Source organism: Cynocephalus volans, chromosome 6, assembly GCF_027409185.1.
Source record: "Cynocephalus volans isolate mCynVol1 chromosome 6, mCynVol1.pri, whole genome shotgun sequence".
In the NCBI taxonomy this organism is placed as follows: domain Eukaryota; kingdom Metazoa; phylum Chordata; class Mammalia; order Dermoptera; family Cynocephalidae; genus Cynocephalus; species Cynocephalus volans.
This window is the reverse complement of record NC_084465.1, coordinates 7,115,838-7,355,379: the sequence shown is the minus strand read 5'-3', so window position 1 is coordinate 7,355,379 and position 239,542 is coordinate 7,115,838. Positions and strand designations below refer to the sequence as shown.

Here is a 239,542-nt window from a genome sequence, read left to right as displayed (position 1 = left end):
GACTGGGGCCAGACATCTGCACGAAGCCTTGCATGTGGCCGCCTGGCTTCCTCACACCATGGTGGCTGAGTTCCAAGGGTGAGTATCCCAACAGAAGACCAGGCAGCAGCTGCGTCACCTTTAATAACTTCACCTTGAAAGACACATGAAATAATTTCTGCCATCATCGTGGCCCATCAGATCCAGGAAGAAGGCACACAGATCCCACCTCTCAATGGAGGAGTGTCACTGTCACATTGGAAGAGAAGCATGTGCTATAGGACATATTGGCACTACCACCTTGGAAAAATATAATCTGCCACGTGAATCTATGTAGTGGTCCAGGGGAGAGATGTCAAAGACTTAAATCAGGTCAAAGGTGATAGGGGCCTTTCCTTCTGTAACTTTAGGAGTATTACTAAATCTCACTTTCCTTACCTGTAAAATGAGGAGACCAAACAAGCTGATCTCTGAGATCCCTTCCAGCTCTAACAGTGAGTGATTCCTTAATTCTATACAACCACACTCCTCACCCACCATGGTTCCTCCATTTCCCTCCAGTATCCATATCCACCTCCTCCCGCCTCTGCTCTCTCATGCTGGGTGCCCTTGGGGCCAATGTTTACTCCACAAATAGCATCGCAATCCATGCTACATATTTATTTCAGACTAAAAATAAGTGGAGTGGGAGACCTTTAAAGACAGGTGAGAAGACCCTGAGATCCCTCAGTCTCCCACTCCACCTGCTGGTGCCTGTCACTGTGGGAGCTACTGGCAACAAACCTATGATATGGCCTCCACCCCCACGGAGTTCATAATCTAACTGGGGAGAGGGAACAAATGGGCACGAAGTGTCGTAAAAATAATCTAGTGCTGCTGAAGATATGCAGAGGGAAGTTCAAAAGAGAGAAGCCTCTGGGTGGGCTGGGGCAGCCAGGAGGGCTTCCTGGTGGAGCTGGGCCCTCCTGGATGGCAAGAGTTTTCTCAAGCCCAGAAGAAGGGGGTGAACATTCTTGTAAAGCAAGATCCCAGCAATCCATACTTACCGCCAGTGAGAAAGAGAAGGGGCCAGTTTAAGATTCCTATGTCTGAGAACTTAACAGCCATCTGTCCCTTTGATTTAGGGACTGGGCTAATCAGATATGAGAACAGGCTTCAAGCGAGGCTGTAGACCTTAGTGAACAGTAGAAGCCTCAGAATTACTGTGTAGGAGGGGTTGATGGACGGGGAGAGAGTCTGATTGTAAGGGACCTAAGACACTTTACTGGAGGCTGAATCTGCATGTATTACTTTTAAAACGTATTTACTAAGCACCTAATATGTACCTAACACTGTTCTAGGAAATAGGTTGGTTATTGTTTTTTAAATAATACTCTGAGAGTTTTTAGAACCAGTGGACTGTTTTAACATAGACTGAGGATCTATTTGGGGGTGGCTTACAGGAACTGAAACATTCTAAGGAGCAAGCCATGCTTTGGGCCACCCTGCCAGGAAGGCTGGCCCAGGAGGAGATCCCAAGCTCTGATCTCAACGCCTCCAGCCAGGCTGAAGCTCTATCTCTGTCCAAGGTGCTGAAAGCCCTTCACTCCAGGCTCGGCAGGAAACCAAGCAGGGCAGCCCAGGTGACAAAGACTGGGGCCCTCTTCAGAACACAGTGAATGAGACAGCAATCCCAAACCATGAAAATCCTTCTGGAACTGGACAGTACCTCCAGGAGGCAGCATCTGGTGAAGCAAAAGCTCACTTTGCTGGTCAGTGCTGAGAAACCCAGGTCTCATATGTGTCCAGAATACACTTTCCTCCCTCCCCACCCCTCACTGCCATCAGAAAAAAGCATGGATATGCCCCTGGACTTTACACTTGCAACTCTTGGGATTTCCTTTGGAAGTTCCTGTTGCTTTATGAAATATTACAGCCAGAAGCGAACACTTTTATATTTTAGAGGATAAAACAGAGATTCAGAGTGGTGAGGATTCTTCCTCCAAGTTGTGCCACAAGTTAGGAATGGAGCTGGACAAGAAGCCAGGTATCCTGGTTCTTAGTCGAGTGATTTTCCCACCCCACCAGGCCAGGCTGGGAATTATATCCCACATATAAAAAAAGTGAAAAAAATAGGGAATTCAAGATACATGTGTGTGTGTGTGAGAGAGAGAGAGAGAGAGAGAGAGGGAGAGGGGGGGAGAGAGAGAGAGGGAGAGAGAGAGGGAGAGGGGGAGAGAGAGAGAGAGAGACACCCAGAAGTGTCCATATCAGCTCAGCTCTCAGAACTATGCCCTGTTCAACCTGCTAAAACCAGGCAGAATTCAGAGCCTACCCAGCTTGGGGGCAGGAGGGGAAGGCGGAGAGAGCAGGAATGCTAACCCAGCACTAGCTCCATCCCCTGAGGAGCGGCTATCCCACCCCATGGATCGTCAGTTTCTGAGCCAGCCAACACCAAGGACCAGAGAAGAGAACTCAGGGCCAACTAAGTCCCCCACTCTGTCATCTCCCCAATCTACTCACAACAAGTATTCATCACTATGTTCTCACACTGTGCAGGACTCCTAGGGAAATAGAAGGTGTACAATCCAGCCCCTGGCCTTACAAAGTTTGCAATTAGTTGGGAAGACAAGATGTTCATACATAAATAGACAATATTTCAGGAGACAAATACAGATAACGGCAGCTGACAAGAGAAATTACATAGCCCTAGATCCCAGGTCCAAGGATGGGTGCAGACCATGAATGCTTTTACTTCAGAGCAGGGAGAGATCATTTTAAGGCTGGAAGGGAAAGAGAAGGCCTTACAAGGGAGGAGGGTGTAGGGAGGATTCAGCTGAGCTGAGAACAGTGATCAGGGCCTCGCCTCTGTCCCTCTGTAGACCACAGTCCAGCACGGGACCTTCTCATGGGAAGATTGAGTTGGTGAGCGTGGGAATGTGGCAGTGCAGGGGCCCAGAATGTCCAGGAAGAGAGGGTTGGGTTTTTCTCCCTTGGAAAAGAAAGGGCCCAGAGAGCTCCCCCTTCTGGATCCACGAGGTAGAACACCTCTCACACGCAGCCTCCTCTAGGAACTGGGCTCAGCAGTTCCGAGAGCAGCCCAGGCTGGAGTTTAGGGAGCCAGACGACAGAATGCGGATCAGCAGCCTCAGATCTTCAGCAGCAGACAAGATATCAGGAACATCTTGTTCGCTGGTCTCTGGGTTGGCCACTGAGCATCAAGGGGCTTGTAATCTATCTGGAAGGACAGGAAAAAAGGCAAACCAGACAATGACTGAAGGTATATCAGGGTTTGGAGTCAGGATTTCTACGTCTTATAAATCAGTAGGGGGTCCAAAGCCTGCTCCTCCCACTCTGGTTTGGAGAAAGGACCTGACCCCTCCCTGGGGCACCTAAGAGGTGGGGGAAGAGGATTCCTCCCAGCCAATCCCCAGTGTTGGTTGCTATGGAATTTCTATGCTGGGCATACTTGATGCTCAAAGCCCTGGTTCCCAAGAGACCTAGCACCACAGCAACCATACCAGGAAACTGGGCCAGCCTGAAGGATTGAAGGAGACAAAGGGAGAAAGGAGGGGAAGAAGGGGGCAGGGCCTGCCAGACTGATCCCTGACAACTCTCTGCCTGCCTCAAGTCTGGGGTAATCTCACAGGCTTGCACCAGCAGATCACATGGCTTCCTGTGTAGGACCCCCACAGCCTGAGACCAGGGCCCCGATGGGCATCATTTAGGGGACCCCAGCCTGACCCTAAAAACTTCTCATCTTCACTCTGGATCCCAGGAATGAAGGGCAATTTCAAGTCCCCACGGATGTTGAAACGTCCATATCCCCACTGATGTTCTTGGCCAAAATTAGCCTTGAAGGGGCAGAGACCAAATGAGAAGGCAGGTCAGTGAGGGAGCCCCAGGACACACTGCCCATGGGCACATGCATACACGTGTTTACACACATGCACACATATACACACACTACTATATATATACTCACATACACACACACACGAGCATGCACACATGTATACACTGCTATTGACTGTAGGTTTGTGTCCCCCCCAAATTCATGACTGATATCCTAACCTCCAAGGTGATGGTATGAAGATGTGGGGCCTATGAGAGGTGATAAGGTCAGGAGGGCAGAGCCCTTGTGAATGGGATTAGCATCCTTATAAAAGAGAACCCAGAAAGCTCTTTTGTCCCTTCCACCATGTGCAACAAGAAGGTGCCATCTGTGAACTGGGAAGCAAGTCCTCAGCAGACCTCAAATCTGCCAGCCCCTTGATCTTGGACTTGCAGCCTCCAGAAATGTGAGAAATTCATTTCTGTAGTAATAGGCTACTCAGTCTATGGCATTTTGTTACAGCAGCCTGAACAGACTGAGACACAAACACACATACTTACACACACACCCCAGACACAGAATCCACTCAGGGCAGTGGTTTGGAAGGAACGGTCTAAACCTCAAGGCGCTTCAAGGCTGGAGACCCCTGAATTCCCCTCAGGACATTAATCCAAACTCCCGGGAGCCCCCAAGGGCTGACAGGCACCAGTCACAGCCAGGGTGAGGTCTTAGGGTTTCCAAAGGCCTCTGGGCCATGTGACTTTCCTATCGGTCTGAGGGGCAGGAAGAAGGCAGAAGAGCCTCCAGAAGAGGGTCAAACAGACGAGGCTGCTCACCAGGCTCTGCCCTAGGGCACCCCCTGCAGGATGGCGGAGGCATCTCCAGGCACTCTTCCCTGGCTCTCCCGCTGCGGCACCTGATGCCTACTCCCCCGTTGATACTGGACATGGTTCCCTGCACCTCAGTACACCACAGCCCGTGTGGTTTGTGCTGGAAGCAGGCAGAGGCAGGGGTTTGCCCCAAGGGAAAGCATCCCTGCTCCTCTGGAGGGAGGGGCGCTGGTCAGAGTCACCATCAGGAGTTTCAGGCTTATGAAAACGAGCTACTTCAGGGCTCCAGGGGGCTAGTGTGGACCCACTACCCAATCTGGGCTCAGAGGCATGGCCATTGACCCCTCTCTCATTCTCTGGGTCTCACCCGCTGTCATGGGATCTGAGCACAGGACTTGGAGCAAATCTCTCCTCTTTGGCTCTCTGCTGCCCCCATGTGGCTATCTTGAGAAGGGTCAGGCTGCTAGACAGCGCCCGGTGCCAGCACAGGCGCCCCCTTCCACTGCCTAGACCTCTGCTCTGAAGCCCTTCTCAAACATCCAGCAATCTGGAAGCTGAGCAACCCTCTCCTCTCCCGACACAAGCGTGAGTTACATCCTGAGGAGGAGGGAGGCCTCCCCGGCCAGCAGGGCTGCTCCCCGCCTCCCTTCCCTCCTTCCCCCTCTGCTCCGCACCCAGGCCTTGCCAGCAGGCAGGAAGGAAGCTGCTCATAGCAGGGCGGGTGGGACACTTCCAGCTCACACTGAACAACCCCGGGCTGGGCTATAAAGAGTCAGGGCCTTCCGCTCCCGTCACCCGCCACCTCCACAGCCCCCACGCCTCCTACGCACACACCCCATGCCCAAGGCCTTCCATTCCCAACACAGAGCCCCAAGGTCAGGGCCCCTCTCCCCACAGCCGTGCCCTGCACTTTGGTCTGAGGGAGAAGACAGGAGCAAGACACTGCCATCACCAGTGTTCAGGAGGGAGCAAGGGCACCAGGGGCGGCTGTCACCCTTCTGCTGACCAGGGCCAATGAGGGTTGGGGTCTGGGCTGTTTCCACCACTGTCAGGGACCAAGGGGTTGGGCTCCCAACCAGACTATCTCCAAAGCCCCATCCAGCTTGAGATCCCAGGATTTAAAATGTAAATGATTTCCTTTCTGTAGAGCTTCTGCCCTGAAACCTTGAAAATTTTGTTTTTTTCAGAAGTTACTCTTTAAAATGTAGTTGCTGGGCTGGCTGGTTAGCTCAGTTGGTTGGAGCATGGTGATATAACACCAAGGTCAAGGATATGGATCCCCATACCAGCCAGCCACCAAAAATAAAAATAAAATAAAATGCAGTCGCCGATATGAGCAGTGAGCCACCAAGACGCGTGAGCAGTATGTCTTAGCACCAGATATGCTGGCAAAGAGCGGGAAAGAAACAGTCAGAGCCCTGGGAAGGGAGAGGAGATGTCCCAGCCCAGGGGTGGAGGAGTCAACACCCATCAGGTCCACCAGCACTGGGATCAGAGTGCCCTGATGGAAGTTAGGACATGCGAGCAATGCTGGCCATGGCCCCAGGAAAGGGGAAGAAGGAAACTTCCCTGTTGGGAAAGCTCCCACCTCTGACTTTTTCTGTCTGCTTCACTGACTTTTTCTCCTCCTTTTCTTAAAACCCCTGCCATGGCCTCCTCTGCCACTCAATTCAGGCCTACCTTGGCCCACAGCCTTCAGTGCTGGCTGTACTGAACTGTGCCCCGTCCTCCCCTGTGGCAGAGAGTGTTCCCTCTTGACCCATGCCCTTCACCCAGACTGACCCCTCTTTCTGCTGACCCAGACCCTTCTAGCCTCGGCCAAATCCCTTTTCAGTGGCCCATCTCCATTGCCTCCAGAACACAGCCCTGAGTCTCTGGGTGGCTGCGCACATTTGCAGCTAAACAAGGCAATGTTTATAAAGCACCTACTTAGTGCAAGGTGCTCAGACCCAGCAGTGGTCCCCAATGAGCAGAACTGGCCTGTGTCTTCCAGAGTGCATGGCTTCTTCTGGGCAAAAACTCACACACACAGAGCAAGCTGCCCAAAAACCACCACCGGGAGGAACAAGAGGAAGAGATGTTCCCAGTGCCTGGGGGCAGGGTGACAAGGCTCCGCTCAGGGAGTATAGGGAAGGGGTGTTGAGGAAGGCCTCAGAGGAACCGTGCTGGGGCTGCGTGTTGGTGAGTCATCCAGGAAGCAGACCCCGAGGAGTTACAAACATAAGAGAATTATTAGGGGTAAAGCCTGAGAAAAATAATGGGGAGAGGGAGCAGGAGTGGTCAGGGGAAGGATCCAGAACTTGATGCAGGTGTGACACCTGTGGAAAGAGGGAATAAGAAAGCTCAGGTCAGAAGGGATTCAGACACACTGAGCTCTTAGTGCCTCGGCCAGCCCAGTGGGGGGCTCCTGCATAAAGATGCCCGCGGAGGGGTCCCACTTGGGCAGGAACGGTGAGCTCACGTGCCTCCCTGGGGCTCAGTGACTCTGAAGCACGTAGCCCTGTACTTAATGCCAGGCAGATCCCGCCGGCACCACAGCTGGAAGCTATCAGCCACCTGCATTTCCTGCGGCAGGTACCCGTTCTCCAAGGGGGAGAACTGGGCAGGACACCTCCAGAGCTGTCACATCTGGGCTGTGAAGAAGGGGAGAAAGATTTCTCTAGTCAGAGGGGAAAGGGAGAGGTGGAGGGGACAGCACCAGCAAAGGCCAGAGGTGGGAAAGCACAGGCCCAGCTGGGAACCCGTGAGAAAGCCCCTCTGTCTAGAACAGAGGGTGTGAGCAGCACACTGGGAAGATCAAGGGCAGGACCGTGTGTTGCAGTGGCTTTGGCCTTGGCTGAAGGTTTCGGGGAGAGCCAAAGCATGAGATAAGCCCTGCTTTTGAGAGGAATCTGGCCGTAGTGCAGAGCCCAGATGGGAGGGGAGACCCTGGGGTCAGGAGACCACAAGGCCAGGCTACAGCCGGTGGTGCAGGCAAGAAGTCACGTGGACTCCAGCAGCTGATGCTGGCCGCCACTGGGCCAGGCCCTGAGGAGGCCAGCCACAGCTCCATTGACTGGAACCTAGAGAACGGAGCCTTTCACAGTCATGCACATTTTAGGTGGCGGCTGAATGTGGAGCCAGACTTGGGGTCTGTCTGTCTCCACCAGCAAGTCTGAGACAGGAGAGGGGATCCTGCCCCACTGGGGAAGTGAGGCAGTGGGGGTGGAACTGGCCGTGGGCTCGGGGACCAGGGTCAGCACAGGCCTCCTGACTCCCTCCTCCCGAGAGAGGGGCAGTGAAGCATTCTGGTGTCCAGGAGCAGGCATCTCCGTGTTTATGAGGCCCCTTCACCCTCCACCCTCCAAAACTGGCCAACCTCACCTTCCTGGTGTGACCCCAGAGCTCTCAGCACAGCCCGTTCCTTCCAGCCAATCCGCCACCCACCCCCCACCCAGGCCCACCCCAATCTTATCCTCCACTGCTTTTCAAAGGAGTCCGGCCAACACAAATCCACATGTTTGTTTGTCTGCCTGTCTGCCTCTCCCAGTCTCTGCCTCTCCCAGTTTCACAGCTTCCGTTTCTTTCTTGCAGTTTCTCTTAGTCTCTGAGGTCTCAAACCCACAAGGTTTCCACCCCTGTGGACCCAGATGGCTGGCTCGTGGCCTTTCCCCAGCCCCCAGATGGCACCAAACTACAAACCCCAGCATGTACAACTACCCAAGGTGCCTGAAGAGTGCTGGTGCACCCCACCAGCATTCTGGGAATTGTAGTTCCTGGGCCCTGTGCTCTCACCAGGGCTCCAAGGTCTCCCCAGTGGGCCGTCCCTGCCCCAGCCCTGGTTGCCAGTCTCTCTGCTGACCTGCCACCCCAGGGAAGCATGCGTCACTGGATGACAGGGAGGGGGTGGAGGCCCTGGATGGCAGCTTCCTGCTCTTTTGTGTCCCCCACTTGAGTCACAGGAGGCGGGGGTGCCAGGAAATTGGGACTGGGAGGGGAAGGGATACCCTAATGCCAGACTCAAGGACAAAGGGTCACTGCATCCTTGCTGGGCCTGTATCCCCAAGAACCCAAAAGGACTCAAGATGGAGGTCCAGGAGCACTTAGATGTAGGAGGGTGGTGAAGGAGAGAGCCTGGGGTGACCCTGGAGGTCCTTGTGGTCACTAAGAGTGTGGGATACCATCAACCCGGCTACTGACCCAGTGCTCACCTTCCACCTAGCCCTCCAGGGAAAGGCTGGCAGGGGCAAAGCCAAAGGCCTCCCCTTCTGGTCTGACAGCCCAGAAGGGTCTTTCTGATCATCCGGTCACTCCACCCTGCCAGTCCCCCCACACCTCAGCTCCTCTGGACACCTGGGTTCCCACTTATCAGCCCTGGTCCTCATGGTGGAACCCAGGCGTCCGGCCTCCCACCCTCTGAGCCAGCGGGCGTGGAGCCGAGGCTTTAGAGCCTCCCAGCCGGCCTTGTTCCTGTCCCATTGTGTATGGGACAGGGGCGGAGCAAGGGCCAGCACCAGAGAGCCCCCCTCCCACTGCCCCTTCCCCTCAGCCTCCTCCCTGCTTCCTAAGGAAAAGGCCTGGGCTTGCTCCAGTGAGAGGCAGAGCTGACGCGTGGCGACATTGCAGTGACATGGGCAACTTGAAGAGCGTGGGCCAGGAGCCTGGGCCACCCTGCGGCCTGGGGCTGGGGTTGGGCCTTGGGCTGTGCGGCAAGCAGGGCCCGGCCTCCCCGGCACCAGAGCCCAGCTGGGCACCGGCATCCCCACCCCCACCAGCGCCAGACCACAGGTGAGGGCCACGCAGGTAGGAGCAGGTGGGCAGGAGAGGGTCGGGACCTGGAGCCTGGAGCCTGTGGCCCAGTCGGAAGAGCCATGTCACCAATGCAAAGAGGCTATCAGTGTGGACAGGACAGGACAGTCAGGGAGGCTCAGAAAAGAGAGCAGAATCAGAGACCGCGGGCCTGGCGGGTGGCAGGTGGAAGCGGGGGGTGAGGGTACCAGCTACAGAATCCGGCGCGGGCTTGAGTGCTGCTCTGCCGCTCAGTGTTGTTTGACTTTGAGCAAGTTCCTTAACCTCTCTGAGCCTCTGTTCATGTCAAATGGGGACATGTCTGTACTTACTCCATGGGGAAAACCTTCAAAGAGTAGTGATGATTATTTAAATAATCATCTGGAGAAGAGGGAGCTGGAAAGGAGTAGTTAGAGGAGAGCAAGAAAGTGGGGTCTCACGGAGGGGGGAGAGTTGGGGTGGTGGCTGAGAAGACAGAGCTGCTGGGCCCTTTTCCCCTGCTCCAGACCCTCCACTAGTGGCCATCAACCCCAAAGTAGACCCTGCAGCCCCAGGCCCCAGAAGAGTCCTGGGATGGGGACAGAAGTCCCTAGAGAAAGGAAAGACCAGAGGCCCGATGGGGTGCCAGGCCAGGTAGCATCCTGGGGCTGCAGGCAGCTCTGCAGGGAAGGGCTGAGGCCTGGGCCCTGCAGCTCAGGCGCACCCGTGGCCCAGTCCCTCCCTTCCTCCCCGCGGGGCTGGTGGCTCTGGGAGGAAGTGATAAGGCCTCTGAGGCTTCCCTTCACACGATGGGCTACTGTCAGGAGGGGCGAGTGTGCAGAGAGAAATCAGAGCCGAGGAGTCTGCTGGAGCTTCCCTCAGCTCAGCCACCCATAGGGGTCCTGGCAACTTTGGGGGATTGGACAGCCCATCTCCAGGAGAGGCAAGGTGGGCACTGTCCAGGAGACAAGGACCCAGCCTCGGGCCAGGGCTCAGGAGCTCAGCACTGGTGGTCCCGGTGGCCCAGGGCCTGAAAGAGCACCAGGAGGCCAGATGGACACAGGAGCCAGACCCATGCGCTCCACCTGTGGCCCCTCCGGCAGCAGCCCCAGGCCCCTCACCTGTGGATGCGGCGCAGGTACTGCTGCGCTCCTGCGGTGGCTGTGAGGGCTGCCAGAGAAAGCGATAAGTCAGTGGGATTATCAGCGCTGGAGGAAGGGCCTCTACGCTACATCTAGAGAGGCCCAAAGGAAACAAACTCCTCCCCCATAACCCCGTCCCTGGCTCCCAACAGCCCCCCGCTAACCCGGCCCCCAGACGGGCCCAGGTTCCCTCGAGTGAAGAACTGGGAGGTGGGGAGCATCGCCTATGACACGCTCAGTGCCCAAGCACAGCAGGTGAGGCCGGGCCACCCCATGTCTCCAGCGGGAGGGGGACAGGATTGCTGAGGCCTGGTCTCAGGTGGGGCTGCAGCAAGGAAGCTCCGCCCTGCTCTGAATTGGCCTCTCGTCTCCAGACGAAGTGAGGGTTGGGATGAACCAGAGGAGCTGAGGGACACGCAGGGGACTTTGGTGGCCCCCAGCCTCCAGCCTTTCCCCCAAGTCCTGGCTCAGGTTCTGCCCTAAGCCAGCCCAACCTCACCCCCACTTCTAGTCTCAGCCCTGGCCACGAGCCCACACCTCCCTGGGCCTCCCTCCCTCTGCCCCAAACTCCTGCCTCCAGTCGCCCACCACCTCCCCTGCACCCTGACCTTTGTGCTCCCTGCTTCCCCGACCCAGGATGGGCCCTGCACCCCAAGACACTGCCTGGGCTCCCTTGTATTTCCGAGGAAGCTGCAGAGCCGGCCCTGCCAGGACCCTCCACCCCCGGAGCAGCTGCTGAATCAGGCCAGGGACTTCATCAACCAGTACTACAGCTCCATCAAGAGGTGAGATCTGCCCTGACACCTGCAGCCCTCCCTTGTCCCACTGAGTCCTGGAGAACCCTTCCAGAGTCACCTTCCCTGTGACCCACGCCCTTCCCCCAATCCTGACACCACACAGGGCCCGAGCTTAGCACCCCACAAAGCCTGGGGGCCTTCCCTGCCCCACACAAGTTTCTTCTCCTGTTCCCTACCCAGGGGCGGTTCCCAGGCCCACGAGCAGCGGCTTCAGGAGGTGGAAGCCGAGGTGGCAGCCACAGGCACCTACCAGCTTCGGGAGAGTGAGCTGGTGTTCGGGGCCAAGCAGGCCTGGCGCAACGCTCCCCGCTGCGTGGGCCGGATCCAGTGGGGGAAGCTGCAGGTATGGCCAGCTAACTGCGAGTGCCCAGGACTGGGATGGGGGGACAACAGGGGAGGGGATAGGTGGGGGCAGCTCCTGAGACTTCCCTGGAGCGTCTGAGCAGCAGGGGAGATCCCCGCCTGTTCCCTTAGAGTCTGGAAAGGTAAGGGGACCAGCCCCACCTTCATTACCTCTGGGGAGCCCTCCGCCCAGTAGCTAACACCTGGTTATGAAGCCCTCCTGCAGTGCCCTGGTGGAGGAGGGGAAGAAAAATCTAGAGCCACTGAGTCGGTGAGGACAGCTGAGCAGAACTTCCCTGGTGGCACTGTCAGAGTGACAGGAGCAGCCTTCTGGAAAAGGCCCTGGCTGGCTGCTGCTTCTGAACGGGCCTCTCCTGCTCAGCCCAGCCCCTCAGCCCACACCACTGCTCCCACCCAGCCGCCCACCTGCTGCCCCAGCCCCACACCCTCCTGCACCCAGCACCCACAGACTCAGAGCTAGCCTGGGCCACGGGAACAGCCTTTGGCCACAGCACCAAGAGAAGCATGCTGACACACAGGGGAATTGGAACCATGACCTTAGCCTCCTTAGCTATAACTGCCACCAAAGAATTTGGAATAAAGCCACACGCTCAGTAAATCACAAAGGAGTCTCAAATTAAACAAGAACAATCCTGCCTGACATTTGCCTAACCCTTTGAGTAGTTCAAAGCTTTAGCCCAACTTTGAACACATCTGAGCTTCCAAAACGGACCCCCCTCACTGCTATGTCATTCCCTTGGCCCCAGGCCAGCCACTGCCACCCCTGCTCCATCACTAACCCAAGTTTCCTCCTCCCTCAGGCAGGAATGGGACCTCCCAGCCTCCTCTTGGGGCCTCCACTCAGCCAGTCAAGACAGCTCCTCCTAGCACTAGAATGTCAGGACTGGCAGGGTTCCTGGAGGCCACCTCGTGCAGCACCCCCCACCCCATCATCAGTGTGCTCAGGGGAAGGGGAATGACTGACTGGGTCACCCAGCTCTGCTTGAACACCGTGGGTAACAGGTGGCTCACCACCCACACTCCTCGGTGGCCTCCCGTCAGCTAGTGCCCTGCCCCAAGCATCAATCTGGCAGTAACTGGTCCCTGCTCTGTACCAGGCATCACATCAGCTTCTGTAGGGATGGGGACACACTTGTCCCAGGAAGGAGATGAGGAGCTGACCAGGCTATGCCAGGAGTGGGGGGTGCGGGGAAGGAAGGCCCCCCGATTTCCAATTGGATGCCAACAGTGGGAGGCACCCCCCGGAACAGAAAGACCAAGACTCACAGCCCCACCTGCTCACCAGTGGCCACACCCCGAGGCTCCTCCGGGACTGGTACTCAAGACCCCATCTCTCCTCTCCCTCCTCTCCCCTGCCTCAGGTGTTTGATGCCCGTGACTGCAGGTCTGCACAGGAAATGTTCACCTACATCTGCAGCCACATCAAGTATGCCACCAACCGGGGCAACCTGCGGTGAGTGCCCCCCACACACAATGCACCTGTCCCCAGCCCTCCCCCAGGCTGCAATAAAGGAGGGGCTCTGACCGGCTGTCCTCCCCACCCACGCCAGCTCGGCCATCACAGTGTTCCCGCAGCGCTGCCAGGGCCGCGGAGACTTCCGGATCTGGAACAGCCAGCTGGTGCGCTACGCGGGCTACAGGCAGCAGGACGGCTCCGTGCGGGGGGACCCAGCCAACGTGGAGATCACCGAGGTGGGCACCGAGGGCCAGCCAAAGAGGGGCCAGCGAAGCAGGAAGAGGGGATCTCCTGTTGAGACGAAGGATGGGAGATGTCAATGAAGGGGGTCCCAGGGTGGGCCATGGAGACCCAGCCAATGAGGGGTCCCTGAGGAGGGCTTGTGCCCCACTCCCCGCAGCTCTGCATCCAGCACGGCTGGACCCCAGGAAATGGCCGCTTCGACGTGCTGCCCCTGCTACTCCAGGCCCCAGATGAGCCCCCAGAACTCTTCATTCTACCCCCTGAGCTGGTCCTCGAGGTGCCCCTGGAGCACCCCACGTGAGCACAAGAGGGACCGGGTGGGGTGGAAGGGACCATCCCTGAGCCCCTGGAGGAGGGGCTGTCCAGGGTGAGGGGTGGCCTGCCAAACGCTCCCCAGGGGGCTGATCTGCTGCTGACACCCCCAGGCTGGAGTGGTTCGCAGCCCTGGGCCTGCGCTGGTATGCCCTCCCTGCAGTGTCAAACATGCTGCTGGAAATCGGGGGCCTGGAGTTCCCCGCAGCCCCTTTCAGTGGCTGGTACATGAGCACTGAGATCGGCACACGGAACCTGTGTGACCCACACCGCTACAACCTCCTGGAGGTGAGGAGTCTTGGTGGGGGCAGGACACGGAGCTGCAGGCCCCCTACTCGGCTCCCTCTAGATCCACAGAATGCCAACAACCAGGAACCTGAGCCGTGCCAGGTGCAGGGTTGCCTCCCAAACCAAACTGCGCACAAGGGCTCTGGAACCAGAGGATAGGGCAAAGGGGTGTGTGTGTGAGAGAGTGTGTGTGTGTGTGTGTGTCTGTATAAATATGTAGTTATTTTTCCGGGGATAGGATCTATAGCTTTCATCAGATTCTCAAAGGGGACCCTGTCTCAAGAAAGGTTAACACCCATCTTAGAGGGCCGGCCCGTGGCTCACTCAGGAGAGTGCGATGCTGATAACACCAAGGCCATGGGTTCGGATTCTATATAGGGATGGCCAGTTGGCTCACCGGTCATCTTTTTATTAAAAAAAAAAAAAAAAAAAAAAAAAAAAAGACCCATCTTAGAGATGAGAAATTAAAGCCCAGGGCTGAGAAGTGACTGGCCCCAGGTCCCTCTCTGCTCTCTGGTGCCTCTGCAGGAGAAAACCTGACCCAGCCCCACACTACGCAGGCAGGCCTCCTGAAGCCACCCACCTACCTCACTCCTTCCACCTACGAGCTTGAGATAGAGACAGACAGTCTCTGTCCGCTCCCTGTCACCCTGTCCCTACAATGCTATGCACACCCCTGTCCCAGGACGTGGCTGTCTGCATGGACCTGGACACCCGGACAACTTCGTCCCTGTGGAAGGACAAGGCAACAGTGGAAATTAACCTGGCCGTGCTGCACAGTTACCAGGTGCACAGGCCCACTGGCCAGGGGGGCAAGGGGTTTGGGGGTGGGGGTGGAAGAGAGGGAGGCAGGACTGGGTCAGGACTTGGGTGGGTGGAAGAAGTTCCACAGCCAAGCGCATGGGGTACAGACCTGTAGTTCTGGGACACAGCACACAGCATTCCAGGCGCTCGAACATGTGGGCCTATGTGTACCAGGAAACTTGCTGGTCAGCGCATGCTCAGTAATTGTTTCCCAGTGCATGTTGGGTAGTTTGTGGTAGTGTGTGGGACCCACTGGACTCTGCAAACTCTAATACCAGTGTCAAAGCAAGCTGGGGGTAGGCAATGTAATGCATGCTAGGAGCTGTAGTTTGAGGAAACTAGTACCTTCTGAGCACTTTTATGAGGTCTCGAGAGTTTAGAATGTTTTGGTTTGGGGTGCAAGGCATATAGACGGGAGATTAGAACTGCTATTGCATGTAGAATTTGGAGCATGACCGTGCAAGCTGCAGTTTAGGGTGACACTGTGGGTTGAGGAGATATGTTAGATTTGGGGTGACCCAGGGTGCAGTGCAGTTTGGGGTGACAGCACTGGTGGAGGTAAAATGTGTGGGGTCTGTAGGCTGCGTCTGAGCCCAACCTCTCTCTCTCCCTCCCCACCCCAGCTGGCCAAAGTGACCATTGTGGACCACCATGCCGCCACAGCCTCCTTCATGAAGCACCTGGAGAATGAGCAGAAGGCCAGGGGGGGCTGCCCTGCCGACTGGGCCTGGATCGTGCCCCCCATCTCAGGCAGCCTCACTCCTGTCTTCCATCAAGAGATGGTCAACTATTTCCTGTCCCCTGCCTTCCGCTACCAGGTACCCACCCCGACTGCCTCCTGCCACCTGAGCTCCAAGCTAAGCAGCCCAAGGAACCTCTAACCTTTTATTTTTTTTACTCTCCACCTCCACCCCCACCCCCACCCCATTGCTTCCCTGCAGCCAGACCCCTGGAAGGGGAGTGCAGCCAAGGGCACCGGCATCGCCAGGAAGAAGACCTTTAAGGAAGTGGCCAAGTGGGTAACCTAGAAGTGTCACTCTTCCCCACACACACCCTGGGGGGACCCAGCCCCAGCAGTGGTCTGGGCCCACCACTCAGTATCCCAAGACCTTGCTGGGTTGGGGTCTGTGTCGCCGCCTGGGCAGGCCCTGCCTCCGTGCCCCTGGGATGCCCTCACGCCATGCTCCCCACAGTGCGGTGAAGATCTCTGCCTCGCTCATGGGCACGGTGATGGCAAAGCGAGTGAAGGCAACCATCCTGTACGGCTCCGAGACCGGCCGGGCCCAGAGCTACGCGCTGCAGCTGGGAAGGCTCTTCCGGAAGGCTTTCGACCCCCGGGTAGGACTGAGCCCAGAGGGGCTGGGAGCTGGAAAGATGGGGCTCTGTCAGCATCTTCTGAGGTGCCCTGGAGGACAGGAGAAATGAGGGCCCACAAGGAACCCCGGAGTCCACAGGGATTCAGGGACCCAGTCGGGCCTGAGTCCTGCCTGCCAGGAAGGCCTAGGGAAAGGAGGACAGCAGAGAGGCTGAGAATCCCCAGGACATCTGTCTCCTCTTCACCCACAGGTCCTGTGCATGGATGAGTATGACGTGGTGTCCCTGGAGCATGAGACACTGGTGTTGGTGGTGACCAGCACATTTGGGAATGGGGATCCCCCAGAGAACGGAGAGGTGAGGCCTTTCAGGCATGGGGCCATTGGGAAGGAGGTGGCCGGGGAGGAAGCCACTCACATATGGACACGCACACGCACACGCACACACATGCACACACAGGCACACACATGCACACACACCAGGAGGGAAAGTGGAGATGCGGAGGGAGTCCCCAGAGTGGAGCATGGACAAGCCATTGGGACCTGCGAGCCTGCTCAAACCACACTCCACACACACACACACACACACACACACACACACACACACACACACATGCACACACACATGCACACACACCAGGAGGGAAAGTGGAAATGCGGAGGAAGTCCCCAGAGAGGAGCATGGACAAGCCATTGGGACCTGCGAGCCTGCTCAAACCACACTCCACACACACACACACACACACACACACACACACACACACACGTTTAACTGTGTCCCCAAGTCCTTTCCATTACCAATGCAAGTTTTTAATACAAGGAAGGCAGTTCCTGGCTGGCCACAGAAGTTAGACTGCACTGGGCATTGACAAATGAGAAAAACAGGATACTCCACTTAATACACTATTTCAGCCTTTTTTCCTTCTTTTCTTAACAAAAGAGCACTGTTTAGATGCCAACATAGATAACTTCAGTTTCTCAACAAATCTTAAAAGAAACAAAACACTAGAGTACCCCCATTAAATGCCTTCTCGTTAACATTTCTCTTCCTAGCTTGAGCATCTTGGGGCTGCCCCAAACTAGATTCATTTCTGCTCCTCTTATGTGTTCCAGCTTCTGAGTGTGAAATGCCTCATGAGCACTAAATGTCCCCTTGGTACCCTAAAGCAAGCTTGAATTCTGACATATGCCTTCTCCCGCTGCCTCACTGTCCATTGCAGCCCTCATTCTGATTTGCCTTTTAAAGAAAAACAGCAGAATTATTATTATTATTTTTTTTTTTTTTTAGCATAGAGGTAGTATATACACCCATGTAACCCATGGCAGGATGTAGAACATTACCATCACCCTAGAAAGTTCCCTCATAAATTCCTCGAAGTCAGCCCCTTCCCAGTCTGTCTTCCCACCAGAAGCGACTGCTCTTATGATTTCTGCCACTGTAGATAGTTTCACCTGCCCTAGAATGTCACAGGAAGGGAAGCATATGGCATCATGGCTTCTTTCACTCGGCCTGTTTTTGAGATTCATCCACGTTGTTGCATGACTCGGTATTTTGTTCCTTTCTACTGCTGAGTAGAGTTTATTATGTGAATATTCCCAGTCTGTTTATCCATCCTCCTGCTGATGGACACTGGGGCTGGGTCCAGTTTGGGGCTATTATGAACAAAGCTGCTGTGAACTTGCTTGTATCAGGCTTTTGTAGGCTCACGTTTTCACCCTTCTCGGGTAAATGCCTATGAGTAGAATTGCTGGGTCATAGGGTAGGTGTAGGTCTAACTTTTTGTTTGTTTTTAATAAAACTGCCAAGCAGCCAGACAGATTGAACCACACCGTTAGGATAGGTGCATTTAATGTATGTTGATTTTACCTCAAATTTTGTTAAATGGAGCAAATCTAGGACTATACACCACAGAAAATGGGGTATATTCACTAAAGAGATGAACAAGAATATTTATAGCAGCATTGTTCGTAATACTGCACACTGGACTGGGTAAATAAACCGTGGTATGTTCAAACATGATACAGCAATAAGTATGATCAAATTACCACCGCGCACCATGCAGATGAATCTCAAAACATCCAAAGAGTGAAGAAGCCAGACACAGAAAGATACATACTCCAAGATTCACTTTGTATAAAGTTCAAAGACAGACAAAACTAATCCATGATGTTAGGAATCAGAAGAGTAGTTCTCTGGGGTGGGGACAGTAGTGACAGGAAGGGGCATGAATGTGACTTTAGGATGCTCGTAATGTTTTTTGATGGGATACTGATAACACAGGTACATTCAGTTTCCGAAAATCCATACAGCTGTACATTTACGATAGGTGTGTTTTCTGTTTGTCTGCTACACTTCAACAAAACATTCAAAATATGAAATTCATTTTTTGAATTCATGCTAATTATGGTGAAGGTGAACCTACAAAACCACCACCCCAATATGTATATCTACAGTTAGTATTTAGATGTTACTTCCTTCTAGGTATTTTTTTTTTCTTTTTCTTTTTTTTGGTGGTCAGCGGGTGCAGGGATCCAAACCTTGACCTTGGTGTTACAAGGCTGCGCTCTGACTGAGCTAACCAGCCAGCCCTAGAGTTTTTTTCTGCGACGATTTGTTTCATGTACAGACGGCCCCCGACTTACAACAGTTTAACTTATGAAATTTTTACTTTATGATGGTGCAAAGACAACAGGCACAACCACCTACACAACCACTCTGTTTTTCACTTTCAGCACAGAATCAATAAATTACATGATATATTCAACACTTTATTATAAAATAGGCTTTGTGTTGGATGATTTTGCCCAAGTGTCAGCTGATGCAAGTGCCTGAGCACATTGAAGGGAGGCTAGGCTAAGCTGTGGTATTCAGTCGGTTAGGTGCATTAAATGCATTTCGACCTACGATATTTTCAACTTACAATGGGTTTGTTGGGAGAGAACCCCATCGTAAGTTGAAAAGCATCTGTAGTTCTAAGCCATTTTCATGGCAGCACAAGGATGTGGTGTAGCCTTCTGGGAGGGCCACCTAAACAGTGTCTATGATGACCAGAGCACTGCAAAGAGAACTGAGATCTATGCCCCCACCTATGAAATCAGCTAAAACATTAAGGACTGGTCATCTCCACTGCTGACAGGGTGTGAAGAAAGAGCCGCCCCCACCCTACTGCTGCCAGGACAATGTGACTCTCCCAGCCAGCTTTTAAATCCTTTGATAAGCAATACCACTTCTCAGGCTTTCCCAACTGAAACAGGAAGGAGAGGAAGCATGGTGCATGAATGAGAGTGTTTGGCTGAACACTGTTCCTAGACTGCCCGGGTGTCCTTCAGTCAGAGGAAGTCATGTGTCAGGGGACACACAAGTGATGGAATACAATGTAGCCATTAAAAAGGATGAGGTGAATACTCAGTCTTGATGTTCTGACCTGGAAGGATGTCCCTGATAGGTTACTGATAAAAAGCAGACAAGCATAGTATGGTCCTATCTTTACTGTTAAAAAAAAACTACAGATATGCACATGCTACAAAGGGCACGTGAAAAAGGGCTACAAAGTTAGCACCAGTCAACAGTACGTACGTATTAGAGGGTAAGACTGGAGGAGAAATAAGGATAGTCTTTCTCTTTCATTACTTCACACACTTCTTTTCAGGTAATTTTTCAAAAAGTCAATACCTCTTTTGAATTCTTTCAAGCAAATAAAAATTAAAAGTTACAAACTAATCATAATAGTAAGGGCCAGCCCAGTACAGTTTTAAGCTTCTGTGTGCAGTGGTTTGAAATAAAACAAAGCTAACCCTAGACAAACGCTTCCCTGGCCAGAGTTTTGCGGCGGCCCTGATGGAGATGTCTGGCCCCTACAACAACTCCCCTCGGCCCGAACAGCACAAGTGAGTGGGGGAAGCATCAGGGGAGATGGGGGCAGCGAGGCATTTAGAGACCCAGAAGGAAAGGGAGTCTGAAGAGCTCTCCTCTGTGCCTCAAGTCATTTTCCCAGCAAGCTGGAGGACAGGAGGAGGCCTGGGCCCTGTCACAGCCCCAGGATGCACCACCACCACCACCACCCCCACCCCCCACCAGGACCTGCCCACTCCCAGGTGCCAGGACTCTAAGAGGCAGGGACAGTCCTGAGGTCTCCTGCAGAGAGGGAGTGCAGGTGGAGCAGGGCCCCCTGGAATGCTGGCCCTCAGCCCCTCCCAAGGGCTGGGTCTTTCAAGCCCCAAGGCAGAGATCCTGAGCCCCCTGGCCTGGGCCCCCATCTCCAGTTCCCTGTGACACCCTTGTCTTTGTCCTCTCTTGCCAGGAGTTACAAAATCCGCTTCAACAGTATCTCCTGCTCAGACCAGTTGGTGTCCTCTTGGCGCCGGAAAAGGAAGGAGTCCAGCAACACAGACAGTGCAGGGGCCCTGGGCACCCTCAGGTCTGGGCACCTTCAGGTCGGGGGCCTCACAGACGGGAGCACACGGGGCAGGCTAGCTGCCTGGGCAGGAGCAGGCTGGGATGGGGGATCCAGTGATGGCTCCTGCACCCCAGGTTCTGTGTGTTCGGACTGGGCTCCCGGGCATACCCCCACTTCTGTGCCTTTGCTCGTGCGGTGGACACACGGCTGGAGGAGCTGGGTGGGGAGCGGCTGCTGCAGCTGGGCCAGGGCGATGAGCTGTGTGGCCAGGAGGAGGCCTTCCGCGGCTGGGCCCAGGCCGCCTTCCAGGTGAGTTGCCCCAGCCCAGCCCCCGGCCCCTGTTCTGGCTCAGTCCAGCCTGGGGCACCGCCTCCTGGGCCTTCACTTTCAAGGCCCAGTGTTGAGACTGGAGGCCTCATGGCTGCCCTGACTCTGCTTGGTTCTCTGGTCCCTTCCTGGTCCTTCCAAAATCCGCCCTCCCTTCGCCACTGCACAGCCAGCCCTTCTGGACTCAGTCCTGAGTAGTGGATGACATCGCCCTATTAACCACAGGAGGTGCCCAGCCCAGGCAGAAGTGCAGCTGAAAGAGAGCAGGCAGGGCCTGGCAAGAGGGAGCCTCGTCCAGTGCAGCGCACAAAGTGGGGGCTGCAGGATGGAGGGAGAGGGAAGGGCTGAGAGAGGTTCAGACAGACGTGGGGGCTGAAGCTGAGGCCAGCACATAAGCTGTAGAAGTCAGAGGCCCGTCTGGCTTGGGGCAGTGCCTGGACTGGAAAGGTGGTCCTGGGCCAGGGCAGCATAGGGAGAGGTGGGTCCCGGGGGCTGTGAATTTTTAAACCTGGGCTTCCTCAGCGGGGCAGTGCTGCCTGTCTGGGGATTACACCTGGAGCTGACAGGGGCTCAGGGGCTATTTGGGGCAGCACCGTCCCCCAGGGTCTGGGGCTTGAGCTCAGCAGGTGTGGATGGATGTACAGCAGTGCATCTAAGGGGGCTGGGGATATGGGGAGAGCTGCCTGGTGAAGGTGGAGGGTTTGCGGTGGAGAAGAAGGTCTAGCTGGGGAGACAGATATGCCGAGATTGGGAAGAAGGGAATGGAGAGGACAAAGAATTTAGACAAAAAGAGCCACTGAAAGTTTGGAGTGGGCCGAGACTACAGCATAAAGATTTGGGAATACTACTTTAGAGGCGCAGGATCAATTACAGCATCATCAAACGAGAAGCAAGAAGACTCTGAGCTAGCTAAGGGTGGCGGCAGTGGGGACAGGAAGGAAGGGAGGGGGCCAAGGAAGGAAGGAAGAGATAGAAGACTTCGCACACACCACAAAAGAGAGATTAACAGGACTCAGCAAAGTGGGGCTCGACCAATCCCAGATGAGCCCTGGATTTCAAGCCTGGGACTGGCCGAGCAGCTGCTGGACTTGTGCCTGACCTGACCAGAAACAGGATACACACCCTCCCCCGAGAGGCCCCTCTGCCACCTGAATCCTGGGTCGTTCTCCAGGAGTATTTACTATCTGCATGCACCATACTAAGGGCTTTACATAAAGTATTCCTTTTAGTCTTCACCAGAACCCAAGGAGATGTGACAGTGGGGAAACTGAGGTATGTAAAGCGTAAGCACAGGAGTCAGATGTGACTGCAGGTCTGAATGCAGCGAAGGTGTCTGTGCATTCGCTGGGTACTCCTGTGCCAAGCACTGTGCTCCCCAAGACACGGGATTAACATTCACCACACAAGAAACTACTGGTGTGACAAATCAAGGTGTGCAGAGTCTCCGGGCCCAGTGGCCAAACCATGAAATGGGCTGGAGAACAAGGGAACTTAGCCTCAGTTTCAGCCTCATCCCCCTCCAGCCACACGGGCTGCTGACCCTGCGGGAGCAAGACTCAGGCTGCCCAGCTCCTGCAGCCCCCAGGAAGGACGGTGGCAACTCAGGCTGCACCCCCACCCTGGGCTCCTCACTAGGGCAGCTCCCTGGTGAGGAGCCACCAGGCAGAAGGGCCTGAGTCCTTTCCATTTACCCCCCAGGCCTCCTGTGAGACTTTCTGTGTGGGAAACGATGCCGAGGCCGCCGCCCGGGACGTATTCAGCCCCAAGCGCAGCTGGAAGCGCCAGAGGTACCGGCTGACGGCCCAGGCCGGGGGCCTGCAGCTACTGCCAGGTGCAGCCATGACCTCACCCTGATCCTGCTGGCTCTCGGGGGCTCAGGGGCCCAGGACCAACTCCTTCAGGGGCCAGGCCCTGTTCCCTAGCTCAGGCTCAGTCTCATTTACGACACCCCACCCAGGTCTGATCCACGTGCACAGGCGGAAGATGTTCCAGGCCACAGTCCTCTCGGTGGAAAACCTGCAAAGCAGCAAATCCACGTGAGGAAGACCCCATGCTTCCCACCTGTCCCAGCCCCCCTGCCCCAGATGTGGCACCCTCCTCCTCCACATTCTCCTATCCCCTAACCCCTCCCTGAGCCCCTGTAACAGCCTCTCTCCCCACCCCCAGCCGGGCCACAATCCTGGTGCGCCTGGACACTGGAAGCCAGGAGGGGCTGCAGTACCAGCCAGGGGACCACATAGGCATCTGCCCACCCAACCGGCCAGGCCTTGTGGAGGCACTGCTGAGCCGCGTGGAGGACCCGCCGCCACCCACGGAGCCCGTAGCTGTGGAGCAGCTGGAGAAGGGCAGCCCTGGTGAGGGGTGCAGTCTGGAGCATGACATTGAGGGCCTGCTCCATTGCCCTGGCTCCGGGACCTCCTCCAGCTTAGGACCCAGTGGGGCTGCCATCTCCCTACCCAGCTCAGCACCGCAGGGCTCGGATCTGACCTTGCTGCTGGATGGTCCACAGAACATGGTTCCTTTCCCAGAAGCCACCCACACTCACCACCAAAAGGCTGTCCCTCCCCTTGTGCGACTCCCAAAGTCTTCCCCTGCCAGTCTAGCTTGCTGTGTTGCTGGCATTAGGTGTATCTTCTGCCACATCAGTGCTGGGGTTAAGTAAGTCAGGTGGGGTTGGGGTAGGGGAGTTCAGGCCAGCCCAGTTCAGCCAAGGGCCCCAAACAAACACAGAGGCCACCTCAACAGGCCCGCACCGCTGTTCAGGGGCAGGTTCTCTATTAAAACATCATGAGGTGGGATCAGTCCTCAAAGATCAAACAACCCAGACAATGCAGCTGTGGCTGGGCCCCTTCCTCAGAGCTCCCTGTGCACCACCCCCAGGTGGCCCTCCCCCTGGCTGGGTGCGGGACCCCCGGCTGCCCCCATGCACGCTGCACCAGGCTCTCACCTTCTTCCTGGACATCACCTCCCCGCCCAGCCCTCAACTCCTTCGACTGCTCAGCACCCTGGCTGAAGAGCCCAGTGAACAGCAGGAACTGGAGGCCCTCAGCCAGGTTGGGGGCCACCCCGGGAGGGGGCAGAGGCTGGAGAGGCAGAATGAGCTGGGGAGTGGGGTGGGCAGTGGCACGAAGCCCCCATGCAAGGTCCTCCCTGGACTTTCTTCTTCTGACCAAGCTGTACAGGTGCTTTACAACCCAGCTCCTGGGCCGGCCCGTGGCTCACTTGGGAGAGTGCGGTGCTGATAACACCAAGGCCTCGGGTTTGGATCCCATATAGGGATGGCCGGTTCGCTCACTGGGTGAGCGTGGTGCTGACAACACCAAGTCAAGGGTTAAGATCCCCTTACCGGACATCTTTAAAAATAAATAAATAAATAAAACCCAGCTCCAGAGTACCTGATTCATCTGTGGATTCTTGAGGTCTTAAAGAAACGTTTGTTGGCCCGAACTGAGGAGGAGAAACCCTAAGGAGGCCCTTCTGGGGAGGGGTCAAGAAGGGAGGTCACCAGGAAGGGCCAGGGGGTTCCCAGCCCACCGCATCCCACCCCTGCCAGGACCCCCGGCGCTATGAGGAGTGGAAGTGGTTCCGATGCCCCACACTGCTGGAGGTGCTGGAGCAGTTCCCATCGGTGGCACTGCCCGCCCCCCTGCTCCTCACCCAGCTGCCCCTGCTCCAGCCCCGGTACTACTCAGTCAGCTCGGCACCCAGCGCCTACCCAGGAGAGATCCACCTCACCGTGGCTGTGTTGGCATACAGGACCCAGGGTGAGGCTGGGAGCTGGGATGGACCTGGCCACAGCAAGACCAGACAGGCCCCTTACTAGCCTCTCTCCTCCCCACTCCCTAGATGGGCTGGGCCCCCTGCACTATGGAGTCTGCTCCATGTGGCTGAGCCAACTCAAGGCTGGAGACCCCGTGCCCTGCTTCATCAGGGGGTAAGTGAGCACTGGGGGGAGGGGGGCTTCAAGAAGAGAGTGTCTGCCCAAGCAGGGGCGGGGAAGGTGCACAATGGCGGGGACAGGTGGAGGAATCAGTGGAGGCTGCATGGGGTCAGGGTGGTAGCTTTGGTGAGGAGTGTTATTGGAAGCAAAGAGGGTCTAGGTAACATCAAGGATGAGGTATCTTTTATGTCCTTTCAGAACTTTAGTTAAGCTTTGGGCCTCTCACAAATTTGGACTCAGGTCCCTGCCCTAAAACTACAGCTCCCAGAGACAGAACTCATATTAGACCAGCCGGCCCTGTTCCTTCTTCAAAGTGCAGCTTCTGTGTCCCTCTCTGTGTCCTTGGGCTCAGGCTCATGTTGGGAGGCATGGTACCCGGGAATTGTGGTCCTCAAGTCCCCGTTAAATCCAGGGAGAACTAGTTAGGGTGAAGACCACTCTTGGCCACAGTGTCACTGAGGCCTCAAAGATGGTGAAGGATCTCAGGAGACCCTCCCTCGTGCTATGTCCAGAAGTCCTGCCCCTCCAGCAGCCAGGAGCCAAAAGTCTCAGTGGAACTGAGTTCCCAGGATGTATTCAGGTTACCCAAACCCACCCAGGAGGTTAAATTACAAATAAACTGCACCAATCTACTGAATACAAACCAAATATCAATATTAAGGCTATTATTTAAAGTAAACACACTCAATGAACCCATTATGAACTGAAAATCTGTCCTCCCTCTGCCCCATATTTTCTCAGTCCCCAAAACTGAGTCATCTAAGTATTCTTCAGTAGAAATTGAACTATATTTCCTTTGGCTCAATATCCAGAAACCATAGATCAGGGAGTTTCTGACCACGAGCAGTTATTTTAACACACACTTACTTCATGCTTACTATGAACCAGACACTGTTCTAAGGACCTGATAAGTATTATAAATGAGTTCATTTATCAGTGGGACCTGGGTTCTCCTCTCCACCTGCCCAAGGTTGGTAAGAATGGGGGAGCAGGGAGCCGAGGGAGGCTGACGGAGTGTCTCTCTGGCTAGGGCTCCCTCCTTCCGGCTGCCCCCTGATCCCAGCCTGCCCTGCATCCTGGTGGGCCCCGGCACTGGCATCGCCCCCTTCCGGGGCTTCTGGCAGGAGCGACTGCACGACATTGACAGCAAAGGTGAGGTTGGGGGCTAAGGGACTGCTGGAAGGCAGGAAGGAGTCACACAATCTAGGGACAAAGGGATGAGGCCAGAAGGCAGGAACCAGGTAGGAAAGAGAGGGCCAGAAAGTGGGGTCACAAATGGGAAAAGCAGCTCATTAGACCAAGGGGAGGGAGGGCCTAGAGGCGAGGGCCAGGCCTGTCTGTCCGGCCTCCTGGTGCCTGGCACACAGTAGGTGTTGAATTTGGTGAAGAACAGAGGAAAATGGAAGTTTGCAACGGATAGGGACTCAGAGGACAGAAGAAATGCCCCAGGTGGATTCTGGACTGTGCCAGAGGTCACTGAGGTGTGTCCAAGGACTAAGGAAGCTACAGGGCATTCAGATTGGGCATGGGGCGCCCAGGGTAGTTGGTCAGTCAAAAGAAAGGGGTGTGACTGAGAGGAAGGCTGAAAGTGCAGGAGCTCAAGGTGTGGGAGGACAGGGGGCTGGAGCAGGGAAGGGGACTGCAATGTTCCACAAGTCAAAGAGCATGGAATTCTGCGGGGAGGCCCCACATTCCAGAGCAGCTCTACCACTTCATGTGAGCTTCGGTTTCTGTCTCTGGAAATCAGGAGTATGGCAGGGTCTCTCAAAGCATCCTGCACTCTCCTAGAAGCCAAAGAGCCAAGATAGCGGTGCTTCAGCCCCAAAAGCTGGGCTGTCAGCCTGGGCGAGGGTGGCAGTGGGGAGGCGTCAGGAAGGCTTCGCTAAGGCTGCATCCCAGGGGAGGGAGCCCTCCCAAGACCCAGAGTCCCTTGCAGGGCTGCAGCCCGCCCCCATGACTTTGGTGTTCGGCTGCCGATGCTCTCAACTCGACCATCTCTACCGCGACGAGGTGCAGCACGCCCAGCAGCGCGGAGTGTTTGGCCGTGTCCTCACCGCCTTCTCCAGGGAACCGGACAGTCCCAAGGTGCGGGAACCTGAGGGCACGTAGGTCACCTTAAGATAGGGAAAGGGGGCCGAGCCCGTGGCGCACTTGGTAGGGTGCTGCGCTGGGAGCGCGGCGACACTCCCGCCGCGGGTTCGGATCCTATATAGGACTGACCGGTGCACTCACTGGCTGAGTGCCGGTCACGAAAAAACGACAAAAAAAAAAAAAAAAAAAAAAGATAGGGAAAGGGAAGGAGTTGTGTTCGCCAGCAGTGTGCAGCCCCCACTCTCCGCCCAGCCCCTCCACGGCCACTCACAGAGCGCTCAGCCACCCGCCCCCACTCGGCCCCACCCAAGCCCCGCCCTGCCGGCCCCCGGTCCCTCTAGTCCCTACCCCAGGGCACGTGGCCCCGGCAGTCCCCGGAGTTTTCACAACCAGGGCCCGCCCAGCGCCCCTAACCCACCTCCCCTCAGACCTACGTGCAGGACATCCTGAGGACTGAGCTGGCTGCTGAGGTGCACCGTGTGCTGTGCCTCGAGCGGGGCCACATGTTTGTCTGCGGTGATGTCACCATGGCAACCAGCGTCCTGCAGACGGTCCAGCGAATCCTGGCGACCGAGGGTGACATGGAGCTGGACGAGGCCGGCGACTTCATCGGCGTGCTGCGGGTGCGGAGGGGCGGGGCGGGGGGGGGGGCCGAGGGGGGGGGGGCCCCAGCCAGGGTCGTGCCGGGTTCCTGCTGGGATCTCTGACTCGGGCTCTGACCCGCTGAGCTCTTTCCGGCAGGATCAGCAACGCTACCACGAGGACATTTTCGGGCTCACGCTGCGCACCCAGGAGGTGACAAGCCGCATACGCACCCAGAGCTTTTCCCTGCAGGAGCGGCAGCTGCGGGGCGCAGTGCCCTGGGCGTTCGACCCCCCTGGCCCAGACCCCTCCAACCCCTGAGAGCTCTCTGGCTTATGCACTCCAGCCCCCGGAGACAGCTGGAGACAGCGGCTGCCACACTTCAGTCGGCCTGACCAGAACCAACAGCTCTCCCTTCCCTCTCAAGGTGCCTTCCAGTGTCTGTCCGGAGGCTGCAGAAATTCAGCCTTATTCCCCCAGGAATAAGCAAATATCTGTCTCTCCAGGACCGTTTCCACTAGCCTGGGTCTGCGTAAATCTGGAAGGCCTCTCCCAGCCGTGGTATTCCAGGGCTGACTGCTACCCACTTCATGGTCTTCATGAATTTTAGATTCCCCTCACCTCCCTCAGGAGTATCTTATCCTTAAGGCCCAATCTCTAAATCATTCAAATATTTATTATTGAAGATTTACCATAAGAGGCTGTGCCAGATGTTATGAGATACTGAGATGCCTAATCCAGCCTCTGTCGATTACAATTGTAAAATGACAAGTTTCCTCTTTTAATTTGTGTAGATGTTGGGGGGTGGGTAATTCTTTGACAGGGAGGCCTACACACTCCATCTAAGCCAGCACTCTGAAAGCATGGTGTCCAGCCAGTCGAGGCAGCTCTCCAGTGGTTCCCTTGCTCTTGATGGAGAAAGCAGGTGCAGCCCTCAGCTGCCAGGAGTGGAGATGCCAGAGACTATGTCACAAAGATGCACAACACAGCCATGAGCAATCTTTACAGCTTGTCTCATACAGGTTGAGGGGCACACCCACTTCCTCAGGCATCATGCTGGTGCTGAGGCACAAAACATCAGCCTCTCTAAAGTCTTTCCTCTCTCAAGTTCCACCCCCACCCTGCGAGTCCCATGGGAACCTGAAGGACAGGCCAGCCTGACCAACCCATTGCCTCTTTGTTTCCTTTACGTTTAGCTTGGCCTCCGCCTCGGCCCTTGCCCTCCACCTTGAGGATACTCAGGGACTTCTTCCCAGGCAACCGCTCCAAGATAGCTAGGTGAGGGGGGTGTCCCCTTATCCCCTCCGTGTGGGGACCATCTCTAGGCCTCGTTTCCAGAGGCCATCGGCATCTCCTCTCCTACCCTTTCTCTGTTCTCCAGGGCGAGTTCCTCATTGAGCCCCAGGTCCTGCCCAACTAAAGCATCCTTGGCCTGTTGTTTGTGGGGGCCTCTAAAGATGGCTCAGTGTCCTTCCACTCCACCCCATCCATCTCCTGTGGCTGGAAAAGCCAGGGAACCTGGGGAAGGAGAAGACTCTTTGCAAGCAGTCCAGGGGTCTAGGTTCTAGAGACTACCCCCATCACCCCAAATTGCCACCACTGTTCCCATCCCTCCATGTCTGGCTCCAAACCAATTTCCTACTCACTGGTGCCCCCCTCCCCCAAAGTAGGCAGTACTGACCCTGAAAAGTCCTCTCAGTCAGTGCTAAGGGCCTGGCCAGTATCCTTCTGAGTGTCTGTGGTGTCCTGAAACCCTCCAGGGAACAGATTCCGGGTCCTCTGGGTTCCCCACTGCTGTCTGGGGCTGGAGGCAGGACTGGAGCCTGATGACAAAAGCCATCAGCTGAGCAGAGCCATGATGCCCACAGCGCACCCAGGATCTGTCCTCTGTACGCCCCACCCTCCTCACCATCACTTGACCAGGATGGCTTCTCCTCATTAGGCGAGGGCGTCTGCGAGGGGCTGGACCAGGGCCTGGACAGGGAGGAAGCTGAAGCCTCCCCCCATGGTTCCTGCTGCTGCTGCTGGTGAAGCTACATGGGAGGGAAGAGGAATGAGGGGCTCCTTCCTGTCCCTGAGGACAAGGACAAGCCCCTGGGCCAGGAGCAGAGAGATTTTAAACCTCCTCTTGCAGCTCCTGTTAGGTACTACTTCAGACTCTAGCCCTCTCCTCGGTCTCCGTTTTGTTCACCTGCTTGCTCCCTACATTTCTCTGTCACCATGCCTCTACTCACCTGGTGCAGGTAGATGGCATGAAGACTCATCTCAGCAGAAGCAAGCTCTGGGAGCTGGGCCAGCTTCTGGCCCCCAGTGCATCCTGGGGACACACAGCTGGAATACAGGATGCAGCAGATCAAAAGGCATGCCCTAGTCCCTCCCCTGCCCCAGCACCCCTCAGGAGGGCAAGGCTGGATTTCCGCCCCCCAAATCCCCTTCAGTGCCCAGTTCCTTCCTCCTGGAAGATCAGCCCCTCCCACCACGCCCCTGTATCTCAGGCCTCCATGGCTCACCAGGGGTCCTGGGCAATGCGGGAAATGGAGGCAAGGAGGCTGGCTGTGGCAGCAGCTGGACAGGGGGCTGTGGGGCTCAGGTCCCTCGGTGGCAGGAGGGGATGCACCAAGAGGTTGGCCAAGAAGGTCTCCGGCTGGGAGTCAGAGAAGAGGGAAGCTGAAGAGGAGGTCATAGGGAGGACAGAAAGGGAGGGAGAAGGAAGGGGTGGTCTCAGGAAGGCAGGAGAGCAGGCAGGATGAGGGGCAGGTTAACAGGAAAGGTGAGGCTAGAGGGGAAGAGAGAGAGGAGGAGTCAAGGGTGGTGAGGGCAGAAGGGCAGGCCACGTCTAGGACTCACCAGAGGCGAGGTGGAGGTGCTGAGCACCCCTGGGGTCGGGGGGCTGCGAGCAGAGGTGGCGCCCCAGGCAGCTGCATCTTGTTGTACACGTCCACGAAGGTGCCCAAGGAACTTAGAGCTGTGCCCTGGGGGGCGCCATTGCGGATGTGCCAGGGAGAAGCGCATCAGAGAGAGCTCAGTCTTTCCATCCTCTGCACGCTGAGACAGTGAGGCCTCCGTCTGTCCCTCCGAGAGCCACTGCGAGCAACGACAGTCCTTCAGGTGCTGTGGACACTGGGCCTCATGGGGGTAGGCGGAACTGCCCCATTTTCCACGTTAAAGAAACAGAGGCAAGGACAGAGACTCATTCAAGATTACCCAAAAATACAGCAGCAAAGCAGCCCCTGGGTCTAGACCCAGCTCGGAGACAGGGACAGGCCTCAGTACTTTGCCCACCTGTGCAGACTGGGTCCCCACGGTGATCCCCTGCTGGCTTTGGTCAGGAGGCCAGTCCTAACTCAGCCCCACCCTCTGACCACCCCATTTCTTGGCCTCTCCAGTGTCTTTGATCCCATTTACTGACATTACTATGTGCTAGCAACTCCACTGAGAGCTCTACAGACATCACCTTATGTCATCCTCACAACAAGCCTGTGCGTTGGCTACCATCATTGTCCTCGTCCAATAGATGAGAACACTAGGACACAGGGAAGTGATGTGACTTGTTCAGGGTCACAGGTGGCAAGTGATGGAGCTGGGGGTGGAACCCAGACCTGCTTTGCGTGAAGCAAGCGAACTCCTACCCAGCACGACCCCGCACAGCCAGGGAAGGGGTCCAACCTGAGGATGGCCGTGGCGCTTCACATCCATAAGGGCAAAAGAACAGATGTCCCCAACCCCAGCCACATCCACAGTGAAGTGATGAAAAAAGTCAATAATCTCCAGGGCACGAGGGCGAAACCAGAAGATGAGAAACAGCGGGGTGAGGAGCGGGGACAGGAGCTCCTCCAGGAGGGAGACCTGTGGAAGCAGGGGTGAGGCTGAGCAAGGTTTGCAGGGGGGGCCCACACTAGTGATCAGGGCAAAGGAGCCTCCCAGGACACTCGCCAGGGCAGGAAGCCTCCACCCAACCCAGTTACTCCCTAAAGCTCCCGGGATAGCCAGCCCTACGCCCTCTCCCAGACAGACCACCCACCCCTCTGCACCGCTCCCTACCCCCACCCCCGGGGCCGCGACTCTCACCGCTCGGTACTGCAACAGCTGCGCCATCTGCCGGTAAGCGCTGGTCCTGCCGCCGGGGCCAGGCTCCTCCGGGAGGTAGTGCATGTGGGCCAGGGCCGCCTGCAGCAGGAGCTGCGGGGCACGACCCTGGCACTGCTCTTCGGGAATGAAAGACCTGGAGGGCAGGATCCCGGGTGGGAAAGGGTCCTGCGGTTAGGAGGTCGTGTGATGCAGGGCTGGGAGGCGCTGGCGGTGGGAGAGGTAAGAATTCGCAGGGCGGGAGGGGGGAGCTTCACTCAGCCCAGGTCAGAGAAACGGACACACCCTCCCACCCCACGTCCCCGGGCATATGCTGTCGCACCTGGCCACGGTGGCCGTGACCCCGAGCGCGGTCATGGCGGTGAGCACGTGCTCCACGGCGAGCACGTCCTCGTCGTAGACCGTGAGCACTAGCAGCGCGGCGAAGAGCGCGCCGGCGAAGAAGACGAGCTGGCGGGCCAGCAGCGCGCGCAGAGGCGCGGGGGGCGCGGCCGCGCGCAGGAAGGCGGCGGCGGGCCGGTAGGCGCGGGCCAGGCGCGCGCGCAGCTCATGCGGCAGCTCGTTGAAGTGGCGCAGCTGCAGGCGCGCCAGGCGGGACCAGCGGCGCGCCCCCAGCGCGCCCGGCTCGCGCCTCAGCAGCTCCACGTGGCTGTAGAAGGCGTGCAGCACCTGCCAGGCCAGCACCAGCGGGCTCAGCGCCAGGTTCACGGCGGCCAGCAGCAGCACCGTGCGCCCCCAGCGCGCGGCCAGGGCGCCCCGCTGGTCGCTGCGCTTGTAGGCGTCGGGTAGCTCCCAGCCCCCGCGGAAGAGTGAGAAGGGGCCGCGGAAGAGGAGCAGGTCGATGTTGAGCGCCAGGCCGCGGCTGAGGAAGGCCGCACCGCCTCCCCAGGGCAGCGGGCAGCGGGCCGGCAGCAGCCCCTTGTTGGCCAGCGCTACCTGGTAGTTGGTGTAGCGCAGGATGCGGTGGTGGACATCCAGCTCCGTCAGGGGCCGCGGCTGCACACACAGCCCCCCGCTCCTCTGCAGCGCCAGGAGGCGGGACTGCACCTCTGACCAGGGCACCGAGCTGAGCTCCTCCTAAAGGGAGGGGCACCGGTGAGCGCCAGTGACCCTGATTCCTCTCGCAGTGATGGCCAAGCTGCACACCCCCAAATGGGCTGCCTAAAAACTGCCACATACTCCACTGATGGAGTTTGAATGTGTTGTTTCCCCAAAACTCATTTGGAAATTTGATCTCCAATGTGGCAGTGTTGGAGACTGATTGAGTCATGGGGGCCGATCCCTCATGAATGGATTAATGCTCTCCCTGGGAGAGGGGGAGTAATGAGTGAGTTCTCGCTCTATTAGTTCCCGTGAGAGCTCGTTGTTTATAGCCTCTGGCACCTCCTCTCTCTCTCTTGCTTCCTCCCCCCTTGTGATCTGCTTGTGCCCATCGGCTGCCTGCCACTTTCCACCATGAATAGAAGCAGCTTGGGGCCCATGCCAGATGCAGCTGTCCCAGAATCGTAAGCCAAATAAACCTCTTTCCTTTATAAATTACCCAGTCTCAGGTATTTCTGTTATAGCAACACGAAACGGATTAATACACTCACCATGACCAAAGCTACGTGCCACTTTCTGTCCTCCCCTAATCCTGTCACTAACCCAGGCCCTTCCTACTTCTTTCCACTGTCTCCTGAATTGCTGTTCCTCATCATCCCTGCCAGTCATGTGGCCATTAGTCATGTTCTTCTTAGTGATGCCTCTTTAGTAAACTCTTTTTCAGGTGTAGGACCTGGCTTCTCAAGAGCAGGCTTTTCTGAAGCCCCCTCAGTTGCACACATAAAAGACAGAATGGAGGGCAGCTCATGAGGGAATCTCTCCTCCCTGTTTCCAGTATGCCCACCAGCTCTGGGTCAGAACCCTCATCTTCTGCCTGGGCATGCTTTGAGACCTCCAGCCCCACCCCTCTCCAAGCCACCTTGTGCTCTATCCCCAGATTAGCCTCCCCAGCTCCTGGCTGTGTCCATGTCTGGGGGTGAGGGTGCTGTCAGATCTCTTTTGGAGGGCTGCGAACCTCATTTTAGCCCAGTTTCACCCAGCTTCCCCAGTCCAGATTAGTCAAGTCCCTCCGGGCCAGCCTCTCCAGTTCATCCCAGAGTCTCCCCTTCCCCTGGAAGGAATGGGAGAGGAGGGGAAAGACGGGAGGTGGAGAGAGAAAGGGTCAGCAACCTCCTGGGGAGCACAGTCAGACTCCCGCTCTCCCGTCTCTGCGTGGCTGGCCCCCTGACTCCTCCCTGCTCTGTGCCCGGTGATCCCCTGCTCACGGGCCTTCTAGAACCTCTCCCCTGGCTGTGCAGGAGAACTGTGCAAAAGGCTCTGTACTTCTAAGGGGAGCAAGGGAAGCCTGAGAAGATACTTTTCATCCCAGCAAGATGAAAAACCAATGAACCCTGAAAATCCTTCTGTATGTACTTACCTAAAAATACTAGGGGAAGTACAACCAGTATTACTTTAACTGAATGGCTGAACTCAAAGGCTGCAGAAGGTAACCTCTGAGCTGTGCCTTAAAGAAAGAACTTAGGAACATAGCAGGAAGGAGCAGGAGCAGGATGGGGAGGAAAGAAAGGGCAGAGCGTGACCAGAGGACAGTGCTGAGGCCAGCGCAGTAGCTCCCTGCAATGGGGGGCTCGGTGTGAGGCCAGTAGGTCCATCTCCACACTGCATCCTACAGACGCTCATTGCTTCCCCCACCGTCCTCACCGGTGCTCAGGAGGCCCTCCCCACTTCTGTCCTGTCCTTCCAAGCCCAGCCCAAATTCCTTCTGCTCTGGAAAGCCAGATGACAGCCTTTCCTCTAAATACCCATTATTTTCATCACAATCAGATGACTATAAGTCATCCCATATGACCCATCTAAATAAACAAAGCTGCATTAGGGTAGGACCATGCTTTCTAGCAGTGGTGCCCCACTGCCATTCTTCCGGGCCAGGGGCAGGTGTCCATCAGGGCTCGCTCTTTCTGCACTCCTGCCATCTGTATAGCCCACTCCTCTCTGCTTGCCCTGTCATGACACCCCTCCCCACAGACACGCCTGCCCAGCTCACCGGGGGGATGTGCAGTGCGTCCCTGTAGAACACTTTGATGTCCCAGTAGCTGAAGAGGTTGCAGACGGAGCGAAGCAGCTGGAACAGCCAGAAACCTGCAGCCAGGACCAGGAGGAAGACCAGCAGGGGGCTGGAGCGAATCCTGTATGGGGTTGGAGAGGCAGTGGTGGAGAAAGGTGGGAGCCCAAGAGAGAGGGAGACCAGGCTTCAGAAGCAGTGGAAAACAGGGAGAGAGGGAAGCCAGCCAGAGCAGCAGTTCTCAAAGTGAGGTCCAGGGAAGGGGTCCCCGAAGAGGCCCTCACAAGTGTCAGCAAAGTCAAAACTTATTTCAAATAATACTAATGCTTTCTGCTGTTTTAATTCTCATGTTCTCATGAGTGTGCATTGAAGTTATCCAGAGGCCATAAGATTCATGAAGATGTCATATTGCACTGATAGCTGATGGAATGTGTGCTTGTGCATTCTTTGGTTTTAAAGTTGTTCTCGGCATTAATTTCTAACAAGATAAATATAGATATGACTTTCATAAACAAAAGCTCTTTGAAGTTCTCAGCTAATTTTAACTGTATTTTGGTCCTGAGACCAAAAGCCTTGAGAACCTCTGATGTAGACCAAGGGAGGAAGGAAGGGGGGGTCCTGTCTCCTCTCCCTGCATGTGTGCCTCACCCCCAGGGCCCCACCAGGCTGTCACTCACCTGTCGGCACACTGGGCCGAGGGTAGGACAGCATCCGACAAGGTCACTTTGCTGTGGAAGGGCCCAGGTCTTGTACGGTTATTTGGCTGGTTGGCGAAGAGAACGTTATAATCCACACATCGAAGGAGGAAGGTTGTGAAGGTGACGATGAAAATGAACTGTCTGGGGTTGGGGGGTGCAGGGATGCAGCAGTGATCAGCCCTGAGGTCCACACAGGCTCCTGCCCCAGCCCCAGACAAGCCCAGCTAGCCCTCCCACCCCTTCTGAGCCCTTCCCCGGGCTGCTGGGAAGGTTGCATGGACCAGAAGCAGCTAACGCTATTAAGGAAGCAGGAGAGGACAGGCCCACGGGTCCAGAGGACAGCGGTCCAGGTCTGGGATAAGCATCTCACCCCAGCTGGAAGACATCCTCCAGCAGGATACAGGCAAAGCCATTCCGCTGGTGGTAGCCATAGATGTGGCAGGTGTGTCAAGAAATAAGCCTGAGGCATGATGGGCCTTTCCTGAGGATGCCTCCCTCTCTCCTCCCAACAAGTCCCCCAACCCACGACACCCTTGCAGTCTCCCTGCCAATAACCGCGCCACCTCTGCTAGGCTGAGTACAAAGGATATCTTGGTGAAGAAGCTGTCCAGGTTCTGGATGTGATGCCAGGAGCCTGGGCACAGAAGGGAGAGTGTCGGAACTTGGCGCTCTCACTTGAGCCATCAGTTCTCCATGCCCTCGACCTGCTGCCAGAGGCCCAGCCTGGAGTAAGCCCTGGAACTCCTAGCCCCTGCCAACTGACTCCCAACACCACCCCCACACATATACACACTCACCCAGGAGCCCTTCAGGCACATGAAGCAGGGGTTGCTGCTCTTCCCCATGGAGGGGTGAGTCTTGGGACCCCTCAGGGTCACAGTCTTCCAGCCGCTCATAATCCTGCTCGGGGATCAGAGGGCCTATCCGCAGCCCAGGAGGGTCCTGGGGGCATCGGCGTGAGGGAGGGGGAGTCACCGAGGCCAGGGGTGGGGTGGAGTGGGATCCCCAGGAGGGGGAATCAGAGGTGGGTGTTGTTGTGGGCCGTGCCTGTGTTCGGAGGGTGGCTGGCGTGGGGAGGGCACTATGGCTAGACTGAGATGCTCCTGCCCCCTGCAGCACTGGGCAGGGGGGCCCCAGGGCAGAAGGGAAAGATAAGGAGGGGGAGCTTCTGGTGTGAGGAGCAGAGGACAGAGAGAAGATGGAGATCCTCCCGCCCCCAGGTCCCCGGCACGGAGGAGGAGGAAGAGGCGGCAGTGGCGTGGGGAGGAGGGGCACGGATCCTGGCCCCAGGTCTCCCCACCGCCCCAGCCGCCCCCTGCCTCCCCCCCAGCCCATTCGGCTCACCATTGGGCTGTGGCTTCTCCAGAAGGTTGGAAAGATGGGAGCTGTTGCTGTTTCCACAGAGGTCTGTGGAGCTGAGCTGGGACTTCAACAAGAACAATGACAATAACAACACTAGGTGACTCAGGCCAGGCAGGCCTTAGGCGTCCCAGCTCGGAGTCACCTGTCTGATCACTCACACCCCTGACAGGGCAACCTGGGGCCAAACCTCCCAGGGCCCGTGGGAGTGGCATCAGTTTAAGAGGGAGGGACACATTGAGACAAAAGGAGATACCTATTGTCTCCATCTTCGGAACTTGAGTGAATTAAAGATAAAGAGAAGAGATTGACAGGCAAATAAAAACAAAAAGCAAAACCCTATTAAAGGGTTGCAGAATATTGGGCCCAAGATGTTAAGTCTTTCATTTCTTAAAATCTTACCCCTATCCCTCCACACAAACACACAGCGATCAATAGAGAAATGCTTTAAGGCCAAAAAGGAAAGAAAAAGAAAAGGCTGCACGTTTCTTTCGTCTAAGGGTGCTGAGGAAGGGAAGAGGGGACAATGCCTGACTTTGGAGCCAGGTTGGGGTAAAGTGAGCAAAGGAGGGAAGTGAAGAAAGGAAAGGCAGCTATTTTGGATTTGAAACGTGGTTTGGGAGCTTAAACTAGAAAAGTCACGTTCCTTGACAGTTCCACCATGTTTATTTCCTTACCCTCTTGAACCCTGACACCCCCTCTCCTCCAGAGATTCTAGTTTCTGGGGCCTCCTGAGAACCATCAGGGCTGAACTGGCACAGGAGGGCAGCTGGGGGTTCAGGATTTGGAAGGATTATTTGGGTACCTGAGTTGAGTTCCTTGTTGTTGCTTCAACAAGGAGGAGGAGACCAGGGCAGCTGGTGTGGTGGCTTGCCCAACGCCATTCTTGAGGCCCTGAATCACCAGGTTTCCTACGGAAGCCCATTCCTGAGGTGCTGATTCAGCCACCAGGTGTCAGAACCTCCAGGGCTCAGGCCCAAGGGCTGATGTAGGGGCCAGTATCCATAAAATGGAGAGAGGAACACAGTGCTTCCAAATTGTTCATTGGAGGAATGTGAAAGCAATCATGGAATTACCCACAAGACTTGAGTCCAGATACGCCTGCTTTTCTCCTTCTGTGCCTCCTTTCTGGGAGGGGAATGGTCATAGTAGCTCAGGTCTTACATACCTTTATCCCTGAGCAGGACACAGAACTATGAAAACAAGACCCAGCCCTTCTATAGGTGGCAAAAAGGAGCCAGGAAATTCCCGTGATCTTTCTGAGACATTTGTCAAGATGGGTTATATGGGGTTTTGTCTAGTCTCTCCCACCTCACTCACCCAATATCACTCACTCCATGTCATGGCTATTCCACCAAACTCACATTAGGACCCTTCCCCATGCACCTGAGCTCCCCAGCCCAACCTCAGACTAATCCTGGCACATTTTCCTACCCAGTTCCACCCTAGATTCATCCACGAACAGCTTCTCTACCACCACCTCCGATTCAAGTCAATTTATTATAAAGGGCACTTTTCCCTGCCACGCATTTGGAGAGTAAGGGGAGAGATGAATAAAGCAGAAGCACTACTCAACGAGAAGTCACAGCCCAGGGAGGAAGACAGACATGCAAACAAATAATTACTGGGAAAAAAGAGGCGTCAAATAGAGGTGCCAGCGCTGTTCGCTGTTCGGTAGGAGCCTTGGGCATGTCCTCCTGACCAGGGTGAGGAAGGCAATCTATGAAGGAGACAGATCTGAGGTCGCGCCTTGAGAAGCTACAGGACCTCCATACCAGTAGTTCGCAATAGCTGAGGAGTGGGGCAAGAAAGTATTAGAATCACCAGGGGAGTTTTTCCGTAAATACACGTGCTGCCCAGGAGCTCTGACACGCCTGGGAAGGCGGGGCGGGTGGCCAGGTACGTGCGCGTGTTTTGATGAACTCCCAGTCGATTCCTGCTCACTTCTCTCCCAGAGCCAGCCGCTCTACGCTCCCTAGAGACCCCAGGACACCTAGAGACCGTCGGGAGTACCCCTAAGAAAATAACCCCGGGGTCAATGTTACTATGGATACCCCGGGGTGGGGGGGGCATGGACAACGCACACCCTCAAAACGTCACCCCGAATCGACTGCGGCACCAGCGGAAGGAAATGTCCCTTCCGGATTGGCCCCGCCCAGAGCTGGGGGCGGGCGGGTAGACTACTCTCCCCAATCACAACTTCGGAAGGAGGAGGACTGACAACACTTTCTCCAGTCACAGCTAGCAACGAGATTGATGGGCCTTTCCACCAATCACCGCCGAGGCGCGAAGGGGTTGTCGGGATGGGTGTCGGAGCCAATATGGAGCCCTCAGTGGGATGAGGGTGAAACTGCCGTTGCCGGCTGCTCCTGTTTTCCCGCCCCAGCATGTTGGTGCACTTATTTCGGGTCGGGATTCGGGGAGGCCCTGTCCCAGGCAGGCCGCTACTACCCCTCCGCTTCCAGACTTTCTCGGCCGTCAGGTAAACAGGGACAAACCTACTCGGAGTGCGGGCCATTGACCGGCCGGCAGGTCATTGCCGGGCCTGCCGGGAGATGGAGTCCCCAGGCTCACGCGGAGCCTGCTGGGAGTTGTAGGCCAGCCCGGCCCGAGGTGGAATGTCACCCCCCGGGGAACTGGCCTCAATTATTTATTGTGACGGTCCAGGTGCCAGCAGGAGGCTCAGCGCGTCTGTGTCCGTGTGTAGGCTGGACGATGGGGACACTCAGTGTCAGTGACCACGCCCAGGCCTCACTGCCCACCAGGGGGCGCCATTCCCGGCCTTCGTCTTCCCTCTTAGAATCGATCCGGAGATTTGGACAAAAATTATTAGTGTTGAGAGACATTTAGTATCTGTGGTGCTCCCAGGATTCAAAGTGAGCGGAACAAACATGGTTCCTGGAGCTGGAGACGTTCAGCACGGATAAAGAGTCAATCTAATAACTCGTGCATGTTTGTTCTTGGCAAAGCACTGCAAACCTTGGTCCAGAGAGACAGACAGGTGGAAAACAGACAAGGACCCTGAACCTACAACTCGAATGTAAATGCTGTATGAGAAGGGGCTTATTTTCTTCCAAGGCTAGAGCATATGACCTGAGGGCCAAACAGGCAAAAGATTCCCAAGGGCGGGTGGATGTGGAGACGTGTTGTTTGGAAAGCCCATCTGATTGATGGAGTGCAAGAGCTGGGGCCCGCTGGAGCTAGACTTACTGGTGCTGGCAAGGAATCCATTAGTTCTTGGCAATGACCATGCCATTCGTAGACTCTCAGATTGGAGAAGATGAGAAAAGCTGGAAAGTGGACATGGTAAATTATTAAAAGGTTTTGAAAACAGTCCTCAGGAAGAGTAAGGATGTTGATATTATTTAAACCAGAGAGAAACGAAGAGAAAGACATCAAATAATATTCGAGTATATGTGCTCTCATTAGTCAGTGTTTTTGAATAGATCATGAAATGAATTCAGTGGGTCAGGACCATGTAAAAGTGAATATAATTGAAAATATCAGAACATTTGTTAAAAATTGAGGGAAGTATTGTTTTGTGAAGTATTTCAAGTTGGTGTGGCATATATATGTTTGTTATACTGGGTTTCAGTGTAAAATGTATTTCTTGCTGCTGGCAAGAAGGTCTTACCATTTGCAAAACACTGCAGTAGTCAGGTCAGATTGTTCTGCCTCTCTAAGAAGGGCATGTGTGTGCTCAACAAACATAAACATTTGCTGAACATAATATTATGTAACAGAGCTCTGCTAAGTGCAGCAAACAAAAGATATAGCTTCCTGCCTTTCAGGAACACATATTCTAATGCGAAAATTGGACAATTACACCGGGCAGAAGGAGAGTGAGCATCTCTATCTAAGATTTAGAATAGACCTAAGCACACAGTGGAAAACAAGACATAAAAACCAAGTAGGGGGAAAGGGTTGGGGGGAGGCATCATACAGAGGTAGCAAGAAGCACAGGCTTCCCTAAAAGCAAGGGGAGGGTGGGATGCAGTCTGCAGTTGGAAGGGTCTGGGAACATGAAAGAACATGATGGTAAAGGGAAAAATTCACACTGTATGCTTTTTTTTTTTAAGCCCTTCCCATCACTAATCTCATTTGGGTCTTTGAGCATCCCACCATACCCTCTTAGCCAGATAACTTCTGCTTCTAATGGGCTTCCCTATGGCCAGTCCTGTCCCCCTACAGCCCATTCCCCTTTGCTGTGATCTTTAAAATGCAAATCTGATTATGTCATACCCCAGCCTCAAAACCACAAATGGTCCTGTTGCCCTCTCAAGTCCGGGTGCTTTACATGGACTGGAATGACTGCCCCCTCCCCACACCTCGGGTCTCCTCTCCCTTGTTCGCCAGGCTTCAGCCATACTATTCTTGAAACTTGTCTTCATCCCTTCTTACTGCAAACACTCAAGCATGCTTTCCCTCTGCCTAGAGCTCCCCCACCCCCACACCTGGCCGGCTCCTGTTCCCCCTCAGGCTTCATCTGGAAGGCCTTTGCTGACCCTCTGGAGGAGAGTAGCTCCTGCTCCGTGCTCTCAGTGTGCCTGCAATTCCCCGTTAACTAGTTGTCTTCCCTCGCTGGAGCGTGGCGACCGCGAGGGTAGTTTCTTTGGCTGTCTGGTTCACCTCAGTACGCCCTGCACCTCCGAGCACAGCACCTGCACACAGTAGCTTCCAAAATGTCTTGAACAGTTGAGTCTATGTTACCATTGTATAGATATGGCAACTGAGGGAAAATGAAGGTACTTAGCCTAAGACAAGTTATTTGAATTTTTTTTTTTTTTAAAAAGATGACCAGTAAGGGGATCTTAACCCTTGACTTGGTGTTGTCAGCACCACGCTCACCCAGTGAGCCAACCAGCCATCCCTATATGGGATCCGAACCCATGGCCTTGGTATTATCAGCACCACACTCTCCCGAGTGAGCCATGGGCCAGCCCAAGGTATTTGAATTTTTGTTTGTTTGTTTCTTCCTTCAGCCAGTGGCAAGGGAGCGTGTCGCCCTTTCCCCTTATGTGTTGTCACACAGGGCACCCCAGGCTAGGAGAGATGTAGGGTGATGGGGCATCTAAGTCAGAAGACTCAGGTCCAGTCCTGGCCCTGCCACACATAGTCTTGGGCTCGTCACAGAAGGCAGAGGAGAACAAGCTGGATTCTGGAATCAGACAGCAGAGTTCCCCTCTTGTCCCAGTTCTGCAGCTTGTGGACAGATTGTTTCAGCTCTCAGTTCTGTGTGATTTTGTTCATATGTCCCATGGGAATAGCTGTCACCTTGGTAAGGCTGGCTGCGTCTGCACCGTGAGCAGTCTCAGGGCACAGGCACTCGCCTCTCCCACCAGCTCTTGAGCCTCCTTTGCTGAAGACTCCTGCATCCCTGTCTGCCAAAGCTGTGCTGTGGACCAGCCATCCTCCAGCCCTGGCATGCTGGGATTATGCAAGTGTGAATTGGAGATCGTCTCTGACTTTGGGGTCAGCACCTCTGGAGGCCAAGAGGGCCTGGCTGGCTGGGTGCTGTCTGTGATAATGCTTAAAACCTCATTCTGTGCTCGGCTGTCTCATTCCTCAGTGACTTTGCATGTGTACATTTGTCTTAGACACTGAAGTTGCTTAAGAACAACCCTGAGCAAGGCAGGGTGGCGGGCCTGAAAGAAGAGGAGATGCTGAGCTGGCCCATGGCTCACTCGGGAGAGTGTGGGGCTGATAACACCAAGGCCATGGGTTTGGTTTTATATTTTTATAAAAAAAAAAAAAAAAAAGAGGAGATGCTGCTCTCCAGAAGCGCCATGGTTCATGGTTCACTCTCTCCCTGCAGGTACTCTGATGGCCGCCACAGCTCCTCCCTCCTCAAGGCCATGGCCCAGCTCCGCGCCTGCCTCCCTCGAGCTCCGCCAGCCCCCAGCCGGAGCCCCTCTGCCTGGTGCTGGGTTGGGGGAGCCCTGCTAGGCTCCATGGTTCTGAGCAAGCGTCCCCGCCTCTGCCTTGTGGCCCTGTGTGAGGCAGAAGAGGCCCTTCCTGCCTACGCCAGGCCCCATGTCGTGGACTCCTACTTTAACTGGGAGCTCTTCTGGCAGTTTCTGCGCCCCCACCTGCTGGTCCTGGGGGTAGCCATCGTGGTGAGGCTTTCCCTGCTCCTCCATACTGGGGACAGGGAAGGACCCAGGAAGGAATCTGCAGAATCCCTGAGCCAGAGCTGCACAGGAACAGCATTCCTGCCTCATTGTGTCTCAAAGGAGACCTTGTAGGAGTAGCAAGGGCTGTTCTGGGGACCTGGGGTCCAAGGGATACCAGGAGAATCTGCACAGGGCAGCTGGGTTTGCAGGGTGCGAGGGTACACAGGGACTGGAAGGCTAGGCTTTAACTCAGAGAGGCACTAGTGTGTCCACACGAGCAGCCACAGCATAGACAAGAACAAGGCTCCATAGTGGAAGAGGAAGGGCCAAGGTCAGGGCTGGGGATGAGAAGAGTGTGGCTCCCCCTCTCTGGACATCTGCCTCTCTGTCTACCCCCGATTCCAGCTGGCCTTGGGTGCCGCACTGGTGAATGTTCAGATCCCCCTACTCCTGGGCCAGCTGGTAGAGATCGTGGCCAAGTACACAAGGGACCATGTGGGGAGCTTCATGACAGAGTCCCGGAGTCTCGGCACCCACCTGCTTATCCTCTATGGCATCCAGGTACAGCAGGGTGGGAAGGCCTGTGGCATACAGAGGAGCCACCCTGGGCATCCCTGAGTGCACTGGCCTTTCTCACAGGGACTACTGACCTTCGGGTACCTGGTGTTGCTGTCCCATGTTGGTGAGCGCATGGCCATGGACATGCGGAGGGCCCTCTTCAGCTCCCTGCTCCGGTACTTCTCCTGCAGGGTGCACAGCAGGGCTGACTCATGGGCCCCAAAGGGTTTGGGTAAGGGTCTGGGGGTGGGGCCTCATCCTGAAGCCATGTCTCCCTTTTTCCCCTCACCTGCTGCGCCATGTCCCACCACCAGACAGGACATTGCTTTCTTTGATGCTAAAAGGACAGGGCAGCTGGTGAGCCGATTGACAACTGATGTGCAGGAGTTTAAATCATCCTTCAAGCTTGTCATCTCCCAGGTCAGTAGCCTCAGGGCCGCCCCCTGTACACACACACACACTCCCCAGTGCAGACTCCCCTAGGCCTGCCCTGCCCTGCCCCAGCCCTGCTGTTGGGCCCGGAGCCAAGGCCCATGCTGCCACCAGACGCCCACCATCTGCTGAGGGTGTGGGTGAGGGAACGCGGAAGTTCGTGGAAGGGAGGCACTGAGGTAGTGTCCAAGGTCAGGACAGGCTGCTGCTCGACTCTTCAGAAACCCTCCCTCCTCCAGAAAGCCTTTCCAAGGACTCAGACAAAAGCCCTTCCTGGCAAGAGCGAGATCACCTGGCCTGCTTTGTCCCCAGAGTGCCCTGATCGCTGACACATTGAGCACGCATGATGGCTCTTTGCTGTGTGCTAATGGCCTCCCCTTTCCACCCCCACCATCGCTGTGGCTGCTGGATCATGCCAGACTCTGGCCCAGAGCAGTCACTGGGCAGTACCCCCATGCCATCTTCTTTGTTCAGGTTCTAGAACAGAAGGAGAAGCAAACTGGGACTTGTGTAGACATTCTCACTTACCCCTTCATGTGTGCCAGTCGTGCCCTGGCTGGTCAAGAAAGGGTTACATTCTATGACCAGTGGACTGCCATTTGGTCTCCCAGGGCTCAGACCTGTGGCCTTGACCTTATGAGTGCAGAGCAGTAGCGAGCTGACCCTTGGCAAAGTCCCCTGGGTTGTGATGCTGATGACAAATAGCCTGCTGCCTTCCTTCCCAGGGCCTGCGAAGCTGCACCCAGGTGGCTGGCTGCCTGGTGTCTCTGTCCATGCTGTCCCCACGCCTCACGCTGCTGCTGATGGTGGCCACACCGGCTCTGATGGGAGTTGGCACCCTGATGGGCTCAGGTCTCCGAAAATTATCTCGCCAGTGTCAGGAACAGGTAGCAGCATTCTCAGGGTCCCTCCCACCACCTGCCACCGCTTCTCTCTGCCTGCTGCCCCATTATCAGTCCTCCCCATCTCCAACCTGGCCCCCATTTCCTGCACTCCCTGCAGATCGCCAGGGCAACGGGTGTAGCAGATGAGGCCCTGGGAAACGTGCGGACCGTGCGCGCCTTCGCCATGGAGCAGCGGGAAGAGGAGTGAGTCCTGGGAGCGGGGCACAAAGCAGGGCCATCTCCCCCACCCCACCTGCCCTGCCCAGCAGCCCAGCTGCACCCTGAGCACTGGACCCGGCCTCTCTCACCAGACGCTACGGAGCTGAGCTGGAGGCATGTTGCTGCAAGGCAGAGGAGTTGGGCAGGGGCATCGCTCTGTTCCAGGGGCTTTCCAACATCGCATTCAACTGTGAGTGAGCAAGTCCCCGCCCTGGGGGCTTGGGTCCATGGGCTGAGGAGGGGCTGGGAGGGGTGAGGGGCAGTCTCCCTCTGCTCGGTGCTCCTCAGATGCCTATCGAGTGCCTTCATGGCCCAGTGCTCCGCTGCCAACTTGTGCAGTTCACAGCGGGGCTGTGGGCCAATGTCCCAACTGAGCCACGTGTAGAGTACTGCAGGGCTGCCAAGGTAACTGAGGCTGAGACCTTTCAAGTGACTTGCCTAACTTTCCCTGTCAGCTGGCGGCAGAGCAGGATAGGACTTAGGACACGCTTGGGCCAGGGCTCATCCCTCCGCTCCAGCCACTTCCTCACTGCCTGTCCCCCTTCTGTGCAGGCATGGTCTTGGGCACCCTGTTTATTGGGGGCTCCCTCGTGGCTGGACAGCAGTTGACAGGGGGAGACCTCATGTCCTTCCTTGTGGCCTCCCAGACAGTGCAGAGGTAAGTGGGGGCCCATCCCTGAAGAGCCCCTTGCCACCCTCCAGAGCCCTGCTGGGTCAGGGACAGGGGTGCCAGGTTGTTTGGGGGCACTGCTGTGCAGTCCTAGGACTTCCCAGCCACCCCAGGGAAGCACAGTCCTGGAGAGGGACCCCCACACCTTCCTCAAGAGCCCCACAGGGTCCTCACAACCTCCAGGCCAGTTGATTGGACTTGCACTCAGGAATGCAGTGGTCATCTTCAGCCTTCCAAACAACTCAGAGGTTTCCTTAACAAGCTTTTTTTTTTTTTTTCAACTTTTCATTATGGTAATAAACACACAGCATAAAATTTACCATCTTAACCATTTTTAGGTGTACAGTTCAATAGTGTTAAGTACACTCATGATGTTGTGTGACCGTCACCACCGTCCATCTCCAGACCTCTTTATGTTGCAGAAGTGAAACTCTGTCCCCATTAAACACTCACCACCAACTCCCTACCCCAAGCCCCTGGCAACCACCATTCTACTTGCTGTTTCTAAGAATCTGACCATGCTTACATACCTCAGAGAAGTGGAATCAAGTAGTATTTGGTCTTTTGTGACTGGCTTATTTCACTGAGCATAGTGTCCTCAAGTTTCCTTCATGTTGTAGCATGTGTCAGAATTTTCTTCCTTTTTAAGGCTGAGTGATATTCCATGTATGGTTAGACCATCCTTGACAAGCCTTTTAACAGCTGGCCCCTCATCTCCTGCCTGACCATTTCCAGGGATGAGACCCCGACCCGTGCCCCTACGAGTCCCCCCTTATAGCTAGTTGCTTGTTGCTGAGCTGGAACTGCCTGCTCAGCTGGGCCCCACCTGCCCGTAGGGCAGCCCAGAGCCCTCAGCTGACGTGGCCACAACACAGTCCAAGGCAGGTCTCCCCTTCCCTTCTCTTTCCAAGCTCAGCACAGGCAGTTCCTGCTGCCATTTTTCACTTTGCTTCCCCCACACAGAGCAAGTATATAAAAATACATAAACATAACTGTACATTACGATAAGTAACTGAAGAGAGAATATCCTGTAATAAATAATTAAAGAGCAAAGACCTATGTTACCACCAACCACGTCAAGAAAGTAGAAAGTAAGGGCCGGCCCGCAGCTCACTTGGGAGAGCGTGGTGCTGACAACACCAAATCAAGGGTTAAAACCTCCTTACTGGTCATCTTTTTTTAAAAAAAAAAAAAGAAAGTAGAAAATGGTCCCAGTGCCTATGTGGCCTTCCCCCATTGTCCCCAGCTCTCCCTCCAGAGTGACCGCTCCTGGTCTTGATGGTTCTCGCATCCTTGCTCTGTGTATGTCACCTGATTGTTGTCCTGTGTAAAGTGAGGCCAGCCAAGAGACGGCAGGTAGGACAGAGTCCTGTTCCCACCCCAGACAGAGAAACCCCTTCCCTTGGCCCCAACCCCAGCATTCCACAAAGACCATGTCCCCCCATTTGTGCAGCTGCACCGACGCTATCCTCGGCCGCGTTTCTGCTCAATGCTCCCTAACCTGGGCACATTCAGACACTCTCTGGTCCTGGGCTCAAGTCTCATGGGCAGCTTCATCCCCCTTCCAACCCAGGAACTGTTCCTGGTGGCTTTGGGACGAAGGTGCTCTGGTCATGGTAGAGCTGGGGCTTGGGGTGAGTCCTCTGCTGTGCCCCCCACCACTCCTGCTGGCCCAGTTCCCTCCAATCCACCCCATCAAGCTCTGGCCTCTGAGCAGGACAATCATCTTAGTCCTGAGGACCCATAAGAAACCCACTGGCTCCCTTTGTGACATCCCCTCTCAGCCCTCCACGGTGGGCAGCAGCAGGATAGGCTCCTGCGGGGAGGGCCACTGCACTGCCCAGCCTGGCCCTCCCCCCTCGGGCCTCACTCCCCTCCATGGCCTGAGTACAGACTCCTTCCTTACCTGCCCTGCACTGCTAGCCCTTTAACAGAATTTTACTATAAGACGCAAGAACACCCAGGAGCTGGTCTGCACCATCTCCCTCACTGGCTACTCACAGGCCCTAGGTGCACCCTTTTGGGGGTCCCTCTTTCCCTGCCCACATGGAGACTCTGCCCCACCTACCTGCAGGAATTGGGTCTTACTGTATTCAAGCACTGGAGTGTTTGCTCCTGGGTCCTGCCAGTTAAGCCAAGGGTGCATGTGTCAATGCTGGGGTCCAGGCGGGGGTGTGCAGAGTCGGGTAGGACAGGACAGCCCTGCCTACGCCAGGCAGCCCCAGCCTTGGGAACCCATCTTAAGTGTTCTCGATGGGGATGGGGAGGTTCCCAGACAGACAACAGTCAGGGCCAGGCACCTCATCAGAGCCCAGGGCTGGGCCCCAGTGGGAATGGGCCTGATGCCTGCATCCTGCAGCATTTCTGAGAGCAGGTTATCACACATTAATGAGTCATGTGTGTTTTGGATTTCATTTGCTGCCCAGCCTCTTTGCCAGGCCCTAATGGCTTCCAGATCTCTCGTGGAGAATGTCCCCCTTCTCAGCAACCGATAGCTCACTGGGTTGGCTCTTCCTGTGCGCTGCCACCCTGTGGCCTTCGGCAAGTGCCGATTGCCCCAAGCCTGCCAGAATCGCTTCTGTGTGGTCTTTGGGGCTCCTCCCACCCCCCACCCCATGCTGGAGGACGTGAGTCCTGCAGCCCAAGGATTGCTGGAGAATCAGTCTTTCCTCTTTTTCAAGAGAGGACCCTTTACCCACAATGGCAGATACACATCCTGTCACGGGGTGGCCAGGCCGGTCATGGACCAGTGACTAAGGACCAGTTGACTCATCCTCTTCCCCAGCCTCCTGGGACCGACCCGCCCTCCCCCAGCCCTGCCATGACTGTCCACACATGTGCACCTGCAGGACAAGCCCACGATAAAAATCTTCTCGGGGTATTTGTTTTGGGGTCTCCCAAGAGTTCTCCCTTGTGGCCCAGTATCTTCTGTTTTCTTCTTTCTCTGAAATGATTTAACATCAGTTTTCCACCTTAATTTGAATGTAAGTCATTACTTCCCCAGGAGTCGGTAGCATTAGACCTGATCTCCCACGGTGGGCCACACAACCTTGACCTCTGTGTACATGGGGTCAGTTGATGTCATCCCTGCGTGCTGTGAGCTGGCTGCCCCTGCAGGCCACCCCACTGAGGCCCGTACCTTCAGTCTGCAGCCACTTCCACAGCCCCCTCCTCTCCAGATCCTGTGGTGGATTGATAAATAGCTATCGTCCTCATCTGGCCAAGGAGGGGCCCGAGGCTCAGCATTCTAGTGTGGCCAGATCCCAGGGCTCCTGCAGTCCCTATTTCAGGAGCGTTCTCTGTGGTTGGCTTCAGGCCACCTATTCCTGGCCTCATCTGCCATGTCTTCCTCCTTGCAGGTCCATGGCCAACCTCTCCATCCTGTTTGGTCAGGTGAGCAGCTGGGGTTGGGGGCCAAGCTGTGGACAGTCAGGTCTGGGCTGGAGTCCCGTCAGTTGCCAGCATCACCTGTGTGCTGCTGCGGGCTCTGCCTGATGACTGGTTGTTGTGGGGGGAAGCAGGAGCATTGAGCCCAGGACCACAGCCTGCCATGTGGAGCTCAGAAGGTGAGCCTCGCTGCCACCTCACTGCAGACTCTGAATGCCCTCCTGCAGGTGGTGCGGGGGCTCAGTGCAGGCACCCGTGTCTTTGAGTACATGGCCCAGAGCCCCTGTATCCCATTGTCTGGGGGCTGCTACATCCCCAGGGAGCACCTCCGTGGCTCCATCACATTCCAAGACGTCTGCTTCAGGTCAGTGTTGGTGGTCAGGCGCAGGACAGGCCTTTCTAGGCCGAGGACTGCAGGGGTAGTGGTGGGGAGGTCTAGCTTAGTGCCAGCCCCATCAAGGGCCATGGTGAGACTTCAGGAGAGAACAGGGCAGCAGGGGGCCTGGGGCCTGGTCTGACTGGGGCTCTCTTGGCTCCTCCCAGCTACCCCTGCCGCCCTGGCTTTGAAGTGCTCAAAGATTTCACTCTGACGCTGCCTCCTGGCAAGATCGTGGCTCTCGTGGGCCAGTCTGGGGGAGGTAAGGGGAGCCCACCACCCTCTCCCCACCCCCTGGCCCTCCCCTGGCAGCCGCTCAGAGCAGGTCTGCGAGCAGTGAGCCCTGCCCTTGGCAGCTGCCCCACCCCTCCCTGGGCTGGGGGTGGGGTTCTCTCTCCACTGCCACAAGGGTCCATCTTTCCTAGGACAGTCTCCAGAAACCCTCATCTCCCTCCCTCACACTTCTAACTCCCCAGGAAAGACCACTGTGGCTTCCCTGCTGGAGCGCTTCTACGACCCCACAGCAGGCGTGGTGATGCTGGACGGGCGGGACCTGCGCACCCTCGACCTCTCGTGGCTCCGGGGCCAGGTTGTCGGCTTCATCAGCCAGGTGTGGGCAGAGGCCCACGTGGCCGGGGGTCCTCACCTCAGCCGCTCTCCTTCCTCCTTGGCCCTGCTCTCCTCCTCTAGGCCTTTTCTTTCCTTCCCAGCTCCGCATCCCACTGCTCTCAGGAGGCCTCTGGCCTGTTTCACATGCTCCCTATTCAGAGCAGTCTAAGCAAGTAGGGGTGGTAGGGCCCCTGGGATTTTCTGCGAAGCCTGTAGCGTCCAGGAGGTTTAGAGAGCCCACAGCACTATTGCTGGAACTGCTGGCAGCCACCACTAAGCGAGGACCCGTGGCCCAACCCAGGAAGGGCCCACTCTTCCCTCTGAAGCCAAAGAATAAAGAGGGCATGCCACCATCCCACGAGGGATAGCCACACAAGAGCTGGAGGCCAAAACGCAAAGCCCTTCACCCTCCCATTCACTCCGCTGGGCCAGCTGGCCTTGCTCCCCAGCCTCCTTCCCCTCCCACCTCCAGCAAAAGTTCTGCACCCTGGTGGAGATCAGCCTCTCTTTCCCTTTGATGCGCCACTCTGTGTCCTCGCTTGGCCTCTGACTTTGAACTTCTGACTTTAAACATCTCCCTGGGACCCCACCAAGGGATCCAAGTCTGGTCCAGCCAAAATAGACTACCTTGACGCACACAGTGGTCCCTTGGGGCTCTGGGGCAAAGACAGAATGTTTCCTGTGGTCTCCACCTCCGTGTCCCTCCACCCCCAGGAGCCAGTCCTATTTGGAACAACCATCATGGAGAACATCCGTTTTGGAAAGCTGGAAGCTTCTGATGAGGAGGTGTACGCAGCTGCACGGGAAGCCAATGCCCACGAGTTCATCACCAGCTTCCCCGAGGGCTACAACACCGTTGTCGGTAGGTTCCAGCAATGGGGTCCTGCTCTGGTCTGCAGGGCCCATGATAGTGAGGCATGGGGGACAGGATGCCACATGGATGGTTTGGTGGGACTGAGGGGAGCAGGGATAGCTGGGGAGGAAGACAGCCATCGTGGCAGGGAAGACCAGAACCGTGGCCAAGGGGGACAGGTAAGTCCAGGCCCATGCGGTTCAGGCACAGCAGGCCAGGCCAGCTGCAGAGACAGGAAGGCTCCGGAGGAGTTAGAGAATATGACAGGGAGCATAGTGACAGGACAGAAGTGATTCGTGGCATTTGGAATCTCTTCAGAGCCTACCAGGGCCCGCCATGTCCCAAGACCAAAAAGAAGTGGGAGATTATCTCCTGTAACTGCTGTCTCTCTCCTGCGCCTGTTTCATTCCTGTTCTTCTGTTCTTTAAAGGCGTCTCCACACTCATCACAGGGGTTGGTTTGGTTGAGCAGGTCTCTCTTCTGACTTCCCAGGAGAGGACTCTGGTGATTCTGGAACACTGGAGTGTGCAGCATCACTCTGTAGAATGTTCATGTGGCCGCTTGCAGCTTTACGTGTTTATCTCAGAGGTCTTTTTTTGACCTTTAGGGCCGTGTTTATCATCCAGTGTCTCACCTCTGTTGCAGAACATCACAGCCTTCTTAGGATGCAGGACTATCTGGGGTTCTCAACTCTTTTCAGTCTAACTGAGCTCCTGAGTCGTGCCCGCTGGCTCTGGCTTGTCCCTCCTATCCCACATTGCCAATGCAGCTGCACTACACACTGTTCACATTGCACACTGTCGTGACTGGGGCTCTCCCACACCTCTCCTGGGTGGCTCTTTCCTTGTACTTCAGATCCTAGCACACTCCCTGCTCATCTGGGGCTTCTCAGGGTTGCTACCCCTGCTGATCCGTGACCCTGCTGTGGCCTTGAGGACCTTTCTGGCTCCCAGACTGCCACTTCTGCTGTCCTCGCTGGGCTTTGAATCCCACTTTGCCTGGAGTCCTCACACTCTGGGAGCCCACGTTTGGGTGCTGGATGCTCTCCATAGCTGCAGAAACCTGAAGGCCAGGAAGGGAGCTGGACTTGCAGGCACAGGGCACAGAAGGGGCTGTCCTGGCTCTGAGGCCCTGCCATGGCAGGGAAGGGGTAACTCCTCCAGTGTGCGATGAGCCCTGCTTCCTGCATGACTTCTGTTACTTTGTGTGAGTGCATGCACTCATTTGCCGAGGGATGTGAGACTGGGGAGCTGACAGGCGTCACCCCACCCTCAGAAGGACAGGGTGAGCATGTAGTGACGGGTCAGTGGGGTATGTGGAGGGACCAGATGGGAGTTCAGGAAGGACCTGAAAGAGGGGGTGGCCCCTTTGCAGGCCACCCCAAGTGCAGAGCTGAGGATCGCTTCAGGTCCCTGCCCTGTCCACTCCCTCCCCAGGTGAGCGGGGCACAACCCTGTCTGGTGGCCAGAAGCAGCGCCTGGCCATCGCCCGGGCCCTCATCAAGCAGCCCACAGTGCTGATCCTGGATGAGGCCACCAGCGCACTGGATGCAGAGTCTGAGCGGATTGTGCAGGAGGCCCTGGACCGGGCCAGCGCTGGCCGCACCGTGCTAGTCATTGCCCACCGGCTCAGCACTGTCCGTGGGGCCGACCACATCGTTGTCATGGCCAATGGTCGTGTCTGGGAGGTTAGTCTGGGCCTGCAGGGGCAGGGGAGTCCATGGGTTAGGGATGGTTTCAGCCATGGCCAGTGCAACTGGTGTTCAGCTGAGCTGTGTATGGATCTGGCTTGGGGACATATTCTGGAAGCAGCATCCCACATAGATTCGGGAGCTGCTTCCTTTAGATGAGCTCTGGCCTCTCAGGGCCTCATTTCTTCCTCTGTCCCCAGGGACACTATAGCTATACCATTGGCTCCCAGGAGCAAAGGGAAAAGTACTGGGGAAAGGGTGATTGCTGGGGTGAGGCGCCCAGGGCAGGGCTGTGGTGCAGAAGAGGCAGAGCCAGAGACCTGATCGGGCACCAGTCAGGAGCAAACCTCAGAGGCTGTGGGGGTTGGCTTCAGCCACTCATTCAAGCAAAGATTGTGTGCCAGTTCCTTTCAGGTTGGGCTGTGGCTTCAGAATGTCCTCAGATGGGACAGTGGCTGAAGTGACATGAGCCCAGTGGCTGATAAAGCAGCTCAGCCTCTTGGTGCTCCGAATCCTGTGCCAGGTGGGAGTGACCACTTGCCCTCCTTCCCATGTCAGGCCGGGACCCACGAAGAGCTCCTGCGGAAAGGCGGGCTCTATGCGGAGCTCATCCGGAGGCAGGCCCTGGACGCACCGCTGATGTCGGCTGCAGCTCCGGAGAAGCCGAAAGGCCCCAGGAACCGCCAACACAAGCCCTGAGAGTGGGTCATTGCCATACATCAGTGTCAGAGCCAGGACTCAGCAGTGGGGGGAGCTCAACAGAGACTGAGCCCCAGGGCCAGCGTGCTGGGGCTTCAGATGCTGGGGCTGCTCCCCCGCCCCTGCTCACAGTGACACAGTAAAGCCTAGGCCGTGGGGCCGGGCTGGTGGGAGGTTGGGATCACTCCTCTCTCCTACACCCTAATGCTATCCAGGCCCCCAGCTCCAGGGAGTTTTTTAAAAATCGGGGTCTAGAAGTGGGCCTGGAAATCCAGACCAATGCTCTTCCCCACCCTTGCTAGGACCTCACTTCCCTAGGCGGGGCCTGACTCGTACACTCCTGCGTCTCCCTGCCTCTCTGAACCCTGTGAGAAGGAGCCCAACCCTCGGCCCACCCTCAAGCCCACAGTCCCATCTTCTAAACAACCTTCCTCCGTTCTCCCTACCCCATTAACAGTCCTGATCCCTAGATTTCACCTCCTCACTTCTTCCAAGGGGCCAGATGCCTAACAGGGCCCAGGTGTAGAGTCCGGGTAGGGGGGCTGGGTGCACAGTGGCCCATTCCCTCAAGAAGCACCTAGCCTGCCTGGCTGCCTGCCACTCGCCCTGCCTTGTGCTCCCAAGCTTTCACCCAGGGAGAGTGTGGGCCAACCTCCCCACCACACTGAGAGCACCCAGATATGAAGGACACAGAGGAGGGACCCAGAACTCTTGCTGCAGGACTATAGTGCTAACAAAAAAACAACAGGGAGCAGTTAATGCGAAATCAATCGAGGAGCAGTGCTGTCAGACCAGCCTCCCTAGAGTGGTCCAAGATGCATGTGGAGAAGGTGGGACTGGAGCCTACCTTGAAACGGGCTGAGGAGACAGCCCGAGTAGCATGAGCCTGTGGTCCCAAAGCTGTGAAGGAGGCAGAGCTGGGCTCTAGGTGGCTTCTGAGGGGCCTGGAAAGGCACATGAGAAAGGCCCTTGGACTAAACACTCATCAGGACCTCATGTGTCTGTGTGGCTGCAGATGCACCAGCCCTCCTCACCTACTCCTAGGGCCAGTGGCCTCTAGCCTTGGGGATGTCCATGCCACTTCCCACTGTGCACCTTCCCCCATCCAGTCATGTCCAGGCTGTGGGACTCCACGGAGCCCTGCTCTCCAGGCAGGGGAAGAGGGGGTGCCCATGCTGCACCTTCACAGCCAGCCCAGCATTTTGGATTCATTCTGTGACAAAGAAAGGCAGTGCCATCTTTCTGGGGGTGGTGGCAGCAGTGTGCAGATGGAGTGGACACGGCTGCTGGGAGGCCAGCCTGGAAGAGGCAGCAGCGGCTCAGGTTGAGTGCAGGAGCCAGGTGGGATTCACAGCCTCTTGAGAGGATGGGTGAGGACCAGATGTACTTTGGGGACAAACCACCCAAAAATTCCAGGGCCACAGCACCCTTGTTTGATATCCTGCTTACTGGCTGATCAGAGGCTGCATCTCAGGGCAGCAGGAGCAGAGCCTGGGCTGGCTCCCAGGGACTTCCCGCTAACCCCCCCCACCCCACCCCAGTGCAGCCCAGAGCAGGGCCTCCGCCTTCTGTGGGGCCAGAGGCCCTGCTTGTCTGCCTGACCCGTCCCTCATGGGGCAGCCAGCCAAGGCAGCTCCTGCTTCACCCGCCCAGCTACCAGGCTCCCTAGATGCCTACTGACACCAGATTCTAGGTCTCCTTACATCTCCAGGGTGGCTTCTCCGAATTCAGCCTCTTCCACCCCTCCCAGCCAGGAGGGAAGTAGTAGAACCCACCGCCAATACAGCTCAAGGAGCCACGCCGCCTGCATCTCCCTGAGCAACGTTCCTCAGCCTGGGCTCCGCCAGCTACTCAGCAGAGACAGAAGCGTGGCTGTGCTTGCTCTTGAAAGTCTGTTTTAATGGGATAGGGCTGGCCCGTGGCTCACTTGGGAGAGTGGGGTGCTGACAACACCAAGTCAAGGGTTAAGATCCCCTTACCGGTCATCTTTAAAGAAAAAAAAAAGTTTAGACGGGATAATCTATGGTCAAGTACTTAAAAATCATAATGCCGTAGCCTTGGAAAGTTGTCACATCTGTGACATGTCATACCATGTTATTCACTCAATCCTTCCAAAGTATATATTTATTAAGCACCTATCATAGGTCACTGAGACTACACTGGGGAGTGAGGATGGCCCCTGTCCCCACAAAGCTTGTGGCCTTGTCAGGAAGACGGGCAGGTGGACAGGCAGGTGCAGCACAGTGTGATTGTGTTTGGTTGGTGGAACTGTTTATACCACCAATGGCCAAAAGCCACCAAAATGAGCCTGGCAGCCTCAAATGCTTTTTGGATAGAGATGGAATAGAAATAAACTTAAGTAAATAAATTAATGGAGATAAGCCTGCTTTTTCTCAGACTTGCAGGGAAGAGGGGAGTGTCACCCAGTTCCGAGATATACAGGGGCACATGAGCATTTAGCCACACACACAGCTTGACACTGATGAGGACCAGGCCCCAGCTGTCCTCCAAGCAGGTGTTCTGGGCTGTCCCCTGCAGCCCTGAGCTGGGCGGCAGCCCTTCAGTTCTGCTGGCCCCTTGTCCCCAGTGCTGTGGGCTAGCAAGATGCCCTACTCCCATTTCAGTCCACCTGGCACTGACCTTTAGACAGCAACTCTGCTTTCTGGAGGTCTATTTTCCTGCTGGTGGGAGTCCTCCCCTCTGCCCCCACCCATCATCTCTGGGTCATCAAAAGCGTCTTCGGTCAAATAATGTGCTGGCTCTGCCCATTTGAGGCCAGCTTTCTCACATGGCAGTAGCATGGTGGCCCAGGGCTGGTTCAAGGGCAGTGTCACTTCCTTTAGAAAGCTCCCGTGCAAAAGAGACCCACTACCACATTATTGGTGGGAGTGCAAAATGGCAGAACTCTTATGGGGGAGTTTTGTGTCTCCTGTCAAATTACCAACAGAGGGGCCTCTTGACCCAGCAATCCTATTTCTAGGTGCTAACGTCTGTGTAATGGTTTCCAATAGCAATGTTGTAATAGACTGGAAACCCCCAACGTTCACCAATAGGAGTGATTAAATATAGTAAATCCACATAATGGAATGGTATGCAACCATAGAAAACACCGAGGAAGTTGTCCAGGTACTGGATAATCATCTCCAGAATGTGTTCAGTGAAAAGAGTAAGATGTAAAATCTTAAGATACCCATGTCGTACCCAGGAGGGGTGGGCATGTGGGACTCCTGTGTGGGCAGGTGGGGCACCTGATACCTGGGAGGTGGCAGGTGGGCCCACAGTCACTGTGGTAGAGGCCAGCCTCCCCAACAGGAAGCCTGAGTGTGGGAGATGGAATCTGGCTCCTTAGGGAGAGAAGGACACTCAAGACGGCCCCGGACATGGGAACTGAAGAGGCCCCAGGCCATCCAGTGTAGGCCGGGACACTGAGGGCAGAGAAAGAAGAGATCTGCTGATGCCAAGCTTCCCACTACTCTCCAGCCTGGTCAAGAGCCAACTCCACTCTTTGTGAAAGATCCAATTATCCTGGGTGAGGTTAGTGGGGAGGCAGGAGAGGCGAAAGGAGAGAGGCGCTAGGCCAAGGGGCAGTGACTGTCCCTCACACCCCACACACAGGGGCTGCAACTGGGAACCTTGGGGGCCAAAGACGCCCCCAGCCCCAACTTATCTCTAGGCTGCCCTCAATCCCTACCCAGGATCACTGCGGTTTCTTGCTGGCGCCTCTGGTCTCTGACAGCCACGGCCCCCCCATGCTGCACTAATGGCTCAGCCTGGGGCCCCAGGGACCTCCCCCGCCCCCCAGACTGCTCTGCCGGCCCCCTTGCCCCCCTCACTGCTGAAACCCAATCCTCTGCGGCAGCTCCAGCTCAGCACTGCCTCGGCACTGCTCCGCAGCCCCTGCCTGCCACCATTAGCTGTACCCTACCTGGTCTCTGCCGTGGAGCCCCCAGCCCAGTGCCGAGCCCAGCAGAGCCACCGCCTGTTCCTGGGAAGGCCAAGCTGGACCAGCCCTGTCACCTCATCCAATCCTGCCAGGCCAGTGCCCTCCTAACCACCTCTTGGAACTGGCTCCTCTCCCACCCTCTCCTCCCCTGTCCTCCCCTGCGGTGGCCCCTGCTGGCCCACCCTCTCTCAAGCCCTCCCAGCCCTCCCACCCTCCCTCTCTCCCGCCAAGCCCCTGGAGCTGGTCACCAGCCCCTGGCCCCTGACTCCAGCCATGAAGCCCTCCTCAGGGCCGGAGGAGGCCCGGCAGCCAACCTCAGACATCCGCGTGTTTGCCAGCAACTGTACGCTGCACGGGCTGGGCCACGTCTTCGGCCCAGGTGGCCTGACCCTGCGCCGGGTTCTGTGGGCCACAGCTGTGCTCCTGTCACTGGCCACCTTCCTCTACCAGGTGGTTGAGAGGGTGCACTACTACAGGGAGTTCCACCACCAGACAGCCCTGGATGAGCGCGAGAGCCACCGGCTCACCTTCCCGGCCGTCACCCTGTGTAACATCAACCCGCTGCGGCGCTCACGCCTCACGCCCAACGACCTGCACTGGGCTGGGCCCGCGCTGCTGGGCCTCGACCCCACCGAGCACGCCGCCTTCCTGCATGCCCTGGGCCAGCCGCCCGCGCCGCCCGGCTTCATGCCCAGTGCCACCTTCGACATGGCGCAACTCTATGCCCGTGCCGGGCACTCCCTGGATGGCATGCTGCTAGACTGCCGCTACCGCGGCCAGCCGTGTGGGCCTGAGAACTTCACTGAGGTGAGCTGGCCGCCCTACTAGCCCAGGGACCCACAATCCTGGCCTTGTCAGCCCAGGCTCCCCCAAAGTCAGGGCACCTAACACTGCCTGCCCGGGCTCCCCACCCTGCAGTGCCCTTCTGTTCAGCCCAGGAAGTGGTCCTCCCGGGCCCTTCCCTGTCTCCCAGCTGAACGCAGTGTGCAAGGCTGTGCCTCCCAGCATGGGCACCAACCCAGGCTGGCTCTGGGCCTAAGGTCTGGCCTGTGGAGACTCTGTTCCTGGAGGGAAGGGAAGGAGACTCTCCAGGTGGACTGTTCTGGGGCAATAGACCCCTCTCTCCACCCTTCTGCCTCCTCAGTGTTCTGCCAGCCCCAGAGGAGGGCAACTGTGCGGCCCACTTCCTTTTACCCAGTCCCCAAAGAAACACTTGTCCTGTGGGCTGTGCCCCAGGCTTTGGGGTGTGTGTGCGGCAGGGGGGCGAGGGGATAGAGGAGTTGGAGTAATGGGCGCCAAAGAGGGTCCCACCACATGTGCCCACATGGAGGATGGGGCTGAGGGGCATTGAGATGTGGGCTTCAGGGTTCAAAGAGGAGACCACGCAGAGCAAGGAGGAGAGGTCCTGTGGGCCGCGTGCTTGCCTAGGGGAGAGGGCTGCCATCCTGTCTGCCCACCCAGGTCTTCACCCGGATGGGGCGGTGCTACACATTTAACTCCGGCGCTGGCGGGGCCGAGCTGCTCACCACCACCAAGGGCGGTGCTGGCAATGGGCTGGAGATCATGTTGGACGTGCAGCAGGAGGAGTATCTGCCCGTGTGGAGGGACGTGGGTAAGAGGCACCCCTGGGAAGCTGGGGGCATGGTGGGATGCAAAAGCCTAGGGAAAAGGCTAGGGGAAGGGTGGGGAAGGGCCAGGAGGGGTCCCCAAAGCATGCCCTTTCCTGTGAGAAGGGGCAGGGTTGGCTCATCCAAGTCTCAGGGAGAGGGGACTGCAGCAGGTCTGACCTGGTTGGGGCAGGAGACCTGATGGTGGGGTCTCAGGCCTCAAGGGCCCCTCCCCACAGAGGAGACTCCGTTTGAGGTGGGGATCCGTGTGCAGATCCACAGCCAGGAGGAGCCGCCCCTCATCGACCAGCTGGGCTTGGGGGCGGCCCCCGGCTACCAGACTTTTGTGTCCTGCCAGCAGCAGCAAGTATCCTCTGCCATGCCCCCAAGCCCTCCCCACAAGGCTCCCAACCCCTCTTTCAGCATCCCCCCCACCTCAGACCCTACCCTCAACTCCTCAGACCTGTCCCAGGGTCCCCACTCCAGTCATCTCCCACATTCTTCAGAGCCTCCTTAACCCTGCACAGCTGAGCTTCCTGCCACCGCCCTGGGGCGACTGCAGTTCAGTATCTCTGGACCCTGACTTTGAGCTGGAGCCTTCTGATCCCCTGGGTGCACCCGGCCCCAGCCCCACCCCCAGCTCTCCCTATAGCCTAGTGGGGTGTCGTCTGGTTTGCGAAACCCGCTACGTGGCTCGGAAGTGCGGCTGTCGAATGATACACATGCCTGGTAAGGGGCTGGCGGGGAGGCGTCCGAATCCCTCGGGGGGCGCCCGGGGAGCGCCCGCCGCTCCTGAGGCCGTCTCCTCCCCGCACCCCCCCAGGCAGCGCGCCAGTGTGCAGTCCCCAGCAGTACAAGGACTGTGCCCACCCAGCCCTGGGTAAGGGCCGAGCCTCCCCCGCCTCCCCGCCTCCCCGCCGGGCGGCCGGGCGTGGCCCTGACCGGCCCCTGTGCCCGCAGACGCGATGCTGCGGAGGGACGCGTGCTCCTGCCCCAGGCCCTGCGCCGTCACGCGCTACGCCAAGGAGCTCTCCATGGTCCGGATCCCCAGCCGCGCCGCCGCCCGCTACCTGGCCCGGAAATTCAACCGCAGCGAGGCCGAGATCGCGTGAGCCGCAGGGGGGTTCCTGGCGGGCCCGGGGCCGAGCCTGGGTGGGACACCAGCGTCCACGTCACAGGCTCTGGGACTCTGGGCAAGATGCTTCACTCGTGTGTCCCCAGGATGGTGACGCCCCCTCCCAGGGTTCTGGAAAGTCATCTGAGAACACAGACCTGTTTCTTGCCAGCAGCTGGCACCAGGGGTGTCCAGCGAACATTCGAGGCCTTTGTTTTTCTCCAGGGAGAACGTGCTGGTCCTGGATATCTTCTTTGAGGCCCTCAACTACGAGACAGTGGAGCAGAAGAAGGCCTATGAAGTGTCGGAGCTGCTGGGTGTGTGCACAGCACCCTGGCGTCGGGGGACGTGTAAGCAGGGCAGGTGGCTTTGAGCTCAAGGGTGACCCTGTCTCCACAGGTGACATTGGGGGCCAGATGGGCTTGTTCATCGGGGCCAGCCTGCTGACCATCCTGGAGATCCTAGACTACCTCTGTGAGGTGGGCCAGGGCACCCGCTGGGGGAAGGGAAGGGGGACCGGTCACTTGGATCAGGTGAAAGGTGTGCACTGGCCACCTCCCCTACTGCTTGCCCCCAGGTATTCCGAGACAGGGTCCTGGGGTATTTCTGGAACCGAAGGCGCTCCCAAAGGCATTCCAGCACCAATCTGGTAACAGCCCCCTCTTCCTCCCCGTCCCTTCCACTGGGTGCTAGGTCCGTCCCCTGAAGCCTAGAACATCATCCCCACTCACCTGAGAAGAAACAGAGTGGCGGATAGCTGGTCCCTGGGAGGGAGGACCCCTCCCACCTCTCACCCTCTCCCTCCTCCCACAGCTTCAGGAAGGGCTGGGCAGCCATCGAACCCAAGTTCCCCACTTCAGCCTGGGCCCCAGGTAACATAAAATGGCCCCCAGAGGGTGCAGTTCAGGTCCAGGAGGGCAGGGGCAGGGCAGCGACTAGGGAGGCCTCCTGCCCCAGCCCTGGGCTCTGTCCCCAGGCCTCCCACCCCTCCCTGTGCCGTCACCAAGACTCTCTCTGCCTCCCACCACACCTGCTACCTGGTCACGCGGCTCTAGACCTGCTGTCTGTGACCTCGGGGCCGCACCTTGACTTCCTGGACATGCCCAACCTGCACGTGCCTTGCCATCTTCAACCCAAATAAAGTTCTAATGGATCAGCCTTGGGTGTTCCTCTTGCAAGGCAGAGACTAGCCAGGCCAAGGGCAGCCTTCCTCAGGCACAGGAAGTCCCCTGGCAGCCATCATCAGCTGGATATGGCCTTTGAAATGTGGAGCTTGGGGCCAGCCCATGGCTCACTTGGGAGAGTGTGGTGCTGGTAACAGCAAGGCCACAGGTTCAGATCCCATATAGGGATGGCCGGTTAGCACACTTGCGAGAGCGTGGTGCTGACAACACCAAGTCAAGGGTTAAGATCCCCTTACCGGTCGTCTTAAAAAAAAAAAAAGAAAGAAATGTGGAGCTGGGCCCCAGTTAACTCACATAAAGCTCTGGCAGAGAATGGTAGTAAGAGGACATCAGTCATTTGCATCCAGTGTGAGAAGTTTATCAGGCTGACATCTCAAAGAGCAGGGAGGACAGGGATCCCCCAAGCCCATGGCTCGGGTGTGATGCACAGAGGTAGTCACAGTCAGTGGGGACCGACTGTGCTGTCAGGTATAGCTGGAAGAAGGCTCTGACCCAGAACCCAGCAAACCGTGAGCAGGAGGCAGGGAGGGGACAGAGGGGCTGTTCCACTTCCAGGAACACAAGCTGTTGTGCTGCCTTCGAAGATCGTGACTCCTTTTCTCACGTTTGTGTGACACATGACCCATCTCCACGGGAACAGTTCTTGCTTCCCCAACCTCCCCACAAGAGCCAAAGGCCCCAGCTTGAGGCAGTGCAGGTGGGGGAGCCCTCTCTCCCCCCCAGTTCCCTTTCGCACCCCAAACATTGGAACACTGACAATAAGGGAGTGGGGGAGGGGCGTTCCTGAAGGAACCACATCTTTGGGTCTCTCCTGTCCCAGTCTGCACGCCTGGAGATGGGGGGATAAAGAAGGAAGGGACAGGAGTTGCACATGGGGTGTGAAGAACCACGAGGGCCTAGCCCTCCTGTCCCCATGCCGGTGGAAGCCCATCCTTGCTCTCACACCTGGCCACCCGCCCCCTCGCACTGTGTCAGGCCTGCCTGGGCAGGGGGAGGAAGGGTGTGCACGAATGTGTAAGCACCGTGTGTGGGGACAGCGCCACCCTGACCCCAGCCATCAGGTGCAGGGGGAGGGTCCCGGCTGCATTGTTTAGCTGGAGGAAGGGGTGCAGAGGGTGACAAAGGGGAGCAGAGGCCTCTGCCCCCTCCAGAGCCATTCTACCACATCAGCCGGACTGTGGGAAAGGAGCCAATTTATGAAATTAAATAAAGTTCATGGAGGGAGTGAACAGCACGGTTCAGCACCTCCACCCCGGCCAGCCCAGCACAGCCGGGGCGCGGCACTCCATGCACCCCAACTGCCTCCCCTCCTGGGAGGGGGCTTAAACAGGCCAGGCCCCAGCCTGGCAGCCAGGGGTCCTGCAGCCTAGGGGGGACAGAAGTCGGAGAAGTAGGGGTGCTGCAGGGCCTCTTCTGCTGAGATGCGCTGGACAGGGTTACACTTCAGAAGGTTCTGGAGACAGAAGGAAAGCCGGTGGCAGGTTCAGGCCAGCTCAGCTGCCCAGAGCCCCACACTCCACTAGTGCCTCTGGACAAGTGTTTGGACGCCTCCCTCTACCCCAGGTCACCTACCTGCAGCAGGTCCCTCCCTGTGGCATTGAGCTTGGGCACGACATTCACCAGGGATGTTGTGGCCGGGTACATTGGGTAGGGCTGTGGAGGGGCATGGAGAGTCATTCTGGTGGCATGGTGGTGTAGAGACTGCTAGAGCCATGAAATAAAAGGGACCACTGACCAGCAATGACCACTGAGCCGCCGCTGGCAGTGGCCCAGGCCCTCCCAAGCTGGGGAGGTGGGGGGCTGAGGGCCTCAGCCACACCCCCACACCCGCAGCCAGCCCAGTGATGACCACTGAGCCCCACTGAGCCGCAGCAAGAAGAGTTCCAGGTTCCCAAGTTGGGGAGGCAGGAGGTGAGGACTTTTGCCACACACCCCCTGACATCTGCACCCAGCCTGGCAACGACCAAGCCACCGCTGGAAGCCCCCAGTCTTCCCTGTGGGAATGAGGGGGGTGCCACAGGCCTCAATCCCACCCCCTCCTTCCTCCTCCTTCCATCCCATTTTCTTCCCCTTTCCCTCTCCCCCTCCCTCCCAACTGCTCTGCAACATCACAGAATGTAAAAAAAATTTAAAAAATAAAATAAAAAAATATATATATAAATAAGGGACCGCTGATGAACCATGGCTTCCCATTCCCTGTCATACCTTATAGTCTGGCAGTTTGGTCATGGCAGGCCACTGCTCCTCAGTCGGGGTCCCCAGCAGCGTGTCCACAGGGTCAAGGATCACTCATGGAAAGGGCTCTTCCCCTTCTGGGGTGGGATTGCTCACGCCCACTCGGCCTCCTCTCACCCCGTCCTCACCTCCTGCCAGAAGCAGGCCCTAGAGCTTGGCTGGCACGTTCATTCCCACCTGCATGCACAGCATTCGCCGTGTGCCAGGCTCCTTCCAAACACTAACATCAGCCCCAGTCCTCATGTCTGCAGTCCCAAGGAGCAGTCAGCCTTCCCCTGCTCCTACAAACCCCCCGGCTCCTTTGGCTCCTTCATCCTAAGGATTCATCTCTCACCTTGGGAAGCGTCCTTGTGGCCTCCCCCAGTGGGCCCTCCTTGTCTACAAGCCACACCTTCTGCACAGGTGCATCTGCACTGTGACAAGCAGGGTTGTCCCCACCCTCTGCCCTCCATGTCTTCCCCTGCAGAGGAAGGCCTGCAGACCCCAGCATCCCAGGCCATCGCCACCCTCTCGCCTGCGCTCTAAGCTCCACGGGCTCGCTCCCTGCCACAGGCGAAGGCAAAGGGAAAAGGAAGGGTATCGGAAGATCCTCTTCAACTGGTCGTCTACATCGTTGCCAGGGAAAAGAGGCCGCCCAGCATTGGCCAGCTCTGGGAGAAAGAGGGGGGGGCTGTGACATGACACATGAAGGACCCCTCACTCTGAGGGACCCCTGGCGCCTTCCATCCCCAGCCCCAAGGTCTCCACTCCCTTCCCCCAGAGGGGACCCTCCAGACCCTATTTGTCAACCCAAATAGGAAAGTGCCTCTGCAGAGCCCCAGTGTGTCACCTGCAAAGATGCAGCCAGCTGACCACATGTCGATGGACGTGGAGTACAGCTTGGCCCCAAAGAGGACATCCGGTGGCCGATACCACAGCGTGACCACCTGGAGAAGACCCACCCACAGGGACCCTCCGTTCAGAGGGCTCAGGAGGAGGTTGGAGGAGGAGGATCAGAGAGGAGAGCACAATCATGTTTGGAGTCCTGGAGTGGGAGCTGAGAGATGCCCACAGGGGACTCCCTCCCTCAACCCCCTGTGCCACCCCCCAGCTCACCTCAGCTGAGTAACAGCGAACGGGGATCCCAAAGGCTCGAGCCAAGCCGAAATCAGCCAATTTCAGCTCCCCGTTCTGAGGAGGGGACATGGAGAAGGGCCTTTAGACGCTCCAGACAGGCTCCAGGCTCCCTTCTCCCAGTCCTGCTTCCCTCAGCGCCCCCACCCCCACTCCTGCTTGCCCAGTCTCCCCTGGGAAGTACCCTGTTTATTAGCAGGTTCTGGGGCTTCAGGTCCCTGTGCAGCACGTTGCGGCTGTGACAGAATCCCAGGCCTTTTAGCAGCTGAAAGAGGAATGACTGTGGGAGGGGCAGGGAGGAGGACGTCAGACACTCTAGACATGAGCTGTGCCCAGCAGTGGTCATACCCTTTACACACCCTCTGCTTTGCTCCCCTCCCCTCCCTTCCGCACCAAGATCAGCACGACACAATTCATTCACTTTGTATGGCGCTGGGTATCAGATGTACACAGTGAACAAGGTGGCCCTGGTCCCCACCTTTCTGGACCTTACAGTCTAGTGGGCCTTGCCGCCTCCCCAGGCCATGCTGATCTCCTCTACCATGCATGTGACTACACGCACCATCACCATCAACAGATACTGTGTGACAGTATTATTTAGGACCAGGTGCCCTTGGTCTTGGGCCTAGAACAGTGCCTGGCACACAGCGAAGCTTTCAATAAGTTTTTGTTGGAAGAAAGAACATATCTCTTTGAGCTTCATTTTCTCATCTCTCAAGTGTAAATAACATCATTGACATCAAAGTGTTACTTTACAGGTCAAAGGAGACCATGTGAAAATGCTTGCTAAGACTGGAGGCCCCTGAGGGGACAGAAACAGGGTTTTCTCATTTCTCTGACACCCTAGAGTGTCCCTGTTCAGGGCTGAAACTTGGTGTTCAAGAAGTGCTTACACTGAATGGAGACCCCAACCCCAGCCTGGATGGGTCCCCAGGACGCCACTCCCTCACCTTCACAATCTCGGGATCAAGGTCACCATTGCAGCTGTCAAAATACTTCTTCAGGTCCTAAAGGGGGGGGGGGGCAGTGTAAGAAGAGGACAGAGTTTAACTTCCATCTGGGTCCCTATACCCTCCCAAGGCTACTACCCCGCCATCCCCCCCTCACCTGGTCACAAAATTCAAAAACCAAAGTCAGCTTCTTGTCACTATGCAAGACGTCATGAAGCCTAGGGAGAAGGACGGGCTCAGCCAGGAAGGTCCGCAAGTTTGCACCTAACATCCCGCTGTCAGCCCAGCCCCACGTGGAGGGCCCTGCCCGTGCCTCACCTGACAATGTTCTTGTGCTTCAGCTCCTTGAGTAGGCAGATCTCCCGGAGGGCCGAGCTCGGCACACCCTGCACATGTGAGGGAGCCCAGCCCAGCGGGCAACAGTCAGCTCCCTCCCAGACCAGGCCCAAGCCCCTCCCGGGCTCTGGTGCCCCACTCCTACCTCATCATCGTCATCCAGCCTCACCCGTTTCAGAGCCACGATCTCATGAGTCTCCCGGTTTTTGGCCTTGAACACTGTTCCATAGGTGCCTAGGGGAAGGAGGTCAGGGGTGAGGGAGAGGATGAGGCATCCTTCCCCACCCCAGGAAATCCCCCCGAGAGTGGGGGCAGCATCTGCGTGTGCAAGGGAAGGATTCAGGATGAAGGCCGGGTGTAGAAGAGCTTTGTGAGTAAGAATGTGGTGGGCGGGGAGGGGCGAAAAGGTGCATGCAGAGGATCAAGGGTCCCGGCAGGAGAGAGTCTGTAGCTGCAGGGTAAGGATGTCCCTAATAAACGGTGCTCTGGCAGGGCCTGGACATAGTGGGAAGGGGTCTGGGAGAGGAATCAAGGCCTGCAGAAATGTTGAGGTGGGAGGTCTGTGCATGGAAAACAGGCTGGGAGTCGGGCTGAGGTTGTGCAAGTGATGCTGAGGCTAGGGGTGGGGAATGCAGGAAGTGCAGCGATTGAGAGGTCGGGTCTCCAGGGAGAGCAAAGGTTGGGAGTGGGCGTCTGTGGGAAATGCTAACAGCGGGAGTGTTGAGGTCTGCACGGAGTGTTGAGGTCGGGGGCCAGAGATGCAGCCAGTGCTGAGGTCAAAGCCTGTAGATATTGCTGACGGTAGGGGAGCCAGGGCTGCAGAAGAAGATCTTGTAGGGACATCTCGTGGTTCCATTACCTTCCCCAATCTTCTCCAGTTTCTCGTATTTCTGCATCGCGGCGGCCGCGGGGACCCCTGCGGGCGGTGGGTTCTAAGATTCCGGCCCGGCGTTGCAGAGGAGGCGGCACCCCAGCCTCCAGCCCCGCCCCGCCCTCCTGCCTGCGCATGGGCTTCTGGGACTTGTAGTCCTAGGAAGGCCGGGTCCCCCCAGTAATGCCTGGGGCTATGGACAAGAAGACTACAAGCCCCAGCAAGCTGCGCTCAGGCTCTCTGCAGCCCTCGATTCCCGGGACTCGACCGCGGAGGCAAACCCTAGACTTCAATTCCCAGGAAGCATCGCGTGTCCGCTTTCCCGGCGCCCCGCTGCGAAGCCGCAGTTCCCAGTGTGCCCCGCTCTTGTTATTCCTTTTCTGGGCTCACAGACATTTGAACAAGGCCGCTCGGGGACTACACGTTCCAGAATGCAGAGGGGGCGGGGGGGGGGGTGCCTCCTTGTTTGGGGTTTGGGTTTGACGGCCTAGATCCCGGGCCCTGGTGGCCCGGCTCTGCCCCGGTTGGTGGTATTGAGTTCCCAAAGACCTCCTGACGACCTCAGCATGGGTTTCCACCCCCGTCCCCCCGCCATGCCACCCAGAGACCCCACGGTTGATTTTGGAATGGCTCTGAGCGAGGTCCTGCTGCCGATGACCTCACAGGGAACAGCCGGACACGGCTGAGGGGCAGGGGTGCCCCACGTGAAGCTGGATTTGAGCGAAGGGACGCACGCCAGAGACCCCCTCTATGCTGGGCCCCGTTTCTCGTCTCAGAGCCCCCCGACTCCAGCCGCTCCACGCTGACATGCCGAGGCAAGCTGGCGGGGCTCCCCAGGTACCCTTTTCCAGGGCAGGGCCCACTGGAGCCGGCCAGGGCGTGGCCAGCGAGGGCTGGCAGGTCGGTTAAGCCCTCGGCAGGCCACAGACAGACGCCGCACTCCGGAGCCCTTACCTCACCCTTACAGGGCTGATTATAGATGTTCCAGGCTGCCCTCTCATTGTCTCATGATTGCATTCTTGAGGGCCGTGAACCGGGCGAAAACGGCCCCAAACCAGAGATGGTGCGAAGCACTCAAACACTTGGTCATTAACCCGTTTATACCCGGATGCTTTTGCATACACGATGCTAGGCTTCGCCCACGTGGCAGGCTACAGCACAGAGACAAGTGCATCCCTTACCTGCAAGAACCCACCATTTAGTTGGAAAACGAGAACCACAGTTTTACGTGATAGGTGATGGCTATGAATAGGCCTCGATTGGGTGGGGAGGTGGCAGAGACGGTGGGGGGCACCGCAGGGAACCTCTGTCCCTCTCGGAAAGTGGGGAGTCCCCAACAGGTTGCCTGCCGCTAGGTCAGCTCAGAGGAAAGGGCAGCCACCCTGCAGCCGCTGTCACCCTCTCACCGCCCGCCGTCCCGACTCCCAGGCAAAGACAGGCGCTTTCTCGGAGGCACCGGGGTTTACTGGGAGGGGAGGGGGAGCAGGAGAATCTTCACCCCGATGCATGTATATTTCAGCTTCCTTCGCCCCGAATTCCCGGGCCATCCTTGCGCCGGTTTCCCAGCCCGGGATCCCCAGCGTGAGGCGGGCTCTGTTCCGCCCAGAGGTGCCGTCATGGAACCAAGAGACGGCGTCCCCGGGGCCCCGTGCGGGGAAGCCCAGGGCGGCGGCCTCGCGGGGCCGGGCCGAGGGACAGTGGGGTGTCCTCCGGACTCCGGGCCGGGGTGCCGGGCTGTGCCTGGAAGCGCGCCCCCGCCCTGCTCTGGGCCCCCGCCCCCACCGGCGCTGCGGCGGGGCCGCGCACGGTGCGCCGGGGGGCGCGCACGCAGGGGGCTGGGCTGCCCGCGGCGCGGGGGAAAGTTGAGTTGGGAGAAGTTGGGAGCGGCGGGGACGCGCCCCGGGGTGGGCACAGGGGAGTCGTCGGGAGCGCACGAGGGCGCCGGAGGGCCGGGAGAGACCCCGAGACCCCCGGGGCACCAAGTCCAGAGCAAGCGGGTAAGCGGAGAGCTGGCGGCGGGGGAGGCCCGGGGCGGCCGAGGGAGGAAGGGAGGGCGAAGGAGCGGGCGGGACTCTGTGGAAGGGGAGGAAAGGGCGGGGACTGGGGCGCGGGGAGTCGAGGTCTCGGGGACAAGGATGCGGGGGCAGACTGAGTGCCGGTCGGAAGCGGGGACTCCGGGGTCCGCTCGTTAGAGTTCCCTAAAGTGGGGGCCGCGCCCCTGCCACTCTCGGGGAGGCGCCGCCGGCCGGCCCAGTCCTGGGCAGACTCCAGACGGCCCCCCTCCCCTGCGACCCCCCCGACACTGTCCCTCGGTCCCTTCCAGCCTGGGGGCTGCATGGGGCCCCCGCCCCCATCTCCGGCTTGGGAGGCGGAGCCGAGAAAGGGGGTGTCGGGTCAGGTCGGGACAGGGGGTCAGGCAGAAGAGGGGGCCGCTGGGTGGGGATGGGAAAGACGAGCCCGGAGAGCTGGACCTGCCTCCCGGGGGCCCGTGTTTCTGGCTGGGGAGCTCCGTGCTGAGTGTGGGGGGCGGCGCTGCCTGAAATGCGAGGTCCGCTTTATTCTTCGTCCTCGCCCCTCCAGCCCCACGTCGAAGCGCTGTGGAATGTAGGAATTCACTTGGGGAGTGGTTAATGCTCAAGTGGGGGTCTGGGGTGCTAATCCCTTGGGGAGGGGGAGAGATGCTAATCCTCCGGGCCGGTCGGGGCTGGTCTCCGGAATGTGCCCCCACCCGGATTATCGGCACCGATGCTTTGGACAGAGGCTGCTTTGTGTTCTGGGACGGCGGGGGAGGGGTGGGGGTGGGTAAAGGGAGGAGGGGAGGGCGGAGGAGCGCACAGAGGGCACAGCCTGGAGGTGGGAGTGCTTAGGACAGGTGCTTAGGACAGACTCTCCCCACACCCCTCCCACACCATGCTCCCCCTCCAAGCGCCCTGGCTGGTGGCCTGCTGAGGACAGCACCAGCTGAATTGGAGAGCTTGCTAGGAATGTGTCGGCCAGGCTCCCCACCCTAGGCTGACCCCCAACCTATGTTGTTGGACCCCACGCTGACCTGTCTTACCCCCAAGTTAGCCCAAAGTTGGGCAACCCTGACTCTCCAACAGCACACTGGGGAGCTTCGGTGTTGTTACCTTCGGAGAGCCTTGGGTGCGCCCGGTGCTCTCCCCATGAGGAATGGATACCCCAGTTTGCAGTGATCAGATTCCCTCCCTGCAGCTCCTCTTCTGCTCCCCCCTTCCCCCCACAATACATGGTGCCCTCCTCAGACTTCCTACAGTCACAGTCAGGAGGGAGGCAGCCCTGCCATTCAGATTTTCCTGGCCCCAGGCTAGGGAAGGGAGGGATCCGGACTGCCCTCAGGGGCAGAACCTCAGGGTTTCTGTGCCCACCCCTTCCCAGCCATCACGTGCCCCTCCCCCATTATAAAGCTCTGCCCAGCCTGTGCCCACCGACTGTCCCTTCCTCCCTCCCACTGAGTGGAGTCGGGCTCCTGCCCGTCACCCAGGGAGACCCAGGCAGGGGGTGCCCGCTCCCTGGGGACAGCCCCCTTGCTTGCGCTTTGGGCTCTCCAGAGTTCTTTCTCTCCCTCTTCCTGCCTGCGCTCCAGCTCCACGGGCTTCTCCTCTCTCCACCACACCCCTCTCTGGTCTGGACCCACCTCCGCTGCCTCCAGCTCGGTTCCTGTTTCTGTCTGGGCCTTCACTCCCCTCCTTTGCCTGCTCTTTGTCGCTCCCTCCCTGTCCCTGTGGCTGCACTCAGGACTAGGCCTTGACTCCTTCCTCCCCCACCTCCTGCTCCTCCTCAGTCTGCGCGGTTTCTTGGTTGGCTCTTTTGCCTCCCTCCACTGGATCCTCTCCTCTGTCTCTCTTTGTTCTTCTCTTTTCTAACTATAAATATCTGTCCTCTTTGCTCTTGCTGCCTCTAAGGGCCACTCTAGGTCCTTCGTAGTTGAGGAGGATCCTAAGTAGTGACGAGCCCGGAGTGGCAGGCGGCCGGGCCCCTTCCCTTCCAGGGCTGGGTGCCTGCTCACCTGGCTGGCTCTCAGATGGCAATTGGTCCTCTTGCCCACCCAGGTTATGCCTCCGCCTTGTTGCCCTGAAAGCCGCAGTGACAGCGAAAAGGGCTAAGATTTGGCCATGAGCGGCGCCCCCGGGTGCCCCGCCTCGGGCGCAGACTCTTTCCGCACGGTGAGTGTTGCCCACTGGGTCCCCCTGCCGTCCCCTAGCCACCCGTGCTCTGGCCATGCCAGCCACCAGGGGGGTGTGCATGTAGGTGTGTATAGAAGGCCGGGAGAAGAGCCTTTGATGCCATCTGAACCCTGACTTTGCTTGATGGCTGGGATGGTTAGTGGGGGTGTCAGGTGGTTTCCAGCCCTGGGAGGGAGTCGCTGTTTCCTGAAGTAGTTTAGTCTTAGCAGGAGAGGATCTTTGGGGACCCTGAGTTTCTAACCCAACAACCCCCTCTGACCTGGCCCTAGAGGTGGAGGTCTGCGGCTGCTGCAGCTGCACACAGAGGTTCTGGGCAGCACTTGCTAGCCCCAGGAGGCCCCGCCCCAGTCCCCACGTGCCACCAAGGCCCAGCCCTCCCGGCCCACACGTGGCCACCAGCCCACATGGCCCCCTCCAGATTTTCCTGAGGAGTCTAATGATTAACCCCTGGCGCCACAGTCAGTCCTGTTATTGGTCACTTTGGCCCAGCAGGGCACGTGACTAGGAATGGGCGCGGGCCAGTCCCCTCCCCCTCCTTCCTGGTTTCACCTCTTCCGCCATGGACTTCTTCTTGTGGCCTCAGGTGCGAGGGGTCTGTGACCCACACCCCCTCCCCGGCTAGCTCCCTGTGCTCACTGCCCGCCTCCTTCCTCCCAGGGCTGCTGTTGGTAGGAGTGGGGCTGAGCGCTTGGAGGGTCCAAGCACCTGAGGGAGCTGGTTTAAGCTGCAGAGATGGGCTGGGCAAGAATCGACCTCACTGAGGGGAGAAGGCAGCCCCTTGACCTTCGCATCTTCTTGTAGCCAGCTGGCCAGAGCCCACTGCTCCCGTCCCGCTCGGTGTCTCCTCAAGGCCCGCCCTTCGTCCCGGCCCTCCTCCTCTTGCTCTTCCTTTCTCTAGCTGCTGGCACCGCCTTGGAGGGGGCTGCATAGCCCGTCCTTGGAGGTCCCGATGCCCTTCAGGTCCAGAAGCTCTTGAGCAAATATTTGGCGGTGCCTGGAACTGACACCAGCAGGGGGTGGGTGGGGGGCTGGACCAAGGCTGCCCTGCGAGGCAGCAGAAGCAGCAGCTGTTTAGCTAGGCTGAGCTCTCGCAAGCACCGCAGTTTCTGCCCCGCGCTGGCCGCTGCTCCACTCCCGCAGGATGACTCAGGTTGGGGAGTGGGGTGGGGTGAGGGGCAGGGCTTGGGAGCCTGGAGTCAGGCTGGGCTCGGCGGGGGTGCTGCTGTGGTGAGTGAGGCTCCGTGGTGGGTGAGGCTCCCCAGTGAGGTGCAGCGCATGCATTCCGTGCGTACATTCCAGGTCTGGTGGGCTGGGTTTGCTTAACTCAGACATGCTCCCAGGTCAGTTAGCATGGGCACCTCCAGAAATTACTTTTTGGGCTCAGCAGTTGTCCTCCAGCCAAAAGGAGTTTCTTCACTGTCTGCCATGTGAACTGCCCAGTTCACACATCCTCCCTCTGTGCTGCAGACAGGCTGGACATACAGGATTTCTGCTGAGACTTCCAGGGTTGACCCTTCTATCTACCCTAGAACTGACCAGAACTGACTGCACAGCCAGGGTTCAGACAGCTCGGAACCCAGGGGATAGGCTGTGGGGCAAGGGGGGTTATCGAGTCTCTGGCATTAAAGGGGACAGGTTGCTGGGGGGGTACTGGGTCCCTGGCATTAGAGGGCACACTACAGAGGGCAGATACTGGGTCCCTGGCATTAGAGGGGACAGCCAAGCCAGCATGGAGTACTAGGTCTCCTGCACTGGGGGGAGTGGGGCTTTGGGGTGCAATTCTCAGTGAATGCTTGTGGGTTCTCTCTACCCCTTTTCCCTCACAGCCAGAACCAGAGAGCTTGGGTCCTGGGACACCAGGGTTCCCTGAGCAGGAGGAAGATGAGCTTCACCGTACCCTGGGCGTCGAGCGGTTTGAGGAGATCCTGCAGGAGGCTGGGTCTCGCGGAGGGGAGGAGCCAGGCCGCAGCTATGGGGAGGAAGACTTTGAATGTAAGGGGGCAGGCAGGGGAAGGGGGAGGCAGGGGCTCAGGCGTGACGGTCCAGCAAAGTGAGGGCTAGGGTCCTAGTGGGAGGGGCCAGGGTTGTGGACCACAATGGCAGGGGAGGGACACTGTGCCTGTCGCCACCAAGCCCCCTCCTCCCTGCAGACCACCGCCAGTCCTCCCACCACATCCATCATCCACTGTCCACTCACCTGCCTCCGGATGCCCGCCGCCGCAAGGCACCTCAGGGCCCCGGACGGAAGCCCCGAAAGCGCCCTGGAGCCTCCCCTACAGGAGAAACCCCCACCATTGAAGAGGGGGAGGAAGACGAGGATGAGACCAGCGAGGCAGAGGGGGCCCGGGCCCTCACACAGCCGTCCCCTGCCACCACACCCTCTTCGGTGCAGGTGAGCGGGGCACGGGCTCCTGGGGGTTGTCCTCAGGGCCTGGCCTGGCCTCCCCTGCCCACTTGGTTCCCTGTTGCAGTTCTTTCTCCAGGAGGATGAAGGCACTGACCGGAAGGCAGAGAGGACCAGCCCTTCTCCGCCTGCACTGCTGTCCCACCAGGAAGCGGCTCCCCGGGCCACCAAAGGGTAAGTGCATCCCAGTCAACAAGTGCCCCCAAACAGACACCAGCCTTGCCAGGGCATAGAGGTGATACGGGAGGAAAGCATGAACCTCGCCGTCACCCACTGGGTTCAAGTCCCAGTCCTGCCCTGGCCTAGCCGTTTGGGCAAGTAACTTAAGCTCCTTGAGCCCCAGGTGCCTTGTCTGCAAACCAAGCATAACAGAACCTTTTTCCCTGGGTGGTGTCAGGGATTAAAGCGTGACGTGAATGAAGGTTCTAAGTGTGGTTTAGCCTGGCATGAGACAGATGTGCAGTCTGAGCTGACCCCTGCCCATGGTGTCAGGGGGAGCAGGGTTAAGCACTGTCTCAGGGACTGGAGTGGTGACCTCCTAGCACCCACTGGGAACCCCAAGGTTTGGGAGGCATAGGAGACCCCTCTCATTCTTGGGGAGCTGCCAGTCCACCCTGGTTGGATTCCAAATGTTGGCACATGAAATGGCAGGAACATTGTCGCTACATCTGGTGGCCAGGTTTGGGCAGAGTGGCAGTACCAGCAGGCGATTGGAGTTTGGGGGCACTAGTCAGACAAGGCTTCCTGGAGGAAATGACTTTGAGCTAGGTCTCAAGGTCACTACTATCACAGACCTGTTGCTTTCTGGGTGCCATGCAGCATGAAGGGCCGCAGGAAGTGAAGGGCACGCTGTCCCCTCTGGGTCATGCAAGGCTCACTGGGGCACAGGCTGTGTAGAGGGTGCTGGGCCCAGTGACAGGGAGCCCACGGGCTGCCAGGTGGCTGGGAGGAGGCAGGGGCTTCCGAGAAAGGCTGGCATTAATGGGAAAGGGTGCCAGCAGAGCGAGGCTCTGAAGGTGGGTGGAGGCCGGGAAAGCCTGGTGGTGGACGGCTCTGGTCTTGGGAGGGGATGTGGGCTTGGAGCTGTGGAGGCTGGCGAGGTCAGGAGATGGTCAGGACAGATGGCAGGGGCCAGAAGGCACTGGCATTGGCAAAGAAAGAGTGGGCAGAGGAGCAGAAGGTGGAGTCTGTTAAGCATGAGGCCTTCATGCCCTCTTCACGAGCACAGCACAGGGAAGTTTGTAGTTTCAAAGCCCCACTTGGTTAGAAACGTGGGGCCCTGGGAACCTCTTGTGTCCTGTGGTTAGGGGTGTGCCTGGGAGGGGCAGAGGGCACGGGATTGAATGCTAACTAACGTGAAGGAACGTTCATGAGCTCCCATTATGAGCCAGGCCCTGCTCTGGTACTTTTGCAGAATTCCACCTCTCTGGGCACCACAGGAGGCTGGCTTCAGCCCCATTCTGCTGAGGAGTTTATGCTCAGAGGGGCCTTGGGATGACCGTTTGGGGCTGCACAGCCAGGAAAGGGGAGAGCTAGGATTTCAGGGCTGGCAGTCTGCTTCCAGAATCCTCCTCCTTCCGACATTCGCACTTCCCAAGAGTGGGAGTAGGGGGGTGTGGGCTCCTATGGGTCCCCTTCCCAGGTTCCCCCTGCACAGGTGCTGGTTGTGGGGAAGGAGGCCGTCTTTCTCAGGCTCACAGCTGCTCTCTCTGTCCAGAGCCCTAGTGGAAGAAGTGGTGGCCGTGGCCAGCGGCACAGCAGGGGGGGATGACGGGGGTGCTTCAGGACGCCCCCTGACCAAAACCCAGCCTGGACATCGCAGCTACAACCTTCAGGAGAGGAGGCGCATCGGGAGCATGACGGGGGCTGAGCAAGCACTGCTGCCCCGTGTCCCAACGGACGAGAGCGAGGCTCAGACACTGGCCACAGCCGACCTGGACCTCATGAAGAGTGAGTGCTGGGGCCTGGGCCAAGCCCACTGCTGTGGGAGGAGTAAGAGAAAAAGAGAGCCTGACCCTGGCCCTCTACCCCTCCACAGGTCACCGGTTTGAGGACGTTCCTGGGGTCCGGCGGCACTTGGTGCGGAAGAATGCCAAAGGGTCTGTGCAGAGCAGCCGGGAAGGGCGGGAGCCTGGCCCCACGCCTCGGGCCCGACCCCGGGCTCCCCACAAGCCCCACGAGGTACCGTGCTCTGATGCATGCTCTTCCATCATCTCCCCATCCTTCTTCTCCCCTGCGCCTTCCCCTACCTCTCAGACATCAGTCATCTCAAGCACCAGGGTTGCCACCTATGGTCGTGAAGGTTACACACTGCACAAGAGTGTGACGTACACAACTCAGAGCTTGTGGATTTGGGCATTGCGATTAAGATTGACATCTTAGACATTGTTGATTTGAGTATTGTAATTACAATTCACATCTGAGACATGATTTGAATATCATGACCATTTTCTGAAGGATGGCAGTGAGGTGTTTGAGGAAGAGATGCCTTTTCTGGCTTGAACTAAGGGGCCCTCTGGGCTAGAGGTGGCCGCGTGTCGCACCGCACTTCATCTTTCACAGCCCAGTCACCTCTGTACTCATCTGATCCTCCCAGCAACCTGTGAAGATGACCACAGGCTTCAGCCATAAATCAGGTGCTGCGACTTGGCCAAGGTCACTTAGTTACTTGGTGGCTCTGCCCACCTTAGGTTCCAGGGCTCTGGTCCTCAACTCTGACTCAAGGTATTTTTTTAAACCTTTTTATTGAGGTATAATAGACACAGAGTAAATTGTGCTTTTGTTAAGTACCCAGGTTAATGACTTGTTGCACCTGCAACGCCCAAGTGGATAACCACTGCCTACGTAGAGCCCATTTCCCCCACCCAGAAAGTTCCTTCATGTCCCGCCCAGTCAGTGTCCTTCAGAAGTGACCACTCCTCTGTCACTTGCAATCCACTTTGCCAGTTCTTGAATGTATACAAACAGAACCGTACAAAATCCCATTGTTTTCTTGTGTGTATAGTGATGTCTATCCAGCACTGATTACTGACAACGAGTCATATCGCCTGCTAAGCTGGCCAGTATGGGGATCTGAACCCTTGACCTTGGCGTTATCAGCACGGCGCTCTCTCAAGTGAGCTAACTGCCAGCCCAGAGCATTTTCTATGCTTTTTTTTTTTGTTTTAAATCCTCACAACAGCCCTTGGAGGTGGGCATTATTATTTAGTTTTTTTTTGGTGGCTGGCAGATACGGGGATACAAACCTGTGACCTTGGTGTTGTAAGACTACTCTCTAAACAATCAAATTAACCTGCCAGCCCAAGGTGGGCATTATTACTCCTATTTCACAGAGAAGAAAATCTGAGTCTTGGGTGGGTTAGTCACTCATCCGAGTTCCCACCTGGGCTGTGAGACCTTCAAGCCTGTGCGCTGCCCACTGTGCTGTCCAGGGCCACTTGCTCCCTCCCAACGCCACTTACCCCTGAGACCCACCCAGGATCGCCTCTGGCTCTGTATCACAGTGTCTTCTCATCTTGCCCCAAGGTGTTCGTGGAGCTGAATGAGTTGCTGCTGGACAAAAACCAAGAGCCTCAGTGGCGGGAGACAGCCCGCTGGATCAAATTTGAGGAGGATGTGGAGGAGGAGACGGAGCGCTGGGGGAAGCCTCACGTGGCCTCCCTCTCCTTCCGCAGTCTCCTGGAGCTGCGCCGGACCCTGGCCCATGGTAACCTGAGCTGCCCGGACCCCCGCCCAGGGAACTCCCGGCTCCTAGGCCCGTTTTCTGAGGACCCCCTGGCCAAATATCCCCACGTTTATCTTGAGTCACGCAGCGTGTGATACCACCTCGTCTCCCTAGTGTCACGCAGACTGCCATTCCTTGGACTCTTGTTGGGTGACTGCCGGGCAGGATTGACACTGCTGTCTCGTATCTGGTATTTTCAGCAAGCAGCTTCTCTAGGTGGTATTTTCAGCTAAATGAAGCTAAATTGTTTTTAGACCATGTTGATGGAAAGCTTTCTGAAATTGCTGGCATTAGAGATTCTGGGACGTATGATCTGATGTGTAGGGCTATGTAGATTTCACTGAATGGCCACAGGACTGTCCAGCCCCGTGTCTGGTGTTTCTGCTGTTTGCTTGTTTCCTCCTTCCCGCTGGGTAATCATTCTCACTTGTTGTTAGAAAGCCTGTTTCTAGGCAGCTAAGGACTGAGACGCCTGTTAGAATCGCTTGCAAACTAAGAGTAAGTAGGCCATGAGTGAGGCTTGGGCACTTCGGGTAAAGTGCCAAAGTGCGAGAGTTTTCTCCCCAGGCTTTGTACTGTCTGTGATGGCTGCTGGGGGGCCTTTGGTTCTGTTATCCTTCAGTTTTTTGTTCCTGAAAGTTGACCATGCCAGATAAATGACCTGGTGACTTTAGAAGGGACTTTCATTTCTATGTGAAATGGTGGAGAGAGGTCTAGAAGCACCCAGCAAGTAGCCATTGGCGTGCGCAAGTGAAGAGGAAGTGAGAAGCCTGGGGTGGAGGGGCGTCTTCGAATGGCTCGAGGGTCGCCACATGGACAAGGCCACAGACCAGCTGTGTCACATTCTAGAGGGTAGAAGTAGGACCCTAGAGTGAACATCAGAGGGAGATAGCACTTGACTCACTGAGAGGAAGAATTTTCTAGGAGCAAAGAGAAAGTGGGTGGTCTGGAGCATCCCAGAGGAGGCTGGCTGCTCCCTGAAGGGGCGTCTGGCAGGATTTGGCCTGGATGGCCTCTCTGGTAACTGAGGTTTGATGGTCTCTGGTGAGACTGACTTACAACATTCCTGGGGGATGTGGGGTAGGGAGAAATAGGTCAGAGAGGCGATGTGTCCTAGGCTTCAGCAGCAGACCTGAGACCTGATCTGTAGGCCAATGCTCCGTCCCCTGGACCACACCCTGGCTGCCCTCATCTGTCCCCAGCTCTCCCTCCCATTCCACCCCCACCATTGTTTCTCGGCCTGGGGATGAGGAATCCTCACACTGTCTTTATTCCAGGGGCTGTGCTCTTGGACCTGGACCAGCAGACCCTGCCTGGGGTGGCCCACCAGGTGGTGGAGCAGATGGTCATCTCTGACCAGATCAAGGCTGAGGACAGAGCCAACGTGCTGCGGGCTCTGCTGCTGAAACACAGGTGAGGCCCTGCAGGAGGAGGGGGATCACGCTTCATCCTGCCCACCTGTTCTGGGCCGTCACCGACCCTCCCTAACTTCACTGCCCTCTGCCCTCCAGCCACCCAAGTGATGAGAAGGACTTCTCCTTCCCGCGCAACATCTCTGCCGGCTCCCTGGGCTCCCTACTGGGGCATCACCACAGCCAGGGGGCCGAGAGTGACCCCCATGTCACCGAGCCTCTCATTGGAGGTGTTCCTGAGACCCGACTGGAAGTGGAGCGAGAGGTGAGGGGAGAATGGGCCCTGCCTGGGGCTGGCTGCAGGGCTGGGAGCAAGGCCCGTGTGAGCATGCAACGGGAGGCGCCTGGCTGAGCTGACCTCCGTTCTCCTGTGACCCCCAGCGTGAGCTGTCACCTCCAGCCCCGTCGGCTGGCATCACTCGCTCCAAGTCCAAGCACGAGCTGAAGCTGTTGGAGAAGATCCCTGAGAACGCTGAGGCTACAGTGGTCCTTGTGGGTATGTGGGGCAAGTCTTAGAGGCAGGCGGTCTCAGCAGTGGGGCCTTAGGGCAGGGCCACATGGAGTCTCCCAGGCCCTGCCTCAGTGCTGCCCCCCGGGCTGGGGGCTGGAAGGTGGTCCTGCCACCCTGCTCTTGCGCACATGGCCTTATGCCCCTAGGCTGCATGGAGTTCCTCTCCCGCCCCACCATGGCCTTCGTGCGGCTGCGGGAGGCCGTGGAGCTGGACGCAGTGCTGGAGGTGCCTGTGCCTGTGCGCTTCCTCTTCCTGCTGCTGGGCCCGAGTAGCGCCAACATGGACTACCATGAGATCGGCCGCTCCATCTCTACCCTCATGTCTGACAAGGTCAGTTCCCCTCCTCATCTGGGCCCTGTTCTCCAGAGCCCACCCTGGGCCACCCTCGGCCCCACACAAATCCCCCTGACCGCCAGTGTTGCCCAGCCCCAGCTGCATGACCTCGGCCCTTCTTGTGCCCTCCCCAATCCTCGTACTGCTTTGGCAGCAATTCCACGAGGCAGCGTACCTGGCAGACGAGCGGGATGACCTGCTGACCGCCATCAATGCCTTCCTGGACTGCAGCGTGGTGCTGCCGCCCTCAGAAGTGCAGGGCGAGGAGCTGCTGCGTTCCGTCGCCCACTTCCAGCGCCAGATGCTCAAGAAGCGGGAGGAGCAAGGCCGGCTGTTGCCCACAGGGGCTGGGCTGGAGCCCAAGTCTGCCCAGGATAAGGGTACGGGCCAGTGCAGACGCAGGGCCAGGATGGGGCTGCCTGGAGGAGGAGGGTGGGCAGGCCTGGGGGCACCCTGACGGAGGCCTGGGTTGCAGCGCTCCTGCAGATGGTAGAGGTGGCAGGTGCAGCTGAAGACGATCCCCTTCGGCGGACGGGCAGGCCCTTCGGGGGACTGATCCGTGACGTGCGGCGCCGCTATCCCCACTACCTGAGTGACTTCCGTGATGCACTCGATCCCCAGTGCCTGGCTGCTGTTATCTTCATCTACTTCGCCGCCCTGTCTCCTGCCATTACCTTCGGGGGGCTACTGGGTAAGGAAAGGCGTCAGGTGGGGGCTGGAGGCTGCACAGGGCCTTGGCCACCAGCTCCTGAGCTGCTTCCTGCGCCCCCAGGAGAGAAGACGCAGGACCTGATAGGGGTATCAGAGCTGATCATGTCCACGGCGCTCCAGGGCGTGGTCTTCTGCCTGCTGGGTGCTCAGCCGCTGCTGGTGATTGGCTTCTCAGGGCCCCTGCTGGTCTTCGAGGAGGCCTTCTTCTCGGTGAGGGCTCTTCTTGCCCAGCTACAGCTGCCCCTCCTCTTCCCTAGACACCTCCCCGAGTCACCCCAAGAGGGCTGGACCTGACTGCCCCTGCCCCACCCCCCAGTTCTGCAGCAGCAACCACCTGGAGTACCTGGTGGGCCGTGTGTGGATCGGCTTCTGGCTGGTGTTCCTGGCCCTGCTCATGGTGGCCCTGGAGGGGAGCTTCCTGGTCCGCTTTGTCTCCCGCTTCACCCAGGAGATCTTTGCCTTCCTCATCTCGCTCATCTTCATCTACGAGACCTTCTACAAACTGATTAAGGTGATTCCTGCTGAGAGCTGGGCGGGAGGGAGCCGGCAAGTCCTGTCCTGTGTCTTGGTTCTTTGTGGATTTGAGGCCAGGCTGGTCTGGAGTGTCCCCTGGGCTTGCTGTCCACGGAGTCTCCAGAGCTGGGGCTTATCCTTTCTCTTGCCCCTGCCCCAGCCTCCCTATCACCAACATACTCACCAGAGCTTCTGATCAATCTTTCACAAACTCACATATCCTTAATTACAAAGATAGCACATGCTTTTGCCAAGATGTCAAACAATCCAGGAGTGTAGAAAGGGAAAGTCTCCAGAGTTGACACACACAGACAGGGTCTGGGCATCAGACACGTGTGGGAAAGGCACGAGACCGACCACCCCCCAGTCCTCTGTGCTCATGTCCTCTTCCTTCAGACCTCTGGAGCCTCCCCAGGCCTGGCTGGTGCCACACTCCCCGGCCTTCCAGACTAAACCAGCTGCTCGGCCCTCTCTCAGTCCTATGCATGTCCCTGTGCCCACCACTGGTTCTCTGGGCTGTTCTCTTTTTTTTTTTGGCAGCTGGCCAGTATGAGGATTGAACCCTGGACCTTACTGTTACTGACACCCTACTCTAACCAGCTGAGCTAACCGGCCAGCCTGGGCCTTTCTTGTAATCCAAGGAGACAGGCTCCTTGAAGGCAGGCCCGCCCCTCCCCCACAGCACACAGCTGAGCCCCAGGAATCATCTCTTGGGTACAGCTGACAGGGTCCTTTGTGGCCCTCCTCTCCCCAGATCTTCCAGGAGCACCCTCTCCATGGCTGTTCGGTCTCCAATAGCTCCGAGGCAGATGGGGGTGAGAACGTGACATGGGATAGGGCAGGAGCCACCCTGGGGCCAGGCAACAGTAGCGTGGCCAGGCAGTCTGGGCAGGGCAGGCCCCGGGGCCAGCCCAACACGGCCCTGCTGTCGCTGGTGCTCATGGCCGGCACCTTCTTCATCGCCTTCTTCCTGCGCAAATTCAAGAACAGCCGGTTCTTCCCTGGCCGGGTACGTGGACCTTAAGGTTGGCGGCGGGGGAAGGGTGGGCAGGGGTGACTAGGAAGTAAGGGGGTACGGGGGGCAGAGGCCTCTGAGCGTGTTGCTTACCCTCTCAGATCCGGCGGGTGATCGGGGACTTTGGGGTGCCCATTGCCATCCTCATCATGGTGCTTGTGGATTACAGTATCGAGGACACCTACACCCAGGTGAGATGCTGCCCACGCAGCAGTGGGGGGCGGCCGGGAGTTTGTCTGCAGCCCCCACCCAAGCCTGCCCTCCATGTTGACCAGCTGCCCCCACACCGCCTCTGCCCTGCAGAAGCTGAGCGTGCCCAGTGGGTTCTCAGTGACAGCCCCAGAGAAGCGGGGCTGGGTCATCAACCCGCTGGGGGAGAAGAGCCCCTTCCCTGTGTGGATGATGGTGGCCAGCCTGCTGCCCGCCATCCTGGTCTTCATCCTCATCTTTATGGAGACGCAGATCACCACGTGAGTGCTCCCAGCTGAGGGCCAGAGCAGGCCAGGCGGGTGCGCAGCTTGGGAAGCACAGCTGCGGTGGGTGAGTGAGCTCAGGGACCTCGTGGACCCCGAATGTCAGGCTGGCTGCTGGAGTTTATTTTGCAGGCAGCAGAAGGTCCCACTGACGATGCTGGGACGGACAGGCTGGCCTGGCAGTGCTTGCTGGGAGCTGTCCCAGAGGGTAAGGGCTGAGGGCGCAGGTTCAGCTCCAGGATGGAATCCTAGGCCTGGCAGAATGGATGGGGACCACCAGGTTCTAAAAGCAAGAGGAGGGAATGGCTGGGGCGTTCTGCTGAGCGGTGCCTCCTGGGCCCCCGCCAGCGCCTCCCCCTGCTCTCAGGCTGATCATCTCCAAGAAGGAGCGTATGCTGCAGAAGGGCTCTGGCTTCCACCTGGACCTACTGCTCATTGTGGCCATGGGTGGCATCTGTGCCCTCTTTGGCCTGCCCTGGTTGGCTGCTGCCACCGTCCGCTCCGTCACTCACGCCAACGCGCTGACAGTCATGAGCAAAGCTGTGGCGCCTGGGGACAAGCCCAAGATTCAGGAGGTCAAGGAGCAGCGGGTGACGGGGCTGCTGGTGGCTCTGCTAGTGGGTATGCTGCCTCTCGCCCCCACTCTTCCCAGCAAGGACCCCGGGCCCAGGCAGCCCTGGGCCGACTGTTTCTCCTTTCTCCCCCAGGCCTCTCCATCGTTATCGGGGATCTGCTCCGGCAGATCCCCCTGGCCGTGCTCTTTGGAATTTTCCTGTACATGGGAGTTACCTCCCTTAACGGGATCCAGTTCTATGAGCGGCTGCACCTGCTGCTCATGCCACCCAAACACCACCCAGACGTCACCTATGTCAAGAAGGTGAGCCCCGCTTGGAAGGGGCCCGTCCTCTGCCCATCCTGGTCCACGTGGGTCACCCTCCAACTCCCCTCCCATCTACCCACTTTGGCCAGCCCTCTTTACTGTCTCTCTGTACAGACCAACCAGGCTCTGTATAACAGAGGAGGGGGATGAGGGTCCTCACACCCTGTGGACATGGCAGGCTGGGGTGCAAGCCTGGGCTCACCGGGTCTCCGCCCACCCCAGGTTCGGACCCTCCGGATGCATCTGTTCACGGCCCTGCAGCTGCTCTGCCTGGCCCTGCTGTGGGCCGTCATGTCCACAGCCGCCTCCCTGGCCTTCCCCTTCATCCTCATCCTCACGGTGCCGCTCCGCATGGTGGTGCTCACCCGCATCTTCACCGAGCGAGAGATGAAATGCGTAAGGACTCCCCCCGCCCCAGCCCCCCGGCCCCTCCCCGCGGTGCTGCTGGAGCCCACCCTGCCCGCCCACCCTCCCTCCCACAGCTGGACGCTAACGAGGCCGAGCCGGTGTTTGACGAGCGGGAGGGCGTGGACGAGTACAATGAGATGCCCATGCCGGTGTAGCCTGGTGTAGCCGCCGCCTGCCGGGACAGCCGAGGGCCGATGGACAGAGGGAACAGGGCTTGGTGGGATGGGGCTCCCCTACCCCCGCCCTCTCCGTCCTTGTTTTTTATTTAAGTGAATAATTTAAAGTCCCCCCTCCCCCCCACGCAGTAAAATGCTTCGGCCCCACCTATCTCCGGCCTTTTGTCTCTGTATGGGGGGCATGGATGGAAAGAAATGGGGATCCCAGCCCCGCACCCTGTCGCAGAAATGAGACTTGCCATGGGGAAGGAAAAGGACTTTAATGAAAAGCCAAAACATAGGGAGCCAAAGTGCAAATTGTCCGCCCCCCACAGGGGGGCCGTGGACCCTCACCCCCCTTCAGGCCCCCAGCGGAGACCCAAGGCCTGGAGCTTCTGCCTCAGGTAGCTCTTGAGCTGGGGCAGGCCTCTCTGGGACTCCAGTTCCTCAAAGGGCAGCTGCAGGGAGAGGGCAGCGGGTTAGCTGCGGGCCGGGAGTGAGGACAGACGTGCGGGTGGGGCGGGGCGGCTCTCACCGGCAGGAGCTGGTAGCCCATCAGGCCCAGGTGCCGCTCCCTCAGGGCCCGGGAGCCCAGCAGCACCCTGCCGTCACGGCAGAAATGCCAGCGCTCACGCAGCATCAGCACCACTCTGGAGAGGGAGCAGGTGTGGCTCAGGATGCTGGGCCAAAGTGGCCGAGGCGTCCCCACCCTGCTTCCCTTACCTTTGGGCAGGGTCGCGGGTAGTGGGGTTAGAGGCAGCCTGGCCCTGCGGGCAGGACCTTGGTGGGTATGGTAGGAAGGGGTCCTGGGTCCTCACGGGAAGCACAGCACCAGAGCTGCTGACACATAGCAGGAAGTCTGGAGAGGAGAGAAAGGGCCGGTGGCCTTAGCTGAGGCTGGCCTGGGGCCTGCCGCCCACCCGGAGCTCACCTGTGCAGTAGCCTGGAGGCACAGTCAGGTCTTGGCGGTATTTCTCCTCCCCGAGCAGCTGGCGCAGCCCCTCGGCTACTATGTCCTTGTGACTGAGGGGAAAGACACAGATGGTGGGAAGGCTCTGGAGTCTCATCCTAGTCTGCCTGGGTCTAGCACCACCCTGGGCAAACTGCTTTGCTGCCTCAGGGCCCGCTTTTTGACTGCTAAGAGTGCATCAGTTTGGACAGTCACAGTCCTTCCAGCTTTTCTACTCTGTTTCTCCTGGGCTGGTCCCCTCCCTTGCCCCAAGCGGCCCCATCCACCTGTACTTGCAGCGGGCACGGTCGGTGATGAGTGGCTGGGGGAAGATGGGAACTTGCTGCCTTCGGGGAAGGCGAGGACCCCGATATCCTGGGAGCTCCAGCTCCACGGCCGTATCGAGCAGGGAGAGGTAGCGACGCACAATCAGAGAATGAGGGGTGCCTGTGGGGAGGCAGGGACTGGGGCACACCAGGCTGCAGACCCTACCCTGCTCTCCCCTGCCCTCTGACCCTTGGGGCCCCCAGCCAGCCATCCTGTCTGCGTACCACTGATGTGGTTGATGAAACCAGGGGAAAAGACAAAGTGCAGGGCTCTTAAGGGCAGGCACCGCAGCTGGCACAGTGACATCAAGATGTTGACTGTGGCCAGGGGTGCCACCCCTGCTTCCCGAGCCAAGATCCTCTCAAGGCAGGGCATAAACTGCTGTTCCAGAGGCAGGTAGTTTAGCCGCCCAAAGGGCAGGACCAACTTCTGTACCACCTGCGGAGGAAGAGCAGTTCATTACCAGGCACGAAATAGGTCTCCAGTATCCACTATAGTTTGAACCTTAGGGGAGTGTTGCCTTCAAAGGCAGAACACTCCCTGTACCCCCAACCTACACTCCACAAGTTCAACAGCATAAGCAGTGTCTTGAGCCACACGTGACTAATCACTGAACAAGCAGAGGGGACATCACTGTGGGATCTGGCCCTGAAGACCTTGAGGAGTGGAATCAGTGAAGCTAGGGCAGTGCTAAGAGTGCTTTGAAAAACTGCTGAGCTCCAGGCACACACGCTGGTCATGGGAGCGGGGCAAGCCACGGAGAGGGCGCCAGCGAGCCCTCTGCTCTGCAACGCAGCAGGCGTGTGTGCTGCAGGAGGAAGAGGCCAGTCAGGCTGGCCCAGGCTGGGCCTGCAAAGGTCGCCGAGGATGACTCACAGAGGAGTGTGGGAGGGTGGGAGGTGAGCCCACCTTGCTGTTGAGCTGTGCTTCCTGGGCCACCAGGAAGTGGGCAATGGCTTCTAGAAGCTGGGGCTCTCGCAACCGGTGCCGGGCCAGGTGCTGGGCCAGGAGCACCATCACGTGGGGTGTCAGTTCCTCTGGCCTTGCCTCTGTGAAGAACAGCCTATCACACTGGACCATCAGGCCAGACAGGCCTCCAGTTGGCTAGATGTCACCTAGCCCAGACAACTTGTCTCCTTCTCCTCAGCCCGACCCCCTCCCTTTGGCTTTAACTCCCTCCAGCACCTGCCAGGCTGCTGATCAGATGCTGCCGTGGATACCGCAGGAAACGGGGACAGCTCAGAGCAGCTTCCAACCTTTGCCCACCACGGAGGACAGGCTGCAGAGGGGGAGGTGGCTTCGGAGGGAGGCGGAACCTTCGCTCCTGCTCCAGGGCACACACCAGGGGCCCATCTGATGGAAAGCCTGAGTGGGAGAGGGTCAAAGGCAGTCCTGGTAACAGAGCTGGGCTGCTCTGTTCTACTCACGGGGTTAGTTGTGAATTCCCCACCTTTTCTCCTCTCTATTTCCTGAGCAGGAAGGTGTGCTAGTTTAAGTGGAAACACTAGAGAAATGCAAACTATCATGTGAACGTGAGGTATCAGAATGGTCTGCGGGGAAAGCCTTACGCAAAGATGACAAATAGGCTCTCATCTCGTGCAATTGTGACCAACTGTAGTGGATTCCTAGGGCACTACATGAGAAGGAATCCCTGGGGTGGCACCTTAGCGAGGCTGGAGCAAATGCTGTCTGACTCGTGATGTCTGCTGTAGATATTAGAGGGGAGCAGCAGCGAGCATGCCTGTCTGTGCCATGCCTGGACAAAAGCCTGAGACGTTGAGTCTCTGTCCGTGATCTTGGGTCCTCCACCACTCCCTTTCTCTATTCTTCCATTAACACCCACCCCCAGACGCCCTCCTCAAGCCCCTCCTCACCAAGTAAGACTGCAAGGTGCAGACACACATGGATGGTGTGAATGTCAAAGGAGGGACAGTTTCGGATGATGAGCTGACTCAAGTCCTGTAGTGTGGCCTGCTCCACAGGAGGGGGCCGCGGCCAAGACCCCAAGAGCTGGCCCAGACGACGAAGCGCCACAGGGTAATGGTGGGCGCGCACCTTGGTAGGGTTCTGGCCCAGCCAGCGCAGCAGCTCCCCAGGGCTCCTCGCCTGTTCCAGAAGCCGCTGCAGTCCTTGCACAGGGCTTGCTTGGGGGCCTCCTCCAAGAGGCCGGTTCCCCCACTTGCTGGGCCCCAAACAGCAGGGCTGTACTGGCGGGATCAGCAGCAGGCCAGACAGCCGGGCAGGGGAGGCATGGGCAGAGAGCAGGATTCGAAGCATGGAGTTGGGTGATGGAGACCCTGAGGGGCGGCCCAGAAAAGGAGGTGAGGTTTTCTCCAAAGGGGACAAAGACCTGTCATCTACTCCTTCCCTCACTCCCCATCCCGAAGGGTCTGTCTGAGGTCAGAGCAACCCAGACCTACGAGTTCACCCTTTGTGACTGCTCTGGTCTGCTTCCCCACCCGCCCTTCTGGCTCCTTGCACTCCTTTGAAACTGCAATCACAATCCTAAAGTGTGCTCAGCGCAGCGCTGTTTACAAAGCAATTCTACACGCATTAGCTCCCCTGATGCTCTTTACACGCTCGTAAGGAGTAGGCAGGGCTGTCATTACCTCATTTCACAGGTGGAGAAACCAAGGCCCAGAACGGCGACAGGTTTAAGTTAAGCCCGAGGTCATTACCAGGTTAGTGGTCGCGCCCAGCCTGGAGCCCAGGGGGCCCCAGCGATGCGCCCTCCCGACCACTTCCCGCTCCCGCAGGAGGCGGCGGCGGCGGCACGGACGGTGGAACGCGGGCTCCGCGGCCAGGCGCTGCTGGGTTCCATGCCGGGCGCTCCCACTTACCAACTGCGTGACCTTGGACAAGTGGCTTCGCCTCTGTGCCTAAGTCTGTCTCCTCACCCGCGAAATGAGAATGCAGCGCCCACCTCGCAGGGCGCGTGGGGCCCGTGAGCGCCGCTTTGCAGTGGCGAGGAGTCGACCGTGCGGGGAGGCCCGCACACCCCCCTGCCCGGGGACGCCAGGAGACCATGGCCACAGCCGCTACCCAGACCAACTCCCGCCGCCCACCCAGGCCCGCCTCGCGCCGCAGGCGCCGCCCCTACATGACTCCCCAGGCCCCGCGCAGATCGCTCCTTCGGTCGGTCTCGGGGCCCGGGAGCCGGGCTCCCCCAGAGGCCTCCTCATCGGCAGGCCAGCAAGTCCTCCATCTTCCCGACAGCCCCCGGATCGCCGCCCGTACGTCAACCCCGGCGCAGAGACGGGCCAGCGGAGACGTGGCTCCCGGCAGGCGCTGCGAGCCAGGGCGCCGGGAGCCCCGCCCCCAGTTTCCGGGAAGTGAGCGCGCGGCCCCGGGGGCGGGCCCAGGCCGAGGGGGGCGGGGCCCCAGAGTCCGCCGCCGAAGTAGAGGCGGGACAGAGGGGAAAAGGAAGCCAGCTGCAGGCCTGGGCAGGTGGCACGTCGGGAGCGCCCGTTCCGTGCCCTTCGCTTCTTTTTCTCCCAGTGGGCAAGGGCTCCCCGTCCCCTGGCCCCACACACTCAGACGCACACCAAAAGTGAAAACTTCACAGTTACTTTAATCTGCACACGTTCCAGAGAACTCCTCTGTCCTTCCCAGCTCCCCTTCGGTGGCCTCCCACAGTCCCTGAGTCCCCAAAGCAGCCCAAGGAGCTGTTAGGAACTAGAGGTGGCAGGATTCTCAGGCAGAACACTAAGACGGACCCAGGGGGGTGGCCTGGCTCTGCCCAGGGCCAAGGCAGCGACAGCAGGTTCCTGACCCCGAGGAGCTGACTGTCAGTGGTGGCTGAGGGCCAGCAGCCCCAGGAGGTGGCCTGGAGCCATGGAGGTCACAGGGAGGGGCCTCCGCCAGCCCTCGGAGTCCTCTGCGGCGCAGAGCCGGGCTCCAGGGTAGCGGGAAGAGGCAGGCTGGAGAGGCGGGCCCGGGCAGACAGCAGCTCCCACCGCGTCGTGGCGAGCAAGGTCCAGAGGGGCTAACAACACTGCCAAGAGCCCGTGGAGGCACTACGGGCGGTACATGGCAAAGGCCAGGAGACTGAGGAGCAGGGTGAAGCCGGCCAGGCCCAGAGTGGCGGTCAGGGGGAAGAAGGGCCGGTACTGGATCTGGCAGTACCAGAGCAGTAGCAGCATCAAGAGCAGCAGGGGCAACAGCAGGCTGCCTATTTCCAGCCCGGAGGGGCCTGGCTCTGACCCCGGGGGGCAGGGGGCATGTGGGGGACCCGCCCTCGTGGACACGTGGCAGTGGAGAACGCAGTGGGGAGGGAGGTGAAGGCTGCCCAGCGTCTGGGTGTCGTCTCCTAGCAGCTGCCCTTGGTAGATGAGTCGCACCTGCTGTTCCCGGCCGGGAAACTGGGTCCTGAGGAGAGAGGGACCTGGGTAAGAGAGCAGGCCTCAGGCAATTCTAGTCCCTTGCCCAGAGCGACATCCACACCCCTCACCCCTGCCTTCCACACACCACCCAGGCTGTGGCCTCTGGGGAACAGTCTGCTATAGGAAAACAAGTACAGTGTGCCATGCGGGCTGCTCAACTCCCTAAACGTAAAATGAGTGGGACTGTCAGGTATCTCTTGTGCCCCTTCAGTGATTGCTCCCACCCCACTCTTCAGCGTTTCGTTTCTGCCCTCTTCCCTGCTTACCTTTTCAAGGAGCCAATGGTGTCGTGGGGCCAGGCTCTGGCCACCTGCTCTGAATCGTTGAGGAATTTCAGCCGTAGCACTAGGGGCTCCTGTGGGGAGTCCGGGGGTGGCGGCGTTGCTGTGACCCCTGTGCCAGGCTCCGGCTGTGCAGCTTGACCTCTGTATCTCAGGCTCGGGGTCTCGGCCCCTGGGGCCTCCCCTCTGATGCTGTCGGTGGCTGCCATGGCTTCGTTGGGCTGTGTTGGTGCTGGGGTCCCTGACGGCTGGGGCAGTGGGTCGGCGCCCTCAGCAGTGTGTGTTGAGACCCAGGCGAGGGCCAGCACCAGAAGGCAGGCAAGCACCGAGAAAAGGACGGTCACCTCATCACCCACCCCTTCAATCAGGGCCATGGCACCTGCCTTGCCCACCGTGCTACCGAGCTGGAGAAGCACAAAGAACCCGTGAGGCATTGGCTCTTTGGCCAGGAGCCCTGGGCACTTCAGCAGACTACTGACCCCACCCCAGCTCTCCCACAGTCCTAACTCCTCTGTCCCCTTACCCACCCCAGAGAACACACAGGTCTGACTCCCAGTCGCCCCAAGCTTGCCTTCTTGTGCCCCTTCCCATCACCAAACCCCAAGTCCTAACTTTCCGTAACCTGAATTCTGGGTCTTTAACTAGCTCCCCAATTCACCAAAACCTATGTACAAATCAGAGCCTTGACCTTCTAAGCAACCCCTCTCCTAAACAACCCCCACCAGACTTCACCCCGAAGCTTAGCTATTCCTCTGTGCACTTCACCCCAAAGTTTATGTACTCCTTCACCTACTTCACCCCAAAGCTCACCCACTCCTTCGTCGTTAAAGTTTCTCAAGGTGGGGGAAAGGTCCTCTGTCGCCCCCTCCCCCGTTACCATTTGCCCAAACCCCACTGGCAGGGGACCGCTTCCCAAAGCTTCCTCCACCCCAAACGTCAAACTCCGCCCTCGGGCGATCCTAAGCCTCCGAGCGTTGCCACCCACCCATCTGGGCGCCTCCCGGTCCCCGCCAACCCCAGCCCGCGGCGGCCGGACCCCTCCCCACCCCCACTCCTCCATCACGTCTCCCGGCTCCCCGCCCCCTGGAGCCGCGGGAGGGCAAGGGCGATCCCGGGGCTGGGCGAGAGGGGCCGGCCGGGGTCCGGGGCGGCGGGGTGGGCGCGGCCACGGCGAGGGGACTCACCGCCGGGCTCCGCCAGCTCCATCGCGGCCCCTCGGGCACTTCCGGGAGGGAGGCGCCGAGGTCGCAGACACCTGAAGCTCCCCCCCTTCCCCGCCTGCCCCGCCTGCCCCGCCGCCCGGGGCACTGTGGGACTTGTAGTCCGGCGTCGCGCAGTCCCCACTCTCCGCCCTGCGGACCCACGTGCGGGGGGCGCGGGCCGCCGTTCCCAGCCAGGCAGGTCGCCAAGGGGTCGGCGGGGGGAGGCTTGGGGGTTGTGCCAGCCCCCAGAGATTTGGGCGGCAGCGGGATCCGCCCCCTCCCCTGCCAGCAGCCAGGGCATCTGTCACTCCAGACACCAACGTCAGCTGGAGCACGTCAGAGCGCCCGTGTTCGTGATGCAGTGATGAAGGCTGTGGGAGCTCGGTGGCTCCTACCCTGGCCAACCCGTATGTCAGAGCAAACGCCAGAAAGCAACTTGGACCCCTAGATTGACTCATGAGCCCAGAGCTCAGTACCTATGGGCTGCCACACCAAGCTGGATAAGGATACCGGACCCCAGGGCTGCCCCTTTCCCTGGTCCCCTCCTCCACTTTGCCCCTGCAGGACTGTGAAAGAAGCATGGACTTTGGAACTGGGCGCAAATCCTGATCCTTTATCCTGTGCTTCTCAGCCATATGACCTTGGGTGGGTTATTGAATCTCTTTGAACATAAGTTTCTTTGTTCCTAAAACGTCCCTCATAAGTCAATTGTAAGGAAGAAATTAGATGCTTTATTAAATGTGAAATCTACGTAAGATATGTGTCACACAGCAGATGCTTGCTTACCTAGGATCAGTACACTCCTTCCACCCAAACCTGGGCTCAGTGATGGGTCCTCAGAGTGTTGCTGTGTAAGGGATGTTGGCTCCCAGCTTGACCTGGGCCCGGTAATCTCTGTGGATTTTCACTCCTTCCTCTGGGCTTCTGTAGCCACAGAGATCTCACATCCTGGATTTTACAGGCCATTCTTAATTAAAAATAATCTACCCTATGAGTCTTCCCAAAGCTCATGCCTACTACTTGTGGGAGCAAGTACTCTGAATGTTGCCTTGGGAAGGTCAATTTAGATTTATTACATACAGTATTAACTTATCTCTAGTTCCTTCCCTCCCATTTATTCATTTATTGCACAAACATTTATTAAATATATACTATATGCCAGGCACTGTGTAAGATGCTTGGAATACAATGGTGAATCAGGCTCTCTCTCTCTGCCCTCATGTGGTTCATATGCTGACAGAGGAGACAGAGATGTAGACAGACCATCAGTGTGCTGGTTACTGGGGTAACATATCTGAGGTGTTTCTTATCCTCAGCATCTCTCTTGAGAGGTATACCTGGTACAGCTTCTTGCTGTCAAGTCCAAAAGGGATGTTAGATGTTGCTTCTAGAACTGCAGAACACGAGAGCTAGGTTTTTTGTCCAATTGCTATATTTTGCAGATGAAGCCCAGAGAGGGTATAAGACATCCTTAAAGTCATACAGGCAGGTGGAAACCCACATCCCTCAGGAAGCTGGGAGGTCCCAAGTGTTGCTTTGCTTGAACCTGATTCTCTGAAAGGTGCAAGAAACATCCAGGAATGGTGAATGGGTTGGTACCGGGGCAGAGTTGTGTGGGTAGGTGAGTGGTGGGTGACCTCATGCTGAGAAAAGGTCCAGCTTGGCCTGGGGAGTGGCAGTGTGTGTAAAAAGGATGACATACATCAACTGTCTCAGGGAATGTCCAGGTGTGGCAGAGACTCTCCTCCATCCCTGGCAGATTTATTAGCTGGAGCCACTGTCCTGCACATGTCACCTCTTGTGGGTTTTAGAAAATGTGCGTGTTGGGGGTGGGGTAGCAGAACTGCGCACAGCTTTGGTAATGGGAATGCAGAGGAACTGAGACACTGAAGGGAGCTCGCCAGCCCCAGGAGTGGAAGGACAGGACGGACAAGGGGGTGAGGACAAGAAAAATTAAGAGTCACGTGGGCTCTGGTGAGTCTCTCGAATGGGGTGGGTGGGGGAAGAAAGCATAATATTTTATTCGTCCCACTTTTCTTCTTCTTTTCTTTTTTTAAGATGACCGGTAAGGGGATCTCAACCCTTGGCTTGGTGTTGTCTGCACCACGCTCTCCCAACCGAGCTAACCGGCCATCCCTATATAGGATCCGAACCCGTGGCCTTAGTGTTATCGGCACCGCACTCTCCTAAGTGAGCTAACCGGCCATCACTATATAGGATCCGAACCCATGGCCTTGGTGTTGTCAGCACCGTACTCTCCCAAGTGAGCTAACCGGCCATCCCTATATAGGATCCGAACCTGTGGCCTTGGTGTTATCAGCACCGCACTCTCCCGAGTGAGCCACGGGCCGGCCCTATATAGGATCTGAACCCGTGGCCTTGGCGTTGTCAGCACCGCACTCTCCCAAGTGAGCCACTGGCCGGCCCTCCTCCCATTTTTCTTCTATGTACCAATGGTGTTGGACGCATTCACCTAATTCTTCCCAGTCCAGCAGCGGGGCTCTTTTATTACGAGAGGCCTGTCCCAAGAAGATAAGAGTAGGGTCATTGTTGTTTAGTGTCATTTCCAGGGGCCCGCAGATGAAGCTCTTGGGGAGAACAGGAGATAGCAGCCGGGAACCCATCCCAGCCTCTGAGCTGCAGCAGGCAGTGGAAAGCCCAGGCAGAAAGCCAGGGAGAGAACCCCGGCAGCGGGGTGGCCTCTAGGGATGACCTCGGGGCCTGGGGACAAGGGAGCCTGTGCCGCAATGAAGGCAGGACGCGGGGCGCAGCTAGGCCTGGCCGGGCTCCTCGGCCAATCAGCCGCGTTCGGCAGCACCGTCAGGCGCAGGGTACTGTTCGGGCATTGCCCAGAGATCCGACGCCAGTGTGGGGAGGAGAAAGCGACAGCCGGGCCCGGAGGAGGCCCTCGGGGCGGTGGGGGGCGGGGGCGAGGAGGCGGAAGGGCCGAGGCGGGTGGGAGGGGCCCGGCGCGGGGCAGGGGCGGGGGCCGGCGGCTGGGGGCGGAGGCTGCAGAGCCTGCGGGCGGGCGGGCGGGGGCGGCGGGCAGGGGGGCCGTGGCTGCGTGTGCCGGAGCCGGCGGGGGCGGCGGTGCGTGCGCATGACGCGGGGGGAGGGCCCGGGCCGCGCGCTCCCGGTCCCGTTGTTGTTGCCGCTGGAAGCTGCTGCGAGGCGGCGGGATCGCGGCGCCGGGAAGCGCCCGGCAGCGGCGGCCACAGCGTGCGCGGCGGCGCCTCCCGGCCTCGGCCCCCGGCCCCATGCACTAGCCCCGCGCCGCCGGCTCGGTAGTCCCGGCCCCGCCAGCCTCGCGCGTCAGCCCGTGGCCGCCGCCGCCGCCGCCGCGCCGCGCCGGGTCCCGGGCGGGCCGGTCTCGGGCCCCGCGGCTCCGGAGCCATGAACTTCCAGGCGGGCGGGGGGCAGAGCCCGCAGCAGCAGCAGAGCCTGGCGGCTCCGGGGGGCGGCGGCGGCGGCGCGGGGGGCGGCGGGCAGTTCGGCGGCGCGGGGCCCGGGGCCGGGGGCGGCGGCGGCCCCTCGCAGCAGCTGGCCGGCGGGCCTCCGCAGCAGTTCGCGCTCTCCAACTCGGCGGCCATCCGGGCCGAGATCCAGCGCTTCGAGTCCGTGCACCCCAACATCTACGCCATCTACGACCTGATCGAGCGCGTCGAGGATTTGGCGCTGCAGAACCAGATCCGGGAGCACGTCATCTCCATCGAGGGTGAGCGGAGCCGGGGGCTGCGGGAGTCGGGCCGCTCCACGGGCCCGGCCCGGCCACGCGCTCCCCGTCAGGGGTCCTCACGTACCCGGGGTCCGGGCCACGCGGTTTGCTGATCAGCGCTGCAGAGCCGGCGTCCGGGCTTCGCCATAGCTCGTTCGGGGACACTTTGGGGTTGGGGGCCAGTCCCGCGCCCGGGGACACGTTTTCTGCTGTTGGTGCTCCAGGGCGTGCGGGTGGTGTCGCTCGGGGGGCCGGTGCGCTCAGAGCCGCAGAGGTTCCGGGGCGCCGGTGCCGGACCTGGGAAAGCATGGTCAGGGAGGGTGGGCGCGGCGCAGGGCCTCGGCGGGCCGGGAGGTGGGGCCGGGCGGGGAGGCTTCTCAGGCGCTGCCCGGGCCCTGCCCCGCAGTGGGGCGGGAGATCCGAGCCTCCCGTTAGAGCATGGCAGCCTTCCCGGGCCCAGAGCGCGCGGGCCCCGGATGGTGGCGCTCGCCGCAGGGCCTTGCCCCGACTCATCCCCACGCCACCGCGGCCGGACGGGCGTGGGCTCGGTCTGGCGCGGGGCTGGGGCGCCGCGACCGCGTGGGAGGCTGCGCCTTCGCCGGGCACCCGCGGCTGCTTGCTCCGGAGGCAGAGGCGGGGTGGCCGGGCGCAGACTGACCTCCAGGGACGCTGCACCCGGCGTCGGGACCGCAACTACCGGGCCATTGCGCTGCCCAGCGCTCCTTTCTTTGGGCTCTTGGGCCCTGGACTTGCGCTGCTGAAGGGCACAGGATGCCCCTATGCTGCTGGCAGGTGCCCCACGACCCTCGCTGTAGTGGGGACCAGCCGCACTCGCAGGCACCCCAGTGGCACAGTGACTTTCGAGCGCGCACGGGCAGATGGGCCTTGCCCTAGGCCGTCTGCGTTCTCCTCTGGTTCCGTTCGAAGGAGGATGCCCACCAGCAGGTGGTGGGTGCAGCCTTAGTGGAAATGCAGGGAGGGCCAAGGCCGTTGCCCATGACCTGGAGTTGTGGGCAGGGGCCTCTCCATCACGTGGGCCTTACAGTTAGGGCTCCACTCCTAACTTCATCTCCTTACGTGAGGCGCTGGGGGGCTCCTGCATCCAGACACCCCCTTCTGCTTTCAGAGTTTCCCTACCTGGGGAAGGACTACTGGTTCTTGGGAGTGGAGGACCCCATGTGGAGCTGGGGTCCTGCCCTTCTGTCGTGACATTCCAGCCTGACTTTCTAATATCCTTTCCCAGCCCCGCTCTCATCTTTTCCTTCTCAAGGCTGAGTTCATTGTGAACTAATTAGGTGACAGAAAAAACTCATTAACATGGATCTGAGTAAATGGCCTGAATCACTGCTGTGGCTGGGGACTGGGAGATGGCATTTGTGTGAGCCCAGGGCCCCAAAGAGAGGAGGTGACCAATTTTTTCCTCCTAGATCTGAAGGGGGTAGGGTGGGAACAGACATTGTTCCCAGCAGATTCCCTGTCCCTTGGAGGAAGTAAGAGAAGTGCCTGATCGACTCCAAGGTTACTGCCCCCCACCCCTTTTGGAGGGTGAAGAGACTTTGTGGGACAGCTGCGGGAGGTGACAGAAGCAGCATCTGCTGCAGCCCTGCCCAGGGCAGGGAGAGGCAGGGATCAGCCGGGCTCTCCATGTAGCTCCAGTTTCCTTAGCAGTGACCCCCTGCCCCCAGCTCAGGAGGCATCTGGTTGGGCATCTCCTGTGATGTGAAGGCCACGACTCCTGGGATGCACTCGGGTTTTCCACCTCTGTCTTAAATTCAGCATGACAGGCAGAATTTCCCTGCCTAGAGCTCTCCCCGCCACCAACTTCCCCATTGTGGTTTGGAAATACCCCACTATTCCATCTGCTTAGCCTGGAAGCTCGGTGTCACCGTCACAAAATCCTGGGCAACCGCTGTCTCACTGTCACCAGACCAACCCAGCTGTTCCTCACACATCCGCTCTCAGCTCTGCCGTTCCCTCTCCCCATCCCTGCTGCCCTGCTGTCTCGGCGGGGGGACCCCCAGCTCTTTGCTCGTTCTCCCCTTTTACCTGGTTTCTCTCCTGGAACCCACCTTGGATACCCACCTCACCCCAGCTTGCTTTACCACTTCTGTTGCTGCAGCTTGTCTGCCATAGGCAGACTTCAAAAAAAAAAAAAAAAAAAAAAAGCAAATCCTGTATCCTTCCTGCGATAGAAGCTCTCTCCATCTGCCAAACCATATTGCCTCTGTCCTGTGAAGCAGCGTCCCCACCTTCTTGCTCAGAGGAGGAGAGAGGCTCAGATTCTCCGGGGCGTTTCCTGTGCTCACTCTGAGCCTGGCCTGAGTCCCCCTGGCAGGGCCGAGTGGCCCCAGCTGTTACGTAAACACATACTACGTCGCAGGGAGGCTGGTCCCGTGTTTCCTAGGGGCTAAGCCCCTCAGTAGAAAGGGACGCCGTTTTCAGGGTGTAAGACAAAGGCTCCTCTCACTCTGGTGAGTACTTTGGCGAGGGGCTTGTTTGTCCCAGCTCCGAAGGTGACTTGGGCAGTGCAGTCAGCCTCCATTTGGCACTGAGTAGGCACAGTGGGTACCTGGCCTCCTGGCTACTCTCTGCTTCTCGCAATCACCACTGACTCTGTGTCCAGGGCAGGAAGAAGCAGGGGACATTTGGCTTTCCTGTGTTTCAGGACAGGATTTGGGAGGGGGCAGACCACTTTGACAAGTTCCTTTCCCACCAAAGGCCGAGGAAAGAGCAAACCTGTCCATCACTCAGTCCTAGGGAACGAATGCATGGGACGGCGGCTACAAGGCTCACTATGTGTGAACCTCTGAGGCACCCTCATCTCCCTGGTGGGGACGCTGGGGCTCAGAAACGCAGGGGTCTGAGCTGACACAGCCAGGCAGGGTGCTGGGCCTCAAGCAGGAGGGCGGCTCCTGGCTCGGCACTCACTTAACCTCAGAAGCTCCCCTGACTTGCTTGGGTCATCTGGCTGTGTCCTAGCAAGAGGGATGCAGGGGGACCAGGGCCTCCGTCCACATGGGGGACACGAGGTGGGGAACACGCACGCTGGGCCAAGCAAGCCAGGAGCCTGGAGAAGCAGCCTAGGAGTCAGGCAGGTGGCCTGGCAGGGCCTGCTGGTCCCTGAGTAGGAGGGCTGCTCCCGGGGGGCAGAGTGAGGACAGGGGTGGCCTGCAGCCCCAGCTTGGCTTCCGGTGAGAGCTCCGGGCCTGGAAGTGGACTGTGACTGCGTGTGCGTGCCATCTGGCCACTATTGTGTGTGCAGGAACCCGGGCTTTGTCAGCTGGATGGCTTGTTCACGTTTCCCCTTTGTTTTCCCTACGGTTTTTTTGAAAAACAGTGAAGTTCCTTTGAGTGTTCTCGCCAGCCGGCCTGGCTGGGTTGCTCTCGCCCTCATCCCTTCAGTTCACAGTTTGCCTGCCTGCCCTGGGCCTGGGGCTTGCTAACATCCTGAGGGACTAAGGTAGAGAGATACGAGGGTTTTCCTGTTTGGTTGAGTCTAGGTGGGACAGAGAAGGGGCACAGGAGCTGTGGGGCTGTGGGCCGGGCATGCTGGCGGGAGCTCAGAGGTCGCCGGGAGCGGGGCCCAGCCTCAGCAGCCTGCTCTCTTCCTTGCAGGGTTTAGAGTTTGTCCCGTTTCCTGTTTGTCCTGTGATTTGATCCTGGCGACTGCCCTGCAGTGGGGAAAGGAGAGGAATAACAGTGTTCCTTTTAGAGACGGGGAAGCTCTTTCCTGAGCTAATTGGTTCTGTTCCTGGGTGGTCGTTCCCCAGCCTGGCCTAACACTCACCTGTGGGATGGGCACTGTGGAGGCTCCCTCCAAGGACTCTGATTCAGAGGTCTGGGATGTGGGACCAGGGTCTGCCTTTGTGACTCTCCCGGGCCATTCTGGCCATTAGCCGGTTTAGGGAAGGAGTTCCTGGTGGGGGGAGAGGTTGTTTATCTAAGACTTCGCACATGAGGGTTCTAGGTCTTCTGAAAAAGAGGATATCTGTGTGGGTTCTGGTAGCCAGGGAAAGCTGCATTTGTTCCAGATACATTTATTTAGCTCCTACTGTGTGGCCCAGTTGCATCTAGCACAGTAGAAAGCAGGAGATCAGAGGGGAGGAGGGGAGAGAAGGGTCCAGAAGGTCTTGGCCGGGCACGTGTGGGAAGGGTGGCTCAGCCTGTAGCGGGTGCCAGAGGAGCACCGGGAGTGGTAGGAACAAAGTCCAGATTTTCAGAAACCAGGACAAAGGTTAGAGATTCAGGAAGACTCCTCTGGACCGCTTTGCTCAGAGTCAGAGATGGGGATGGGGAGACTGTCCCAGCCTGGTTGCTGCGTGACCTCAGGTTCAGCGAGTTGGGAGACCTCTACTCCATTCCATTCACGGTCCCTGAGCTTGGTTCTTGGCTGCCCGTGATGCCCCACAAATGTCCTTGCCCTGGGTACCACCTGGCTACCTTCCTGTATCAGTTATTTCTTTCATCAGTTGTGTGCCAGGCATGGGGGCCCTCTCCGTGCAGAGGGAACAGGATTACGAAGGCAGTGGGGCCCAGAAGCATATGGTGGTATTCAGGGAATGGCAAGTGGGTCTCCATGGCTGGGGCACTGAGTGTGTAGGTGACAGGCGGACAAGGTGGGCAGGACCCTGGGGAAGAAATTTTTAATGCTTTCTCCTATATTGATTTATTTCCACATCCCCATGTTCCAAGAAACCCTGTGAGATGGTGCTTCCTCCTGCGGGAGCTGTGGTGTCCTGCGAGGGCTGAAGCGTTGAAAGCCCACTCTGGCCACGCAGCGTCCCCGCTGCCGTCCTGCACTGGGAGCCCTCTCTCCTCTGTCAGCACCTCTGTGGCTCAGGGAGGAGGGAGGAGGTGCCCTTGTTGGACAGCAGGCACAGCCTAGGAGCTGAGGCTGGGGGACAGACACCTGCCTGAGAACTCCTGGGTTCCCATGCAGCGCTGCCCGAACGTCGGCCCGTGCTGTCACCCTCTTTTTAAGGTGCAGGCAACTTACGGGTACTTAAACCAGATTGTTTTCCTCCTTGGCCCCTTCCAGGCCAAGCGGTGAGGGGCAGCTAATTTTGGAGCACAGAGTGGAGTCCCTGGGCTGAGGTGAGAAGTGGAGGTGACCCGGCTGCCTGCTTTGAGGATGTGAGTTGGGCAGGCACACTGTCCCACCAGTTCACGTTCTTCCACCTGCCAGGCTGCCTGCTGCAGGCTGGAATAAGGCCTTTGCCACACTTTGCATCCACCATTTATTTTCCTTGAAGAGGCTCTTTTTTAGGTTTGTAGGTATCATCTCCATTTTGCAAATGAGCTAGCCTAGAACTTAGGTTAACTAACTTCCCTGACCACCCGTGAGTGGCAGGCCCACAGATTTTACCTGGTTTACTAGCTCCAGGCCTGGTGGTGTTCCCTTGCCCATGTGGACTAAGTAAGTTTTGGTGGGTGGAGCTGGACACCCAGTGAGCCCTTGTAAGTTGTTTCTAAGGGAAGATTTTTTCGAGGATTGAAGTGACCTCAAGTTTAACTCTTGGAAACTTTCAGAATATAATTTAAGGGTGAATTGGGACTTTTCTTCCCTGCTGTAATTTTCTTTTGGGAGTCTTGAATCCCCAGCTGAATGGTGGCTCTCTGAGGCATCTCTCCCTTCCGTGAGTAGCATGGATGTGGCATATGGTAGCCTGCTCAAGAAACACCAAAATATATATATATATATTTTGGGCAGCTGGCTGGCACGGGGACCTGAACCTGTGACCTTGAGGTTATAAGGCTGTGCTCTAACCAACTGAGCTAACTGACCAGCCCCTAAAAAATAACATTTTAAAGATTTCATTAAATATATGTTTAAGTGTTGCAAGTACCTCTTGTTGTAACCAACTGAAAAATTTGTAGGAGATAGAAGAAACACGCTGTCCCCTGCCCTCTCTTCCTGGAGCACGTGCTTTTGCAGTCTGCCATGCATCCTCTAGTCTCTTTCCTGTCAGCTACTCTCTGAGTGATTTGATATCACTGGTGTTCAACAGCAAAGGTGGGATTTTTGTGGAAAATGCTCCACTGGGAGAAGGGAGCCAGATGTGCATAGGTTCACAGAAAGAGGCTTTTGCGTTCATTTGCCTATTTGGCAGCTCCCTGGGCTGGGTGTCTAGATACCTGGGTTCTCGTCCCTGCTGTGCCACCAACTGGCTGTAAGAACTCGGGCAAGTCACCCCACTGCCCTGGGTCCATCTTCCTAGAGCCACATTCTGGTGTGTCTGTGACCCTTGGCCATGTGCCCTGCCTGCTGGCTAAGGGGCTGAGCTGGAGTCCCCAAGCTCCGTTCTAAGCCTGCCTTTCATGCAGCGCTTGCGATGTGCTGCCTTGGAACCCTCCAGGAGCGATGATAGGAAGAGATCCTGTGAGCAGAGGGGAGGGTTTCTGTGCCTCAGTTTCCTCACCTGAGATGGAATGGCCGTAACAAATCCAGTGTCATGATTTCTCAGTGCCAAGGATTAACAAGATCACCTGTGTAATGTGCTCAGAACAGTGCCTGGCACATTGTAAACACATATTAAATATTAGTCATTTTTCCAGAAGGCTGCAGAGTATCCTTTGTCAGGGTATACTGTTTATTGTATACCTCCTCGAACTATTGTCTGATTCCTTCCTTTGGACAAATTCCCAGAAGAAATGGCAAGACTGCAGGGTGTGCACGTGTTTAGGACTTCTGCTGCACGCTGCCCTCTGGAAAGGCCATTCTGATTTCCAGGGGTGGAGACAGCCGGTTCCCTGACCCCCTTGGCCACCTGATAGGTAAGGGAAAAAAAGATTAAATGGCTTTCATTGTTTTATTTTGTGTTACTTTGATTACTAGAGTATTTATTTAGCTATTTAGTTATTTGATTTACTTTGATTACTAGTGAGAGTCAACATGAAAACAATAATTTTTGGTCATTTGCCTTTTGTTTAATTCTCTCCGCGTCCTTTATTCATTTTCCTCTTGGGTTGCTGCTTTTTTTATTGAGCTTTAGACCACCCTCGTGTCTGTGGACGCAGACCTTTCTCAAGCATACGTTTCTCTGTTTGCTGAAGTCAGGCACTGTTTTGGTCCCTCGGTCAAGGCTCTGGCCTCACTGCGCCTGGAGCTGAGCTGGCCACCAAGGAGAATGAGGCCGGCTGTCCCCGACTCCGTGCCACACGGTCCCCGAGGGATGTGCCATTGGTGTTTCTGTGCCTGTTTACATTGCGTGTTTTTCTTTCTTTTCTGTCAGCATCGCTCCTTGCCGCCGTCGGTGTGCCCGCCTACAGCCGTTTCTCTTTTGCCTATTAACTGATGTTTTGATGCTTTACAAACCCAAAACCCAGGCTCGTAGAGTGGGATTAAAGCCCAGTCACAGGGGGGTGGAGGAGGCCTGAGAGATGCAGACCCGCTCAGGGCTTCCTGCTCTGCTCCTACTGGGAGCCCCTGCCCCCTCCTCTGCCTGGGCTTCTCCAGGGACAGGTGGCTGTCACTTCTCTGCGTGGAAGACTTTTTTGTTAAAGAGACCTTAAATGAAGGCCCTGGAGCCTTAGTTGGGGAAGAGTTGTGAAGATTTGGAGGCTTTCCGTCACTCCAAAGCTCCCGATGCTTGGTTCTTGCTTTAGATTGTCCTAGACTGTTCTACATGGGGTGATGTGACAGGATGAAGCTTGGGCTTTATTCTTCCTCTCTCAGAGCCTGCACCAGGATGGGGGTTAAGAACCCAGGCTGCCTGGATTTGAATCCCAGGCCTATCACTAAGAGCTGCATGACCTTGGGTGATCCTTAACCTCTCTGAGTCTTGGCTTCTTCGTTGGTAAAACAAGGATGGTCAGCACCTGTTTCACAGTGTAGGCGTGAGAATCAGATAAGCAAATACACGGGAAGCTTTCAGGGCAGCCCCAGCCCTTAGAAGTGCTCACCTGTGCAGCTGTCGTTTCATTCCTCATCAGCAGGTTCTCATAGCAGCTTTCACAGGGTCGTGGCAAGGGGAGGACTAGGTGAGGTCACGTGTGCGAGTGTGCCTGGCATGGTGCTGTGGCACCTGAACCCGAGCGTGAGAACCTGGGTGGCACAGTGTGGGGTTCATTGAGATAGCCTGGCCAGGCCCAGGTCAGTGTTTTGTCTGAGGTTCCAGCCGACGGGTGCTGGGGGCCACGGTTGTCCCCAGGGGTCTGCACATTCACACGGACACCGAGTGTTGTCTTTGTTTTCTTGTTTTGCCCGTGGATAAAAATTTTTTCTCTAATTCACCACTTTCCAATGAGCTGAGTTATGTGTGTAAATTTAAATGTTCAAGAAGCAATATTGAAAAAGTAAAAGTGAAATCAAGTTTAATAATGTCTTTTATTTAACCCAGCATATCCAAATATTCTCATTTCAACATGTAATCTACCTAAGAAATTATTAGTGAGATTTTTTACCTTCTTTTTTCCTCGCTTTCTTCAGACCCTGCTCTGTGCTCACACATCCAGCGCCTCTGCACTGGAACTGGCCACATGTCCAGGGCTCGGTAGCCACATGAGGCCTTTGGCTATGGTATTGGAAGAGCAGCTCTATTTTATAGCTTATAAGATCTCCAAAGAATACCTGTTGGTTGTAAAACTGAACACAGAAATGTATCCTTTTGGATTGACCTTTTCAAAGGATTGTATTTAAAATTTTAGAATAATATGCCTTTCATGTAAGTACTCCCATTTTCATTCAGTCTTTCAGCAAATGTTTGTTGATGATTGATAGCAAACAAATCCATTTAAAAGCGTTCCTGGATTCACAGTTTTTTGTCCCTATGTATTTTCCTAAAATCAGCAAGTACAACTACTCTTGCGTGGGGTTGGTCACAAAATTTGTTAATGTTAAGCAATCCTCATGTTCCCAGTTTGGGAATCATGATTTATATAGTTCTGCCCAGGGAGGGACTGTGGAGAGGGAGCCCGGGCCCCACTCCTGCCAGGATGCGAAGCGTGAAGTTTCTGGGGGGCTGGGTTGTGGGCCTCTCTGGGCAGCATCTTGGTTACCTCTTGGCGGCTTCCCTGGGAATGGGTTGGTCAAGGGCCTGGGTATGCAAACGTCACAATATTCCTCTCCCCCAATCCTGGCGTTTTAGACAGGGGCTGTTTATGCAAGCTTTTCCTGTGTTTTGTCCTTAATTTATGCTAAGCAGTATATGTAATAGAAAGTTTGTAAACATATACATATTCTTGGAAAACACATGGCACTGGAGAAAGCCCATCTAGCCCACTGGGCCTGGTTCGGATGCTTGGACAACCAAGGAGCCTCCCTGCTCCTGTGCTGGGTCAGGGTAGCTGGCTGTCGCCTGAGTGCCTGTGGCCCAGCCAGGAGAGGCCTGGCAGGTCCCTCCCAGGCCAGATGGGGCTGGGGCAGTTAGGCAGGCATTTGAGGGAAGGGCTCGAGGCCCCAGAGCAGGGTCCTGTGCAGTGCTGTCTCCTCATGGGCCCTGGGGGAGAAACCATGTATGGTTGACCAGATGGTCTCCTTGGAAGGTGGGTGTACCTTCTGATTGACACCTTCTCCCCAGGCAGAGATGTAGGGGACAGGTCCCAGGTGGGGGTGTGGGGCAGCAGAGGTGAGTTCTGAACCTGGGGGCAGCCATGCCACAAGCCCTCCCTTCCCAGGTGCTCCCAGAACTTAATCCATGGTATAACTTGTTTCTGCCACAAGCAGGGGTTCTGGTGACAGCCAGCCAGGCAGTGTGCTGAGAGTGGGTTGGGCAAATGTGCTGTGCCGTGTGGTCTCTTTTACTCTGGGCAGGACACAGGGCCAAGTAATGGTGAGCTGGCACCAGAGAAAAATCATGCTTTCCAAGAAGTGAAGAATTTTGTCTCAATAGAAGACCAGTGCGCGTGCTGAGGGCAGCAGCAGGTTTCTGCACAGTGGCCGGTGTGCGGGGACGTCCGGGTGGCACTGTGCTGAGCCTGCTGCCTTGACAGGCACTGTCAGACACCGTGTTACTGGAGCAATGATTTCATTATGCAAGTTGCGGGCGTAGTGTTTTTCAGCTACTCAAATGTGCCGCCCCGCACTCCAGCACTTTGTGTTTGTGCTGCAAGTGTCACAAGATTGACAGCTCTTGCTGTGGGTGACGGGGGCATTGCAGGGCTCTGAGCTGGGGTTGGCAGGACCAGATCTGCTGTTGCAGAGGAATGGTAATAAAAGAGTGACTTTTTCTCAGTGCTCGTGATGTGTCAGGCACTGTCCTGTGTGCTTACCTGTAGTGCTTGTATTTGCGGAGTTTTTGAAATATCCCTACAGGGTAAGTGCCATCCACCCCATTATGCAGATGAGGAAACTGAAGCACAGAGATGTAAAGGAATTTGCCTCAGGCTGTTCGCTCGGCTTGGCAGAGACAGGCCCTGGACCACGAAGTCTATTTTTTTTATTTTCTTTTTTCTTTTGTCAGCTGGCCAGTATGGGGATCCAAACCCTTAACCTTGGTGTTAACAGCACCGTGCTCTAACCAAGGGAGCTAACTGGGAAGTCTGGCTTCAGAGACTGCTGTTAGCGTTATATGCTGCTATGCCATGAAAAAAAGATAAAATTTAAAAATAGAGGAGAAAGAAATAGATTAGAAGAGTATTATCTAATCTTCAGATGAGGCAGCCTCTAAAAGCCAGACAGGAAACCCAGAATTTATAGAGGAAGAGACTGACAGATTTTTTTCCTCGTAGCTTTTTATTTTGAAAAATGACAATATTGAAAGATTTGATCATTATGAACATTTTACCCCGTTCTCTCTCTCTCTCCCATAATTTTTTTCTCAGCAGTTGTAGACATGGTAATACTTCTCCCCTAAGCTCTTCAGCAGGCATTTCCTAAGAATAGACACATTGTTCTGCATAACCATGATGGTAGTATATAGTGTGATCTCTCTCTCTCTCTCTCTTTTTTTTTTTTTTTTGGCAGCTGGCCAGTACCGGGACCCAAACCCTTGACCTTGGAGTTGCAAGGCTGTGCTCTAACCACCATGCTGACCGGCCAGCCCCTGATGATGGTAGCATAATAAGACTAAGAATATTAACAAGAATTCTCTAATATCATTTAATAGCTGATCCATAATCAAATTTCCCCAATTATCCAAAAATGTCTTGGATAGCCCTTTTTGTTATTCCAAATCAGGATGGAAACAGGAAGCAACATGATGCTTCATCGCAGAGTTCCCCCCCCCCACCCATAGAGTTTTTGAGGAGTCCAGACCAGTTTTCTTCCTTTTTCTTTTTTTGGCAGCTGGCCGGTACGGGCATCAAACCCCTGACCTTGGTGTTATCAGCACCACGCTGTAACCAAGTGAGTAACTGGCCACCTCCAGACCAGTTATCTTGTAGAAGGTCCGGGTCCTGGATTTGGGTGATGGCTGCCACTTGGTGTTAGCTAACTAACTTGTTACTGCATCCCACGTGTTGCCTCTGAACTGAAATGTGGTCTAGAAGCTTGGTAGGAATACCTCCTATTGCATATGTGTCCCCCTGCTATCAGTGACAGTAGGGTCTCCCCATCGGGAAAGTCCATTTTCTCCCCCTGTAGTCAGTAAGTAGTGTGTGGTGGGGATACTTCCACACCAAGGAAGTAAAGTGCCCCCACAACCTTCCACCCGCTGGTTTCAGGAGTATCGTTGCCTGAGTCTGTTCTACTGGGTATCCAAAGGTGGCCGCCTAATCCTGATGTGCCTGCTGCAAGTATTTTCTGATGTTTTTCTAGCAAGAACAGCTTCTTCCACCCTACCTTTTTTTTTAGTATCATTCTTCTCTCACAGATTTGTTGTTGTTGTTCAAATGTTATAATCAATGACAAAATCAACAGATTTAATTACATGTCTGTATCATGGAGTAGGGGAATTTGCTTACAGTGTACACATGCCAGATAAACAGTGGAGATGCCCATTATACAAAGAGCTCCTACAAAATTGTTAAGAAAAAGACTGTAAAAACCCAAGAGGAAAATGGACAAAGAATAGGAGGAAGGGGCTGGCCGGGTGGCTCAGTTGGTTAGAGCGTGCTGTTATAATACCAAGGCCAAGGGTTCGGATCCCCGTACTGGCCAGCTACCAAAACACACAATAGGAGGAGGCAAGTGTCAGAGAAGAGAAAACGTACATTGTCGATGAACAGAGGAGGTGCAACGTCACTGGTAACCTGGGAAGTGCAAATCAAAAGAGCCATCCATGTGCTATGCCCCCTGTCCAAATAGCAGAAAGGGAACCGATGGCTTCTGCTGCTGGTGGCATTGGGAGAGTGAACTGCTGCCACCTACTTGGAAAAGTATTCAGGCATTATCCATTCACATGAAATATTCACATGCCTTTGAACCCAACTGTCCTACTTTTGGGAATGTCCCTGATGGAAAGAAAACACATAGGTACACGGGTATTGATGACAGCCTTGCTTATAGTGGTTAAATGAGAAGGAAGCAACCTGAATGCCCCTGGGCGGGGGAGTGGTTGAGTAATTGCTGGGACATTCATACTATGGAATATTACGAAGCTAACAAATGGGAGCGGCTCAAACCGTGCCCGCTGTCCTGGGAAGGGCTGTGAGCGCGCTCAGCGAGCAGGTGGCCCTGGCGCCCAGGCCGGGGCACTGTGGGAACCACTGGTGGCAGCGTCCTGCTGAGGTGTGAGCGGGAGGCAGGAGGAAGGGGGACACTCATTCAGGAAGTCTCTGCGTCAGGAGACGAGAGGGGCGTGGGGCGTGCAGCCAAGGGGGCGGTTTTCTGAGCGTGTGTGAATGTGTTCTCCTATCCTAAAATAAAACCTAAAACATACGGGCAAAGGGCGCGTTTCTTAGCAGTCCCAGCGCACTGGCTTCTTCTGCACCCCGGGTCCGAATCGGAAGACTCTTCTCCGTCCTGCCAAGGTAGAATAGTCTTCGGGGATTTTTGCTTCTTTTGACAAAAATAATATACCCTCTATATGTATTTCAGAAAATAGAGTGAAATATGCATATCGTAGGAAAGTATTAAGAAGCAGAAAAAAAATCACTAATAATCCTGACCAGAGGCAGTCAGGCCTCTGTCACCAGTTGGTCACCATTTTGATGTGTTCCTTTTTTTCCCCTGCATTTTTTACATGGGTTCATGTATCTTGCTTTTTTTTTAAAAAAAAAAACAAATTAAGTGTTACCACCCATGCTAGGTATAAAAGTCTTTGCAAACATTATTTTAAATGGTTGCATAATATTCCACCATGTGGAGATATTGTAGTTGACTTCCTCATTTCCATGTTGCGGGACATTGCGGGTTGCCCCTTGTCTCTGCAGGAGCACCTGTGGCAGGAGTGTCAGGGGCAGCGGGCTCAGTTCTTTGTCCCCATCATGTGCGCAGATGAGTCACTGCGTAGAAAGATGAAACCAGCGACGGCCCCAGAACAGGGATCAGCGGACCCTGTATGGCAGCCTCACTAAAGTAAAAGAAAACTTTTATGGCTTTGCTAGGTGAGAGAGAGAATTTCATTTTTGTCTTAATTTGTCTGTCTTGGAATACCAGATGAGGGTGAGTGGTTTTGTACCGGCCATTTGAACTTTCTTTACTCAATGAGAGATTTTGAGTTTCTGAAGCAATATCTATGAGCTTTTTATCTATTAATATTAACCCATTGACATAGTCACATTTTTTTTCAGGTTATTGATTTCCCTTTAATTGTATTTCCCTTAGGGTTTTTACAGTTTTTTATCATCCAGGATTTTTTTGTTTTGTGCACTTGAATCTACAGATCTTTTCTGTCCTGGCCTGTACACTGGTGAGCCTTGCTGAGCGTTCCTTCAGGCTCTCCCTTCCCACAGCCCAGCACCCCTCTGCTTTGTCCTGGCTCTGCTCTGAGCTGTGGCAAGTGGGCTCCGTCTGGCTTCTGCAAGCCCAGCATGTGCCTGGCTCAACGTGGTTAGGGGCAGGGGGCTGGCCAGTGAGACCCGAGGCTTCGGGAAGAGGTGGGTGTGAGTGAGCAGGGTCTCCGAGTTGGTGCCCAGCGCAGCACAGGTGAAGGTGAGAAGGCAGGTGCGGGGAGGAAAGGGCGAGGAGACTGGGCTGGTTGGAGTTGCAGGGGGTGGACAGGCATTTGTAGACACTGTCTCCCTGTCTGATGCTGTCAGCCATTGCATGCCTGGTGTGGCCCCAAGACTGGCTGCACAGAGGTGCTGCTGGACAGACTAGGGGCCTGGACCTCCTTGCTGTCCAGGGAGGGTCCCGCCAGGAACCTCCTGGTTGTCTCTGACTTTGTGGCTTTGACCTTAGAGTGTAAGCTCTCAGAGGATGGTGGCTCTGCAGATGGCTTCTGATCCTGCAGCAGAGGGCCCTGTGGCTCAGGGAGGGGAGGCCCTGACCAGCCACTGAGTCCGGACGGACTCCAGAGCTCCTCATCTTGGCTGGGAGCCTCTCCCATGATGTCAGGGAGCTCTTCTGGGCTCCACAGCTGCCACCTGGGTTAACCGGCACTGTTTCTCGGTGCTCGTGTGGCCCTTGGGACCAGACCTGAGGGCTGATGGGCTGGCCAGGGCGGCAAGTTATCAGACTGAAGACAGATGAGATTGGGGTTAAGATAAAAGTCTGAAACCCAACTGCTAACTGTGGCTAGGGGCTGCTTCCACTTCTGGACTGCTCCGGGATGTGGGAAATAGGGTATGGCTGGGGACACAGTGGGCGTTTGACCGGGAGATTGTGCAGTTGAGCTGGCTGAACCTCATAGCGTTTGGGGGTGTCCCTGTGCTCCCAGAGTGCTTGGCTGGTTGTCCTGACCTGTGGCAAGCTGGCAGTCAGGCTGGGCATTTGGGCTGGTCAGTGTCTGGCACCCACTGTCAGGGTGGGGGCAGAGGCTGGCCAGCGTGGGGCCCTGCAGGGCCTGGAGGGCTAGTATGCGCCTGCCTGTCTGGTAGAAGGAACCCACCGGGGAGGGGATCTTGTAATGGGGAACTCATTCATCAGACATTCCCGGGTGCCTGAAAGGGCAGTGGAAGTGAGGTGGACACAGTGCCTGTGCTCAGGAGGCTTGTGGCTCCTAGGGAACCTTCAGTTCGGGAGGGCAGTCTGGACCCCTCGTGCCCCTCTGCCCTGGTGCGGGCTGTCTGGCCTCTTGTGGCTCTGTCCACATGGCACGCACGCTTGCCTGCCAGGGCATCATTCCAGGTTAGTGTTGGGGCTACCACAGTGCTTTTCCCTTGGATATTCCACATGTCCAAGGGGAGCTCTGGAAGCCTGAGTCAGTTCATACCTTCCAGAGGTCCAGGGCTCGGTGAACAGGAGTTGAGGGGGGCAGGAGTGTTTTGGAAGGTCAGCGAGGAAAAACCTCAGGGAGGGGTCTTTTTGGAAGGAGTCCTGCTAGGAAGGCCAAGGCTGGGCCGTCCCGATGTGGGTACCAAGAGGTAGGGGAGGTCGGCAAGGGCTGCCTGAGAGGTGAACTCTGACTGCAGAGGTTTGGGCTCTGGTTGGTCCCGTGGCAGCAGGCATCTCGCCAGGCCAGGGAAGCAGCGTCCAGGACTGGGGAGGCCTGAGGCCTGGGTTCATTCACCTACTAGCTGGTGACCTTAGGCAGGTTACTTGGCTTCTATACCTCTGATTCCTCCTCTGTAAAGTGGGAAGATGAACAGTGCCTTTCATGGAGGGTTACCGTGAGGGTTAGATGGGTTAGTGAGTGTAAAGTGCTCAGAGTGGGGTCCCCCATGTTCAGTAACTTGCTGCTGTTGTCAAGTGGCCAGCAGTGTCCCATGGCTGCTGTCTCATGTGTCCAGGGCACCCCAGGTGGCTCAGCAGTCCCCAGGGGTCACCAGCTGGAGGCTGCCCTGTATGCCTTCCTGAGGGGCCTGGGAGCCCTGGCCCTGGGTGAGGTGAGGGCAGATTAAACATGAGCTTGTAGAGCGGAGACAAGATGAGCTGTGGGCATTGAGAGGAGGAGGCCGGGTGGTCTAGGGGACCCTGGGGGCTTCATGGTGGCGGCAGCCATGAGCTGGCTGACACCTGCTGCGGAGCTGACCAGTGGACAGAGGCGGCCCCAGATAGGGGAAGGCCTGCTGTTGTGAGATCTGTCATGGGAATTCAGGCACTTCTAAGCCTTTGTCTTCATTTTTTAACAGTGTACACCGCTACCCAGAGCGCCCGTGCCCCTCACGCCCCCGAGACCGCACGTGTGCACGGCTGTACGGGCGCTCTCCATAGCTCGTTCCCGCAGCTGCTCCATGTTGGTCCTACGAAATGAGGTTTTTTTCCCCCCTTAATAAAGATACCTTACTTCTATAAAAAATACGGTGAAAGCAAATGGAAGTGCTGGTACTGCTGGAAAGGAGTGAAAATCTCAAACATTAAATGCATTTTAGGAACTCAGGCTGGAAGACGCAGATTTTGTACTCATGGGACTTAAGCTGGACCATGCAGTCAGTTTTGAAGGGAGAAGACATTTAAAAACGTGAAATACAGGAAACGGGTCCACACTGTGACCAGAAGTCACGGTGTGGTGAGGGGGTGTGAGCTCCACATTTTGAGTGCAGAAGTCCCTGTAACGTGGGGGGTGCAGCCTCCTGTCCCCACATCCTGGGCTGGGAGGATTAGCGCAGTGCTGGCCCATGGCAGGGTGTTCGCTTTCCCCTCAGGCAGCAGCTGCTGACAGCATTTGGACTTGTCACCCTCACCCTCAGCGTCCTGATGATGTCCCTCAGGCTAAGCCAGGCCCAGGGCAGCTGCTGTTGCCGGCACTCCCAGGGTCAGAATGTGGGCAGGTGGGACAAGGTCCGGAGGCTGGGCGGGGACATACCAAGGGACTGAATCTTTGAGGGGAGGGCCGTGTCCTGTCCTCCATCGTGCCCAGCATAGTTTGTAGACAAAAAGCAAAATAAACTACTATCAAGTAGCTGGTTTGGTGCTAAAAGGCCATTTGGACTGGGATGACTCTGTCCCCCACGAGGGTGGTCTTGGTTCCCCCAGGTGCTGTGCCCTAGGCCTGTGGCTTTCTGTGCCTGCCCCCCTCGGCCCCATGGCCCCCTGAGCTCCCTCAGATTTTCTGTTGGGAGGAGGAGAACAAAGCCACCAGCAGCTTTCAGACACTGAGCTCGGGAGATGGGCCAGAATCCCTGGATCTTCTGAGCAGCCCTCGGAGGATCCCAGGGATGCGGTGGTTTCTGTGCCAGCCTGCCCCCTCAAGGCAGGGCGGGCGGGCACTTCCGGCAGCTCGCACTGGCTCCACTTAGCAAGCACTCAGAAAATAGAGTTGAATGGAGACTGGGAGGCCTGAGCCCTGGCCTACGGATCCAGAGTCCCACACCTTGTCCAGGCTCTGCCGCCAATGGGCTGTGCAGCCTCAGGCAAGTCACTTCCCTCTCTGGGCATCAGTCCCCTTATCTCTAAAGTGAGAAGAAAGAACCGGAGCATGAGTTCCAAACCTGGAATCCATGGTGGGGCTGAAGGAGGTTAGATACCTCCTAAAAACATCTGTGTGTTCATCCAGATGTGCATTGTTTTCTCTGTGGAATCCATAGCTTTTGTAGTTTCCTAAAGCTGTGATAACAAAGTACCATAGACTGGGTGGCTTAAACAGTAGCAATTTATCCTCACAGTTCTGGAGGCCAGGAGTCTGAGAGCGAGGTGTGAGCAGGGCCACGCTCGCTCCTGAGGGCGCTGGTCCAGGCCTTTCCTTGGCTTGTAGATGCCGTCTTCTCCATGACAGACTGTCTTTGTACCCAAATTTTCCATTTTTATAAGGACACCAGTCACACTGTCAGGGAACTTATCCTAATTACATCTGCAGCGACCCTATTTCCAAAGAAAGTCACCTTCTGAAGTGCTGGGAGTTAGGACTTGGGGACCTCCAGGGTGCACACCAGCTCTGAGGTCTCTTAAAGAAGAGCTAGAGGGACCAGCCCAGTCACCATCAGGTCCAGCTGATGTGGAGGCACCAAGGCCATGCTCTGGCAGCATCCATCTGGGTTTCTGACATGAAGAAAGCCTGCACCGGTCATGTCGCTCCTGGGTCTGATATGGTTCTCTCTTGCCCAGGAGTGACAGCTCCTTTTACTGATCACCTGCTGCATGCCAGGCACTCTCTACATCCCATCACTGGTCTGCACAGCGACTTACTCTGGGAAGGAGGGATTATCCCGAGTTTACAGACTAAAACCTGAGACGCAGCGAGGTTAAGGCGACTGTGGGCAGTCACATGGCTAACAGGCCAGAGGCTGAACGTGAGCCCAGCTGTCTCCACTGCAGTGCGGGTGTCGCCAGTGCACTGCCATGCTTCTCAACCCAGAGTCTGTGTAGATTATTCTGCCTGTGACAATCTCCTCAACAGACCGTCCCAGCCAGAGACCTTCTCTTTTAAGCCCACATGCCTCCCCACAGGGAGAACAGAAGCGCAGGTGCTCAGCTCATGCTCAGCCAAGACCTTCCCTCCCTCCTGGAGAGCGGCCAGCAGTTCAGCTGGGGGAGCAGTAAGCACATAAGAACATCCGCGGATGCGAGTGCGCCATGTCGACAGAGGTCACAGATGCACAGACTCCTGAGGAAGGGACGTTTCTGCTGAGCGCTGGATGACCTTGAGGACAAGCAGGGGTGGGGCCTTGGGTGGGGGACAGGCAGGGCCCGTTGGAGGCTGCGTGGCCGGCTGGAGGTAGGTCACAGGAGAGTTACAATGAGCTCGAACGGTCAAGAGCACACGAGCACTGGGAAAGGAGTGGCTCCAGCATCACTCCACACCAAGTGGAAAGCCACTCAGGGCTTTGCTGGGGAGTGATGAGCCATGGTTTTAAAAGGTCACACCTCCTGTTGTAAAGAAAATAGGTTGGCAGCAGTGCTGGCGGTGCTGGCGGGTGGAGCAGAGAGACCATTAGGCCCCTGGAGGAGTAGCCGAGGCAGGGAATTGCCCTCGTGTTGGTGGGATGTGGACAGGTTGAGCCATGGTTAGGAGCGAGAGCCAACAGGACCGGGCCCCCGCAATGGACTGGGGAGTGGTGAGAAAGGGATGGAGGGGGCCCTGCCAGGTGTTTGGCCTGAGCACCCCATGCCATTGACACGGGGTGAGGCGGGGTGGAGTTGGCATCTAGAGGTTAACTGTTGCTGCCGCAGCAGCTGCCAGTGTCTCTGTGGACAGAGCTGAAGCTTGTGAGGAGGACTGTGTCCTGCAGGCTGCCCAAAGATTCTTCCACCTCTTCTTGGATTCCCTCCTCCCCGACCCGGAGACCTATAGAAAGAGAATCGAGCTTGCTAGAGCCCAGCCAGCTCTCGGGTAGCTTGTGTGCCTCTCACTGCCTCCTGACTCAGGGACCATGGCCAGCCCAAGTGGCCACCAAGGGACGCTGCACTGCCTGAGTCCCTGCCAGCCCTCTCCCACACAGCTGGTGCCCTGGGCCTCAGGAAGATGCTCTGCTGCCACCTTGTGGGCAAGAAGAGCCCAACTGGTGTTGGAGGGCCAGTGCGGCTCTGGGACTGCACCAGGCAGCTGGAAGAAGCCAGAAAAAGCCTTTTCCTGTGGAGCCAGCCACAAGCTTTGGCTTGTGGTGAAAGAAGAGAGCTAGTCTCTCCTCCTTGCTGAAAAAGACATCCACCAGTCCCTGTGTGTTGTGTGGGCTGCAGCTGGGCTCAGCCCAGTACTTATCAATGGATCAACCAGCAAACATTTGGGTGGAGACTAGGTCCAAGGTCCTTTGGAATTCCTGGGGCACAGCTGCCCTTTCCCTGGTCCTCAGGACCAGCTTTCTCTTTCTGGGCAGAGTTTCACACGTCACACCTGCCCGGTGGTTTTTCTTTTTCCTTGAAACGTCCCCTGCAGCCCCCATACAAGTCTGTGCACACACAGGCAGGGTTTCTGAGGCCCAGCTGGCTTAGGTGGCCAGTTTGGCCTAGCCAGCTGGTGGGCACATCTGGTGCCAGCTTTCTCCTGACTTCCAGACGCTCAGAGCAGAAGGGCTGTCTGGTGCCACTTCCATACTCTCTGCCTCCAGGGAAGAGCAAGTTATTCTGACCCAGCGTACATGCTGCAGGCATATGTGAGAGGGTTCATCTCAATCCCCCAGAAACTTCCATGGACCTTCTTAGCCTGGTGCTTCAGTCTGGTGCTTGTGATGGCCGTAAGAAACAGAGAACTGACATGAGGGTTGTTTTATGGAATTTCTAGTTTATGGAATCCCAGCCTGGAGTTTTTTAGGGCTGTCCTAATTTCCTTCGGGCCCAGCAGGTAATAGCTATGTTGAGTAGAGCTGTGTTTGCCACCTGTCTTTGGAGCAGAATCTTGTCAGACAGAAGACAGAGACCTCACCCCTGACCGGGGATGATCCAATGAGAAAAAGAGGTGTGTGCCTGCGGCTCTTCTCCTCCTGGGGTCTTCGACTGGCCTCATGTCCTGAGATGTTCATGTGGGAGCAGGTGTCCTTCCCTGTATAGTTTCTCCAGTCAGGAAGCATTTCTGGGAAAAGGGGACAGGAAGGAGGCAGCCAGGTGAGGAAGAGGACGCTGTCCCAGGATTGGGAAATGACCCAGGTTGAGCTTTCTGCCTGGACTGATTCTGTAGGTGCAGTGGAGTCCGGGGGCCAGTGTGTCCTCTGAGAACGTAGGATGTTTGTTCTGGGGTGGGCTCTGCTGCCTGCCTTCCCTGAGACCCCAGTGAGCGCCTGTAGCTGGGGGTTTCCCCTTCTGTCCTGCCCTCCTGTTCTCCCACTGAGAGAGCCAGCTGGGATCTAAAGCAGCTCATCCCCCAACTGGGCACCTTGTCCCCTAACCTCCCCGCCTCCCCCCAGACCAGCTCCCACAGTTGCTGTCCTGCACCTGCACTTTCATTGGCTTGGGGGAGGGCTTGTGAGTGGGCAGCCTTATTCTTTTGAGAAAGGGTAATTCCCTGCGTGGGTGTGTGAGAGAGAGGTCAGAAAGATACATAGGGAGACAGGGAAGTCCAGGCAGAAAGGCAGTTTCCTTTTGATCTCTCGCTCGCTAGTAAGGCTGGCAGGCTCTCACTTGGAAATGAGTCAGGATTCCTGGGCTGTGTTCTTGTCTCCATGCCTGCCTGAGGGTCCTGGGAAAGGCTCTACTGCTGAACATCTATTGTGGGGGGAATATGTGTCCTGGACAGGAAGAAGCCTTGTTCACCACTGTTATTAACTAGTCCCACGAAAATACAAAATCACCCTCAGGGCCTTGCCAGGCCCTGGAGATCCAGCCCAGGACTTGGGATTTTCCAGCTCTCCTTTCTGTGGGGAGCACCTAGGATGGAGAGGCCCTGCCTGCTTTAGGCATTCCCCCAACCCCAGCCCCCTCAGGAATGTGCCACTTTTATCTCCTCCTTCACTCTGGCCAGGACCATGGAATTCTAAAGCTGAAAGGGGCATTGGGAGTTGGGTTAGACTGGGGGTGGAGGAAACCTGGGGGTATTATCTCTTTAAAGGAAATGCAAGCCCCTCATCCCTTGCCATTACCTAAACTGGTTTCTCCTGATCTGCTGGTGGTACTGAAGCAGCTCTGATGATTTCTTACTCTGTGGATTATGGTAAACTGGCTCATCCCCAGGGCCTGGGAGAGGGCTGAGGACTGACATTCGCAATGCCGTGTACTCACAGCATGGACACTCCCTGTCCCCATTCTGGGCTGAGCCCTGGATTTACTGAGTGGCTGGTGCAGCCCACACTCCTGAAACTGAAAGGGCATCAGAGCTTGGAGAAGAGTGTTTGCATTTACTTGGTCCCTCATCTGGATAGGAGGTGACACCCAGCGAGCAGCAAGGGAACCAGAGTTCAGGGCCTCAGAAGTGAGTCACTCTCCAGAACTGTGGTCCAGGCCCAGAGGTTTTTTGATTTTTCTGCTGCCCTTAGTCAGGACACTTAGTTCAGACAGGTATCTTCTGGATTTTATAATCTTCAAAGAAAAAGCCTCGATCGTCAACAGAAGGCACCCAGCAGCTCTTAGCCCCAGAATGTGTGAGCTGAAAACTGAGATACTGTCACCTCGTTCGGGCTCCCCATTTTGCAGATGAGAAAGGCACAGAGATGGCCTAAGACTTGCGTCCCAGGTTCCTAATTTAGGCTTTTAATAATGCTTGCCCTCGTGGTGTTGGCGATTCTGGTTGTTCTTCCTTTGGAGAAAGAGAAATTGGCCCACCTTCTCCCAGACGGGGCCCGGTGTGTGGTGTACAGAGGACTGTTATTTATTTGGCCTGCGCTTAATGACAGCTCCTCACCTACCTGCCCAATCCGAGGAGGAGCCCTGGGCTGGAATTTCCTGTTTCTTGAGGGTTCCTGGGGGCAGCCCCAGCAGGTCGGCTCCCCTGTGCCGCCGTTCCCGGGTGTTCCAGGCCAGACTTGCCGCCTCTCTCTCCTGGCGGGGCTGGCTCCCGGCCTCTCCAGGTCTGGGCTTGCCGGCTGCGAGGTGGAGGAGTTGAGGGACTCGGTCGGCCGATACCAGGTGCCCAGAGGCCGGAGGTCCGTGCGCCCCGGCCGCGGCCCCGGCCCGGGCCCAGCCCCGCGCCCCTCGCCATGGGCCTGGCCCTCGCCCGCGGGCCCTAAGCATGGAGCCGGGCTGGCCGCCGGGGGACGGCTGCAGCGGGGAGCGGCCCGCCGCCTGCCGCCGCGCCCTCAGCGTCTGCGACTCGCTGGACCTGCACGGCGACCCGGCCGGCCGCGCCACCGCCGCCCTGCAGGCCGCCCTGTGCGCCGCGCGCGAGCAGCCGGCGCGGCCGCGGAGCGTGTGTTCGGGCGGCCCAGGGCCGCCGCCCGTCGGCGCCCGCAGCCTGCTGCTCGGCCTCCTGCGCCCGCGCCTCGGCCGCCGGGGCCCCGCGCCCTCCTCCGAGGGGCCCGGCTCGCCAGCGCCCAGCCCCGCGCCCAGCCCCGCGCCGGCCCGGCGCAGTCGCGCCCGAGGGCAGCCGACGCCGCGGCCGCGGCCCACCAGCATGACGTTCCTGGAGCTGAACCGCCTGGAGCTGGCGGCGGCCGAGGCGCCGGGCGCGGGCGCGGGGCTGGGCCGCGCGGGCAGCGCGGGCTTCCTGCGCGGCGCGTCGCTGTGGAGCAGCCAGCGCTGGCAGGTGTTCCGCGGCGGCGGCGGCGGGCGCGGCGCCGAGGGCTCCCGGCGCGGTCTGTCCGCGCTCAGGAAGAGCTTCAGCTTCCGCCTGCGCCGCGGCCAGGAGATCCGGCGCGCCGAGTCCGGGCTGCTGGCCCGGCCGCCCCGCGCGCGCACCCGCAGCGACGGCGACGCCAGCTCGCTGGGCGCCTTCCCCAGCCGCCGCGACCTGCTGGGCGCCGAGGCCCCGCGCGCCGCGCCCGAGCCCGGCCGCCCCCGCGCCGCCGCCAGCCTCTGGAGGCTGCTCACCAGCCGCTTCCGCCGGAGGGAGCCTGCGCCCGCCGAGCCCGCCGCCCCGCTGTGGAGCCGCCGGGCGGCCGCCGAGCCCGGGCTCCTGGGCGCGCCGAGCGGTAAGGGGAGGCGCAGCGTGCCGCCTGGGTGGCCTCTGGTCGGGCTCTAGCAGAAACCCGAGAGCTGTGTGAGAAGCCGTCGGGACCCTACCAGGGAGAGGCCGCTGTGCCTGCGGGCCGGGGGGGACACTGGCTGGGGCTGGCTGGGGCCGACCCACGTGCCATGAGCGCCCAGCCAGTGCTGGGGCTTGTCGGCAGTGTCCAGAGGAGGAGGCAGTGGCAGAAGAGGGTTCCAGGCCGGTGCAGGCGATAGCACTGCCCAGAGCCTCCTAGAATAGGAGCCCAGGAAGGGCCCGGGTTCGAATCGGGTCCTCCTCCTATCGGCAGATGCAGCTTTGCCGTCCAGGAAGGAAGGAGACTTACCGGAGTCAGCTGGTTCTAGGCTGGACTAGACGGTTTCCCAGCTCCCAGGCGGGGCCGAGCTCTCAGCTCTAGCTGCCCCTGCAGATGAGTTAGGGACACTGCTTGTGGACCTGGTCGTGATAACCACGCTTTGAAACAACCTGGAGACAGTGTCTCTGGGAGCCGAGGAGGGGAGGCAAGCGCTGCCCTGCCAGAGAGGCTGGCCCGAGGGTATACGTGGAAACCTGGAGGAAAAACTAGATGGGGGCTGGGGTCGGAGGGCTCTGGGGAGCTGAGGCGTCCCTTTCCTGGGACACTGCCTGAGTCAGGCGTAGCTGCCAGCGATGCTGAGCGTGGACTGAAGCGAGCGAGCAGGAGGCGGGTCTCTGGGAGGAAAAGGGGAGGAGCTTGGGGTTGCAGGAGACAGCTCCGCAGGGGACCTCCCCTCACTGAACAGGGCCAGGTGAGGCTCCTCCCCCTTCACCCTGGCTCAGGAATGTGGTGGGTGGCCCCACCCTGCCAGGGGTGAGCTGTTCCTACTCGCAGGAGGCTGGCCCTGCTCCCCTCAGGGGCCAAGCCCATTTTGAGTCTGGTCTGAGACCGGCTGGAGTGGCCTCGAACCTGGGCCTGGTGTCTGGGCCCCAGGTGCACTAGGCCGGGTGTGGCTCAAGGTGGAGACTGACTGACCTCCTGGAGCAGTAAAAGGAGGAGGGACACAGGTCGAAGGCCAGGGGTGTTGAGCCCACAGGCCTCAGAGTCCTATCCTGAAGACTGTCCTCACTCTGTTCTGCTGCGAAAGAAACTTCCCGCTGCTCCCTAGGGATCTAAGGCTGAGTGAGGTTCGGGGTCCCATCGGGGATGGTGCCGTCCTCTGTCCTAGGCAGGGGCATCATAGGTGACACTAGCAGGGTGGTAAGGACAGGTATGTGTGCCACTGTGACCCTCACGGGGTGGCTCTGTCTTCCACAGACTCATTTGTGAACAGCCAGGAGTGGACCCTGAGCCGCTCCGTGCCGGAGCTTAAAGTGGTGAGTGAGGCCCGCGGGAGGCCCCAGTGGCTGGACTGGGTGGGCAAGGTTTGGAGTCATGGTCTGGGCGCTGCTTCCCCAGCTTCCGTTCCCATGGCCTATGCTGCTTCTGGTCGTCTTCCCCTACCTGCCTGAGTTTTCTCTTTCCTGTCCCTTCAGCCTTGGCCTTTCTCCTTCCTGACACCTTTTCCTTTCCTGCCCAGTCTCCTTTGTGTCCTCTGACAGCCGCTCTTGCCCCTCCTGTCCCACAGGGCATAGTGGGGAACTTGTCTAGTGGGAAGTCGGCCCTGGTGCACCGCTATCTGACAGGGACCTATGTCCAGGAGGAGTCCCCTGAAGGTGAGCGTCGCAGGCCCAGCCTGGGCTCCGAGGCCGGCCACTCTGCCCCGCCCTCCCCACGGTGTCTTGGTGACAGAGTCCAGTCCCTTCTCCTTCCCAGTCCCCTCATCTCCTCCGTTGGAAGCTGTAGGTGTCTTCTCTGCTCGGCCCCCCCGGGGTCTTTCTCTACGTTCTGGCCCTGACCACGCGCTCTGTCCTAGGGGGGCGGTTTAAGAAGGAGATTGTGGTGGACGGCCAGAGTTACCTGCTACTGATCCGAGATGAAGGAGGCCCCCCCGAGCTCCAGGTGATGCTCCTGCCCTGGGCTGGGCCCACCCCTGTGGCCTGGCACCCCTTTCTCCAGCTTGCCAGTCAGGACTGGGTCACGTTTGCATGTCTGGGGAGAGGGTCTACCTGGCTCTGCCCGCCCCTGCAGGAGTTTGCCAGGGCCCAGGTGAGGGTGCTAATTCTGCTTGGTCTCGCCTAGTTCGCTGCCTGGGTGGATGCAGTGGTGTTTGTGTTCAGCCTGGAGGATGAAATCAGCTTCCAGACAGTGTACAACTACTTCCTGCGGCTCTGCAGCTTCCGCAATGCCAGCGAGGTGCCCATGGTGCTGGTGGGCACGCAGGGTGAGGCAGGCTCGCAGGAGCTGGCAGGGGCATGGGTGGGCAGGTGTGAGAATGCCCCTGAGCCCCCGCTCCCTGCCCAGAGCTGACCGGACCCTCAGCCCTCCTGAGCTGCCCGTAACTGAGGGCCTCGTCCTTGCTCTTTCCCAGGTGAATCCTATAACCCGTGTGACTGTCGTGTCCACAGGTTTTGAGATGAGTAAGCAGAGACTCAGAGATTAAGTGGTGGCTGGTTTCCACTCAGTGAGGTGGTGGCAGGGTTGAAATGAGGCCCAGACACCTGTATTCTTGGTGCTCTGGGTGTTGCCCGTGCCTGGCCCTTTGCCCTCTCCCTGCACTGCCCAGCTTCCCCGCAAGCTGAGCGAATCCTGCCCTCCCACCTCCAACAGATGCCATCAGTGCCGCCAATCCCCGGGTCATCGACGACAGCAGGGCCCGCAAGCTCTCCACAGACCTGAAGCGCTGCACCTACTATGAGACGTGCGCCACCTATGGGCTCAACGTGGAGCGCGTCTTCCAGGACGGTAACTTGGGTACCGGGTGGGAGTCACTTGTGGGCCCCCAGAGCAGGGGTAGGAGAGCTCCCTGGCCAACAGGGCCATGGGTTTTGTGGGGGTGCTGAGCTGGGCTTTTCCCCTCTCCTCAGCGGGTATAATTGACTCTGCTGTCCTCTGCAGTGGCCCAGAAGGTAGTGGCCTTGCGGAAGAAGCAGCAACTGGCCATCGGGCCCTGCAAGTCCCTGCCCAACTCGCCCAGCCACTCAGCAGTGTCCGCCTCCTCCATCCCGGCCGTGCACATCAACCAGGTGCGGCCAGCCTATCGCCACCCACCTCACCACTCCTGTGTGTCTCTGTGTGTCCTCGTCACACCTGCCCCGCCTCCCTCTGGCCTCCCAGCCTTGCACGTGGTTCAGAGACATTGGCTTGAATTCTGTTCAGCCGGCACCGTCAGCCTTGCCTCATCTGTGCCTGTGGTGACTGCCCGCCCCTGCTATGGTCTCCACCCCCTGCTCCCATTGGTCTCACCCCGCAACCACTTTAGCTAAGACAGCACCAACATTTGCTCTCGTCGTTTTTTGTTGTTATTTTTTGGTGCTGGCCAGCGTGGGGATCCAAATCCTTGACCTTGGCGTTATAACACTGCGCTCTAACCAGCTGAGCTAACCGGCCAGCCCCTCGCATTAGCACTGTTAGACTTGTCTCATAAACTACTGCCCGTAAGAACCGTATTGCCAGGCACAGAGAGGAGAGAAAGTTCTCTTGGGCCTGCTCAGCACTGGCCCTTGGCAAGACTGGGAGTGGAGACGATAGCCTGGTGCTCACTGAGCACTGGGGGCTGCCCTCAACCCTCTGGAGTGTTCGTGTTGCAAGGGCAGTGCTTGCCCCAAGGGCTGAATGGCTCTTGGAGCCATGTGGGGTGTTGGGGCCTGGGAGGGCTAGGTGTTCAGAGCCAAGTCCTGTGAGCACTTCTCCAGTGATACCCCTGGATACCTGTGCACACCTGGGCCTATTGCCGGCTTAGTTTTTGGCCCTTGGCCCACGGATGCTCACTTGGTTCCCAAGCTGTACCCACCACTCCACTGCCCTCTGCTGGAATCCCCGGGCCATCCAGGTGGGCTCGAGGGAGCCATCAGGCCAACAGCTTCTGCGCTTTCCTTCTGCCAGGGGCCACTGTCTCTCCAAGGCTTGCCCTGGCCACAGCCAGCTTTCCCATCATGGCCTGGTTGCTTCTCAGAGACCCCTCCCTGTAGAGCTTGTGAGAAGCCAGCAGGGATTCCCTGTCAGTGCCCCACATGGGAATGAGGAAGAGGAACAATAGGTTTTTCGTCACCATCTGAGGGCTCGGGGCTCGTGCAGCCCAGCTCTGCAGTGGGCCCCATCCCAAGCTGTGGGCTGCTGGGGGGTGGTGGTTGGTGCACTGGATGCCTTTTGAACAGGTTAGGGCCCAAGGGGCAACCAGTCAGGCCATATGCTCTAGCGAGGGCAGCTAGGGAAGCAGGCTGCCTGGTTTTCTGTGTGTGACCCCGAGTCCTGGAGGAGGCCCTGCATGCACCTGTTGTCTCCATCCTGTGATCTTTTGTCTTGTCCTCCTTTCTCTGTTCCGTATCAGCAGCTTACTCTGACTGGCATTCTTAGCTCTGTTCTGTTCTCTGCCTGTCTTTGAGTCCCTTCCCATGCCACACACATGCTAGAAGCAAACCTCAGCCTCCCCCAGCACCCTGAGCCCACAGCCCATGGCCCCCTCCTCCCGGTCTCCTACACCCTTTACATGCACTGCTGGCTTTGAAGGGTTCATCCAGGGCATCCCGCTACCTTGATCCAGACCACTTGTGAGCTAGGACTTCACAGTTTGTTCACTGTCAGCCTTTGTCACTGGTTTCAGCCTGCGAGCCTGAACCTCTGCTTTCGCTCCCTGGGCTCCCAGGACAAAGGCTTGATGCCCTAGTGGGGCAGCCCGGGTGCAGTGACAACTGGATCCTGCTGGCCTCCAGGCCTTGCTAACTTTTCCCCCAATACTGCATTTGGGAGCTCCCTCTGCTGCCCTGGGAGCCCCAGGCCAGGTCCCTTTTACTGCAGGGAGTCCTGACACTGCCAGGTGTCCGCCCCCACTGCCCATCCCTGAGCTGCCCTCAGCAGCCCTCTCTGTCCTTAGGCCACGAATGGCGGCAGCAGCGCCTTCAGCGACTACTCGTCCTCAGTCCCCTCCACCCCCAGCATCAGCCAGCGGGAACTGCGCATCGAGACCATCGCTGCCTCCTCCACCCCCACACCCATCCGCAAGCAGTCCAAGCGGCGCTCCAACATCTTCACGGTACGTGACCTGCCCGCCTCCCCCTGCCCAGCTGCCGCACTGAGCGGGCAGGGCCAGCGCCGAGCTCGGGCAGCCCCAAGTCAGGAAGATGCCACCTGCAGCCTCTCTCTCTCACACAGAGACACACATGGCTGCTAGAGCTCCTTACTGGTCTCCCCAGGACCTTCCAGACTGTTCCTCTGAGCCCTCAAGGGGCTTCCCATCGCTGCCCTCCCTGTGTCCCCTACAGACCCTCCCCTCAGCCTCCCTCTCTCCTAGGCCCCCTAGGGTTTCCTTGTCAGCTTGAAGGGATCTCGGGACTCGTCTGGCCTAACTCCCGTGACCCCCTTTGATTCAACAGCTAATGAACCGGAGGCCGGAAGGCTGTTTGCCCAAGGCGACACAGAGGGTTAGCTGGCCGAGCTAGAGTCAGAGCCCAGGCCTCCCAGTCCGCCTTCTGGCTCTTTTTCCGTTACCCCACTGCCGAGGGGACAATCATGCTTCCCACCCACCGCTGTGATTGGTTTAACAAAGGCTTAGCCATCTTTTCCTGGGCTCCACCACGCTGCCTCGTTCCTCCCTCTCAGGTTTGTCCTGTCTCTCCCCATAAAGCCCCACACCCCCTGGGGCCTGGTGTGCCTGCCCTGCGGGGCAGCCCCTCAGTGCCTAGGCCCCCGGCCTGCCGACTCTCCACTCCCATCTCTGACACACGGGCCCACCCCACACTCTGGCCCTCCAGCCGGGCTTTGGCTGGACTCTTCCAGGAGTTGGGCCAGACAGAGGTGGGTGAGCACCCGTGTGGACTGTCACGAGAGCACTGTCCCTCCGCGTCACTCTCACTCCATGCGCCTCTTTCTGAGAGCCAGGGCTTGGTGCCAGCCTGGGCCTGAGTCCAGCCAGCCAGGCCAGACTTTCAGGACCTGCCCAGATAGAGCAGCGCTCCCAAGCCTCACTCATTCACTTGCCTGTGCCCTGCCTGGCTGCCTGCCCTGGCCATCCGCGCCCTTCCCTTCGGCCACCCCTCATCCCCCTGCGCTGATGACCCTCTGTGCTGACAGCTCTGCTGCGCACCACCCTTTCCCGCCCTGGCCCCGCCGAGACTTGCGGCTGCTTGTGTCTCTTCACACCCACGGAGATGCACAGAGCCTTGGTGGCTGCCTGCTTGTGCCCACACCTGTTGCTGCCGCCAGTACTGCAGGGCCCCGGGTGCCTGTGGTCATGGTGGCCACTCGTCGCCCTGCCCCCTGACATCGTGCCTCAGTCATCCGCTGCCTCACTTCCATTCTTAACCTCCCCTCCTGCCCCTGCTGGCTGGTTCTGTGACAGCCCCAGGGCATCCCATCTTCCTCTGTCCCCCTACCCGTTCCGCCTGCCTTTGCCAGCCCATGGCCTCCTTGCCTTGGCGCCTGTGTGCTCCTGCCACCCTGTGCCCTCTGCTGCCTGCCTCAACTGTGCTGTCCTCCCTGCCATCCCTGCTGCTGCGAGCTCCTGGCACGGCCTTCCCTCTGGGCCCTTCCATCCTCTCCATCGTCAGTCACAGTGGTGACTTTATTTTCCCTTTCCATTGTTTCCATGGTGACCTCACTTGCACCAGTGTCCCTGAGGCGGCCTTGAGACATGTCTGTCTCTGTAGGTGTATCTTGGGACCTCCCCCTCTCATCATCACTGTTGGGGCCACCCCTCTTCTCCCTCATCATCCTCACCAGCCAAGTCACACCTGCTCGAGGGTGAGCCCCTCGTGTCCTGCCTGCTCTGTGGCTGGTGGCCCCCTCCCCTGCTGGACATGGTTGTGACATCCCCAGTCTTCTCCCATGACTTCATGTACTCATTTTGTTGCCACTCTTGCCCCCATCCTATTCGGGGGGAGGGGAGGTGCCCCTCTGGGCTCCCAGGGGTCCTCTGGTGGTTGGGGGCCTCTTAGTTCACCAACCTGGCTGGGGTGGGCTGCACCCCACTCCCCCCAGCCGGCTCTTCTGTCTGGGGACCTGGTGGCAGCGGTTCCATCACCTTCCTCCTCCCTGGGCTAAAGGGGCAGAGGGCTGTGGTGGTCCGGGCTGTGGAGCCCAGGAGGGGCCCAGGGGACAGGTGCTGACTGTGGAGCTGCCGGGCGGCGATTCCTCTCCGGCGGCTCTTTGCCCAGTTCTTCCTGCTCCCTCTGGCTGTGCTTTCTCCCACGCTGCAGTTGCAGTCCTTTGTCCCCTCCCTGTGCCCTTGGCTCCTGGCAGCCTGGGAGAACAGGAGGGATGGGGTCCGGGCTGCCAGTGGCAAACCTTCCCTGCTGAGATGGACTGCTCAGCCCGCGTCTGCCCAGCAGGTGCAGCCGCCGCCGCCGCCGCCACTGCCGCCTCCTCCCTCCTCCCTCCTCCTCCTCCCCCCTCCTGCTCCTCCTCTTCATCCCGCTGCCGCCTCTCCCCAGGCGCCTGGGTCTCTGCCCTCACCAGTGCTGACCGATGTGTGCGGGGCTTGAGTATAACTTGCCAAAATCTTTATTCTTTCGATATTTGCAGATATGTGCCACTGTTTCCAACTTTTCATCAACAAAAAGGCCTTTCCAACTCCTTCCAAATTAGAAGACCAGGTGGTGACACACAGCACCTCTGGACATTCCCCTGTGCGGGGCCGGAGGCGGGCCGGGCCCTGGGACTGCTCTCAGATGAGAAGCGGCCGCCGAGCTCCCCGCTCCAGAGACCCACGGGAACCTTTGTCACTAACCCCACCCCCAGGGAAGGCTAGGAGCTCTGGAGCCCGCGCTGAGGGCTGCCGGGGGACCAGGCCCGGCTGGACGCTGCGCCAGGCTCGCTGCATGGAGAAGAAGGGAGCTCAGCCCCACACCGGCGCCGGCAGTGCGACAAGGCCCAGAGGGCGGGGGAGTCCAAGCCTGCTGGCCCAGCTGCTCCTGGGGGGCGCTTTCCTGCCCCTCCCCTCCTCTGCTCCTTCCTGCATGGACTTCTGCCGTTCCTGCTCCTGCTCCGGACGCCGCCGCCGCCACCACCGCGCTTGCCTTGCCCCTTCTTTTTGGCCTCCCCTATTTCCTAGGATCCACATTCGGGCGGACTCTGGCCCAGGAGCTTGGCAGGGCGCAGGGCCTCTTCTGGCCTCTCTCCTCTCTCTCTCCATCCACTGTGTCCCTTGGGCCACACCGACATGCTCGGTGCCACGTGCCATGTGGTGTCTGTGCCGCAGACGGGCCGCCTGCCCGCTCACTTCTGGACTTTGCTGTCCCTGGTTGTTGTGCCCTGTGCTCCTGGCCAGTCCTCAGCCCCACCGTCCACCTCTCCTCGACCCCTTCCTCTTACGCCCCAGCCCCTGGGCTGCGTGCTCCTCGTGCCCGCGCCCTCGGTATTCGTGTCTTTGCTCTTTTGTAAGGGGCGGGCCCAGCTCAGTGACCTGTGCTGCTCTGTATGGTGCCGTGTGTAAGAATAAACCCGTTGGAATACTCATGGTCTCAGTTCCTTAGTTCCTTCCCGGCCCGCCGCCTCGGCCTGACCCACTGCTAGGGCTACCCAGGAGGAGGGAGGCAGGAGGGAGGGCTGGGAACTCCAGGTGGGCACTTCTCCCCAGCGGACCCAGGGCCTCTTTAACACGCCTCTTCTTCTCTCTTCCAGTCTCGAAAGGGTGCTGACCTGGACCGGGAGAAGAAGGCTGCTGAGTGCAAGGTGGACAGTATCGGGAGTGGCCGGGCCATCCCCATTAAGCAGGTCAGCACTTTCCTTCCCTTGTGGTCCGAGGGCAGCTGTAATGAGCCTCAGGAGGTGGTAAAGCATGGTTTTTCTTGGGGCTTCTGTGATGAGGAAGGTGGTGTTAGAGGCGACCTTAACGAGACACAGGTAGGAAGCCTGAGGCCCAGGCCCCCTTCCCTGGGTGGTCTCTTTCTGGGCACACAGCTCTGCCTTTTCTGGGCACACACTGCTCTCCCTTTTGCCACCAGAGGGCAGCAGAGAGCTACTCGCTGTCCTCCGTGGGTCGCTCTCTCAGACCTGCTGGTTCTGGAGTTCAGTCTGGAGAGGGTTGAGTCTGGGCTCTGTGGCCTAAGGCAGAGAATTTGCAAAAGAGTAACCTCAGGAGTATGTGTTGAAGGGGATACCGAGAGCTAATCCTACCTCAGGTTTATTGGCATAGTTTTTTTGATAGGAACCTCTGTTCGTTTTTAAAGAAAAGCTTAGCTGAGATGCCGCCTCCTAATCTCTCCTCCTGCTCCTATCTGAGTCACTACCTGGGAATGTTGGGCCACCTGAAGCCTGGGTTCTCCCAGGCATCTTGTTGTGGGTCCCTGTGCTGGAAAAGACATTGAATAATGGAGAGTGTCTCTGCTCAGAGATGTTGCTGTGTTGGGTAGGAGCCCCAGAGCTGCTGGTGGTGAATGGGGGTAGAATGGGAAGGTGTCTCTATGGAGCCTGGGCAAGGGCCTGAGGGGCTAAGGTGCCCATGAGGACTAGGGGGCAGTAGCTTGGTTGTTACTCTGTTGTACCCTTTGTGATATTGGCTTGGCATGGATTTTCTTGGGATCTGGTGTTTGGAGAGGTTGCGTTGCCAGGCTTTGACCACAGAAGAGACTGGTGTGGCCAGAGCACCAGAGGTTGGCTTGGCCAGGGCCTGTGGTCAGGTTTGGCCCTCTTGGGCTGGGGCTTTTGGGGCCTGAGAGCAGTGTGATCTCTTGAGGGGAGAGGGCCAGTCAGTGTGACTAGGAGTCATGTGGTAAGGTTGGACGTGTCTGACCCACAATGAAGGTCCATTCACAGTGAAGAGTCCCAGGAACTATGTTGGCCCCAGAGGGCAGGGGGAGCCACTGGATGATCTGGGCCCTGCCTTTTCTACTTTATCTCTCCCTTGAAATATCCATTGTGTTTATGTCTGGCAGGGACATTCCAGTTGGGGCAGCCTACTACGAGGTCACCTGAAAAGGCTGAAGGCACAGAGTGGCTGCAGCCAGAGTCCTTTCCCCGCCCTCCCCATCCCTGTGTGTGCATGCGCAGAAGCGTGCATGTGTGTATCTGTGTGCAGAATCAGTCTCCACACAAACCTGTTGATGGTTTGATCTCATTTCGCTGGGTACCTGTTTTGTGGGGGCCTCTTGCCAGGTGATGCTTCTGTGCTTTGGGCATAGGATCGTCAGCTTCCTGCTTGGGGGTGGGGAGATGTAAGGGAGGGAGTGTGCCTTCTCAGTGGATGTGTACACACACCTACACGCATTCAATAAGTAAATGAGAACACTTTCCTACGGACCCCACACACTCCCCTTCCTGTCTGAGCGTTGTTGTAGCTGGGGGCAGACTGACTTGTTCTCTGAATCCCCCACACGGGTGGAAAAGGGAGATGTGGGGTGGGGTTGGAAGCCCTGTGAACCTGCACCTGGGGTTGTGGTCCAGCCTGGGAGTTACCTAGGTCATTGTGTGTTACAGTCTCAGGGACTCTCAGTAGGAAGATCCCGTACCTGCAGTCAGCCCTGAGTGGTGCTGCTGAGAGGCCTGTGCTCCTGATGCAGCCACAGGACTGCAGCACAACCTTTGAGGTGTGCCCGCTCCTTCCCATTGCATGGTGACCATGCCGACAGGGGTGGAGACCTGTCCCGATCACCTCTTCTCCCAGCCCAGTAGCCACTCCTGGGCTTCCCGGCTCTGGGACCTCCCTGCTGCTTGCTGGTCCGACCTGCCAGGTCTGCGGCCCCTCCCCTTTCCGCCCTCCTGTCCCTTCTCCCCCATTCCTGTTCCTTCCCCTCCCCCCAGCTCCTGCTGGGAGTGGAGATTGCATTTCAGTTGCCATTTGCATTCCCAATCAATCCGGACTCCGCAATTAAGTCGGCTGGCGGAGCTGGGAGGGAGGCGGCAGCGGGAACGGTCCTCTGGGGGCTGTCGCCTCCGCACCGCTCCCATTCCGCCCCAGATTGCTTCCTGCTCCGCCGTGCGCAGCCGGCCGGCCAGGGAGGGGAGCAGGAAGCCCTGTAGCTCCTCTCCCTCTCGGAACATGAGATGGGCGAGGAGTGGGGGAGAGGTGCAGGGTAGGTGCCTCTCTTTGCTGGCCCTGCTTTCTGTTTCCTGGTGACTGCTGTGCGGGTGGCTGGGGCTGGGCAGGTGAGAGGTGGGCTGGAGAGGGAAGTGGGTGGCAGGTTGAGTCCCCACCAGCGCTGGCTTCTCCCCGCCAAGCCGGAGCGCCCCGCCCACACCCTCCATCTAAGGAGCTCATTACCACCAGTCCCGGGCTCATCTGCTTCCTCATGAAGAGGGGTCCCTGGTGAAGGAAGAGAGTCCTGACTTGTGATCCCATTCTCAGGGAGGAGGGAGGCCTGGAAGTGTCTGAGTGGGAAAGGTGGCTGAGACCCTAAGGCCGCGCTCCCTGTCTGTCAGAGGAAGTGGTGGCCAGAGAAGCACAGGATTTGTTCAATGCTATGGGGCTGGCTGGTGGCAGAATGGGGAGCAGATCCCCGTGTCCTGCCTTGATAGACCCGTGAGGAAAGGGCCCCAACAGTGAGCATGATGAGGGACATGGAGGGAGGGCTGGGTTCCGGTGGGTGTGGACTCTCCTATCTAAGGCTCAGGGGAGGAAAGTGCCCCGAGTTGGGGAGAGGAGTCATGACATAAGGAGCACAAGGTCCCTGGCGGGATCTCTGCCCAGGATGCTCACTCTAGGCTCCTCCTGTGCCTTCTGCTCGCACGTGGTCACTCTTTTTTTGCCTGCGTTCCTGAGGTGGAGTTGGGGATGATTCCCTGGGGGTGTCTCCAGAGCCTGATGGCCTGCGGTTTTCAAGGGGCACATGTCCTTTGCTGGGGGGTCAGGGGAGAGGGAGCTGTGGTACCGTTTGCTGCACTCAGCCGCACCTTGTCCCTGGCCGCTGACAGGGATGCCACACCCAGAGGCAGGTCACCAAGGCTTCACACGACTCTGCAGTCTCTTTCACAGACCACCGACCAGGGCTTTTTGCCTTTTGGAATGTCCCAGCCCTCCCTGTTGTCTAGTGAAGGTCCCATTAACGCTGCTTGTCTTCAGAAGCCTCTCCTGAGGAAAGGGGCTCCCACACTGATGGGGGACCAGGTAGCAGGATGTATCCTCAGACGGTCATGTACTGCAACTCTCATCCTGCATCCCACACGTCCCGCAATGACACCTGTCTGTTGGGGGTGGCCACAGAAGCAGGAGGACGAATGAGGGCAGGAGGGGTGGCAAGGCTGTGGGCTGTCTGTTGACAGGTGGAAGCCTGAAGTGAACGCTGCTCAGCTGCTGGAATGGAGTGCCCCTTCCCACTTCCACCTCACCCCACGGGGAGGGAGAGACCAGGCAGCAGATCCTATCCAGTCCAAGCCCTCTGGCAGGAAGAACTCAGAGGAGCAGTGCAGTTGAATCTGGTGTTTATCCCCCAGCCTTGGGCCTCAGGACCATAAACTGAAGACAGAGGGACTGCCCGTTTTTTCACACCTGAATCTTAAACCCTATTTTCTTGGCTCTCTTGGGGCAGGGCCCTCCATTCCTAAAGAAGCCATTCCGGGCTTCTCTGTCTGGGCTCTGCCTCCTCTAAGTGTGGGCAGAGCTCATCCTTTTTAACACCATTGGGGTGGATCCTCTTTCCCACTTAGCACCCAGTTTGTGGATCCAACTGTGTTCCTCTCCCTGCTGTGGGATTTTTGTCTAGAAATCTCCAGGGAGCACTGCCTCTTCTCAACCCTCCTGAGTTTCGGGGTTTTGGAGGGTGGGGGTCCACAGGTGGTGATGCTGGTCCTGGGATGGGATCTCCCATCTGGCATCCACCCATGGTGCTGCTGGTTCCCTTCCTGACCCCCACCCCCACCACCAGCCATTCTTTTGTGCTGTTTGTTTTGAGGGAGAGAGCAGAGCAGGGTCAGGGCATCTTTCAGGAATTATCATTAGAGCAGCAGGTTTCTCCCAGGAACGAAGTGAAGGCTAGGGTAGGCTTTGTCTCATTTCATCTTCTGAGTGGGGTCCATGTCCTGACTTCATTATCTGCCAGCCACACAGTCTTGGGGGACTTTTCCCCAATTTTTCCAACAGACATTTATTGAGTGCTATGGCCCAGGCATTGTCCCAGGTGTTGAGACTTTTATCAGTGAATAAAACAAAAAATCCTTGCTGTCATGGAGCTTCTGTTTGTCTTTATACCCATCTAACCTCCACATTTAAAGCATCTTACTGGCTTACTCAGGGAGTTTGGTTGCTGGGATGGAAGGCTGGGTCTTCCTGCTGCCTAGCTTGGGAGGTCTGGGGCATTCTTGGGACAGTTAGGGAGTTTTTCTGCCTTGTTCTAGAGCTACTACGGGTGGCAAAAAGGCCAGGGCCCTACTGAAATCTCTGCTGTTGTTTCACCCCGTCCCTCGGAGCCACATGGGTAGGAGCAGGGTCTGAATCCCTGACTGTCTCCTATTGTTGAGGTGGCTCCACACCCTGGGGAAAGAAGACACCCACCCCCAGAACAGCAGTGCAGGCTGCTTACTGGGATGGTCAGGAAGAGCCGGGTTCTGTGGAAGGATTTGTCTTACTGGTTCTCCCTAATTCAGCCTTAGGTCCTTAAAGGCCTCTGCCTAGACAAAGCGGCTCAGGAGCAAAGGGATAGAGGAGAGTATTACCTAATGACACTGTGACCTTTTTGTTCTCTGTGATGTGTGGGGCTGGCTCCTGGTCTCTGATCGGACCTCTGTTCTCAGGGTATCCTGCTGAAGCGGAGCGGCAAGTCCCTGAACAAAGAATGGAAGAAGAAGTATGTGACGCTCTGTGACAACGGGCTGCTCACCTATCACCCCAGCCTGCACGTGAGTCCCCAGGAGGCGCTCGGTCCCGGGGGTGCGGGGGGACAGGGATAGAGGGAGACTCACAGAATGGGGGTGGGGGCCGGGCTCCAGGATTGAAGGGAAGCAGACCTTAGTGATTCCAAATGGATCTTCCCTTGAGAAGGAGCCTCACTTTGGAGGCGTGGGAAGTGCACAAGACCCAGGCCTGGCCAAGCACTTACACAAAGCCCTGAGTGTAGCTGAGCCCTGTGAGGGAAGCTCACCACCAGAGACAGTCACCCCGGCTGATGCTAGACTGGCCTCTCCCTTGCCCTCTGGGCAGCCAGGCTGTACAGCCCCTATCACAGTTGTTTAAAGAGCTGGATGCAGTGCACTTACACGGAATTTTTAAAGTCAGGGTGCCAGTGTTGCCAGAGAGTTGTCTTTGGTTGGGCCATCAGTGGGAGAGCCCCAGGCCTCAGGGCCTGGGATGGTAGAAGATGAGATGGCGGTTATGCAGGGCCGTTGACAATGGCCTGGGGCCTTGGACAGAACCTCCTGGGAGGAGAATGGGAGTGGCATTGTTTGCGGGAAGAAGGGTCTGGAGGGTGCATGGCCTATGCCCCAGTTGGGGTGCTGCCGTGACTGTAGAGTGGCCCCTATGGCAGCTCCCCCCATCCTTCCTTCCTCCCTCTCCCCTCACTGCGTGGCTCCAGCACACAGCTGTCACCAGAATCCATCTCTGTCACCACCCCACTGTGGGGCTAATGAGTTCTCCTGTGAAGCCCCTCAAGCACAGCACGTGGGCCGGCCCCACCCCCCGGCCCAGAAGCCCTGGGCCTGCCTCAGAGGGTCTCTGCTTTGCCTTTGAATCTGCACAAGATGTCAGGGAGGCCCGACCTGAGAGGTGCTGGGCTCCACATTTCCAGCCATAATCGGGTCCTGAGGGCATTGCCCAGACAGCCCTGTGGAGGAAGCATGCAGAAGAGGCCTGGCATGGGAAGAGCCAGCCTTGGGGGTCTTTCTCCATTCAGGCCAAACCCCAGCCTGGTCGTCCTGGGTTTTCTCCTTATCAGATTACTTAGCTCAGGGGACAATGTCAGTTAGAGGTTATTTCCTTCTAACTCCACAGGATAGGACCAGGTGCCAGGACACCAGGTAGCAGCTGTACCTGGGAGATTGGAGAAGGGATGCCAGCCATTTAGTACAACAGGCTCCTCAACTCCCTCCTCGCCCCAACCCCACCCTCCTCTTCACCCTATAGACCTTGCCCTGGCACCTAGTCCTTATGCGGGACAAGGCTTTGTTACTGTGCCACAGAGCCCCTAAGGGAGGGGCCAGAGGAGCAGCACCAGGAAAATGAAGTATTTCCCAGTTAAAAGGGTCCAAGAGGGGTCATGCCCACTCACAGACAGGAAGTCCCAGATAGTAGTGCAGATGCCAAGAGGCTGGCACATCCTGCCTCCCAGCCAGCCATACTGCACCCCACTGGACACGGGGCAGGCATGCACATGCTGTCTGCTTGTGGCCATCTTGACTGGGGAGCCTGGGAACTCACTTACTGGACAACCCCAGTTTCCCTCCATGTAGGGGTGGCCTGCCCCTTCTCTCCCGTCCCTTCTGGTCCCTTCTCATTTGTAAGACCCTAGCTTGGTGTGTGGTCTATGCTTTCTGCTTGCCCCAATGCCCCCAGATAGTGAAGGAAGCCCAGGGGCAAAGAGGATGGCAGAGGGGGTCTGGGGACATGGAGGAAAGAGTTGATGTTGGGTGGGGCTGGGTTTTGGTTTCTGTATAGGAAAGAAAGGGAAAGCTTTGAGGGAGTGCTGTTTTCACACACAAGCTGGAGAGCAGAGGCTCTGTGGGTTTGGTGGCTTGTCAAAGTTACCTAGCCAGTGGCTGAGCTGAGATGGGGATCCATGACTTTGACTCTCAGCATTACCTGGATTTTTCTGCACTTGTCAAGAGCACCTGCCTTTGGGGCTGGCTGAGAAACTTGCATCAGGGTTGGGAGTCGGAGTCCCCCTGGGAGTCCCCACGGGCATCGCACGGGGTTGTGCTGTGTGTAGCCGGATGTGCTTCAGGGGCCTGTGACAGGATCTAGGTGCCAGGGGCTTCCAGACCTGTCCTTGCGTCCTGCGAGGTGAGTTCTAAGAGGCGGGCAGTTCGACTGGCCTGGCACCCCAGGTCCCAGCCCCACCAGGCCCCATTTGCTGTCCTGGCCACAGGAAGTCGTGAAGAGGGTGAGAGCACGGGCCCCCAGTCTGTTGGTAACTGCCTTCACTGGCCGCCCACAGGCTCCGAGGTCAAACGCGTGTCCCTCCCCCACACCGGATACCAGGAGGAAGTGGCAGGCGCGGATGGCACTATCCCTGCCCTGTAGATGCTTCCTTCTCATCAGGAGGACAGGTTCCCACGGAAACCGCAGCACAGTGGAAACAGAGAAGCCGTGCTTCCAGGGTGACACTCAGTTCTCGGGAGCACTTTGCGTTCTCGCGAGCACTTCGCTTCATCCTGCTCTCCTCATGCTGCCTTTGTTCCTCTGCGTGGCTGCTGTTGCCTTTCCTCCTCCATTGCCCCTTGGCCACCTTCTTCCAACCTGGGCACGCTCTTTAGGTGCCAGCAGTGACCAGGCAGCCTCCTTACTTGTGAGCAGCCAGCTTCCTTCTGTGGCTCTCAGATGCTAAATCCTGTCACAGTGTGGAGAGGAAAGACCTCCAGTGACTCCAGAGGCTCAGACAGAACTCTGGGCCCATTCTGGCTCTCCCTCAGGGATAAGTCTTGCCTCAGACCCGAGGGCAACAGTGCTGGTGACTGGCCTATTGACAGAGGCCAGGCGGGCTGTGCGGGCACAAGTTGGTGGGCAGGCCTTGAGCTTTGTGCCCAACTCTGGCCCGGCCCTGGAGAGCCTGCCACAGCCTCCCCCATTTTGCAGCCAGCGGAGCCATTCACACAATCACCTTCTGTTAATTCTATCTGCAACATCAATTAAATTGTTTGTAGAAACTAATTGAATGTGGCTTAATCACACATCTTAATAGCTTTCCACGCTCTGAACTCGTTGTTAATTCCAGTAATAAAACGAGATGAGAACGCTGGCTGGGTAATTAGCGAGGAGGCTGGGGAAGAAATTGCTGTTTGATGGTGGGTAATAAAGGCAGCCGTGGTGACCGCTCTCCTGAGCAGCCGCTGCCACCACCACCACCACACTCCCCGTTCTGCTGACGGAGGGAAACGCTGTTGCTCTGCCCCTGAGGTTCCTGTCCCTGCTGTTACTCCTCTCCGCTTCTCGCCACACTCTCCTCCAGGCCCAGGCCCAGGCCCAGGCCCCACCTCTCAGCTCTGGGCCCCGGAGCTGGCCTAGCACAAGGGTATGGAGTTGAGAACTGTGGGTGTGGCCTGCCTGGGCACACAGAGCATCTGTCTGATGCAGTCAGACATGCTGAATTGGGAAGTCCCTTCCCCTTAAGCCAGTTTCAGCTCCTTGGCCCTGAGGGAATCCCTCTGTCCAGTTCTTGTTCTTGGCATAGGGTCAGCTTCTCCTGCCACGTCCCAGCCTGGGTATCCCAGGGCTGTAGTGGGGCCAGAAAACTGTTGCAGCTGCTGTGACCTCCTTGTGAACTAGAGCAGCCCAAGCCCCTCCCTCAGGAGAAGGACTGCAGCTGTGCCTTTGGCCCAACCAGCTGTTGACAATTGTCTGGAGCCACTGAACCAAGATGTGATTGTGTATAGGGGCCAAGGATGGGAACAAGCAGGGACTGGGGATGAGTATGTGCAGGTACCAGGGACGGGAACCTGCAGAAGCTGAGGCTGTGGGATGGAGGTGGGAAGAGGGGTGAAACAGTGAAGTCACATACTGGACAGTGGGCTGAAAGCAAAACCCGAGGGCCAGTGGTGACTGGCAGAGTGGTGCTCAGTTTGCTGGAGAAGGATTGGATAGAGGTGCACTGGGAGGGCGGGAAAGGGGTGCCTGGGTTCGTTTCCTTCCCAGCCACCTTGGTGAGGCCCAGAGCTGGGGAGAGAGCCCTGTCAGTGCTCAGCAGAGTGGGCTGAGAGGTTGTCCCGCCTTGGGCGGGAGACTGCTCTGGTTAATTTCTCAGTTTTGTCGTTCTGCAGTTCTGAGATAGTGAGCAAAACCTCAGAGCACATGTGCCTGAGGCCAGGCACCTGGCACCGTCCCTCACAGAGGAGTAGGGGTGGCAGGAGGGCACAGACGCAGCCCAAGGCTGCAGGAGCAGCAGTGGCAGAGGGCGGGGGCTCCTCCTTGAACACACCTTCCAGAAGCAGCTCCTTTCCTCTGGTAGGTTAGGCCCTGGTCATAGCTGCCTTGAGAATGAAGCTTGGCCAGACATGGAGCTGTGGGCAACATCCAGCCCAGCCACAGAAGTGCAGGTGGCAGGTGTTTAGGGAGCTCTATCTCCTTCTTTCTAACTGGTAACTCTTGGTGACCTGGGGCCAGGTGACTCATCTACTCGATGTCCTTGTTGTTATTCCCAGGCTGAAGGGCAGCCCTTAAGCCCCCAAGAGATCTGCTGCCCTGCTACTGCTTCCTAAGAGGCAGAACTCCCATCTGCTCTTTTAAGCAGAGGACATTATCCCTTTTCCCTGAAGCTAAAAGGGTGAGAATTAGAGAAATGGGTGAAAAGCAGTCTGCTGCCTGGAGTGGGTCAGAGTGAGAGGTCTGGGCATCACAGGACAGGAAAACCATGTCAGAGACGGCTTCTCTTATGGAAGCTCTTTGGATGCCAAACACCCCAGATATGCTCATGAAGGGGAAACGAGGAGCTGATTTTATGTCTAATCAATGTAATTCAGTCAAAAGTTAAGTCAGCAACATTGCCCAGATTCTTCTCTCAGGAAGGTGTGTAGACCCATGGGATGAAGTTTTTGCCATGCTATTGAGGATGCGAGCTAGGGATGACCAAGGAGTGTGACGAGGACATGGAAACAGGAGTCAACAGTCTGGAATGAAGACTAGAAGCAGTAGGGAGAGCTGTGGCTGCAGGCCAGGCACCAGCTTGAAGACAGGAAGCTGCAGGGACAGAGGGCTCTGCAGGCCCCATCCACCCTGCCACTCGACCATGGTGCTTCTAGGCCAAAGTCTAAATGGAGGGCAGGGAGAGTCCAAGTACAAAGTGGCTCCCACTCTCCAAGGCCCTCCAGGATGCTGACTCTAAGGGAGGGTGAGTTCCTAGGCCTAGGACAGGCTTGAGAAGCCCACATATGGAATATGACCTTGAGGATAGGAAAAACCTGGGCTTGAATCTGGCTCTACTACCCTCTCATTGTGTGAGCTAGGGCAAATTAACCTTCCTAATCCTGTTTTTTCAACTACAAAATAGGTATAGGCTAGTTGGTTAGCTCAGCTGGTTAGAGCATGGTGCTAATACACCAAGGGCTGGGGTTTGATCCCTGTACCAGACAGCCATACACACAGAGAAAAGATTGCCAGAATAGGTATGGTAATGCCTCCCTGAGGCTGTTGTGAATAAAATATATTTGTGTATAAAATATCCTGCTCTAGAGCAGTAAATACCTGGCACACAGGTGGGCAAATGAGATGATGATGACGATGACTACTGATAATCTGTGGTATCTGTAAAACCATGGGCCTGTTGCTGTATTCCTAAGTCCAGCAAAAAGAATCAAAGGCTTCCCTTCAAACTGTTCAACAAATATTTTTTAGCAGGTGCTGTTTTAAGGATTGGGCACTATTCTAGTCTTTAAAAGGTACTTAATGCCCAAGTGGGGGTGGAATCTTCTGAAATAGGCTGAAGTCTGGTGACCAGCCTCCTAGCCCAGCCATGCCTATCCTAGAGTTCCTCTCCTCAGCCATATGGGCTCCTTTGCGTTGCCTCTTAAGCCATATTCCCTAAGGGGCCCCAGGCCACAGCCCTGGCTCCTGATCCGTAGGACCCTGACCTTGCCTGCCTTCCTCCCCACTGGCTGACCCCTGAAGAGCCACCTTGGCCACCATGGAGAGCCAGGTGTCATCTAGACTTGGAGACATTCTGTGGGCTTCAGAGTCCTGCTTCTAAAATTTGAGTTTTCTCTCTCCTCCCCTTACCCCAGGTAGCAAAGCAGGGAGAGACCTAGGAGTTGAGAGGGTTAATGTCAGAGATAATGGGCTGCCGAAGAGTGACCTGTCCTCATGAATCTTCGTCTGTCTCATCCACATGGCTTTTAGGATTACATGCAGAACATCCACGGCAAGGAGATTGACCTGTTGCGGACCACGGTGAAAGTGCCAGGGAAGCGCCTCCCCAGAGCCACACCTGCCACAGCCCCGGGCACCAGCCCCCGTGCCAACGGGCTGGCGGTGGAGCGGAGTAACACCCAGATGGGTGGGGGCACAGGTGAGGTGGCTGCTGAGGTGGGGGCATGTGGAGAGCACTGGAAGCGTGCAGAGTGGCTGCAGCAGGGCTTGGGAAGGCAGGCATGCTGGTCTCCAAATATGCTTGCTAGCCAGTGTCATACTTCAGTTATCATCTCAGCCAAAATGCAGTCCTGGTGGAGCTAGATGAGGTAGCAGCCAATGTCTAGAACAGCAGTTGATTTGGGTATCAGATTGGGCCAGCTAGCCTCATGTCTGGTACCAGTGGTCTTAGGGCCAATCTCTCTGAGTCTGGAGCCAAGACAGGTTGATGGGTGGGGGCAGGGCCTCTGGATGCACAGCCAGCATCTCAGTCAAGCTTGCCATGTGGGACAGGGAGGGTGGCAGGAGGGACAGAGTTGCCTGGGGCCAACCAGGCAAACATCCTCAGGTCTGCAGTGAGAGGTGGGGTCTCTGCTCAAAGAAGATCGAATTTAGAGAGGCATGGGAGGGCAGGATGTGCTGCCATCTGTCCAGTTGTCCAGAATGAAGAGTTAGGGACTGAGAGACTGCGATTGCAATAGGGCAGCCTGTCATAGGTCATGTTCTTACCTTTTCATGTGATAGTGTGGGCTCAGGTGAGAGGCACTGTGTCCCCACATACTCCCTTCCTATACCTGGCTCATTGCTCCTCCCACGGACTTCTCCTGCTCCTAGACCCCGCTCTTCCTACGGCTGTTCATCTCACACTCAATTCCCTCACTCCTAGATCTACCTGGGCTCCTACACCCTTCCTCCCAAGACTTCAGTATCCTTGATATTGGCCAAGACCAATGGATATTGTTTTCCTTGGGCCCAGAAAAAGCTGCTCCAGACACTGCCCTGCCCTGTGTCCCTGTGGCCTGCCCTTAGGAGTCAGCTCCTGGCAGTATAGGGTTCTAGCTGGGGTGTACTACCTTCCTCAGAGGGCATGTGGGGGTGTCTCTGCTTGTCATAATGACAGGAGGGTGCTACAGAGACTTAGTGGACAGGGGGCTGGGGATACTAAGTCCCCTGGAATGGATGGGACAGACCCCAAACAATAAAGAAGTGCCCCACTCAAAATGCTGACGGGACTCACACTGAGAAAGTCTGGTTAGGGGAGAGTAAATGAGATGAGAGCCTCCAAGTGTGGCCCTTGTTTGAGGTGAGGCACCTTGTAGATATTTGGCTCCCTCTTATGTGGCCACCACTGACCGGACTGGTGGTGCCAGGGGAGGACCTGACATTGCTGATGGAGATGTGCCAGGTGCAATGGATGTCTCTACACCATGCCCCAGGTCCACAGCAGCTGTGTGAAATCAGGGTATTGTCCCCATTTTAATGAGGAAACAAAGGCTGAGAGAGCTAAAGAACTTGTCTATAAAATCCCACAAGAAGTGGAGAGTGCTAGGGTTTGAACATAAGTGTGGCTGGTTTGAAAAGCCATTTTCTTTCCTCTATGCTACCTTGAGCTCAGAAAGAAGCCCTTGACAGGTGCAGAGGGAGAGCTCTAGTGGATGGAGAGAAGGAAGGAAACTAAGGAGGAAAAAGCCCGTCAACCACCCATCACGGTCGTGTGCCAGAGCCTGCTGCAGGGGTGCGCTGGGGCAGTGGGGGGAAGGAGGGGTGGCAGCTCGAATGGCAAAAATAGGAGGTCACATGCGGTCCTCAGTGCTCTGCCCAGACAGTAGGTCAGAACTGCTGGGAGCCCTCTGGCATGACTACCAGGATCTCCCAAAGCTGCATGCAGAAAGCCAGAGAGCCCCATCTGGTCAGCTTTCTTATAGCCTATCAAAGAAGACCAAGTTCAAGTTTATGGAAGTGGGGAGCCTCTCCTTGAAGGCAGGTGGCAAAAGTAAAGCTGGGCTATTTCCCCAGAGGGAAACTAGAGGGAGAGAAACAAGAAAACACTGTTCTGTCCCATTCCTAGGGCTGGATATCCTTCACCTGGGGAGCCAAAATGGTATGGAGGAGGGAGCTGCCACAGACTGGCTCCCATGATTACAGCACCTACACACAGGAGCACACAGCCAGCCGGCGCTTACCCAAGCCAGCGTCCCGCAGCCGCACGCTGACACCGACCCTCATGCACACTCACACATGTCTCTCGCTCACCGGGCGATGTTAACATCTCATTATCTTTGTTACTGTAATTACATTATCCGCTGCTTTATGCAGAATTATCCTCCGAGGACTAATTGATGGCTCCATGTTTAATTCATTAATCATTAGCATCAAATTCGACAATTACAGTGCACACTGATTGTGGGATTGCAGGCGTAATGAGGGGAGAATTAACAAAGAAAAGGAAAGCACTTTCCCTCCCTCAGGGTTTTGGGTTGGGGGGCTTGGGGAGGAAGTTGAGCCTGTGATGTCTTTGGATGGGGCTAGGGATGAGGGGAGAATACGATTTGGAACCTGGGAGGGAATGAAAGCAGGAGGGGGTGAGGAGAAGCAAAGTGTCTGAGAAATTAGGGACTGAGTGTGTCCCCCAGAAGGTTTCCTGAGGGACAGGAGAAAGGCTCAGTTAGGAGGGATCTGTTAGAACAGAGTAGGGGAGCTGGGTGGGATTCTGAAGAGGTGGCCTCAACACGTTACATTAGGGGACTGGAAACTGCGTAGACTGGCCTACAGTCTCGGTGCCACGTGTATATTACTAAGCACTTAGTATGTGCCTAGTCCTGTTTTGAGTGTTACAACAAATATAAGAAACATAAAACGTGTCCTCTGCCTTTAAGCATCATACTGTCCCCAGAGCACTTGGTATGTGTGGCCTGTTCCTTTACCTTGTAGCTGCTTCAGCTCGTGCTTGCTGCCTGTGGGCTTCCAGAAACTCAGCTCCTGTGCTGGCAGGGCTGGTATGAGACCTCGAGTTTGCCATTTCCCTGGTATGGCCTTGGCTTGCTTTCTCCAGCTTTGGCCAGCTCCTGGCCCCTTCTCTGCTTTCCTACTGTCAACACCTGGCTAGCTCTTCAGCTTAAAGTTTTGAACTCAGGTTTGGCCAGCTTGCCCTTAGATCTCACATGACCATTTCCTTCTGGTCTCAGTCACCACCTTCAGTCTTAGGAGGGATAAAGAAGGGGAGGGAAGCTTACGTTCTCCCAGCTCAGGCCCTTTAGCTGTTAAAGGCCTCTGAGGCCTATGGCTGTTCCCAAGATCTCTCTGGAAGGGACCTGCAGCCTGGAGAGTGAGGCCAGGAGAACTGAGGGTGCTCTGTCCTCCTCCCTCCACTGCGGCCATGCGTGCCCCAGCCCTGGCGCTCCTGGAGCCTTTGGATCCCCTTGGCTCTCCCATTCTTCCCTGATGGGAAACGAAAGATTAATTTTCTCCAGCCCAACAGGATAATTACTAATACTAATTAGACATAATTACTTGAATTTGATACACTTATTTCTAGTCAGAATGGCAGCAAAGCTGAGGCAAAGCAAATGGCATATCTGGACTAGAATGTAGGGTGCAGGGGTCTGAGGCAGGAGGGACAGGGAGCTGGGCATAATGGCCAAGCAGCACTGCAGCAGTGGGTGTAAGCACCACACCCAGCTCTCTCCACAAACCAGGAGCTCTCTGACAGAGACCTCTTCCAGTTTTCAGATCACAGTGAGGGGACAGAGAAGAGAGTGTGAAGGTCAGGGGATGGGCTGCTTCCTAAGGCATGGAGGGCCCATATGAGGACTCTGGTGCTCCAATGACCCTGGCCCGCCACCTGGTAAACCCAAGCTCCTCTCATTTTTAGTCAGTATCCTGCTGGAATTTCTCAAGCTCTGCCCCATAGCCCTATTTTCAGGACAGTATCTCTGTGCACCCCTCCCCCGGCCTCCCCTCCCAGTCTGACCCTTCCCCCCCAGGTGCCCCCCACTCGGCCAGCAGCACATCCCTGCACTCTGAGCAGCGCCCCCTCAGCAGCTCCGCCTGGGCTGGCCCACGCCCCGAGGGGCTGCACCAGCGCTCCTGCTCCGTTTCCAGCGCAGACCAGTGGAGTGAGGCCGCTGCCCTGCCCCCAGGCACACAGCACCCTGGTGAGTGGTGGCTCTGCTGCTTCCCACCCTCTTCTTGGACCCCATTAAGCCACAGAAAGGAGGGGGTCTGTGCAGCATTCTCAGCCTGGGAGGCTGCGATGGGATGGTGCCCAGGCCAAGGGGCGGGGCCCAGCTGAGCCCTCCAGCACTTGTCACAGACACCAGGCTGGAGGGCTGGGTACCAATGTCCTCTTAGAAATGGAGTAAGGGCTCTGTCCCTTCTCCAGCCACCATGTGTGTGACTTCCTGCCATTTACCCTCTTCACTTTCCCCAGACCCGCCCCTGCCACCGGCTGGCGCTAGAGTCCCGCCCTCTGCAACACCTCCTCCCGCCCGTCCCCAGGCGGCACTGGTGGCGGCTCCTGCATCCCCATCAGCCCCCCCGCACAGTCAGCTCATCAGCCTCTCCACAGGGGGACAGGGAAGTGGCTGAGTAGGGAAGTCGGAGGCTGAGGGCTGTAAGCTGTGTGAGAAGGCAGCAACTTGCCCACTGCCTTTGAGAAGGAGGGGGTCCCGGTGGAGTTGTCCTGAGAGGTTGTTTTCCCACCTGTGCTGCTTCCCTCGGATAGGCTGAGGCCCAGTCCTGTCCTAGGTGTGTGGGTAACTCCACCTCCTCTCTCTTATCCGCCTCCTCTACTTCCTTCCCTCGGTTCTTTATCGATTTCCCCCTTGGTTTCCCTGTTGTCTGGCTGTCTGTCTGTCTATCTCTCTCTTTCTCTCTCATTTGCTTTCTTCATTCAACCCTACTCTCACCCAAATCCTAACCTTTTGGCCACAGACCCTGTCGGCAGTTCTGAAGGCTAAAAAGGAATGGGGACAGCTCTCCTATCCTGTCTACATCCCCTTGTTGCAAGTGAAGGTATAAAGACAGGGAGGAGACAGGGTGTCCCACTGCCCCCCCCCCCCCCAAGCCAGTAAGCCAGGAAGTGGGCGGTGGCAGCCAGAGCAAGCCTGCCCTCCAGCCGTTACTCCAGCTGAGGCACATTTGCTGTTCTCTCTGATTTGCCTCCAAAGACCCTCTGAGACCCCCCCTCTCCTGGGAGCACTAAGGCCTAGACCCAAGCTGTGCATGCCATACCGAGTGAGGAACTGGGCGATTATAGCACAGGGTGTCTCTGCCCCATCTCCTGATGCAAGTGCAAGCCCAGGGGGAAGTGAGTAGGAGGTCACCAGCCCAGGGCTTGTGCTGGCCTTGCTGAGGCCTATCTGTTGAGTCTGGAAGGAGGAAGACAGGGAGGGAGGGAGCATGTCTGCCTCTAATGAAGTTTGACATTTAGTGGTGAGCGCCGGGCGGGGTGTGGGAGACGGAGCTTGATTAGCGCGCTCTAATTGACAGTAATTAGGCAGCTCCCTGATTGTTTCTAATTCTGCTATTAATTGTGAGGAGCGGGGAGTGTGATTGAGGATAAATTTGGTGCTGAGCTGCTGGGGCTTCAGCTCCCTGTGAGTTCCCTGGGCCGCCTTCCACCCCTCCAGGCTGCAGAAGCGGTTTCCTCCCTTTGCCTTTCTCCTGCTCTGCCTGAGTTTCCTACTCTCTCTCTCCACATTCTCCTCCTTCAAGGCTGGTGAGCTTTGGGACTGGGAAGCCTGGGCAGACCCTTGGCCTGGAGAGATGGTGTAGGTCTGGCTCCCCTGGGTGTGGCCCAGCTACTGTTGGCAGGACTGGTCTTTTCCTCCCTGTGCCCTGCACCGCCCCCTCCTCTGCCTCCCCTGTTCCCACACTTCTCCAACTCTCCCTCCCCCAGCCAGTGGCCCAGCTGAGGTGCTCAGTTCCAGCCCCAAGCTGGAGCCTCCCCCATCTCCCCACTCCAACCGGAAGAAGCACCGGCGGAAAAAGAGCACCGGGACCCCCCGACCAGATGTCCCCAGCAGTGCTGCTGAAGGTTAGGGGGACCTAGGGGGAAACCGGGCACAGGAGGTGGGCAATGGGACTTGGCGACAGCACCTTAAAAGTAACACCCTTTTTTTCCGTATTAATGGATTAAGCCCTGTCTAGTAACAATTTCTAATAAAAGTAGTTCCACAACTTCTTTTGGTAATTTAAGACTCAGTATCTTAGAAGAGTTCTTTTTTCTATTAACTGAAATCCTTTCTGTTGAAATGTGAGCTTACTTCTTTTATTCTTAAAGAAGATAAAAGCAGGCTACTACTGCAGTAGCTCTTCCAAAACTTGTGAGGAGGACCTATGTTTTCTGTGACTCTTGTATCATCCATTGAATTTAATGAGTGCTGGGTACATAATAGGTGCTTAATACATGTGTACAGTTTGGCTGAGTCTCTCCTTAGTCTTCCTTAGACTGTGGAATTCCAGGTCCTTTAAAGTTCTTCCATAGGACCTTTCTCCTCATCTTTTATTATTTATGGTGCTGCTTCTCTGATTTTCCCCAAAGTATCTTCAAAACCTCCCTCCTCTCAGTGATTGGAGTCTCTTTGCTGCTAAATAAATTTAACTTCTATAGACTCATAATTTCTCATTTCTGCTCTAATTGTCAGGGTTAGGGGTGTGGGGCAGGTGGGGTGGAGATCTCCTTTTCCAGCCTGCCTGTGACACAGTGATGCTTAGTGTTCATGGCACAGGGTACCCCTGTGGTTCAGGGAATTGAGGCCCACAAATGATCAAGGAGTTTGCGTAGTCCACAGGCTGGGGCTGAAAGCAAGGTGAGTCACAGTGGTGGTGCCTGGGGTACACATAACTTTTAGTTATGTGGGAAGGCAGCTCTGTTAAGGGTTCCCGAGAGCAGGAGTCCAGCAGAGGAGGACTTCCAGAGGATGTTGGTGGCAGAGAGGTGAGAGGCTGCCAGGGGAAGAGATGCACTGAGGGTTTACAAGCAGAAAGGGCTCAGCAGAACATGTGGCTGGCTCTGGGGCCTCCCCACAGGGACCTATGCTGTCTTTCTAGCCTCCATGATGCAGTCACACTGATTGTTAGGAATTGCTCACCCATAAGGCAGTGACCATTGGAATGAGATTCATGTGGCTGTCTTCTGAAGGCCTGGGGGTGCAAAGCTTGGAAGAACTTCACCACACTGCTTGGGGTCATAGTCCAGCCCTCAGTGCTTGTCATTACAGATGTCCTCAGGTCCCTATTTGCTCAGACTCCAGTGCCTGGATAAAACCTCTCCTCTCCCCATCCACTTGCCCTTCCTGCCTGTCTGTGCCAGGGTAGTGGGGGAGGGGCCTAGCTCCCAGGAGTCCCATGCTGACGCCGTCAGGAATATTGGGTTTAATGAGCTGCAAAATGAGGCGGCTGCAGCTGACATGTACGGATGGTGCCCACAACCGCCTACCTCCACCCTCTCCCAGGATTTGCCTCCTAGCACCCCGTCTCATCCTTCTCCAGACACTCAGCTCTTCTTCTCCAGGAAGTACCCCTTTCTGGTTTCCAGACCATTCCTGGCAGTTCCAGGGATGCCAAGACTTTTTATCCCCAATCTTTTTTCACCAGGCTCCACAGGTGGTTAGGAATGGAGGTTTGAGAGCTGACATTAGTCTTGCAAGTTTACTCTGCTTTCTCCCTTGCAAATTGTCTTGGAGAGTGTGGCCCTGGAGGCCAGGTAGGAAGACTGGGGCGGGGAGACAATGAATGCCAGTGAGGGTAGTGAGTGGAGTCATGGTGATGGTGTGTCCCTGGGAGTGTGTGTCATGAGGAGCCCTGATGGTATAAATGTCCCCCCCACCACAGAGGCAGAAGAGTCATTCGAGTTTGTGGTGGTGTCCCTTACCGGGCAGACATGGCACTTTGAAGCCTCAACAGCAGAGGAGCGGGAGCTGTGGGTACAGAGCGTGCAGGCCCAGATCCTCGCCAGCCTGCAGGGCTGCCGCAGCGCCAAGGACAAGGTTGGCATGGAGTGGCTGGGCCCACATGTAGCATCTGGCTGGGGTGGGACTGAAAGAGGCCTTGTGACTGACCAGCCACTCCTTGTCTCTCCCACCACGTGACAGACTCGACTGGGGAATCAGAATGCAGCTCTGGCTGTGCAGGCTGTCCGCACCGTTCGTGGCAACAGCTTCTGTATCGACTGTGATGCACCCAGTGAGTGGTGGGACTGGGGTCTGGGATGGGTGTAGGAAAGCTTTGTGAGCATCAAGAGGTGGGGAAGAGGGCAGGAAGGAGGACTTTCCTAGTTGCCCCACTCTGGTAGCCTGCCTGCTGCATCATTTTTCCTCTTCTCACCTAGGTCCAGACTGGGCCAGCCTAAACCTGGGTGCCCTGATGTGCATCGAGTGCTCAGGGATCCACCGACATTTGGGGGCTCACCTGTCCCGGGTTCGCTCCCTTGACCTCGATGACTGGCCACCTGAGCTGCTGGCTGTCATGACTGCGATGGGCAATGCCCTTGCTAACAGTGTCTGGGAGGGGGCCCTGGATGGCTATGCAAAGCCAGGGCCTGAAGCCTGCAGGTGAGTGGATGGGGACCTGAAGTTGGCCAAGAAGGGAGGGGATATCCGGGGCTCCCAGTATGGGGAAGATTGGGGATGGTGCCGAGTGCCTGACAGTGTTAGAAGGGTTAAAACTAGCCGTTGCTCTGCTTGGCTGTTGGCCCCTTGAGGGTGCCCCTCCTCCTCCAGTGCCTGTCACTCAGGCGCCTTACAACAATGGGCTCTTTCTGAGCCGTTATCAGCAGGTCAGGGGGCCAGCAGGCGGCGCATGCGCAGGGCCCCTATCGCTGTGTGGTGCAGAGCCCCCTAGCCTGAGCTCTGAGATGGGGAAAATGGGTGGTAGATAGGGTAGTGCATGGCCCCCCAGCGCAGGCCCCCACCTGCTTTGTTCCAGTGCTGCCAATTGGAGAAAGTTCAGACGGCCAGATAAGCTGCCACACAGGCCTGCCTGAAATCTTCCTGCCCTCTCAGCCCCCACATCCCTGCTGCCCCCAAGGGGCCTCTCTTCAGTGTCCCTTCCCTTCAGCTCCCTCTCCCTTTAGGTTGCCCCCAGCCCCTCTGTGTGCCCTGGACTTTCTTAGGCTTCTCTGTTCTGTCTGCCCCGTCTCACTATTTCTTCCTTATCTCCCCTCTGGGTGCCTGTTTCCTTTCCTGACCACCTCCCTGGCCCCACCCATTGGCTCCATGTCCTTCCTGGGCTCATGCCTTGATGGACCTATTTGCAGAGAGGAGAAGGAGCGCTGGATACAGGCCAAGTATGAGCAGAAGCTCTTCCTGGCCCCACTGCCAAGCTCGGACGTGCCGCTGGGGCAGCAGCTGCTCCGGGCTGTGGTGGAGGATGACCTGCGGTTGCTGGTGATGCTTCTGGCACATGGGTCAAAGGAGGAGGTGAATGAGACCTATGGGGACGGGGATGGGCGGACAGCTCTGCATCTCTCCAGTGCCATGGCCAATGTCGTCTTCACACAGCTGCTCATCTGGGTGAGTCTGGGGCACCTCTGACCCATCTTGACCCCACCCTTTTTACCCTAGCCCTTTGAAAGCTACCTTTTCTTTTTCTCCCTCAGACCTGATTTATTTCCTCCCATGTCAAGCCGTCTGTGAAAATGTGCTTTCTCCTGCAGTATGGGGTGGACGTGAGGAGCCGGGATGCCCGGGGCCTGACCCCTCTGGCCTATGCTCGCCGGGCTGGCAGCCAGGAGTGTGCAGACATCTTGATCCAGCATGGCTGCCCTGGGGAGGGCTGTGGCTTGGCACCTACCACTAACAGAGAGCCTGCCAATGGCACCAACCCCTCTGCTGATCTGCATCGCAGTCCTAGCCTCCTATAAGGCCCAGGAAGAGGGAAGAGGGACCAGAAGGACTCCAGACCTGGGGGCCTTTCTCTCCATAGGTGCTGGGGGAAATGGACACAGAGATGGAGAATCGGTGACATGCAGAGAGGAAGAAGAGGAAATTAGGAATGAGAGTCCAAAGGATCTGAGGAGAGGTTTGGGATCTGAGCTGCAGCAGAGAGAGGGAGTGAGGTATTTAGCCCTCTGCCCTAAGGTGCCATTGAAAAGGGATAGGACCCTTTGGAGGTGCCTGTGAGGAGAGGGGAGCAGGACCTCTCCCTCCTCAACATCTCTCCTCCTAGTGTTAGCCCCCTGCAAGCCTTCATTATAAAATAGAGAAGGACAGGGCACAGATTGGGGGTGCTGGATCAAAGGGACAAGGGGGTGATCTGTGAGTCCCATGTAAAATTTGTACATTGGAATATTTATGTTTGTGTACATATTTGGTGTGTGTGTATGATGAGCCAATAAATCAGACTATGTGTGTGGCCTTGTTTTCCCCTTTTATATCTCTGCCCTTCCAAGAATGCCCCTCATCTCCACTCTTTTGTCCTTTAGATTTTCTTTCTTCTCAGTTAGCCTGGGTCCCAGGTGGTTTTTCCTCAATCTCCTTCTTGGGTTGATTTCTTTTAGCCTTCCCTTGGCAGGGGTGTAGTTGCATTTATAAGCAGCACAGCACAGTGAACCCTGACGAGAGGAGACAGAACTCTTTGTTTCCTACTGGGTGCTGCCTTCTCCACCTCACTCCCCCACCTTCTCAAAGTTTTTCTAGCTAGTCTTCCTGTTGTTGTCAGTATTCTGTCTAGTAACCTCATACCACACCCTGTACTGACCAAAGTGCACCTGAAGAGAGGGCATAAGCATTGCCCCTCTTCCTAGGAGTCTGGGAACTAGCCCACACAGCCAGATATACAGGGAGATGCTTGAGTTGACACACAGGAGAACTTTGAGGATGCCACGGGATATGCTGCTAGACAGTCATTAGGCAGCACTTCTCTCTGGACAGAGCATTACAATGCAGATGGACTCATGCCTAGGCTTTGCTTGTGAAGAATGCGGAGGAGGTAGGTCATAGGTCACTGACAGCAGAACAACCACCTGAAGTCCCACCAATATCTTGCCAAGCCAAGCCCCCACTTTTCCTTTGGACTGTATCCCTTAGTTATTCTAGAAAGAAGACCTGGGGGTGTTCCCCTTCTGTATTGGTTCCTGAAGGTTGAGAACTCAGTCAGTCAGGGTCCTTGCTCTCTGAGGAGCCTGTTGCTTCCCCATTACTGGAACCACTTTGCTGGCAGCCGTTGTTTTCTAAAACACATCGAGTACGTGTTGGGTGTGGTGGGCTGGTGCTGTGTGCACGGGTACCTGCCTACGTGGAGGTAAATAACCAAGTAACACTATTCAGAGAAGAAACTGGATTTTATTTGTCTTGGTCCACAGCCCCTTTTGTAAGGCTGATAAGAGCCTTACATGTAGATAAGGGCAGAATAGGGACAGGGCCATGGATATGTGTAGGACTGTGTTCTTGGGCTCAGAAAACACTAGCAATAATCACCTCCAGATTTCCTAAGGGAAAAAGGCTGATTGGGCTGGCTGAACGTTGCTTGGTACAGTTTAGGAAGCTTCACAGATAACACCAGAAAATAGGAGATCAGGGTCTTGGTTCCAGCTGGTTCTCCTCAGCTTTTCTGCCCAGGTGCTCACTCGCCCTCTACTACAGGGGACATGGAGCCACAAAGTTTCTCTTGCAGCCCTGCTGAAATGACAACAGCTCCTGTGATCTTCAACCTCTGCCTGGCTTATTTCCTAAAAAGAATCTAACCCCATAGTTTCCCTGTGTATGCTGAATCTAAGGTATCAGAAAGACTCGGCTTGATCTATCTAGACCAGTCTGAGAACAGGGCTGGCCTGAACTACATATTTACCCTAATTCTCAAGCCCTGCTGAAATTTAGCCAAAGAATAGAGAAGACCTGCCCTGCATCTGTTTGTCCTAGCTGGAGAACCGTGACACTGTTGTTAATGACCAGTCACCATTCCAGGTTGCTTTGTTTGGTTGCCAAAACCAGGTGGGAGAAATGAAATGCCAGGTCACGTTGTAAGAGGTGTTCAACAAATGTTTGGGTGGATAAGATGTTGACTAGTTTACCATTCCAGGAATCAGGAATAACCATAAATTTGCCCTCTTAGGAAAGTGAGGATGCTGGCTAGGTATATGACTAAGCTGTACTTCCCTGACCTCAGCACCTTAATTTCCTGAGTTTTCTTGCCTCATTCATAGCCTGCCTGTTTTTCTTTTTGATGGCTCTGTTCTCTACTATAACCCCTCACCCATATCAATACAGGTCACATTTCTTCCCAAGAAGCCCAGTTACCATGATACCAACTTCAACAGGTTTCTGTAATCCCCTTTACCCGATGTCTATGCAGATGTATTTTAGAACCCTCCTCCCTATATGTATTTTGTCCACTAATGCTGTTCCTTAATTTGCTCATGGAATTCCAATCCCAAAATCTCTATCTCCAGTCTCTGTAACCTCCCCACAGTACACACCCTTGAAGAACCATCACAGATTCATTCCTGTGCCATCCACTTTGCAGTGGCCCCCTCAACCAATCTCATTCTGCGGCAAGAGGTTGTGGTATCCCAAGCTTCAAAAACAGTACAATGGGAAGGAGAGACCACAATTAATGCCATAAGAGCAGAAAACTGGAAACGGGTCTTTTCCCCCAGACCCTTGCATCTGGAGTATCAAGAAGTGGCAGAAATGGACTAAGCTACTGGGTCCTCTGAATAGAAAATTTATTAATGAACTCACAGGTGATGTAAGTGAGCTCTACCTAGTTAGATGGCCTGGACATACCCCAGCTAAACTAGAGTCAAGTACTTTATTTCCCTTCACAATACAAAAGGGAATGAATTTCTACCCTGAAGTCTACCAACTCTTCCAAAGAAGAGAAAGCAGAAATGAAGACTTTTGCCTGTTTAATGGGCAGAGGGAGCAGAAGTGGCATGTTAGGAGCATGAGGCATACAGGCAGGAGCAGTGGGCAGTACCAAGTGGAAATGCACAGGAGTGGAGGTAGTTTACATGGGGGGAGAAGGGATTGCTGAAGAATTCCTACTGAGGCTAGTGACTTCCATTTCATTTCTTTGCATGTCCGTGTACTAGAGAGGCAAGATGGTCCCACCCCAGAGCAGTAGGATGGAACAAACTGTGGCTGAAGATTGAGGAAACAGAACTTTCCCAATCCCTCTCAGGGGTGCAGACAGAGACAGATAGCTCCATATATACAAACTTTACACAAAATAAATAAGGAGCTGTGACCTACTTGGCTGGGTATCACCCTGGATTCCTCCACACTCATCAAGCTGTTTCAGGGGATTAGCCACAGAACCGTTCAGGCCCAAGGCATTATGTATCCCCATCCCCTCCCCAGGAGTCCGCTTCAGTCCCAACAGCTCCTCAGCAATTAGAACCCAAGCCCCTTTAACCCTGAAGCCCCTAGTCCTGAAGGTTTCTGGAATAAGCTCAGGGCCAAGTGCCTACATCTCAAGTTTGGGAGGGGGGTCTGGGGGGCACACCTAGGGCTAAGTTAACTGGTAGCTGAGCCCCTCTCCCAGAGCAGAATCACAGATGTAGCCCCTCTGGTCTACAGAACCCTAAGCCGGTCTCAGAGCAGACTCAGGTACAGACCCTTTGCCTTCCTACGTCCTTGGGAGCCCACTCAGGGCCGGGCTCCCTGCTCCATTTGCTGGTGCTGGCTCCGCACAGCAAACCTGTTGACATGCACAGGGATGGGCACAACAATCTTGGGGTTTCTTACAGGCTCCCCAGAACGGCTGCTCACATTGCCAGCTTTGATGCGCTTCCACTTGGCCCGTCGATTCTGAAACCAGATCTTGACCTGCACCTCACTGAGCTTGAGGGCGTGGGCGATCTGGGAACGCTCTGTCAAGCTCAGGTATTTCTTGCAATGAAACTCCTTCTCCAATTCCAAAAGCTGCTCACTGGTAAATGCTGTGCGGCGCCTTCGGCTTTTCCCCCCAGGAGCTGTGACCCCTGTTGCCACTGGTGCCCCCTCCTCAGCTCCAGTCCCCAGGCTTCCCTTTAGCTTCGGTTTAGGTCCCAGAAGAGCCCCCGATCCCCCTGTAGAACTGTCCAGGAAACCGTCGTCCTCGCTGTCACCGCCCGAGCCCTCTTCCTCCTGTTCGCTGCCTGCTGGGTCTCCTGATGGTGCCTCCAGCTTCTCCTCATCTGAGCTGTACACCTTCCCCTCTGCTGTGGGGAGTGAAAAACCAATGGATGGGGAGGGAGAAGGCAAGGAAAAGATAGTTTGAAGGAGGCACATGGAACCATGGCCAGGAATGGTGGGGGAGTGGGGATGCAACAGGAAGAGATAGAGACATGGAAAGGATGAGATGGGGAGGGAGAGGAGACAGAAGGATGGTATAACCAGGGTGGTGTATGGGGAAGAGGTTTAGGGAAAACAAAGAAATGGGAAGAAAGGTATTAACCAGCACAGATTTTACTACGGAAATGTGGGAGAGGCAATAACTGTATGGACAATGACCCCTCAACTTTCCCACCACCCCATATATTCTCCCTACCCACCACCTCCCCAGCTTTCTCCAAACCCAGAGACCAAGGGCCCAGCATTTCACTTGCACACCATCCTCCAAACCCTGACCTTGCAGCTTCGGGTCCCAGATGAAGTGGTGTGGGACCTGGCTTAGGATCATTCCAAAGCTACTGTGTGGAGGAGTGGAGCACTGTAGGAGAACTGACTTTTACAAGAAAGAGAGGGGAGGGGAGATCAGGGCTGTCCGCCTTTGTTAGTCTTCTGGGCCAGAATCCTCGTCTGGCTCAGTGGGCAAGAGCTATCTCGTAACCTTTATTCTGTTTTCTCTTTCTTTCCCTCTTCACTAGATCTAGAGTCATAGAATCTCATTTCCAGATGGAACCTTCAGTGTCATCTGATCCACTCCCACCCCCACCCCAAATCTGGGTCTAAGAAATGTTATCAAAGGACCTGGGAGTCAGAGGTTTCCTCACCAGCCTCCTTCCCAACTCTCCTTAACCAGACCACCCAGCCCAGAGTTGGGGCTCCCAGCTACATGGCACCTTGTTTGCAGCCAGATTTTTCCCGCAGTTACTTAACCCCCTTAATCCCCTTTCAATCCTTATCCTTACTTTTAAAGTGACATCATCTCTTTCCCATCTTCCCTTTTTCCTGGCCAAGGTTACCTGAGCAGCACAGTTGCTGTCTGCTCAAGTTCAGAATCCTGAGGACCCTAAACTTGATGTCAGCTGGGAGGACTGGAGGGAATATGGGAGAAGGAGGAGGAAGAACTGGAAGTGCAACAAAGGAAAATAAAAAGAAGGAATGGTGAAAAAGAAGTTTTGACTCAGTAGATTATAGATCATTTTAATCCACACATAATTCTAAAATTTAATTCAACCATTGGTTTTAATCTTCTTATCCACTGATGTTTTTGCCAGAACTGCAAATAAAGGCCGGCCCGTGGCTCACTCAGTAGAGTGCGGTGCTGATAGCACCAAGGCCACGGGTTCGGATCCTATATAGGGATGGCCGGTTTGCTCACTGGCTGAGCGTGGTGCTGACAACACCAAGCCAAGGGTTGAGATCCCCTTACCGGTCATCTTTTTAAAAAAAAAAAAAAAAAAAAAAACTGCAAATAATGTATTACAAATGTTTCCAGTGTTTGAGTTTTAAAAACTCCCTTGTTTTCTGCCCAAAGGACCAAAAAGCAGTGAAACAACAAAAAGTCAAAAAGACAACCAACCAATAGGAAAGCGAACAAGAGAAAATGGACAATCTGTAAACTGAGTAGTCAGCTCCTTCCCAAGAGAGGCAGGGAGGACTTTGTAAATATCCATGGGAGTGTACCTATCTGTGTCTACCATATATCGCTTGTACACTCATAAACACGCTTGGAGGTTGAGCATACAACTCAAAGTAAAAATAAATTCAGGGTACGGTGAAATGGTTTATAAGAGAAAGAGGGTATGTGTGTACATGGATAGAACACCTCCCAGCAATCAGAGCTTCCTGACTGTCTTCTCCCCAACACCTCCCCCTCTGCCTGTGCACCAGCAAGAACTTCTCTACAGCCTCCAGGACAAGCCCAGCAACTTTTAACCCCCTTCCTTGTTCCCAGAGTCTCCCCTTTTCCCCTCACTGGTGCAGTCTATACCTGCTCCTTTTCCTCAAGAGCCACCGTGACATTTTCCTTAGTGGCCAGAATTCTCAGCCCCTGTCCACAGCCCTAGTCTTCCCATGTTACTCCTATGCATTGCTTTTCACCAGCAAATGGTATTTGTTCTCTCTTTAGCAGCTTGCCCAAGCTTCACTGGCACCGAGCATCACATGCTGTCTACAGAAGTATACTGTCTGTAGATAATGTGCTCCTCCTAATACCCACCTCTCAGCATCCCATGCTTTCTCCTTATCTCATCCCTAGCCAAATCCATTTTGTTTTCTGCAAGAGTCACATCCTTGATTTCCTCCTTTGTTTAATTCATAATAAAAATAATTAATATTTTCCCACTTCCACAGAACTCAAACTTAACATGTCCCAAACCAAACTCCCAATCTTCCCCCCAAACCAGCTCTTTACCATCTTTACTCACGTCCTCCCCATCTCAGTTAATGGTAACTCCATCCTCCCTGTGTTCAAACCAAACTGACTCCATCCTGCACTCCTTTCTGTCACAACCCATGTTCACTCCACCTGCAAATCCTCTTAGTGACGCTGCCTTTAAAATACACCTAGAGCCTGACCCCTTCTTGCCACCTCCTCTGCTTCCAATTAGTCCAAGTCACCATCATCTCTGACCTCTGACTGACATCTTCTCCTGACCAGTTTCCTGGCTTCTACCCTTACCATACACTCCCCTCCCTACATTGTTCTTCCCTCTCTTTGGAATCTCACCTAGATCTTTGCATTGGCTCATTCCCTACCTCCTTCAGGTCTTTTCTTTATCAATAAGACCTTTTCTGTTCATACTTTTAAAATTAAACTCCCAATACTCCCTGTCTCCCTTCTCTGATCTATTTGTTGCTACAGTACACGCCACAAACTTTATTCATTTATTTTATTGGTATCTCTTCCTACCAGAATATAAGCTTCATGAAGGCAGGGATTTTCAATATTTTTTATTCACTGCTGTATCTTCAGCATCTTGAAAATTACCTGCACTTAGGCGCTTAATAAATACATGTTGACTAAATAAAAGAAAGTACTTCCAAGATCTCATGTGTGTGCTCTCTCTCCCTCTCCCCCTTTCTCTTTCCATCTCTGTTCCTTCCTTTCCCAAGCCTCTCCTAAAATATTCCCCACGACTCTGCCCCATCCCAGCTCCGGTGCCTGTAGGACATCCTCCCCATGAATATTATCCTACCCCACTTTTCAGTGTGCCCTCAGATCTCAAATTAGCTAGGGAGGAACCTATATACAGTGGAACTCCATAGGATCTTAGAAATCTGTAGGATGCTAAAATAAATGAAGGACAATCTCAATACCATTACTAAATCTTCTAACTTTAATTTTTTAAAACATAATTTGTAGTAAGAATAACAGAAAGAATAAAAAAAGCTTGTAAAAACTCAGCCTAATATTATAATATTTTAAACAGTGCCAAAAAGGCAGATACTGGATTTCAAGATTTGAAGGATGAAATCAATTAGTAGAGCTCCAACCACCCAGGGGGTGTCCAATAAATCTAAGTTGATGATGATTGAGAGGAGGCACCCAGGTTCCTTGATCTGGCAGGGCCCTCCTGAGATCATATCATCCATCCCTCTGTCTTCAGACAGATCCATAAAATCAAGCCCACATGAGCAGGCCACCCTCAGTTTTGCTTTTAAAGCAATACAAGGAGCATAGGTTCACAACCTCTCTTGGTTACTTGATCCTGGTGGGATGCTGAGCAGCAGGGGCAAGAGGTTCTCTCTGAGCTTTTATAATCATGACATTGAGGACTCTGATGAGCAACTCTTGGGACAACATGGGAGTGGGGCAACAGAAGAAAGCAACTGAGAAGGGAAAGTACACCACAAGCCTTAGAGGAGAGTGTGAGGGACAATGAGCGAGACCAACAGGGAGTGGGAGAGAGAAGGAAAGGCCAAAACAGGCAGAAAGAGGACTAGGTCAAGAGAGAAGTGGGAGAGAGAAGTGGCAGAATAATTAAATGATGAGTGAGAGAATATGAAAGAGGTGAAAAGTTTAAAGAAGGGAAAGAGAAAATGGAGGGTTGGGAATTGGGGGAAAGAAAGCAAAAGGCACTTTTTAAAAAACACCCCTACCTTTTCCCCCACAATATTGATGCATTTGGAGCAAAGCAAAGCATTTTGGCCCTGCCATTTGCTTTCTTTCTGTGCTCCAAGAACAGAAAGAGCACTTTAGAATGCAACAGCCAAAGTGACAGAGACATAGGCAGAGGAACTGCATGAGCAAAACAGTGGTGTGAGCCTTTACAGTGCAATCCCAAAACAGCTCACTATTTTCTCATGAATTGCTAAAAGATAAATATAAACTGTTTTCTTTTATCTGATTTATAATGAATTAATACAATTACAAAATAAAACAAAAATTACACATAAAAATTTGTTATTGACTAAAAAGCAAATATTTTTGATAAAATTTCTACTTGCAAAATTTGATTTAGAATAATTGGACTTGGTAGATATAATGTCTATTAAAGTAAATTTCCAATTGCAGATGTTATAATTGGTTGACATGAATTAAAAAATTTGATCAACACAATAAGACGTCATTGAAAATTTTACATGGAAAATAATGATTCTAATGAGAATACTTTCAGCAAATGAAAAATTTTAAATTACAAACAGTTTGTGCTACGTAGATGGGCCAACAGACAGAAAGGTATTATCCTTTGTGTATGAGAATGATATTACTGGTAATAAGTAGAATGTATTGAGTTTCTAGCTTGTTCCCTATGGGCAAGTCGAGAGTCTCTGAAAAAAGTTTGGTCTCTGGCCATGGTGAATGATTGTGGGACAGACTGGTTTTAGGAAACATGCAGAGTTCATATGAATTCTCCTGGTGGATGCTATCATTCTAAGAATCAGAAATTACAAGACTTGAACCATGATTACTCTTAGAGTTTATGCCAGGGGCACAAATCCCACTCCAGAGAGTAGCACTCAGGCTCGAGGGATGCACTTGCATGGGGCCTTCCTTCCAAGAGGAAGGGAAACCACTCCAGAGACTGAGAAGCTCCATATCAGTAATAAGTCAGGTCAGACTGGGAAAGAAACCAAGGGCCAAAGAATACATGGTAGGTATTCTCCAGTAGAAAGAATACATAGCACCAGACTTGCACGATCTAGAGGTGGAGTCCTGCAGCTAGAGTCACCAAGGGTGATGGAAAGCCACTGAGGGAGTGGAGGATCACTTTAGACTCCCAGCTCCAGGAACTCACCTAGAGCATGTGTTGTCTCTCATTCATCCAGTTACTAAAGCTCCTGCTCTGTTATAGTTTATAGAAAATCAGGTGTCTTTGTTATTCACAGAAGAGAAGTCCCTCAGTTCTGACTTCTCTGCGCTCTACTTCAAAAAGTTTCCCCCAACTATTAACGCTTCCTCCAACTATTCTCAGCAAAGGTTCTCTCCTGCCCTGCCCATTTCAGGACAATGAATCTCCTCCTGATCCTCCCAGGTTCCTGAATACAGTACCAATTTGGGTGGGGTAAAAAGGTGGGAGGAATCAGGTCATCTTCAAAACAAAGATATACTCATATTTGCCATCCACTGCCATTTCTAAATCTTTATTTCATCATCATGCCCAGTACAGAATTATTTCTCTGTTCTTTTCGGAGACAGTACTTTCTCCTATCATTTATAACAACCAGCTCACTTTCAGTTTGTTTTTCACTCATCCCACTAATTTCATGCTTCCATTATGCCACTATTCCTTCCTGTAATTTTAGGTGCATTAAGGAACATTCGTGTTCACTTTTTCTCTCTCTCTCCTCTTCCCGTGACTTGTCAGCTTTCTTCACTCCAAATCAACATGAAAATTTTCTCTGCATTACTGCCAACCAGAGTCCCTCCCAGCTTCATGATAAGTTCAGGGCAATTCTTGCTCAGAGTTCCTTTCATGGCATACTAACACTGCCATTGCCAAGAGCAGCCTTGTATGATCTTTAACTTTTCAAAAAATTTTTCACATTTATTATCTTATCTTCAAGCAACTCACTGAGGTAGACCATATCCATTATTAGCACAGTTAGTAACCTTATTTTCAGGTCAAAACAACAACAACAACAACGAAGTTCCAGAAAATTTAAATGATTTTTCTCAAGTCACACAGCTAGGGACAGAGCACTATGTCTAGAATCTTGGACTCCTAAATCTTCAGTTAATGCTCTTTCCATCCTTTCCAGTAAAATACCTTCTCTTCCACTTTCACTTGAAGTAAAAGCCCTCTCCCCAGATGCCTCATTAGAAAAACAACCTTCTTATCAAATCCAAGTTTAGACATCATCCCTTTCACTTATCACTACAGAGCTCTAGCCTAATCATTAAGATCTTCCCTTAACATTCTCAAAGAAGATTCTTAAAATTGCCACAGGGGGGGCCGGCCCTGTGGCTCACTCAGGAGAGTGTGGCGCTGGTGGCGCCGAGGCCACGGGTTCGGATCCTATGTAGGGATGGCCAGCACGCTCACTGGCTGAGTATGGTGCAGACCACACCGTGCCGAGGGTAGCAATCCCCTTACAGGTCAAAAAAAAAAAAAAAAAAAATTGCCACAGGGGAGGTCTCACTCACCAAACTTCACGTGTCCTTTAACAGGTTATTTCTCCCACTGTTCTCAAGCCAAAATTACCACCAGATCTTTCTCCCACTTTTTCTGTCCTTATTGGTTTGTATGATGTAATCTTACAAGTCAGTGTTCCTTTTATTTAAAATTGTATTTTCTAGCTTTAAAAATGATATTGCTAAACTATGGAAACAGTTTTGTATTAATACCAATTTTCTCTAGCTTCTAGTTTATAATATTCTCCCTCATCCCTCAGTGGAGCTCTTTCTTGTATAGGAATCAAAAGCAAAGATACAGTCTCACTGAGGGACAGAAATTTTTCTACTATCTTCATCTCTGTCTGCCTTCCTCATTCCAGAACTCTGTTCAGCGCTTCACTCCCAGGATGTCTTCTGTCATTCCTCAGACTACTTAGCTAGCCAGTACGGAAACTAAGTATTTCCTTTCAGCATTCCTCTCTAATACTGAAAGAGAGCTGAAGGTCCACTCTTTTCTTTCTTCCTGGTTAAGGCACACATCTGTTTGGGGTTGTTTTTGTCTGCCTAGTATCCCCTCTCCCTTTTCTTCAGTAACAAAACCTTCTTCCTTTAGGGCACCGCTTCTCCCTTACTACCCCGTACCTGGTGGGAGTGTCAATCACATTTCTTTACCTGCCTGACTAGGGTAGGCATGTGACCCAAATCTGACCAATTGCAAATGCTATCTCCCTGGGGACATAACTCAAGCTAGTTAGTCAGTCATCCTAGGATTTTATATATACTAGAATCCACTGGGGTTGTCCTAAGCTGGGATGATAAAAATTTAGAGCTGAATAGGCTTGTGCCCTCCTCTACCTCTCACTGAATAAAGGAAGCTGTTGTAAGGAAAGCATGAAGTGAGGACAGAGAGAGGAGCCAGGTTCACAGTGAGAAAGAAAGAACTGTCAATACTGTTTGCAATTCTAGATCCACTCAGGTACTTCACAGTTACATGAATCAATAAATCCCCATTTTAGCTTAAATTAGAGTTGAGCTACTGTCACTAGCAATTCAAAGAGTTCTGACTAAGTACAATACTGTAACTAGAAGTGACAATAATCACATGACTCCAGGGAAAGCAAATCTCTACACCTCATTTCCACAACCCTCCCATCCAAAATAATTTTTCTATAGTACATGAAATTATTCATAATAACACCACTTAACATCCCACCAATTTGAAATTCATTTGGACTTCTAAAAATCTACTTAATCCACCTGAGTGTAAATTAGTATAATCCAATAGCTTTGCTCCTAACGTCAGTTTGAGATCAGACATATGAGGGAATAGAAATTTTGATGAAGAAAAAGGAGAGTTTTTTTTTTTTAAATGGAGAAAATGGGAGAACAGGCGCCAGTGGGGCACAGAAGAGGGGCTTTGAACAGCCTTGAGGCCTACAGAGGACACCAAAAGTTGAGGCAGGAAACTGAAAGGAAGGAGAAGGAGCCAAAACCAAATTTGAAACCTACCCCTATTAGATTCAGTACAATGTTCTTTCCTGGAAGTCCCTGTATAAACAGTTCTCAGAATACAGTGCTATCTCTATCATCACTCCCAGAAAAATTTGTCCTTATCAGTACAGATAGTGTCACCTATCCTAGACCATTCCTAGTAAAGAGATCTTTCCCGACTTTTAATTCCCAGGATAGCTCCCCACCTATTTCCAGTGCAAAGACAATAATTATACTTTCTTGAGCACCTATTGTTCTCAGGATGCTGTACAAATTTCTTCTCAATTAATCCTTAACTCAGTGAGGTAGTTTTGCCCTTATTTTACTGGTGAGGAAACAGACTGCAGAAATGAGCACTTCAGTGTAGAGATCACAGAGAAAGAGCAGCATCAAGACTTAAATCCGTCTTCACTGATCAAACCCCAGGCTTATTCCTCTGTGCTACACAATATCTCTTTGTCAACGTTTAATGTAAAAAGAGACTGAATTCTAATGTCACTTTATCATAAATATTATACCAAGTGGAGAATAATGCAGAAGGCCAAACTGATCCCACAACACAACTTCTCTTTTTCTCACTGCTTCCTTCCTTACCAGGTAAAGTCAGTCACAACTGATCCCCAATCTTTTTGGCCTAGACAGATCTACTCCAGCTTTGTCAAATGTTTCTCTCTGTCATTTAATATGACAGCTGTACACCACAATAGCTCAGGGACCACCTCCCCAATGCCATATGAAAAAGCCTTTTCCACCCTAAAGACCTGCCCTGATTTCACCTCAAGATATACATGTTCCAGCCTTGCCTCCTCCTCTATGACCACAAATCAGCATTGGGAAGTACAGACTTTCCCCCAGGCCCTTTGCTCAGAATCCTTTTTTTTTTAAAAGAAACAATTCATTAATAAAGGTACCCTTATAGATAAAAACAGAATTGTAGAGATGAAAATGACCTTAAAGATCACCTAAGTCAAACTTCTAATTTTACTGATGAGGAAGCTAAGACAGAGAGGTATGATTTGACTAAGATCACTCAGTTACATACTTGTGGTATCTATGCATAATTTACAGAAGAGTTATCATCCATTCCAGCACAAAGCGCTTCTTACCTTCACTCTCAGGATAACTACATCTCCCTCCTTCCTTTTAGACACCTCTGCATCACTTCTCTTCCCATTGCTCCCAAAACAGAGTTCCATCTTCTTCATTACTTCTATTACAATACCATCTTCTTCATAATACAGTCAAGAAATCTGTCTCCCATTACCCACAGTTCAGAAGTGTTTTCCTGTTTCTACCAGTCCCCACTTTTCACATAGAGCTTTTTGCTCATAACCCTAGACACCGTGACTTCCTGTCATCTCACTGCTTCTAATACAGATGTTTCTTTTCATCACGTGAGGATCATTCGTTTTCCCTCCATGATGGCTTGTGAAGACACTGTTTAATAACCATTTGTGGCACAGTGCTGTTTCTTTCTACTACACCTTAATTCAACCTGTGTAGGTCACTCTTCTATCACATCCCTTCGTCCTTTCACCCAATTAGTCCTAGCACATCAATATTTCTTCCACATGACTCTATGCTGATAACCTTCTCCCAGCGCAATCATATTTCAATTAAAAAAACTCCAGGCTCTTCTCTACCACTCCTAATCTGGGCCTCTTTTGTGGTTGTGGGCACTACCTGCATAGAGAGCTCTGTCCTTTCCATTGGTTTAGATACAGGGTTTCTTCTTTCCTACCCCAGCATGGGGCATTTCCCATTCCCTCTAGATAAGAGTTCTCTCCTCTCACCAAACACCTTCTCATCATTCCCGTTTCAGCCACTCTCTTTTTGTGTATCTACTCTATTACTTCTCTCCTTTCTACTTCCTAATTCCAAATCAGTTTCACTGAAAAGATCCTTCTTTCCCCATTACTTCCAAGGCAGAATTGTTGCCTATTGCTTCTTCTTGTAACATTCTCTCAATGCAAAACACTTTGCTCATAATATTATGTTCCTCCTTCTTTCCAATTAAAATATTTCCCCACAGTTTTTCTAGTTATTGCCTCTCTCCCATTATTCCAAGTATAAACTATTCATACCTATCACTCTGGGTATAAGAATTCTCCTCCTGATCATCTATAATATATGAGGGTACTTCAAAAAATTCAAGGAAAGATTCATATTATCTATTCCATTTTTCCACAAACTTTTTCAAGTACCCTTGTATATCTCCATACTTACATGCACCACTGCAGAGACCCCTTCTCTCTACTACCTCCCAAGTGTTAACTTCACTATATAGCACATGGCATCTCAGCATTTGTTCCAATCCTCCCAATACCATTTCTCTTTTGTCACTTCTCAGATTTATCTCTTAATCAGAGGTTCTTCACACTTTTTGTGCCATGAACTTCTTTGTCAGTCTTTTAAAGTCTATGAACCCTTTTTCAGACTATGCTTTTAAGTGTATAATATAAAATACATAAAATTACATTTGAAGCCAATTATATTAAAATCCAGTTATTAAATATTTAAAACTGAATTTGTGACATAATCATATGTTTATTAATTCATTAAACAAGATCGCTCCAAAGACTGTAAATTTATATGGAAAATATCTGTGATTTCTATCAGTGAGAAAAACCTCATATACTGCTGAAACTACTATGATTTTTGGCCTACATTCTTAATTAAAGAAAGTACCAAATTTTAGTTAGAAGTTAGTAAAATTAAATATATAATTTTTCTCCCACTCATAGTTAACAGAGCCCTGACACGAGACCTGTGGAGACCAGGTTAAAAATACTTCTTTAAACATTGAGACCCATGGAATTGAAAGAAACATTAAAAATCATATGACCCAAAACTTTTGGTCCAGATGAGGAAACTGAAGCCTAGAGAAGTTACGTGACTCCGAATCTCCCACAGTGTCTTGAAAAACTAAGCCTACAACAGACACACAATAAATGTTCCCTTATTTGAACTAAGTGACTTGCCAAAGTTACACAGCTAATGAGTGACAAAGTTGAGACTTGAACCTATGTGTCACAACTCCTAAATAAATGTTCCTTTGGTCACATCAAGTTAATGCAATATTTGCCTTGCCTTTTTATAAATGTCAATGGAGCAATCTCTCTCACTGCATGCTCTTCTTCAAAAGTTCTAGGAAAACATACTCTGGGACTCCATCACTTCCAAAAAAATCTCTCTCTTGCTCCTTTGATTCATGTCACATTATCATTTCCTGTTTTACCCTCATAAGTAAATATCAGTCTTGATAGTCATAATGGGTATCTATTCAGAAATTAATTAATGGTCATCTAAAATGTTCCCTAGCTGCAATCAGGAGCTTAGGTACAGCAATCAGCACTTGAATATCATGCTCCTAGGAAGTTTCCCTGGTCTCCTTGCATGATTTCCATTATTAGTGCCAATCTCTATTCAGAAATCAGCACATCTTTTTCTGTTTAGTTTTCTTAAATAATGTCCACTACACTGACATCACTCAGGTTTGTCCCATCATATTATCTTACTTTCTATATCACCCCCAACTACAAATGTTTTCTTTTTCCTCACCATGTGCATACTGGCATTATCTCTCATGTCAATCTCTCACTATTTTTATCATCCATCTAACAATGATATGTGGAGTATCTACCATTCCTCACTTCCTAAGCTTTTGCATTCAGGCAATCCAAACGTTTTTTCTGTGAATGAATCATTGCTCTAGACAATAAAGTTTTCCTCTACATTTCTACAAATGGACAGCTCTTTTCATCATTCCCCCAGCACACAGTATCCTCTTCACCGTCATCTCTGTGATGCAAATCTGCACCACATCTTGCACACAAGTTAGCTTCAATTACTCTCAGCCAAATCTCCCATGCACCTTCATACAGGCTAGATCATCTCTGCCCATCCCACCCGAGACAGAATTCTGTTCTTTCCTGTCATTTAGAGCTTACTACTCTCTTCTCTCCATATTCCTAATAACAGAAGACTCACTATCCACCCCAAATCAAAGCTCCTTTTCCCCATCACTTTCACATGACACTGTTCTTACAACTCTCCATATCTATTATGTTGAATATGGTCACCACTAGCCACATAAGCTTATTGACCACCTGGAGCATGGCTTTGCCAAATAGAGATGTGCTAGAAGTATAAAATATGAGGGTACTTCAAGAAGTTTTTGGAAAAATTGAATTAGAAGGTAATACAAATCCTTCCACAAACTTTTTGAAGACTCCTCATACACACTGGATTTTGAAGGCTTAATATGAAAAGAGGATATAAAATATCTCATTAAATAAACAAAAAGAAGGGCCGCCCATGGCTCACTTGGTAGAGTGCGGTGCTGATAACACCAAGGCCACGGGTTCGGATCCTATATAGGGATGGCCGGTTTGCTCACTGGTTGAGCGTGGTGCTGACAACACCAAATCAAGGATTGAGATCCCCTTACCGGTCATCTTTTAAATAAATAAATAAATAAATAAATAAACAAAAAGAAAAAAATGTGTATATTGGCTGGCCAGTTAGCTCACTTTGGTTAGAGTGTGGTGCTGATAACACCAAGGTCAAGGGTTCGGAACCTCATACCAGCCAGCCACCCAAAAAAAAAAAAAAAGGTTTATATTAATATTAAAATGATAATATTTTAGAAATATTGGGTTAAATAAAAATGTATTCTTAAAGTAAATTTTACCTATTTCTTTATACCTTTTTAATGTGGCTAATAAAACTTTTTACTTATATGGCTTGCATTATATTTCTACCAGCCAGCACTACTTTGGGCTCTTCTGTTGATTTGTACTTTAATTTTAATCTTCTCTACTAGTTTAAAATTCTCTCCTCTTTAACATTCCTACTAACAGACCATCCTCAATTAGCCCCACTGCTCCCCACACTCCAAAGCTAGAATTCTTTTCAATCTACGATTCACAATACCTTTCTACCTCATTATTTCTGCACACAGCATTTTTTATTTTTTGTCTGCTAATACAGCTTCTCTCCCTGCAATCATATCATAACAAAGTTCTGATTTTTTCTTCATCAATTCTAGTAGAGGGTGGTATCTGTCTTAACTCTCAGCAAAAATTTTTTTAAGGGCCGGTCAGTGGCTCACTTGGGAGAGCATGATGCTGACAACACCAAGTCAAGGGTTAAGATCCCCTTACCAGTCATCTTTTTAAAAATAAATAAATAAATAATAAAAAATAAATTTTAAAGTCTTTATAATTCCCAGTGAAAAGAATTTCACTCATCATTCTCCGAATTTGTCTATCTTCACTATAATTTTATTTAAAGGGGCTAGTAATAGTGAAACACTAAACAAATGTAAATTAGTAATAATTTCAGACCAATGTCACCCATTCACACTAAGAAAGCAATTTCTCCTCTGTCATTTTAAAGACTGAATTCTCTTTTGGGGGGTGAAGAGGAGCTGGCCGGTAAGGGGATCCAAACCCATGACCTTGGTGTTATAAGGCTGTGCTCTAACCAACTGAGCTAACTGGCCAGCCCAAAGATTGCATTCTTTGTCCAAACTTTTCTAATGTTGAGATTTCAATCCCATTGTTCACAGCAGAGAAACTCTCTTATTTTACTCCAAATACTCGAATACAATTCCCAAAGTGGAGTATCTGTTTTTTAATCATTTTCAGCATGGGCCATGTGTCATTACTTCCCAAATTGATTTATGTCTAACATTTCTGGAACTGCATTTTCTTTTCTCAATGATTTCAGGAAAACCTCAAGACTGGGAAGGTGGGTATAAATGGCTTGGCGAGGAAGAGCTGGGAGAATTTGCACTGAGAGTGATGAAAAACACCCATCACAAATAAGAGCTCCCACTCATTATCTTCTTTGAATATTTCTGCTGAAGTCTCTCCTTACTCTGCCCTAGCCACCCTGCTATAAACCTTTTATGTGTATCTGTTCCCAATGTGAATTACCTTCCTTCCAGCACTTTCTCAAAATTCTTCCTCTGTAAGGTCTCCTCCCATCATTCTTAGCAAAGAAATTCCTTGCCTTTACTGCAAGAACAACACAAGTCTCTTTTTTTGCTTCCAATATTTTCCTCAGATGATGATCTTTCCTTCATCGTTCCACATAAATTTGTTTCCCATCACTCCCAGTATTGAAAAACCTTTAAAAGGAAATTACTCCTGGTGCTGAAACTTTTCCCTTTTCCCCTAGTATTTTTATTTAGCTCCCTCCCAATCCTCTCATGAAAGAACTCTTACACACACACACACACACACACGCACACACACACACACTTCTAGTCCACTACTTCTGATCGCTTTTCATTTAGTGCAGTCCAGAAGCTCCTCTTCCAATGGACAGCCCTCTCTTCATATTCTCTTTGGAATATGAAGCTCATTCCTTGGTCCTTTCCCCTATTTTTCTCTCCTCAATATTTCTCATGGGTTCTTTTCCTCTGCTTAGTCCTCTCTCTCAATGTCTGGCTTTGCAGACAATATTCTGTCTGCTTCAGAAAAGAGCCCCCTTATACATATGGGTCAAAATAACATATGGGTCAAAAGAACTGAGGAGATCTGAAGGAATAGAACAAGTTGTTCTCCCATGGTTTGGGCATATTCCCCCCTCAGTTCCCCTCCACTGAGGGGTCTCCCTCCACCTTCTCTCCCTAGCTCATCTCTTTCCCAGGTATGTTTGGTTCCACCCCCAGATCCTATTGCCTCCAAAGCTATCTCTTTGATGGCCTGCCTTGTTCTCTTTTCTGCCTTAGGAGCATCCTATTCCAAAAATCCTACTAATCCTTTCTTCTTAAGACCATCCTGCTGGCTACTATGCCTCCCCCCACTCCCTGCCATGGGCCCTTTTATCTTGCGGACATTTCCTTTCACCTTCCAGTAGTTGCTCTATCTTCCTTATGCTCCTACTTAAGAAATAGTGCTCTGATTTCAGTCACCGGATTCTCCTGGCCTACCCAGGTACAAAAAAAGAAAATAGCTGAATCCACAAAGGCAAAATGCCCAGGGCTAAAGAGAAAAGGAAGAGGAAGACAGGCCCTATGGCAGCTCTTGGGGTCCAATAGACCTTGTTTCCAATAGAAACTCTTGTTTCCAAAAGAGTTAGCCCCCAGGCCTACTGGGGTCATTTCCACCTGCTAAGCTGGATGCAATGAACGGTTGACCAGATGGGGAATCATCCTGATGTTAAAGAAGTTTAAGCTTCAGAGTCCCCACACTTGCGTGTGGCCCCTATTTTCTTAAATAGGGCCCACCAAATTGTGTAAGATTTGGATCTCAGAACACCTGGATCAGCCTGAATGGGAGAAAGCTTATTGGCTTCTAGAGGTTAAGGACCAGTGGGAGAACAGAAGGGCTCTCAGTGAATTGATTCTAAACAGGGTTCAGTAGAATACACCCTGCCCCAATGGAGAGGGCACCCTCCCATGGAGGATCCAGGGCTCTTGAATTCTCTCTCAGCTAAATCTTAGCTGGATTCTCCACTCTGGGTCTTTGGGGCACACCCAACTCAGCCCAGCCTTTAGCCTCTCCCTTGGTCTCCCAGTCAGTCCTGGTTCACAGGTGCTAGACCCCTGCTAGCTAATGTTCTCCCTACTCAGTTCTTCAAGGCTTAGCTCTAAATCTGGCAATTTAGAAGTGATTTTATTACATAGGAGAAGCCACAGTCACCGCTTTAAGACCCTCCCTTTGCCCCTGTATCCACAGAGCCCATCCCTGCCCTCTGAGCATTTGGGTCAATACAGTCTTCTCCTCAGAAGCCAGAACTTGCCTTTCCTTACTAAACTAACAGCTGCCCAACACACCCTTATCCTGGGATCTTGCTGGTGACCCCAGGAATCCCACCCTTGCAGCTTCTCTACTCCTGGCAGAAGAGAAAAATGAAGGAATTCTGAAAAGGAGACGGGGCATGGCTTGAGGACTAGGATACTGGGAGGAAAGGCACTGATTTGTTAGGGAGTACTGATAAATCTTTCGTGAGGCTTCTGGAGCTCTGGCGAAGCTGTGTTTGGGACTGATTTGGAGTCAGAACCCGCGCGTGATCTGGGGGTCTAGGACTCCAGGGCTCCAGGCAGGTGCCGAGATTCCCAGCAGGTTCCTGTCTGGGATTTCCAGGGGAACTGGCCTCCCGCCCGGCGCCCTGATCAGCCTCAGCACTTACCGGGCAGACTTGGGAAAGTCTCTGAGAAGTGTGGAGGCGGGGGCGGTGGGGGCTCTGCCACTTTCTCCCGGGCCGGCAGCAGCTCCTCGGCTTCCAACCCGCCCTCCGGGCGTCGGCTGCCCTGCTCGGGGTTGTTTCGGGCGGCAGTGGCGGCGGCGGCGGCGGCAGCGGTGGCGAGCTCCGAGGGCCCGTAGAAGGCGTCAGGCGGCTCCGCGAAGCTGGGCAGCGCGGTGGTCAGAGCCACCATCGAGGGCACGGCTTGGCCCAGACCCGTGCAGAAGGTGTTGGTAAGGCGTCCAGCAAAGGAGGCTAGCGGGGCGAGGGGCGGGAGGCCGGCTGGCAGCGGCGCGGGGGCCAGCGCCTGCGGCAGCACGAGCGGCCGATAGGGCATGAACATAGGGTAGCCAGTGTAGAGCAAGTGGCCGGAGCGCGGCGGCGGCGGCCCGATCAGGGAGTCGATGGAGAAGGCAGTGCCCGGGCCCCCGCCGCTGCCCCCGGGGGCGCCGCCGCCACCGGCTCTTTGCATCGTGCCCGGAGCTGTGGCTGCCCCGGGGCGCTCCCCTCCGGGCGCCGCCGGGCGCCCCACGGCTCGGGCGCCCCACGCGGACACGCAGGGCTCGCTCCCTGGCTCCCGGGCCGAGGTGGCGGCGGGGCGCGGGCTCGGCGCAGTGTGGCTCCGGTGCCGCGCTCCCTCTCTCTCATAAGGAGGGAGGGGGCGGGCGAGCGGGCGGGCTGGGGGTGTCGCCCTCCGGACTCATCCATCTTCCTCAAATTACGCTTCACTTCCTCCCTCCGCCCGCCGCTGCCGCGCCCGGCTCCCGCTCCCTCTGCAGAGCCCGTTCCCAGCGGCCCGGCTGGCCAGCCCAGGACCCCTGCCCACCCCTCGCGGCCCAACCAACTATTATTAATGGAGATTGATGAGGCCGGACACGCCGCTTTGTGAAAGTTTGCTGCCTACGAGAAGGCGGTGGCGGCAGCTGCTTGGCCGGTCCCCTTCCCTCCACTTCCCTCTTCCCAGCCCGCCCAGACTCAGCCCACCGGGCCCGGGCTCGACCCGGCTCGGAGAGCGAGCAGGAGGCGGCATGGACGGGGCGCGGAGCGGCCGGCGAGGAGGGCGCCCCGGGAGGGGCGGGCGCAGAGCCCGACTACAGCGCCCCTCAACTCCAGCCCCGGGCCGCCACCCTCCATCGGACCCGAGGCTGTCCCCCGGCGTGTCTCCCCCTCCCCGGCCCCTGGAGCGGACGACGTGACTGCCCCCAGAGCAAGCTCCGGCGCGGCGGGCGGACAGCACCTCTGCCGCCCCCTCCGGCGGTAGATCGGGCCGAGGGCGGAGAGGCGGGGACGGCAGGGGGCGCACTCCGCCCGCGCGGGCCGGCGGCTTAGGGCCATTCCTAGGGGGCCCTTTTCCGCCTCCGTCCTGTCTTCCCCACCCCATTGGCATTCTCTCCGCTGGTCTCTATTCTGCTGGCATTGGCTTTTTGCCTTCTTCCTCATTCCCCCCTCCATCGTCAACGTCCTTTTGTCCCTTATTCTCGCCTCTGTAATTTCCTCCCGTGCCCACGCTATGCCCAGTGCTTTTCTGGCCCTCTCACCTTTCCCCCTCCATCCTTCTCACATCCTTTACGTTATTTTCCTTCCTCCCACTCTTCTTCCCTTTTCCGCCCGCGTTTCTATTCCTATGCCCCTCTATTTGATTAGCTCTTTCCCATCTCTCACTCCCTATCCCAGTCCGTCTTACCCCATTTTTTCTCATCTCTCCTCTTTATTTGTATTTCGTCTGTCTATCTCTGTCTCCCTCCCTCGCTCTCTCTATTCCTCTCTTCTGCTATTAATTTCCCTGATTGGCTCCCTGGCTCCAGCGCCGCTGATGAGCCCTATTCATTCCCCGGCCTGACACTCTCGACCTGCCCTGGCTGATTGCTGGGGGCTGGCCCCAGGAGCGCTGATGAGCCCCAAGGGTCAGCAGCGCTAATTATCCGCTAATTACGGATGACTCTGCTCACCTCCCCCATTCTCAGCCACGGAAATGTTGGCGCCTTTTACTGTCCCCTTCCTTCTGATTCCCAGCAGTAAAGTTGTCAACCTAGAAGCAAAAGTCACAGACACTTCAACCTGATAGGCTCCTCAGGCCAGTGGGCAAGAAAGAGACTTCAGACAGGCAAGTCAACAGAGGCGTGACCCAAGCTTCAGGACACAGAGCAAGCCTGGCCAGCTAAAGTGAGTGTCATTTGGTCACTAGAAAACTTTTATTCAGATGGAGCCAAGGAGAGCCAAGCTAGTTAAAATTAATAATAGCAAAGCCAGGGAGGTTAGGAAGATGAAGTCTAGGTAGGGGAAGTGAATTAGCTCAGTTGAGGAGGAAAACCTATATCAGAATCCCAAGGTTCCTGTGACAAGACAGAACAGGGCAGGAGGGACCTCTGGATCTCAGTGACATTTGTTCCAATTAAGAGTGTTGTGTTGGACTAGTGAGCACTGCTAATATCAGGCTAACATATTTAAAATCAGCACCCTGAAAGACATTGTAACCAGGGTGGGACTGAGGAAAAAGGCAGGACTCAAGAAGTGAGCTTTCCTTGGTTATGCCCTGATTGACAATTCATCAGTAAAGGAAAACAGAGAAAAGTGTCATTTCCATGCCGTCTTGATCTACCTTAGGCTCTACATTAAACACAGTGAAACTTCTAAGAGATGAGTCTGGTGGGAAGATGTCACCATGGAGGAAGAAGAGTGGACTTAGCTTAGATTTGGAAACCCCAACTCACTACTAAAGTACTAGGATATATCCTTGTCTAAAGACATTCTTCAAAACAACACTTTGTTAAATTACCCAAGTGCTACTTCCATATAGAAGATCAGAGTTCAAAATGTATTGTATTTCAAAAGCAAGAGGTCAAGTACATGGTTTGAGTGTTTTACAGTGTTGGATACATAACAGAGGTTTATTGGCTTGATAAATTATTGAGGTATCTTTGGGCTACAGTAAGTGAAATTAAAGCTGTATGAGCAGTTACAGCGCCAATCAAATAAGACATGAAGGAGGTCATTTTTAAAAGTAATTTCAGGGCCAGCCCATGGCTCACTCAGGAAACCGTGGTGCTGATAACACCAAGGCCACAGGTTCGGACCCTATATGGGGATGGCCGGTTAGCTCACCGGGTGAGCATGGTGCTGACAACACCAAGTCAAGGGTTAAGATCCCCTTACCGGTCATCTTTTTAAAAAAATAATAATAAAAGTAATTTCATTCATTTTTTGCATAGGTAACAAAATCACATAGTATAAAATTCCAAAATCTCAAAAGGATATATATTCAAACGTCTCCCTCCCACCAGTCCCCCCAATAAAAGGCCACTTTAATATGCCTGTCACTCTCTGTTGGGACAGAATGAATCAGGCATTGTCCAGAACTCAAGGTTAAAGACCCTCTGATTTTGAAGATATATGTCACCCTGCTCAAGTCAAGGGATTATTGCTCAGAACTACATGCAGTAAAGTGGATTTTCTACTCAAGCTGGCACAGAGAATACAGGCTTAAAGCTTGGTGCCAACAGATCCCAGTGGGCCACCAGCTCTGAGCTGAGACAAGTGAGACCTCAGATACTTTGTATGACCTGGTGTGGTTCATGTTAGATGCTGTACTTCATAACCCATTATATCTTCAGTCTGTTCCCTTGACATGCTGGGATCATAACGTATGACTTCTGTGTAGTACTTGACATTCAATAACATTCACATACACAGTGGCAACTGCTGGAGCCCATTTCCTTTCCCCACCCTTTCATGGAGTGTGGAACTGAGGCCACGTGATCAATGGGAAAAAAAGTATTGACTGGAGTAAAAGGACTTGGAGTCACATTCCTGTTCCAACCCCTTACTGGGCTATGTGAATTTGGCCCCTCTTGGACTTAACATCTCCAACAGTGAGAGAGGGTGATTAATATCTATTCTGCCTAGTCAAAAAGCCATTGCAAGAATCAAGTGAAAATAAGGAAACACCTTCCAAAACGAGTTTTTCCTGCACTAAATCGCCAAAGAGTAGAGTGACCAAGAATGGAAGTAACTCATCTTCTCCCATATCAGCAGCAGTACAAAAACTGCTTCTGAATCTCTCATCAGTTCCAAGGACAGACGCTGTCGCTATCAGATCTGAACAGAGCTGGCTCCTTTCCTTACCAGCAGAAAACTGTGGTTGTCCTACTGAATCCCTGAACAGGCGCATTAGGGGCAAGTACTTCGTCTCATTGTCTAAAATGGAATAATCAAAGTGCTGATTTAAGTGTCCAAATACCCACTCTCACTACTCCGCACGTTTGGGAAGTGCTCCTACAGAGGAATTTTATTTTTAATCTACTCTCTCCGCTTGTGCCTATATCGGACCTCATCATCTGACCTCTCCTTCACGTACTGGCAACCAGCATCTAGGATACTAAGAAAGAAGTATTGGAAAGTCAAAGCCAACTGATCTGCCCGCGGATACCTTCTGGTGGCAGCATCGCGCAACTGCAGTCACCGCGAGGGAGGTACGGAGAACTGCAGCGCCCCCTGGCGTCAGTTCAGGAAACGCGCCGAGGGCAAAGGACCAGGACTAGGCGAGCGATCCAAGGGCAAGCGCGCTAGGCGCTTCCGCACACTTAGTTGTGAGTGCACTGGTTGGGCGGGGAGATGGTGCATGAATGTCTTAAAGTCTAGTACGCATGTGTGTAGGTTTACCTATGTTTGTTTTGCCCGGGGACTTGAACCCTGTGTATCTGCTGTGTTAAATTCGTGCCGTATGTGTGATCCCGCCCGTTCATACGCGGGTAAGTTGGCGGTAGGGAGGTCCGCGTCTCCAGTGCAGGGCGGAGTCCTCACGGAGGCGTGAAATTGGTTTGGAGCAAACACATTACAGAAAGCAATTACCGGGGAGAGGTTCTGGGCCCGCGGGACCAACAGCCAGGGGGCTGGGGAAGAAGCTCCCCAGCTTGCAAGTGTCTGTGTGTGTAAGGCCAGAAAGAACCTTCCTAACATTGCCCCTCTAGGCACAGCCCCCTTATATTGACCACTCCACTCCGCCTTTCCTTCCTTCCCCCCTCCTTAAAGAGGCATCCCACGATCCAACACTCTCCAGATATGGTCAGAAATTCCCCTCCCCGCTTCTTATCACTTCAAGGTAGGCACCCCCATTCTGTGAAGTCTTCCCAGATCCCTACTCCTACTCCTCACCTTCCTCCTCCTGCCCCCAGCTCCTTGCTCCCATATTTAGTTTGCATCCTTTTCATTGCTCCTTGTATTCTAACTAGTTGTTCACACGCTTGCTTCTCAGACTAGATTAAAAATTCACTGAGGGCAGGAGCACGTCTCATTCAAAGGCGTATATCTAGTACCTGAAACCTGGGGCTCAGAAAGCACAAAATGAAAAAAAGTGGATGGGATTAAATAGAATTTCCATCAAAATTCATAAACAGGAAAAGGAAAAGCCTGAGGAAAATCACCCCCTTGAAAGTCAGAATTCTCTTAGAACAGAGCTTTAAACATCTTTCACATGTCAGTTATCCCACATTTATATGCCCGCACCTGCCCTCGTCCCTGAACTCGATTCATAGATCGAAATGACCTTTGAACACAGCCTCCTTGAGTTGGCTAATAGGCAGCTCCAATGTAATGTATCCGTCATAGCCCCTTTGATCCCTGCTCCTTTCTTATCTTCCCCACCCTAATAACTAGCATCGCCATCCATCCAGTTGTTCAAGCCGAAAATCGACGTCATCCTGGATGACGATGGATTCCTTCAGCCCCCACCCCGCTCCACTCCATCAGCAAGCCCCATCGGTTCTTCAGATCTCTCTTCAGATTCCAAGTTTCGCCCACGGTGACCCCACCTCTCGCCTGGACGACAGCAGTGCCCCCCAGCCGGTCTCTCTGATTCGCGGTGGCCCCTCCCCCACCCACTCGGCAGCCAGAGTGATCTTCTAAAACCTGCATCCCTTCACGTCGCCCTCCTGCTCTTGCCCACTCTGCTCACACGGCTGGTTCCTCCTTGTCCTTTAGGTCTCAGGTTAGATGTCACCTCCTTAAAGTGTAGGTTTCCCCCCGCCCACCCTAAAATAGCTCCCGGCCTCTCTGTCGCTCACCTCTTTGCGTTTCTGTCCCCAGCGCCTTTCAGCACCGGACGCTTGCTCAGGATTGCTCAGTGCCACCCCCTTCCCGAAGCAAACTCCAGGGGGGACTGGAGGGAAAGCCCTGTCGCCCGTGCCCGCGCGGCCTCCCACACAGCAGGCGCTCGAGCAGCCGTCGCACGAGCGAGTGAGTCCGAGAACGTTCTCCCGGGACCCCGCCTTGACCCGGGCCACGACGGGGTCTCCCAGCGAGCGGACCTCAGGCGACGAGTTCCGCCCCACGCGCCTCGGGAACACGACTCCCCGTCCCCCGACCTCCACCTTTGCGAGGTGAGGCCTGTGGGGTCAGGGCCAGCCAGCAGCTTCTACGGCTCAGGGCCCCGACCACCTGCGGACCCCCGCGCCAGTCCGGCGGCCGCCCTCCCCGCTTCCCAGAGCCGCGCCTCCGCACCTGAAGCCCAGACAGGTCAGCCCGAGGTCCGTGAGGTCAGGGCGGGAATCCCGACCCGCTCACCTCCGCTCCGCTTCTCCTCAAGTGCCTTCTCGACGCCCTCCCGGGCTTCGCGCTCGGGTCCTCGCGGCCTCCCGCCTCGCGCCCTCCGGGCCCCGCCCCCAGCCGCCTCGGCGGTTGGCGGGAAAGTCGCGAGCTCCGGCGCGTGCGCACTCGGGAGCCCTGTGCAACCTGTCTAGCGACCCTTGACGTCACGGATCTCAGTGCACTTGATTGGCTGCTTTGTGCCTCCCCCGAAAATTTCACCTTCCTGCTGTGGTTGGTTGCAGACCAGCTCCTGGGTGCTGGGGCCTCTGGCAAGTTCTTAAAATCCTGGTACTGCAATGACCCTCAGGGAGTCTCCTTCTCTCTCGTTTTACAGATGCGGAAACTTGAGCCCGGGAAAGGGAGGAGACTTAGGTTCTGCAAGTTAATGGCTAGCGCTCGGTCATGTAACTCTCAGCTCAGCGCTCTTCCCGCCACAAAGCTAACCTTAAGGAAGGAACAGGTAAAAAGAGACAGGAACCAGGTGTGCATCCGTGCTCCCTGACCTACAGTGGCAAGATCTCACCTGGTGGCCATTCTGCCATTTCAGGGGGCCGGAGGGGCAGGTCAGCCTGGGATCCCTCAACGGCTGATGGATGCCAAAGAAAGAGGGTGACGCAGCTGGCACTATGGGGCAGACATGGGGGACCCCTGTAAGTCTGTCCATCCTGGCTGCCTTGCAAGGGAGCCAGCTCAGAGAAAGGCTTGTTGGGAGACAGCACCAAGCAGAGGCCTGGAGATTTTTAATGCACATACTTGGTTTGCACATCATGCAAATTTGGGCCTCAGGAGAGCCCCAGGAGAAGTATGTCACTTGCCATGAGTGCTAGGTCTCTCTTCATCAGACATCACCTGGCTGCCATGGTCTATCTGTCTCTCTCAGGTGGGAATCGCAGCATCCACATCTGCCTGCAGAGAGGGACCTCCTGCTTCTCCTGGAGAGAAGCGCCCCCTACAGGCTGGGGCATCTACTTTCAGGCTCTCTCAAAAGGCAGTGGACATCTGGAAGGAGAGGTTTGGATTCAGAGTCGTCCAGAGGTCCCCGGGGTGGCCCAGTTCTGGCTAGGGCCCTCCCCTGCACTCAAACAGCTGTGACTGTCCACAGAACCCAGGGCTTACTTAGTAGAGCACGTCCTCAAAATCTAGCTGCAGGTAGCGGAGCAGGCGGGGCGGCAGGGGAAGGCGGGGCAGGGCATGAGGCAGGCAGCCCTCCAGGTGGGAGCGGAGTGCACAGCGGCTCAGATGCTGCAGTGATCTGGGCTGCCTCACCAAGGCGAAGAGGGAGGAATAGAAACGCTGGTGCTCCTGGGGGCAGAATGAGGGGCTCAGTGAGGGACAGCCTGGGACAAGTGGCACACGCTCCTCCTTACAAAGGCAGGCTAGTGACAGGTGGGGTGTCTACTGGGACCTCTTGGAAGCGGTGAATATTATGGGTGTTCACTCCGTGAATTCTCTTCTTCTGGGACATAAGCAAGTACCTGGGTAATTTCTGTGGGGGACTGAAGGGGCTGCCCTTTAGGGGGTGGGAGTCTCTTGGGGCCAGGCTGAGTGACTGATTCTGTGTTCAGGATCCTGGGATCTGACCTGCAGGGTTTCAGGAGGCACCAGGCCCATGGCCTCCTCGGGAAGCTGCATGACACTGTAGGTGTTCATCAGGACCTCAATCGTTCGTGGGGATGTGCACCAGCGCTCCAGCACCTGGAGGAGGCAGAAGCCACAGCCTCTGTAAGATCTGGAAATAGCCAAGTGCCATCTCCCAGGCAGCATTCCTACATATAACCCACACATGCCCCAAACACACACAACTGCATATAACAGGGGATTTAATGATACCTTATGTTGGCAGGATGCCTAACAACATACCAAGTGCTTTCTCATACATGGTTTAACTTTGGAACAAGACTAGCTAACAAATATTGAGCACTAACTATAGGTTAGGCCCTGTCCAAAAGTTTTATATTAACTCTGCTTCTCACACTAAACCTAAGAAGAAGGCACACTGTTATATCTCTGTTTTACAGACAAGGAAACTGGGCCCAGAGAGATTAAGCGGTTTGCAAGGGTCAGGCAGGCAGTGTGCCTGGCTCCAGAGCCTGCACTCAGAGTCTCTGCTGACCTCAAGGGCTGTTGGCAGGGCTGAGGGAGCCCTGTAGCAGGGAGCACACCTTAGAACAGTGGCTGAATGTGCTCAGGGCTGTGCTTGCTCCTGCTCTTCCCCAGTATGCTCCCACAGCTTCTTATCTCTGTTAGGGAGAGGCCTTATCATATGCAAGGAAGTTGGGGTTTGAAAAATTCCAGTGAGCTGCCTATTGTCACACAAATAAGCCAGACCTTGGATCCAGGTTTCCTGAGTACCCAGTACAACATGGTGGCTCTTAGGGAACCAGCTTGGGCTGGCATTTCATCACAGATGGGCACAGAGGCCTCCTTGCAAGGGAGACAGGAACCCCAGCCAAGGCTGGAGGGGCTGCAGGTCATGGGAAAGGGACAAATGGAGTACTTTGCTCTCCTGGCTCCCTTGGTCCTTGAGACAGGCTGAGGGGCAGAGCAGGGTGGGGAGGAGGGGCAGCAGCAGGGTCCCAGGAAATCTGTTTGCTGCGTAGCATCCTCCTCCTGCCCCCGCCCACAGGGAAATCATTAGCTGTCAGAGCTGCCGTCAGATTACAGGGAATTGCTCCTCTCCTAATTATCTGGTGTTAATAGGAGATTAATTAGTGTTAATTGTTGATTTTCTTGTATTTTCCCAAAGGGGAGACCAATCTGCCGAACTCTCGGGCTGTTTAATTATTTGGTCTTGCTTAGGAATCCAGACAGATGCTTCTAGGTTTGTGAGCAAAGGGGAGAGGCAGGGACAGCAGGGGTGGGCCCAAGACAGTGCGGAGCTGGGCGGGACAATCCCCTAAGTGGGGCTAGAGGGGACCTGCCTACAGCCCCCTGCTCTCTTAGATGTTTCAGTCCTGACTAATCTCCTTCAAGAATGGGTGTCCCCAATCCAGGTCCAGTGACCTCCATGCCATTATATGGTCCCCTCCAGATACAACACAGCAAGGGGCAAGGCTCCCTGTCACGGCATCAGCAGTACAGGTCTTCAAGTTGAACCCACTTAGGGGAAATTAATGAAAAGTAAGACATAAATTGAAATTGACAGTGAAAGGCATTTCACAGGCACCAGGACAGTGGCTGCTGGTTTGGGGGATGTGAGTCCTGTTAAGCTCTCAGAAAATGGGACCACATCCATTAGCAGATGTTCAGGAAGCCTTGAGCCTCATGGAACAGGCTGGGGCTTTGCCCTGGGGGAGCCTCTCCCATAGCCAGGGCGTCTCTCGCTCAGCTGATCCCACTGCTAGTCGGAGCTTCCTAAATATTATTTTCATCAGCTCATTGCCTTGATGAAGACCCTTAAACAACTCCCTACACCCACATCACTCCTGACTCCTTCTTCTGTCTTTTTGGATCCTTTACAATCTGGTCCCACTGCCCTCAGTCCACCTTCATCACACACACATGCACACACACACACACAGTATATACACTCACATATGCGCACAAACACACCCACGCACACCATCACATATACACGTGTACACATGCCCATATATGCATACATATGCATGCATACATACACTTCCTGCTGGTCTGTGTCCTCACCTTTACCCCTATTTGGGCTTTTCTTACTTACTGAGTGCAAGATAGACAGAAGGAACTAATTCTTTGGGCCCAAGTGTTCTGGGCCTCATTCCAAAGCAAGCCGAAGCACAGGTCTAGGTGTCCCTTTCCCCTCACCATCACGGCCCTCTCATTGCCGTCAGCCCTCGTACCTTGGGGAGGGCCCCTGGCCAGATGCGGACAGCACCATGGTTGAGCAGAGCCCGCACCACGTGCTCAGGGCTCTGGGCCAGGGCCGCAGGTGGGCCCTGCAGAGCACAGTGCAGGGCCGTGTGTCCCCCATAGTCCATGGCATTGGTACTGACACCGCAGGACAGGAGCAGCTCCACAACAGCCGCATGGCCACGGCGACAGGCCAGGTGCAGGGGCCGCCGCTTGTCCTGGTCAGCAGCATCAGCATCTGCTCCAGCTGAGAGCAGCAAGTGGCACAGCTGGAAGCAGCGGGTGGTGATAGCCTCGGCATCAGCGGGGGACTGGCAGCTGGTGTCACAGGCAGCCAGCAGGGGGGTCCGGCCTTCAGCATCACGGGCATCAGGACATGCCCCCCGTCTTAGAAGCAGGTCCGCCAGCTCCACATGGCCAAGTCGGGCAGCCACATGCAAAGGAGTCTCCTCTTCCTCCTCCGACCGACCATCCACTCTTGCCCCAAACCTCAGGAGCAGCTCTGCACACCTAGTAAGGGTGAGACAGTGGTGGGGAGGAAAACGAGCACAGACCCCGGCGTTCCTGCCAGTCCAAGCAAAACAAACATGGCAGGAGCCTTGGGTGGCTTCTGGTTCTGTCCACCCCTCACCTTCCGTCCTGCCTGTGCCTGGTCATTCCAGAAACATTCTGCAGGATCAACAGTGTCCTCTTTTAAAGTCCAAATACTTTCTGCAGGAATAGTCCACTAAATCCTCAATGGGAATAAAAGTCATGAGCAGTTACCACACAGTTAGAACAGGTGCCCTGCTAAGGGCTTTACACGTATTAACTAATTTAATCCTCACAACATTCCCCATGGTCAGTCTTCTTATAACTCTCACATCACAGATGATGAGATCAAGGCTCTCAGGGTTTACCACAGCTAGTTAGGAGGAGCTGGCATTCGGGTCCAGGGGCAGGAGGGCAGTTTGGGGCATGGGGCGCAAATGGAAACAGAGGCAGTGGAACAAAGAATAGCAAAACCCAAATTGGCCAACCAGATGTGCTCCAAGATGGCCCTCATGGAAGATCTTATTGGTCTATAGGAATCACAGGGAGTCACAGCCACATGTGCACCAAAATTCGAGGCTACAGGAACTCGTGTGTGGAATGGTGATAATTAATAATGCCCTACAAAGTCATTGTGAACAGCATATGAGATAATTCCTGAAGAGCTGTTATCAAAAGAGCTCAGAATGGCAGCATCCTGTGGGGAGAGTGGATGGTAGAGCTGATGATGAATTATGGGGGCTCATTATGTTATCCTGCCTTTCTATATGCTTGAATTTCTCCATTGTATTTTTAAAAATACATTTGTTTACTCAAGAAAGGAAAGAGTGATCCTCATCGGGTGTGATCTCAGGAAGGCCAGGCTGGAACATGGCCAGAACTAAAAATGTGGGATTCTGCAGAACTGCACTGTCCATTAGAGTAGCCACTAGCCACATGTGGCTATTGAGCACTTACAACAGGGCTAGTCCTGGGATGTGCTATAAGTGGTAAATACACACTCATTTTGAAGACTTAGTACAAAAAAAAAAAAGAATGTAAAATAAATATCTCATTAATGTTTATATTGATTATATGTTGAAATAACACCTTAGATATATTGTATTAAATAAAATATATTAAAATTATATATTATTAATTATATATTATTATAAATGATATATTATTAATTTCACCTGTTTCGTAAATATTTGTACACCCATATTCATAGCAGCATTATTCACAACAGCCAAAATGTGGAAGCAACCCAGGTGTCTCTCAACAGATGAATGGAAAAACAGAACGTGGTAACTACATCCTATGGAATATTATTCAGCCTTAAAAAGGAAGGAAATTCTGACACGTGCTACAATTTGGATGAACCCTGAGGAGACTGTGCTAAGTGAAAGAAGCCAGACACAAAAGGACTAATGCTGTATGATTCCACTTGATATGAGCAACCTAGAGTAGTCAAACTCATAGAGACAGAAAGTAGAATGGTGGTTGCTGGGGCTGGGGGGAAAGAGAAGGGGGAATAATTGTTTAATGGAGTTTCAGTTTTGCAATGTGAAGAGTCCCAGAGACAGATGGTGGTGTGGTTCACAACAATGTGAATGTACTTAATGCCACTGAACTGCACACTTAAAAATGGTTTAAATGGTAAATTTGGTTACATATATTTTACCACAATTTTAAAAATTGATTTTACTTGTTTCTTTTTCATTTTTTGATAAGGCTAATAGAAAATTTTAAATTGCATATGTAGCCCACATCAGATTTGTGTTGGACCAGGCTGATACAGAACACATCTTCAACCATAATATGATTAAGTTCATGGAATCCTCTGGAGGCTGACAAGTTTAAGAAGAGGGAGAGGATCCACAAAAGGGGAGTTCAGGTATCAATAATTTGGCACCTTTCAAGGGCAAGATGCGAAATCTAGCAGGTGTGCAGTTGGTAGAGAGATCTCCGTTGTATGTAGAGTTCATAGATTTGCCAAGGGAGCCTTTGCTTGGATTCCACATTCACCAAAATATTGTAAGTGGGGACTCATCCTCCTGGTTTCCTTATACATAGGTTGTAATTATTTAGATCACTGCAAAGAAATATTCCCTACAGTATATAATGCATAGACACATTTGGGTGTATCCATCAGTTTCTTGTTTGTTTGATTAATGACAGCCCCCTGAGCCCATTTATTTGAAGGTGCCCTGTCAAAATGGAAATGCCAGATCTGCCAAGTTGAGAACCAGACCCTGCCCACAGGGACCACAGCAAACCCTAACTGGGGCCACTGTCCTCTCCAGCCTGTCTTCATCCCTGGACAGTAAGCTCCCTGAGGGCAGGACCATGGCTTAGTTGCTGTTGTACTTAGCACAGTGCCTGGAACATAGGATAAGCTCAGAAAATATTAAAACATCACAGCAACACCACCTTCCCATAATAGATCCAGACATGTCCCCAGTGCAGGCCATGCAGCTGATCTCTGCCACAGCCCTCTTCTACCCCTGGGGAACCAGAAAACTATCCCAGGTTCAGGACACTGCAAAGTTGATGGGGCCAATGGGTGGATGGCTTGGGGAATGATTGCATCCTAACCTGCGCCCCAAGCCCAGGCTCCTCTACCCCAGCCCACTGAGCCCACCGGCCCCTCACATGCTCCCCATCCTCCCTGTGAAGGTCTCTCTGCCTCCCCTGAGAGTGGAACCAGGGTTGAGGTGAGGGGTCACTCACTCGAGGGTGCCAGCCCCCCGGCAGAGATGCAAGGGGCGCTTCCCATCCTGGTCAGGGATGTTGGGGTCAGCCCCTGCCACCAGCAGCACGTGGGCACAGGCAGCATGGCCCACAGCACAGGCCTCATGCAGGGCAGTGCGGCCCCCAGGGGCGCTATCCGGCCTTGCCCGCCGTCTCAGCAGCAGCTGCAGAACTTCTGTGTGGCCACGGCTGGCCGCCACATGCAGTGGGGTGGTCAGCTCCTCCTCATACGTCAGAGACCAGAGTCCTAGGGAGAGAGGGACATGGACCTCAGATCCCGAGGGCAGGGAGAGAGCTGCCCACCAATGGGGTGAGGTGGGCAGAGGTGGGAAGAGGGAGCCCAGAGCTCATCTGCAGCCTCCCCTCTCTCCCACTCAGACCCCCCAGAGCCCTGGCCCATACTCAGAGCGCGGATGTTGAAGCGGAAATCTCTCCATCGCTCTGGGTCGCTGGTATCAAAGACGGAATCAGCAGCCAGGCCGGCACTGGAATCCGCGAGGATGCGGGAGACAGAGCCCACGTCCCCTGCCAGCACTGCCTGCCAGAAGGCGAGGGCAGGCCCAGAGGCCGTGCGGGTGACGATGGGTCTCGGGCCAGACTCAGGGTGCTCCTCAGACCCTCCACTGGGCTTCTCCACCAGCCTGGCACAGAGGGTGTGTCTGTCACCGGGGGGCTCTCCCTGCCCCCCACACTCTTCTGGGGACCAGCTCATGATCATGTGGGATGGGGGAGGAGGGTAGGGAGGTGGAAAGGTAGAGGCCAGAGCAGAGAGAGGGAGAGGAGGGAGACACAGACAGATGGAGGCAGAGGGTCCCTGTGTCCTGAGCCCTGAGCCTGACCTGGCCACGCGGCTCAGCAGGAGCTATTCTGGGCTCCGCATGACTTCACTCCTGGGCCAAGGTTTAGGCTGTTGGGCAAGCTTGGGGTGAGGGAAAAACATCCAGGGGCTCTTTTCCTCAAGCCTTCGGGACCTCTGTGCCTGAGGCGCTCAGCCCAGCCCGCCTTGTTCTCAGGCCTCCCCCCCCCCCAGCTGTCCCTCACCCCTCTGGTGGCTGATCCAGCGAGGCTCAGCGGCCCGGCTCTCCAGCAGCAGGTCAGCTGTGCTGTGAGGAGGGAACAGCTCCTGCAACCTCGCCAGGTCTCCCGTGTAGAGGGCATTCTGCAGGGCCATGTCACGGCACAGTAGTGGTGATGGCTGAGGGGCCCCCGAGGCTGGGCCAGACTGGGGCCCCCTGGCCCCACAGGCAGGGGCCAAGGGGAGGAACCCCAGATGGTGCCCATAGTGGGTAAGAGAGTTCCTTCCCCTAGGCATGGCTTGTTTCTGGGAGAGAGAGCCAAAGCAGCAGGACTCAGGACAATGCCGCTGGTGGCACATGGCCCAAGCCGGGTGGGGCCAGTGTGGGAGGAGCAGAGAGCACAAACTGGGTGAGCCATAAATAGCCCCAACTGTCCTCCCTGTAAGCACCTGGGACGATACCCTCAGGCTGGGAGGGGGAGTTAGGGAGGAGCAGGAGAACAGTGAGGTTAAGACCTCCGACCCTTGTATTCACCCCCAAAGTTCTATGGCATCCAGGGTTGAAAGGAGCCATCCAGATCGTTCAGTCCAATCCGCCCAGCCTATCATCTCACAGATAAAGGAAAACAGAGTTCAGAGAAGAGAAGAGATTTGCCAAGGTCACACAGATGACTTGTTGCAGAGCCGGGACTGGAACCCCAAATCTCAACCTATTTCTCGTCTATCACTTGCTTCACCAAATGGGCTTCCAGTTGCCTGAGCTCTGATCCCAGAGCGAGGGCCTGTGGCAGCTGAATAATGTTTCCTGCCCTTCCAAATGTCGTCCATCAGCCCTGCACCTTCCCACTCCCAAACCTAAAGACCCAAAGGGTCTATAGTAGTGACAAACAGCAAGAGACCACCCCAGATGTGAAGCACCCCCTCTGGAAGAAGGGGGTTCTCCAGAAGAAAGATTTCTCCGCCCAGGGAATCAGGGCTCAGCCTACAGGCAGCAACAGAAATTCCCAGTGCACATCCCAGGTTAAGACCACCCCCCATGCCCATCCTAGATGAAGACCCCTCACACCCATGCTAGGTGCCAACACCCCCACACCCATGCTAGGTGCCAACACCCCCCATGCCCATCCTAGGTACAGACACCCTCATGCCCATCCTAGATGCTGACACCCCCATCTCCCTAGACTTCCCAGATGGCGTCTCTACCCTGCCATGGTTAGACTGGATGTCAGCTGGACAGTGAGAAAGAGATGCGTCTGCCTGTTCAGGCACATTAGCATAATAAAAGTGCTTTCATTTGGTGGGATAGAAAGGAAAAAAAAGGAAAAGGCAAATGTAAAGCCAAGCCCCTGGGCTCACCTCTGGCCCGCTTCTGCCTACCGGCAGCTCTGGGGTTGCTCCGGCCCCAGTGGTCTTGCCTCGTCTCACTCACACTGGCACATTTTTTTTTTTTTTTTACTTTTTAAATCAATTCATCTTTTAAAAGTTTAATTTTCTTTGGTTGACAAATAATGATTGTATACATTTATGGGTACAATGTAATGTTTCGATATATGTATACCTTACAGAACGATCAAATCAGGGTAATCAGCACATCTATCACCTCAAATATTTATCATTTCTTTGTGGTAAGAACAATTAAAATCCTCCCTTTTAGCTATTTTGAAATCTACATTATTATGAATTATAGTCACCCTACTGTGCACTAGGACACCAAAACCAATTCCTCCTAAATGTAACTTAGTACCTGTTGACCAGCATCTCTGCTTTCTTCATCCACTCTCCCACCCCCAACCACCCCAGCCTTGGATAACCACTGTTCCACTCTACTTCTAGAAATTTGACTTTCTTAAATTCCACACACAAGTGAGCTCATAAGGTATTTGCCTCTCTGTGCCTGGCATATGTTGCTTAACATAACGCCCTCTAGGTTCATCCATGCTGCCACAAATGATAGAATTTCCTGTTTTTTTTAAGGCTGAATAGTATTCCATTGTGTATATATACCACACTTTAAAAATCCATGCATCCATTAATGGAAACACTTAGGTTGTTTCCATATCTTGGGTATTGTAACACTGCAACAAACATGGCAGTGCAGACATCTATTTGGCATACTGATTTCAATTCCTTTGGGTATATATCTAGCAGTGGGATTGCTGAATCATAAGGTAATTCTTTTTTTTTTTTTTTTTAAAGATGACCGGTAAGGGGATCTCAACCCTTGGCTTGGTGTTGTCAACACTACGCTCAGCTAGTGAGCCAACCAGCCATCCCTATATAGGATCCGAACCCGTGGCCTTGGTGTTATCAGCACCGCACTCTCCCGAGTGAGCCACGGGCCGGCCCTCATAAGGTAATTCTATTTTCAGTTTTTTAAGGAATCTCCATACTGTTTTCCAAAACGGCTGTACTAATTCAGGATACCACCAACAGCATATTAGGGTTTCCTTTTCTCCACATCCTCTCTGACATTTATCTTCCATCTTTCTGAAAACAGCTAATTTATCAGGTGAGAGGTGATATTTCATTGTGGTTTTGATTTGCATTTCTCTGATGATTAGAGAGAGATGCTGAGTGTTGAGCATTGTTTCATGTATCTGTGGGCCATTTGTATTTATTCTTTTGAGAAATGTCTATTCAAGTTCTTTGCCCATTTTTTTAACAGGGGCATTTGTTTTCTTGTTATTGAGTATTTTGAGTTCTTTGTATATTTTGGATATTAGCCCCTTATCTGATGTATGATTTGCAAATATTTTCTCCAAATCCACAGGCTGTCTCTTCACTCTACTAATTGTTTCCTTTGCTGTGCAGAAGCTTTTTAGTTTGATGTAATTCCATTTGTCTATTTTTGCTTTTGTTGCCTGTACTTTTGGGGTCATATCTGAGAAATCTCTGCCCAAACCGTTGTCATGGAGCTTTCCCCCTGTGTTTTTTTCTAGTAGTTCTACAGTTTCTGGTGTCTCACTGGCTCTTGCTGCCTGTGGACACCCATTGAACCTTTATTCACATACTCTGTGTATTGCCCCTGGGTCTGCCTCTTCTGAGAGAACTTTGGAGCTTCCCAGCCCTCAGTGGTAGGGTTGGCCCTGCTCCCCGAGTTCCTGAACCCTGCCCACCCCTGAGCTCTTCTCTCCCCAGCAAGGGGGAACCCACAGATGGACTCCCTCCCTAGGGGCAGGAGGCTGTGGCCCATTGAGCCCCCAGGGATAGGCCATGGGTCAGAGGATGGACTGCAGAGCTGGGGCAGGCCTGGTGGCAGGGGAAGGAGTCTTTGGAGGAAAGAGGTGAAGACAACTCAGACAAGGTGCTGGGTCTGCCAACAGCCCTTGTCATGGCCACAAAGCCCCTCCATTTCCCTGCACCCTTGCTGAGCCCTCTCTACTCACCCCACCCCAAGCACTCTCACCTCCTTGACTTCCCAGGCACTTGCTAGAATAATTGAACCCTAGAGTAGAGGGGGACCTTAGAGATCGACTGGTCCAATCTCTCCTCACTTTATAAGGAAGGAAATTGAGGCCCAGAGACAGGAGAGGACTATCTAGATCACACCGGAAGTTTGTGCCAAGCAGGGTTAGAACCAGGGACAGCTCACCTCCAGACTCTTGCTTTTTCCTTTTTCTGTACTTACTGCGGACCTTCCTTCTCCCCTCTCTCCTCCTCTTCCTATTTTTTCTCCCTTAAATACCTTGAGGAGGAAGAGAGTTGGGGGACCAGGCCAAGACAAGGAGAGGGAGATGAAGATATGGGGGTGGGGTGAGGACAGTGATGTGGGAGCCAGAGCCGAGAGGGCAGAGGGAGGTGCGGTGGAAGACCAAGGCCAGGCACAGGCGGGGCCCAGAGGGCGGGGCAGGAAGACTTGGACGTGGATGGACAAGAGAGCTCGTCCCTGAGCCATCTGGGTGTTTATGCCTTGGGGCACTGCCCAGTCCCACCCCCTCATGTCGGGCACCCTCCGCCATCACTTCTTTCTCTTCTCCTTGGCCAGCTGGGCCTCCCTGGCCTCCAACTGGTCCTTGCTAAGTTTCAGACTCTTCTTGCCCAGTGGAGTCTTGAAGTACCAGTCCTGGGGTGGCAGGGGAGTGGGAGGGGCAGGTCCCTCGGATCCCACCCTCAGTCTGCCTCCTGACCTCACCCATCCCGTTTCCTCAGCAGCCTATTCTTCTCTCCTCCTGGGGTGCAGGGGTCCTGTTGGAGCTGGGGCTTCCCTTGCTCCCCACCAAATACTCCAGGCCATAGTATCAGCCTTCTCAGGGGCAAGCCCTCCTCCCTTCACCCCTGCAGTCCTCTCTCCTGGGGTCCCAGGGCCATCCTACCCCCGGGGGTGGACACTGACTCAGAGGTGGAGAAGTGGGTGGTAGCTGGTGCCGAAACCAACCCAGGGCTCCTAACATATAGGTGGCCCCTTCGGTCTCCTACCCTCAAGGAAACCAGGTGAGATGGTCCTGCACACAGACCCCTAGCCCTTGGCCTTTCCTGGTGATTACTTTTTCCCTTTTCAGCTGGACTCTGTGATCCTCTTAACCCAACTGTCTTCTGGTAGTTTGGGGGAGCAGAGATAGGGGTCCAAGGTGTGTTTGGGCTAACCCCGCTGCTGGCACTGCTCGCCAAGATCCCCCAGCCCCCAGCAGCCTCACCTTCAGGGACTCCTCCTCCTCCTTGTACACTGGATCTAGCTTCGCCAGATGTCCCAGGAACTCTGAGGCCACCAGGGGCCGCTGGGACAATTGCAGGAGCCGCCACTCATTCAACACCGATTGGATGGCTTGGAGAATGTGACCGGGCGTGTAGCCATCGGACACCTTGGCCAGGGCACTGATGTCCAGGCCCTGGGTCACCTGGACTCCCTGGGCCTCAATCATATGCTTCCAGAGCACTGCAGGCATGGGGAGGACATGGGGCACAGAGGGGCAGTGGGCACCAGGGCGGGCAGCAAGGCCTAACAAGCCCCTGTTGGGTGTGTGGAACGAGCTCCGTGCTTGTGGAGAGTCAGCTCCTCTCCCTGGGGAAGGTACAGGAGTAGGAGTGGCAAGGATCATCCTCTCAACTTAATATGAGGAAGTGGAGACTGCAAGGGCATCCATGACCTGCCTGTGTCCACAGAGCCGAGGCCGGGACCCAGACCACCGGGCTGCTTGTCCAACAGCCCTTCCAGGACACCTGGCCATGCAGGTGAGGACTCGTAGCAGCAGTGGGTAAGTGGGAAGAGGGGTGGGGAGGCTTTGGCAGGGGTGGCAGTCCCTGGACCCTTCTCTGGTCTGGGCCTCACCATAGCGAGAAGCATAATCGGGCCGGGGCATGAAGAGGATCCGCTCGTAGACCTTGCACAGCCCCTTCATCTCAGCCAGCTGCGGCCGGGCGGTCGTCCCTATCAGCATCACGCGGTCTCCAGGGTTCAGCAGCCGAAGGGCCTTGGTGAGGTCCTTCTTTATTCGCTTTGGGTCCATCTGCTCCAGGTGGGGAGGAGAAATGGGTTGAGACCCAGCGACATACCCCATGCTCAGCCCCACATCAACCCTGAGAGGGGACTGGGGAGAGGCTGTAGGTCCTGCTCTGAGCATAAGGTGGAAGCCCAAAGAGAAGGGGGACTTGTCCAAGGTGGCAGGGGTGCGGTCTGGAGTGGCGTGAGCAAGTCCCAGCTTCTGGCCTTGACCAGGATGCCCTCACAGCCCACCATGCCCGCAGCCCTTACCTCCCTCTCTTCTTTTGGGACCTTCTTATAGAAATTCTTCTCTGCATTTCCAATCCAGATCACGGAGGGCTGTAGCAGCCGGGCCACCTGGACAGGTCAGAGTAGACATCCCTGGGCAAGGGTGACATCCTCACCTGGCTGGAACCCAGGATTGGGGCTCGCCTTGGGCAGTGACTTACCTCAGAGCCCCCGGCCTCCACTTCCACATCATGCCACCCCCAAGCCCGCTTTTTGCCCGTACGTCACACCTCAGTGGGAACCAGAGTCACTGCCCTCCTTGAGGGGGCTGATATGAAGCTGCATCTTACCATGAAAAGACACTGCTCTGGCTCCCCACTTCCTGCCACCTCCCCCCACACAGGGGCTTCAGGGGGAACCCAAGCTCCTAGCAGGGGCTGATAGGGAGACCTCATCAGTTCAGTCCCTGCAGTCCCACCCGATAGGCAGATGGTTGGCCTCCTAAACATAAACCCATCCTGCTGTGTTGTCACAAGTCTGAGAACCAGAAACACCGAAAGTCAGGCACTCCAGACCTTAAAGACCATGTGCACCACCATCTGCGCCCCGGCCTTCCCGGGGTATTTGCCCTTCAGGTTGTCAGGTGACAGGTCAAACAGGTTGGCTCCAGTTTCTGTGCACACAGCTTTGACCAGCATCTTCTTCCCCATGCCGGGGGGGCCCACCAGGAGGATGGAGCGGATGAGGGGGGCCATGGCATGTATATCTGGGGAGCCTGAGAGGAAGGAAATGGGGACCAGAGGTAGGCAATGGGCCAGCATCAGGGGACAGGGTTAGAGAAGACCCTGTGTGAGGTCCAGGGCTGGGGAGAATGAGGTTCGGGTCATGGTGTACCACCTGCCCCCAGCACCTGAGCAGCTCCCCCAGGCCTGCAAGCTGAGGGTGGCAACCTGGAGGATTTTGAATGACTTGGCAACCTCAGTTATGAAGACCTGTATGTGGGGACAGGAAGGAGCCCACTGTCCCCTTCAATGCCCTTTCTGTTTTCAGTGCCACCTCCTTCCACTCCTGGATTATGACAGGGTGGAATTAAGAGGCATATCTTCGGTATTTAACAGGGGATGCAGGGCTGGTCTTCTGGCAGTGGCACAGATGACAAGATGTCACTTGGGATTGAATAGGGGCCAGCAGTATGGGCTCCTCAGCAGGTCAAGGGCCCACATGATTTCTGGGGTGGCCCAATCTAGATGTGAGCTCCAGCAGGGTCTGGGGAAGGCAGGAGGAGTCTGACATGGATCTGTGGTGCCCGGGGACTGGAGGTCCAGCCTGGATGTGCCCACCTTGACCACCCTACCCTGAACCCCAGGCCCCCACCCCAAGAGCCACCTGCCCAGCGCTGGCTCTTCACTCTTCCCGGGTCCTCTCACCGAGCCGCAGGACCCCGTACAAGGCCATGTTCTGTCGGATGTCAAACAGGGATGGCATAGGCAGCTTGTTTGCCAGACTCAGAGTGGACCCAAGGTAAAGGCAGTCACCTGAGAAGTCAGGTGGCCACATGGTGAGTGGCATTCCCTTGGGCAGTGCAGAGGGAGAGAGAGCCACTGGAGGAGAAACATAATCAGGTAATCAGTTGCTGGAAAGTGTGCCCAGTGGGCGGGGTGTCAGTGAGCCTGGACACCGGTCCTCAGCAGGGGCAGGCATCAGGGGAGGGGTCTCACCCACATAGTCTTTCAATGCCACAGCCTCACTCTTCTTCAGGAGGCCAAAAATGACGAGCTCCTCATACAGGGAGTCCAAGGACCTGGCAGAGAGTGGCACAGAGAGACCCCAAGGACATTAGCAAGTGAGGACAACGGGAAGTAGAGACAGAGATGAGGGGGCTGGAGTCATGAGGGGGGATAAGTGGTCCTCCTGCCCATCACTCTGCAGTCAAAACGATCAGTAGTGCCACCAGACAGGCAGAACCAGAAGGTGCAGCACCGAAACACCGTGCCAGGAGGCGCGTCTCCCACAGCAGGTGCTCTGCGGAGTGAGGGGGTATGAGGGACTGGGGCCCTCTGTGACGTTCTCCATCAGCCTGCCCACTGCCCAAAGTTCCACCATTAGAAACCCCGTCATTTGGGCCAAGCATTGCCCTTGCACTGGAAACCACACGTAAGCTGCAATCCTCCTGCAAGGGATGGCCATTAAAGTGCCTAACCCAATGTGCTCGTGATCTCTCTTTACCAGAGAAACGCGCAGAAAGGGGCCACTGGCAGGTCTCTCAGTGCCCCAGAGGGGGAGTCCAGGGGGAGGCGGCTTTGGCAGGGACAGAGCTAATTAAGGCAAAGATTAGAGGGAGGACCTGGAAGGAGGGGACAATGTTTCATATTATAAATACAACACAAATTCCTTTTTTTTTTTTTTTTTAAAGATGACCGGTAAGGGGATCTTAACCCTTGACTTGGTGTTGTCAGCACCACGCTCAGCCAGTGAGCGAACCGGCCATCCGTATATGGGATCCGAACCCGGGGCCTTGGTGTTATCAGCACCGCACTCTCCCGAGTGAGCCACGGGCCGGCCCCAACACAAATTCCTATCTTATCCCACATTACCATTCGCACAGCACTTTCTTACGCCTTCATTTGAGTCTCATGGCTATCTTGTGAGTTTGGCAGGGGAGGCACTTGGTGAACGAGGCCAGGGAGTCAGAGAGTTGAAGTGACTTTCCCACAGTCACACAGCAGCAGAACCAGGACCAGTAGTCAGCTCTGTCCTGGCCCGGGCTCTCCTGCGCAGCCTTGTGCAACAGAGTGCAAGCCGTGCGTATGTCCACGTGCCTGCGCGTGCCTGTGCACCTGGGGCTCTGACCTTCACGCAGCCATCCGTCTAAGGTGGGCACGGCAGGGTCTATTACCTGTCTGGGGTCAGATCTTTTTCCTTCTTCCCCATTTTCTTCCCAGCCTTTTTCTGGTTGGAAATAAGTGTACAGGTCACAGTCCCCTGTTCCTTGCCACCCCCACCCGGGCGCCCTCCCCTGCCAGCCTTGGCCCCTTATCTTGCCTTTGGGGCCTTCAAGGGTCTCCCCTCCTCCCTGTCCACGGCCAGACGCAGGTTCTTCAGCTCCTGACGCATCAGCTCGTCCACCTGGGGGAGACAGTAGGGAGGCGGGGGACAGGCTGAGCTGGGTAGGGCAGGTGGGAGAGGTGAGGAGAGAGGAGATGGAGAAGAGGGAAGAGCCTCATGGAAGAGCCAGGCAAGCCCAGTGAAGGCAGCAGGGACAGCCACCACCGCCTTCCCACACACGCCCTTACGTGTCTCCCCTGCTACCCTGAACCATCTGTACCCAATACTAACCCATATCCTGCTCCCCAATGAGCCTCACTCTCGACAGCCACCAGAGTGGGGAGAGGCCCCCAAGATGAGGTCAAGCCCGAGACCCACCCCTTCAAGTCTGTGTACTGGAGCAGTTGCATAATCTCTTAGCCTCAGTTTTCTACATGCACCATCAGGAAAACCATGGTACCTACCTCACGGGTGGTTTGAAAGACTACCCAAGGCAGTGCTTCTAAAGCACATGTCATGGGGTGGGGCGCATCGTCAGAGCTCTTTAAGGGTTTGTGGTGATGGGCTGCGCACACCCAGTGCCAGGCCCTGTCTGACCCCAGCTCAGAGCCTCTCCCATGCCCTCCATGTCCCTGATGCACAAGGGACCCAGGGGAGAAAACGGGACAAGAGGAGGCAAAGGAAGGGGGGGGGATGGGGCATGGCAGCAGGTGGAGCTGGGACTGTGCATGGAGGGCTGTGAGGCTACAGAGAATACGCCGGGGGCGGGGATGGGGGACAGAGGACAAGAGGGAGGCAAATGAATGAGTGGGGAGGATTCTGGAGCAGGCTGGAGGTGCTGGTGGCAACAGTAGGAGGAGGACACAGACGGTGGCCTGCGGGGAAGCCCTGGCCCAGCACTCACACCTGCACCCGGATCTCCATCTCCACTTCCTTCCTCTTCTCCTCCCGGAGGGTCTCAGAGTCAAAATTCTGACTGGGGTGTACACTCTCATTCCGGGTCTTCCACAGATCTGACCACAGAAAACGGAAGGACATGTGAAAGTGAGAGTCCCAGGTGCACAGGCACATGCTGGCACCCGGGCCAAGAGCCTGACCCTGCCTGGCACCCCTATCCCCACCTGGCCACCTGGCACTGCTTCTACCCATATCACAGACAGATGTTGGCCCCAAGGCCTGTCCCCCTAGGTTCAGCCCCAAACCCATAACAACTCCCCAAGGAATCATATCACACCCCTCTCCCCCTCGGGCATTATCCCCTCAGCCTACACACCCACACACACACTGCCGCCTCACGGTCCCTAAGGCAGCTGCCTACTCTTCCCAGGACCCAGGGCCCCGAGACCCCCCGAGGATGACAATCTTTCCTCTTACTTTTATACTCCTCGTGGCCGACATTAATCACAGGGACAGATTTGGATGGCAATACTTGCAGCATTGTATCTGCGTCCTAGAATGGACACATCCTTTGACCTTGACCCCAACACCTCTACTTACCACAAATTCTGCCCTAATTCTTACCAGGACCAGCCTGCCTACCACAAATTCCCCCACACTTAGTTCTTCCCCGCCCACTTGTTCCGTGTGTCCAAGAGGGTCTTACCCCCTTCTTGGATTTTTCTTCCTTCCCTTTCTTCTTTTTCTTCTTTTGTTCATTTTTTTCTTTCTCCTTACTTTGCTCCTTTTTTTTGCTCTCCTGCATCTCCAGTTCAAGTCTCACCTGTGACCACCAACAAAAGATGTTTCAAAGACCAAAGGGATGTTATAGGAGCAAGAGAACTCAGGGCTTGAGACTGGGATGGACCAAGGACTCCCAAAGCCTAGGGTAACTGCTGAGGTCCGGATGGCTGATTGTACAGAGACTTCACTGGGGACCAGGGAGAAAGGGGCACCGAGGAAGGAGTGTCTCTTTTTTCCTGGGCTGTGGGGATCTGGATCCACCATGGTCTCACCAGACATATTTCCTCTCCCTGGCCATGAATGCCTTTCCAGTCACAGGTACACCCTGTCCTCTTCCCCATGCAGTCTTTCTAGCTGCCTATATTTCCTCTGGCCCCATCTGCCTCCATTGAGGCTGACCCCTACCCCTACCCCTACCCCACTGTAATCTTCGGTTTACACTCAACTACTCTCTAACCTCAGGCGCCAACTGCCATAGAAAACCTCCTGTTCCCACCTCTAGGGTACCTGTTCTGGAGTCTTGTCTGCAAAGATGAGGTAGGATCCACCTAAAGACTCATCTGGATAATCAGGAAACCGACCAGTTAGGGCACTAAGTGGACATAAGATGGTTGGAAAGATAGATGTGTGGTTAGATAGATGGATGGGTGCACGTGTGGACAGATGAATGGATGCATGGATGGGTAGGTGGGTGGGTGGAGGGGTCAATGGACGGATGGATGGTTAGATGGCTGGCTGGCTGGTTGGATAGATGAAGAGATGGATGGATGGACAAATGGATGGGTGAGCGAATGGATGGATGGATGGATGGATGGATGGATGGATGGATGGATGGATGGATGGATGGAGAGAAGGGTGGAGAAAGACAACGGACCAGTGAGAAGGAATGCATAGTTACAGAATGAAAAGGACAGTTTGCTCAAGGGGCACTCATGGATACTTTTCGCCTCCTATCCTGGCATTTTCTCTTCCCTTGGGGAAATGGGAAGTCAGATGTGGAGATGGTCCTGCGTGCTGGGGGCCCAAAGTTTCAGCCAACAGTGTTAGCAGTGTGTTGGGGGGATGGGGTAGATGGAGAAAAGGGCTAGAGGACAGAACAGCTGTGGGGGATAGGGCAGGAGCAGCCTCTGGGGACACTGGGGCAGAGGGAATGAGGGATTGAGGGCTGGGTCAGCTGAGGCCAGGGACACTGACTGGCACTCGATAAACCACTGTCGAATTTGCTCCTTCATTTTCTCCTTCATGTCGGGCCCCTCCGTCTCTGTGAGAGAACCGTGGGCCTTCACCATTGCCAACTGGAACTCCTCCTCCTTTTCCAACTGGCGGAGCCTCTGGACATCCTCCCCATGGCAGGCCTGGGCTATGATGCACAAGTGTTCCACCTGGTTGGGCGAGGGGAGCTGGGGGAGCGGACAGAGGGGGAGTGGGAGAGCCCAGCGTCTGGTGTAGCCGCGGCCGCATCCTTAGGTACACACACCTGCCCCCCTTGTTCCCCAACACGGCCCACACGGGCATCGCACGCACACCCACACAGAACCACGGGCACGCCTGCATCAGGACAAATTGTGTTTGCAGCCGAAATTCATCTGTGTAAATTACTCTGGTAATGAGTTTGCTGGATGCATGCGGGCTGGCCCCCGCCCGCTCCCCCAGCACACCCTCCCCTGGAGCCTCGGGCCCCAGCCCCCACCCGCACCCCGCCTGGCGGCCGAGTTGGCAGCCGCTCTCACAGCCACTTTCCCGCCTCATTGGCTCCCAAATGTATTTTAAATATCACTCTGCGCAGAGACAATTACTGAAAACGCTGAGCTCACACTGTTGATGGGTCCGGGTGGCGAGGCTCATTCCTCACCCACCGCCGTGCCATGCCCCCTCCTCACCAAGGCCAGACCCCTGCCTCCCTCCTCCTGCTCTTGCCTCCTGGGGGTCCAGCACTCCGGCTCCCCAACAAGTCTCTGACCTCCACTCCCATGCAGTGGCCCCAGGTCCCTCCCTCCTTCTGAAGCCCCGAGCCTGCCGAGCCTCCCGTGGTAGCCGTCCCTGCCTGCAAGAGACAGCACTGGCTCCATCCTGGACATTGTCAGCCCTGGGAAAGCTCCCTTCCCTCCAATCACTCTGGCCCCCAGCTCAGCCCCCTCCCCAATTCCCTCTACTAGCCAGGGCTCCACAGGACCTGCCCAGGGCAAAGCCCCTCACCCAGGAAGCAGGACCCTCACCCTAACCATGGCCTTCTTTTCCCAAGTCAGTAGAGACTAGCAGCTGGACAAGAGGAGGTCAGAGGACAGACAGATTCAGGGAGTGGGAACTGCTCACCCTGCCTGGACACACACGGACACACACAGGGGTCTCTGCCCCTCTCACCACCCACACTCCCCCATGTACACACTCATGCTCACATTGCTTAAGTCTGCACTTAGCCACCTTCTCTGCAGAGCAGAGGAGAAGCGAGTCTGGGGTGCCCAGAGAAAAGTGGGGATCCTATGGCTGGAAAAGCTCTGGTTTCAGGGCTGTACCCCACACGGTCCCTGGTGGTTCCCCCAGGCTGCAGGAGGGTGTGGAGCAGTGTGTGGACGCCCCAGCTGGCCTTGCTGTCCCCTTTGCCAGGCCCACCTGTGCAACCTCTCCTTCCAGTGGGACAGGGATGTTGGAGGAGCCCAGGATGTTCTACTCTGTGATCCCTCACTCTGCCCCACATTTGTGATCCTTCCAGGGGGTCTAGAAGAGGGTGGGGTATAAGGAGGCAGGGCTTGGTGGCTTTCACGGCTTTCCCTTCTTTCTGTCTCTTTCTCACCAGGATCTCCCACCTGGGCCTGAGTGAGGGCGGTGTGGGCAGTGTGGGCCTGGAGAGGGCTGTGCTCTGGGACAGGTGCAGAGGATGGAGAGGTGGGGCCCCTGCTCTGGCCAGCCCTGTGCTCCCAGCCCCCCGTGGTGGCCAGGGCGGCTCACCATGCCAATGAGCTCCATCTCCGTTTGCCGGTCCTGCTGTGTGCGCCTCCTCTGCAGGTAACCTTTCCACACCTGGGAGGGTGAAGCGGGACACTTGGGACACAGATGCCCTCCACACTGCATTTTTGCAAGGCTGTGGGTCATAGGCTCAGGCCTAGGGAAGAGCAGCAGCCTCTCTCTTGGGGAAGGTCTGAGAGGGTCACGGCTAGAGGAGGTTCAGGGTGGGGGTGGGGAGGAGCACTAGGGAGAGCATCTCATCAGCAGGTGCACACTGAGCAGGAACAGCCTGTAACAGGGTGGCACCCAAACCATCTAGCTCCAAGGGCCCCCAGGAATTCTTCCTCCTCCTCTCCACCCTGATCTGCAGGATCCATCGTAATCTTGCTGTATCTTTTGAGGCCCGGAACAAATAGAGCTCAGCACCACTTCCTCCCGACTCTCCCTTCCCAGAATTCCCATAGCAGTTGGAATAAATATTTGCTCCCACCCAGGCACATACACGTAGACATCGGTGCTGTAGGGACTGTGGAGCTCTCCTAGTTAATCCTGCCTTTTTTTTTTTTTTCTGGCTGGTGGGTATGGGGATCTGAACCTGTGACCTTGTTGTTATAAGGCTGCGTTCTAACCAATTGCACTAACTGGCCAACCCCTAATCCTACATTTTTGACCTAAGGGAACTGAGGCCCGAGACGGACATGATCTCTCCTAGGCCCAGGAGCCCGTCAGAGCAGAGCTGGACCAGCGCTCTTTCTCTCAGGCCCCCAGCCACTTTCAGACCTAAGGACTGAGTGGTAGTGGGGTGGCAGGGTGCGCGCTGGGCAGAGGGAGGCAGGGCCAGTGCCAGACATTGTTTTCCGTTCACATAACAATGCCTCCGTGGGCAGGGACCGGCTCCTGTGCTTCTGTCTGGGCTTCGTCCTCTGACCAGCACGACAGGCCCACAATAATGGAGCGCCTCATATATTCTTTCATTTTATTAGTGCGCTGAGCACCTCTAAGACCAGAATGCAGTATTTCTGCACTCTTAATGTTGGGCAACAGGGACAAAATGATTTGCTTTGGCTCTGGGGGTAGGGGTGAGTCTCCGTCTTTGGGGCCCACTCTCCTTCTTGAAAGGCTTGCTTTATCCAGCCCTGGGGTAGAGGACGTCTTCATTTGTGGGGAAGCCAGATATTGACCCAGTCATAAAAATGCAGGGGTCCAGACCAGGACGCTCAGGTACGGATCATATAAAAAGCTACCCTTTTGGAGAGGCTATATCTTCACAGCGTTGTGCCTGCTTGTTGGTTCGTTGGTTTACTTTTGTTTTTTGGTGAGAAGGGGTTCAAGTTTCCTACAGTGGGCTAGGAGACTCAAGTCTTTGAGGCATTGGGACTTGAAAGAGAGAAGATGGGAGAGATAACTGATTTGAAAGAAAGGGCCCAGGCCCAGGTCAACAGTTTTTGGAAAGGAAAGGTGGCAAGAGTCTTCTTGTGACAGGGTAGGGCCAGTGGGCCTCACAGCAGCGACAGCTGCAGGAGCAGAACATGGTTCCTTCCTGCACTGGAACTCTCCTAGGGCCCCTCCAGTCTCTGGTCAAGCTGGTAACCACTACCTCCTGGAGTCAGCCAGTGTTTGAAGGATTTTAGGGAACGGTGGGAGAGGCCACATCCACACTCTGGGGTGGCCAGCGAAGGCTGACCCAGAGAGGGGTGAAGCGGTTGTCCAGAGCAAAGGAGGTCATGACAGCCGGGACAGTGGGAATGCTCAGGGAAACCTCAGGGTGGGGCTAGGCTTTCTAAAGGGGGGCAAGATAGGGATGTAATTACGTTCTTTCTTTCTTTCTTTTTTTTTTTTGTCTTTTTCGTGACCGGTACTCAGCCAGTGAGCGCACCGGCCATTCCTATGTAGGATCCAAACCCGTGGCGGGAGTGTCACTGCGCTCCCAGCGCGCACTCTCCCAAGTGCGCCACGGGGTCGGCCCAATAATTACGTTATTTCAATGTTAAAGTAAAGGGGACCCCCGAAGGCACGGAGTATGAGGACACTTGGATCATATTAGTTATCAAACTCTAATTCATCATGTTTTCTTTTCCCTCGGTTGCCAGGAGGCTAAGGATACATTTTAGTGGCTCCTTTTTAACAGTTGAGGGTTTCTGGAATGACCATCATCCATTCTGTTCTGCTACTCTATTATGGATCTTTCTCCCCTAATTTTAATAATCCTTCTGTTCCTGGGGTTTTTGTGGTATCATATTCCAAATCTTTTTGGAGAAAGAGATGTAGAATAAGTAATCAACAAATAAAACATATGTTTACATGCTTACTGACTGATCAAGGTCCCTAGTTTAGAATTTAGTTATGGGGCAGCAGAATTCAGGCACCTGAACTCCCGTGATCAATTGATGAACCTGGCAGGCTTCCTGGAGGAGGTGACTCTACCCTGGCCCTCCTCCTGGGCACCCAGTGTTACCTTCTGTATGGTGACTGCTGCCTGGTCCTGACTGAACTTGCGCTGCCCATCCTCCTGGATCTTTCGATCCTTCTCCTCCTCTTTCCGAATCTCTCGCATAAAGGTGGCTCGGAGCCGGCCCTGCCTGGCCCGCTCAACCTTTTGCACTAGAATTATGGCCTCGGTCCTGTGAATTCCTGGAAAGATCTGGCCAGAGCAGGGGGCAAAAAAGCAGGAGTACATGAGGGAGAGCTTATATCCAGGGTGGGCATCTGGGAGACCAGCCACAAAGGACACCCTGGGGGCATGGTCCTCTCAGGGCATCTGGGTGCCAAAGTCCCATCTTGGTGTCAGAAGGTTATAATGAGCACAAGAGCAGCCTTGACGGATTACCCAAAGAGTACTCTGAGGTGGGTACAGAGCAGCAGTGCCTCTCTGAGCCTTGGAGGGGAGCATCTCTGCTCCAGGATAGGGGGGATGGGAGGAGTCTGGGAGGGTGTCTCCCCAGCTTACGTCCTCGGCAGTCAGTGGCTCCATTCTGGACAGGATCTCGGCCAGCATCAGCCCTCGCTCCTTCGTAGTGCTGGACTGCTCCAGCAGGAAGTATTTGGGGATTGGAACCTCCAAGTCTGCCTTTGAAGCAATATGGGGGAAGGAGGGTGAGGAATCAGATGTCCAGGCCATCTGGCCAATCTGTTACCACTGCCAGCTCCCTGTGACTCCCTGGTGCTGTTCTCCTCCATTCTAGAGCCTTGGGTGGGAAACCTCCACGTTTTGGGGTGGATACTCTCAACCATTATCCCTCTCGTCCCCTGCACCCACCATGTGGCCAGAATTGAATTCTGAAGGATCATGGCATAGGTGGCAGTGGTCCTAAACCTGCATTTTAAAATGCAAATTCCTAGGTCGTCCCCAGACTACCACATCAGAAGGGCAGGGTCTGGAGAATCTGCATTTTTCCCCCTAAGTCCACCACTGCAGCTGTTTAGGGAAACTGTGAAACTGCCTTGGATATACAACAGTGAGTGAATGCTGACCTTGGGGCAGGACCAGAGTTCCTGCAGAAGCTCTGTGCTCTAGAACAGCATTCTAGAACTTGCCTGTGCACACAGATCACCTGAGAGTCTTGTTAAAAGGCAGAGGCAGATTCAGTGAGTCTGGGGTGTGGCTGGAGATTCTGTATTTTTTAACAAGCTTCTAGGTGATGCACATGCTGCTGGTCCACGGACCCCACTTTGAGGAACAAACTTCTAAAGGCCTCTCCTCACCAATCCCCTGCAGTTGGTGGGTCTTCCCAGCTATGTGGTGGGAGGGAGGGCCCTAGCCTGATTCTCCATCCACTCCCCAACTACCTCCATGCACCCCAGGTTCCTGAACCCCTTCTCCCCAGGCCAAACCCCATCCTCTAGTCTGCTCCGCCCTCCTTCATTTGCATATGGCGCATCGCCAGGGATATCTGCGGGTGGGAGGGGCGGGGCGTCAAGGCCAGCCCCCACCCCACCCAAGCTGGCCAAGGGCGTGGCTCCCTGTCGGCGGGAAATCAAGGCCAACCCCCGACCCCCCATCCCCCGCCTCCGGGCCGTGGCTCCGCGCGGCCTTTGCGGCGCGCACCGGTGTGAGCTTGAGGTCCTGCAGCACGCGGTCCAGGCAGTGGCTCTCGCACAGGTCGGTGCGCACCAGCTCGTCCTTGAGCTCCAGCACGCGGCCCGCCACACCGTCCAGCAGGCGCCGCAGCAGCCGCCGCTTCTGCGGCTGCACCATCTGGTCGTAGACCGTGTCGAACTGGCGCAGCAGGCCCAGGTAGTGCAGGTAGAGCGCGGAGAGCCTGTACTGGAAGGACTGCCGCTCCCTGTCGGGCACGGGTTCGAGCAGGGGCTGCTCTCGGTCCAGCAGCTCTTGCAGGGTCACGTGGGAGGCCTCCCAGAGGCGCTGGTAAGTTCTGGAGAGGAGGCAGCATGTACTGCGTGCTCTGAGCCGCGGAGGAGTGGGGACAGTGTGTGGGCGAGACAGGAGCCACCAAGCCTAGTGAGGAGTGTGAACTCAAGGCTCCAGATAGTGTGACTTTATTCATGGTGCCAAAGTGATCTTCGGTGAAATGAGGGGCCCACAGGGGAATGAGCAGGCACTGGCCTGGGCTTAGAGAAGGTGGGGTCTTAGAGGTTGGGGTCTTGGGGTCGACTGATGGAATAACAAGGAAAGTGAAGAATGGCCACAACCCTTAGCGATTTGGAGGGAGGCAGCCTTGGGTGGGGCTCCTGTAAGGAAGGGGTCTTTTGGAATAGGGGGCCAGCAGGTCCCTACAGGTAGGGGTGCAGTGCACAGGTGCTGCAGTGGTCTAGGGTGGTGGGTGGGGAGTGGAGATAAGGAGTGAGTGTAGAGAAGGGTTCCTTCCCTGGAGTAGAGCCATGGTTCTGGAATTAATAGTGTGAGGGAAGTCTGCAGAGCAAAAGCTGACCACAGGCAGCACAGCAAGGGAGCTGTGTGAATGCCCAGAACCCAGCCAGGGCTGGCCCAGCATCCAAACCCACACTCTGCCCCCAGCCCTTCTCCCTGCCCAGCTGCCCCAATCTCGCAGGACCAGGGAGGTGCTTTGCTCTTTGCTCTCCCAGCCCTGGGGGCTCCACTCCAGCCCCTCACTCACCCCTCAGACATGGTGCCCACTCCTTCTCACACTGCCCTTTGTGAGCTGGTGTGGAATCCACAGAACCTCTGTGGTTCTTCCTGACTCCCTGTGAGCCAGGGGGCAGAACAGCTTGATTTTAAGAATTCTGACCCATTGTACCAATGTTCTAAGGCCGAGGAGAGGGGGCTGGGGTGTGTGTGTGTGTGTGTGCAGGATTGGGGATACATCTAAGAGAACGTCCTGGAAGTGGCATGCTGAAGGGGGAGGCAGGCAGTGGCTGCAGGCTCCTGAGTAGCGAGGTTTGGAAGGTCAGAGCAGAATATAGAGTCAACTGTAGCGACTTTTCCCGTGAAGACCAAATAAAATAACACTATTTGAAGGCACCTGCAAGCTCTGAAGCTCTGGATAAATATTTGTCCTAAACGCATTACTACAACTGCACCTTCTCATCCAGGGGAACTTCTAGTCCTTCATTCAGCCTCAGCCTCCTACTCACACAACCTACCTTTACTCCTGTGAATGTGCTCAGAGGCCTGGGTGATGGGAGGGGGAAAAGGCACTGGATTTGGGTCAGAAGGCCCCGCAGTCCCAACTTCCCCCCATGTGTGAAAGCACAACTGTGCCTGCCTCGCTGGGGTCCGCTGATCATTCACACTGTTCATGTGAACTAATCGAGGATTATATTAGAAAGTGTAGTGGATGCTGCTCGGTGTTATTAGGGGCTCATTTGGGGCCATCTGTGGTATCCCCCATCACTGCTGTGGGGCCAGGAGACCATTTTCTGGAGAATACAAAACATTATACCAGCAGCAGCCTGACTCTGATCAGCAGGGGCTAAGCTTTTCGGCTCAGTGTTAAGTAGGGGTTTATGAATAAATAAATATATAAAAGGAACGGGGTCAAGGAAAGGGGGAGAAGGGAGGCAGCTTCAAGAAGGAGCAAAAGAGAAGGAATTCTCGAACTTCAGTGAGCATACAAATTACCCGAGGATCTTGTTAAAATGCAGAGTCTGGTCTAGATCTGAGGTGGGGCCCAGGAGCCTGCATTTCTAACAAGCTCCCAGGTGATGTGGATGCTGCTGATCTGTGAATCACACCTTGAGTGGCAAAGCACTGACCAAAGTGGTGGAGTGGGTCAGAGTGAGGCTCAGGGGCCAGACCTCCTGGGTCTGCCCCTTACTAGCTGTGGACCTGAACATGGGCCATTAGTTCTCAGCTCATGGAATCTCGATGAGGCTTGGGCTGTGAGAAAATACATGTGAAGTATGTAGCACTGCAGCCAGACGTCAGCGTTATTACAAGGGGATGCCTTTCAGTACATGAAGTTGAAGGGACAGCACACTGAGTCTATCCAATTACAAAGAGAACATAAAGAAGGATTTTAGATTTGTCTAAATCCCACCCTTTCACTCCACCTTCTTCAAACTTGGAAGAGAATTTGTGGATCATATGCCCACAAGATAGAGCAGAGGCCGAATGAAGGAGAGAGAAAAAAGCAAATGTGGTTAAGTGGTAAATCCAGGTGAAGGATGTAGCAGTGGCTGCTGTGCTTTCTTACAATTTTTCTACGGGTTTCAAATTTTTCAAAAGGAAATTGAGGAAGAAAAGTTAGGAGTCTCAAAACATCCCTACTGATTTGTTCTGAACTTAAAGGCTAGGAAATGTTAAGGGAAAATAAAAACTCAACCTGCTAGCTCAGCTGGTTGGAGCGCAGTGTTATAACACCACGGTCAAGGGTTCGGATCTCCATACCGGCCAGCCACCCAAAAAAAAAAAAAACCATAAAAATCTCTTACTGATGTCAGCAGGTTATTTAGAAGCTGGTCTGGACCTTCAGTTTTTGCATTTTGAAGAACAGATCTGCGTAGCACCTTCACCCCACACAGTGCCTGTCATATAGGATACAATGACAGTTGGCAGGAAATGGTATTACAAACCATAGCCTGAAGCAGTAACACAAACGAGGAATTTCAGGCCCAGAGAGGCATGATGGAAACAGCCTGCAGTAAATCCAGGATCCAGTCCAGATCCCAGGTCCTACTTCAGCTTACTACCAATTAGAGCAGTTGTACCTTTACAAAGCACTATCACATGTCATTCATGGGATACACCCAGAAAGTACGGTAGCCTCAAAAAGTGAGGATGTCCTTGCCCCAGACCACACCCTGGCTTCACACAGCCCCTTTTCAAAACACCACAGTGCAGGGAACAGTTCACTCTTTATTTATGTCAGGCCCTAGGTCACTTGGAGCTGGTATACTTAGTGACAGCCTTGGTGCCCTCCGACACAGCATGCTTGGCAAGCTCCCCAGGCAGCAGCAGACGCACGGCCGTCTGGACTTCCCGGGAAGTCAGTGTGGTTCGGCCTGAGTACTGGGCCAGCCGGGCAGCCTCACCAGCCAGCCGTTCAAACACATCGTTCACAAATGAGTTCATGATGCTCATGGCCTTGGCAGAGATGCCGATGTCCGGGTGTACCTGGAGAAGCAGCAGGACCGCTCTGTGAACTGGGGGCTCTGCCTGCATAAGCCTCAGCTCTGCGCTAGGGACTCTAAGGAGCCAGAGGTAGGAGGCAAGGCTTTGCCTGCCCCTTTCCAGAGGCCAACATACATGGAAATAGGGATTTGTGTTTTCTTTTTACTAATGTCCAAGTTTGAAAAAAAAGCTTCTCTAATGCAAGAGGTTAAGTTCCTTGTGAAAGCACATGTAAGCATCTATATTTAACTAATGGGATCACTTACATATGCATCTTGCTTTTTTCATTTAATTCACTTGCATAGTGTTCTGTGGTATGGCAGAATCATAGTTCATATCACCTTTCCTCTCAATGGATATTTAGGTCGGTTTTTGTTTGTTTTGCTATTAGATTGTGCTATGGTAAATATATTTTTTTGAGCCTTGCATGAACATAATGAAGGTTAGTTATTCCTAGAGGTGAAGTTCCTAGAGGTGGAACTGCAGGGTCAAAGGGTTTGTGTGCTTAACTTAGTAGGCAGTTACCAAGTTACTCTCCAGTGAGCACATCTATATGACACAATCACAGCACCAGACTAGGCAGTAAGAGACCCGTGTTCTGCAGCTACACCGTGAACCACTCTGACCTTGAATAAGGCACTTTATTTTGGGTCTCAGTTTCTTCTTCCATCACACAATCTTTTGAACTAGGTGACCCAATGACAATCCTAAAATGCGAGTAGGAATACCTTGTTAGGTGTGAAGTGGGAGAGATGACTGCTTAACCTCCTACATTGAGCCAACAGTGCAGAGAGAGCCAGAGCCAGAGCCAGCCGCTACTCTTCCCACCACCTCTGGTAGCCCCCACCAGCAGGAAGTCTGCAGCTGGTACAAGGCTGGTTTAGCCTCAGTCCCCTCTGTTGTTATCATACCTGTTCTTGTTAGGAGTGAGCAGCAGTGCCACCCTCAGTGAAAGGTAATGGGCTACTCTCTTAGCAGCACTCTCCTCTGCAAGTCCAAGCCTGGTCTAGCCCTTCAGTCACAATTTTTTAGCCCCAAAGTTGGGCTAAGCTACAGGGTTCAATAATACCTGCTCCCACCCCACATTCTTCAGGACACTGGAGTCTTGTCGCCTGGTGCTTCCCTTCTGGCCCATCCACGTCAGCACCAGCCCCACCCTGTGAGATCATTCCCAGACACCCAGCTGTCAATTCACTGAAACTGCTAATGGCACTCAGACTGGAGACAGGCTCTGTCTCTGGGACCTAATCTAATCTAATTTAGGGAGGTTGGAGAGACCCCAGGGCGGGTAGCATAGCTACCCCTGCCTCCTCCAGCCCTGGCTCTGCTGAACAAGGCAGTGGCTTTGAGGTGAGGCCAGGTTGCTTTGGATTCTCCAGACTGGTTGTTGGGTACCCATTGGTGCTCAAAAGTGTTTGTCAGTGGGCTGAGTCCCAGGAGTAGCTGCTTCTCATGCATGAATAAAGGGCACCTGCAGCCCATGTTAGGGGAGAGGGATTGCAAGAAGGATGCTGGGGACTTACTCAGAGCCAGGGAAGCCCAGACACTACCACTATTGGGTCACGTGACTCAGTTACTCCATGGAGCCTTAATGGGCCTGTTTCCTCATCTGCAAGGCAGGTAAACCCTACGCCCCTCAAGCACGGAGTGCCGCTGGTCTGGAAGGCCCTCCCCAGACTCCAGCCCACACTAATTTCTCCTCTTCTCAGTCATCACCAATACTGTTTGTACCACAATGTGTTCAGCACCTAATCACCTTCAGCCTAACAGAAAGTGTGGTCTTTCTTGTCCTTTAATTGTATCCCACCTAGTGTTTATATAATCATCTTGTCTGTCCAAAAGCCCTGTAAACTTCTGAATGGTGGTGCGGAGCATGCTTTAAGTGTCTCCTGCCTATCATGGTGCACAAGATTGGGTCCACCCACCTCAAGAGGGGCACGGCCTGCCAGCACTAAACCCAGAGTCCTGGCCTCCAGCCAGCACCCTTTCAAAGCACTTTGCCAGTAACCCCACATGCATGTGCTTGCTCCACACACTCTCACCTGCTTTAGCACCTTGTAGATATACATCGAGTAGGTTTCCTTGCGCTGGCAACGCTTTTTAGACTTGTTCCCAGAACTGCGGCCTCTGTGGCCCCTGGATGGCGGCCGCTGCTGCTGCTGCTGCTGCTGCTGCTGCCCACTCTCTGTGTTCATCCTCCTGCTCCTCGGAACAGCCCCTTCCCACCCCTTGGAGCCACTTTTTGAAGTCAGCTGCCCCTCCAGGTGTGGCTGGGGGTGAGCACCTGGGATAGAGGGGTGGGAGGGGAGGAGCTCAGCTCAACCCTACCCAGAACATGCTCTGGGTTAACCTTTAGAGAGATTAATTGCTCCCTCCTTTTCTCCCAAGTAATTTCCTGCCTCTGAATTAAGACACATTCACTAGGGTCGGCCTGAGTGCTGGGGGGTTCCAGGAGGACCACAGCGTCCCTCCCCAAGAGAGCCCAAAAGTAGAGCTGAAGAGATAAGACTGGTCCATGTTAAACAATCAGAGAAGAGTAACAGGACTAAATTTAGGGTGTGGTACCCAGAGGGCCAGAGTAGCCAGAAGCTACTCTAAATGGGGATTGGAAGCTTGTCTTGTGGAATGGGTGCGACTGGGAAGAACGGGGAAGAGAAACATGTAAAAAGCAGAGTGGAATCAGTGGGTACACAGTAGAGGCTTGCGCTGAAGGCTGAAGATGGAGCAAAAGGCTGGGCCTGGATGAGGTGCTGACATCAGGAAAGCACCCCAGGCTGGGAAGAGTCTGACGTGGAGGGTGTTTAGGAAGCAAGCAGCAGAAAAACAATGGGTGCTCTCCATGAAGCAGACGTGGGGTCCTTGCGGAAGTTAGCTGCAAAGGGAAAAGGCCATTGTGAAGTGGGCAAAGTTAATTGTCTCACTTAGCACCTATGTGTGAACAAATATTTCAGGTCCTTGAATGCTGTGATTAAAAAACCCTGGAGCAACGTGAAAAGTACAGGCTTGGGGGAAAACAGGATATTCCGAATGGGGCGGGGCTTGCGGTAAGAGTACCAGAGACAAGAATCACCTGCCAGTGTGAGCCCGCAGCTGCCACCTCATCAGGCTTACCTCTCCACCTGGTTTCCAACATCTGGCTACACTGTACTTACTAAGGTTTTATGAGGGCTAGCAGAACATTTCTAACCCAAAATAAGGCACTGCTAATCTTAGAAATACATACACGTATTTATAAATTACGTATTTTTATAATTATGTAAAAATTATATAAAAATAAATTCATATATCTTTTTATCCTCTATTTTTGGTGGCTGGCCAGTACGGGAATCTGAACCCCTGACTTGGTGTTGTAACACTGTGCTCTGACCAATCGAGCTAACTGGCCAGCCTAAAATATTGTTATATGAGAGGAGTTGCATTTTGTTAAATTTATAAACATTCTTAAAATGATTAAGATTGGCTTTTTTTTTGGACAAATAAGCTGACTAAACTACTTTCTATCGTTTCTGAAGACCTCTGGTCCCTTAGCACCTCAGATACAGTGCCCTGGAGATCCCAACAGACTTTACCTGGGGGTCTTAATTATACCCAGGCACTTCCTTGGCTGCAGTCCTTATCTCTCACTGTTCCCATTATCCCAGCAGCTCCCTCTCCGGACACCATTCTCCCCTGAACCCAGGCTCTGGATACTTAGGACAGACTGCCTGAGCACCTCTGCTCCAGGGCGCGCTGGGGTGGGCAGGCGGGGCAGAGGACTCCTGGCAGTGTCAGCTGCTGCTTCTCAGGGGATGCGCTCATTCCCCCTGCAGGGGGCGGCTCTGAGACCTCACAGCCATCTGAGAAGACCTTAAGCATCTGTCAAACTAGAGCGCCAATCCCACCTTTCTGGACAGCTACTCAGGAATAGCAACTCACTGCTATGTCCCTCCCTTTTGAATATTTCTGTCACCTACTATCTAAATCACAAATGAGCATCTGATTTATGTCCTTCCTATGTCTTGTTCTCTAGTCTTGTTTGCTTCCCACTAGATCATGAGCTCCTTGGAGGTTAAGATAAGACACCATCTGGGACCGCCCCCCCCCCCCCCCCCCCCCCCCCCCCCCCGTCTTAGATGTACTATAACAAGTACAGGAAAATTGTGGCTGTATGTTTTTCCAGAGATGGCTGCTGAGGTTCCAGAGGTGGAGGGATGAATTCACACAGATAAGGATGGCCACTGGTGTGCCTGGAGGCACAAAGGCTAGAAGTGCTATTCAAATTCAAAAGAACCAGACAGGCTGGAATTAGTGCTAATGAAAATTAAGGCTACGGACAAGTAATACAATAAAATTTCCTGTATCTCATCAGGAAAAGTAGTTGACAACACAGACTCCTGACCATTCTGCATCTCTCCCATTCCACCAAACAGAATCAATAGGTCTGGAGATCAGGAATCTGCATTTTAAACAGTGTCCCAAGTTTTGTAGTGCAGCTGGCAGCAGGAGAGCCTCAGATCACACTCTGAAAACATGCTCTAGGACAGTAGTTCTCAAATTGCAGTCCCCAGAGCAGCCACATCAGCATCACCTGGGAACTTGTTAGAAATGTTAATGTTCTTGGTCTCATCCCAGACCTACTGAACCAGAAACTCTGAGGTGAGACCTAGTGATTTGTGATCTGATGAGTCCTCCAGGTGATTCTGATCCACAAAGTTTGTGAACCAAGTGCATAAGAAAAGGCACAATTTCAAATCAGCAGAAGGGAGAAAGTTCTTCCAGCTCCTATGGACAAGTCTTCAGTCCCCATCCATTCCACTGCCTCTGGCCTCAGCTCTTGCTGAGGGGAAGTGCATGTTGGCACTCTGCAGGGAGGAGGGGAAGGCCCCAGAAACCTGAGAAGGAAAGTAGGGACCATGGCTTCCTCTTTCTTTATTGGACACTTTGTAGATGTCACGCAGGTCTAAAAGTTACACTGTTAAATAATTATTTAAAAACTGACCAGGACTAAGGCCCTGATCCAGAGCTCCAAATCAGAAGCAAAAAGGAATGGGGGGTGGTGGGCTGGGGGTTATTCCTCCAACATCACCAAAACCCAGAAAAAGAGGATCCTAAGCTCCTTCACGGGCCAAATCCAGCGCTTGGGCCCTTGGGCTAACCCTCAAGTGCCTCTGGCTGCATCACTCTTAGGGTAACGTAGCCAGCGAGGGGTTGGAGGAAACAGCCAGCTGAATCCAGACATGGACAAATGTAACTGGAAGGAGGACAGGAAATGGACAGGTACTGTCCAGCTGTAGATAACAGAGTGCAGCAGGTGGAGGGGCAGGGGAGAGGCTGGGGGAGCAGTATTGCAGCAATGCAGGAGTGTAGCCCCAGGGTCCTGTCCTGAGCGGCTGGCCAGGGTAGCAGCTGTTAGTCCCCAGATGGAGCTCCTGACCCAAGCCCGGGCAGAGGGCTCACACATTGTGGGTCCTCTTGGTGAGCTGGGGTTCCTCATCTACCAGCTTGGACTTGAGGTGTTCTTTGTAGGCCAGGATGTCTCCAGGCCACTTGGTGATTGTCTGCTTCTCACAGACCCAAATTTCCTGTGCAACCTAGAAAACAAATCCTAGACTTAATCCTGGCTAGTCACTTTCCCCACCCCTGTCCAGCAGACTGTTTGTTCTGAGGGGCTTCTAGGAAGAAAGCTCCACAATTTCCTCCGTTCCCCCTCTCAACCCTCAACCCCCAACCAGCTCACTGTTGCACTACCTCTAAGTTCCTTGGGACGGTCTAACCCATGGGTACCATAACCAGGTTCTGGCGCCTTCCAAGCCAGGAACTGCAGTGTCACCCCTACTGTCAGTTCCCTTGCAGGGTCTCAATCTGTTTAGAGGCTTCACACTCAGCTTCCTTTTTTCCACCCCCAACTTCTCCAAAGCTTCAGAGACATGATCAGCTGCTTTTTCCTCAATGACTGATGGAAGCCCTCTGTCTCATCCAAATCCTTCTTATTAGAATGCTATTTTTGGACTGAAGCATCTTGGGACAGTAGTAAAAAAAGGACCCTGTTCTCTACCCAACTCTCTCCCCCATCTGGGCCAACAATGCCAAATTGGCTAACATCCCCTAATAGTTAAGGCTTTCTAAGTAGCCCCAAAGAGCTATAAGATCCTGTCCTCACCACTTGTCTAAACCCTGAGCCCCTTCCCTGAATTCAGTAAACATGCATTCTGTGCTGTCCCTATGTGTGCCTCTAATGAGCTCCGCCCTACCTTCTCCTAGATGCCTCTGCTGTGCCTCCCTCCCCGCCTGGGCTCACCTGCTGAATGAGTCTGAAGTCATGGCTGACCAGCATCATCCCACCCTCAAACTCATTGATGGCATCTGCCAGTGCGTCAATGGTCTCAATATCCAGATGATTGGTGGGCTCGTCCAGGAAGAGCATGTGGGGGTTCTGCCAAGCCAGCCAGGCCAGACACACTCGGCACTTCTGCCCGTCCGACAGGTTCCGGATTGGACTCACCTAAATGGAACCATGACATACACAGCACGACTCATCTCTCTTCCCATCTCTCCCTGTTTCCTCCATTAGTATCGCTGCCATTTTACAAAAAGTGAGGCTCAGAAAGACCCAAGATCACAAAGCAAGATAGTGGCATGGTCTTGCATCTTGAGGCCTGAAAGGGACACATCTGTAAACCTAAAGCCCTTGCCATTACCGAGCCCATACCTCTCAATCTCTTGGCACTTAAATCTCAATGAACTGGAGCAATCCATGGGGATCTTCAGTTCCAGATGTGAATTCAGGAATTTGTTTTCTAGACTGCAAGCCCCCTTGCCCTCAAGCACTCTGGTGCAAGGGCATGTGAGAGACTGGTGCACTATCCTTGCCCTCCTGGATGATGAAACCCAAATGCTCCATTACATAACAACCTGGAGTAAAAGAAAGGTACTGGGCTGTCTTAGGAGCTGGAATCTAATGGAGGAGACTCTGGGATAGCTTCCAAACCTGGGTTGCCAGGACTGTCCCCTGACCCACCCAGCCATGGTCTTCTGGCTATCTGGGATTCTTCCCATGATCTCCTCTATTGACCTGCTGTTTCCCGGTGAGACCGTATCGCCCAATGATCTTCCTCATTTCTTCCTTCTCCTTGATCTCTGGGTAGCACTTCATCATGTATTCCAAAGGCGAGAGATCTAAGTCTAGCTGCTCCTGTAAATGCTGCAGGAAAAATGGAAGCCACCCAGGTGTGACTGGTATCGTGCTTCAAAAGGAGCCCCACTGGGTAATTCTGCTTCTACCCAGGCACCTGTTTAGGATTCAAGGAGAAGCAGGTAGCAGCTGACTAGGCTGGAATTCCTTGGGGAGAGGGGTGGCTGGAACTGGCCAGATGTAGCCCCATCCCACACCCTGGGCAACAGCCCCAACTCAGGCCTGTACCTGATGGTAACGCCCTATCTTGACATGGGAGTGTTTCCGGATCATCCCATCTGTGGGTAGTAGCTAGGAAGAAAAGAGTAGTGAGTGAAACCATAAGCACGAGAAAAAAGGAAACCCGGTAAGAAGCAGACATAGGCCGAGGGGGCAAACACACACGTGTTCACCCTGAACAAGATGCACACGACTTCCTATGCAGAACTTACATCACCAACTCACAGACTACTATTCTGCCACTCTAAAAATCTTCAGGAAGATATACTGAAACAGATTTCTCAAGACAGGCAAAGATACAATTTATTAAGTAGTTATGAAGTGTCTACTATAGAACACACTATATGCGTAACAAAAGACTTAAATGTAAGTACAACAAATATTTTCTAAACTAAAAACCTATCTCTAAACGCACAGACGTTCTTATAAGAGGATACTTCTAATGGCTCGTGGAAAAATAGAATTAAAAGATATACAAATCTTTCCATGAACTTTTTGAAGATACCTCATATTCTAAATGCTCTGATTGAAACAGAAAAATGCCTGAGATACATGCATGTCTTCATACACACACACTCACGCTTTCACACACAGACTAGAGAAACCAGCCCCAAGCCTCAGCACTGTCCATCCATAACATTCCCTCTTTCTCCCACCTGCCCCCACCTGCTCCAGATGGCTCGCTTGCCACCAGGGTGCTCAGGCCCTCTAAGAGTAGTTGCCCCTGTATAAGGTCCCTCTTCCCGACACAACGTAAGTAACTCCTCTGGGAAGGAGCTATGCCCACCTTGGCTCCTTACCTCTCCAGTTAGCAGCTTGAGAAGAGTTGATTTCCCAGCTCCATTGGGCCCTACCAGAGCCACTCGTGTGTCGAGGTCAATACCAAATTCTAGATTATTGTAGATGCAAGGCTGAGGTGGGGATAAGAGAGAGGACACAAGGCTAGAGCGCAGATCTACTCCAACTGTCAGACCAACACCGCTGAGTCCCAGTCACCAATGAAGGAGGGAGAGAAAGTGGAGGAGGGAAGCACTCTTACAGCAGACCGCAATCCACTGCCTCCACCCACCAACCCAGCAGAGCAGTTTTCCCTCCAAGTACTCGAAGAAGGGCCAGTGTGAATCCTTGTGTGAGGCACCCCAGCTACCATGCCTGAAAATCCCCTGCACTACATGGGTTAGCAGGTGTGTCCAGCATAGAACAGGAGAGGATCCCACCAGCTGACACTGCCCCTGTAACATGCACCCCAACCTCCCAACCAAACACAGGTGCTCACACACATGCCCTGGCTTAACTTACCCCATCTTTTGTATACTTGAAGCTCACATTTTGCACCATAATGACGGGTGGGGGGATCTTGCCACACGGTGGGAAATAAAATGACAGTGTCTAGGAAGAGAAGAGGGTATTTATCAAGTTGGTTCCTTTCTTATCCACCTCACCTTAGGCCACCTAATCCCCCCCCCCGATCAGACCCCACCTTGTCACTCACGACCCTCTCCGTCAGTCCTGATGCCATCATTTTCTGTAGTGTCTTCTCCTTGCTCTGGGCCTGCCGAGCCAATTTGGCACTGCCATGACCAAATCTAGCAATGTAGTTCTGAAAGAGACCAGAAAGGGGGCTTGGAGTGTGTGCAGACACCAAGCAACTCATCTCCAACCCAGGATGGAAAGTGATGGATGACGTAACTTTTTCCTGACTGCCTGCAGCACCTCCAGCCTCCCAAAATGCCCTCATCCACCTCCCCTGCTTGATCCAGATGGGACAGCATGGGCCTGGCCCTGCAGTCTCCCTACCTTCATGTGCGCAATCTGATCTTGCTCCCAGTGAAACCTCTTCATTTGGTTCTCCTCCAGCTCCAGCCGGGTCTTCACATACTGATCATAATTACCCTGCAGGAAAATGTGCCAGGCAAGTCGGGCAGCTTTAACCTGGGTTTTGGTCCTGGGTTCTCAATCAGTTTAGGGGGATGAGGGATGGCACTGACTCAGCTCTGGTTCTAAGACTGTGCAGTAAGAAAAGAGGAAGTGCATTACAGCGGCATGTCCTAACCCAGAATTTGAGGTCTTTTCAATTTTGTGCCTCCTGCTCAGTCCAGCCAGGGACAGGCTCCAGATCAAGTCTCTAGCTTAGAAAGGCACCCATGGCCTTGGGACAATCATGGTCATACAGACCTCATGAGGCTCAGAGACTTCCAGCACCACCACCTACCATTCCCCATCCCTAAAGGCTGAAGCCCCATGTAGACTTCACTAGCTGTCCCCAGGAGGGAAAAAAGATCGATCAGATTTAAGGCCTGACAAACCCTGCACAACCGGACTGTCATGGTTTCTATCTGCAAAAAAAAAAATGGCCTCTAGCTAAATGGACAAGAGCCTAACAAGTAAGTTGCAGGAAATCCATGTAATGAAAGACTATGCAGTCACTGAAAAGAATAAGATTGATTCATACATACTCGTATGGAAAGCAGTCCAAGATATATATATATATATATATATATATATATATATATTTTTTTTTTTTTTAAAGATGACCGGTAAGGGGATCTCAACCCTTGGCTTGGTGTTGTCAGCACCACGCTCAGCCAGTGAGCAAACCGGCCATCCCTATATAGGATGCGAACCCGTGGCCTTGGTGTTATCAGCACCACACTCTACCGAGTGAGCCACGGGCCGGCCTAGTCCAAGATATATTAAATTTAAAAAGCAAACTACAGAAGAGAATGATTATTAAGGTTACAACTGTATAAAGAGAAAAGGACATATGTATATGTGAAATTTTCTACAAATGCTCAGAAATACAAAGGAAATATCTGGAAGACCCTATAAGAAACTATTAATCTTCCTATGGTGAGTATAACTATGAATGAAGAGTACTTCTACTTTTCATTTGTTATACATTTTTTGAAATATAATAAATGAAAAGGCAAGGCACAACAGTGGGCCATTCAGCTCCTGACCCCTATTCTTCTGTGGTCTTGGAAGGAGGGGTAAATGTGCTGACAGTCCTGAAGCAGAGTTCAGGAGCCATTCAAGAAGGCTGAGGGGAGCAGGGCCTGCCTGGGCACCACGAAAAGTCAACTATTTTGCCATAAGGCAAACATACACTATATGCACAGGCTGCCCACCCATGGCCTATGGCCTGAAAGCATGACTTTGGGACTAAAATAAAATAGGCTGCAGGACTCCTTTGTCTACATCTTTTTATAGCAAAAGGTAGAAAAGAGCTGCTACGTCTGCTTTTTTTTTTTAAAGGAGAATGTTAGAGATTACCACAGAAGAAGTTGAGAGACCCACTCACCGTATAATACTTTAGTTTCTTGTTGTGCATGTGAATGATATTGGTACAGACACCATTCAGAAAATCCTGGGAATGGGAGACGAGGACCAGGATGCGCTTAAAACTGCAAAGCCAAAGAGAACCAATCAGGGAGGTGCTCAAAAATGGGAGACAGTTGACAATAGATGAGCTGAGAGTCAGGCCCAGAAAACCTTCATTCTTTCCCATCCTTACACCTAAGCACCCCTTATACGTACTGTCCAATTCCCGGCTGTCAGCAAGCACCTAAGCTACCACTACACAGTCGATCTGTGCAGGGTATTTTGATGCCTTTCAAAGTGTGATGAGACAGCCTGAGTTTCCTCAATCTTCTGTTCTAATTTTCAACAGAATGGAGTGGAGATGACAGTAACAGTGATGGTAAAAAGAAAAATGTATGGACACAAATATATCCATATATATACCCAAAACTGGGAGCGAAGAACTGGAACAGATGCACTAAAAACCACAATACTTTTCTTTTTGAAAGAAGGTACTAAATCACTGTACCAATAAAAGTCTTTTTTAAAGTTGGTACGACTTTATTCAGTTCTTTAGTCACAAAACAACCATGGCCATATTGGCTATTTTTCCCTTTGTCACTACATCATGATCTTAGATGGGAGACTCCCTTTATATGATGTGCATAAAAACAGTTAAGACAAAAAATTGTCTATAATAAAGATGTATTTCAAATATGGGAAAAACCAAAAGGTTTAAGAAAAAAGAATCACCCATTTCAGACTAAACAAAAACAAAAAGGCCAGCGCTAAAGGTGCTTATCACTTTTCAGTCTGGCCTTCACTTTGGCCTTACTTCACTTTTTGACTGCTCTAATATCAGGGCACCCTGGGGGCATCCACTTTCTTTGGACTCTGCTTGACTCCCCCTTCGAGACCTGCCCACTCCCATCTCCCACCCACTCCCCTTACGTTTTCAGTTCTTCTTCCAACCACACACAAGCATCTAGGTCCAGGTGGTTGGTGGGCTCATCCAGGAGCAACATGAAGGGCCGAATAAAGAGGGCTCTGAAGGACAAGAAAGGAGACAGAAGCCCCTCAGTATAAGGTTACATGGGAGAGGACCAACTCGCCTGCTACATGCAATTCTGGTCAGGCTTGGCTTGAGTCCTGAAATCAATTCTAGGTTCTATACCCTAGGGGAAAGGGGAGAATGAAGAGAAAAACCAGAGATGAAGAGCAGAGGTTAAAGAGTAGAAAAGAGGGCTCAGGAGCACAGAACTGTATTCTGGAGATAAGGCTGTAAAAGTCCTTATGAGTCTGCGAGCCTTGTACATTGAGGTTGATGACCATGAAGAAGACAAAAGGACACAGAGGAAATAAATTGCTACAGCAAAAAGTATTCAGGTTAGAACTATCTGGTGGGGACGCCAGATTCTAGCAAGGAATCCAAAGAATGTTCTTCTCTTAAACTAGAACTTCAAGATGAGAGGAGCAAGGGGATAGGATCTAAGGCCCTAGTTCCCAAACCTGCAGTTGCCACACCGTGGGAACTCATCAGAAGTAAGATCTCTGGGCACTAAACTCCAGCATTCTGACTGCATAGATCTTAAGAAGAGGTTGGGAAACCTATGTTTTTAAAAGCTCCCTAGGTGATCCAGAGGTGGCTAATCCTTATTAACACATGGAACCACTGCTCTCATGTTCTAAGGCACACACAGGCACTTTCTAGAGCAGTGGATCAAGCCTCAATAATTCACCTGACAGAGGATGGTGGGGTAAGGAATTACTTATTTTTCTAGAGACTCGAGATCACTGAAGGAATGCTAGTCTACAAAAATTTGCTGTGGGTCAGGCCACAAGAGGATAAGACCAGATATCATAATATCTATCTAATATTTTATCTTTATAACACGAACTAGCAGGGCTGAAGCATAAAAAACAGTGGGAGGGGAGTCAGGAGAAAAGAAAGAAACAGACCTAACTCCACCACTTTACCCTGAGGGATAGGGAGTGACGGGGTAGTGAAGGATGGAGGGACTCACCTGGCAAGGGCAACCCTCATCCTCCAGCCCCCACTGAAGTCTTTTAGCTTCTTGCGCTGCATAGCAGGTGTGAAACCCAGTCCGTGCAAGATCCGTGAGGCCCTCATCTCCGCCTTGTCGGCATCCAACTCCTCCAGGCGCTCATAGAGCTCCATGAGCTTCTCACACTCCGCTGTGGGCAGTGCGTGGCCGTGAGGCTCTCTGGGCTTTCCTGGGAGGAAGCCCACCCCCACCCCCGGGTCTGGAGCCCTACCGTCCTCGTGAGCCAGCCTCTCAGCTTCCCTCTCCAGCATGGCTCGCTCTGTGTCGACCTCCATCACACACTGCAAGGGTGTCTTGTCACTAGGGGGCATCTCACGAGTCAGATGGTAGATGTCAATGTGCTCAGGAATGGGCACTTCACGTTTCCCGATAGCAGAGAGCAGCATGGACTTTCCTGAGAGAGAAGACACTTGGTACAGTGAATTCCCCTGTGGTTCCTCCACTCCAGCCAAACCAGGACCTCATCAATTCTTTTGGTACCTTCCTTCCCTTTATTCATTCAAATCCCATTACCCCCTACCCTTCCAACTTTCCTCCAATTCTTGTCCCAACCCTCCTCTGTAAAGTCTTTTTCATTTACAATAGCCTCACACACTGCTGCCACCCACCCCCACCAAGTTCTCCAGCACCTACTGTCTGGAACTACTCATGTACTACTTACCACATACTACTCTGTATTGCCGCTTCCTTTTCCCTTGTCTCCCACCCATATTGCAAACACCTTGCTTTGTACACAGCTGGTGCTAAATAAATACTTGCTGAGTGACAGATGAGCCAAGGAGAGATACCTCCCACTTTGCCTTCCAAGAGTCTCACCAATTCCATTTAAGCCAATGAGGCCATAACGACGGCCTGAGTTTAATTCCAGTTTGGTGTCACTGAGCAGTTCTTGACCATGAAAAGTGAGTGAGAGGTTGATAATGTGGACATCAGTACTGTTGGGGTGAGAGGCCAGGACGCCAGTAACAGCTCGAGCAGCAGCTTTCTTCATCTCAAAGTCCTCTAGCTCCTTGGTCAGCAAATCCACTTCTGGGAACAGAAAAGCAGTTTGGGAAGAGGGCTGCAAGACAGACTTAGCTCTCACACAGAGGCAAGTCCTGAAGGACTTGGGCTCAGAACAGGCTGAGCACACTCGGATGTTTTACAAGCTTTAAAACAGAGTGAATACTGACACAAATCTGCCCTAACACCCTGCTTCCTTGGACACCTTTTACTCTGCAACCTGTCCTTTTAATTCTAACCTCTCTTGTCCTTATCTTGTCCTCTCGTGCCCTTGTTCACTCCCATCATTCATAATTTCCTGTCCTTTGCAACTCTGGCCAGGAATAAAACTTCCCCATGGTCTGACTTTATTACACCATCTTTCTTCCAGAATTCTTATCCTACCACCCAACTTTCTCCTCTCCATCATTTTCAACTCCTTTTTTTCTGACTTCCTGTCATGATTTGCATACTAATTCTCCTTTCCTCTTCAAACATTTACTTAGTGTCTTCTGCAAGGCAGGTCATAAAAAAAAATGTGACGCAAGACATGGTCCGGGCACTCAAAGATCAAACAAGTTAGATGAAGAAACAGAAGATACAATGTAAAAGTAACACTATAAAATAGCACAGGGGATATGGTGAACGGAAATATTATGAGATCAGGTTTGATTGGGAAAGGCTTTGCTATCCTGAACTGGGCCTTGAAAGAATCATCATATGTAGTTAGCATAAACACTGTAATACTAGAACTTAGTGTGTAAAAAGAAATGTGACTATTCAAGGGACAATGAATAGTATGGATGGAGCACAGGGCCTATTTAGGGAGTTTTCAAGAGGCAGGGAAGAAGGATGGGATTAGACTGCCAAGGGCCTGGAATATTCTTTATCACATGCTACCATGTCTCCTCATCCAGACTGTAAGTTATTGGAGGGCAGACTGTTTATATAAAAATATAAACAAACAGAAAGGCAGCTCTTTCCCCAGAAAAATCAGTAAAACAACTTATAAATTACTCTCTTGTTGGTAAAATCACTGCCCTATGAGGACAAGGCTATAATGTGGCAAATCATCTGGCACATTGGCAACCATGTGTAGAAACGGTAATGAGAAAGGGGCAGGGAACTGACCTCCTTCCCACTGTCTAATAGACAGGGCAGCAAGGCAGCTCAACAATTCCCATATTTGCTTGCCGCTATGTACCTGAGAACCTGCGTTCAGTTTCCTTGTTTAATAACAGGGTGGCACAAACTCCAACTGCTGGTTTGGTTTACTGTGGAAACCAAGATTCTGACTCTGACTGGGACATGTATTAAGTCTTAACAACTCTCCCAAGGAACCCGGCCCTCCCTAAATTCACCTGTGATGTCTCTGCCATTGGCCTCCTCATTTTTCTCCTCTGCCACCTGTGGTTCTGTAACAGCATCTCCGTTTTCTTCATGTCCCTTTCTGGGCCGCTGTCGAGCTTTGGCAGCTTCCTTCTTTTTAGCTGCCTTCTTCTTGGCCAGGTCAGAGGGCATTGTGATAACCACAGGGGTATGTTACAGTTTTTTTCAGGGAGCCTGAAGGAAGGCAAACAAATAGCCCCAAACTCTAAACTTACTGGTAAGGCTGCCTGGGCCCCGCTCCATCCCTGTCAGGAATTTTCACATCAAGCCTCTGATGTCCTGCTCTGTCCCTGTTTGGTCTCTCCCAACTGTCAGGGTCTCTCAGGTCAATTCTGACTCTCAGCTGCTCTTCTAACCTTAGCATCTCTTTCCTCACGCTTTGCCCACCAATCCCCACGGACTGCCTCACTTTGGAAACGCTCCTTCTTCCAGGGCTTCCAGTCAAGAACCAGGTTCTGCCCCTCGGCAGAGGTTCCCGTCTCCGGTTTCCCCACAACTTGGCGCTCCGCACCCCAACCGGCCGCCTCACTCTCCCGGCTTCCGCCTCGCGTCCGAATCGGGCCTTCTCTCCGCCGCCCCCTCCACACACCCAGCTGTCGGGCCCAGCTTTTTCCCGGGACGAGTGCGGTGAGCCCCCGGTGAGTCCCCTCAGTCTCCACGCTCGCCACCCCTCGAACCTTCCCCACACCCACCCGTCAGCTTCTCTTCCTCGGCCCTTTCTTCTCCCTCGCAGCCCCCTCCATCCCGACCCCGTCCCTCCTTCCTGTTCTCGTCCTCCCTCTCCTTCTCCGGTCGGCACCCTCCCCCGCAGCGCCCCTTCCCCCCAACTCACTGGGCCTCGCCACTCGGCCTCTGTCGCAACAGAGCTGCTCCTTGGGCTCCTCCGCGTGCGGCCGGCTCACTAGCCAATCACGGCCTCGGGCGGCTCTCGGCGCGCCGCCGCGCAGATTCCTGGGAGGTGGAGTTCTCGAGTTGCGGCGGCCCAGGGGTAGGACCCGCCTCCAGAACTACTAGGTATCCCAGGGGCCTCGCGGGCCCGCGTGACACCATCAGGACGCGCGAGGCTCGGGGAGGGGGCAGGATGAGAGTCCAAGAGCGCTCTGCCAGCAGGTCCGCTTCAGGCGCTGGGAACTGCAAATCCCAGATTGCTGTTCGGACAAGCGGGCTGGTCCTTCGAGGCTTTACTCCACCCCTCGAAAATCTATTGAGCTATGTTGGAGTTAGAGAGTTTTGAGGTCTCACAACCCGCTTAGCCAGCAGGGCATGAGACTACACTTCCCAGCATGCACCACGCGGGAATGGGTCGAAACAATGGGGGGAGAGGTGGGAGGTGGAGGAGGAAGAGTGAGGCGGCTGGGCAGTGAGGACCCGGACAGCTGAGGCATCACAGCAAAGATGATGCGAACGGAATCCCACCACGAAAGAAAGGCGCCCTCGTTTCGTGAAAGCGTAATTTTCATCAAACGTTCTTCTTGAGCCTTGGCCGCTTATCCTACTCGGTCCAGAACTGTTAGGTTTCCAATGAAGCCACGTAAGATTGGTGGGAAGAGCCCTAAAGTAAAAAGACCCCTTTGCTGAGTTTAGCTTTATCATCAGTTGGCCATGTGACCTTGCTCGTTACTTTTCCGTTGAGTCTCACTGTTTGAAATCTCACAGACTTCACATTACCCACCTATATTGTCAATTCCAAATTTGTTGTCTCAATTACAAGCCAGGCCCTTTGTGATCCTTGTTACTTCTCCAGGCCCTCATCCAGCGGTGTTTCCCCATCAATAACACAGGAGGCAAGCAAAGGAAGCTGTTACTCCCTCTGACCATACTGTCCAAAAAGGTGAGGTACCTTTTTGTCCCCAGTCCCGTGACTTAATGATCTCACACCTCCTCCTTAGCAGAACTAGTTTTTCCTCCTCAAACTTGATGCTCCAATAGAATCTATCTACTTATTGTTCAAAGATAAGCCACGTTATTTCACACTTTCGTGCCTTTGAACATGTATTTTCCTAGGGTACCCTCCACTAATTAAGTGCGTAGATGTCAGGCTCAGAGATACGTGCTGGAGTTGCAATGGTGACAAGTCACTCCCTGACCTTAGGGAGCGCATAATGAAGAGGGAACATTTTTGTTTGTTTTGGCGGCTGGTTAGTACAGGGATCCGAACTCTTGACCTTGGTGTTACCAGCTCCACACTCTACCGAGTGAGCTAACCGGCCAGCCCCAAGTGGGAACGTTTGAAAAGTAACAGACCATGGCATTCAGGTGATAAAAATGTCCTTTAAAAAAGTGACTTCTGTGAGCAGCTGGAGTTCCTAGGTGGGGACCTTACTTGGCATAGCATAATTAAGAGCATGAACCCTGCCGGCAGACTGTATTCAAACCTCAGCTCTACCATTCACCTTGTGTGATCTTGGGCAAAGTACATACTCTCCTCTGTAAAACGGGAATGAGGATAATACATACCTCACAAAGTTGTTAGAAAGATTAAAGAGATTAATTCTTGTTAAGTGGCTAATTATTATTAGTTAGCCAATTGAGTTCTATGTTTTTCTTGCTTTTCCTGCTACTCGTAGAATCCTTACCTGAGTATGCATTAGTTATTTATTTAACACATTTACCAAATATTAAGTATCTACTGTGGGCAAAAGCATTGTTTTAGGTAAAAAAATATATATAGACTATAATAACCGCCAAGCCCTTCTGTATGAAGCAAAGGAATTATATGATTGTGGATCACATAAAAATTACTCATCCAAGTGCCTGAGCCTCCTAGGAGCATTGTCTACAATATGTCTCCCTCTCCCAGCCTTATTTAAAATGTGTAATTACAGACAGGTTACGGGTTACAGAGAATAATAACATTTTTTATGTTCTTGCATTTATGCCATCACACTTAACCCTCCCGACAAACTCTGAGGTGGATGTTATTACCATTTTACAGATTAGGAAACTAAGGCACAGAGCTGTTAATAAAACACTGCTGGTAGCTGGTAAGAGACAGTGCCAGGATTTCAGGCTGAAATCTTCTGATTCCAGAACTCCAGCTGTGGGAGCTCCAGTGGCGCAATCGGTTAGCGCGCGGTACTTATACAGAACTCCAGCTGTGTAACGGCTCGGGATGGCAAGGGAAAGACTAACCAGTTCCTTCCCTGAATCCACCTGCACAGCAGCCAATCACATCCATCATCTCCAATGAGTGAGATCTCGGCCCCCGAGAAAAGAGGGTGGGAACAACCATAGAGAAGGCGGGCGGAGCGAGCGGCCGGATGCGGTCACCATAGAGACGGGTGACTGACAAGCAGCGGAAGAGGAAGCCGCGGGCCGGGCTGTGAGGTGGCATCTGTTGCCGCGGTAGAGCCGGCGTCTCGGCGGCCACTGGGGTCTGTTCCATCTCTCCGGTCCCTGCTCCCCGCGAGGCCCGTGCGGGGCGCCGCTCCCCCTGTCGGCCCCACTCCCCCGCCCCGCGCCGGGACGCCGGGGTCCCTCTTGTCCCCGCCGGCCCTGACCCGGCTGCAGGCCTCCTCTCTGTGGGCTTGGGCGTTCGTCGTTGTCCTGCGCGGGCTGCCTGGGAAGTCACTGGTACGGCCTTTGCCCCCGCCGACGGGCCTGAGGACGGGGTCTGTTCACCCCTCTCCGGGCAGCGACCTGAGTCCGATCCCTCGCCGCCTGTCCCGGCCCCGGCCCGCAGAACAAACCGAGCTGGACCCCTGTCCCTCCTCTGCAGCTCCGTGACGAAGCCGATTTCTTTCAGTTTGGAGACGAACGGCTGAGACTCGCTTCAGGCCTTCTTTCTAGGGCTAGCCTTGGTCGGTGGTCGCTGAGAGGTGGATCTGAAGCCCCCCAGCTTCTGCTCGCCTTCACGAAGCCCTGCGTCGGCTCTAGCTGCCGCTTGTCCTCACGGCTTACTTTTGGTTTGTTTTGTTTGGTCCCCGGGGCCCTGGTCAAGCCAGACACCGAAGGGCTCGTACACAGCAAGTTTGCTGTGGTTTGCCTGCTGGCTCCTCTCAGAGGAGGGTGGGCAGCACAGTCGCTCAGCAGCCGGACTGGGGACAGAATGCCTTGCAAGATGGCTCCAGCAGCCATGGCGCCGCTCTGAGAGGCTGTCAGTGCTGAGTCACCATAGCTGTCCACCTCATCTGGGTGGGCAGAACTTGTGTGCTCTGTGCGAGGGGCTCTTGACCACTCCTAACTGGGAGGAGGGGTTACTGTAACCATTGTGCTTCCTTGACACTGGGCCCCAGAGCAGGAAGAGGCCCTGATCACTGCCCCGCTGCCTTGTGCCAGGCTGCAGCGGTGCTCAGCAAGCCCTTCAGTAGCCTGAGTGAGGAATGGTGTCAGGTCTGCCTGACACAGTTCTCCTCTGGTTGGGGGTGTTGAAGTGATGGATCTGTAGGTCCAGTCTGCAGATGTGTTTAATCTTTTTGGGTTAGTTTTGTTTTCTCCCATTCTACTGGAAGGCAGGCTGTAATCCCAGTAGAGAGTAAAATTGATTCTCGTATTTATTACCATGTGGGCTGAAGGTTAGATCGGCACCTTGGCAATTGAAGACCAGGCAGGGAGGGCTGTGACAACAGGACAGTTGATCTGCTTGGCGATGCTGGGCCTGGAAGCCAACGCACCTTGCTCTGTTATTGATCTCAGTGACCCCAGATTCCCTAGTTAGAACTGCAGGCCTGCTACTGGCCTGGCGCCTATCAATCCATTGATCCTTGAGGTTGTGCCCCCTGGGGCACCCACATGTCAGGGCCTACCACCATGCGACTGAGCTCCCTGTTGGCTCTACTGCGACCAGTGCTGCCGCTCATCCTAGGGCTGTCTCTGGGATGCAGCCTGAGCCTCTTGCGGGTTTCCTGGATCCAGGGTGAGGGAGAAGATCCCTGTGTAGAGGCTGTAGGGGAGGCAGGAGGGCCACAGAATCCAGATTCAAGAACTCGGCTGGACCAAAGTGATGAAGACTTCAAACCCCGGATTGTGCCCTACTACAGGGATCCCAACAAGCCCTACAAGAAAGTGCTCAGGTGAGAGCTCGATAGTGTGCATAGGGCTGCTCCAAGTCTTTGCCTCTGCCTTCCCACTGGCAATCAGTGGGGCAATTCTTTGTCTTATTTTCCGTCATGGTTGGTTCCTATTTTTTACCTCTTTTTCAAATCTGAGAAAGTCTCATCTATTTGTGGTGTTAGTGTTCAATGTTCCTTTAGAAATTTCTTTTTTTTCTTTTTATATCTTTATTTTTTGTGGTGTTGTTCATCATTCTTGAACAGGGCTGGAATTGTACTAACCCATCTAATCCATCCATAGTGGATCCCTTCCCCATCAAATCAATTTCAGTGTCAGCTACTCAGTGGATACTCACTCTGGTAGTTAATTAGTATTGATGAGGAAGGAAATCTCTTCTCTTTTTTCAACCCCAACTCACACATTCCTAAGGGGATGTATATGCCGGATAAGCTGGGTGGAGTTGACTCCTGGCACACTGGTCTCTCCACAGGACTCGGTACATCCAGACAGAGCTGGGTTCTCGTGAGCGGTTGCTGGTGGCTGTCCTGACTTCCCGAGCCACGCTGTCCACTCTGGCCGTGGCAGTGAACCGTACAGTGGCCCACCACTTCCCTCGGTTGCTCTACTTCACTGGGCAGCGAGGAGCCCGGGCCCCAGCCGGGATGCAGGTGGTGTCTCACGGGGATGAACGGCCAGCCTGGCTCATGTCTGAAACCCTGCGCCACCTCCACACACACTTTGGGGCCGACTACGACTGGTTCTTCATCATGCAGGATGACACATATGTGCAGGCCCCCCGCCTGGCAGCCCTTGCTGGTCACCTCAGCATCAACCAGGACCTGTACTTGGGCCGGGCAGAAGAGTTCATTGGTTCAGGCGAGCAGGCCCGGTACTGTCATGGGGGCTTTGGCTACCTGTTGTCACGGAGTCTCCTGCTTCGCTTGCGGCCACACCTGGATGGCTGCCGAGGAGACATTCTCAGTGCCCGTCCTGACGAGTGGCTTGGCCGATGCCTCATTGACTCTCTGGGCATCGGCTGTGTCTCACAGCACCAGGTGACAGCTCTTTCTAGTCAGTTCCAGTCCCAGACAAGTTAGTTGTGATTGAGTGATTGGCTTCCAGGCTGGGGCTGCCTGCCCCTTCCCGGTGGCACCTCGGAGGCCATCGTTTTGCCCTTTCCAGGCACCAGCCTGCCCCTCTGGCAGTCTCTTGCTCACCCTTGGCAATCTTAGAACCCTGGGGCTATCGGAAGTGGTGTCTTGTCAGGGACCCCTGAGGTCTGGCCCCTATTTGCCAGTCCTCCTCCCCATCTGCCTCCTTGCCTCTCCCCGGACATATGCTCATCACATTTATGGACAATGTGGGACTGTCCTAGAGATGGCCACTCCCCAGAAAAGTGAGGTGATCACTTTTCTAGCCCAGAGAGCATCCTGTTTGTTGTACTAGAGAGGGTGGAAAATCCCAGAGGCGGCCCATTCTCCCAAGCCAGAGTATTGGGTGGGTTTTCTGGCTTGTGGCTTTCATTCCTTTGAGGAACAGTGGGATTCTGTGGGGTAAGAGGGTGTCCTTAGTTGCCCATTTGCCTTCTTTCCAAAATGCAGCAGTGAAAGGAAGATCCAATGTTGAGAGAGACACTAGAAAGAGCTCCTTCTGTCCTCAGCAGTAACAACTGTGAACGCTGAGTGTGGTTAAGAGCGGTGTGGGACAGGCAGCCATGTGTGTGGCATTGACTGGTCTGATTGGTCCTTCTAGGGGCAGCAGTATCGCTCATTTGAACTGGCCAAAAATTGGGACCCTGAGAAGGAGGGGAGCTCGGCTTTCCTCAGTGCCTTTGCTGTGCACCCTGTCACCGAGGGAACCCTCATGTACCGGCTCCACAAGCGCTTCAGTGCTCTGGAGTTGGAGCGGGCTTACAGTGAAATAGAGCAACTGCAGGTGAGCTAAAGAAGAGCAGGTGGGCCAGAGGACCATGGTTGCAGGGTCAGAGGAGCCTGAGCTGTCCAGCCTTACAAAGACCAAGCAGCCAAGTGAGGGAGGGGACTAGGCCAGGCTCTGTATAATGGTGGAGTAGGAAGAAACTGACCCTACCCAAATTTAAAACAATTACAAGGACAAGTGTCCTTGAGGGTCCAGGGCAATCATAAGGTAAGCTCCTGGAACAACTTGAATGCAGTTAAAGGGGTTTGCAGGTGAACTCTGAGGATCAGGAAGTTAGGTACAGTGTTCAGACGGAATAGTAGTAGCTCCTCTCCAATCATGTTCTCCATCAAGGAGGCAAACCCCCAGAAATTCCTGAACATCAAGAATTGTCCTAAAAAAGCTCAAGGGTAGGAGGTAGAAGAACTTTCTAGCAGAATGTGGGGGGGCATCAGAGGTGGAGTATAGACTAAAACGAGTCTGATTATGAAGATGATATGAGTCCTTTGGGTATTCGAGCTTTATATTACTTTTACCTGGGCAAAAGTACCTTTTCCACCTTCTCACAGCACTTATTTAAGGTGGGGATGAGTCATGTTGCTTCTGCAGTTTACAAGTGAAGAATATAATGTACCAGGGGTTGAATTTTTGGCCATGGGGCCCCTTGCTAGGTGGTGACAGAGTTCAGCTGCTTGAATCTCAGAGCTGGGCAGCAGGAGCTGGGTAGGATCCTAGAGCTGGCACTAATGTAAGGTGTGTTCCCTCCAACCTAGGCTCAGATCCGGAACCTGACGGTGCTGACTCCGGAGGGGGAGGCAGGCCTGAGCTGGCCCATTGGGCTCCCAGCTCCTTTTACCCCACACTCTCGCTTTGAGGTGCTGGGCTGGGACTACTTCACAGAGCAGCATACCTTCTCCTGTGCAGATGGGGCTCCCAAGTGCCCACTGCAGGGGGCTAGCAGGGCGGATATAGGTGACGCCGTGGAGACTGCTCTGGAGCAGCTCAATCAGCGCTACCAGCCCCGTCTGCGCTTCCAGAAGCAGCGGCTGCTCAATGGCTACCGGCGGTTCGATCCAGCGCGGGGCATGGAGTACACCCTGGACTTGTTGCTGGAAGCAGTGACTCAGCGTGGGCACCGGCGGGCCCTGGCCCGCAGAGTCAGCCTGCTGCGGCCACTGAGCCGGGTGGAAATCCTACCTATGCCCTACGTCACTGAGGCCACCCGAGTACAGCTGGTCCTGCCGCTTCCGGTGGCTGAAGCTGCTGCGGCCCCAGCTTTCCTGGAGGCCTTTGCAGCCAGTGTTCTGGAGCCACGAGAACATGCGTTGCTCACCCTTTTACTGGTCTATGGGCCACGGGAAGGTGGCCGCGGGGCCCTGGACCCATTTCTTGGAGTGAAGGTTGCGGCAGCTGAGTTAGAGCGGCGGTACCCTGGAACAAGGCTGGCCTGGCTCGCTGTGCGAGCGGAGGCCCCTTCCCAGGTGCGACTCATGGACGTGATCTCTAAGAAGCACCCCGTGGACACTCTCTTCTTCCTTACCACCGTGTGGACAAGGCCCGGGCCAGAAGTCCTCAACCGCTGCCGCATGAATGCCATCTCCGGCTGGCAGGCCTTCTTTCCAGTCCATTTCCAGGAGTTCAACCCTGCCTTGTCACCACAAAGGTCACCCCCAGGGGCTGGCCCTGACCCCCCGTCCCCTCCTGGTGCTGACCCTTCCCGGGGGGCTACTGTAGGGGGCAGATTTGACCGGCAGGCTTCTGCAGAGGGCTGCTTCTACAATGCTGACTACCTGGCGGCCCGAGCCCGGCTGGCTGGTGAACTGGCAGGCCAGGAAGAGGAGGAAGCCCTGGAGGGGCTGGAGGTGATGGATGTTTTCCTCCGGTTCTCAGGGCTCCACCTCTTTCGGGCCGTAGAGCCAGGGCTGGTGCAGAAGTTCGCCCTGCGGGACTGCAGCCCACGGCTCAGCGAGGAACTCTACCACCGCTGCCGCCTTAGCAACCTGGAGGGGCTGGGGGGCCGCGCCCAGCTGGCCATGGCACTGTTTGAGCAGGAGCAGGCCAACAGCACCTAGCGCCCTGAGGCCCAGCTCCTTGCACTTGTCTTGTCTGCCTTAGCCCTGGGATGGCAGGGCAAGCTGGTGGACAGATGGAGGGCTCGTCGCTGTATTTTTTTTAATAAGAAAATGTTATTAAAAGTGTCTTCTGCCAAATTGTTTTTAGGAAAATGGAGTAAGGAGAAGAATCCAAGGGAGGGGTGTGGGGATTTGTCTACTGCCTCCCCCTCCCTTCTCCCTCCTCTTTCCTCTCTCCTCCACAGTTTCCAATGACCACACGGCTGTTGTCAGACAATGACCTTTAATCCAGCCCCCTCCCCCCACAAGGTGGCAGGGGAGTGATGCCAGCACCCAGGGCAGAGCACTGGGGGCACAGGGCGTGGCTGGAAGGTCCGTAGTGGTGCTCGCTCATGGGGCTCCTAGGTGTTGCGCACAACCAGCGACTGCTCCAGCTCTTGCCTGCGCTGTTGGATCTTTAGAGGAAGTGAGAGCAGGAGCAGGGTGACAGTGTTCCTGGTGAGTGATAAGGACAACCCACCCTCTGACACCCCTGCCCTGGAAAAGCATCTGGGAGCAGGGAGGGCCACTGCATGGTGAGGTGGCGTGGTGATGTTTCACTGTGGGGAGCAGCGAGGCCACCATAGACAAGCTGAGAAGGGAGGTGCTCTTGGAGTGGAGGAAGAGGAAGCCTCAAGGCAGGGACCCCACCATACCTTGCAGTAGAAGTAGCGGCTGACGGCTTCCTGCGACCAGGGCTGGTGGTAGAACTCAGCCCGGCGCTCTTCTTCAGGGTTGCCAGCTACATCTGTCATCACCTGGGAGGGAGCATGAGGTCAGCCCTGAGCCGTGAGGCATGAGCCCCTCACCTGCCCCTGGTGTATGATGTTTACTGTCTCTCCCCATGTGCTTGTCTTCCACTCCAGTACTCCCCGAGTCTCCCTCTGCACCTTGAGATCCCGGCTCTGGGAGCGGAGCAGGTCTTGGACATAGCCTTTGGGGTCTCTGGAGAAGCTTAGCATGAAGTCCCTCTGGATCTTGAGCTGGTTTATGGACTCAATCGTCTCATGGATCTACAGGTAGAAAGACAGACACTTTCCACCTGGCCGTGCCGATGTGAGAGAGGAGGGAGGGCAGTGGAGGGAGGAGGGGCTACTTCTCCTTTGAAGGGCAGTCCCTCTAAGGTCCCAGGGAAGGAGGGGATGGGCAGAACCGAACTTGGGATGAGGTTGAACTCCAAGCAGCATGGAGTTCCTCTTATCTCCCCATAGGCCCTCGCTCTGGTCTGTTCTAAGTCTCCTCTGTCATCTCTGGCTTAATGTCCCACTCCAGCTCTGGGCTTGGGCCCCACCTTACTGTCCAGAGCACTGATCTCCTGCTGGTTGGCCGTGGACAGGAGGAAGCTGCTCATCTGCCCCTTCAATGGCTCCTCTACCTCCACGTCAATGTCGTAGCACGCCGTCTTCTTCTGGTCTGATGGGTCCACGCTGCCAAGGAAGTCCAGCCCTTGGTGTCCATGATGGCCCCACAGAAGCCAAGGGCCCCAGGGCTGGGGCAGATCCAACAGGGAGGGAGGGGAGATGGGCATGGGAAGAGATGGAGGGCAAAGAAGGCAGGAATGAGGAGCAAGCTGGAGCCACCTCACCTGATGACGTGGTTGATGACAATCGGGTCAGGAGGTAATAGCAGGGCTGTGAGGCGCTGGGGAATCTCAGAAAACTTCAGTCGCGGACAATCAAAAATCTGAAGCAGGACAGTTGGGGAAAGAGATCACTCTTCTGTGCTTGAAGAGATCGTAACTACAGTTTTAGATTCTTCCGTTCTGGAAAGGCCACGAGAAGCTGAGAGCAAGTCTGATTCCTCAGTGCTCATTGGTGTGGGCTGGTAGAGTCACTGGCATGGCTGAACAGGCAGGGGGCTCAGTGGAGGGCAGTGGTTGAGCACGCATGCCCTGGGTCTGCCTGCCTGGCTATCAGTCCTGCCTCCACCACTTAATAGTAAGTTGAGCAAGTTACTTAACACCTCAGGCCTCAGTGATTTCATCCCTAGAATGGGGATAATAATAATATATATCTCACAGGGTTGTCATGAGAATTCAGTGAATTAATACATATAAAGTGCTTGGAACAGTGCCCGGCACATGGTAAGTGCTCAATAAATATCAACTGCTATTTTTGCTCCTCAGGTTTTTCTGCTGTGTTTATTTTAAGATGCATTAATGATAACATTCTCTACTTTGGTAGAATTTTGCCACATTACTTCCACACCATTTGATTTTCCTAACTGCCCCATAGATGAGGTGGAAGCGTTATCATCATTCCGTTTCAAAGTTAAGGAACAAGGCTCAGAATAGCTGAGTAACTTACCCAAAGTCTAGACCCAGGAGTAGAACCCAGGGATTCTAACTCCAAGTGCCAAGAATCTTACATTCCAGAAAGCAGTTGGCCTTGTAGGGTTCCAGATGTTCCTAACTTAGGGAGGCTAAAATGGATTGGCTGTAGCACCAAGCTAATCCATGGTAGAGCCTGGAGCAGAACCATGGTCTCTCGGCTCTGAGACCCTGACTGTGTACCATTTCTGATAACTCAGGAATCTGGAAGGGAGGGGTGGTAGTTACCTTAGGAGAGGTACTTCCCCTGCTGGAGAACTCTGCCTGTTCCCCAGATCTCTGGGTTCAGGAGATGTTACCTGCTGGAAATACTTGTCCCCATTGATGTATTCCTTGTCATGGGAATCCTGCAGCCTGTTGGTCTTCACGTACTGCCACAGGGCCTGGACGATGGCTGAGCGGCTCTGTGTATGCAACCCAAGCAGCCGGGCCAGGCGGGGGTCCAGTTTGAACTGGGGAGGCTGGGAAAAGGTGACCATGAGAATTAGATAAAAGGGAGGGAAGGGAAAGAGCTCAGGGCCAGGTAGCTGGGAACTGGGGGGGGGGGGGGGGAGATGGGGTAATTGGGTTCCTTGGAAACATGCTCCTGGGGAAGGATGGGGTAGGAAGGAGAAGGGGGTCTCTCAGGATGCACAGCTTTGGGACCTGGGCCTGCTTCGATGGCCTTGTGTGGTGTCTGCAGGGTGGGGGGCAGGCACAGACCTGGTAGTCCAGCATGAGGAGCAGGGTGCAGCGCACACTCAGGTCCCCCGGCCTCTTCACCTGGAAGCCATCTGTCTCCTGGGTTGTGGGTGTCCGATGCCACTGTCCAGGGGAGAAGAGCTGGGTCACCCTGTAGGCCCATCTAGGACTCTAGGGTGGTCCCTGATCCAAATCTGTGCAGATTCTTCAGGGACGTGGGCCTGTGGGAAGATGGTGATTCAAGGGCAGAAGGGATCTGAGTCTTACCTCAACAAGATGGTTGTCAGGGCCATAAAGGTCTTTGTCCAGCTCAATGACCAAACTCTTGAAGAAGGAAGAGAACTTCCGCTTCTGCTTGCTGGGCTGTGGAAGAGGAACAGGGACCGTGGGGGCAGGGCAGAATGGGGCTGAGTTGGCAGCGGGCAGGGCAGAATGGTTAGATGCAGTCAGTCCTCTACACCCAGATGTCTCTCCAGGCCCGCCCACCCCAGCCAGGGCTGACCCCCTAGTCCCTGGTGCAAACATCTAGTTCCGTTCTCAGCTCAGCCCATACCCACCCCAGGACACCTGGAGAGACCTGGGCCAGGACGTACATCATCCAGGAGCTTCCCCTCCACCCGCAGCTCCCAGGAGGCAATGCTGCCATCAGAATCCTCTGCATCGGGCTTCGCAGGGTTAAAAGTATTGGAGATATAAAGACGCAGCTTCCGCTTTTGCTGTAGAAATAGAGCGTAGCACAGAGCAAATGCTGTGTGCTCCCACACCAGGCCACCCTGCTCCCCCATCCTGGGCACGGGACTTGGAGCCCTCTTCCTACCCCCAAACTAAGGCACCTTCATGGGCCTCTTCAGAGCCTCCTGGATATCCACCCGCTTCCGCATGATGGTTTGATCCAGTTTTCTCTCAAACGCTAGAAGGTCCATGTAAGCCTGGGACTCAGGGACCAGCTCCCGAATCTGGAGGAGGAGAAGCAAGGAGAAGCAAGGCTCAACCAATCTCATCACGTGGACTGTGCTTGCACACGTCCTGCAATCCCAGGGTACAAAGGACATGGAAAAGGGAGCCATCCAATTTTAAGGCATGGAATTTTGAGAGTGCGAACAGGACCTCTCCCCAGGATTCTGTTCTCCAGCAGTAGGGGCCTCCAAGTATAGGGACAAAAATTGCTTCTCCCTCTAGGGAGATCCACGCATTTCATCACCAGGGGAGGAGGTAGCAACGAGGAGCCCAGCAAGCACTAGTGCCTAACCTCCTCATCTTGTCACTGCCCTTGTCATAGGGCATTGGGTCCCCAAGACAGTTGGGGGATATAGCTGCTGGCCTGTACCCTGGTACCTCACCTAGTCCCCTCACCTGGTGTCAATCATGCTACCCCAATACCCAGCTCGGCCTGGGTCCCCTTATGATGCTGGGACCTCTGGCCACCTTCTGTTCCCTCCATTTCACCTGGCAGCCTCTGCTGCCCTAGCTCTTGTCCCCTCTTTGTCCCACGCCTTTTTGTCTTCAGACCCCAGGAATTTACCTCCCTGAACCTCAGGCCCAGTGTTCTGCCCCGTGGCTCCACTGCTTCCTCCTGCCCCACCCCCTCGCTCTGGCCTGGGGAGCCTCACTTCTTAATGAGCTTTTTAAACAAAAAGTGAAAGTGACTGTGACCGCTGAAGCTCTGCTCCTGAGGGGGGAGGGGAAGGCGGAGCAGCAAAGGGTGGGGGGCGGGGGGGGGGGCTGCTGTGAAAGGCACTCACCCTTTGAGGGAGGATTTTGTCAGCCATCTTCCTCCTCTTGGCACTGTACATTTTTTAAAGAAAAAACCAGGTTACCATGGCGACAGATCTGGGAGTAACGAGGCCACCTGCTAAATTATCCCGACATCTCCGCCCGCCTGGCTGGGGTTCCCACAGCCCGTTTGTCTGCCTGCCCCAGGGGCTACAATGGTGGAGTGTGGAACTGGCACACTGTCCTCTCTAGAGAAGCAGGGGTGACCGTCCATTCTCTGGTCTGGGAGTCCCCTTCCACCTCACCCCATCCTCAGGGCCAGAGAAATTTAGACTTGAGAGACTAGGGGGTGGGGGAGGTGCTGCCAAAAGATGGGAGCTGCAGAAGTGTTTGAGGAAAGCTGGGGAGGAGGGCAGAGGAGTAGGGAGACAGATGCGAGGACCTTCCTTTTCTGCAAAGCAGGGGTGTGCGGTCCAAGGTGGACTGAGCTGGGCGGGGGAAACAACCCCCCCATCCCTGGAACAGGAAGTGATGGTGTGAAGCTGGTAGGACTTGCATCCCTGCTACCCTGGGCTTGGAAGGGGACACTGATGGGCAGGGGGGTGCTCATGTCCTTGGACCACCTGCCAACAGGGCAAGGGACACACCACACCCAGAGTGACCCAGAGAGTGTGCATGGATGTTCTCTGTGGATGTGACTTTGGGCTGGGGCCGAAATGGCAGAACCTGGGGTAGGTAGCAGCTGGGATTTGGACTCTTCTTGACCCGTTAGATGCTTCTGACTCCCAAAAGCACCCCAGAAAAACCTTGGCGGGCCAGGAGATGAAAACGCAGCCTAGAAGATGGCTCCATACTGCCCCCATGCGGGGTTCTCAACCACTGCCCCTCCCTATCTAGAAATCTATTCCAAGGCTATGCAAGCAGCTCTCATCAAAGGGCTGATTTGTTTTGAATTATCTATGTGAAACTCTCCATTTACACAAGGTAAATCAGGGAATTCTTATTTGCCCTACCAATGGTAATTCACTTTGCAAAAGAATTCATCATAGGATTCCTATAAACGGTGAATTTTCCTTGATGTGTAAAATATATCTAATAATGAGGTAAAATTGAAATTACACCGTTTACAGGAATCCATCTGTTGTGCAAAAGGAAGCATGTGTATTTGGCTAAATACTGAAACCCGGAGGGGTACTGCTCTTGCCAGGAGCAGGGGCTTTGAGGGTGCCACCAGCTGCTCTGACAAGGAAATGAGCTGGTCCTGGTATCTTGGGGGCAGACCTGGTCCAGAGGACAGATTATGGCAGCTCTTCTACTTTTGAGTGCCTAAGAATCACCTGAGACCACTAACAGGGCAAATCCCCGGGTTGCTCCCCAATGGCCAGAGATTCCGATTCAGAAGATCTGGAGTGGGCTCTGAAGCGGTCAGCCAGGGCACTTGCAAGAAGGGGCAGTGGAAAGTCACACTTTGGGAAACCCAGTCCTAAAGCTCTGCCCTCAGTCCTACTGCCAGCCCCGCCCGCACCCCAAAGCCTGAAGCATCACCCAGAACTTGGGGTAAGGGGTGAAGGGACTGAGCAGGTGACAAGGAGAAGGGTGAGGTCTGCGTGCAGGGAACGGGCAGTGGCTGCCGACGGCTGCAGCCTGTCCCTACCGTGGGCACACAAAAGAACCAGACCAATGCCCTCGAAGCCCACGTCCCCAGGGGGCATCCGACCCGGGAAGAGTCGCTCCGTGCTAAGCATTTTTCCTACCCCTTTCAATCCCCGCTCCTCGCCCACCTGGTCCCTGTCGGTCCTGACGGCCCGCCCCCTGCACGCTCCCTCCGCGCCGGGCCCCCGACTCACCTGCGGCTCCGCGCGGGGGCCGTGGGCACCGGCTGGCCCTGGCTCTGTGCCTGGCTCTGTCCGGGCGGGGGCGCTGCTCGCTTGCGGGCGGGCTCCATGCCCGCGGGGGCCAGGCCGGGTCGCACGGCGGGGCTGCCCATGTACGGGGAGCCCGGGGGGCCCATGGGCGCCCCCTGGTGGGGCATCCGGGCTCCAGACGGCATCCCGGGGCGCTGGGGGTAGGGCGGGGACGAAGCAGAAACCGGCACCCGCGGGTCAGACCAGGGTCGCACGCCCCAGGCGCGGTGAGCGGGCGTCTCCCTCCCCTCCCGCCAAGACCCCCGGCAGGTGACCCTGAGCGACGAGCAATGGCAGGCGCGATGGCCGGGAGGGGCGGGGGCGCCGGAATCCGCGCGGCTTGGGCTGGGGGGCTTGGCGTCGCGCTGCAGGAAGCTAACTGAAGCCAGGCAACTGCGCAGGGCATTGCCGAGCCTCGGATCTGCGGAGGGTACCGCCGAGGGGCTGGGACTGGCGATTTCCAACCTTTCTAAGGCTGTTCCCATCCACACGCTCCCCTGCAAGACCGACTGAGCAGGTCCTTTCATCCCCACTCGACAGAGGAGGCAACTGTGGCTCAAGGAGAAAAGCGACCTCGCCAAGGTCACGCAGCTCATCCCGGCAGAGGCAGCACCTGGAGGCCCGGGCTGTTCGCGCTCTGCTGCTTGGTGCAGGCAGAGGCTGCGCTCCCAGCTCTGGCTTCTGCTCCTCCTCTTCCCTGCTCGCCTTCTCCGCTTGTCAGCCCGCTCGGCCTGGCACCCGCCCCTCCCCATCCCAGCACACTCTTCCCTCCGCGCCCCTGCCTTCAGCCCCTCGCTACCAAACCCCACTCCCTTCAGCTACTCCGAGTCTTCACACCCAGGGGCTTCCCTGACTTAGCCCGCCCCCATAATTCACTCCCAGGGTGGAGGGGCTGAGGTGGGACCCTCCCAGGATTCTCCCACTGGGCTGGAGGGGGCTGCCCAGAGGGCTGGGATGGGTCATTGGCAGCAGCATCTCCACTCACATCTAGCTGTCCCTCCTGTCTGCAGAGATCGGCAGCGGAGACAGACCTCCTCTGCTTCCCACCCCCACCCCAGGGAGGTCAGAAGTCAGGGCTCAAAGGGGGCTGGAAAGGGGAGATGAGGCAGGACAGTACCCCTGGGTGGTCAGATGGGGTGTAAATGAGATGCACATGGTTCAAGTGAAGTGTTCAAACTCTACTTGTCCAGACTCCAGAAAGGGGGTGGGAGGGCCACAGGGAGTTTCAGGGGCTGTAAAGTAGGGGTGGGTGGTGGGTGGGTTGGGGACTGGGACAAGGAGAGCAGGAAGATTAGGGAGCAAGGGCTACAGAGCCTGGGCCCTGTTATCACTTAAACAGCACTGACCCCAGGCACAAGGAGGAGCCCTGACCCTGGGTCTGGTGTTTCCCTTCCAGCTGCCAACTCCCCCTCCTGTCCCTCCAGGCCCTGCACTGTGCCTAACCCTAACGTCCTCCACCCCCAGCCAGCAGCTGTCCTTGCCTATCTCTCCCATAGTGAAACCTGCCTGTCCATTTGTCTGCCTCCCCCACCCCACCTGACCCTGTCACTCACGCCTCCAGTGTGGCAGCCCAGAATGGAGCCCAGGCCTGGCCATTTCCCACCAGCATAGATGGAGCCCTGGGAGTGGGGCAGAGGGGCTCACAGCCATCCAGGAACTGAAGGTGGTCATATAAAAAACTGTAAATTGGTCATATAAAAAAAATCCACGTGTATAGCTTCTCTCGCACTAGATGGGCCTTTTTAAAGCGACTCTCCCAAGCAGCAAGGTTAGGATTGGTAACTCAGCTGGCCAACAGGGACACCCTGGGAAGTTACCCCCTGATATCCCTGGGGCTGGAGAACCAGCGGCCCCAGGGAAGCCCCCTCTTCCCGATCAGCTGCTCTCCCCATGTATCAAGGCCAGGGATACTCGCTGGTCTACCAAAGAGGCCCCAGAGAGCTGTGCCAGCCAGTAGGGCCATCCCCACAACAGGCCAAGATTCTAGGGACTCCGGCCTCCCTCACTGAGAAGGTGCCTTTCTTAGGGTCGCAACCAAATTTGGCCATAGTAAACCTGCCTGCTGCCTCTATATACGGCCTCCAATCCAATCACCCATCCCAAGTTCTGGAGCCCCTGCCTTTCCCATCCTATACCCCTCCCGACCGGCTCCTACTGACTCAGCTCAGGCCTCCCATCCCCTTAGGTCACCAGGCTCCCTCAGGCTCCCCATATGCCTTCAGAGCCCTCCTGTGGCAGGAAGGTGCTGCCCTGTCCTTTTGGTCTCTAGGCCTCGCGTCCCCAACTCCAGCCCTTCCTTCACACCTTTGAGTCATTCAGGACATCAGCTTCTGGTGGCTGAGTCTGCCAAGGGGACCCTCAGACCCCTTAACTTGAGGTCCATCGCTATAGCGGGCCTCTCCCTGACCCTGATGGCAGGGGCCATAGGCAAAGCCCCAGAGCCCTCCTGCCAGGATGCAGAGGTTACTCAGCCAGAGAGCGTCTCTCTCACAGTGCCTCCAGGGTCACCTGCTCCTTGTTCCAGGGACACAGAGTGTCACTGTCCCAGCAGATGAACAGACAACCCAGCCTATGCCATGTCCCGGCCCCCCACCCCCACTCCATGGGTAACACCTGGGCCACAAGGAAAAGAACAGAAGACAACATGTCGGCTACAGAGGGGACCCTTTACTTGGGGGGGGGGGTACAATCCGCAGGTCCCACCCCGTCAGCCCCTGACAAGAGCCCATGCAAGCGCCTCCTTCCGCACCGCGCGCCCATCCCCAGCCGGCCGCCTGACGACGTGTTGGGGTGCCAGGGCGCCGGCACAGTCCCGGGGCCGGGCCGTGGGCCGCGGCGCCCCCCACTAGGGGGGCAGGAGAGCGGGTGCGCCCCGCCGGCCCCTCCCGATCGTCCCTCCATTCAGCCCGCGCCAGCTCGCGCACCCTCCCCCGCTAACTTTCCCCCACTCACCACCCCATGGACCAGAAACTCAAAAAGTTTGCTTTTCGTGGCCTTGCGCGCCCCTCCGGCAACTTCGTCCGCGGCCATCGGGGTGGGCTCCGCGGCTGCGCTCACTCTCTCTCTCTCTTCCTCTTTCTTTCCCTTTTCTGCCTTTTTTTTCCTCCAACTCTCCCCTCTGAGTCCTGCTGGGCTCTCTCACACTTCTACTCGAGCGGAGTGGGGAGGGGGCCCCTTCAGGGCTGCCCTGACGGCCCACGGCCCACGCCGCCGCCGCCGCCCGCCGCCGCGGCTGCCGCATTCCTGCACTGATAAGACAGGAGTCGTCGGGCGGCCGGGTCTGCCTGTTGACTCGGCGGGGACGGAGCAGCTGCCTTTGCAGCGCTCGCCGTCCACACGGCGCAGATAAGCGGCGGGGCGCGGGGAGGGGACGCCGGGGGAGGCGGCGGGGGGCGCGCCGGCCCCCGGGCTCCGGCCACACACAGTTGCTCGGTTTAGGGACTCGGCCCGCAGGGCCAGGCAGGGAACAGGCAGTTCCAACTTTCCCCCTCAAGTGGCTCCGGCTGCAGTTTCTGAGGCCCGGTCCCCAGAGACCTGACAGGCCAAGTAGGGAAACATTCGCTGGAAGGAATCCGGGGGGTGGGGGCCCGAGCCCGGAGGAGGCCTCGCTCCAGCCCGGGCTGGCGGTGTCCCCGGCGTCCACAGATGTGGGTGCCCTTGTCTCGCGCGCCGTGGGTGTCCGCGCCCGTCGGTGGCCCGGCGCGGCGGCGGTGGGTGTGGGTGTCGGGGTGCCTGCCTCCACGACAGCCTCCCGTGCGTGCGCGCGCGTGCCTGTGTGTGGCAGGACGTGGCCTGTGCCTTCGGCTCTGTGCGAGTCTATTTCTGGGTATGTGAGTCTTTGTCTGTCTCTGTGTGAGAAAGTGAGGGCAACGGGGGAAGGATTTCGGAAAGAGGGCCATGGATTGGGAGCTCCTGAGAGCAGGAAGACAAAGTGTTGGGAATGGCACAGGGCCGGGTGGGTGCTTGGGTGGGGGGGTGGAAAGAATGAGACAGGCAGGGCTTGATGGTGGCCTTGAGGTGCCAGGTGGGGGACCCAGAGGAGCTTGGGCAACCCGGGTATGGTGGGGCCTGCCTCAAGACCCCAAAGAAAGCAGGGGTGCGGGGTGGGGTGATGAGGGAGCCCCAGAAGGGGCGGCGTGGAGGAAGCTGGCAGTCCCTGGGGTGGCCGAGGGACAGGAAAGAGGAGGGGAAAATCCTGAGATGCCCAGGCTGGGAGCCCTGGCCCCGCCCATGCCCCCAAAGGCCACACCCTCTCTCCTCCTGGAGGAGGAAGCCAAGGGCTTTGGGACAACAGTTTGGGGGCCTGCTGGGGCTGCACTGTCAGAACCCAGGTGAGGGCGGGGCAATGCCTGGGGGAGTCTGGTGGGAACACTTATTTGAAGTCGGGCCCTGAAGACCCAGAGTTACACTGAAGAGTCCTGACCCTTCACCCTTCACAATGCCTTTGCCCTGGGAGTCTGCCTGCAGCACGATTTCTTTTGGGTCATGGTTGTGCTCCTGGCTGTCACTGTCCATTTAGGTGCCCACTGTCAATCTGAAAGGCCAGAGAGGGCATCTGGTCCTGTATGCCCTTCCTCTACCCCTGGCTTGCAGGTGACCTAGAGATTCCCTTTCCACCAAATCTCTCCCAAGGTAGTGCATCAGCCCCCCCCACCCCCCGCCCCACCACCAACACACACACACAGACTGGGCCCTGGTAGGGTCCAGTAGGGCTGGGTGGGTGGGCTGCCTCTGTCAGCCATAGGCCATGAAGGTAGCTGCTGGTAACCTGGGGAGGTGATCTGCTCCAGTCTGTGCTAACCTCCAAAACCCCCACTCACTCTCCTTTCTAAGCCCCTACTTCTACCATTCTTTTGCCTGGAATGTGATTCACCTCCCCTCTGCCTGTCCAGATCACACCCATCCTTTAGAGCCCAGCTCAGGCCCCACCTCCTACAGGAAGCCTTCCCTGGTCCCACTTGTGTTCATGGATTTTTCTCTTCTCTGAATGTCCATTGCTATCTACCCTACAGCATGAATTGACACTGGACTGGCCTGATGTACCCTGTGTGTTACGTTTGGTTTCCCAAAGAGGTTGTGCCCCCTAGGGTCAGGGGCTTGTCTTTAAGACCCACTCTCCTCTCACGCCTGGGCACAGGGACTCGACAATACCAAATGCCCGATGATGCTCATACAACTGATGGGCCAGTGGATGGAGCTGGTACTCTGCCATTTACCTGAAGGATTCAGTTACCATGAGCACTCCCACCTGCTGTGGGTGCTTCTAGCAGGGACACAGGATACCACAAGTCTTGGAGGTTCTGGGGTTGGGGGTAGACACCCCTAGGCCTTGTGTAAAGCTCAGTGTTCTCAACTTTTGGAGAAGGCCTTTGGGAAAAGACAGCAGAGGAGGTGGATGGGCACCCCCAGCTCAGGCAGCTG

General features: G+C 55.0%; 16 protein-coding genes across 40 annotated transcripts; 6 read left to right on the top strand and 10 right to left on the bottom strand.

Moving 5' to 3' along the window:
* Positions 1–9,226: 9,226 nt before the first annotated feature.
* On the top strand, positions 9,227–28,161 carry NOS3 (nitric oxide synthase 3). Of its 3 annotated transcripts, XM_063100132.1 has the most exons (26): positions 9,227–9,390; positions 10,664–10,766; positions 11,148–11,296; positions 11,489–11,651; positions 13,033–13,124; positions 13,222–13,363; positions 13,528–13,667; positions 13,796–13,970; positions 14,656–14,757; positions 15,398–15,592; positions 15,716–15,789; positions 15,968–16,112; positions 16,341–16,445; positions 19,908–19,975; positions 20,389–20,505; positions 20,619–20,793; positions 22,510–22,642; positions 22,769–22,847; positions 22,978–23,165; positions 23,692–23,864; positions 24,365–24,575; positions 24,658–24,745; positions 25,782–25,903; positions 26,688–26,836; positions 27,271–27,465; positions 27,584–28,161. In XM_063100132.1, exons 1-26 carry the CDS (start codon positions 9,233–9,235, stop codon positions 27,743–27,745), a joined length of 3,603 nt encoding a protein of 1,200 aa, XP_062956202.1. In that variant the 5' UTR covers positions 9,227–9,232; the 3' UTR covers positions 27,746–28,161. The 3 variants fall into 3 exon arrangements, 2 of the variants coding, with proteins under 2 accessions (XP_062956202.1, XP_062956203.1); XR_010023865.1 differs by lacking the exons at positions 19,908–19,975; positions 22,769–22,847; positions 22,978–23,165; ... (5 more) ...; positions 27,271–27,465; positions 27,584–28,161 and having other exon boundaries at positions 22,510–22,595; XM_063100133.1 differs by lacking the exons at positions 19,908–19,975; positions 22,510–22,642; positions 22,769–22,847; ... (6 more) ...; positions 27,271–27,465; positions 27,584–28,161 and having other exon boundaries at positions 20,619–20,818.
* On the bottom strand, positions 25,183–37,604 carry ATG9B (autophagy related 9B). Of its 5 annotated transcripts, XM_063100139.1 has the most exons (17): positions 37,476–37,604; positions 36,656–36,737; positions 36,109–36,253; positions 35,902–36,018; positions 35,682–35,746; positions 35,291–35,448; positions 34,596–34,737; positions 31,833–32,587; positions 31,493–31,646; positions 31,091–31,270; positions 30,272–30,508; positions 29,935–30,068; positions 29,659–29,755; positions 29,334–29,457; positions 29,106–29,247; positions 27,277–28,942; positions 25,183–26,846 (listed from the first exon to the last, which is right to left on the bottom strand). In XM_063100139.1, the coding sequence occupies exons 2-15, from the start codon at positions 36,656–36,658 to the stop codon at positions 29,120–29,122; spliced, it is 2,439 nt and encodes an 812-aa protein (XP_062956209.1). In that variant the 5' UTR covers positions 36,659–36,737; positions 37,476–37,604; the 3' UTR covers positions 25,183–26,846; positions 27,277–28,942; positions 29,106–29,119. The 5 variants fall into 5 exon arrangements, with proteins under 5 accessions (XP_062956209.1, XP_062956205.1, XP_062956208.1 ...); XM_063100135.1 differs by having other exon boundaries at positions 36,109–36,737; XM_063100138.1 differs by lacking the exon at positions 37,476–37,604 and having other exon boundaries at positions 35,291–35,376; positions 36,109–36,935.
* Positions 37,605–39,007: 1,403 nt separating this feature from the next.
* On the top strand, positions 39,008–55,532 carry ABCB8 (ATP binding cassette subfamily B member 8). Of its 2 annotated transcripts, XM_063099232.1 has the most exons (16): positions 39,008–39,152; positions 42,486–42,786; positions 43,189–43,344; positions 43,423–43,517; positions 43,656–43,761; positions 44,499–44,660; positions 44,776–44,861; positions 44,969–45,066; positions 45,429–45,534; positions 48,906–48,939; positions 49,161–49,297; positions 49,477–49,571; positions 49,786–49,919; positions 50,633–50,780; positions 52,208–52,458; positions 53,020–55,532. In XM_063099232.1, exons 1-16 carry the CDS (start codon positions 39,058–39,060, stop codon positions 53,158–53,160), a joined length of 2,145 nt encoding a protein of 714 aa, XP_062955302.1. In that variant the 5' UTR covers positions 39,008–39,057; the 3' UTR covers positions 53,161–55,532. The 2 variants fall into 2 exon arrangements, with proteins under 2 accessions (XP_062955302.1, XP_062955303.1); XM_063099233.1 differs by lacking the exon at positions 42,486–42,786 and having other exon boundaries at positions 39,009–39,152.
* Positions 55,533–57,376: 1,844 nt separating this feature from the next.
* On the top strand, positions 57,377–60,879 carry ASIC3 (acid sensing ion channel subunit 3). The gene is made up of 11 exons (XM_063100387.1): positions 57,377–57,910; positions 58,565–58,715; positions 58,950–59,077; positions 59,238–59,439; positions 59,534–59,590; positions 59,671–59,818; positions 60,050–60,141; positions 60,224–60,303; positions 60,402–60,473; positions 60,638–60,696; positions 60,801–60,879. The coding sequence occupies exons 1-11, from the start codon at positions 57,377–57,379 to the stop codon at positions 60,877–60,879; spliced, it is 1,602 nt and encodes a 533-aa protein (XP_062956457.1).
* Positions 60,880–62,184: 1,305 nt separating this feature from the next.
* CDK5 (cyclin dependent kinase 5) lies at positions 62,185–66,625 on the bottom strand. Of its 3 annotated transcripts, none has more exons than XM_063099460.1 (12): positions 66,502–66,625; positions 65,788–65,876; positions 65,625–65,692; positions 65,464–65,524; positions 65,307–65,363; positions 64,541–64,636; positions 64,339–64,413; positions 64,073–64,169; positions 63,824–63,893; positions 63,214–63,274; positions 62,581–62,709; positions 62,185–62,461 (listed from the first exon to the last, which is right to left on the bottom strand). In XM_063099460.1, exons 1-12 carry the CDS (start codon positions 66,536–66,538, stop codon positions 62,375–62,377), a joined length of 927 nt encoding a protein of 308 aa, XP_062955530.1. In that variant the 5' UTR covers positions 66,539–66,625; the 3' UTR covers positions 62,185–62,374. The 3 variants fall into 3 exon arrangements, with proteins under 3 accessions (XP_062955530.1, XP_062955532.1, XP_062955531.1); XM_063099462.1 differs by having other exon boundaries at positions 62,581–62,661; XM_063099461.1 differs by having other exon boundaries at positions 64,541–64,621.
* Positions 66,626–67,017: 392 nt separating this feature from the next.
* On the top strand, positions 67,018–83,430 carry SLC4A2 (solute carrier family 4 member 2). 2 transcript variants are annotated; one of them, XM_063099120.1, is made up of 23 exons: positions 67,018–67,350; positions 70,584–70,697; positions 72,545–72,710; positions 72,869–73,110; positions 73,190–73,296; positions 74,840–75,072; positions 75,161–75,303; positions 76,648–76,828; positions 78,124–78,259; positions 78,358–78,523; positions 78,640–78,754; positions 78,916–79,100; positions 79,258–79,483; positions 79,579–79,794; positions 79,876–80,024; positions 80,131–80,325; positions 81,082–81,336; positions 81,444–81,533; positions 81,646–81,812; positions 82,183–82,436; positions 82,523–82,692; positions 82,918–83,091; positions 83,178–83,430. In XM_063099120.1, the coding sequence occupies exons 2-23, from the start codon at positions 70,647–70,649 to the stop codon at positions 83,256–83,258; spliced, it is 3,702 nt and encodes a 1,233-aa protein (XP_062955190.1). In that variant the 5' UTR covers positions 67,018–67,350; positions 70,584–70,646; the 3' UTR covers positions 83,259–83,430. The 2 variants fall into 2 exon arrangements, with proteins under 2 accessions (XP_062955190.1, XP_062955189.1); XM_063099119.1 differs by lacking the exon at positions 67,018–67,350 and adding an exon at positions 68,375–68,510.
* Positions 83,431–83,520: 90 nt separating this feature from the next.
* On the bottom strand, positions 83,521–87,825 carry FASTK (Fas activated serine/threonine kinase). The gene is made up of 10 exons (XM_063099851.1): positions 87,635–87,825; positions 86,409–86,831; positions 85,720–85,899; positions 85,444–85,583; positions 84,759–84,972; positions 84,495–84,654; positions 84,190–84,281; positions 83,982–84,117; positions 83,794–83,908; positions 83,521–83,716 (listed from the first exon to the last, which is right to left on the bottom strand). The coding sequence occupies exons 1-10, from the start codon at positions 87,714–87,716 to the stop codon at positions 83,609–83,611; spliced, it is 1,650 nt and encodes a 549-aa protein (XP_062955921.1). The 5' UTR covers positions 87,717–87,825; the 3' UTR covers positions 83,521–83,608.
* Positions 87,826–88,085: 260 nt separating this feature from the next.
* TMUB1 (transmembrane and ubiquitin like domain containing 1) lies at positions 88,086–90,461 on the bottom strand. The gene is made up of 3 exons (XM_063100289.1): positions 90,382–90,461; positions 89,183–89,601; positions 88,086–88,902 (listed from the first exon to the last, which is right to left on the bottom strand). Exons 2-3 carry the CDS (start codon positions 89,569–89,571, stop codon positions 88,551–88,553), a joined length of 741 nt encoding a protein of 246 aa, XP_062956359.1. The 5' UTR covers positions 89,572–89,601; positions 90,382–90,461; the 3' UTR covers positions 88,086–88,550.
* Positions 90,462–93,736: 3,275 nt separating this feature from the next.
* Positions 93,737–147,831, top strand: AGAP3 (ArfGAP with GTPase domain, ankyrin repeat and PH domain 3). Of its 9 annotated transcripts, none has more exons than XM_063099298.1 (18): positions 93,737–94,114; positions 118,778–118,836; positions 119,088–119,175; positions 119,376–119,461; positions 119,642–119,783; positions 120,170–120,304; positions 120,458–120,585; positions 122,433–122,591; positions 126,176–126,268; positions 131,219–131,323; positions 137,466–137,634; positions 141,458–141,628; positions 143,374–143,511; positions 145,311–145,465; positions 145,571–145,661; positions 145,807–146,029; positions 146,734–146,989; positions 147,133–147,831. In XM_063099298.1, the coding sequence occupies exons 1-18, from the start codon at positions 93,793–93,795 to the stop codon at positions 147,337–147,339; spliced, it is 2,727 nt and encodes a 908-aa protein (XP_062955368.1). In that variant the 5' UTR covers positions 93,737–93,792; the 3' UTR covers positions 147,340–147,831. The 9 variants fall into 9 exon arrangements, with proteins under 9 accessions (XP_062955368.1, XP_062955370.1, XP_062955369.1 ...); XM_063099300.1 differs by having other exon boundaries at positions 147,076–147,153; XM_063099302.1 differs by lacking the exon at positions 93,737–94,114 and adding an exon at positions 96,569–96,585.
* Positions 147,832–148,786: 955 nt separating this feature from the next.
* On the bottom strand, positions 148,787–168,612 carry GBX1 (gastrulation brain homeobox 1). 2 transcript variants are annotated; one of them, XM_063100429.1, is made up of 3 exons: positions 167,763–168,612; positions 151,190–151,620; positions 148,787–149,092 (listed from the first exon to the last, which is right to left on the bottom strand). In XM_063100429.1, exons 1-3 carry the CDS (start codon positions 168,286–168,288, stop codon positions 149,054–149,056), a joined length of 996 nt encoding a protein of 331 aa, XP_062956499.1. In that variant the 5' UTR covers positions 168,289–168,612; the 3' UTR covers positions 148,787–149,053. The 2 variants fall into 2 exon arrangements, with proteins under 2 accessions (XP_062956499.1, XP_062956498.1); XM_063100428.1 differs by lacking the exon at positions 148,787–149,092 and having other exon boundaries at positions 150,325–151,620.
* Positions 168,613–175,100: 6,488 nt separating this feature from the next.
* ASB10 (ankyrin repeat and SOCS box containing 10) lies at positions 175,101–182,320 on the bottom strand. The gene is made up of 6 exons (XM_063100784.1): positions 181,890–182,320; positions 181,467–181,734; positions 178,214–178,733; positions 175,980–176,093; positions 175,515–175,700; positions 175,101–175,397 (listed from the first exon to the last, which is right to left on the bottom strand). The coding sequence occupies exons 1-5, from the start codon at positions 182,203–182,205 to the stop codon at positions 175,515–175,517; spliced, it is 1,404 nt and encodes a 467-aa protein (XP_062956854.1). The 5' UTR covers positions 182,206–182,320; the 3' UTR covers positions 175,101–175,397.
* A 4,140-nt stretch (positions 182,321–186,460) lies between these two features.
* IQCA1L (IQ motif containing with AAA domain 1 like) lies at positions 186,461–200,903 on the bottom strand. Its single transcript, XM_063098558.1, has 19 exons — positions 200,893–200,903; positions 199,863–200,190; positions 198,765–198,884; positions 198,273–198,458; positions 195,821–195,892; positions 194,069–194,274; positions 193,382–193,466; positions 192,798–192,914; positions 192,569–192,644; positions 192,101–192,207; positions 191,192–191,275; positions 191,046–191,098; positions 189,868–189,950; positions 189,577–189,684; positions 188,725–188,924; positions 188,192–188,278; positions 187,769–187,946; positions 187,137–187,375; positions 186,461–186,565 (listed from the first exon to the last, which is right to left on the bottom strand). Exons 1-19 carry the CDS (start codon positions 200,901–200,903, stop codon positions 186,461–186,463), a joined length of 2,445 nt encoding a protein of 814 aa, XP_062954628.1.
* A 2,209-nt stretch (positions 200,904–203,112) lies between these two features.
* On the bottom strand, positions 203,113–205,630 carry LOC134379620 (histone H2B type 2-K1). The gene is made up of 2 exons (XM_063098630.1): positions 205,391–205,630; positions 203,113–203,351 (listed from the first exon to the last, which is right to left on the bottom strand). The coding sequence occupies exons 1-2, from the start codon at positions 205,541–205,543 to the stop codon at positions 203,115–203,117; spliced, it is 390 nt and encodes a 129-aa protein (XP_062954700.1). The 5' UTR covers positions 205,544–205,630; the 3' UTR covers positions 203,113–203,114.
* A 69-nt stretch (positions 205,631–205,699) lies between these two features.
* ABCF2 (ATP binding cassette subfamily F member 2) lies at positions 205,700–219,384 on the bottom strand. Of its 3 annotated transcripts, none has more exons than XM_063098629.1 (16): positions 219,307–219,384; positions 218,447–218,648; positions 216,921–217,133; positions 216,316–216,498; positions 216,063–216,234; positions 214,990–215,085; positions 214,040–214,142; positions 212,536–212,631; positions 212,219–212,338; positions 212,038–212,127; positions 211,539–211,649; positions 210,748–210,810; positions 210,400–210,528; positions 209,626–209,829; positions 208,785–208,918; positions 205,700–206,220 (listed from the first exon to the last, which is right to left on the bottom strand). In XM_063098629.1, exons 2-16 carry the CDS (start codon positions 218,604–218,606, stop codon positions 206,217–206,219), a joined length of 1,878 nt encoding a protein of 625 aa, XP_062954699.1. In that variant the 5' UTR covers positions 218,607–218,648; positions 219,307–219,384; the 3' UTR covers positions 205,700–206,216. The 3 variants fall into 3 exon arrangements, with proteins under 3 accessions (XP_062954699.1, XP_062954696.1, XP_062954698.1); XM_063098626.1 differs by lacking the exon at positions 205,700–206,220 and adding an exon at positions 207,729–208,219; XM_063098628.1 differs by lacking the exon at positions 205,700–206,220 and having other exon boundaries at positions 208,233–208,918.
* A 2,397-nt stretch (positions 219,385–221,781) lies between these two features.
* CHPF2 (chondroitin polymerizing factor 2) lies at positions 221,782–228,501 on the top strand. The gene is made up of 5 exons (XM_063098738.1): positions 221,782–223,486; positions 223,957–224,521; positions 225,219–225,401; positions 226,157–227,953; positions 228,361–228,501. Exons 1-4 carry the CDS (start codon positions 223,206–223,208, stop codon positions 227,453–227,455), a joined length of 2,328 nt encoding a protein of 775 aa, XP_062954808.1. The 5' UTR covers positions 221,782–223,205; the 3' UTR covers positions 227,456–227,953; positions 228,361–228,501.
* On the bottom strand, positions 227,722–237,865 carry SMARCD3 (SWI/SNF related, matrix associated, actin dependent regulator of chromatin, subfamily d, member 3). Of its 4 annotated transcripts, XM_063098739.1 has the most exons (14): positions 235,107–235,124; positions 234,587–234,734; positions 234,065–234,276; positions 232,247–232,289; positions 231,338–231,460; positions 231,098–231,220; positions 230,772–230,867; positions 230,526–230,627; positions 230,123–230,284; positions 229,080–229,177; positions 228,786–228,921; positions 228,385–228,507; positions 228,151–228,252; positions 227,722–227,910 (listed from the first exon to the last, which is right to left on the bottom strand). In XM_063098739.1, coding segments are annotated over exons 1-14 (1,524 nt in total). In that variant the 5' UTR covers positions 235,109–235,124; the 3' UTR covers positions 227,722–227,856. The 4 variants fall into 4 exon arrangements, with proteins under 4 accessions (XP_062954809.1, XP_062954810.1, XP_062954811.1 ...); XM_063098740.1 differs by lacking the exons at positions 234,587–234,734; positions 235,107–235,124 and adding an exon at positions 237,074–237,865; XM_063098741.1 differs by lacking the exons at positions 234,587–234,734; positions 235,107–235,124 and adding an exon at positions 235,675–235,699.
* Between the last annotated feature and the right edge of the window lie 1,677 nt (positions 237,866–239,542).

What these genes read in the sequence shown, in the direction of transcription:
- CDK5 (XM_063099460.1), bottom strand. Translation starts at nt 66,538, where the DNA reads ATGCAGAAATACGAGAAACTGGAGAAGATTGGGGAAG. An exon ending in AAGCACAAGAACATTGTCAG is followed by an intron (nt 65,525 to 65,624) that starts GTGAGGCACGGG and finishes CCTTCTCCCTAG; the next exon opens with GCTTCATGACGTCTTGCATA. An exon ending in AGCTGGCTGCATCTTTGCAG is followed by an intron (nt 63,894 to 64,072) that starts GTGACACACTGG and finishes TCTTTCTCCCAG; the next exon opens with AGCTGGCCAATGCTGGGCGG.
- CHPF2 (XM_063098738.1), top strand. Translation starts at nt 223,206, where the DNA reads ATGTCAGGGCCTACCACCATGCGACTGAGCTCCCTGTTGGCTCTACTG. An exon ending in GCTGTGTCTCACAGCACCAG is followed by an intron (nt 224,522 to 225,218) that starts GTGACAGCTCTT and finishes TGGTCCTTCTAG; the next exon opens with GGGCAGCAGTATCGCTCATT. An exon ending in GTGAAATAGAGCAACTGCAG is followed by an intron (nt 225,402 to 226,156) that starts GTGAGCTAAAGA and finishes CCTCCAACCTAG; the next exon opens with GCTCAGATCCGGAACCTGAC.
- ASB10 (XM_063100784.1), bottom strand. Translation starts at nt 182,205, where the DNA reads ATGATCATGAGCTGGTCCCCAGAAGAGTGTGGGGGGCAGGGAGAGCCC. An exon ending in GGCCAGGGGCCCTCCCCAAG is followed by an intron (nt 176,094 to 178,213) that starts GTACGAGGGCTG and finishes TGCCTCCTCCAG; the next exon opens with GTGCTGGAGCGCTGGTGCAC. An exon ending in TGCCTCCTGAAACCCTGCAG is followed by an intron (nt 175,701 to 175,979) that starts GTCAGATCCCAG and finishes TTCTGCCCCCAG; the next exon opens with GAGCACCAGCGTTTCTATTC.
- ABCF2 (XM_063098626.1), bottom strand. Translation starts at nt 218,606, where the DNA reads ATGCCCTCTGACCTGGCCAAGAAGAAGGCAGCTAAAAAGAAGGAAGCT. An exon ending in GAGGCTGGCTCACGAGGACG is followed by an intron (nt 216,235 to 216,315) that starts GTAGGGCTCCAG and finishes CACTGCCCACAG; the next exon opens with CGGAGTGTGAGAAGCTCATG. An exon ending in ACTTCAGACTCATTCAGCAG is followed by an intron (nt 208,919 to 209,625) that starts GTGAGCCCAGGC and finishes TTTGTTTTCTAG; the next exon opens with GTTGCACAGGAAATTTGGGT.
- ABCB8 (XM_063099232.1), top strand. Translation starts at nt 39,058, where the DNA reads ATGTTGGTGCACTTATTTCGGGTCGGGATTCGGGGAGGCCCTGTCCCA. An exon ending in CAGACTTTCTCGGCCGTCAG is followed by an intron (nt 39,153 to 42,485) that starts GTAAACAGGGAC and finishes CTCTCCCTGCAG; the next exon opens with GTACTCTGATGGCCGCCACA. An exon ending in TTCCAACATCGCATTCAACT is followed by an intron (nt 45,067 to 45,428) that starts GTGAGTGAGCAA and finishes CCTTCTGTGCAG; the next exon opens with GCATGGTCTTGGGCACCCTG.
- SLC4A2 (XM_063099120.1), top strand. Translation starts at nt 70,647, where the DNA reads ATGAGCGGCGCCCCCGGGTGCCCCGCCTCGGGCGCAGACTCTTTCCGC. An exon ending in GCTCCCCGGGCCACCAAAGG is followed by an intron (nt 73,297 to 74,839) that starts GTAAGTGCATCC and finishes CTCTCTGTCCAG; the next exon opens with AGCCCTAGTGGAAGAAGTGG. An exon ending in TCGAGGAGGCCTTCTTCTCG is followed by an intron (nt 80,025 to 80,130) that starts GTGAGGGCTCTT and finishes CCCACCCCCCAG; the next exon opens with TTCTGCAGCAGCAACCACCT.
- AGAP3 (XM_063099298.1), top strand. Translation starts at nt 93,793, where the DNA reads ATGAACTTCCAGGCGGGCGGGGGGCAGAGCCCGCAGCAGCAGCAGAGC. An exon ending in GAGGCCCCCCCGAGCTCCAG is followed by an intron (nt 119,462 to 119,641) that starts GTGATGCTCCTG and finishes GGTCTCGCCTAG; the next exon opens with TTCGCTGCCTGGGTGGATGC. An exon ending in GGAGCGCGTCTTCCAGGACG is followed by an intron (nt 120,305 to 120,457) that starts GTAACTTGGGTA and finishes TGTCCTCTGCAG; the next exon opens with TGGCCCAGAAGGTAGTGGCC.
- FASTK (XM_063099851.1), bottom strand. Translation starts at nt 87,716, where the DNA reads ATGAGGAGGCCTCTGGGGGAGCCCGGCTCCCGGGCCCCGAGACCGACC. An exon ending in TTTCATCAACCACATCAGTG is followed by an intron (nt 84,655 to 84,758) that starts GTACGCAGACAG and finishes GCCTCCCCACAG; the next exon opens with GCACCCCTCATTCTCTGATT. An exon ending in GCCTCCAGGCTACTGCACAG is followed by an intron (nt 84,118 to 84,189) that starts GTGAGCTCCGGG and finishes TCTCCTCTCCAG; the next exon opens with ACTTCCTGCTATGTGTCAGC.
- NOS3 (XM_063100132.1), top strand. Translation starts at nt 9,233, where the DNA reads ATGGGCAACTTGAAGAGCGTGGGCCAGGAGCCTGGGCCACCCTGCGGC. An exon ending in GGAAGGCTTTCGACCCCCGG is followed by an intron (nt 16,113 to 16,340) that starts GTAGGACTGAGC and finishes CTTCACCCACAG; the next exon opens with GTCCTGTGCATGGATGAGTA. An exon ending in GCACGACATTGACAGCAAAG is followed by an intron (nt 25,904 to 26,687) that starts GTGAGGTTGGGG and finishes AGTCCCTTGCAG; the next exon opens with GGCTGCAGCCCGCCCCCATG.
- TMUB1 (XM_063100289.1), bottom strand. Translation starts at nt 89,571, where the DNA reads ATGGCCCTGATTGAAGGGGTGGGTGATGAGGTGACCGTCCTTTTCTCG. An exon ending in ACCATTGGCTCCTTGAAAAG is followed by an intron (nt 88,903 to 89,182) that starts GTAAGCAGGGAA and finishes CTCTCTCCTCAG; the next exon opens with GACCCAGTTTCCCGGCCGGG.
- ATG9B (XM_063100135.1), bottom strand. Translation starts at nt 36,658, where the DNA reads ATGGTGAGCCGAATGGGCTGGGGGGGAGGCAGGGGGCGGCTGGGGCGG. An exon ending in TGGACAGCTTCTTCACCAAG is followed by an intron (nt 35,747 to 35,901) that starts ATATCCTTTGTA and finishes CACACCTGCCAC; the next exon opens with ATCTATGGCTACCACCAGCG. An exon ending in AGCTGTTGCAGTACCGAGCG is followed by an intron (nt 31,271 to 31,492) that starts GTGAGAGTCGCG and finishes CTGCTTCCACAG; the next exon opens with GTCTCCCTCCTGGAGGAGCT.
- ASIC3 (XM_063100387.1), top strand. Translation starts at nt 57,377, where the DNA reads ATGAAGCCCTCCTCAGGGCCGGAGGAGGCCCGGCAGCCAACCTCAGAC. An exon ending in GCCCGTGTGGAGGGACGTGG is followed by an intron (nt 58,716 to 58,949) that starts GTAAGAGGCACC and finishes CCCTCCCCACAG; the next exon opens with AGGAGACTCCGTTTGAGGTG. An exon ending in GGCATTCCAGCACCAATCTG is followed by an intron (nt 60,474 to 60,637) that starts GTAACAGCCCCC and finishes CTCCTCCCACAG; the next exon opens with CTTCAGGAAGGGCTGGGCAG.
- SMARCD3 (XM_063098739.1), bottom strand. An exon ending in CTCTGAAGAGGCCCATGAAG is followed by an intron (nt 231,221 to 231,337) that starts GTGCCTTAGTTT and finishes CTATTTCTACAG; the next exon opens with CAAAAGCGGAAGCTGCGTCT. An exon ending in CTGACAACCATCTTGTTGAG is followed by an intron (nt 230,628 to 230,771) that starts GTAAGACTCAGA and finishes TCCCCTGGACAG; the next exon opens with TGGCATCGGACACCCACAAC.
- IQCA1L (XM_063098558.1), bottom strand. An exon ending in CAGTGGTTTATCGAGTGCCA is followed by an intron (nt 193,467 to 194,068) that starts GTCAGTGTCCCT and finishes ATGTCCACTTAG; the next exon opens with TGCCCTAACTGGTCGGTTTC. An exon ending in TGGTGCACATGGTCTTTAAG is followed by an intron (nt 188,279 to 188,724) that starts GTCTGGAGTGCC and finishes TGACCTGTCCAG; the next exon opens with GTGGCCCGGCTGCTACAGCC.
- LOC134379620 (XM_063098630.1), bottom strand. Translation starts at nt 205,543, where the DNA reads ATGAACACAGAGAGTGGGCAGCAGCAGCAGCAGCAGCAGCAGCAGCGG. An exon ending in TCTACAAGGTGCTAAAGCAG is followed by an intron (nt 203,352 to 205,390) that starts GTGAGAGTGTGT and finishes CTGCTTCTCCAG; the next exon opens with GTACACCCGGACATCGGCAT.
- GBX1 (XM_063100428.1), bottom strand. Translation starts at nt 168,288, where the DNA reads ATGCAAAGAGCCGGTGGCGGCGGCGCCCCCGGGGGCAGCGGCGGGGGC. An exon ending in GACTTTCCCAAGTCTGCCCG is followed by an intron (nt 151,621 to 167,762) that starts GTAAGTGCTGAG and finishes CACTCCCCACAG; the next exon opens with CAGAGGGGAAGGTGTACAGC.